Source organism: Bidens hawaiensis, unplaced genomic scaffold (genome assembly GCF_021521415.1).
Source record: "Bidens hawaiensis isolate Kalapana, Puna unplaced genomic scaffold, B.hawaiensis_p1.1 tig00001461_1, whole genome shotgun sequence".
NCBI classification, from domain to species: domain Eukaryota; kingdom Viridiplantae; phylum Streptophyta; class Magnoliopsida; order Asterales; family Asteraceae; genus Bidens; species Bidens hawaiensis.
This window is the reverse complement of record NW_027491082.1, coordinates 1-246988: the sequence shown is the minus strand read 5'-3', so window position 1 is coordinate 246988 and position 246988 is coordinate 1. Positions and strand designations below refer to the sequence as shown.

General features: G+C 35.8%; 5 protein-coding genes, 3 long non-coding RNA genes and 9 pseudogenes across 8 annotated transcripts; 8 read left to right on the top strand and 9 right to left on the bottom strand.

Moving 5' to 3' along the window:
* Positions 1-14589: 14589 nt before the first annotated feature.
* LOC143577579 (uncharacterized) lies at positions 14590-16237 on the bottom strand. Its single transcript, XM_077061373.1, has 6 exons — positions 16138-16237; positions 15916-16050; positions 15745-15855; positions 15569-15660; positions 15379-15484; positions 14590-14959 (listed from the first exon to the last, which is right to left on the bottom strand). The coding sequence occupies exons 2-6, from the start codon at positions 16003-16005 to the stop codon at positions 14687-14689; spliced, it is 672 nt and encodes a 223-aa protein (XP_076917488.1). The 5' UTR covers positions 16006-16050; positions 16138-16237; the 3' UTR covers positions 14590-14686.
* Positions 16238-18283: 2046 nt separating this feature from the next.
* Positions 18284-27241, bottom strand: LOC143578123 (aspartic proteinase 39-like; annotated as a pseudogene).
* Positions 27242-48868: 21627 nt separating this feature from the next.
* On the top strand, positions 48869-57619 carry LOC143578113 (myosin-17-like; annotated as a pseudogene).
* Positions 57620-57791: 172 nt separating this feature from the next.
* LOC143576414 (uncharacterized) lies at positions 57792-58218 on the top strand. The gene is made up of 3 exons (XR_013142946.1): positions 57792-57868; positions 57944-58064; positions 58158-58218. It is a non-coding gene; the product is annotated as an uncharacterized LOC143576414 (long non-coding RNA).
* Positions 58219-82313: 24095 nt separating this feature from the next.
* On the bottom strand, positions 82314-82700 carry LOC143578106 (FT-interacting protein 3-like). The gene has a single exon (XM_077061770.1). The coding sequence runs from the start codon at positions 82698-82700 to the stop codon at positions 82314-82316; it is 387 nt and encodes a 128-aa protein (XP_076917885.1).
* A 279-nt stretch (positions 82701-82979) lies between these two features.
* On the top strand, positions 82980-133799 carry LOC143578102 (vacuolar sorting protein 18-like; annotated as a pseudogene).
* On the bottom strand, positions 110296-112860 carry LOC143577511 (putative WD repeat-containing protein C2A9.03). The gene is made up of 9 exons (XM_077061324.1): positions 112673-112860; positions 112395-112553; positions 112227-112313; positions 112005-112139; positions 111838-111948; positions 111662-111753; positions 111472-111577; positions 110969-111055; positions 110296-110897 (listed from the first exon to the last, which is right to left on the bottom strand). The coding sequence occupies exons 1-9, from the start codon at positions 112796-112798 to the stop codon at positions 110484-110486; spliced, it is 1317 nt and encodes a 438-aa protein (XP_076917439.1). The 5' UTR covers positions 112799-112860; the 3' UTR covers positions 110296-110483.
* LOC143577504 (aspartic proteinase 36-like) lies at positions 114781-119141 on the bottom strand (annotated as a pseudogene).
* A 1775-nt stretch (positions 133800-135574) lies between the features above and the next one.
* On the top strand, positions 135575-144443 carry LOC143578094 (myosin-17-like; annotated as a pseudogene).
* On the top strand, positions 143681-144107 carry LOC143576409 (uncharacterized). The gene is made up of 3 exons (XR_013142943.1): positions 143681-143757; positions 143833-143953; positions 144047-144107. It is a non-coding gene; the product is annotated as an uncharacterized LOC143576409 (long non-coding RNA).
* A 23319-nt stretch (positions 144444-167762) lies between the features above and the next one.
* Positions 167763-168149, bottom strand: LOC143578084 (FT-interacting protein 3-like). Its single transcript, XM_077061754.1, has one exon. It carries the CDS (start codon positions 168147-168149, stop codon positions 167763-167765), a length of 387 nt encoding a protein of 128 aa, XP_076917869.1.
* Positions 168150-168357: 208 nt separating this feature from the next.
* Positions 168358-230860, top strand: LOC143578075 (vacuolar sorting protein 18-like; annotated as a pseudogene).
* LOC143578034 (vacuolar sorting protein 18-like) lies at positions 180269-183030 on the bottom strand (annotated as a pseudogene).
* Positions 195371-197938, bottom strand: LOC143577493 (putative WD repeat-containing protein C2A9.03). The gene is made up of 9 exons (XM_077061313.1): positions 197751-197938; positions 197473-197631; positions 197305-197391; positions 197083-197217; positions 196916-197026; positions 196740-196831; positions 196550-196655; positions 196044-196130; positions 195371-195972 (listed from the first exon to the last, which is right to left on the bottom strand). The coding sequence occupies exons 1-9, from the start codon at positions 197874-197876 to the stop codon at positions 195559-195561; spliced, it is 1317 nt and encodes a 438-aa protein (XP_076917428.1). The 5' UTR covers positions 197877-197938; the 3' UTR covers positions 195371-195558.
* LOC143577483 (aspartic proteinase 36-like) lies at positions 199964-213434 on the bottom strand (annotated as a pseudogene).
* Positions 230861-232635: 1775 nt separating the features above from the next.
* On the top strand, positions 232636-241504 carry LOC143578064 (myosin-17-like; annotated as a pseudogene).
* Positions 240742-241168, top strand: LOC143576402 (uncharacterized). Its single transcript, XR_013142941.1, has 3 exons — positions 240742-240818; positions 240894-241014; positions 241108-241168. It is a non-coding gene; the product is annotated as an uncharacterized LOC143576402 (long non-coding RNA).
* Positions 241505-246988: the final 5484 nt, after the last annotated feature.

Here is a 246988-nt window from a genome sequence, read left to right as displayed (position 1 = left end):
ATAAATAAACTCGGGAACTCAGTGTAACAAGGGGAAGGGAAGGAAAGGAGGGGAAAATGTTAAAATATCATGTTCCAGAGATTTTTTAAGGAGTGAATGGGAGGGGAAAGAAGAGAAAATACTAGAAAATTTAAACATATATTCATTCTCTCAAATTGGAGAGATTATAAGAGAAAATCCTATCAATTACTATATTACCCTTAAAATTAATTTTATTTTAGTTTTACTTAAAGGGTATAAATAGTAAAATTATAACTTTCTTTTCTTATCCTCTCAACTCGGGAACACATAAAATATTTAAATTCCTTGATTTTTCTTTCTTTCCCATTAAACTCGGGAACACAAAAAAAAAGCTTTTCATCTCATTTCTTTTCTCTCTTAATTTCTTTTCCTTTCCCTCCCCTCGTTTTAAAGAATTATAATTAAAAAAAGTATTACAAAATATATAATATTAATTTCTTTTACAGTTGGAGCGAAGATCAGGGGAGGCGCAGTCTGGGAGAAAACGATCGCATGTGGGGATATTGTGAATGACATAAATATTTTAAAGAGTAGATGTAGAGTAAAAGGTGGGAATAGATTAGTAATTTTTGTTCAAAAAGTCAAAAGCTATTTTAATAAACAAGGTTTTTTTCGACTTATGAAAACATCTTTCTAACCATTTAAAAAAGAACAAATTAAAAGGCATTTTTATCAATGTTAAAACACTTTTTTTAACTTGGTAGTCTTTTAAAAAAGTCAATAACTTCAAAAACTCAAACTTTTACAAACTCAAATGCTATTTAATATATATTTAATATTAGGTAATATATTAATGTGTTCGGTTTCAATGCATGTAAACGGATATGATATAAGTTTTTGATACTCGGTAGGTATCACCTAAAACCATACAAGTACGTGACTAAAATAATAAATCTCGTATTTAAGTATCCGCCCCAAATATTTTGAGTTTCCCTGTTAGTTTCAATTACTTTTGTGGTTATTACAACTCAACCACCGCGAGTAATCACGCACTAATGCAACTCCTAATTTTGTTAACTTAAAAGCTTATCCAAGTGCGCAAACCACCCGTGGCCACCGACGGTTGCCACCCCATACTTGTCGCAACACCATCGCCATCGCTGCAACCATTGTTTCCGCCATCACCAAATCCATCATCATCGCCATACTATAACTTTTGTTGTCATTATTGCCTTTCCTATTTGTCGCCACTGGTCATCATACAAAGTGGGTGTACGCATTTTGATATTTTTTTTTCTTAGCTCGGGGCCATTTCTATCAAACTAAGGGTATAAATGAAAAGAGCCTGAGCTCGATTGGCTCAGGTCTGGCTCGATTTTTTTTCTAAAATAGTTGGTTTAATATAAAAAATGGGTTTTAAGGTATCTGGCAATGAAGCAAATGGTATTTAGGTGTCCAGCCATCTCAGATGGCTGGATTGGATTCCTCTCTCCTAGTGGCAATCCACGTAAGTAGCAACATGTAAGTATATGGTGACTGGATAAGCCATATAAGATGGCTAGATCCAACTTTATTCTCCTTGTCACGTGGTAGCACAAGTTGAGATCAGCCATCTGAGATATTTGGTTTAACTTACATTTCCAACCATAGATTACTTTTTTTGGCTAAAAAGGTGGACTGTTGTTTCGAGATCAACCCACCCATTACTTGTAACATCTAGGAAAAACCTGTGACATCTGCCCCAATCCGACCCGACCCAGGTACCCGTTTTCCGATCCGATTCTTTATTTTAAGATTTAGATTTATTTATAACCTTTATATATTTTACTTACTAATAATATATTCCTTCCCACCTCTTTTTCTCCTTCCCGCCGTCCCGTCCCCTTTCTCTCTTTCCGCTTCTCTTCCCTCTTTCTTTCCGCCGTCTCGCCTTTTCTTCTCTCTTGTCGCCGTTCCACTTTTCTGTTTAACCCTTCAGCCTTGAACCCTCTTTTTCTCTTAACGCTTTGCTTATTCTTTGGTTCTTCCCGCTTAAGGATGTCTGCGCAACCCCACGCGCCAGACTCCTTGCGTGGAAGCCTGCGTGAAGATTGACTGTTCCTGCGTTACGCGCTAGGGACTGTAGTTCTTCGCGCGGCGCGCTAAGAATTGTAGATCCTCCCGCGACGCGCTGTGAATTTGTAGTTCTTCCCGCGGCGCGCGCTAAGGTTTGTTCTGTCTGCCTTCGCCCTCGCGCGCTCAACCTTCTCGCGTGCGCAGCCTCTCGCGCGCGCAGCCTCCTCGCGCTAGACCCTTATGTCTTTTCTTCTGTTTTAGCTTGCTTGTTTGCTTTTGATATCTTATCTTTTGTGCTGTAGACCTGACCTGCTTTATGTCTGAAAAGTTACTTTCGGCGCAGCATGCGCACCAACCCCATAGGTTGACAGAAAAAGCGACTGACACAATCTTTTGGAAATCTGCTTTTCCATGCTTTGACCAGTACCTTTTCCTGACACCTCCCTTGCCTTTATCTGTAGCCTGTCAGCTTTATTCCCTTCTTCCTGCCACCATATCTTTTGTTATCTTTTGTTTTGTCTTGTTCTGTTTGTTATGGAATCTTTTTCCCCCTTTTCTGGATTGATGTCCCCTAGGGTTTTCCTATTTAAACCTGTCTTCTTGTTTATTTTAACACTACACACACAAACACTTATAATCTCCTCCTTGCTCTCTCTGCCGTTCTTCCTCAGCCGCCTCCCTCTCTGCCTCCGTTTTCTCCTCTGTTCTCCCTGCTTTTCCGGTAATATATATTATATATAATAATTTACTTATTAATTATGCTAACATATAATCAAGACTTAAAACCAATCGTTAAAACAATAATCTTTAATTATAGGTTAACTTTGCTTGTTTAAGAGTGGTTCTTGCATTATCTTACATCGCATCGTTTATCAAGTGAGTAATCTCGTACCTAATCCCTTTTTATTTTTAATGTTTTGGGATGTTCATGTGTTCATACAAACTTGAGTCTTAAACTTGTTTATGAACTTTAGTCGCGCAGTATCCCATGTGTTGAGGACTTTTACTTGGCTGTTTATTTGTATGTGTGTATCATTAACCGCTTTGTTCGGCCTATTCCGAAGTTTTCATGGATCCATTAGATGAACACGGGAGACCTATCGTTTACGGTTTTCTTTTGTTACACTTGCACAGATGTTTTCTTGTTTTTGTGCTCAATTGGGAGCACGGATTGAACTATGAGCTATGATCTATTAGGCTTGATCACAATCTGATTACACCCTTGCTAAACACCAGATATACACGTGTTGCGCGCAGATTTATGGTTATCTATGTATATGTATTAAACTTGATTTCTCACCGACATGCTAGTGTTGACGTTTTATTTTAACACATGTTCAGGTTTGCTGTAGCTGCTTTTGGAAGCTTGAGGACACGTAGGAAGTTTTCTTTTATTTTGGACCTAGATTAAAATGTAACAAGACGAGTTTGTGTTATTGATTATTTTGAGTTAATATATATTGATTTATGTTATCTTGTGTTGCGTTGCGCGTGCGCGATAAATGTGTATTAATAAATATTGACGCCAAATAGTGTCACGAGTAATGAAACAATATGTGGCGCCCCGATGTATAATCCGCCTTTGGTCGGGGTGTTACAGATTGGTATCAGAGCTCGTTGACTTTAGGATAGGTGGTTAGACGTAACGACCTAGAATACCTAAGAGTCCCTTTTCGCGCATGAGAGAAATCTCATGTTTGCGCGCTTATTGTTAATTACTCGTTATTTATAAATATGCTTGCGCAGACGCAGCGTATGGTTTTATGTTTTATTCCGCGATATTTCGATTTTTGTCGTTGGATTTCGATTTTTATTTATGTTCGTTTGTTGGAATTGAAAATCCGAAAAGTCATGGTGATACATGAATAGTTGACTTTCAATTCCCATTTACTTTATGTTTTTTTTAAATTGAAGATTGAAAAGTCATGGTGATACATGAATTGTCAATCTCCAATGTTTATTTACTTGTATATTTTATATTGAGGATTGAAAAGTCATGGTGATACATGAATCGTCAATCTCCAATACTCATTTGCTCGTATATTTTAAATTGAGAATTCGGAAAGTCATGGTGATACATGAATTGTCGATTCTCGATTCGAATTTGTTACCTTTATCAAGTCTACATTTAAATTTATCTGTTTTACTTCAACATTTGATAGCATCTCCCCGCGAAACCATGCTTTATAAGGTTATACTTTGCGCTAAAACCAAGATATTAACTAAAACTAAAACTTTTATAGAATGCCTCCGCTATCAGCTCGCCATCTCAAGAAGAAAGAAGCCGCGCGCAGACGTTCGCTGCAACGTTCTCAGGAAATGGCCGCCGCAATAGCCCAAGCCTTAAACCAAAACAATGCCAACACCTCTGGTTACAACATTAAATCCTTTAATGCGGGTAACCCACCAAAATTCACAGGTCTCGAAGGAGCCACCGTAATGCTCCAATGGCTCGAGAAAATTGAAAACACTTTCCTTCACACCCAATGCCCCTCAGACAGACGAACCTTATATGCCTCCAGTGTCCTGGAAGCAAGGGCGCTTACATGGTGGAATGGAGTAGCTCATGCGCGTGGCGCAGAAGCTGCTTCTAGCATGCCCTGGGAGGAATTTAAGGAACTTTTGATGCGAGAGTTCTGCCCTCCCAACGAAGTAAAGCGCCTGGAGGAAGAATTTTGGAATCTTAAGCAGTACAGTGGCGAAGCGCGCGAGTACGCGACGCGCTTCCATGAGCTAAGCTTACTGGTCCCTCACCTTGTTACCCCTTCCCGCCGAGCCATCGAGAAATTTCTTGGGGGTCTCCCCATGGAAATTCAAGACTCTGTTTGGGCCAGAAACCCAGCAACCCTCTCTGACGCCATCGAGTTGGCCGTTGTGCTCAGCGACAACCATGTCAGAGCAGGAACCCTGTTCCTGCGGGGAGCTGAGAAGACCAAACCCACCAAGACTGCCCCCGAGCCATCAGAAACCAAACCCGAATCCTCCAACCATAACAACCTCAAACGTAGGCGCAGACCCAACCATCAAGCTTACGCGCTTACCAGCCCGCCCATTGTCCAGCAACCCACCTACCTACCTCCAGTATATGCCCCTACCCCCCTGTCAGCCTACCCAACTCCCCCTGTAGCCCACAACTATGCCTTAACCAATCCCGCACTCCCTGCCCCGCCAACCAAGAAACCTTACACAGGAAACCACCCCTTTTGCCCAACTTGTAGACTTCATCACCCAACCCACACCCCGTGTCGACAGTGTAACCGATGTGGCCGCGTTGGCCACTCTGCGGAGTACTGTAGAACCCCTCCCTCCAACCCAATTGCGCAAACACCACCAACCTACCTGCAGAACCCGCAACCAACTTATCAAAATCCACGACCCAGGTCGTGCTATAACTGCGGTGATCCCAGTCATTTCCGGAACGCGTGCCCGAGACTACAAGTGCAGATTACGCAAGCGAACCCGGTTAACCAGATTTCGAACCAAGTTACGCGCGGACGAGCTTTTAACATAACCGCGCACCAAGCGCAAGCGAATAACGACGTAGTTAATGGTACATTTTTACTTAGCGGACACTATGCATCTATACTTTTTGATACTGGCGCCGATAGGAGTTTTATTTCTCGCACGTTTGAGCAGAAGCTTGCGCGACCGCGCAATAACTTGAGCGAAAACTTTTCTGTTGAATTGGCTAATGGTGAAACTATTTTAATAAACTCCGTGATTAAAGATTGCACGCTTAACCTTAACAAAAACGATTTTCTGATCGACCTCATCCCCATGCCGCTTGGAAGCTTTGATGTTATTATTGGTATGGACTGGCTCTCGCATAATCGCGCCGAAGTTATTTGCGCCAAGAAGATGATTCGCATTCCTCGGGAAAACGGTGATCTTCATATCTATGGCGAGAAACCCTCTAACGATCTTAAACTTATGTCTTGCGCTGAAGCCCGAAGACTCATGCGGAAGAAGTGTATCGCGTTCTTGGCCCATGTGGTTAAACCTGATGAAGGAAAGAAGAAACTTCGCGATATCCCTATCGTGCGTGACTTCCCTGAAGTTTTTCCCGATGATCTTCCTGGTATCCCTCCCGCTCGTGAAGTCGAGTTTCGTATTGATCTTGTCCCTGGTGCTTCCCCCGTAGCCAAATCTCCCTATCGTCTTGCGCCCGCCGAGATGCAAGAGTTAGCAAGTCAACTTCAAGAGTTGACCGCTAAAGGATTCATTCGCCCTAGCTCTTCGCCCTGGGGTGCTCCGGTGTTGTTCGTTAAAAAGAAAGACGGATCGTTTCGCATGTGTATTGATTACCGCGAGTTGAACAAACTCACCATTAAGAACCGGTATCCCTTACCGCGCATTGACGACCTCTTTGATCAACTCCAAGGTGCCTCTTGTTTCTCCAAGATCGATCTCCGCTCTGACCAGTTGCGCATCCGCGATGAAGATATTCCCAAGACTGCTTTTCGTACTCGCTATGGCCATTTTGAATTCTTGGTCATGTCCTTCGGTTTAACCAACGCACCCGCCGTTTTCATGGATCTAATGAATCGGGTGTGTAGGCCTTTCTTGGATAAATTCGTGATTGTGTTTATCGATGACGTTCTGATTTATTCTAAGACCAAGGCCGAGCATGAGCAACATCTTCGGTTGGTGTTGCAAAAGCTTAGAGCCGAGCAGCTCTTTGCCAAGCTCTCCAAGTGTGAATTCTGGTATGATGAAGTACAGTTTCTTGGCCATGTTGTAAACAAGATGGGTATCCATGTTGACCCATCAAAAATTGAAGCAATCAAGAACTGGATTACACCGACCACTCCTACCGAAATCCGTTCCTTTTTGGGCTTAGCTGGTTACTACCGGCGATTTATTTCGAACTTCTCAAAGATCGCTTTGCCTTTAACAGCTTTAACGCACAAAGGCAAACCGTATATTTGGGGCCCGAAGCAAGAAGAAGTCTTCCAAACGCTCAAGCGATTGTTGTGTGAAGCTCCTGTTCTAGCGCTACCTGAGGGTAATGACGATTTTGTCGTGTATTGCGATGCATCCAACCAAGGTCTCGGTTGTGTTCTTATGCAACGAGGCAAGGTTATCGCTTACGCGTCAAGGCAACTCAAGATTCACGAGAAGAATTATACGACTCACGACCTCGAACTTGGAGCAGTCGTATTTGCCTTGAAGATCTGGAGGCACTACCTCTATGGTACTAAGTGTATCCTCTACACTGACCATAAAATCCTTCAGCATATTTTTTATCAGAAGGAACTTAACATGAGGCAACGCCGATGGAACGAACTCATCAGCGATTACGATTGTGAGATCCGATATCACCCTGGAAAAGCTAATGTGGTAGCTGATGCGCTCAGCCGTAAACCCTGCCAGCTTAACTGTATCTTGCCGCGCACGAAGCTTCACTTCGCGCCGATCCAAAGCAATCTTGAATCGCGCATTCGTGACGCGCAGCGCGCATCCATCAGTAATGATGACCTTCGCGCCGAGCTAGCGTGTGGCGCGGAAGCGCATTTTGTGCCCAACCTGAGTGGAATTCTCTGCTATCTTAATCGCATCTGGATTCCCAATGATGAGAATCTCCGATCTGTCCTACTGAGTGAAGCGCACAAATCTCGGTATTCCATTCATCCTGGCGCTGATAAAATGTACAAGGATTTGCGCATTACTTATTGGTGGCCCGGAATGAAAAAGGATATTGCTGTGTTCGTAGCTAAATGCCTGACTTGTTCTAAGGTAAAAGCTGAACATCAACGCCCATCTGGTTTGCTCGAACAACCAGAAATTCCTACGTGGAAATGGGAAAGTATAGCGATGGACTTTATTACCAAGTTACCTTTGACCGCAAGCAAGCATGATAGTATTTGGGTAATAGTGGATCGATTGACTAAGTCTGCTCACTTTCTGCCCATTCGTGAAAACTACTGTGTTGAGCAACTCGCGCAGCTTTATGTCAAGGAAATTGTCTGCCGCCATGGTACTCCTTTGAGCATCATATCCGATCGCGATGGCCGTTTTATATCCCGCTTTTGGAAATCTCTCCAATCTGCGCTAGGAACTCGTTTGGACATGAGTACTGCATATCATCCTCAGACTGACGGACAGTCTGAGCGAACCATTCAGACCCTTGAGGATATGCTCTGATCTTGTGTTCTTGATTTTGGAGGTAATTGGGATTCGCACCTACCTTTGATCGAGTTCTCTTATAATAACAGCTATCATTCCAGTATCGGTATGGCCCCATTTGAAGCACTTTACGGTCGTAAGTGCCGCTCTCCGATTTGTTGGAGCGAAGTGGGTGAAGTTCAAATCACAGGACCCGAACTAGTTCAAGAGACAACCGATAAAATCGCCAAGATCCGTGATCATCTGCTGACTGCCAGAAGCCGTCAGAAGAGTTACGCAGATCGCAGACGGAAGCCTCTCGAATTTCAAGTTGGTGATCTTGTTCTCCTCAAAGTGTCGCCCTGGAAGGGTGTTGTCCGCTTTGGGAAGAAAGGTAAGCTTGCTCCTCGTTATGTTGGACCATTCAAGATTCTCGCGCGTGTAGGAAAAGTTGCCTACAAACTTGACCTGCCGCCCGCGCTCAGCAATGTGCATCCAACGTTCCATGTATCCAATCTCAAGAAATGTTTAGCTGACGAGAACCTTCACATACCACTCGATGAAGTTCAAGTTGATGAATCTATGCATTTCGTTGAGAAGCCTGTTGAGATTATGGATCGCGAGGTTAAGCAAACCAAGCGCAGTCGTATCCCTATTGTTAAAGTTCGCTGGGAGTCCAAGCGCGGAGCCGAGTTTACATGGGAAAGGGAAGATCAAATGAAGATCAAGTACCCGCACCTGTTCTCTGCGCAACCTACTTCGAGATAAATTTCGGGACGAAATTTCTTAAAGTAGGGAAGACTGTGAAATCTGCCCCAATCCGACCCGACCCAGGTACCCGTTTTCTGATCCGATTCTCTTATTTTAATATTTAGATTTATTTATAACCTTTATATATTTTACTTACTAATAATATATTCCTTCCCACCTCTTTTTCTCCTTCCCGCCGTCCCGTCCCCTTTCTCTCTTTCCGCTTCTCTTCCCTCTTTCTTTCCGCCGTCTCGCCTTTTCTTCTCTCTTGTCGCCGTTCCGCTTTTCTGTTTAACCCTTCAGCCTTGAACCCTCTTTTTCTCTTAACTCTTTGCTTATTCTTTGGTTCTTCCCGCTTAAGGATGTATGCGCAACCCCACGCGCCAGACTCCTTGCGTGGAAGCCTGCGTGAAGATTGACTGTTCCTGCGTTACGCGCTAGGGACTGTAGTTCTTCCCGCGGCGCGCTAAGAATTATAGTTCTTCGCGCGGCGCGCTAAGAATTGTAGATCCTCCCGCGACGCGCTGTGAATTTGTAGTTCTTCCCGCGGCGCGCGCTAAGGTTTGTTCTGTCTGCCTTCGCCCTCGCGCGCTCAACCTTCTCGCGTGCGCAGCCTCTCGCGCGCGCAGCCTCTCGCGCTAGACCCTTATGTCTTTTCTTCTGTTTTAGCTTGCTTGTTTGCTTTTGATATCTTATCTTTTGTGCTGTAGACCTGACCTGCTTTATGTCTGAAAAGTTACTTTCGGCGCAGCATGCGCACCAACCCCATAGATTGACAGAAAAAGCGACTGACACAATCTTTTGGAAATCTGCTTTTCCATGCTTTGACCAGTACCTTTTCCTGACACCTCCCTTGCCTTTATCTGTAGCCTGTCAGCTTTATTCCCTTCTTCCTGCCACCATATCTTTTGTTATCTTTTGTTTTGTCTTGTTCTGTTTGTTATGGAATCTTTTTCCCCCTTTTTCTGGATTGATGTCCCCTAGGGTTTTCCTATTTAAACCTGTCTTCTTGTTTATTTTAACACTACACACACAAACACTTATAATCTCCTCCTTGCTCTCTCTGCCGTTCTTCCTCAGCCGCCTCCCTCTCTGCCTCCGTTTTCTCCTCTGTTCTCCCTGCTTTTCCGGTAATATATATTATATATAATAATTTACTTATTAATTATGCTAACATATAATCAAGACTTAAAACCAATCGTTAAAACAATAATCTTTAATTATAGGTTAACTTTGCTTGTTTAAGAGTGGTTCTTGCATTATCTTACATCGCATCGTTTATCAAGTGAGTAATCTCGTACCTAATCCCTTTTTATTTTTAATGTTTTGGGATGTTCATGTGTTCAAACAAACTTGAGTCTTAAACTTGTTTATGAACTTTAGTCGCGCAGTATCCCATGTGTTGAGGACTTTTACTTGGCTGTTTATTTGTATGTGTGTATCATTAACCGCTTTGTTCGGCCTATTCCGAAGTTTTCATGGATCCATTAGATGAACACGGGAGACCTATCGTTTACGGTTTTCTTTTGTTACACTTGCACAGATGTTTTCTTGTTTTTGTGCTCAATTGGGAGCACGGATTGAACTATGAGCTATGATCTATTAGGCTTGATCACAATCTGATTACACCCTTGCTAAACACCAGATATACACGTGTTGCGCGCAGATTTATGGTTATCTATGTATATGTATTAAACTTGATTTCTCACCGACACGCTAGTGTTGACGTTTTATTTTAACACATGTTCAGGTTTGCTGTAGCTGCTTTTGGAAGCTTGAGGACACGTAGGAAGTTTTCTTTCATTTTGGACCTAGATTAAAATGTAACAAGACGAGTTTGTGTTATTGATTATTTTGAGTTAATATATATTGATTTATGTTATCTTGTGTTGCGTTGCGCGTGCGCGATAAATGTGTATTAATAAATATTGACGCCAAATAGTATCACGAGTAATGAAACAATATGTGGCGCCCCGATGTATAATCCGCCTTTGGTCGGGGTGTTACAAAACCCATATTTATTTTGGACCAAATATGTCAACTTTAAAAGTTGAAGGATTAAAAATAATCTCAAATACAAGTAATGAGAAAAATAAGATAAGAAAAATAAGCATCTTATCTTAAGAAAATGAGAAAATTCCATCCCACATGGAAAGATGGAAGAAAGTGGAAGCATTCTACATGGGTATAAATAAGAAAGGGAACTTTCATCCCACATGGAAATATGAAAATAAATGGAAGCTCTTAATAAGTAAGCAAGTTTCCATAATAATGTTCTAATGTGGCTAACCACTTTCCATAGTCCTAGCGGAAGGTGTGAAGCACCCGACGTGCACGGACTCAAACTCGGGCGATGAGCGTAATGTGGCGTTTTGATGGCGCACTTTGCACTTCGCACGCTCGCATCGTCGCGAGCTGCTTTAGTATTTTTGGATAGTACAAGGATTGGAAATGAAAAATATAAAATTCATCCTTCGCGCGACGCGAAAGATTAGACTTCAGAATCTTCGCGCTACGTGTAAGACAAAATAGTTAAACCGACTTTGAGTAGCTTCGCACGATGCGAAGTAACAGGATCATAATTCTTCGCGCGACGCAGAGTAGCACTTCTGCATGCATGACATGTGGTGACACGTGGCAGGGCGCCTGATGACTCAGTGAAATGTTGACATTTCGCGCGACGCAAACGAATCTTCGAGCGACGCAAAGTTGCAAGATTTCAGCTATAAATAGGAGGGTCCATGGCACTTCATAACTCACACCGAAATATTCCACTTTCATACGTTTACCTCGGGAAGCGTGTCAATCTCGTGGAACGTGCCAAGCTCTGACGATCTAAGCTCTAGTATGCGATATAGAGTAGAAGTGCCGCTCGATCATGCATTTAACTCCAAATACCCGTGTGAGGTAGCGGTTCTAATTAAGTTAGTATTTTATTGTTATTATAATAGCTTAGACCATAGTCGAGGGTATAGCCCGAACCTTGATCACTGTTAAATATAATATAACTTTTTATAAGCAAAGGTTATAGTTAATTATTGTTTCTTCGTGATTAAAAAAAACGTTATCATTTACATGCAAAGGGTATCATTAAAATATATTTCTTAATGATTAAGAAATATACTATTTATTCACACATATTATAGTTAAAGTAATGTTTCTTCCTGAAGAAGAAACCTGACATATGATTGATAAACAAGCAAATGATTTGTCAAGGTTAAAGTTATACAAAACAGACTACGGGTCTGAAGCTAGATCGTTGATCTAGATATTTATACAAAAGTTATTCTCGTACTATAGGTCCGAGATAACAATCAATCAGTCAATTAATCAATCAGAAAACAGAGATAGGAATCAGTAACAGAAAATCATTACAGACAGGGGTCAGTAACCGAAACTGATCATATACAGGAATCAGTGTCAGAAACTGATTACAATCAAAAGGTGAATATGCCCTAAACTTTTACAACTCTTTTAAAGTCTGAACTGTTTGCATAAGATTTACGAATCCTTAAAACTTTGTGTTACAATAATAAGAAACGGGCATACTCAGATTAAGAGTATACATGTATCTGGATCCATACATATATGATGACTCGGAGTTTCCCCGAGGCCATGCATATCATCAAACATGCCTCTGGAAGTCTACGGAACTGTTCAGATAAATGATATTGTGTATATAATTAATTGTATAAGTACTTAGGGTTATTTTATCCCAATTGAGTTGAGTGCCTAATGAGTGTTGTCACAAAGGTATTATTATTGATATTCACAATGGTATTTGAGTCAGCATCATTCACCGGCAGTGTGCTGACGTATTTTTCGCCCACCTTTCAGGGAAACTGTAAATAATAGAACTGACAGGCAAGACTAATAGAAGATTAGAGACATAGTCATTAGAGGTGATCTGATGGCTCAGATATTTTTAGAATAATATAAAGAATTATATTTTCAAAAGACAGGTATTTGAAATATCAAACGGGTATTTAAATCCCGAATTTTTAATATAATAATAGTTTATTTCAAAAGCTTCCGCTTATATTCAACGGATATGCTAACCCGACATTTTATAAATGAAGATTATATTTTAAAAACTTCCGCTAAAAAAAACCCACAACTCTGATATATTTTCAAAACAGATACCAACTAACGGGTGTGACACCTAGGCCCTAAGTCGGGGTGTGACATTACTACTTTACTAAACTTCCCATTGTTATAAAAGTGCCATAAAAGTGTTTGAATATTAATTTAACAATGTCCCCTTTCAAACATCCCCAACACCTTTTCAAAAATAATAATAACATATCATATAACATTGATTAATTTAACCAATTCACTAAAAGCTAATGATGACATTTAAACAAACCATGCGTCTAAATACATGCATAATAATTAATATAGACTAAATTGCCCAAATCTAAACCTAATCCACACCACATCTGTTGTGATTCTTGAGCAAGAGGAATTCGGCAACTATGCCGAGTGTGACGGTGTTGACCAAACTGAAGCTCGATTTTTCCTTGACCGGCGTGCCATTCGTAGTCAACACTAAGGAAGAGGTAGAACAAATCATTCTGGGCCAACTTCTCCTTAATCACCAAAATTTTCTAGAACGGGAAATGGACTGCACGATGGGGAAACAACACCCGGGTTGTGTTCGGGGTTGAACAACAGTCTGAGAAATCATGTTGCCATCTTCAAAAATAATACGCCCGTGACTTGCTATGATTGGAAATGTAAGTTCAAACCAGCTATTTCAAATAGCTGGTCTCATCTTGTGTTGCGTCGTGGCAAGGGAATAAAGTTAGATTTAGCCATCTCAGATGGCTGATCCAGTCACCATCAATTTACACGTTGCTTTTGTGGATTGCCACTAGGAGAGAGGAGTCAAATCCAGCCATCTGAGATGGCAGAACACCTAAATACCATTTGTTTTATTGTTAGATACCTAAAAACCATTTTTTATATTAAACCTACTATTTAAAGACAAAATCGGTCTGGCTCGTTAATAAAATAGTAACGTGTGTGAGTTTGAGCTCGACTGTTTCAAGTTCTTTTTTCGAAAGTCATGCTTGTCTCATCGGTAATTTGCCAAGCTTGAGCTCGACTCAACTCGTTGATTACCTAACAGCTTTATAATTATATTTGCCAAACTTGAGCTCGATTGTTTTCCTCTCATTCAAACTCGGTTTGTGTAATAAATGTAGTTTGTAATTTGGATTTTGGTCAACTAGTACAAGTACACCAATATGACAAATGTGGACTTAATATAAAGATCTAGGATTCAATATAACTTTGATCAGGTAGTGACTTAAGGTAATAACAACTTTTTAAAATATACTAAAAACTTTAAAATCCTAAGCATATTGACAGGTGACTCATGGGACAGTATAAATAGCATTTTAAGATCTTAAATTTGAATGAGTGAACTTAATCGGAAGATATCTCTTACATGGGCACTATTCGTTTAACCTGGGAGCTACCGTTAATATAAATTATAAAACTTGTTATATAAAACTCATCCATGTTGTGTTAGTCGTTAAGAAGTTGTTAGTTCGTTTATGTGTGTTTGTTAATACGATAAAAAGAGCACGCGCAGATTTGACTCTTTCAAAAACTATAGAACATAGAACCAAACGAAATAACCAAACTTGAAAGAAAGTTGCCATCAATGGCAGCATAAACCAACCATAATAACAGACAACAAAATCCGCTGGTTCTGCAACCACCAAAAACTGCCCGTCTGATGAAAAACGAACCGACCGAACCGCGCCCATGTTACCTTTAAGAACCGAGACCGGGTTTGCAAGATTTCTTACATCCCATACTCTACAAGTCTTGTCTTGATTGCCTGTAGCAAAGATTTTGCCATCTGGATGCCATGCGGTTGCAAATGAGTAGTCCAGGTGGCCTTCCACTGTGGCAGCCATCTGCCAAAAATTATGATGTTATTATTTGAAATAAAATTAAAAGCAATATATTTGTATTCACTAGTTCTTGCCTTTCCTGTTGTAGAGTCTACAAGCAATCCATCAAGATGATCACCGACTATAGCTATGAGTTTGCGATCTGGGCTCAAAGATGTATGCTGCAACCAAAATGAAACGGGTCAAACGGGTGAAAGTCATACAATATGTATTCAAGTACTAGACCTGTAAATGGACCGATTGTTCTAAACAAACCATCGAGCACGAATAAGGCTTTCTTGTTCATGTTTGTTCGTTAAGAAATTAACATGATCGTTTATGTCTGTTTGATAACAGTATAAACGAAAGGTTCACAAGCAAAAATGAATGGACATAACTGACAAAGATGAACAGACATAACTGAGACAAAACCAATTAAAAGTAAATATGAACAATGCGTTGGTTCATGAACGTCCGGTTTATTTACAGGCCTATGTTCAACTGCATAAAACATTCTAGATTATCATTGAAAATAAATCTCGTAACACATTTTGATGCATACTAAAAAACTAAATATTTATCATCGCTTTAAGAAACTCACATTCACTGGCCAGGGAAAATGGAAATGATTCACGAGTTGAAATCCATCCATATCATATTCCCTCACACCACAATCGTTGTTTGACGCCATAAAATGCATTCCACCGCTACAAAGTAAGCAATATAAAAGTCAGCAAACTAACAATAATATGTTTTGTGGTGTATATATACACATAACATTTCATAATTACCTCAAGGCATCATATATCTCAATAGCATTTGTTATGGCATTTTCTTCATAGGTTGTTCTTGTACAAAAGCTAACTCCTTGTTTATCCAATCTCTGCATCAGTTGGTAACAAATACAGAAAATATAAGAAATTTTGAACTTTTGACAAAAGAAGCAAGTTTTGTATGATCAAATTACCTTGCAAGCAAGCTCTCCTTGAAAACCTCCTGCAACTAGAAAACCATCATTGACTGCTAATGTACTAATCTGAGTTTGCATAAATCCTTCCAACAAACTTCCAGCATGTTTCTGCGGGCACAGAAAAATCTCAAAAAGACTCAAAAATAAATAAATAAATAAATAAATAACCTCAGTAGGTGCAACGTGCCCAGAGAAATTAAGGATTTCGGTTAGATTTTGTGATAATGAAGACCAGTGCATGATCGAGTAATTAGACATTAGATATACATCATGCTTTGAGGTAGCCCATACCAGATTCCTTAACTGCACACAATACACAACACACAATACATGATGTTTGAAAAATACACATTTTATATGATTGAACGAACATAACGCAACGAAACAAACCTGAAAATGAAGGATTGTAGGCCTCACTGCTCTTGTATTATGGAAGAATTCATAGTAGCTACCACCCTTTGGTTTTTGTTTGCATATCTACACACATAAAAGGTTGCAATGAAATCAAAAGTGGAAAAGTAATCATTTTAATTTGAGTAAACTGGTACAAAATCATCCATTTACAAGAAACAAACTTCAGCAAAAGCAAATACAATTAAAAAATAAAACGAAAAAGAGTATCTCCCATTGAGGTATTTAAACAAACAGTTGGTGTGCATGAAAACGAAACACCTACAACTTGTTCCCAAAGGGGAAAATAAGGCCAACTAAAGTCCAATCAAGAGCCCTAATTGATCAATTAACCTAACGAAAACAGAAATTAGAAAGCCCAACTCAAATTGCTGAAATTGACGATCTAATTAAAGGGCAACGAGTGAAATCGAAACAGTAACTAAACAGAAGGTGTTAATTAGTTTATGGAGTAGAAATTGAGGGAGATTCGTACGAATCACCTGATGTGAAGAAGAAGCTGATACTTTTAGTTTATTGTTTTCTGCAGTAGATTTAGAGGTCTCAACTTGTCTTGCTGTTTGTTTGTGTGTAAATGAAAAGGGAAAAAAGAAAGAAAACCCCCAAGTCTATCTCCTCATTAATAAACCCCAATTAAAAAGCTGCTTTCAGTTGGTGTCGATTAGGTTGTTACAGTTACAGTGTTAAACTCAAAAGACAAAATAACCTATAGCAAAACTAAAAACATATTTAGAACGACGTGTTTCAGTTGGTGAGACATGCTCGTTATGGATACGAGGCGTTGCGAATTCGGTCGGTTTCGTGATGGGACTGTAACTAAAGCCAAAATAATACTGTTGTGAAAGCCGAAATTCCAAATTTAATATATATAATAACAAAGTTGGAAACGGAAAGGGTACTAAACCCAAAAAATAAATTTGTCAACATGCGGTCACACATTTAGTTGGTATCGGTTAGGTTTGTTAGAGTACCGGCCTAAATCCAACGGTAAATCACATGTAAAATAAAACCAAGTAAAAATTCAATATAAAAAAAACACTTGAAGAAATAATAAAAAAATAAAGATAAAAAAATGTGTTGCATTTTATCTTATATATCACGCATATATGATATGATGTAATAAACACGATGTGGTGTAATAGGTGTTATGATATGATAATTTAATTATATTGATTTATTGTTGTGGTAAAATTAGATATTAATATCTCAAACGTTCGATAATAACGCAGACTTGTAATATAACCAATGATACTTTTAACTATTAGCTATTACTTCTCTTGCAAAGAACAATCATACTCGTTACTTCGTCAGGGCTAGATGTTTGTATTGGTTGGTTTTGGCTTCAAACAATCACAGTTGTTAGGGGCTAGGGTTGCATAGGTCAACTTGAATTGGCATGGCCTCAATCGAACAAAAATTGAAGTTTCGGTTTTTTCAGTTTTAGAAAACTGTTCGGTTTTTGTATGTGTTCAGCTCTACTATCGCTCCACCGTGAGATATAGAAATTTTAGAATTCGCATCAACACATTTACAAATTAAGATTGGGCATGAAGAAACCATGGGCATATGGGCCCATACTATCCATGACCCAACATTTACATTGGACTTCATAAACCCAAAATGGCTCATTTACTCATTTTTACATGACATACCAAAATGAAGGCGTACACGTTGAAGATATTCACCGTGAAGAGTGAAGACACAAGAGTTTCTAACGTTATATTCGCTCTTGGAAACACAAGTAAATATCCAGTATATGACTATACTCCACGCTGAATACTTGTCTTTAGTTTGAGTACGAAAGTGTCAACACATATTCACCTTGTGTTCACCAATGAACACATTATATGCTTACATATAGTGTATTCACTCGTGTAAGAAACATGTTTTGCGTTAATCAGTTATGAAAATATTACCACGTAAAAGATAGTTGATCTTGCACATCAGACAGCTAAAAGGGGTTCACAAGTTGAAATGGTTCTTTAAGTTATAGTGCTTCTCATTTTAACTCGACACTATGTATTGATTTTGCAACAGTGGTTCACCATTGGAGCCACTTGAAAAGGCGTTCTTCGGGTACTCTAATGCATTTAAACTATGATTATAAGATGTACATGCATCTTTACTATATGGCATGAATTACAAGTACAGAAATTAATACCAAGAATCTTATAAACCTACGATTAATCAGACTGAAAGCAGATGATAAATCGTGTGCACTAACTAAATATGTCCCTCCGGTGATGTCGTCCTTAAGAGTGATGTTTGAAGAACCTAAAATGGATCAAACAGGCAAACCCAAAACAGTTAGTTTAAAAATTTAGAAGCGAGTCAATCGAGTTCCATTTTCTAATGCATTGAAAACATATAACTCACAGCTGTACTCGGCCCATCCAATTGTCTGATTTTCGAGATCATACAAGACCAGCTTATTGGAGAGTATTAAATCTGAAAAATTAAAAACAAATAACAAGGAATAAGATGCAACTATCATAGATTAAATTAATTATATTAATGTGCTAATTATTATATGGTTACCTCCCAATACAATTTTGTCCCTTAAACTTGGGTCCATGTCATTCTTTTGCCAACCCAAACACTTTAAACCACCCTGCAAGATTTTGATGCATTAGTTCATTTTATTAAATAGCATAAAAATAAGATAATTATACATGTCACTTGCATATTCATATATACCCCTTAAAACTATCATATATGTACAATTAAAAAAAAACTAATATCAGATATACCTATTCAAACTACTTAAAACTTCAAATTTTCCAATTTCATTTAGTAAAATTTACAATGTGACCAGTATACCCTTCTCTTTCTCCGTACACTCCAAATTGGCAGATTCTCATATCCGAATGCAAGTTTTAAGGGGTGGGTACATATGTCATAATTTGAGAATGGGTATATCTAATGTTATTGGTCAACCAGTATAAGTCCTGAACATAAATAGTAAAGCTCTAAAGGGTTTGCAAGACAGAGGATACTTACATAGGAAAAGAGATAATCATGAGGATAAACCTTCGATGAAAGTGAATTTTCAAAATGGAATGTGACTTCAGGAAATTCATCATCAACACTGCAAGCATAACATCAGAAATTAGTTAAATCTTTGTTTATTTCATACTTTATGTTCGTTCGTTTACGCTCTTTCATGGTAGCTAGTTTACGTTAGTTCATTTACATTTGTTAATATTTCATTTTACAATAGTCTAGTTTTAGTAACATTTTAGGCATAACACATTGTAGTTCACATTTACGTTTAATTGTTTTTAGCTCGTTCATTTTCTTGACGAACAAAGAAACCACGTTCATTTAGTTGTTCATGTTTGATTGTTAGTTTGGTTAAGTTAAACGAACGAACACGATCATGCCCCGTTCTTACAGGTCTACTTTTATCATTGCTTTAACATAAGAGGAAAAAAAACAGTTACTAAAAGCCTCATAATCAAGTTTTTAGGGATGAAAATTTATGAAGAGAGAAAGCTGCATAAAAACAGTTACCTTCCATCAAATTCAAAGCATGTATACGGCTCGTGATCAACAATTGATCCCGTAAGAGACTTCCTTGATACTATCTAAAGAAAAAGAATTAAAAAAATACATATAAAAGATAAAAACTTTCAAATAAGCCAACAGTGACCAGTTTAATTAACAGAAAATGTAAATGAACATAGAAAACACTAAGGGGGTGTTTGGTACAGAGAATGGAATTGTAGAGAAATGGAATAGAGAAATGGAATTACAGAGAAAGGGAATTGGTCTGGAGAATGAGAATTGACTGTTCTGTTTGGTAGTACAGAGATTTCAGTAGAGAAATATAGCTGAGAATCATTTCTCTTGTTTGGTACATAGAAAATAAACAGAGAATTATATCAACTTTATCATTAGCACACGTATTTTATTCATAACAAATATTTATTAAAAAATAAAAAAGCATATAAAAAGATGCATAAATTCCAACCAAAATATGCATTGATCAAACCAATTCACATACAAAACATAGTTTTTAAGCAAAAAACATCAACCATAGTTAAAACCAATTCACATACAAAACATACTTCAACCAAACTATCCCATTGAACCATCGGTATACAACTCGACCATCTCAATTTTCTCTTCTATTGTCAACGCAAGAAAAGAACGTCCTAGATCCACATCTTTACCAATCAAATGAGCTGCTTTGAACCGTTTTTTCGTAGTGATACCTGGTAAAGCTTTCAACTCATCACTAACCTTTTCATAGATTTCACGAGCCTCCATACCTTCTTTGCTAAGTTGTTCACCCACCATCTCCCCAAATCGAAGCAAAACTTCCTTGATATCTTTGCAAGACTCTCGATATATCTCATCTGCATCCGTGCTTCTACCTCTTTTGCGCTTGCTTATTACACTTCCTGTTTGTCCTTCAGATCTATCAACATTTGGAACGGCTTCATCAACAAAATCAAAGTCTTCAATATCAACAGGTGAGCTTTTTTGCGTCTCTTGAACAACATCTTCTTCTCCAAGGTCAACTGCTTTACTACCAGTAGCTCTATCCTTACCGAATATGGTACACAATTTGTCATAGAAAGGAAATGACTTGTCACGAAAATTCACAGCACCTTTGTGAGACTACAAGACAATTACAAATAAATTAGACTAAAATTTTAAAATCTAAAAAATATATTTTTTAGAATATACCTTCACGTATTCATTCCAAACACTATCATCGGCAATAATACAACATTTTTGTTCATCCCAACCAAACCCACTTGTATGCACCATATCATATACAATACTAAAGTGTGTCTTCCATGTCTTCATCCTAGACTTTATATGTGGTTTTGCTTTGAGGCCAGAGTTAGGAAGACTTACATCTAGCAATTGTTGAACACCATTTAAATAACCTGGTTTGAATCCATTGTCAGCACCAGCATACTTTCCGGATGCATGTATCTCCATTAATGCATCAATTAGCTTTGCATCTTCATCATTTGTCCAGGTATGCTTGCTCCGAGTAACTCCTCTCACTATATTTGAATCTGCCATGTCTACGTACAAATGCATAATTATACAATTAAAAATCATAATTCATGTAACTACAAATACAATATAACAAGAAACATTAATAAGAAACAAATAAAGTGCATAAATAAACATTAATAAGAAACATCCTTGGTTCTACAAATAAAAAATACATAATTGTCAAACATAATTAAGAAACATTGTTGGCACGCTGCGCACGCATCGCAGTCCAACTATTAAACATTTCATTAGCAAGAAGGTCTCTACGATCGGTCCATTCTTGTGAGGGCTCGATCATAGAAATAACATTGTCATGGTCATTTGCAGGTTGTGTGTGATTTACTGGGATTTCGTTATCAAGAGGGTCTTCACTCATTGTTGTTCGTATGAAATTGTGCAATAAATAACAAGCAATGATGATACGTGGCATGGACTCTATGGGATGATATGAGTTATCACGCAAAATAGCCCATCTATCTTTAATCATTCCGAAACATCTTTCTATAACATTCCTGGCCGATGAATGTCTCATATTAAAGAACTCCTTAGCATTCGTAGGAGGACGAGACCAATCGTTAAGATGATAACGTTGACCTCGATATGGAGTTAAAAATCCTTCACCATTTGTATAACCGGCATCACAAAGGTAGTATGTTCCTACAATTAACCATAAACTCTATGTTAATTATCATACTTAAATCTATGTATATTCTTTGAAAATTGTCTATCACATACCCGGAGTTATTTTAAGACCATTGGGTCTACTGATTGCATCACGCAAAACTCTACTATCAGCTGCAGAACCCTCCCATCCCGCCAAGACATACGTAAATAAAAGGTCTCTCGTACATACTCCGAGTACGTTAGTACAAATCTGCCCTTTTCTTGTCCTATAAGGTTTTCTATCAATAGCAGGGACTTTAACTTTAATGTATGTTCCATCTAATGCTCCTAAGCAACCCTGAGTTAAAAGAAAACATTACTTACTAATTTATGTTAGCAAAAAATATCTTTAATAAAAAATGTGTTTGACTAACCTTAAACCATTTTCATCTTTCATCAGTTTCATTATCTGGCACTGGCACGGGTGACTTGTAGAGTTCTTTGTGTAATCGACATATAGCATTTAAGACTAACTTGAAATACCGACTTACAGTTTCCCCGGACCGATGAAATCTGTTGACTAGTATCCTATTCTTTGCATTATGAGCAAGGGTATGTAAAAACATAGCAACTTGCTCATCGACTAGCATGTTTTTACTATTCTTTAGTCCCCCTCTAGTTTCTATCATATCACAAAGTGTTGTAAATGCATGTATATTCATTCTTATGTTAACAACACTCGTAACATCACTTTCATAAACCATCCTCACCATGTTTTCACGCCTATTATGGTAACTCATTAAATATTTTGTACGTAAAGTCATTGACTCAATCGACCGACGCAAATGATAAGTACACAACATCCACCAACGAATCGTAACATAAATGACATAAAATACACCTATGGCAACTATTCTTTGTCTGGAAGGTGATCTTGCCATCTACACATAAAAATATAAGAAAATTCAAGAAAAACAAATAACTCCAAAATATAATCCAAATATTAGCAACAAAGTGATCATGAAAGCAAGAAAAATGATTACAGGCTACTTTATTCACTGACTTGCTGAATGTTTTTTGTTTTCAAAAGGTCACCCCTTTTAATAGAGGAGTATTAAATACTTGCATATTTTGTAGGGACAATATATGTGAATGCTCATGTGACATTATTATGTTAGATTTCATGCTATAATAATAATAATAATAATAATAATAATAATAATAATAATAATAATAATAATAATAATAATAATAATAATGCACAAGTCACTAAACTTATTTTTTCAGGAATGGACTACAACACAGAAGAAACTCATGGCAAGATGGTACTTATGATACAACTTGTCCAATCCCACCTGGCAAGAATTTCACATACATGCTTCAAGCCAAGGATCAGATTGGTAGCTTCTTTTACTTCCCTTCACTTGGCATGCAGAAGGCGGCTGGAGGCTACGGTGGCATTAAAATCTACAGCCGCCCACACATTCCAGTCCCGTTTCCTTTCCCTGTTGGAGATCACACGGTTCTTGCCGGGGATTGGTACAAAAAAGGCCAGCAGGTTGGTTAGCTAGTTTAATTAGCTTTGCATAATATTTGAAATTGAATTAGTTTGACTGATTAATTAATGTGTTTGGTGTTTGTAGAGATTAAGACACATATTGGACATGGGCAAGAGCATTTCTAATCCTGATGGACTTATCATCAACGGGCGTGGCTGGAACGGTTACACCTTTGATGTCGAACAAGGGAAAACATACCGGTTCAGAATATCAAACGTCGGGTTGCAGACATCTATCAACTTTAGGATTCAAGGACATAAAATGAAACTTGTGGAAGTGGAAGGATCACACACGGTCCAGAACTCCTACGATTCGCTTGATCTCCACGTTGGACAGTCGGCTTTCGTGTTGGTCACTGCCAACCAGCAAGTCAAAGATTACTACGTTGTCGTGTCTTCACGCTTCACCCGTCATGTGCTCACAACCACCGCTGTTCTCCACTACAAGAACTCTAGAATTGGGGTCTCGGGCCCTCCCCCTGGTGGCCCCACCACACAGATTGCCTGGTCCCTGATGTAGGCTCGAACATTGAGATGGAACCTTACTGCAAGCGGGCCTAGACCGAACCCGCAAGGCTCGTATCATTACACTAAAACCGAGATGATGTGTTTTTATAGGTGTACCCGAAGGCATGAACAGCAATCTATATCGCGCTGGACAACGTGGGGATGTGGAACATACGGTCAGAGAATTGAATTGTTGGAATCAGTTTGCTTTGTGTCTGTTAAATCTAAACTTCATTTAGCTAAGAATATTGAAGCAGTTGCTAATTTAATCAACAACATAAACCTAATTCATGTTCTACCACTTAATAATTATTGATTTGTACAAAGCTAATAGAATAAGATGTATAATGAAAACAAAGTGTTGGATTAAAGGAGAACTCACAGGTTAGGTTTGGTGATGATTAAATGATTGATAGAAGCTGACTCCAGGTACGGCGGCGATGCTGATGGATGTCAGGTGACTGCCGCTGTGTTCCTGAGTTCTATACACGGAGAAAAAAGAAAGAGTTTGAAAGGAAAAGGAGGAAAATGGGAGAAATGAAACCCTAGAAATCCAATTCTCCGCTTTTCTTAGAGAAACAAAATCAGAGAAATGGAAATGGTTTATTTCCATTTCTCACCTCTTTCTTTCATAAACAAACAAGAGAATTCTTTCCAATTCCATTTCTCACCCCTCAATTCCCTCTACCAAACACCCCCTAAGTACCTTGTCCACCAATGGCGTGTAGATCGCTTTCGGGAGATATACCAATGTTGTACCACTATCTATTATTGCTTTTCTCGTTACTGTTCCATTCGAATCTATTGAAAGATTCAAAAACTCTGAACCAACTGCAATTCCCGTCACATTGATAGTGTAATGTATCCTAAAAATTTTAAAGTGATAAACGTTTATTGAATGTCTAAAATTAGGAGATCTGAACAATCAAACAACAAGAATTGTAATTATAATCGCTTACTCGTTTGGGATCAAATGTGCTGAATTAACTTTTGGCTTAATAACATGCCCAACTGCAAAAATACCACCACCGTTTTTTAAACAATGTGCAAACATCTTTTTAACTTTCCCGGAAGAAGCCAGCTGTGATATGACAGATGCATTTGTATTCCCGAAACCAAGAATTCCATCAAACGCGCCATCTTGAGAATTTAGGTTGCCAGATTGTATAGTACCACACCTAATTAGAAACAATAATATTATTAACGATGAGGAGCTGGTCCAAGAGTTGGCATACTTTTATTTGGATCAGTTGGATAACACGAAGCGAGGAAGAAAAAACCCAAACAGGCATGACTCTTCGACTGGAGTTACAAAGCCCATGACCAGGGGACGGAAAGGTCTTGATGAGCCAGATCATGTGGCAAATGCCATAGGCAGTTTGTCTCAGCTGTTAGACCCAAATTCCACTATTTAATCAACAGGTTTCTAAGATTTTGCAAGCTTTAATTTCCTTCCATATTTACCATAAACGTGTAAATCACTTATTAGCGTAGTTACGTTTTTTATTAGTCTACGATTCACTTTGGAAGTTTCGAAAATTTTAATCCCTACAAAAGGGCCCCTTATATATTGTTTGAACCTCAAAATTTTCTTCTCATTTGAGAATTATTTCTCTGTTCTTGTTTACTTGCCTCTGCTCTGTGCCAACAAAAGGAACTTGGTAGATAGGAAAAGGTAACATGCATTAATCATTATATACAACTCGAAGAAAGTATTAAAGAAGATCTAGATGTACCCGAAAGAAACATTTGCATTTTCTGGCCTAGTTTCCATGTCACCGGACACGCTGTTATATTGGATAACATCTTTCACCATGTAACCCGAACTCTCACTCCCATCTCCATAGCTCACATGATACAGACAAGATGCATTAGCCTTGCAACCATGAACTGTATTGACCTTATTAATGTCCTTGCAAATCTGATCATGACATGTCACAGATTTTCCAGTAAATGAAGAGTTTTGATCATATGGTGTAAGGTCCATCTGTTAGATATAGAATATGATAGAACATGTTTACCAAATATGATGATGAATAAAACTAGGAATGAAGAAAATCAAGAAACAAATATGAAATTAAAATACCCCACGATATCCTTTCTTAAGGCACTTTTGGCATTGTATGCCATTAATCCATGTTATATCGCTTCCTGTATCCACTTGCACATAATATTCCTTTGATGGTGTTCCTATTCCAATTTTGGTATAGTAAAGCCTGTGAGACAATTAGATTTGCATATCAGACACTTGCAAAAGCAAGGTTATTGCAACACCACCCTCATCTGAATTCACGCCATCAAACAACCGTCCATAAAACACTCAGACGACCTTCTTGACCAAAAAATCAAACTTGAAATTATTGGTCAGAACTTGCTGTTTGAGCAATATCCAGATGGAATTTCTAACCATAAGCGGTCAGTCAAACTTTGAAACTTTTTTGTCAAAACAGTTTTCCGACCTCTATCAAGACAGTCGTTTGAACAATATTCGGAAAGCTGTTGACTCAAAATTTGATGCGGTGTTCGAAAGGAAACCAGCCCTTTTGGACTATGTGGTAAGGGACAGGGGCGACGGTTAGTTATGGCCCGGGGTGTCCCTCACTTTTTTTGCTTAGTAGTATAAAGTTACCCGTTTTTGTTCGAAAAATTTTATACCTTGTGTGAACTTACCCGTTTTCGTTCAAAAAATTTTATACCTAGTGTGAACTTTACCCGTTTTCATTAGAAACACCCCCCCCCCCCCCCTCCCCCCAAAAAAAAAGAAAAAACAACCATTGGGGTCAAACATTAAAAATAAAATGTCATAACGACCATCTAGCCAATATCTGCATGCCTTTTCTAACCATAGACGGTTAAACTTTAAAAGGTTTTGGTCAAAAAGGTCGTCCAACCTCTATATATCTGGACAACCGTTTGAAACGATGTGTGATTAGATGTCAGATGGTACACACGGCCCCAAAACCGTATAGAACTTACTCTAATGCCAATTATATTATTGAAGATCTGAATACACCTCAATACAAGCCCTAAGTCTCAAGGAAATTCAAAATTACGTTTACGTAAATTCAGATTAATCTCATAACATATAAACCAAGCAGAACTAGTTATTACAACAACAAATGCAAAACAAGAGAGAGAGAGAGAGTGTGTGTGTGTGTATAACATACCCAACGGAATTAGGGCGACCGCTTCCACCAAGAGAAATATCAACGCCAGTAGCAACAGGATAATAAAAGTGACGGTAACTGTCATGAGCTTTAAGCCTACTAATCACCGACCGCTCATTCGATCTGACGTCGAAAATACACCGTGAAAATCACTTGCAGCAGCAAAAGACATGAAAATCAAAGCCAGAAACTGTAACCAGACGATGGTGGAAACGGAAATGATAGCCATGATGAATTGATGGCGATTGTGTATGATTCTAATTACCGGCGAGTGAGCATGCAACGGCAATCGTTCACGGCGGAGTTGAGTTACAGTGTGGACTGCAGCGTTTCCGTGTGGAAAGTGGAGGACAATGAAGTGCTTTATTACTTTATAGCCATTTTTTTCGGCTGATTAAATTTTGCTATTTGTGCAAATATTTTTATTTTATTTTATTTTTTTTACCACTAGTCCAAGATTTTTCAATTTTATTCTTCATAGAGATTTCAGTTTTTATGTTTTTTCCTTTTTCTCTTTTTTTTCATTTCAACCCATTAATCCGATGTTATCCATTTATTTGTGTGATTTAATCAAAATGCTTTTATATATAAGATAGAATAAATTCAAAGTATACATAAGTTAACTCTCTCTCTATATATGTGTGTGTGTGACGTAGACCAAACAAGCGTCCGTGAACGGACACAAGGTCATTGGAAATATATAAACAAAGTTCAAAGTGTTGTCATTTGTCAATGAAGTGTGATTGAGTTTAAAATCATGATTCCCAAGTCACAATCAGCTGAGATGAGATCTCCAATTCTTCAATCCATATAAGAAATCAAAGTATAGCTTGTGATTTAGGTATAGTCACAACTTGAGTAATTGATTGTTTAATTGTGGTAAATAACATTTAATAGGGGTGCGGATTGGCGGGTTAGGGTCGTTTTAGCTCAAATCGAACTAAAACGACCTTTTGGTTTCGCGAAACCAATCTGTTTTTTAATTTACAGTTTCGTGTATGGGTTTAGTTTGGCTATGGGTCAATTCTCGGTTTTGCATTTAGGTTTTAAGTGTTTAGACCTGCAAAAAGAATTAACTGAAAATAACGAATTTGTGCCTGAAACATTCGATCAAAACTTTTTGTAGCCACTTATTAATGAACTTGAGCTTAGGGTGGGGTATCGCTCTTGTCCCTAATCTCTGACATTCTCTTTCTTTCAATCGGTTTTTTTTATCAAGTCGCTGGACATAAATATCTATATTTCACTGACAAGTTGTCTTATACACAAAAGGTACGGTTTTAAGTATCTTGGATACAACATATATTCAATAAATTGCAAGAAAGGGTGTGGATTTGTATTGGTCAATCAGGCCAAAAGAAAATGTTAATTTCTACAGCATAAATAACATCCTAAACAAATTATGTATAAGTGAGACAATTCTAATCGTATCACATTCGGCTTGAAATAAAGTTTATATTAAAATATAGTGAGTGTACCGCACTTCACGGCTGGTTCATAAGAGCGCAATCTAACCCGATCTACCTTAAACAATTATTGTATTTGGGTACTATTATTATTATTATTAAATGTACACCATTATATGTACTTAATACAATTATATGTACTTAGTACAGTGAATAAATATGCATTAAATAATGTAATAATTCGGTAAAGTTTATTAATAAGAATTATTACATGTATGACTTGTACCTTACTACTAAATTCGTCTTAGTTGTGTTAATAATTATATGAAATTGCATTGTTCTCCGTCTATTATGCTTTATATAGTTGTATAGATACGAAAGTTAAAAGTCGTAATGGTGTCTTGAATTTATATGAAACACTATTATTAAGTTATAAAAGAAAACGAAAGCATATTTTATATATATTTTATTTAGCAAAATGTTTTCCTCTCACATATAAATAAGTAAATCACTATTCATTTGACGTTGTTTTATTAGGTTGCACCCTAAGCTTTGACATTTATGTGGTCATTTTATTTGCTCTCCCATGAGATTATTTTTATATTTTTGTCACTAGCTGTTTAAAGATAATAATTTATAAATAATTGTATTTATTAATCACCGATAGATTTAAACATAAAGAGAATTCTCATAGGATTTCAGATTAAAAATTCTAACATTAAGATGTCGTTTAAAAAATCATCAAAAGCACTGTTCCTTCCTGCTTTTGTGAAGTCAAACATGATACAAAGGATGATTAAAGTGGAACTGGTACAAATAGAGTTTTTAACCTAGTTTAGGAACATAGTTGAGTGTGGTAAATGTACACAATTAAATGACTTACATGGTAGGTGAAACAAGCATTTATCTCAAAGATGTTACTAGCATCACCCGACATCCCACAAGGAATTAAGGTTGTGAACTTTTTACACAAGACAAATGTAACATAAAAATTAAAGGGTCAATTTCAAATCAAACATGCACATACGTAACACAATTAGCTAAACGGGTTGTATCGGTCGGGTCAATCTAGCGTATTCATTACTTGACTTGTTTTTTTATAGGTTTTATAGAGCTATTTATGTTAAAATTTAAATTATTTGTGCATATTATGCTAAAATATAGTCACGTTGAGTTTTGAAATCAACTTTTTTTATAGACATCTATGGTTTTTACTTAATATGTTTTTTTTTTTGAAATATTATGTTTTTTTTTTGTAAATTAAGAGTACTTTTTTTTACTAAATTAACAATCTTTACACAATAAAAGGATCTAATTACAATAGAGAGACAGGTAAGCGGGCAACAAGTTGCACCGCCACCCTCTTTTGAATGGCAAAATTGATCCTACTGAAAACAAAGTTATCATTCTTCGGCGTCGATGAGTTACCATGCACGACCCGCTGAACGCTTTTTAGAGACGTAGCAGCATCGAGAGCAAGAGACCCAAATGTATCGAAAGCAAAGGGAATGAAGGAGTGTTGATTCTTGACACATGTCTTCTCGTGCTTAGCAATTTATCCTGATTCTGCCTTTAAAACGGCATGCCTAGCAATAAATCGGGTATCCCTAAGCCCGACAAGAAGAGATACCCCAGTAAGGTCCACACAATCATGCTTCCCCCCTACCCATCCTATCAAAAGAATGTCCGTTGGTCGAAGAAAGAAAAACAAAATTATAGTTAGGAGCATGTTTGGGATTGAGTTTGAAAAATGCTTATTGGCTTATTAGAGGTTACAAAAAGCCATTAAGATAAAATGTGTTTGGCAATCATAAAAAACTTTCTTAGTTTAGCTTTTTCAAAAAGATTAAAAGACAGTTTTTCAAAATGGCTTTTTGAAAAAGCCAATAAACCAATAATCATGTTTCAAACTCAATCCCAATTCCCAAACATGCTCTTAATCATGTTGTGTTCATGCCAACTCGTGAATACACATGTGTATAGGTTCATAACAAGATTAAATAGATATGCTACAATGTGACAATAGTGTCATAGTTGTATGTGTGAAATAAATATTTATAACATGAATGTATAGTTATAGCACACCCCCAAAATTTGTTTTTTATTTCATAGTAAAGGAAAATGGATGATGAGACATGGAACTATTTACTTGCCAAATATTTGAATAACCCTTTTGAATGTTTTTGTATTTATATATATTAGACAGAATTACAAATTTTGTCCTTTAAACAAAGCCAGTTTATGGATCATGTCCCTTTTTTAGTTTTCTTACAGGCGGTGTCCTTTAAACATTTTTTCCTACACGTTATGTCCTTTACGCTAACTGGGTTAGAAAAACTCAGTTAAAAAACGTCACGTGAGTCGCATGTGAGGGTTGTTTGGTCTTTTCATCCATACCGCTTGTCTTTTACTTCAATTCCCCCAAATTAAACATTCTCCTACGCCGATTAATCAAAAACCCTAAATGGATTATCCCCGATTCTTCATCCGTGAAGCCTTAGAACAATCGGATGTTGAGAAATTTTATGGTAAGTTCAAATTTTAGGGTTTATAATCGGGTTTATGTAGCTAATAAATGTTTAATCTTTTATTTGTAGTTAATCATCCACATTTGTTCTCGATCAAGTTGCATCATGGTGGTACTTTCACCAAATTTCCGGGACGGGTTTATAACAGAGCCGTTGTCAATTTTGTTGACATGCTCGATATTGACAAGTATTCTGTTCACGAGCTTGATGGAATCTTGGAGCAATTATAGTATCCTACAAAAAAGGTTAGATTCTACCACTATCTAGTACCTTGTTCAAAATTGGATTGGGGGCTTAGAGCTTTGGGAAGTAATGATGATGTTAGGGGATTTGCTCAGTATATTGGAGCTTGGAAATTAATGAATATGTATGTTGAGCATGATTACACCTATGTACACACATACTTCTACTCACCCTCAAAGTTTATTATTGAAGAGATAACAGATGAGGAGTTGCTTGCAAGTGAGATAGTAATAGATAAAGGAAATGCAACTAAGAAAAGGTTGTTGTTGGAATGGCAAGATAGCATAAATGAGACTGGTAAAGGCAGCGTGGAACAAGAGAAAAATGTTGGAGATGAGACTTTTCAATAAGAGAAAAATGTTGGAGTGAATGAAGATGTTGAAGTTGTTGAAGGTGGAGATGGTAGTGGAGATGGAGATAGTGAAGAATCTTCAGGTTCAGATGATGAAAGTGGAGATGATATTGGAGATGAAGGTGGTGAAGATATTGAAGAATCTTCAAGTTCAGATGATGAAAATGGAACTGATGATAGTAGGGATTCTAATTTTGAGATGAGAGATGAATGTTCTGATGAGGATGAAAATGTAGAGGGTTGTCCAGTTAAGAAATCTAAGAATGTTAAGAAAGCTAAGGATGGTGATGAAAATTTAGAAAGTGATTCAGATGGTGATTTCAACTATGAAGATGGCGACACAAATGATGTAGATGTAGATATGAGGGATTTTAGATTGCATACTGATTTTGAAGTTGACCAGCAGGATACAATTGGTAGTTCAGAGAGGGTTTGGACATTGAAATGGATGATGTTATGTTGGATAATGATAGGTTGTATATAGAAAAACAAGGAGATGAGAGGGACATGGATTCTCTTTTCCATGTGGGGCAAGTTTTTGGTACAAAAGCAGAGGTGAAGGCTATGATCAAGGCACATGCAGTTGAAACAAGAAGACAAATTAGGATAAGAAAAGATGATTTGATAAGGGTGAGGGCAGTGTGTGAAGGGGATATGGAAGATGGGTCCCACAGGCAGGGGGTTGGATCTAGCACTGCTAATAAAGATCAGGGATCAGACCAGAAAAATATTGGGGGTAGGGGAAAAAGGAAAGACCCACTTGCTAGTAAATGCCCTTGGGTACTGTTGCTGTCATACCAAAAGACAAGTTCATGGAAAATTACAAGCTTGGTAACTGAACATAAATGCCTTCAATCTAGGCAAATTTATGCTTGCACAGCCGGGTTCCTCTCAAACCAATTAATTATTGATCTTCAAGATGACCCCAAGCTGAAAGTTAAATCTATCAAATAAAGGTTTCAAAGGAGGTTTGAAGTTGGTGTTTCTGACATGAAAGCTTACAGGGCAAAGATGTTGGCCAAGGAACATATCAATGGAAATTTCAAAAGCCAATATGGGTTATTGAGGGATTATATTGAAGAGTTGAAGAGGACTAATCCAGATACAACAGTAAAGCTTGAATTAGAAGGATGCGTAGATCCAACATCTGAGACAAGACAATTCAAGAGGATATATGTTTGCTTGGGGTCTTTGAAAAAGGGTTTTAAAGCAATAGGAAGGGATCTCTTGGGACTGGATGGGGCTTTCCTTAAAAGTGCTTGGCCTGGTCAACTTTTAACAGCAGTTGGTCTAGATCCAAACAATGGATACTACCCTGTTGCATATGCTGTTGTTGAAGCTGAAACAATGAACTCTTGGGAATGGCTCTTGGAATGCCTTGGTGATGACTTGGATTTGAACAACAGATCTAAGTTTACCTTTATGAGTGACAGGCAAAAGGTTAGTACTTTTATTTATGTACTTTGGTAATTTATTTAACCATTAGTAGATTAGTGCTTTAGTAATGATTTGTTGTATGTACAGGGTCTTGTACAAGCAGTAGATAAGTTGTTTCCTTCTGCAGAGCATAGGTTTTGTGTTAGGCACATCACAGATAACATGAGAAATATATTCAAAGGCAAGATGACAGGGATGCTCTTTGGAAGCTGGCCACATGTACAACACCTACACATTATGAGAGAGAGATGAACAACCTAAAAAACTTAAACAAAAGGGCACATCTTTGGGTATCTAAGATCCCACCAGAAACATGGTCAAGGTCACACTTTACTGGTAACTTCCAATTTTTGTCCTTTATAGGCAAGATTTACAGGGATGCTCTTTTGAAGCTGGCCACATGTACAACACCTAAACATAGGTTTTGTGTTTGGCACATCACAGATAACATAAAAGGAAGGAGCGACCATATCGTGACACATACGATTTTAGGGGTTTCGTTTATATATATATATATATATATATTATAGATTAAATATAATGTAACATCTTAAAATTTATAATGTTGAATAAAGAAAGTTATGTTAGTGATTTCGCGTTTTAATTATTAATATCGGGTAGGAGCGGATCAGGGACTTGGATTAATTGAGATGGGTTAAATGAGAATGGGATTTAAGGGATATAAATATCCCCTAAACCCAAAAATATCTTCATTTACACCTATTCCTTCACACTTCCAAACCACACACACACCCCATACACAAGCCGACCCGCGGCCGAGATCCGAGGAGAGAGAGATAGGCCGAGAGCCGTAGAGAGAGAGACCAAGATCCGAGAGAGAAGAGAGAACGGTTGGTTGTGATTAAGCAAGGAAACAAGATCCAACAAGCTCAAAAAGGTAAGATTCTTGAACTTTGAAGTTTAAAGATCCAAGATTTTTAGTGTTAAGTGACCGGAAATGGTCGGGAAGCGTAGCGGGTGATATTGAACCATAGCGGGGGTGTTAAAATCGCTCGAAATGTTGGACAGAAACCAAACAGCAGGCTGTCTGGGCAACTTCGCCTTCATCTGGGCAACTTCGCCTTCAAGCGATGAACTTCGCCTGCAAGCTAAGTTCGCCTGATGAACTTCGCCTGCAAGCCAAGTTCGCCTGATGACAAGTTCGCCTGAGGTTTAAGTTCGCCTGATGAAAAGTTCGCCTGAGGTTTAAGTTCGCCTGATGACAAGTTCGCCTGAGGTTTAACTTCGCCTGAAGCTAAGTTCGCCTGAGGTTTAACTTCGCCTGAAGCTAAGTTCGCCTGAGGTTTAACTTCGCCTAAAGCTAAGTTCGCCTGAGGTTTAACTTCGCCTAATGGTAAGTTCGCCTGAGGTTTAACTTCGCCTGATGACAAGTTCGCCTGAGGTTTAACTTCGCCTAAAGCCAAGTTCGTTTAGAAAATAAATTTAAAAATCTAATGAAAAATGTGTTAAGACAGTTAATGGAAATAAAATTTTTCCAAGCTGACCTGGCAGCTCGACCCCAGCCAGGGGCTCTGCCCCTTGGACCCTGCTAGGGGCTGCCGCCCCTAGACCCCACTGCCAGGGGCGCTGCCCCCGGACCCCCGTTCGTTGTGGGTCATATAAAGATAGAAACACATTATGAGAAGTGATAGTTAATTGATACGTGTAACTTGTTCAGTCAGCCGAGCTCAGTTAAAGAAGGGATTTACAGCTATCAGAAAAAGAAGCAGAGTTCAGGTGAGTTTCTAGCCCCACTTATGTGTTATGTTTTCGGGGCTATGTGCATACTCAATGTGATAGTTAATACACTTATCCTAAGAGATAAGTGTATGCCTTATATGGATAATGTGAAATATATGAATGATTGCTTGATGGTACGTGAACGATCTTCGGATATTGCACGTACTGTCAGTTTGCAGCGCTAAGAATAAGGTAAGTATGTTATGTATGTGTATGTGTATGAACACGATAGAGATAATAGAAGAAAGAAATGATAACGTATGGTTGTATGGTTACGAAGAGGGTACCGAGCCCTAGTAATACTCGAGGAATGTAGGGCGTAATGCTCTTTATAACGTAAGATATGAAAGTAAGATAGTACAAAGAAAGTAAGAAAGTATGAACGAAAGGATATAATTTTATGTGTATGCCGTGTATGGTATATGTGATCGATACGATTTATTGCTTGACGGTACGTGAACGATCTTCGGATATTGCACGTATCGTCAAGGGAAGTGACTAGCTCCTTACATGGATATTAAATAATAACGTATAGTGTTCCTTTTATGGAAGGTATAGTGTTCCTTTTATGGAAGGTATAGTGTTCCTTTTATGGAAGGTATAGTGTTCCTTTTATGGATAGTAAAGTGTTCCTTCTATGGATAGTATAGTGTTCCTCCTATGGAAATTATATATGGTAGGGTAATGGTAAGGGTTCTTTTAATAGATATTATGTGACGATCCTCCTATGGATATTTATACAAGGTTAAGGTAGTAATATGTGTCTTCGGATACGGGAAGTAATATATGGGAATAGATTGTATGTTGCCTGATTAACAAGAACTCACTCAGCATAGCTGACTTTTAGTATGCACGCAGGTGAGCTGATTACAGAGTTAGCATGAGGATGACACAAGGGCATGGATTGAACGGCTGGCATCTGAAGAAAGAAGTAAAGATGTTTTAAATATAAAGTTTTGTGTTATGGTATCAAAGAAAAGATTTAATGTTTTGTAACAAATGATTGATGTTTTATATTCCGCGAAAAGTTTTAATAAACTCTGATTTGAAGAACTGTGTTTATGAGTAAATCCGACGCTAAAGTAGGGTCACCGGGTTTGGGGCCTTACATATAAATTAGTTACATTTAAAATAATTACAACAAATAAAAAATATGTATTTTCTCACGCTATTATTATCTTACTATTACTAGACCATATAATTAAGATAATTAAGTTTTCTTCTACTAACTTTTAATGTGTTAAATTTTATAAAATGACGAATATACCGTCGACACATGCTTATTTTTATCTGCGTTTTGATTTAATTTACTTAAAACCAAGCCGGGTCAAATTTTATTAAACATTACAATAAAAATTTGACCCGGCTCAATTTTAAACAAAATTTATGTCGGCGCGCAAATGAAAATAAGCACGTCTCAATGGTACATTTGGAATTTCATAAAACTTTACATTCAAAAGTTATAAAATTAAAACCAAATATGAGTAAAATTTAATTTTAATAATATAATATAATATATAAATAAAAATAAAATGTCAAGTAGGTCGTCAAAGACGAGTTTTGTGGCCAAACTGGTTGTGAAAAGCGAGTTTGATGTCAAACTAGCTGTCAAATACGAGTTTAAGGCAAACCATGTAGTTTAAAACGAGTTTAAGACAAAACATTTCTTCAATTTCAAAATGGTCCTAGACAACAAGTTTATAAAGGACATTGATTAAATCTTCCAAAAAGAAGGGACAAAATGGGATTCTCACTCTTTAAACGACACATTTTGGAAATTTTCACGTTTTTTTGCCATTGTGAGACTAGCTAACTTGGTAAGCATGCAAGCCTCTTAGATAGGAGGTCTTGAGTTGAATGCCAAGCAAGAGAAAACTTTTTGTTTATTTTAGGAGGAAGTGGATAGACGTAACATTTGTTGTTAAGAAAAACTATATATTAATTATTTTTCACCCATAATTATAATAATTCGATGCGTCGGTCTAAAATATAAGTCCTAACAACGGCCAACGCAGAGGAGAGTGGGGGTGGGCCCCCTCTTTCTCCATCTCTCACACACACATTATTATATATGTATGTAAAGGGTTTAAATAAGAATAAAAAGTTTCTTAGAAATTGTAAGAACCAATAGATTTTTGACATTTGGCATTAAAACATATGTTAAAAGAATAATTTTAGAAAACTATGTCGGTTATAATGGTGAAAGAGTAATTCTAGGAAACTATTTCGGTTTTTGGTAACTTCTAATCTCATCCATTAGATGAGTTAATCTAATGGTTGAGACTTGTTCTTACCATTCCTAGAAAACAATGTATTCTTACAATAACCCCACCATATATATATATATATATAGAAACAAGATCAAATACATTTTATTCTTAACATAAGAATAGTGAGAACCAATTTGTTGTTATCATTAGGTTTATTTGTATAGGTATTTGATGTTTTTTTTGTTCATATTTGCTAATTTTCGATCATGAGACGTTATAAGTATTTGCTGATATATATTTTGTTGTTATTATTAGATTTTTTCTTTTGTTGTTATAAGTATTTGCTAGTATATGCTGTTATTATTTTGTTCTTGATTTTGATTCTTTTGTTATAACTTTTTAGGTTTTTTTCTTTGTTGTTATAAATCATTATTTATGTAGATTGGTATTGTTTCTTACTTTCTTGTTTTTTTTAGAAATTGGTATTATTTCTTACGTTCTCATTTTAAGATTAAAATGTACATGAACCTTCCCCTATATATATATATATATATATAGTGGGGCGCCCAAGGGGCTTTAAACCATAGCAGGGCAGGCTTCGAAGCCTCGTGTCCATGACGTGGCACGATGGAGGGGCTTCGGTGCCCCCAACCATAGCGGATAGCCTTAGGGTGAGAGGGTGTGGTGGGGTGGGGGGTGGGGTTATGAGTAAGGATGGGATGGGATGGGATGGGTTGGGGGGTAGAGAGGTTTGATACTAGACTGTCGTTATCTAGTCAAAAGTATTAGAATTAGTGTTCCTAATCACCTAAGCAAGCTAGGGTAAGTAGGGTGTCGAACCACGAGGGGTGTGTGGTCAGAGTAATGCGAAACTGATTCCTAACATTATGAAGTCAACTATCAACAGTGCTGATCACACTAGCAATTGATTTGGTTATAATATCAAACAAACAACTTAAGCAAGATTCAAACAATAAACAATACAAATCACACCCGGGAATCCAAGTAAGCAATCGACAGTATTCTCATGCAACATAACAGATTAATTATCCTAAGTCAACTATAGATTGATTAACGAGCTAAACCGTAGGCATCCACAATCGCTAACACACGGCACTGATTATCAAACGGTCCCTACCAGTGTGACTCAACTAAGGGCAATTGCATGCTTTCTTGTAATTAACTAGTCAACTCAACCCTACGAGCAATTATTATAGCAACCGACAAAATAATCGTTCTGATCGACAAAACCTAAACCGACTGAATGCGCGGACATACTAAACATCAATACTCATAGATTAACCAAAAGATAATTACAATTAGTTGTCCTAGTACATGAGAAAATAACTGAAAGATTACAAACTGTACATCCCGGGTATGACTCGAAAGGATTAGCCGCGATTCGTCATCTCTCGGTCTTCAATCTTGATGTTATAGATCATGTAGGTGAAGTAGAGATGATTGGAATTGATGGTTTTCTCCTTTTCTGCTCTCAAAATGGTTTTGGTAACTGCCTCCAGAGACCCCCTCTTCTCAAACACTAACTTTTCCTTATATAGGGTTTTTGTTTATTTAAAATGCTAATGCCGTGGTTTTATTTTGGCTCAGCATGTGATACTCTAGTTTCAACAAATGGTACTCTACTTAGCAAATTGTACTCTAACTTTAGAGTATGATACTCTAATTCAACAAACCATACTTTAAAAACTTCTGATTGTACGCTCCTCTTATGCTCAGCATATGATATTCTATTTTCAGCAAATGATATGCTAAACCAACTTTTACCCAGATTCTCTAGTTTTGATCATACACTGTCAAACATCATCCCGGGTCTTCATTCCGTACTCGTACAGGTCCATATTAACTGCTTTAATCACATGTGACCTGAAATATAACAAACACGTATGAAGTACCAAAGTTCATGAAATAAACAACTAAAACAAGTAAAATAAACACATGAACTATGTACAAATTGACCGAACATCAAGGTTATGGAACCAGGTGGGTTGGGCTGGTAGTTAGGCGGGTGTGGAAGAAGCCGAGGTGGGTTGGGGGGTGGGGGGCACATGTGAGTGTGTTGGAGAGGGGGAGTGGGGTAGGGAAGTGAGGCCTATGTGGTGTGTGTAAGTTTTATTGGTGGGGGTGGGTAAAGTGGGGACCACACTTCTGTAGGTTCAGAGCCCTCCTCCCCCTCTCTCACTTCGGGTTGATATGAGTTCATTTATATATTATATTAGATATAAATATTTAAATGAACCACTTATTTAAAAAAAACAAATAAAAGCAATTGATAAATATCGGGAAAAAAGTTAACTAATTTATACTTTTAATGAAGAGTATGGATTCAAATACTTTATTTAACAGCAATGCTTACTTCTTTTATTTACATAATTCCACCCCTTGCTTGGGTTTAAACCCAAGACTGACTAAGAGCCAAGAACCTATACCAAGTGGGCTAACCCTACATTGACAACTTAATTTGCGTGCTTCTTTTGCTAATTACAAAACTATTTTGCAACAACAACAACAACAACAATAATAATAATAATAATAATAAAAATTATTCTTGAATAAAAGAAGGTGTGTGAGTTTTAACCCGATTGACCAGTCTGGCTCATTTGATCCTTTAAGTTAAAAAACGAAGACAATTGTTAATTGTTGTATGTTTTTACCATGACTATAAGAATGGTCATGAAAGAAAATGCAAAAAGTTATAGAAGTTTGAATGTTAAAAACATGAATTTTATTAGGCTGAGGGGTGTGGGGGGCGCGAGAGGGGGCGTGAGTGGGGGCGCCAGCCAATAATATTGTGACGTGTGGCAGAGAGAGAAACTTGATAAGATGGGTGTTGGTAGTGGTGATAGCGCCCCGGGCCATGGTGTGGAGGGGCGCGAGAGGGGGCGCGAGCGGTTTATTTTTTTATTATTTTTTAAATGTAGTAAAAAAACGTATTATTAAAAAAACGCAAAAATTATTTAAAAAAATACACATTTTTTTGAAAATTCATATAATAAAAAAAACATACTAAAAATTAAACAAACAATAATATTTAATAATAAAACTAATCTAATACAAGATCCTCTGGTCGCCTCGCCCACAAATGTTCAACCAACTCATGTCGAAGATCCCCGTGTATCTCACGGCTCTTGATATTTGCTATGTTATGAAGTTTTGTTGATCACTGATTGTGGACAGTTGTGGCGGAATGTCACCTTGGTAGTTTTGGCATATAGCTTTGCCCTCGTCTTCTAACGTCATGTTGTGTAGGATAAGACACGTGTAGACGACGTCCATTATCCTCTCCCGAGTCCAATAACGTATCGGGTTCGCCAGAACATAATATTGTTTTTTTATAGCTCCAAAAGCTCTTTCAATATCTTTTCTAGCAGACTCTTGCTTCTTCGTAAAATACTTCCGTTTGTCGGCGACTGGATCTGTAAAAGCTTGAACTAACACAGCCCATTCGTTGTAAATACCATCGACCAGATAGTACCCGTACTTGAAGAGTTCTTCATTTGCAACAAAAGATTGAGGTGGTTCAACCCCGTCGATAAGGTCGTTGATCAAATGTGACTGATCGATAACATTAAGGTCGTTATTTGACCCAGCAACACCAAAAAAAGCATGCCAAAACCAAAGATCCTGTGACACCGCCGCCTCAAGTATGAGGGTCGGCCCTTCATGATCACCACGGTGGAACTGACCTCGCCAGACCGTTGGACACATAGCCCATCCAACATGCGTACAATCGATGCTACCTAGCATCCCAGGAAAACCATGTTTTTCTGCGTGCACCTCATATATGCGTTGGATGTCATACGTTGTAGGTTTACGCAGATATCTCCGAGCGTAAGTCGATATGACTCCTACGTACAATATATATTAAAAAATGTAATAAATATTTAATAAAAAGTAAAATTAATGTTTTTTACCTTGGCAGAAAAAATGAAGGGATTCACGTGCAACCCTTTTCGACATCTGTAAATACTCGTCCAAAGCGTCCGACGAGATGCCATACGCTAGTTGACGGATAGCAGCCGTGCATTTTTGAATAGGGGTAAAACCGGGAAGACCCCTAGCATCCTCCCTTTGTTGGAAAAAGGGATACCGTGCCTCTAAATCACTCGCTATACGCGTGAACAATTGCCTGCTCATTCGAAAACGAGTTCGAAAATCCGACTCTGCGTATACCGGTTGAGGGCTAAAATAATGCCTCATCAAAGTATCGTTAGCACCCGATCGATCACGCTCACGAGGTGGTGCTCTAACCCTCGGGAGTCGGGGTTGATGGGCTTGATTTTGCAAGAGATTTACCACGGCTGCGGTCAAAACTCCCCCTACATGAAGAAGCAAATCATCCTCTTCGGAGGAGTCGGAATCAGACGAGTACGACGACATTATTTTTTAAAAAAAAATGGGACGATGGGTTGTTTGGAGATTGAAGTTGTGTTTGATATGGTAAAAATGGGTTGATTTAGGGGTATTATATAGGATTTTGTAAAGGTTTTTTTAAAAAAGTTTGAAAGAAATGGGTAATATATAGGAAGTGTTGTATAAAGAAATGGGTAAGTTTGGTGTTTTTTGAAGTTGTGTTAAAGTGTTGTATAAAATGGGTAATATATAGTAGTAGAAATTTTTTTTTTTTTTTAAAAATTAAGAGCCAACGGCTCATTTTATCTTTCAAACGGCTATATTCACAAAACCCCATGCCCCTCACGCTCAACCTGTCCCGCGAACCCTCTGGCGCCTGCCTCTTTTTCCGCGCTCGCGCCCCTCTCGCGCCCCTCTCGCGCCTCGGTGGTGTGGTGCTCGCGCCCCGGGGCACGAGTGGTTGTCCTCTTGCGCCCTTTCTCACGCTCCACACCCCTCAGCCTTAGGGTTGACCATAATACTATCCCACCCCCCATAATAATAATAATAATAATAATAATAATAATAATAATCTCATGGATCGGATCGGATCCGAAATCAAAGAAAGCCCACCCACGTAACCTAACCTAACCTAACAACAATAACTGTGAATGTTGAAACCCTAAAACCCATTTTCTTTCGCACATATATCTTCCCAATCTCAAATATGGAGGCGGAGAAACGGTTGAAGAAGGATGATGATGGAGGAGATGGCGACCCGAGAAGAGTTTCGGCAATAGCGGTTGTTGCAAGCAGAGTTCCAAAATCCCAAGTAGCACGTTGCAGGGGGGTGTGCAGAGCATGGAGACGGGCTCTATCGACAGCTAAGTTTAACCGGGATCACCTCCGGAACTGCCCATTAACCATCGACAACTATCAAGTTGCCGTAAGTGGATGCGATCTGGTCAAGACGTTTTCCTTCAACGAAGCCATCCCACCACCCGATTCCAATTCCAATTCCGATTCCGATTCCGATTCCGATTTCTCCCCTATGTCTATTCGCTTACCCGAGTTATGTGTTATAGCAAGCTTGGATGGATTGGTGCTTGCAACCTTTGCAAATAAGGGTTATGGTACGTTCATATTTGTGAATCCAGTCATGCACAAGGTCGCGTATTCCCGAGCTGAACTCCCTCGTTGTTTCATGTTTTCTCTTTACAATCCTGTCGGTCTCTACTATTCTGATGATGATAATGATTACAATGTTGTATGTTTTAGTCGTTATTTTGGTACCGGTCCTTGGCTAGCTTTTGTCTATTCTCGCAACCAAGATTATTGGAAATGCATTGACCCCCCCCTCTTCAGTGACACTCAAGACCCACTCTTCTCCCCCTTTGACAACATCCATGTGCAGCCTCCTACTTGCATTTGGGCTTCCCCTATTTCCTGGGGCCGAGGCCTTTATTTCCAAGCCTATACTCAGGAACGCCCTATCCGGATTATACGTTTTGATACCAACACCCAACTGTTTAAGGAAATTCCGCCCCCTCCTCTTCGGTTTCATGAAAATGAAATCCAAGAGACTTTCTTTGCTGCAACTTTACTTGTTCTTGATGGAAGCCTTCACCTGAATGTATCCTATACAGTAGGTGATGATGGTTTGGACCGTCGGGCAGAAATGTGGAAGATGAACAAGGATGGTGATGATCACTGGGTGAAGCTCGTGGACCGCTGTCCAGCGCCTCCGCGCCGTATATGCACAAGTTCTAACGGCGATTGGCTTGCAGTTTTGGACGAGCTTGATAATTCGTTTAAAAAAGTGCACACGGAGGACTTCAAAGCACATTATCGCCATCTTTTGCCTCCATCTCTCAAGTATCAATATAGTAGAGTGATATTTACCCCGACTTTTGTGGATCCCTGTATGCAAGAAAAGAGATCGAGTCATTGGTGGTGAACTGTTTCCTTTCCTTTCCTTGTTTTCGTTCGTTTGTTGTTTTATGGACATCACTCTGCTGTAATTTTGCATTATTAAATTAAAGCTTGGTCAATGGTCTTATCATGGCTGATTGATACCGAACCAAACGGGATATTTGTTCATTTATATTGTTGGGTTCTTACACCAAGCTACCTACCTAGTGCTTGTATGCTAAACCATACCCATTAGTTCTGCAGCATTTTGATTTTTTGATGATGCTGTTCCGAATGCTGCACAGAAGAGGGCGGCCCTCTTCAAAAGTTTCTTATACTTATGCAAAATTAATGAAACGCAAAAACACTTTATATTTTTGTTTTGAGAGATCAGGAAAGATTGTTTCTGCTTGTATGACTAAACCATGATATCCGTCCATATTCTGTTTGTTTTAGGCAAAACATATCGTGATCAGTAAAATAGGTAAAACACAACATGACATGTGTATTCTTAAACAAACACTAGCATGGGCATGTACAATAAACAGGTTACACAACACGCCACGCCATGTTTAACCCATTTAACCAAATCAAAGATAATAATCATTTCGGTACCATAAATAACACAACACAATCCGTTTAAAACACACCCTCACATTATGACCTTTTTTCTTTTGTTACAAATATACATACAATAATCAAACTTCAAAATCATCACGTGATGAGTTAACATGAAATGAAAATTAATCGGCTGAAAACTAGTCACTAATGTATATTGTTCATCAACTGGATCCCAACAGACTTTCAACAGATATGAATCAAATCCACTGCTTCAAGAAACAAGCATCCATGTACAGTTTGACTTTTAGTCAAACTCTTGTTAATATATATGTATGCCACTATATCCAATGGCTAAAAATAAAACCACGAATTCAAGTGATTACTTTTATTCTTTTCTTGTAGCGCGTAGCCGAGACCAATAACCTGCAAATTCTATGACAAAAGCCTTCTTTTCTTCCTCATGCATGCTTTCGTCGGCACATGAGCTCAATATCTAGAAGCTTCCACAAAGGAGCTAAATTACCATACGAGCAGTGCCTTTTTACATAACCGAGTTCCATGGCCCTGCACTCGGCCCCCATCTTGGTGCAAGCAGTTGTAGGGCCCACGAATGCATTGAATAACACACATGCCATATACCAAATTCTTGCTTCTTTAAACCGATAGTGTTTTCGTTTTTTAGCTTCTGATGAAACGTCCTCCTCATGAACGTACGTACCATTAGTGGGTCGGGTTGAAAATTAGCCCAGGCTTCAGCAAGTTTTTCGGATAGTCTTATCAAAAAGATGGAATCTTGAAGATGGGTCTTGTGAAATGATATCGGGTATGGTTAGAGATAGAGACTGGAAACATTCGGGGTTGTTTTCTTTATCGATAAAGATCTTTGAACCAAAAGTTTGACACACACTCTTGACCAAGAAGATCGCATGTTTGGTACACCACACGAGCATCCAGGTGATTCCATATGCAATCAATTACCTGCATTAAGAGAAACGATTTTGACAGTCAAGCAGAGCTGGCAAAACTGCCACATCGGGTAGCCCGTCAAAGCAGGTCAGGCTGCAGGTGTCTTTTCTTTCTAAAGTTTATTTTTTATTCATGATCTTATAGATATGCTGATTTTTTATTAACTTATGTATAGATGGAAACAGCTAGCTTCAACACTGGAACTAGATACTATATTATGGCAGTAACTCCAACAAGGCTCTATTCTTTTACGGGTATCGGATCTCCAGAGGTAATTTATTTGTCATTATGGCTCATGCTATTCTTCTTTACTGGTATTGTTGATTGCATAATTTAAATATTTTGTATTTTCAACTTAGGCTGTCTTTGCCAGTTATGTAGACCGCGCAGTGCAATTTTTATGGAGCTTCCTGGAGATATTCCAAATAGGCAAGTGCTTTATATACTTCATAGTTTTTATATTGAAGTATATATTAATAGTTAATAAATTATCTTTTAGTGAGCTGCATTAAACAAAGAAGAGCAGTGCATTTTGCTTGGCTTTCTGGAGCTGGTATCTATCATGGTGGTCTGAATTTTGGGGCACAAAACAGGTCCAGAGTTAGTTAAATTATTCTTTATGATTATCTGATTATTCATTTATATGAAATTATCCAATAAAATTGTTTTGTTGAGATCATAAGATCGTCAAACGGGGCTGTGAGTTTTGTGGAGAATAAAGCTCTTTTGGATTATTCAAAATTAGGTGATGGCGGTGAAGTGGTTAAACCTAGTTCTATTGCACTCTCAGAGTTTCACTTATTGCTTCTAATTGGAAACAGAGTGAAGGTGCAAATGAATACTTGCCTCTAATATTAAACATTTTGCAATTTATATTTTACATCCCATTAATATCTGCATCATTTAGGTTGTAAATAGAATCAGTGAGCAAATTGTGGAAGAGCTTTATTTTGACCAAACATCTGAGTCGGCATCAAAGGGGATAATTGGCTTATCCATTGATGCATCTGCTGGCTTGTTATTTTCTGATCCTTACCAGAGAGACCAAGTATATTTATTTAGAACAGGTGCTGCCAGTTATTTTCTTGTTAATGTTTATAATATTATATAGTTTATATTGATTTACAGTATTATTGGCTCAAGTGGTTTGTGTATTGCAGGCTGAAACTGCCTTTTCAGCAGGGGACTTCTTTAAAGCAGCATCTTTCTTTGCTAAAGTGAGTGATTATTTTTATTATTATTATTTTTTCTTTTTGATTTTTTCTTACTTCATGTTTTAGTTAAACAAGTAACTTTTGCAGATTAACTATGCATTATCATTTGAAGAAATCACATTGAAGTTTATAAGGCATAGGTGAACAGGTATATACAGTTCTGTTTCATTCTATGAGATTTTATATAAATTACGTTAATGCCATCTGCATGACGAACACGCTTCGATAATTTTTTATTGTTTCTTGAAGGATGCGCTAAGGACGTTTTTATTACAGAAGCTTGATAATATTGAGAAAGATGATAAATTTCAAATAATGATGATATCTACATGGGCCACTGAACTGTACCTTGACAAGGTTTATATTAATTTGTTTTATAATTCTTCAACTGCATATTTTCATTTATATATTATTTCAGATCAATAGATTACTGCTGGAAGACGACTCACATGAGAAGCGTAATTCAGAATACCAATCAATTCTTATGGAATTTCGTGCTTTTCTTAGTGACAGTAAAGATGTGTTGGATGAAGCAACTACAATGAAGATACTTGAAAGGTTCGTATCATTTAGTTATTATCATTATTATTAATTTATTTTGCAGTTTGTATAATTCGTGTGTTGATGTATGTTGCAGCTATGGTAGAGTTGATGAATTGGTATATTTTGCTAGTCTAATGGAACAACATGAGATTGTCATTCATCACTACATTCAGGTTTAAAAAAAAAAACTGACTTCATAGTTACTTTCGGGGTTGATTAAAAATGCAGAGTTTTAAACTTCATATTGAGCCAAGAATTAGGCCTGTAAACCAATTGAACGAACATGACTGGGAATGTTAATATTTGTCTGTTTAACTTTAATCGAACAAAAGATCGAACACGGACAGTTAAACGTATGCAGTTTTCTTGGTCATGTTCGTTCATTAACAATATAAATGAACTAACATAGCTGAAAATAGATCATTAGGTTTAAAGGTTTAATAATAAAACTAGACTTAACTGTAAGGATGAGAAACAATGAGAAACAATTCAAAGAAAGGTTTGTTACAAATCTGTTGTTTTATTTGCTTGTGCGGATACAAATATGCTGTTTTATTTGCTTGTGTGAAGTTACTAACTAGATAACATGCAGCAACGCAAGGTTCAATAACTACACAATAATTGATTTACATTACCAACCTCTCGATAGCGCATGGAATATAGTGAAGGAGCAAATCAAATTTCTCAAGGAGTCTGGGAGTAAATTTCTCGTATATTCATGTGAACTAGGAGTGTCGTTTGAGTCTTTTGGTCAGGGTGTTTATGGTATATAGTGATGGAGACACTAGAGTTTATTACGGGTGCCGGTGGTTGTTTTCACGGAAGACCCGCCATTAAAGAAATGGTATGGAATTAACTACCATATATGTATTTGTCAGATTTCTCTAATGTGTAGCTTATGGATTGTTGTAGGTTGAAATCGAGGTTGCACAAGATAACAAACTCAAAATTATTAAAGGTGTTCCAGAAAATGATGGACGTGTAAAAATCAGACTGAGAGATTGATGAAATGTATTAAGTCTTTAGTTATTATTATTATTATTATTATTATTATTATTATTATGGCATGTTAATTAACCACTAAACAAAGGATGTGTGAAAGTTGAATTGAGAAGTTGGCGACATGGATTAAGTGTGTAGTCCTTTTTTATTATCATTTATGGCATGTTAAGTTGATGAAATCATCAATTACCAAAGCCAGCGGCCGGATATGATGACACGAAAATGTAGCGAATGATAGTACATGCCCTTTTGTGACAACCAACAGGTGCTAGTGAATATTCCTACTGTTGAGTGAACGTTCATGTTCATGGGTGTTTGGATGTGTTTAACTCTTATGTGAACACTCTCGGTGTTGAGTGAACATTCATGCTTTTGAATGAACATTAATAAGATTTGTAAACCAAGGACCCATTGCATTAGATGCTCTAGTTTGTTCTTAAACCATATGTTGACATTGTTCACCCACGTACATGAATGTTCACTCCATAGCAAGAGTGTTCACATAAGAGTTATACACATCCATCCAAACATCCATGCATACATGAATGTTCACTCAACAATAGGAATGCTCACTCAACAACAGGAATGCTCAATCAACAATGTTCACTCATCAGTAGGAACGTTCGTAAACCCTTCCAAACACCCATTTTAGTGAATTAGTCTTTATAAAGGCATGTAACCATTTGTAATTAGAGGCTTGTATTACTCCAAGATTTACTCCTTCCATATTGTAATTAGTCTTTATAAAGGCATAAAACCATTTGTAATTGACATCAAGAATTATTATATTACACCACCTTTATAATTTACTCCTGGGTTTTTCAAGATTCTCTCCAATTTGATCTTAATTCCACTTTTAGGGTTTCAATTTCAAGAAACTAGGTCTTTAATTCATCCCAATTTGTTCAAGTTTTGATTTTTACAAATACCCAGATCAGAATTGTATGCATATGCATGGACGCATGGTATGGTATCTAAATACTTGTGTTTGATCAAGATCCATTGAGAATTTGTGTCTTTAGTGATAAAGGTTTACGCTTTTTAACCTAATTTGTGTTTTTGTGCTACCAATGTAGATGTATTTATTGGAAGATAATTAAGATATTTTAAGTCATCAAGTATTTTAGTATTATTATTATTTTGTGTAGTATATGTCTATTTAGGGCAGTAAACGAACCGGACGTCTGACAAAATTTTGTTTGGTAGCTGTTCTTGAACCGTTCGCCTGTATGATAAAAGCTTAACGGACGAACATGAACAAGGCCTGGTTCAGTTTGGCTTGGTTTGGTTCGTTTACAGCCCTATATCCATCTATGTATCTATCCTTGATACTGGTCATGCACAACTGTATTGACAGGGTTTACAAAACAGATAATGCGTACAAACTGGTGCAATGGGATCATCTGCTAAATTTGGGAAACGTGGGGCCCGTACAGCTGTGTTGATGGACAGGTCAGCAAGTTTTCGTGACAACATGGAAAATCCAATATTATCTTCACTTCCAAGTATGTCAAGAAGTACTGTAAATGTAAGTCAAGAGGATGTAACTAGTTTTTTACAATGCTTGCGGTTTGACCTAAAGTCAATGGCTGCTGAATACAAGTGTAATCGCTTTGGAGATTATAAACAACTTGCAAATGCTGCACTTTGTGCACCGGATGAGCCACCGTCTGGTTTGTTTAAAAGCAAGCTGCCTTTTTATTCCCCCGAGGATCTTAAACGACTTAAGGTCGGTCTTCGCGAGTCAACTATTAAAGCCAGGTAATTTTTAAAAAAAGTTTGTTTCTTTTCTTGTATAAGATTCAGTTCATAACAATCTTTCACTTTTCAGGGAGAGAGTGAAGGTTTTTAGTGATGTATTGCCAGTGATCAACAAATGTTTTCCAAGTATACCCTCGAGGAAACGATCTCGACCCGATGCTTTTTCTGGTAGCCAAACCTTTGAGCCGAAGGTTGAAGAGAGGGGTAAAAATGTCATTCCCAACAAACGAACCAGAACGTCTATGGTAGATCAAAGGGTTTGTATAATTGTATCTTATCCGTTAATCACATATTTAAAACTTAAATTGTGATCAAGACTATATCTTATGTAGAAAAGATGCAATTCAGGGTCTGGATGGAACATTGGCAATGAAGAAAAAACGGACGGTTATAAAAGCCACCGGGTACGAGCTCAGTGTTGGCGAAACCGGTGCATTCAAGGAGTCTTGCTGGTTCAAGGTCTAGGTTAAATGATGAGTTCAGGTAATATGTTTTGTGATTATTGGTTATGCTTAACGTTGACTTTTTAATTAAAAGTCAATATTTTGATGTAGGTCAGGAGCTGCAAATGGCAAGTATGCGTTCTTCCATCCCGAGGCCCGAGCAGGATAACACATCAGTTCTGCATGACAAACGAGATCAAACTACGACAAATGTCAGACCTTTATGTGGCTCATTTCTACCACAAATTTTAGCCCAAAACTTGTTAAAATGACGAAAATGCCCTTAAAATTTTAAGGAAGACAAAAGTTACCTTTGATGAGGTGTCGGCATATTCTAGGTTAAACTTGTATTTTCGATGAAGTTAAAAAGGCATTTTTGTCATTTTGCGTGGTTATGGCCTGCATTGGTATCAATGAAACGAAAGACATACTTGGGTGAAATGACAAAAATGCCCTTACGAGTTTGAAAAGACAAAAGTACCTTTGATGATTGTCAACATGTTATAGGTTAAACCTATTGTATTTAGAAAACAATTGAGGTCATTTTTGTCATTATGCATGTTTTTAGCCAGATTCGGTAATGATAAAAAACAGATACATAAATCGGGTGGCCTATAAAGCAGTTTCAATATCATGTTAATCAGGGACAATGTTCGCCAAGACTTGATTTCTGGTACCCCTCATCGACCACTAAACCACAAGCAGTTGCATGCGGTCCAAGATCAGGGCCAAGTGGGGTCCCTAAGTTGACCCACGGTCAACCCGCAACCATTTCCAACGGGTCAAACCCTGGTCTTATTACCACAACTAACCGTAAGCGTGGGCCATCAACACGGTCTCCATCTCCACCTGTGGCCCAGTGGGCTGACCGTAGGCCCCAGAAAATATCACGGACAGCTAGACGAACAAACGTTACTCCTCTTTTATCCACCAACGGCGAACTCCTGCCTTTAAATAACGGTGACATAAGTGAAAATGGTCGCGGGTTTGCAAAAAGATTTCCCGCCAATTCTCCTAAGCAATTTAAATCAAAAGGTGACCATAATAATGTTACACTATCAGAAAGTGAGGACTCGGGGGCTGCTGAAATCAGATCTTTTGGGAAGTCGGAAGAATTTGTAGATAAAGATAGAATCAATGGTCAAAAGAAGTCAACCTTAGTCGGGCCCGCCAGAAAAAATAAGCTTTTGAACGCGAAGCATCATAGAACCACAAGGGGTTTAGCCTCTGCACGATCCGACAAACAGCTTAGAAATGGTTTCACTTTCATGTCCTTTGTTACTTATAAAAGTTTAAAGTTTCATATAATAAATAAAACATTAATAAAACTCAAATGTTGATGATGTGTTCACAGTAAAATAGGTCGTCCTGCCACACGAAAACTCTCGGGCCGCCAAACGTAAACACGTCAAAAGCATTCTGAATTTACTGCTACTGATTTTTTTGGTATTGGAATTGTTGACTATTTAGTTATTGATTTTTAACCCTCTTTTAACCCATGGCTAACTAATATTTGCTACTTTAGATGATGGGCATCAGAGCTTTTGGCTGCTGCTAATGCTGTTATGAATCCTGGTATTGTTCTGTTGTCTTTTTCGTTAATACTTCTCATTAGGATACTGTTTTATTTGGTTCTAATTGGTAGGTTTGTAAACGAACCGAAAGTTCAGTAAATTGTTCAGCTGGATGTTCTTTTACTTAATAAACGATAAAAAAAATTGTGTTCATTTAGTTGAACATGACCACATGTCTCGTTCGTTCACTTATGTATGTGAATGTTCGTTCGTTTACGTTTGCTATTGTACGTTTGTTCGTTTATTTATTCATTTATGTGTTAGGCTCATTAAATTTTGTCTAGTTTTATTAAATTAACGTATCACCGATTGCAATCTTGTCTGCTTTTATTAAATTTTTAGGCCCAACAGATTTATATTCGCGTTTACTTTTAATTGGTGTTCGCTCTGTTACATCCGTTCATATATGTTCAGTTATATTCATTTGTTTATGTTCGTCTACGTTTGTTAACGAACATGAACACGCTCTTGTTTCTATTTTTTTTTCTTTTGTATTGTAAACTGGAAAATGTTATCTAAGACTTAATTTAAAATCCTCTAGTTACAGCAATACACAACAAACCATGAGTTTTATTAATGATACATAAATGAGAGCCGGCATGTTTTCATAAATTTGCTTTTGATATTTTTGGGTTCTTTACCCCCGAAGCTGTTGTGTTCTTGAAAAGAGTTCAACGGATTGGGTTGTATAATGTGAATTTAAAGAAGCTTTTCGTTTGATCGGCGAATTAAATGTCATACGCAACCAACTTATTGCTTAACACATGACTATATCCATGACTTTATTTTATGACACTTTTTTTTACAATGTTAAAAGTTAAAATACTTTATTCTTTTACTCAGAAAAAAAATAAAACACAAATATTTAATTTTAGTTTCAATATAAAAATTTTCAAAACACAAATAATAGATATGATACCAATTATGAAACATTTAATTTGAATCCAAAAACTACACTTGCAAATAAAGTTATTACATTGAGAAATCATAACGTTAAAATTTTTAAAATTTAAATATCTTCATACAAATAAGGTAAAGAAAATAATAAAAAAACATGAGGATGACAATTTGGTAAATAAAATGAACCACAAACCTCAAAGTCTAACTCAACCCTCAAACAGCTGCTTGATGTCTTGCTTGATTTTGAGTCTTGAGCATCACATAATAATAGTAATAATATTATTATTATTATTATTATTATTATTCTAGAGAGAGAAAGAGAGTACAATAACCCCACAGCACATATTGCTCTTTGCTTTGCTGTTTGTATAAATAAATAATAATAATAATAATATACATACATACATATTCCAAAAAGTTGTCTTGCTTTCCTTTCCTTTACTTTGCAACTGCATCATCATCATCATAATAAAAATATATATATATATATATAATAATAATAATAATCTAGGGTTCTTGTTCATCATCAACTTATTGTTGTTATTGATCTGAGTCAGCATCAGCAGCATCAGCAAGTGGTTTGCGGATCATTGATGAGAAGAAGAAGATCCATTGAGCTTTATAATCATCCTTAATTAATATATGGTATGTTAATACTAATCTTTTTTAATGATTATTATTAGTGGTTCAATTTGGTTGATTAATTGTTTTTTGGTCAAGTCAAATTTGCTCAACTAGGTTTCTGCTAATTTTAAGTTGGAAGATTATATTTTCTGTGATTAATTTAGGGCCAAAATTGTTGATATATGCTGAATGAATCTTTGTTGCAGATGTTTCTAGAGATTAATATGATCAAAATCTGCAAGTAAACAAGTTTGTTATGAAGACAATCTAGGGTTTTGTAACTCGTAAAATGTATTGTATTATTTTAGGTGTGTCAACGAGCTGAGCCCGAGCTCGACTAGGCTCACGCTCAGCGTGTCGGTCTTTTTTTAAGCTCGGGAGGCTCAGCTTTAGTTAATTTGTATACGCTTTTAATTATTTATGTATATTGGTTGATTAATTGTTTGTTGGTCAAGTCAAATCTGTTCAACCAGGTTTCTGCTGGAAGATAGTATTTTCTGTCATCAAGACAATTGTAACTCATAAATGTTTTGTATTTTTTTTGGGGGGGTGTTAAACGAGTCGAGCCCGAGCTTAACTGGGTTCAATCTCAGCTAGTGAATTGTTTTTTAAGCTTGGCCTCTGCTTTAGTTAATTTATTTATACACATTTTTAGTTATTTTTTGTATATTTTGAGAAAGACCATAAACGAGCCATGACTATCTCTATGATTACTGGCACAGTTTGGTTGATTGTTTCTTAGTTAGTGAAGTCAACTGTTCAACCTAGTTTCCATAATGTTTTGAATCTTGCTTTAGGTTTTTGCTAATTTTAAATTTCAAGTTGAAATTGGTTGCTGTCTTATGTTATGAAGACAATCTAGGGTTTTGTAATAATAATAATATGAATCTCGTTATATTGGGTATGCATGTTTGTTTGTTCCCTTTATTTGTGTTAATAAAATATATCACTTGCAGGCGGCACCGGTTAATATTATTGTGGGGTCACACGTTTGGGTTGAAGATCCCGCTTTAGCATGGATCGACGGCGAAGTGACCCGAATCAACGGGCAAGAGCTTCATGTACAAACCACAAAGGGAAAAACGGTAAGTTTTAAACATTTTTTTTTATTTCCATCTTGCAAAAACTAATTTGACTGCAGATTGTTACAAATGTCTCGAAAGTGTTCCCTAAAGATACCGAAGCTCCTCCTGGAGGTGTAGATGATATGACGCGTCTTTCATATTTACTTGAACTGGGAGTGTTACAAAATTTGGCAACTAGATATGAACTTAACGAGATTTATGTGAGATTTCACATTTCATTTTTTTAAAAAGTTTAAAATTTCTCTTTAACATATTTCTTTTATGATTTTTGTAGACATATACTGGAAATATTTTAATTGCTATAAATCCGTTTCAAAGATTGCCTCATTTGTATGATACACACATGATGTAACAATATAAAGGAGCGGGATTCGGAGAACTTAGTCCCCATGTTTTTGCTGTTGCAGATGTTGCATACCGGTATATACTAATATATTATGAAACTAATAATATTTTGTAATTCAGTTTACTAGATGTTATTATAATTTTTACTTTTTAATATTAGGGCGATGATAAATGAAGGAAAAGGTAATTCAATATTGGTGAGTGGAGAAAGTGGTGCTGGTAAAACCGAAACAACAAAGATGCTTATGAGATATCTTGCACATTTAGGGGATCGATCCGGTGTGGAAGGACGCACGGTTGAACAGCAAGTTCTTGAAGTAAGATTGAATTTACTTTATTACCCCTGAAGTTAATATGTTATGAACAAATGTGTATTCATTTGCAGTCAAATCCAGTACTAGAAGCATTTGGGAATGCAAAAACTGTGAGGAATAACAACTCGAGGTATACGATCGGTCTAAGGTTTTTAAATCTTTTATTTTTTATATGAAACTAATGTTTTTTTTTAACTGTTTTGGTTTTGTTATGGTGAAATAGTCGTTTTGGTAAATTTGTTGAGATACAGTTTGACAAAAGTGGGAGGATATCGGGGGCGGCTATTAGGACGTATCTGCTTGAAAGATCACGTGTTTGTCAGATATCGGATCCTGAAAGGAACTACCATTGTTTTTATCTTCTTTCTGCTGCACCACCTGAGGTATTTACGAGTAAATTACAAAAGTGGTCTTTGTGGTTCGACAAATTACATATACAGTCCCAATGATTCATTATTGTAAGCTTCTGGTCATGAAAATTGTCCAAGACTCCTAGTATTTTTTTCAGTATGCATCTGGTTTTGTTTATACCAAATGTCAAATGACAAAAAGGCCAGACAATAGTGCCTTTGATGAGGTGCCAATGTGTTATAAGGTTAAAGTGCTTGTCTTTACAAAACAGTTAAGGGCATTTTCGTCACATGGCATGTCTTTGACCAAAATTTTACAAATGAAACCATATGCATAGGTTAAAGGAGATTTAATATATATATGAGTGGCGTGTAGGCCTGTTAACAAACCGAACGGACATGAATGGATCATTTCGCGTTCGCATGTTTAACTTTAACCGAACAAATGGTCGAACAAGAACAACTAAATGAATGGGGCATGTTCGTCAACAATATAAACGAATGGCTCATGAACGTAAACGAATGAACATAATGCGTAAACCTAGTTAAAAGTATTGTGGTAGCAATGCGTTGGGCCTATGAATTATGAAAACCAAATTAAGTTGCAACGGGCCAAAAATATTTAAATGAAATGAATATATCAATGAATTTAAACGAATGAACTCCAACAAACGTAAACTAATGAACATAAATGAAAGCAAATGAACAAATTAACAATGAAAGCAACTTAAACGAAAATTCATTAAAGAACATTCATGAACTAAATGAATGAATGAGACATGTGTTCATCGTCGTTCGCTTAACTAAATGATCAAATTGTTTTGTTCATGTTCATCCGTTTATTAAATTAACAAACATAAACGGACTTTGCTGAAGTACATGAATTGTTCATTGAACGTTCGGTTTGTTACAGACTTAGTGGTGTGGCCTTCACATACATATTTAAACGACTAAACTACCCTCATCTTCTTCATCTATGAGTTTGAATTTATATTTGTTTTTACACTATATATCAATCATACCCGGTGGAATCCCACCAATAGGCACACCATACCTCTATCCCAGAGAATAGAGAGGTTGCTTCCAGAGTGACCCTCATCTCTAAAAATCATATATATGAGGGAATATAAAAGGAAATCAATTTCAGGAGTAATATAATAATAGTAAATATAATAACACATAATAATAGCAATACATAAATAGATAAAGATAATAAAAATAAAATACAAAAAAGAAAATAAAACTCATATTCATAAATTCAAGGACTTGATACTCAAAAGGTGCAATTTTTTCTCAATTTGCAGGATAGAGAAAAGTTTAAACTGGAAAGTCCACAGTCATACCATTACTTAAATCAGTCAAAATCGTTTGAGCTTGAAGGCGTAAGATGAATATCTTGCTACCAGAAGAGCAATGGACATTGTTGGAATCAGTGAAGAAGAACAGGTTCATATATATCTTATTATTATTATTATTCTTGTTTTTGTTTTATTTCTAACATTTCACAGATTTTTCAGGATGCAATATTTAGGGTTGTAGCTGCAATTCTTCATGTTGGTAATATTGAGTTTGCAAAAGGAGAGGAGATCGACTCTTCGGTTCTTAAAAATGAGAAATCTCGGTTTCATCTGAATGTGACAGCTGAATTGCTTATGTAAGTTAATTTTTTTATTAATAATAATTTAAGTTATAAGTTCTTGGTGAGTTTTAATTATTAACCGGCATCTAATGAACAGGTGTGATGCTAAAATTTAGAGGATGCATTGATTAAACACGTACTGATAACACCAGAAGAAGTTATTACAAGAACTCTTGATCTGGAAGCTGCACTCGGTAGTAGAGATGCTTTAGCTAAAACAATCTACTCTCGCTTGTTTGACTGGTAAAATCTGGTCAAGTATGTAATCACATATTATTATTTATTATATTTTGTTTTCTAAGTTTATAATCTTGCAGGATTGTAGAGAAAATAAACAAGTCGATCGGGCAGGATCCGAATTCAAAATCACTAATTGGTGTTCTTGATATTTACGGGTTCGAAAGTTTTAAGCATAACAGGTATTTTTTTTAGAATATAGAATTCATTTTATTATAAAGAATTAACTTTAGTGATTTGTTTGAAATAGTTTTGAGCAGTTTTGTATCAGCTTCACAAATGAAAAACTACAACAACATTTCAATCAGGTTAGGTTTTATTGGTCACACTCGTGAATTAAATATATGAAATTATTATGTGCTGATTTAAAAATAAAACATATTCGATGCAGCACGTGTTTAAAATGGAGCAAGAAGAGTATACAAAGGAAGCGATAAACTGGAGCTACATAGAGTTGTTGACAACCAAGATGTTTTGGATCTAATTGAGAAGGTGTTGTACATCCTGCTTGATTGCATGTACATCAATTATTTTAATAAAAAGTCGAAAACTAATGAAATTTATTACAGAAACCGGGAGGAATCATTGCACTTCTGGATGAAGCATGGTATTAAGTAACCCTATAATCCTATATATGTAGATTAAGAAACAATGGTTATAATTTATAAACATAAGCTATTTATGTTATTAAATTACTTAAATGCAGCATGTTCGCGAACTCTACTCATGAAACGTTTGCTCAGAAGCTATACCAGACATTTCCAAAATACAAACGTTTTATAAAACCGAAGCTTTCGCGCACGAGTTTTACAATATCTCATTATGCAGGGGAGGTATGCTATCTATATTATATTACTAATTTATACTTTTAATGAAGAGTATGGATTCAAATACTTTTTTTAACAGCAATGCTTACTTCCCTTATTTACATAATTCCACCCCTTGCTTGGGTTTAAACCCAAGACTGACCAAGAGCCAAGAACCTATACCAAGTGGGCTAGCTCTACATTGACAGCTTAATTTGCGTGCTTCTTTTGCTAATTACAAAGGGGATAATTGGCTTATCCATTGATGCATCTGCTGGCTTGTTCTATGCATATGATGAAAACTCAATCTTTCAGGTTTGCATTATAAGTTACATTACACGCACACATATTCTTTTTTGATAAAGTGTTGACCTTGGAGAGTCAAAATAGGTGTCGGTAACGGATGAAGGGCGAGATATGTGGAAAGTGTATCTGGAGTTAAAAGGAATATGCTGCTGCTTTGGCAAATTGTTCTGATCCTTACCAGAGAGACCAAGTATATTTAGAACAGGTGCTGTCAGTTATTTTCTTGTTAATGTTTATAATGTTATATAGTTTATATTGATTTACAGTATTATTGGCTCAAGTGGTTTGTGTATTGCAGGCTGAAACTGCCTTTTCAGCAGGGGACTTCTTTAGAGCAGCATCTTTCTTTGCTAAAGTGAGTGATTATTTTTATTATTATTATTTTTTCTTTTTGATTTTTTCTTACTTCATGTTTTAGTTAAACAAGTATATGTGTTAACGGAAATTTTAAAATCCATTTGCAGGCTGAGTATATACTGGATCTTCAAAAGCAACTCACGTTAATGAGTGTGGAACCAAAGGAGGGTGTAAATGGTGCAACAGCTAGTGAATGCCCATTTTGTGGGGATTTGATGATAAGCGAGATTTCAAAACCGTTTGTTTTACCAGAGGAATCATATCTGGTTTCTTCATGGGAGATTATGTCCAAGAATGTTGCAGGTGAGAAGGGTATTATTGCGTTTGTCGTGTGAAACAACAAAGCACACGCGTGAGGCTGGTTTTTTCAGTTTCGTTGATATGCAACAAACATGTGGTGTTTGTTTATGGATGTATTATTTATGTTAACATTATCTGAGTTGATCTTTGTTTGATGTTGAAGACAAAATTAAGGACTTCTGTATGGATTTTATGATGGTTTTGAGAGAAACTTACAAAATAGTATATTATATAAATAATTTACAAGAAAATTACAACCTTAAGTTGAAATCACACAATATCCTACGGCAAAAGTACCGTACCCTACGCTTGTGTTGAGCGTACGGTGAAAAGTACCGTACCCTACGCTTCTTGGTTTTTGGTTCGGTCCTTGACTCGGAATAAGACCGAGGATGGTTACCACATACCCAATTACCATGGAACTTGTAAAATAACTTATAAATAATAATACTCAAGTTTTACATTCAAAAAGTTAACAATAATGCTTTTAAACAAAAGTTCGGTTTTTGGTTCGGTTCTCAAATGGGGATGAAACCGAGGCTAGTCACCACATACCCAATACCATGGAACTTGACAAATATGAAAAATAAACTAAAATATGTAGAATTTAAGCAAGTATAACAAGTTATATGGTTAGATTTGTTAAATATATAAACAAGGACTACAAAGTCCTCCATGTAACCTTGCCTTACTAGCCCGACATTTCAACCGGCCGAGACCGGAGAAATGAAAGACCGAAAGTAAACAAGGAGTGTATATTATATATATGTTGTAACATCAAGCTTTAAGTGTTGAGAAGTTAGTTAAAATGAAAGATTAACCTATGAAGAACAACCTTAGAATTCAAGAATTTGAGAGAGAAATGAGCAAGCACAAATGAAGAAGATGGGTTTGTATATATAGAGTAAGTTGAATGGGTCTTTAATAAAGGGTGTTCATGAAAATGGGTTGGTTATAGACCCAAGAAGCACAAACTACAAATGGGTCCTTCAAGTCTCCATTTTGGTAGTTTTAGTCCCTGGAGTTCGTTTTGAGCGTTTTCGGGTAATTTTAAGAACCGAAAAGGGTGTTTTTTTTTTATCCAACAACTATAAAACAAATATTTAACATATAATTCATAATTTTGATAATATCGAAAGGTTCGGGATACAAAACGGGTCGGGTTTACATTAAGAATACAAGTATAAAATAACTCGAAATTGACAAATGTCACACAAAGAATGTAATAATATAAGAGCAAACATGATATTCATTAAATACGCATTTATAACGTTAAAGATACATATTTGTTGTGTATAAAATGATTTAGAGTTTAGATGGAAGCACACAAACTCTCTATTTGGTGTAAAAATGGGTTGGTGATCATTTTTCCGATCAAAAGCCCTAAAACATCAGTTTGAAACTCGGGAAAAAACGTAACTGTTGCGTTAAATGTTTTTCAACGGTGGGCCATTGAGACAAAAACAATTAAAAGGTTGAACCGTTTGTAGTGATTTTAAAAAATGAGGTTAATATTAGACGATACACAAAATATGAAATTGCCAAAATAATAATATGATGGTTGAAACGTGAAACCAATTGGTTTGAGATTTGTTTAGTTGTTTAATATTATATATATATATATATATATATTATTTAATATTTAATTTTATAGAATTTATTTATGTTTCTAGAAAGGCGTATGATACTGTGTTAATTTTTGCCTCCTCTCCATCTCTGCCACCACCTACGTTCTGCCACCACCATTCAATTAACCTCTTCACCACCAATCAATACACGCGACCATCATCAATGGAACCCTGCAGTGCTCAACAACACCCCGACTACCATCAATACACCCTGCCTACCCTTTCTTCTGTTATAAAGCAAGCACAAGGCCGCAGCTTCCTACAACTCAACACAAGAAGATTTCTCGAGGTTAGCATCTGCTATTTACACTGAGTGCTTTGTGCGATAGTTTTTGTTACCGGAGTTGAAAATGCCTAATTCTGGACAGTTGAATGCTGCTGTTGTAACAATTTCTTAGATAACCTAATTTTATAGCATAAATAATGTTTGTTATATGCTAATTCATAATAATGGATATTAGATATGTTAATTTTTTATGAGATTTTGTATTTTTTTTTTTATTTTGCCCCGATTAGGACCGAACAATAATTGATATTTTTCTTCTCCCACAACGGATCTATAGTTATGCATTTTTTAGGTTTTTGATTCTTTTTTCTTATTGCTTGATTGTTTAGTTAGGACGATATGGACGCTGATGGTTTTCAAACCGTTAAACGAGGAGTCACTAAAATCTCCCGTGATAAGGAATATGGAATGGCAGCAGCTTTGATTTCTTTGGAAAAGGAGATGGAAGAGGCCAAAGACGGGCAACCCAAAGAAAAAATGAGACAAAAGGTCAGTGCCGGCTCAACTTTTTTGAGGCCTAAAACTAAATGAAAATTCAGGGCCTTTTATTCAATCGAATAAAATTACCTATTTTGGATTTGAACCATATGGTGTTCTGCAGTTTTACCATGAAAAAAAACTATGCAGAATTCCACAAAGTAAATGTGCGAATGTTAACTCCTTGAAATTGTGCAAACATGGTTTTTTGCTTAAACCCATTAACAAACTTAACACAAATTAAACTTTTAACACTTAATAAAAAAACAAAACAAGGGAGCACTCATTTTCACACAATAACTTACATTTTTATTATTTTTATTGCAACCTTTGACCTTAATTTTAACACATATGTGCATGAAACACCCTGACTTGCCCTTTAGGCTTTGGGGTGTTTTTCCGACTTGCGCGTCTCACTTCTTAGGTGTGCTTTTTCAAAACCATAGCCGGAATGATTAAACTTGTGTCTCTTGATGTAGTATAAAGTTGACTGTGAGCTATATGAACGAGAACGGAGAGCTAACGATGAGAAACAATTCAAAGAAAGGTTTGTTACAAATCTGTTGTTTTATTTGCTTGTGCGGATACAAATATGTTGTTTTATTTGCTTGTGTGAAGTTACAAACTAGATAACATGCAGCAACACAAGGTTCAATAACTACACAATAATTGATTTACATTACCAACCTCTCGATAACGCATGGAATACAGTGAAGGAGCAAATCAAATTTCTCAAGGAGTCTGAGAGTAAATTTCTCGTATATTAAATCAAATTTCTCAAGGAGTCTGAGAGTAAATTTCTCGTATATTAAATCAAATTTCTCAAGGAGTCTGAGAGTAAATTTCTCGTATATTCATGTGAACTTCCTAATATACGAGAAATTTACTCTCAGACTCCTTGAGAAATTTGATTTGCTCCTTCACTGTATTCCATGCGTTATCGAGAGGTTGGTAATGTAAATCAATTATTGTGTAGTTATTGAACCTTGTGTTGCTGCATGTTATCTAGTTTGTAACTTCACACAAGCAAATAAAACAACATATTTGTATCCGCACAAGCAAATAAAACAACAGATTTGTAACAAACCTTTCTTTGAATTGTTTCTCATCGTTAGCTCTCCGTTCTCGTTCATATAGCTCACAGTCAACTTTATACTACATCAAGAGACACAAGTTTAATCATTCCGGCTATGGTTTTGAAAAAGCACACCTAAGAAGTGAGACGCGCAAGTCGGAAAAACACCCCAAAGCCTAAAGGGCAAGTCAGGGTGTTTCATGCACATATGTGTTAAAATTAAGGTCAAAGGTTGCGATAAAAATAATAAAAATGTAAGTTATTGTATGAAAATGAGTGCTCCCTTGTTTTGTTTTTTTATTAAGTGTTAAAAGTTTAATTTGTGTTAAGTTTGTTAATGGGTTTAAGCAAAAAACCATGTTTGCACAATTTCAAGGAGTTAACATTCGCACATTTACTTTGTGGAATTCTGCATAGTTTTTTTTCATGGTAAAACTGCAGAACACCATATGGTTCAAATCCAAAATAGGTAATTTTATTCGATTGAATAAAAGGCCCCGAATTTTCATTTAGTTTTAGGCCTCAAAAAAGTTGAGCCGGCACTGACCTTTTGTCTCATTTTTTCTTTGGGTTGCCCGTCTTTGGCCTCTTCCATCTCCTTTTCCAAAGAAATCAAAGCTGCTGCCATTCCATATTCCTTATCACGGGAGATTTTAGTGACTCCTCGTTTAACGGTTTGAAAACCATCAGCGTCCATATCGTCCTAACTAAACAATCAAGCAATAAGAAAAAAGAATCAAAAACCTAAAAAATGCATAACTATAGATCCGTTGTGGGAGAAGAAAAATATCAATTATTGTTCGGTCCTAATCGGGGCAAAATAAAAAAAAAATACAAAATCTCATAAAAATTAACATATCTAATATCCATTATTATGAATTAGCATATAACACAAACATTATTTATGCTATAAAATTAGGTTTATCTAAGAAATTGTTACAACAGCAGCATTCAACTGTCCAGAATTAGGCATTTTCAACTCCGGTAACAAAAACTATCGCACAAAGCACTCAGTGTAAATAGCAGATGCTAACCTCGAGAAATCTTCTTGTGTTGAGTTGTAGGAAGCTGCGGCCTTTCGATAACGCATGGAATATAGTGAAGGAGCAAATCAAATTTCTCAAGGAGTCTGAGAGTAAATTTCTCGTATATTCATGTGAACTAGGAGTGTCGTTTGAGTCTTTTGGTCGGGGTTCGGGTCGGTTATTCGGGTCTTTTGATATAGGAATCCAACACGTAACTCGACTCAAATAAGCTTCGATTTAAGTGGTTTCGGGTTTATTCGGGCCGGGTTAATCGAGATTTGGGTTAATTAGCATTTTTATGTAAATTCGGGTTAATCGGGTTGACTCGGTTAACTTTTTTTTAACCCAATTACCAAAATGAATTCTACATTCGGGTTCTCTTAATTGGGTTCGCGTTAATCAGGTTACACAAATGGGTTATCTTAATTGGGTTGGTAGTCGGATTTCGGTTAAAATCTAGCCCTAGTCCTACCGCCTTTCTTGGTTTATTAGGGTTTTTTTATTATTTATTATTTATTATTATTAATAATAATTATTATTATTTTAATTACGTTTTGTGTTTATGGTATATAGTGATGGAGACACTAGAGTTTATTACGGGTGCCGGTGGTGGTTCTCACGGAAGACCCGCCATTAAAGAAATGGTTTGTAATTAACTACCATATATGTATTTGTCATTGTTTTCTCTAATGTGTAGCTTATGGATTGTTGTAGGTTGAAAACGAGGTTGCACAAGATAACAAACTCAAAATTGTTAAAGGTGTTCCAGAAAATGACGGACGTGTGAAAATCAGACTGAGAGATTGATGAAATGTTTCAAGTCTTTAGTTATTCATTATTATTATTATTGTTATTGTTATTGTTATTGTTATTATTATTATGATGGCATGTTAATTAACCACTAAACATATAATAACCCAAAATCCATCTGAGATAAACAATTTATAATAGTTATAATACTTTTTAGTTCTAGAATAATAGAAGTCCTATTTGAATACTATTGATATACATATTTTTCTATCCTTAGCATTTACGTTAAAATATGATACAAGTAAACTAATAGCATTATAATATAATATAATATATGCAATCATATATTTGGTCAAAAGTCCAGTGGATTAATATAAAATTTGAAACCTCAATCCTTATCCATGCATGCCAACAAATTTCAGAGATTGGTAACATGATTTACGTTTCCACCTCAAATCATGGGAGCCTTTAAAACCCCCCTAAATCCCTTATTTACAATTCACGAAACCCATCACTGGTTCTGATTGTGCTTCTGTTTAACCACCGTATCACACCGCCGCCGCCCTGGGAACCGTCACCGGAAAACGGAGACACTCACCGACCACCTAGCAAATCCGAGTTGTTCCGTTTCGCCGTATTAGTTTCAGATACCGACGACGTACGCCACCACCATTCTGCAAACTTCCGGGAACACACCACCACCGACCTCCCTGTTTTAGTGGAGACGGTTGCATCGCTTACTCCCGCCGCCCGCTCTCGCTCCTCGATACGTTCAGTGCTGTTCAGTTGCGAAGGTAATGGTCGTCTTTTGTTAATCGTTTGTCGTTTAGCCGATATGGTTTAATATGGTGCTTGGGTTCTGATTCGTTTCCGGCAATTAGAAAGTCCGTAATCTTTGATGAAAATATAAAAATAAATGGCCAGACTCTTGAGTTGTGTTTCCGTTTGATCAACATCAGTTCGTAAGTGTTGTACATGCAAATATAAATTTTTAACAAATAGTTAATGACTATTATAAAAATACTATACTTATAATTCTTTTTGCAACAAGACAAATATGAGTTTGTTGTTTTACCAAATTTGAACCCTTTTATTGATTTAACAAATCCATATGTGTGTGTATATATATATATATAAACTATAAAGGTTATAATAATGTGTATTGGGGAGGTTGGGAAAGAACGAAGAGTTATATTATAAAAGTTAGTTTTTCAAACTAGATGCCGGAAATCTCGTAACCCAACGAATGAACAACCTAAGAACTAAATTAGAATACGTATAAATTGTAGTCTTGTGTTTAGTTGTGAACCTTTGGTACTTAGTTGCTTGCTTATCAACTTTTAATGTAGGTGTTAACACGACTTGAAAACTATTCTAGTTGATTACTTTTACTTTGTTAAATTAAGGTACGGTTTCTGGTTTCTTTTATTCATAGTATAAATTATATTCCGTTACTTCGTAGTACGGATTATGTTTTCGCTTACTCATAGTATTAACTCTATTCCGTTACTTTGTAGTACGGATTTTCGTTATGCGTCAGTTACATTTTGAGTTTAGTTATTTTATATAATACATTTTTGTAGCATGCAATAGATCATATATTTTGTACTCTTTGTTGCATGTTCCCGTTTGAATATATTTAATTATATGCTTTTAGCTTTAGTACTCTGTTACCCGAGCATTTTCTGACTTGTCGTTGGGGCGTCAACGACATGGCACTTGTCGTGACAGTGCGTAATTAAAGTTCACGGCGTCTCTAACTAGTACTCGTGTAGTATTAGGGCCACTTAGGGGCGTATGGATCGATCCTAGTTCTGTTCTGATTTCTGACTTCTGGGGGATGGAACAATGCGTGTACGCCACACGTACCATCTCATAGGTGCATGGACTAGCTAGCTGTGTACCCCTCTGTTTCTCTTCTGTGTACACGACTTATTTCTGTTAATATACCATTGTCGTGTGGTTTGATATATGCTTTGTATCTGTTTCTGCATATGCTTATGATTATAGTTAAGTATCTGATTTGGTTTCTGTATTATTTTGGTTATGTTCTGTATTAGTGTCTGCATCAGTTTTCCTTCGATATTCGTATTATTTTCAGTTAGCCTTATTATGGTTTTAAATGTCAGTTCTATTTTCTTTACCTTTTCGTAAGTTCGTCTTTACATGTACTATTGTTCTATTCATTACTGGGCAAATTTTTTGCTCAGCCGTGTTTTCTTGTTTGTGTTTGTCTTATTTTGTTGGCAGGTAATCCGGGAAATCAGTGATGAGAGTAAAATGAAGCTCATGAATAAAGATTTTTATTTATTTATTTTCGCATTTAATAAATTGGACTTACGAATTTCTTCGGTTTGTTTTGACTCGTTGGTTGCCTTTGGATTCTCTTTATTTCTTTAAAACGGATTGTGTTTGGTTTATGATATCTGTAATAGTGACACGTCAGCCTGTTCCGGGTTGGGGTGTTACAAAACAAAGGATGTGTAAAAGTTCAATTGAGAAGTTGGCGACATGGATTAAGTGTGTAGTCCTTTTTTATTATCATTTATGGCATGTTAAGTTGATGAAATCATCAATTACCAAAGTCAGCGGCCGGATATGATGACACGAAAATGTAGCGAATGATAGTAGATGCCCTTTTGTAACAACCAACAGGTGCTAGTAAATATTCCTACTGTTGAGTGAACGCTCACGTTCATGGGTGTTTGGATGTGTTTAACTCTTATGTGAACACTCTCGGTGTTGAGTGAACATTCATGTTGTTGAATGAACATTCTTGCTTAATAAGATTTGTAAACCAAGGACCCATTGCATTAGATGCTCTAGTTTGTTCTTAAACCATATGTTGACATTGTTCACCCACATACATGAATGTTCACTCCATAGCAAGAGTGTTCACATAAGAGTTAAACACATCCATCCAAACACCCATGCATACATGAATGTTCACTCAACAATAGGAATGCTCACTCAACAACAGGAATGCTCAATCAACAATGTTCACTCATCAGTAGGAACGTTCGTAAACCCTTCCAAACACCCATTTTAGTGAATATTCCTGACGGTGGCGGGCCAATCAACTGATAACAAGCCCAATCAAGCTTTGTTTCTTCCATTCTTACACAAACGACCAATTTCACACGCAATTACCACTTCCAGTTCCAATTCCAACTTCATTCAGGTAAATTCAAATTCATCTCTTTTATCCTCTAATTGATCTTAATTTATATAAGGAATGACCACAATCAAGGGACTCAATCACCTTCATAATTAGAACGTGTATTTTAATTCAATATATTCAAACTCTTACCTATCTTAGAGGCTTGTATTACTCCAAGATTGACTCCTTCCATATTGTAATTAGTCTTTATAAAGGCATGTAACCATTTGTAATTGACATCAAGAATTATTATATTACACCACCTTTATAATTTACTCCTGGGTTTTTCAAGATTCTCTCCAATTTGATCTTAATTCCACTTTTAAGGTTTCAATTTCAAGAAACTAGGTCTTTAATTCATCCCAATTTGTTCAAGTTTTGATTTTTACAAATACCCAGATCAGAATTGTATGCATATGCATGGACGCATGGTATGGTATCTAAATACTTGTGTTTGATCAAGATCCATTGAGAATTTGTGTCTTTAGTGATAAAGGTTTATGCTTTTTAACCTAATTTGTGTCTTTGTGCTACCAATGTAGATGTATTTATTGGAAGATAATTAAGATATTTTAAGTCATCAAGTATTTTAGTATTATTATTATTTTGTGTAGTATATGTCTATCTAGGGCAGTAAACGAACCGGACGTCTGACGAACTGTTTGGCGGGAACTGGGAAGTTCGTTTATGTTTGTTTGTTTAATAATGAGCAGGCATGAACAGAAGTCGTGTTCGTTCAATTGTGTTTGTGAACGTTCGATAAGAATGCTTGTTTATGCTTGTTCGTTAAAGGTTTTTAATACTTTTAATGACTTTTCTAATCTTGTTATGTAGATTTCAGCATAATTTTTAAGTATAAAACAAAAGGATATATGAGTAGGTGATTAATTAAATTTAACATATGAATGTTAAAAAAACACAAACACAAACTTGGCAGCCGGACCGAATCGTTGACAATGATCATTCTAGGTTAGCCTAATCAAATAAAAGGTTGTTCATGTTCATTTGTGCTTGTTTGTGAACCGTTCACGAACAACTTCATTTACTTAATGAATGAACACGGGCAAAAAAGTTTTGTTTGGTAGCTGTTCTTGAACCGTTCGCCTGTATGATAAAAGCTTAACGGACGAACATGAACAAGGCCTGGTTCGGTTCGATCGTTTTTAACGTCTTTGTTCCTAACGTCTTTGTTCCTAACACTGTATGATAAAAGCTTAACGTTTTTATTGAACGAACACGGGCAACTAACGAATTGGCGGCTGACGGTTCCAACTTTTAACGTCTTTATTCCTAACGGTCCGCGACTAACAGAATCCTAACGTCATTAGTTTCAGGTCGCCGGAAAACTCAACATTTCCGTCCCAAACATCTTGGTAACTTTGTATCGGATCTTTAGGAACCTTTTTTCTAGTAAAAGCCTCAATTATTGAGGTCGCCGGCAGTGACGGATCTTGACCATCTAGTATGAATGGGCCGAAATTCACAAGAGCATTTCCCCCCCCCCCCTGCTTCTATGTTTGGGGTCGGCGATTCAGTTCGGGTCGGGTCAAACAATAAAAACTATATTCAATCATTCAACTCAAATAACAATTCAATAATTTAACTTTAAATTCAATAATTCAAATTATCGTTCTTACACAAAAGAATTCTATATTTTAAACAAACAAAAACAAGATGCAATGACAAGAGTGAGTGTCTGAAAAAGAATCACAACTCAGCCCGTCGACCTTTCTTTTATTCCCGTTTTTTTTTACGTTTATTCTACTCCTCTAGATTTTCATCAACCTTTCTTTAAAAAAAAAGAGTTAATCCTTTTCGACTTTACCATACAAATAGTTAGTTCTTGTGAGATGAGTTCTTATTTTAGCCCTATTGTATATATAAATATATGGTGGGTTCATGTGAGAAGTTTATCCTATGCGAGAAAAACCTAAATTGTTAATTTTTCATTAACAGTTCATATGTTTTAAAGTTTTAACTTTTTTACATACAAATAGCCATCGTCGGCTCCAATCCTCCTCTTCGATGCTCTAGCTCGTTGAATAACCATGATGGGCTAAAAAAGACACATATTGACTGATTTAAATGGCGGTGATCTGTGTGGCGTGTGGTAAGAGTGATACATATCAGTTTTGTTCTAGGAGTTTGAGTGTGTTTTAATAAAAAGTTTTATTTTATTTTATAAAACATAATAAATTTTTAAATAACAAGGGTACTTTGATCTTTTAAAAAAGTGAAAACAACTTTTAGTCAAATGGATGAAAAAAACGTGATTTTGAAATCTTTAGAACGAAAATGTGGGAAAAAAAACTTTTTAGATGAAAATGACGAAAATGATTAAACTACATGGACAAAAATGACACTTTACCCTTTTCATACTAAATTTAAGTTTTATATTATTTTTGTTATTTATGAGTTAAGAATGTATTTTCTCAAATAACTCAGAATTTAACGATGTTGAACCCTTGAACCTATCAAATATTTAATTTATATAACTCTTGATATAATTAAGAAATATGATGGAAACCAATAACAACTCCAAATAAAAATTACAAATTAATTGTAAACAAGTATGTTCAACTAATTGAAAGACATTGAATTCTACGCCAAGGCTCTTGAAACTCATCTTAGCTCCTATATATAAATCTTCTTGCAAGTGATTATTTATGTGTTTTGAGTGCATAAGTATAACTATATATATATGCTCTCTCATTACATTATTAAAATACATATTGAAAGAATATCATCCGGCTAAATCCGCGTCATCAGCGAAGTCTGTGTTCGTAAGATGTGTGTAACTTTTGTCATTAGATATACCCAGAGGACCGGACTTTGTTCATCTCCGTCCACTAATTCAGATTTTAATTCCACAACTAAAAGATAATATTTTTTTTTACCTTTTGGTCAAACATAGTTTTCCTAATCAGTTTTTTAGTCAAATCTTTAAATTAAAGCACACATTCACATTCTAATCAGTTTACTATACTTGATTTTTAATCAAAGCAAATTACTAAGTATCTATTTATAGATTGTAGTGATACAAATAATCTAATTAATATATTAAAGCAAAATCAATTTTTCCACTTGTCCTTCTCCTAGGGTGTCTACTTAATGTTCCATGTCATCCACTTTCCATGCTTATAATTTCCACATAATTAATCAATTAATTTTAATCCTAATGTGAATTAACATTTAAACCAATATATAACACAATCATTTGTCAAACTTAACATTTAAAGTTTTGAATTCATAACTTAACATTTACTTTGACTTTGTTACATCTAACTTAACAAACATTAGAGAATGTCTGGGAGAAGACATTAGACTTAGGTTATTTAAACAAATGGACAAATGTTTAGTTGTATTTATATTTTCTTGTATCTATTGTTTACAAACTTGTGTATATGATGTTTAAACCAATTAATGATAATATTGTCACTTGATAGTGTCACATGTGTTTTGAACAATATGTACGTCACGCTCGGGCGTTTCCGCTTTAGCCTGGGTGTTACAAACTGGTTGGTGGGTTGAAACAGGTTAAACAAGGTGACTTTATAAAAAACTATTTTCTATTATAATTTAAACACGTCAACTTGTTTAAGTAAACGAAAACACTTAACTCGGTTAAAGATTACAACTCAGACACGACATTGTATCTCTATATTTAAACTTGGTGACACAAAAATCAAGAGAAAATGACATAATATATTTCCTGTTTTGTGGCAGGGGAATTTTCATCCTATGTTAATTGTTTTATATTGTACACACGGCACTTGAGTTTTAGTTATTTTTGTTATCTTTGTTTTATTTTGACATTTATAATTCCTCACTTGCACACACACAACACTTGAGTTTTTAAGACTACTCCCATTCACAACCCAATCAAACCCAACTTTTCATTAAAAAACTAATTTCTCTTTCTTTCATCTACACAACCCAGCCAAACTCAAATTTTTTCTTCCATTCACAACACAACCAAACCAAAATTTTTTATTGAATAAATATATATATTATGAGAAGTTTATTAGATTATAAAATAATAGAAAAGTTAAAATAACTTATTTTTTTAATGAAAGCATTTGAATAATCATCTGAACCATTAGACTACTCCCATTCACAACCAAACTTTTTTATTAAAAAACTAATTTTTCTCTCTTCCACATACACAACCCAACAAACCAAATATTTTTTGTTGAATAAATATATATAACGAGAAGTTTATTGGATAGAAAGAAGAGCTTCCATTATATTGAGCATTTAAATAATCTTTCGAACCATTAAGGTCGAAAATTTGATCCATAACCGAGAATAAGAAATCAAAAGAGATTAGAAGTGGAAAAATTAGTGATAGAAATATGTCTAATACTTTTTAAAAAGAGAATTTGTTTTATATAAATTTAGTTTTTTTTTCTTTTTTTTATCGGAATGCTTAAAAAAAATTGGGATAGGGATCTAAATTAAACAGTTATATATTGAACATAAATAAATTATGGGTTTATCATTTTATTGCAACAAGGTTTGATTAAGGAGCTGCAAATAAATTTTGGGTTTTTCACATATAATCTGTTTTCTAACTAAGTTGGTGAGTGAAATTAAGTTTTCATTTTCTTTTTGTCTCCGTACATCCAAGTCCAACAACCTCCCCATTGGGAGTATCCGTCGCACACACACACACACACAATCCTAAACCCTAAACCATCATCTTCCAGATCCGCGATCGACTGTGGTTAAGGTGCGATACTTAAACCCTAAAACCTACTTTCATCCTCCCGTTCGAGATTTTTTATTTTTTTTTTAATTTTGCCCCGATTAGGACCGAACAATAATTGATATTTTTCTTCTCATTAGGACGATATGAGCCGCGAAACTTCTATCGGATGGCCCGTGGAATTGTATACGGAAATTCGTAAACAAGAGTTTAACCTCAAAAAACAATGGGAGAAGTTGAATCGAACTTTTGATAAAGAATTGAAAGTTGAAAAAGCAAGTAGGCTGAGCGTCGCGGAACAGACAGCTTTAGAAAGGGAGGTATGTGTGAATAGTGTTTAAAAAACAGTTTGAGGCGGCGCCTGGGTTCGAAACGTGATGAAATCGTTTTCGAGGCGTCGCCTCTGAGTTTAAAATTACACGTGCGCCTCAGAATCGTTGTAAGGGGCGGGAAAACGGTTCGAGGCTTACATCTAGGAATTTGAACCAAAATTGGACATAATCAAGGAAGTAGAACGACTTCTTATCTTATTTTGAACCAAAATCGAACTAATTTCGAGCCATGCTCCATGATTTTGGACCAAAATCGAATGAATTTTAGGTTAGATTTATGTGGTTCGCGGGTTGGAGTGAGTGGGCGCACAACCATAATGAATGGGGATGGCATTATAGGGATGGTTGGGGTCGGGTATCGGTAATCCCATACCCATACCCGGTTTTAAAATTGTTACCCATATCCAACCCGTTACCCGCCGGGTATTTGCCGTGTAATTACCCGTTGGGTATCGAGCATACCCGCTGGTATCTGGTATACCGTTAGGATTTTCAATTAATTTTTTTTACTAATATGAAAATTTTATATAACTAATACAAATTAAAATATAGAACATTACATACATATAAGTTTTATCATAAATAAATAGTATTATAATTTTATAAAATTTTATGTATATATTTGACAACATACACAATATAAATACCATTTATTAAATACATTCAAAAAGATAAATCAATTTTTACATAATAAACATACTACAATAATAACACATTAATGGATAAGGGTTAAGCAAAAATAAAAATAAAAATAAAAAATATTCGGGTATACGGTTCGATTAACGGGTATGTGATTTCAGGTAATCGGATCAGGTATCACCTAATCCCGGACCCGCACTAGTGAAATTTTTAAAAACAAAGCCCATACACGAACCCGTATGTAATTACAATTTAAACCTATTATCGAACTTAATCCAAACTAAACTATTTTTTGTCTTAAACCCTTATTTTCATATCATAACTTATACTTTATTATTTTTATCGTAAATATTGTCTCGTCATTAATTATACAAATTCATATTTGAGGGCTATGTTTTCTTAGTGGCACCGAGCATAGGAATTCTTGGGCCGACGTGTTGGGCGTACTTTGTGAAGTCTTCGACCATCGATTCACCACATGCCCTATGCCTAACTGTTTTTCTGGCATTATATATAGTTTCCATATTTAACGTTTCTTTCTTACAAGTTGTTAACCCTAGTCCTTGGGTTATAACTAGATGGTAGGATCTTCGAGGGGGTAAATGGATCTAACCGACCCGAGTTTTACTTTACCCGAGCTGAGGTCGAAAAACCTAGTTAAATTACAACCAAGGACCGACCCAATGTACTAGCCAAGGGTATTGAGTATGGGGTATAGGGCCGAGCTTTGTATTTTTGGTATGAGTCTCAGTTAATTTCGAGTCGATCCGACTTTTGCTCCTCCTAATAGGATCATTGTAATTTCACAACACCTAATATAAATCCTAGTTGCAGCACCGTGTACGTAGGTCACATCAACTGAACCATGTAAATCTCTCGTGCTCGTTTATTGCTTTGTATTGAACTGCGTGGTTGTGTGCTTTGTACTTAACACAGTCGTGGCGCCTAATGAAAATTTTGTATCTTGGTGTAGATGAACGAGAAACATGATGAATATTTCCAAACAAGGGCACACAACAATGAAATTTTATTTCAAATACGGTTTGTTACTAAACTATTATGCTATTGTTTTATATGCTTATGTGGGTGAGGATTTACTAATTAGATAACATGCAGCAACAAAAAATACGAGAACACTATAAGACTTGATTTACGTTATTTGAGCGAGGGATACGCCATTGAGAAGCTAGAATTGGCCCTAGGATTTTGTAATGGTGAATGTAAGTTTCTCATATACCAAGTTTCTTATGTTTTGTATGATCTAAGGGTAGGGGTGTGTATATAAAAAAGTAAAAAATATGTCTTGTTATATATACATAAAAACAAAGAATACGAATTTATGATTTTTTATTCAATTCGATTCGAAATTCGAATAAAAATCCACATGTTTTTTTATTTTTTATATATATACATAAATATATATGTATTTGGGGCTGTTGGGATAAATTCTAAATTAGATCCATACATCAAGCCCAAATCCTATTGGTATTTTTTTTAATGTTTTTAAGTTTGGGCATGGGATGTGGAGTGGATGTTATTAATATTTTATTTTAAACTTTTACCATGTTGTATTGCAATTTACTTTAAATTTATTTTTGGTGTTCCTGTGATTTTGATAGTTTTTAAAAATCAGGTGAATTCGGTTCAAAATCGAATTTTAAAACGAATACGAATTAAATTTTGAATTGGAGAAATAATACGAATCGAATAACCAAGTTTTAATCGAATAAGAATGCGAATACCAATAGAAGCAAAAAAATAAACTATTAAAGAAATTCGATCCGATTGTTTCGAAAATTCGTTATTTGATTCAATGAACACCCCTATCTAGGGGTGTTGTTTGGGTTTTTTGGTCGGGTTTTGGTTATTTGGGTCGGGCTATTCAGGTTTTTGTTATGGCAATCCAACACGTAACCCGACTTAAATAAGCTTCGAGTTAATTGCTTTCGGGTTTATTTGGGTCGGATTATATGATTTCGGGTTTATTTGGACCGGGTTAATCTGTATTTGGGTTGTATAATTAGTTTTAAATGTAAATTTGGGAAGAAAACTAATCTCATATATGTATAATTAGCATTTTTTTAATGTAAATTCGGGTTTTTTTTTACCAAAATGAATACTACATTCTGGTTCCGGGTTCGTTCGGGTTGGTTTTATTTGGTTCGGTAGTCGGGTTTGGGTTAAAATCCCAGCCCTAATCTGATCGCCTTATTATTATTATTATTATTATTATTATTATTATTATTATTCCTTTTTGTGTTTATGGTATATAGATGCAAATGTAAAGTGGTTGAATATTGTAACGGGAAAAGATGATGAAGATGATCAAGGTCCTATTAGAAAGGCGGTATGTAATTAACTAACATATATGTATGTCTCATTGTCTTATAAATGTGTATCTTACGCTGTTACAATGATTGTTGTAGGTTCTAGCGAATATAGGGAGCCACTACAAGACTGATTTAACATCTTCTCATCAGGTGAATCTTGAAGTGCGAAAATGGTAACATTGTCATGTTAGGTTTAACGATATGTAGCCATTTCTGTATATATAGGGGCATATACGTTTAACCATATTTTTGGGTAAAAGTAGTTTAGTTTCAAGATCGTATGTCAGAACATGCACCAAGCAGTTGGTTTCACTAAAACACTTCATCTTGTTATCAAATGATAAATTACCGATGGTTTCACTAGAACTTAAATTATGAATTTTTTAAATCAAGAGGCAAATTGGTCATTTTAAAATATTATCTGCTAAACAAATAGTGAAACCATCCAAACCGGTCATCGGTTTGGTTTCGTGGTTGGTTATTTTTGGTAAGTTTCTGTCGGTTGGTCTCAAAAATTTCAAACCGTAGCGAACAGTTTTGATTTACGATTTATGCCGAAAATCGGCGGTATAAACCGGACCGGACCGTAATATTTGATGATAATATATCTTTAATTGTTTTAGATAATTCATATTATATGTGTTATTTTTTATTTATACTATATCTAATTATTTGTTTTTAATTATTGAACTATTTATACAACTATGCTATTGTTTTTATTTTTCTACAAAATTTGTGCTAAGTATATATTTTTTTGTACAAATACTCAGAAGCAAGATTATAACCTGTGTGTATAGATATATATTCATTCAAATGTTTCTAAAGGTTAAGTTGAATTATACATTCAAATGTTTCTAAAGGTTAGGCAGAAAAAAACTGTTTCTAATAGCTGGTGCTTGTTGAAACTCCAACTTTGTTTTAGCAATTATGTTTTGTATAATTCTATTCCTATTTTGTAAAAACTTGAATTAAGTTTCAATGAGCTAAAACTGTGAAACCAAACTGTTAGTGACGGTTTGGTTTTGGTTTCAGCTTCTAATAATAAAAAAAAACGTTACTAATGATTTGGCTCATAGTTTGGTCAAAAAACTGTAAAAACCACCATAACCATAATTGCTTATACTTGAATACTAAATAGGGATGAGCAAATGGTACTGAAGTACCAGTATTTAACTTTTTGGATTTTCGGTACCAGGACGGGACGTTACCGGTGTTTTACCGCATTTTTGCGAACATTGTACCTTTAAATACCGGTAGCTATAAATTCGGTACCCGCTTTTCGAAAAAACACCGGGAAGGTACCGGTACCATGGTCATCCCTATTTTGATTTACCAAATAAACGGTTGCCTAACAGTTTTAATAAACATTTGGCTAACAATTTTGAAGAACTAAACTTACTTTACACACCCTAAATGTATACCGATTTTCATCACGAGCTTAGAACACTCGGATCACTTAGAAGCGAACTCTTTTACTATGCTCTTTGATAGTACACGTCTTTTTATGACAACCAAAAGGTGCTCTTTGCTTTCGTAAATAAATCATTAGAATCTTGAGCTTTTTAAAAACTAAACCCTTAACTTTAAAAACTAAACCCTTAGAATCAATAAACTATGTGTTAGGCATTTGTGCAATTCCAAAAGTTGAGTTATTAATTGTCTGCATTAAGCATGATTGATTCTTTCCACCACATATGGAAGTGGAACTTTCAATAACAAGAGACTTAAAAGTAAATAAATAAAATGCATGAACTTAAGCAACATCATTCCAAAAAATGTAGCTCACTAAATTAAGAGTTTATATTGTCAAGGTCATCGCTGTGGCAAGGTCTTCGTTCCGTCTCCGTCCGTGATTTAGGGTTTCGGTGGTCATCACTTTGTCCGGTGAAGGTCATCAATTCCGCAACATCGGGTGAGTACGTTCCTTCCCTTGTAACCTAATGATTTGCTTGCGTGTTTTCGTTCTTAATTTTGTAATTTGTTGCCCTTTTGCCGCCCTCTTGGGTTTGCCTATTGGCTCGCCCAACTGATTTGGATTTGCATCTTTTAATTGCAGATTATTTTTTTTATAAATGGGCTAGAGGCCACTGATTCATCACTTGGGGGGGGGGGGGGGGGGGGCATTATCTAAATCATTTCACGTTAGTGGTTCTCGCCATTCCAATTGGTGAGAGACTCAAGTTTCTATAGGGGTGTCATAAATTGTCAGTTATATGTTTTAAAAGTTATCGCCAATTCAAATGGCGAGAGCTTTATGTGAAATAGATATTACCGATAATTTCTTGCACATGTATGAAAATCTGAACCCCTCACTGATTGAAATAGTGAGAAGCCCCAAGTGAAATGATTTAGAAAATGATCCTCAAGTGATGAATCACTGGCCAAAGGCCCATTTATAAAAAAATATATATAAATCCTAATTGCAATGGTGGTAATGTTGGGTTATGAAGGCCTTTGGGCCGGTTTTATTAGAAGGCCTGGTTTTGGCTCCTAATTATGTTTAACCCTAATCTTGTTTATTATATATATCCCATCATGTAATTGTAATCTTGGTTCTGAGCTAATAAGAAAACCTAGTTGCAGCCCGTGGACGTAGGTCCCCTCGCGGGGACCGAACCACGTTAAATTCTTGTGTCGTTTATATTTTCGTTTATGTGTGTTTATCGTTGTGCATGTGTGTGCTGTTTCGCTTCCGCGCGCCGCTTTGTTCCTAACAAGTGGTATCAGAGCTTTGGCTCGTTGTTTACACACGGTTTTGCACGGGTATCGATCGGAAAAAAAAAAAAAGGTAGAAGAGGCTGGTTTGAGAAGGGCTGCTACAGTGCCGCCGCTACAGTGCCGCGGTGAACAGTATCCGGCATGAACAGTGTTTCCGGCCGTGAACAGTGATTCCGGCGGTGAACAGTATTGTCAGAGATCTTCGTTTTTCTGGTTAACAGGGCTGTTCGGGGCTGTTTTTCAGGGCTGTTTGGGACGGTTTTCCGGGTGATTTTGCAATTAGAATTCCTGTTTTGGACTTCTTGGAGTTGCAGGTTTCACTCGGGCGTTGCAGGTGAAGCACCGGGTCGGGTGTTTCGGGTTTTAGGGTTTTTTCTTTGGAGGTTGCTCGGCTTCAGGGAACCGGGTTTTGTGAAGACCATTTAGGTTCGGGTTCAGATTTGTTTGCAAGAGATTAGTCTGAGTACTGGTGATGGATAAACTTGGAGAAAATGGAACCAGCGGGTGTGCTGGTGACGGCATAAGTGAAAAAAAAAATGAGGTTAGTGGCAAGTCATGTTAACTATTGCTCGTTTGGATGATCTTTCGGTTAGGGTTTGAGTTAACTGATCGTGTGTACGGTCATAGAACCCTTGGTACCGCTTGATTTCATGAAAGTTCTACTGTTGTTATAGCTGTTTGCCTGTTAGCTGGTTCGAAACTGTGATTATTACTTCTTGTTCGTTTGGAATTGTGAAGTTATATCTTGTTTGGTGGTGATCAGTGGTACACCATTTGAGAGGTTCATAATCTCGTGTTGGGTAAAGTTATTTGCCGGGATAGTACGAGTGGGGTTTATCTCATGGAGTGTTGGTGTGGCATGGGTTGGGATAACAGGAACAGTGGGAGCTGGGCATAGTCGACTTGGTAGGTTGCGTAGAGGTGAGACATTTTAAGAGTCGATGTCGAAAGGTTTGGAATTCTGCTTTTGAGAATGTATCTGGGGTTGATGCATTGAGACTCAGTGAAGGCGGTGAAGACTCTTGGGTTCAAGATTCTAGTTTGCTTTATTTCTTGTTACTCACTTCAATGAAGCATTTGTTGAATCTTTTAGTTAAAGACTTTTGGAAGATACGGTCTCTGTATCGTCGGAAGAAGTGAACCAACTTCCGAGTTATAAGGTCTTGGCTCGCTGAATCGGGTAGAGCTAAGGGGTTTCAGTTTGCAGACATGAAGCCTGGAGCCACAGTGATGTTAGCTTGAGCGTATTCGGAGGTCTGAACATGTTCGGGGTTTTGGTAACAGTGGGAGCACGCGGTGTGTTCTAGGTTTGTTTCCAAAGGGACGTTGAGTTCGGAAGACTGGGAAATCCGAATGTGAAAATCTCTCCTGGTATAGTCTGCTGATTTTTGGAGAGTGATTATCCTCTGGAAGTCTTTGGAGCCGGTAGTGTGAGTAAGTGAGGGCCGGTTAAGATTGAGGATGAGCCATTGGCGGGTTTTGTCATGGCTGGGTCTGTGATGACCGGATTGGAGCTCTCGGGAGCTTCAATGGGCCTTTCAGGTAACTGATGGGAAGGGGCGCTGCAACTGGTGTGGATTGGTAGAAATCTTAGTTTGTTCCTAGAGAACTGGAGGCTTGGAGAACTTCTTTTGTTGAAGTTTTAGCTTGTTCTTGGAACTGGAGGCTTGGTTGATTTCTATTACTGAAGATTACTAGAGTTACTGGATGAATGAGATTGTTATATTTACTTGGATGGCAGGCTGGAATTTATCGCAAGGCCTTCAAGTGGGAGATTGTTGGGTTATGAAGGCCTTTGGGCCGGTTTTATTAGAAGGCCCGGTTTTGGCTCCTAATTATGTTTAACCCTAATCTTGTTTATTATATATATCCCATCATGTAATTGTAATCTTGGTTCTGAGCTAATAAGAAAACCTAGTTGCAGCCCGTGGACGTAGGTCCCCTCGCGGGGACCGAACCACGTTAAATTCTTGTGTCGTTTATATTTTCGTTTATGTGTGTTTATCGTTGTGCATGTGTGTGCTGTTTCGCTTCCGCGCGCCGCTTTGTTCCTAACAGGTAAGTGGTATTAGCAATACCAATAATCTTAAATGTACATATATAATATATATATTTTCAAATTCAAATATTGTATATATTTTGCAACTTCCATTGTGGTGTACTGGTACAAAGTGATTCAGGTTTGATTCCCACTGGCAACACTTTGGAGGGGACATGGTTGCTCAGTAAAGGAGGATCGGGATCATTGTGATCTCCGGTTTTACCACAAGTGGGCCTTCAGGCGGGCGGGTTGTCCCACGGAACTAGAGATAACTTAGTGCGCTTAAGGTATCTGTATGGCTGGGTTAGGCCAACTGGCGGCGGCATACGAGGTATCTAGGCAATTCAATGTTCACCGTTCAAAACAAAAAAAAATATTTGTATATTTTAGGTAGTCAGGATGTTGTAACCGTAGCTTATTTTGCTCCTTTATTAGTGCTTGTAATTATCTATGAATACCACCTTTGTGGTTAATCAAAAGTGAAGCCATTCCAAATATTCAAAACCAATTCTCAATAAGTGGATCATAGGATTTAAAAAGGCTGTCTCATGACGTTTCTGGGAGGATTTGGTAAGGAAAGCGGGCCACCTTTGTTTTAGTAATCTATTTATGAAGAATATATTAAGAAAGTGTGATGCAAACTCTAATATTAAAGTGGGTATCTTTTTGTTTCATTATCGGTATTGTAGGTTTCTATATGTGTATTTTGATTATCTTCTATTAATTTTTCATTTCGTTGCTGGAATCAGTGCCAGGTCTTAACATTGATAGACGATCAACTTGATTACAGTGAATATATCATGTGGGGTCGTGCTTATCATTTGTTTCAGCGAGGATATATTAAGCGTTTGGAACTACAATGCATCTGATAATCAGGTAAAAATTACCATATCATCTTATGGTAATACCACATGTTTGCTTCTTTGCTTACACAGTTACACATAAAAGATGACAATCCAAATGCTCATTGTATTGTCCAAAAGAATGATTTAGGCATATCCATTCTAAAAAGAACCATTTCAAATGGGTCAATTTGGGTTGTTTTAAAAATTAAATGGGTTGGTTTGGGTCAAAGATTATAACTAAATGGGTCAAAATGGGTCATTTGAAATTTCATCTTGTTATTTTCGAGTCAAAATGGGTCGACATATTCAATGAGCATTTGGAGTGTCATCTTGACCCAAACCATTTCAAATGGGTCAATTTGGGTTGTTTTAAAAATTAAATGGGTTGGTTTGGGTCAAAGATTTTAACTAAATGGGTCAAAATGGGTCATTTGAAATTTCATCTTGTTATTTTCGAGTCATAATGGGTCAACATATTCAAAGAAATGGGTCGATGTGGGTTAGTGCCCTAAGGAAACGTGGCAGGTTTTGGATTGGTATGGGTTCCGCATGAGACAGGTTTCGGCACGAAACGGGTTTGAGATTGGGACGGGTTCGGTTCACGTTTCAAGCCAACACGAGTTTTCACACAGGGCGTGCTTGGTTTTGGTTTCTTTTTGGTCAATTCCGGACTCATTTTTGGTTTTTTGTTTCGTTTTTGTTCACTTTTTTAGTTTCGTTTTTGTTCGGTTTCAGTATTTTTAGTTTCGTTTTGATCGATTTTTTTGATTTCGATTGATTTGGTTCGGTTATGGCTTTTTGTTTCATTTATGTCGATTTCTCAGTTGTTTTTTTATTATTATTTTTTTATGGAACGAGGACGACGGAGGAAACATTTTGGTTTTTTTACTTTTTTTGTTTTTGATTTATATTTTGAGTTATGATTTTTTTATTATTATTTCTTAATATTTTTTAAGGGGTTTTTAATCTTAATAGAAAACTCCTCAGAAAAATAAAAAAAATAAAAAAATCACAACTCAAAATATAAATAAAAAACAAAAAGTATAAAAATACAAAAATGTTTCCACCGCTATTCTTGTTCCAAAAAAAAAAAACCGTTCCAACCCTAACCTATTCTGACCCAAACCAAAACAACCTTTTTTTTAGTTGTCCCATTCTGACCCAAACTCATTTTGACCCATGACCCATTCGACCCAACCCAACCCATTTGCCACCTCTACTAAAAAGTTATGTGTAAATGAGTTAATCCCCCACTTGTGACCTAGTGGTAAGAGGTTTGGGTCTCTCCAATGGAGACCAAAGTTCGATTTCTACTTGTGCCACTTTTGATATATTATGGCAATGAAGGTTTTGAGCTAAGCCTTGTGTTAGATTTTGAGCTCAAACATTTAGTTTCAGTTTTTTCGGTTTTTGGATTGGGTTTGGTTCTGTTTCGTCTTTTCGGTTTTGCCATTTGAAACTTTTGGGCTGAAAAAAATGCCCCAAATAATTAATTTGGGGTTAATTAATAAGTAATTGATTATTATAAATCTAGACTAAAATATTTGGGTTGCTTTATTTATGAAATTTTTACGAAAAAGAAAATCTATAAATTCAGTTAGTGATTACAAAAACATAAACCTAAACCACGGGTCTTTGTTTCAGTTAAGTTTTGGATCGGTTTATTATTTAGTGTGCACCCCTAGGTATTAAAGGGTATTGGACTGCAATTACCAAAACCCGTCACATAACCGAACACATAAACATATAATCCAAATCGAACCACTTACATCCCATTGCTTGATCACAGCATAGAATCAGTCTTAGCCGGCAGCCTCCTGAAGAAATTAAGCGGGACACCTGGTAACTTATGCCTGAACTTGGGGTGTCTCAACACATAAATAAGCGCCAAAACTTGAAATGGTGTCACATAAAGCACAACCGCAACAGCCAAACAAAATATCAGAAACAATGCAGTAGCCCTTGGATCCCGCCAGCTCAGCAAAGCCTGAAACCATTTCCCTTGAGTCGCCAAATCCCCAACCACCGTCTGAATCCGCCCCGCAATACTCCTTAACCGGTCATACTGCATTCTCACCACATCCGGATTACGGTTAGTTGGAAAGTTATCAAACTCCTCATCAAGTTCACCGGGATGAGCGTTATCTGCACAGGACAGTCGTGTGTCCATAATAATAATAATAATAATAATAATAATAATAATAATCATAATCATAATTGTAATAGTAATAGTAGTAGTAGTAGTAGTAGTAGTAGTAGTAATAATAATTATTATTATTATTATTTATTTGTAATATAGGAAACAGGCGTGTATCTAGCAACGGCCTGATTTTGATTTTTATCAATCCTGTTGCTTGATAAAAGTCTTCAATGAAAGTATAAATCTATACATGGGTTGGGTTGGGTTGGGTTGGGTTATATTCACTCCTTGTTTGTTGATTTAGGGTTCCAAAATTGGTCTCTGGGGAAGATGGATTACAAAAGGCAGATGTTTACTGTTGATCTTCTTGAAAGATATGCAGCAAAAGGCCATGGAGTTTTTACCTGTATGGCGTCTGGAAACGATGTCATTGTTCTTGGAACCAGTACTGGGTGGCTAATCAGACATGATTTTGGTGTTGGTGATTCTTATGGTAATCGATCTCATATGCTTTGCTTTGTATTCTTGTTTAAGTACTAATCATGTATATTTGTCGTTGATCATGTGACTTTAGATATTGATCTCTCTGCAGCTCGTGGTGATCAATCTTCTATTCACAGAGTGTTTGTTGATCCTGGAGGCAGTCATCATCTTGCCAATGTAATTGGAAACGGATACGTACTACATGCACGCAAAGTGGCCAAAGCCTAGAGTGTTGACCAAACTTAAAGGCCTTGTGATCAACACTGTTGCCTGGAATAGACAACAGATAACTGAAGGTTACTTAGAATTTAATAATATTTTAATCTTCCACCATCACATGATAAATTATCACTTTCTTGTATGTTACAATAAATACTGGTTTTTTATAACAGCTTCCACACGAGAGGTTATTCTTGGTACTGATAATGGTCAACTGCATGAAATTGCTGTTGATGAGAAAGACAAGAGGGAGAAATATGTAAAATTTATATTTCAACTATCTGATATGCTAGAAGCTTTTAAAGGGCTGCAGGTGTCTTTTCTTTCTAAAGTTTATTTTTTATTCATGATCTTATAAATATGATTTTTTATTAACTTATGTATAGATGGAAACAGCTAGCTTCAACACTGGAACTAGATACTATATTATGGCCGTAACTCCAACAAGGCTCTATTCTTTTACGGGTATCGGATCTCCAGAGCTAGCTTCAAGAAACCCTAATACAGACAGGTAAAAAAGTTTGAAGCTTTAAGATTTTTTGCATAATTCAGACAGGTTTAAAAGTTTGAACCTTTTAAGATTTTTGCATACATCTTCACATCATCTGGTACAGGGAATGGCTCATAAGGCCATCCAAGGTTTTGTCTGATTGCATCACCCAAAGCTGCACCATGGACACTATGAATTCGCCTTGTTTGGTGACCCAAAATCGATTGTTGTCGTCGGTGACAAGGCGACCCAAAATCGATTGTTGTCGCCGGTTGTCACCTACAAGTTAGAAGAAAACCTCAGGCAAAAACACCAAAAGATGCCAGATTTCTTTTGAATTCAACAAAATCATATGGTTAGTTATCTTGATCAAAGTAGGCTTATAAGCCTCAACTTTAGCTTCTTTACGGATTTCATCATAACCAGTATTTCCATTCGTCATCCAGATTAAGTTCCCACCCAAGAGCTTCAAACCATTGGTCAATGCAGATGTGGGTGTCATCATGTAGTGCAATCAGCTTTCCAAGTCCCTAGTGGCCAACAAGTTAACACGCTTGGTTTGCAATCCCTTCCATTTGACAGCCATCCCCAAGAATGTAGCATCTGAAGCAGAACCCGCAAACCTTTGTGGGATATAGTTGGACATGTAAAACACCCAAAAAGAAATTTAAAATCTTACGTGTAGTGGTTTAACAACCTCGGCATCAGGTTTGTTGTAACGAGCAGCCAAATGCTTCCCAGACCAACAACATTGGCAATACCTTGACCGAAAGGACCTGATAACAACAATACTAATTAATACGGGGTGTAATTCACCCTAACTTAAACAACCGGAATCATAAACAATGAAACATAAAGGATAATTAAACAACTTTATTATGAATCATATTCAAACAAAAATTTAGGTTTTTGAACTTTAAAAATTGTTTAGTTTCAGTTTTATTCGGTTTTTGGATTGGGTTTGGTTCTGCTTCGTCTTTTCGGTTTTGCCATTTGAAATTTTTGTGCTGAAAAAATGCCCCAAAAATAATTAATTTGGGGCTAAATCTTTTTGTTAATTAATAAGTAATTTATTATTATAAATCTAGACTAAAATATTTGGGTTGCTTTATTTATGAAATTTTTACGAAAATGAAAATCTATATTACAAAAACATAAACCCAAACCACGGGTCTTTGTTTCAGTTAAGTTTTGGATTGGTTTATTATTTAGTGCGCGCACCCCTAGGTAGTAAAGGGTATGGGACTGCAATTACCAAAACCCGTCACATAACCGAACACATAAACATCTAATCCAAATCGAACCACTTACATCCCATTGCTTGATCACAGCATAGAATCAGTCTTAGTCGGCAGCCTCCTGAAGAAATTAAGCGGGACACCAGGTAACTTATGCCTGAACTTGGGGTGTCTCAACACATAACATAAATAAGCGCCAAAACTTGAAATGGTGTCACATAAAGCACAACTGCAACAGCCAAACAAAATATCAGAAACAATGCAGTAGCCCTAGGATCCGGCCAGCTCAGCAAAGCCTGAAACCGTTCCCCTTGAGTCGCCAAATCCCCAACAACCGTCTGAATCCGCCCCGCAATACTCCTTAACTGGTCATACTGCATTCTCACCACATCCGGATTAAGAACCGAAGAGTCGATCTCCTCTCCTTTTGCAAACTCAATATTTCCAAGATGAAGAATTGCAGCTACAACCCTAAATATTGCATCCTGAAAAATCTGTGAAATGTTAGAAATAAAAAAAAACAAGAATAATAATAATAATAAGATATATATGAACCTGTTCTTCTTCACTGATTCCAAGAATGTCCATTGCTCTTCTGGTAGCAAGATATTCATCTTACGCCTTCAAGCTCAAACGATTTTGACTGATTTAAGTAATGGTATGACTGTGGACTTTCCAGTTTAAACTTTTCTCTATCCTGCAAATTGAGAAAAAATTGCACCTTTTGAGTATCAAGTCCTTGAATTTATGAATATGAGTTTTATTTTCTTTTTTGTATTTTATTTTTATTATCTTTATCTATTTATGTATTGTTATTATTATGTGTTATTATATTTACTATTATTATATTACTCCTGAAATTGATTTCCTTTTATATTCCCTCATATATATGATTTTTAGAGATGAGGGTCAATCTGGAAGCCACCTCTCTATTCTCTGAGATAGAGGTATGGTGTGCCTATTGGTGGGATTCCACTGGGTATGATTGATTGACTGATTGATATATAGTGTAAAAACAAATATAAATTCAAACTCATAGATGAAGAAGACGAGGGTAGTTTAGTCATTTAAATATGTATGTGAAGGCCACGCCACTAAGTCTGCAAACAAACCGAACGTTCAATGAACAATTCATGTACTTCAGCAAAGTCCGTTTATGTTTGTTAATTTAATAAACGGATGAACATGAACAAAACAATTTGATCATTTAGTTAAGCGAACGACGATGAACACATGTCTCATTCATTCATTCATTCATTTAGTTCATGAATGTTCTTTAATGAATTTTCGTTTACGTTGCTTTCATTGTTAATTTGTTCATTTGCTTTCATTTATGTTCATTAGTTTACGTTTGTTGGAGTTCATTCGTTTACATTCATTGATATATTCATTTCATTTAAATATTTTTGGCCCGTTGCAACTTAATTTGGTTTTCATAATTCATAGGCCCAACGCATTGCTACCACAATACTTTTAACTAGGTTTACGCATTATGTTCATTCGTTTACGTTCATGAGCCATTCGTTTATATTGTTGACGAACATGCCCCATTCATTTAGTTGTTCTTGTTCGACCATTTGTTCGGTTAAAGTTAAACATGCGAACGCGAAATGCTCCATTCATGTCCGTTCGGTTTGTTAACAGGCCTGCACGCCACTCATATATATTAAATCTCCTTTAACCTATGCATATGGTTTCATTTGTAAAATTTTGGTCAAAGACATGCCATGTGACGAAAATGCCCTTAACTGTTTTGTAAAGACAAGCACTTTAACCTTATAACACATTGGCACCTCATCAAAGGCACTATTGTCTGGCCTTGTTGTCATTTGACATTTGGTATAAACAAAACCAGATGCATACTGAAAAAAATACTAGGAGTCTTGGACAATTTTCATGACCAGAAGCTTACAATAATGAATCATTGGGCCCGTATATGTAACCCTAGGATCCGGCCAGCTCAGCAAAGCCTGGAGCCATTTCCCTTGAGTCGCCAAATCCCCAACCACCGTCTGAATCCGCCCCGCCATACTCCTTAACCGGTCATACCGCATTCTCATCTCATCCGGATAACGGTTAGTTGGAAAGTTATCAAACTCCTCATCAAGTTCATCGGGATGCGCGCTATCTGCACAGGACAGTCGTGTGTCCAATAATAATAATAATATTATTATTATTTCTAATAATAATAATCATCATCAAACAAGTGCTTATTTACCTTGCCTCTGGTTTTAGATTTGAGAGCAGGAATATTAAGATGAATATTGGTCTCGGAGAGGCAATTATGAAGCGAGCTTTAAGCAGCATTAATAACTTCATCTCTACCGTCACTGCTTGTTAAATTATTCAAACCCGCTTCGTGTTCTTGCTGCTGCTGCTTCGTTGCCATTACAATCGATACCTTCGGCAAACTGTTCGATGATGATGCCTCGGGTTTTGGTAGGGGTTAAGCTGCAATACACGCCACGCCATTTTGTTAATGAATTTGTGGTTAGGAAGCTTTAGTAAGAATTAGGTTTGTTTTGAGCATGTTTTTTTTACACAGTTTAATTATTCCATTTTGGTATTTGACCAATTTTGACCATTTCATTTTCATGTATTTGACATGTTTTCACCATTTTATTTTGGTATATTTGACAGGATTCTATATTAAGAAGCTTTGGCATTTCCAGGAGTGTAATGGCTATGATCTTTTGGCAGGAGTCTTCGAATCACCTTTTGAAATTGGTCGTTTGTGTAAGAATGGAAGAAAGAAAGCTTGATCGAAAATCAATTTGATTTGGGGGTTTATTATTTTTCTCAACAAAGATTCTAACGGGAATGACGCCGGGGGGGGGGGGGGGGGGGGATTTTCGTTTTTTTCGTTTTTATTTATATTTTGAATTATGATTTTTTTATTATTATTATTTTTAATTTTCTTTTAAAAGGTTTTTTTTTTATCACAAATCCTTCTCAAAATTCTGTTTTGTACCCCTTTTATATTTTAACTTTTCCAATACATGATAACTAGTGACTATCTATACTATTACTTGTTAGTGGAGCATGGCGGAAACGAAACAATAACCGATAACCATGCACATACACGACTCGAGGCGTCATAACTTATTATAGTTATTGAGGTTGCATTATAAATTTTAATGAATCATTAAGTTTATTTAGATAACCATTTTCGTAAACATCACTCGAATAGATTATTAATCATCTTATACGCATTTTTATGTGACAAATGTGGTCATAGCTTATTATTGCTCATACGTGTTAGTACCATCATTACTAGCTCTACTTGTAATATTACTTGTTACTATCTTAAATAACGATAATGACGTAGTTGTAATATAGTTTTGTACAATCTAAATACTTTATTTAACTTAAACACTTTATTTAAAGAATGAAGTATAAAGTCATAAACCCATTTTATAAAAACAATATTTATGAAAGTAACATAAAACATTATATTTGGTTAAACCGGCGTACAATACTTACTTATCTAATTTGTCATGAAGATATTTCAAATAACGGTAATGATATATAAATAACTACTTGCATAAAATTATTTTTAGAACATGTTTTATTTAAAGTAATTTAAATAAGACATAACTATTTAACGGTTAGCTTTAACCGAACGCTTAACCGGTCTTAGAACCAAACTTTATTATAAACCATGCTTTTTGAACTGAAAGTTTAACAAATCATTATAACTTAAAATAATGTATTTCATCATAAGGTATAAACATTTTACTTAGAAAACCGAACGATGCGCATCTACGCGATATTTTCATTCTAGCTCATACAATAGACGCTAGTAAATGAAAATACATAGAATAGTGTTTTCTTATGAAAAGTATAAATAAAGTTCTTTATTTTAATAATATAGAATATTTTACTTACTTGCATTGCCTTATTTTTGCAAGAAAAGACAATTGAACGCGGTTTACGGTTAAACCGTCATGGACCGAACAAAGAGTTTTATAAAATATAAAAACATAAGCTTTTATAACATTTGGTAAGTTATTTATTATATACCTTTGTTTATACTTTAACTATAAACTATTTGAAAACATTCGGTGGAATTTCTATACTTAAGTTAATGCATTTTGCCACTTAAACGAAGTACGGGAACCGAGACCATGCATTTGAAACTTGCTGAAATTAGCAGAATTGTAAATGATATATGTTTATTATAAATGCGAAGTCGTTTGACATCCGAAACTTAACGGAAGTCAAACTTGTTAAGAATAGTTACTTTGTCGAACTCGACAAAGTTGCATATTATGATGCTTACTTATTATACATGAATTATGTGACTTAATATGTGATACCAATGCTATAAACTTATATATGTGTGAACTTTCTTAAGAAGGAAACTTTGTTTGTTTAAAGCCTATTATGTTAGTTAACACTTGGGGCGACTTATACATAATACTAGAGATTGCTATTAGAATCTATATTAACATTAGGGTTTATCCATCACAAATTGACATGGGGAACCAAACTTATATTACTAGACAACCGAATATAAGTCACTACACTTCAACATACCAAACGAGCTCAATCGAACGACAACGCCAATGACAAATGTTACATTGTTGTCAGATTACTTACCACATATATATACTAGGCATACTTGGTGGTGTCTAGCATTGTTGCAAGCTCATAGGTCATCATCTATTTACACATATTGCATACGGACTGAGGTAAGTTTCGTGCTACCCCTTTTTACTTAAACTTTTTGGGCTGGATACATGTTGGTTTTACTTATGGTGTAATGTTTATCAAGACTTGTTTTCTGCCATATTTTTGTCCCACTTTAAATTACGCAATCATTAACTCAGGGAGTGAGCCTATGGCTCGTATGGGTAGTACTATTTGGAAGACCTCCACGCACAGTGACCCTATGTCGGGTAAACCACACTGAGGTCTGCGGACCGTTGCGGCATATGACCTAACGTTTGGATTATTGCTTGGCAGAGTAATAACGGGGACGGGTGCCGTTCGGTTGTAAGTCGAGGGGAGGCTTATGATTGAATGCAGGATTGATTGTGGACTTGATTGATGTGCACCATGCTTTATACTTACATATACGCAAACTAGCGCGCTGCTATAATTAACTCTTTTATGTGTATGTGAGCTAAATTCACGAACTCACCAACTTTTTAGTTGACGCTTTTTAGCATGTATTCAGGTACCTTATGGATAGCAATTTGGATTAGCATGGTAATGAGTATGCCTAAGGATAGAGGCGTATGCCGAACAAGAACAATGAAGATTAGATGCCAAGGAGATTAGAAAAACCTAACACGGATTGCAGCAGTGTCAGAGAAGAGATAGTTGTGTAGTTACACCTTGTTTTAAATACATAGTACATACATTGTAGCTCATTTTTATTAATGATATTCCGCTGCTTACATTGGTACCAATTTGTACATAAAACGACCAGACCCCCATGACAGGGTGTGACAGTAAATATTACAATGATTAAATTTAAATGTGTTACTCACTAGATAAGATAATAATATACTATTGGAGTTGTAGAACAATGAAAATACAATGGAGGAGCGGGAGACAGGCGCTATCATGACCGAAATAAGTGAATGGGAGATGGTCACCAGTTTGTTTTTAGATTGTTCCATCCGTGTAGTAAATAGCATGACAATGTTTTCCTAAAAGTTGTAGCATACATCTACCTCTACCTATACTATTAAAGCAACACAATATTTTCACATGTCGTTCAGTTAGATCCTCCACATAGGCTGTCAAGTGCACAAGTTTCTATTTTTACAATTTCCCTTTCATGAAGCATAAAATGAAAAATATGTTGTTGGTGAAAATCGAACTGACTACCTTTCTTATAAAATGTTTGTGGCTTACCAACTCAACTATGATGAATCGATGTTAGCCTTATCTTTCTTAATTGCTATAGATTCACAACATTCCATTTTGTTTTATTTTTTTAGCCACCCGTGTATCACACGGGCTCTATCCTAGTTTAATAATAAGTGCGCTCGGATTAATATATGATGCCATTGTCGGTTACAACTTGTGCCCTCCCTCTGCGTTCGTCTTAGAAGGTGAGTTTTAGTCTTTTATTGTTGCTTAACGACGAACACGTTTAAGAAAATGAGCGTGTTCATGTTCGTTAACAAACGTAGACGAACATAAACAAATGAATATAACTGAACATATATGAACGGATGTAACAGAGCGAACACCAATTAAAAGTAAACGCGAATATAAATCTGTTGGGCCTAAAAATTTAATAAAAGCAGACAAGATTGCAATCGGTGATACGTTAATTTAATAAAACTTGACAAAATTTAACGAGCCTAACACATAAATGAATAAATAAACGAACAAACGTACAATAGCAAACGTAAACGAACGAACATTCACATACATAAGTGAACGAACGAGACATGTGGTCATGTTCAACTAAATGAACACAATTTTTTTTATCGTTTATTAAGTAAAAGAACATCCAGCTGAACAATTTACTGAACTTTCGGTTCGTTTACAAACCTACCAATTAGAACCAAATAAAACAGTATCCTAATGAGAAGTATTAACGAAAAAGACAACAGAACAATACCAGGATTCATAACAGCATTAGCAGCAGCCAAAAGCTCAGAATGCTTTTGACGTGTTTACGTTTGGCGGCCCGAGAGTTTTCGTGTGGCAGGACGACCTATTTTACTGTGAACACATCATCAACATTTGAGTTTTATTAATGTTTTATTTATTATATGAAACTTTAAACTTTTATAAGTAACAAAGGACATGAAAGTGAAACCATTTCTAAGCTGTTTGTCGGATCGTGCAGAGGCTAAACCCCTTGTGGTTCTATGATGCTTCGCGTTCAAAAGCTTATTTTTTCTGGCGGGCCCGACTAAGGTTGACTTCTTTTGACCATTGATTCTATCTTTATCTACAAATTCTTCCGACTTCCCAAAAGATCTGATTTCAGCAGCCCCCGAGTCCTCACTTTCTGATAGTGTAACATTATTATGGTCACCTTTTGATTTAAATTGCTTAGGAGAATTGGCGGGAAATCTTTTTGCAAACCCGCGACCATTTTCACTTATGTCACCGTTATTTAAAGGCAGGAGTTCGCCGTTGGTGGATAAAAGAGGAGTAACGTTTGTTCGTCTAGCTGTCCGTGATATTTTCTGGGGCCTACGGTCAGCCCACTGGGCCACAGGTGGAGATGGAGACCGTGTTGATGGCCCACGCTTACGGTTAGTTGAGGTAATAAGACCAGGGTTTGACCCGTTGGAAATGGTTGCGGGTTGACCGTGGGTCAACTTAGGGACCCCACTTGGCCCTGATCTTGGACCGCATGCAACTGCTTGTGGTTTAGTGGTCGATGAGGGGTACCAGAAATCAAGTCTTGGCGAACATTGTCCCTGATTAACATGATATTGAAACTGCTTTATAGGCCACCCGATTTATGTATCTGTTTTTTATCATTACCGAATCTGGCTAAAAACATGCATAATGACAAAAATGACCTCAGTTGTTTTCTAAATACAATAGGTTTAACCTATAACATGTTGACAATCATCAAAGGTGCTTTTGTCTTTTCAAACTCGTAAGGGCATTTTTGTCATTTAACATGCATTTGGTACACCACCCAAGTATGTCTTTCGTTTCATTGATACCAATGCAGGCCATAACCACGCAAAATGACAAAAATGCCTTTTTAACTTCGTCGAAAATACAAGTTTAACCTAGAATATGCCGACACCTCATCAAAGGTAACTTTTGTCTTCCTTAAAATTTTAAGGGCATTTTCGTCATTTTAACAAGTTTTGGGCTAAAATTTGTGGTAGAAATGAGCCACATAAAGGTCTGACATTTGTCGTAGTTTGATCTCGTTTGTCATGCAGAACTGATGTGTTATCCTGCTCGGGCCTCGGGATGGAAGAACGCATACTTGCCATTTGCAGCTCCTGACCTACATCAAAATATTGACTTTTAATTAAAAAGTCAACGTTAAGCATAACCTATAATCACAAAACATATTACCTGAACTCATCATTTAACCTAGACCTTGAACCAGCAAGACTCCTTGAATGCACCGGTTTCGCCAACACTGAGCTCGTACCCGGTGGCTTTTATAACCGTCCGTTTTTTCTTCATTGCCAATGTTCCATCCAGACCCTGAATTGCATCTTTTCTACATAAGATATAGTCTTGATCACAATTTAAGTTTTAAATATGTGATTAACGGATAAGATACAATTATACAAACCCTTTGATCTACCATAGACGTTCTGGTTCGTTTGTTGGGAATGACATTTTTACCCCTCTCTTCAACCTTCGGCTCAAAGGTTTGGCTACCAGAAAAAGCATCGGGTCGAGATCGTTTCCTCGAGGGTATACTTGGAAAACATTTGTTGATCACTGGCAATACATCACTAAAAACCTTCACTCTCTCCCTGAAAAGTGAAAGATTGTTATGAACTGAATCTTATACAAGAAAAGAAACAAACTTTTTTTAAAAATTACCTGGCTTTAATAGTTGACTCGCGAAGACCGACCTTAAGTCGTTTAAGATCCTCGGGGGAATAAAAAGGCAGCTTGCTTTTAAACAAACCAGACGGTGGCTCATCCGGTGCACAAAGTGCAGCATTTGCAAGTTGTTTATAATCTCCAAAGCGATTACACTTGTATTCAGCAGCCATTGACTTTAGGTCAAACCGCAAGCATTGTAAAAAACTAGTTACATCCTCTTGACTTACATTTACAGTACTTCTTGACATACTTGGAAGTGAAGATAATATTGGATTTTCCATGTTGTCACGAAAACTTGCTGACCTGTCCATCAACACAGCTGTACGGGCCCCACGTTTCCCAAATTTAGATGATGATCCCGTTGCACCAGTTTGTACGCATTATCTGTTTTGTAAACCCTGTCAATACAGTTGTGCATGACCAGTATCAAGGATAGATACATAGATGGATATAGGGCTGTAAACGAACCAAACCAAGCCAAACCGAACCAGGCCTTGTTCATGTTCGTGTGTTAAGCTTTTATCATACAGGCGAACGGTTCAAGAACAGCTACCAAACAAAATTTTTTTGCCCGTGTTCGTTCATTAAGTAAATGAAGTTGTTCGTGAACGGTTCACAAACGAGCACAAATGAACATGAACAACCTTTTATTTGATTAGGCTAACCTAGAATGATCATTGTCAACGATTCGGTCCGGCTGCCAAGTTTGTGTTTGTGTTTTTTGAACATTCATATGTTAAATTTAATTAATCACCTACTCATATATCCTTTTGTTTTATAGTTAAAAATTATGCTGAAATCTACATAACAAGATTAGAAAAGTCATTAAAAGTATTAAAAACCTTTAACGAACAAACATAAACAAGCATTCTTATCGAACACTCACAAACACAATTGAACGAACACGACCTCTGTTCATGTCTGCTCAGTATCAAACAAACAAACATAAACGAACTTCCCAGTTCCCGCCAAACAGTTTGTCAGACGTCCGGTTCGTTTACTGCCCTAGATAGACATATACTACACAAAATAATAATAATACTAAAATACTTGATGACTTAAAATATCTTAATTATCTTCCAATAAATACATCTACATTGGTAGCACAAAAACACAAATTAGGTTAAAAAGCATAAACCTTTATCACTAAAGACACAAATTCTCAATGGATCTTGATCAAACACAAGTATTTAGATACCATACCATGCGTCCATGCATATGCATACAATTCTGATCTGGGTATTTGTAAAAATCAAAACTTGAACAAATTGGGATGAATTAAAGACCTAGTTTCTTGAAATTGAAACCCTAAAAGTGGAATTAAGATCAAATTGGAGAGAATCTTGAAAAACCCATGAGTAAATTATAAAGGTGGTGTAATATAATAATTCTTGATGTCAATTACAAATGGTTACATGCCTTTATAAAGACTAATTACAATATGGAAGGAGTAAATCTTGGAGTAATACAAGCCTCTAATTACAAATGGTTACATGCCTTTATAAAGACTAATTCACTAAAATGGGTGTTTGGAAGGGTTTACGAACGTTCCTACTGATGAGTGAACATTGTTGATTGAGCATTCCTGTTGTTGAGTGAGCATTCCTATTGTTGAGTGAACATTCATGTATGCATGGATGTTTGGATGGATGTGTATAACTCTTATGTGAACACTCTTGCTATGGAGTGAACATTCATGTATGTGGGTGAACAATGTCAACATATGGTTTAAGAACAAACTAGAGCATCTAATGCAATGGGTCCTTGGTTTACAAATCTTATTAATGTTCATTCAAAAGCATGAATGTTCACTCAACACCGAGAGTGTTCACATAAGAGTTAAACACATCCAAACACCCATGAACATGAACGTTCACTCAACAGTAGGAATATTCACTAGCACCTGTTGGTTGTCACAAAAGGGCATGTACTATCATTCGCTACATTTTCGTGTCATTATATCCGGCCGCTGGCTTTGGTAATTGATGATTTCATCAACTTAACATGCCATAAATGATAATAAAAAAGGACTACACACTTAATCCATGTCGCCAACTTCTCAATTCAACTTTCACACATCCTTTGTTTAGTGGTTAATTAACATGCCATAATAATAATAATAATTATAATAACTAAAGACTTAATACATTTCATCAATCTCTCAGTCTGATTTTTACACGTCCATCATTTTCTGGAACACCTTTAATAATTTTGAGTTTGTTATCTTGTGCAACCTCGATTTCAACCTACAACAATCCATAAGCTACACATTAGAGAAATCTGACAAATACATATATGGTAGTTAATTCCATACCATTTCTTTAATGGCGGGTCTTCCGTGAAAACAACCACCGGCACCCGTAATAAACTCTAGTGTCTCCATCACTATATACCATAAACACCCCGACCAAAAGACTCAAACGACACTCCTAGTTCACATGAATATACGAGAAATTTACTCCCAGACTCCTTGAGAAATTTGATTTGCTCCTTCACTATATTCCATGCGCTATCGAGAGGTTGGTAATGTAAATCAATTATTGTGTAGTTATTGAACCTTGCGTTGCTGCATGTTATCTAGTTAGTAACTTCACACAAGCAAATAAAACAGCATATTTGTATCCGCACAAGCAAATAAAACAACAGATTTGTAACAAACCTTTCTTTGAATTGTTTCTCATTGTTTCTCATCCTTACAGTTAAGTCTAGTTTTATTATTAAACCTTTAAACCTAATGATCTATTTTCAGCTATGTTAGTTCATTTATATTGTTAATGAACGAACATGACCAAGAAAACTGCATACGTTTAACTGTCCGTGTTCGATCTTTTGTTCGATTAAAGTTAAACAGACAAATATTAACATTCCCAGTCATGTTCGTTCAATTGGTTTACAGGCCTAATTCTTGGCTCAATATGAAGTTTAAAACTCTGCATTTTTAATCAACCCCGAAAGTAACTATGAAGTCAGTTTTTTTTTTAAACCTGAATGTAATGATGAATGACAATCTCATGTTGTTCCATTAGACTAGCAAAATATACCAATTCATCAACTCTACCATAGCTGCAACATACATCAACACACGAATTATACAAACTGCAAAATAAATTAATAATAATGATAATAACTAAATGATACGAACCTTTCAAGTATCTTAATTGTAGTTGCTTCATCCAACACATCTTTACAGTCACTAAGAAAAGCACGAAATTCCATAAGAATTGATTGGTATTCTGAATTACGCTTCTCATGTGAGTCGTCTTCCAGCAGTAATCTATTGATCTGAAATAATATATAAATGAAAATATGCAATTGAAGAATTATAAAACAAATTAATATAAACCTTGTCAAGGTACAGTTCAGTGGCCCATGTAGATATCATCATTATTTGAAATTTATCATCTTTCTCAATATTATCAAGCTTCCGTAATAAAAACGTCCTTAGCGCATCCTTCAAGAAACAATAAAAAATTATCGAAGCGTGTTCGTCATGCAGATGGCATTAACGTAATTATATAAAATCTCATAGAATGAAACAGAACTGTATATACCTGTTCACCTATGCCTTATAAACTTCAATGTGATTTCTTCAAATGATAATGCATAGTTAATCTGCAAAAGTTACTTGTTTAACTAAAACATGAAGTAAGAAAAAATCAAAAAGAAAAAATAATAATAATAAAAATAATCACTCACTTTAGCAAAGAAAGATGCTGCTTTAAAGAAGTCCCCTGCTGAAAAGGCAGTTTCAGCCTGCAATACACAAACCACTTGAGCCAATAATACTGTAAATCAATATAAACTATATAATATTATAAACATTAACAAGAAAATAACTGGCAGCACCTGTTCTAAATAAATATACTTGGTCTCTCTGGTAAGGATCAGAAAATAACAAGCCAGCAGATGCATCAATGGATAAGCCAATTATCCCCTTTGATGCCGACTCATATGTTTGGTCAAAATAAAGCTCTTCCACAATTTGCTCACTGATTCTATTTACAACCTAAATGATGCAGATATTAATGGGATGTAAAATATAAATTGCAAAATGTTTAATATTAGAGGCAAGTATTCATTTGCACCTTCACTCTGTTTCCAATTAGAAGCAATAAGTGAAACTCTGAGAGTGCAATAGAACTAGGTTTAACCACTTCACCGCCATCACCTAATTTTGAATAATCCAAAAGAGCTTTATTCTCCACAAAACTCACAGCCCCGTTTGACGATCTTATGATCTCAACAAAACAATTTTATTGGATAATTTCATATAAATGAATAATCAGATAATCATAAAGAATAATTTAACTAACTCTGGACCTGTTTTGTGCCCCAAAATTCAGACCACCATGATAGATACCAGCTCCAGAAAGCCAAGCAAAATGCACTGCTCTTCTTTGTTTAATGCAGCTCACTAAAAGATAATTTATTAACTATTAATATATACTTCAATATAAAAACTATGAAGTATATAAAGCACTTGCCTATTTGGAATATCTCCAGGAAGCTCCATAAAAATTGCACTGCGCGGTCTACATAACTGGCAAAGACAGCCTAAGTTGAAAATACAAAATATTTAAATTATGCAATCAACAATACCAGTAAAGAAGAATAGCATGAGCCATAATGACAAATAAATTACCTCTGGAGATCCGATACCCGTAAAAGAATAGAGCCTTGTTGGAGTTACTGCCATAATATAGTATCTAGTTCCAGTGTTGAAGCTAGCTGTTTCCATCTATACATAAGTTAATAAAAAATCAGCATATCTATAAGATCATGAATAAAAAACAAACTTTAGAAAGAAAAGACACCTGCAGCCTGACCTGCTTTGACGGGCTACCCGATGTGGCAGTTTTGCCAGCTCTGCTTGACTGTCAAAATCGTTTCTCTTAATGCAGGTAATTGATTGCATATGGAATCACCCGGATGCTCGTGTGGTGTACCAAACATGCGATCTTCTTGGTCAAGAGTGTGTGTCAAACTTTTGGTTTAAAGATCTTTATCGATAAAGAAAACAACCCCGAATGTTTCCAGTCTCTATCTCTAACCATACCCGATATCATTTCACAAGACCCATCTTCAAGATTCCATCTTTTTGATAAGACTATCCGAAAAACTTGCTGAAGCCTGGGCTAATTTTCAACCCGACCCACTAATGGTACGTACGTTCATGAGGAGGACGTTTCATCAGAAGCTAAAAAACGAAAACACTATCGGTTTAAAGAAGCAAGAATTTGGTATATGGCATGTGTGTTATTCAATGCATTCGTGGGCCCTACAACTGCTTGCACCAAGATGGGGGCCGAGTGCAGGGCCATGGAACTCGGTTATGTAAAAAGGCACTGCTCGTATGGTAATTTAGCTCCTTTGGGAAGCTTCTAGATATTGAGCTCATGTGCCAACGAAAGCATGCATGAGGAAGAAAAGAAGGCTTTTGTCATAGAATTTGCAGGTTATTGGTCTCGGCTACGCGCTACGAGAAAAGAATAAAAGTAATCACTTGAATTCGTGGTTTTATTTTTAGCCATTGGATATAGTGGCATACATATATATTAACAAGAGTTTGACTAAAAGTCAAACTGTACATGGATGCTTGTTTCTTGAAGCAGTGGATTTGATTCATATCTGTTGGGATCCAGTTGATGAACAATATACATTAGTGACTAGTTTTCAGCCGATTAATTTTCATTTCATGTTAACTCATCACGTGATGATTTTGAAGTTTGATTATTGTATGTATATTTGTAACAAAAGAAAAAAGGTCATAATGTGAGGGTGTGTTTTAAACGGATTGTGTTGTGTTATTTATGGTACCGAAATGATTATTATCTTTGATTTGGTTAAATGGGTTAAACATGGCGTGGCGTGGCGTGTAACCTGTTTATTGTACATGCCCATGCTAGTGTTTGTTTAAGAATACACGTGTCATGTTGTGTTTTACCTATTTTACTGATCATGATATGTTTTGCCTAAAACAAACAGAATATGGACGGATATCATGGTTTAGTCATACAAGCAGAAACAATCTTTCCTGATCTCTCAAAACAAAAATATAAAGTGTTTTTGCGTTTCATTAATTTTGCATAAGTATAAGAAACTTTTGAAGAGGGTCGCCCTCTTCTGTGCAGCATTCGGAACAGCATCATCAAAAAATCAAAATGCTGCAGAACTAATGGGTATGGTTTAGCATACAAGCACTAGGTAGGTTGCTTGGTGTAAGAACCCAACAATATAAATGAACAAATATCCCGTTTGGTTCGGTATCAATCAGCCATGATAAGACCATTGACCAAGCTTTAATTTAATAATGCAAAATTACAGCAGAGTGATGTCCATAATAAATAAGAAGCAAGCATGATTAGGTAAAGATTGATAAAACAGCAAACGAACGAAAACAAGGAAAGGAAAGGAAACAGTTCACCACCAATGACTCGATCTCTTTTCTTGCATACAGGGATCCACAAAAGTCGGGGTAAATATCACTCTACTATATTGATACTTGAGAGATGGAGGCAAAAGATGGCGATAATGTGCTTTGAAGTCCTCCGTGTGCACTTTTTTAAACGAATTATCAAGCTCGTCCAAAACTGCAAGCCAATCGCCGTTAGAACCTGTGCATACACGGCGCGGAGGCGCCGGACAGCGGTCCACGAGCTTCACCCAGTGATCATCACCATCCTTGTTCATCTTCCACATTTCTGCCCGACGGTCCAAACCATCATCACCTACTGTATAGGATACATTCAGGTGAAGGCTTCCATCAAGAACAAGTAAAGTTGCAGCAAAGAAAGTCTCTTGGCTTTCATTTTCATGAAACCGAAGAGGAGGGGGCGGAATTTCCTTAAACAGTTGGGTGTTGGTATCAAAACGTATAATCCGGATAGGGCGTTCCTGAGTATAGGCCTGGAAATAAAGGCCTCGGCCCCAGGAAATAGGGGAAGCCCAAATGCAAGCAGGAGACCGCACATTGATGTTGTCAAAGGGGGAGAAGAGTGGGTCTTGAGTGTCACTGAAGAGGGGGGGGTCAATGTATTTCCAATAATCTTGGTTGCGAGAATAGACAAAAGCTAGCCAAGGACCGGTACCAAAATAACGACTAAAACATACAACATTGTAATCATTATCATCATCAGAATAGTAGAGACCGACAGGATCGTAAAGAGAAAACATGAAACAACCAGGGTGGTCAGCTCCGAAATACGCGACCTTGTGCATGACTGGATTCACAAATATGAACGTACCATGACCCTCATTTGCAAAGGTTGCAAGCACCAATCCATCCAAGCTTGCTATAACACATAACTCGGGTAAGCTATCGGAATCGGAATCGGAATCGGAATTGGAATCGGGTGGTGGGATGGCTTCGTTGAAGGAAAACGTCTTGACCAGATCGCATCCACTTACGGCAACTTGATAGCTGTCGATGGTTAATGGGCAGTTCCGGAGGTGATCCCGGTTAAACTTAGCTGTCGATAGAGCCCGTCTCCATGCTCTGCACACCCCCCTGCAACGTGCTACTTGGGATTTTGGAACTCTGCTTGCAACAACCGCTATTGCCGAAACTCTTCTCGGGTCGCCATCTCCTCCATCATCATCCTTCTTCAACCGTTTCTCCGCCTCCATATTTGAGATTGGGAAGATATATGTGCGAAAGAAAATGGGTTTTAGGGTTTCAACATTCACAGTTATTGTTGTTAGGTTAGGTTAGGTTACGTGGGTGGGCTTTCTTTGATTTCGGATCCGATCCGATCCATGAGATTATTATTATTATTATTATTATGGGATACTACTATGGTCAACCCTAATAAAATTCATGTTTTTAACATTCAAACTTCTATAACTTTTTGCATTTCCTTTCATGACCATTCTTATAGTCATGGTAAAAACATACAACAATTAACAATTGTCTTCGTTTTTTAACTTAAAGGATCAAATGAGCCAGACTGGTCAATCGGGTTAAAACTCACACCTTCTTTTATTCAAGAACCCTATATAAGGAAAAGTTAGTGTTTGAGAAGAGGGGGTCTCTGGAGGCAGTTACCAAAACCATTTTGAGAGCAGAAAAGGAGAAAACCATCAATTCCAATCATCTCCACTTCACCTACATGATCTATAACATCAAGATTGAAGACCGAGAGATGACGAATCGCGGCTAATCCTTTCGAGTCATACCCGGGATGTACAGTTTGTAATCTTTCAGTTATTTTCTCATGTACTAGGACAACTAATTGTAGTTATCTTTTGGTTAATCTATGAGTATTGATGTTTAGTATGTCAGCGCATTCAGTCGGTTTAGGTTTTGTCGATCAGAACGATTAGTTTGTCGGTTGCTATAATAATTGCTCGTAGGGTTGAGTTGACTAGTTAATTACAAGAAAGCATGCAATTGCCCTTAGTTGAGTCACACTGGTAGGGACCGTTTGATAATCAGTGTCGTGTGTTAGCGATTGTGGATGCCTACGGTTTAGCTCGTTAATCAATCTATAGTTGACTTAGGATAATTAATCTGTTAGGTTGCATGAGAATACTGTCAATTGCTTACTTGGATTCCCGGGTGTGATTTGTATTGTTTATTGTTTGAATCTTGCTTAAGTTGTTTGTTTGATATTATAACCAAATCAATTGCTAGTGTGATCAGCACTGTTGATAGTTGACTTCATAATGTTAGGAATCAGTTTCGCATTACTCTGACCACATACCCCTCGTGGTTCGACACCCTACTTACCCTAGCTTGCTTAGGTGATTAGGAACACTAATTCTAATACTTTTAACTAGATAACGATAGTCTAGTATCAAACCTCTCTACCCCCCCCCCCAACCCATCCCATCCTTACTCCTAACCCCACCCCCCCACCCCACCACACCCTCTCACCCTAAGGCTATCCGCTATGGTTGGGGGCACCGAAGCCCCTCCATCGTGCCACGTCATGGACACGAGGCTTCGAAGCCTGCCCCGCTATGGTTTAAAGCCCCTTGGGCGCCCCACTATATATATATATATATATATATATATATATAGGGGAAGGTTCATGTACATTTTAATCTTAAAATGAGAACGTAGGAAATAATATCAATTTCTAAAAAAAACAAGAAAGTAAGAAACAATACCAATCTACATAAATAATGATTTATAACAACAAAGAAAAAAACCTAAAAAGTTATAACAAAAGAATCAAAATCAAGAACAAAATAATAACAGCATATACTAGCAAATACTTATAACAGCAAAAGAAAAAATCTAATAATAACAACAAAATATATATAAGCAAATACTTATAACGTCTCATGATCGAAAATTAGCAAATATGAACAAAAAAAAACATCAAATACCTATAAAAATAAACCTAATGATAACGGCAAATTGGTTCTCACTATTCTCATGTTAAGAATAAAATGTATTTGATCTTGTCTCTATATATATATATATATATATATATAGGGTGGGGTTATTGTAAGAATACATTGTTTTCTAGGAATGGTAAGAATAAGTCTTAACCATTAGATTAACTCATCTAATGGATGAGATTAGAAGTTACCAAAAACCGAAATAGTTTCCTAGAATTACTCTTTCACCATTATAACCGACATAGTTTTCTAAAATTATTCTTTTAACATATGTTTTAATGTCAAATGTCAAAAATATATTGGTTCTTACAATTTCTAAGAAACTTTTTATTCTTATTTAAACCCTTTACATACATATATAATAATGTGTGTGTGAGAGATGGAGAAAGAGGGGGCCCACCCCCACTCTCCTCTGCGTTGGCCGTTGTTGGGACTTATATTTTAGACCGACGCATCGAATTATTATAATTATGGGTGAAAAGTAATTAATATATAGTTTTTCTTAACAACAAATGTTACGTCTATCCACTTCCTCCTAAAATAAACAAAAAGTTTCCTCTTGCTTGGCATTCAACTCAAGACCTCCTATCTAAGAGGCTAGCATGCTTACCAAGTTAGCTAGTCTCACAATGACAAAAAAACGTGAAAATTTCCAAAATGTCTCGTTTAAAGAGTGAGAATCCCATTTTGTCCCTTCTTTTTGGAAGATTTAATCAATGTCATTTATAAACTTGTTGTCTAGGACCATTTTGAAATTGAAGAAATGTTTTGTCTTAAACTCGTTTTCAACTACATGGTTTGCCTTAAACTCGTATTTGACAGCTAGTTTGACATCAAACTCGCTTTTACAACCAGTTTGGCCACAAAACTCGTCTTTCACGACCTACTTGACATTTTATTTTTATTTATATATTATATTATATTATATTATTAAAATTAAATTTTACTCATATTTGGTTTTAATTTTATAACTTTTGAATGTAAAGTTTTATGAAATTCCAAATGTACCATTGAGACGTGCTTATTTTCATTTGCGCGCCGGCATAAATTTTGTTTAAAATTGAGCCGGGTCAAATTTTTATTGTAATGTTTAATAAAATTTGACCCGGCTTGGTTTTAAGTAAATTAAATCAAAACGCAGATAAAAATAAGCATGTGCCGACGGTATATTCGTCATTTTATAAAATTTAACACATTAAAAGTTGGTAGAAGAAACTTAATTATCTTAATTATATGGACTAGTAATAGTAAGATAATAATAGCGTGAGAAAATACATAGTTTTTATTTGTTGTAATTATTTTAAATGTAATTAATTTATATTTATAATCTATAATATATATATATAAATAAACGAAACCCCTAAAATCGTATGTGTCACGATATGGTCGCTCCCTCCTTTTATGTTATCTGTGATGTGCCTAACACAAAACTTATGTGTAGGTGTTGTACATGTGGCCAGCTTCCAAAGAGCATCCCTGTAAATCTTGCCTATAAAGGACAAAAATTGGAAGTTACCAGTAAAGTGTGATCTTGACCATGTTTCTGGTGGGATCTTAGATACCCAAAGATGTGCCCTTTTGTTTAAATTTTTTAGGTTGTTCATCTCTCTCTCATAATGTGTAGGTGTTGTACATGTGGCCAGCTTCCAAAGAGCATCCCTGTAAATCTTGCCTTTGAATATATTTCTCATGTTATCTGTGATGTGCCTAACACAAAACCTATGCTCTGCAGAAGGAAACAACTTATCCACTGCTTGTATAAGACCCTGTACATACAACAAATCATTACTAAAACACTAATCTACTAATGGTTAAATAAATTACCAAAGTACATAAACAAAAGTACTAACCTTTTGCCTGTCACTCATAAAGGTAAACTTAGATCTGTTGTTCAAATCCAAGTCATCACCAAGGCATTCCAAGAGCCATTCCCAAGAGTTCATTGTTTCAGCTTCAACAACAGCATATGCAACAGGGTAGTATCCATTGTTTGGATCTAGACCAACTGCTGTTAAAAGTTGACCAGGCCAAGCACTTTTAAGGAAAGCCCCATCCAGTCCCAAGAGATCCCTTCCTATTGCTTTAAAACCCTTTTTCAAAGACCCCAAGCAAACATATATCCTCTTGAATTGTCTTGTCTCAGATGTTGGATCTATGCATCCTTCTAATTCAAGCTTTACTGTTGTATCTGGATTAGTCCTCTTCAACTCTTCAATATAATCCCTCAATAACCCATATTGGCTTTTGAAATTTCCATTGATATGTTCCTTGGCCAACATCTTTGCCCTGTAAGCTTTCATGTCAGAAACACCAACTTCAAACCTTCTTTGAAACCTTTCTTTGATAGATTTAACTTTCAGCTTGGGGTCATCTTGAAGATCAGTAATTAATTGGTTTGAGAGGAACCCGGCTGTGCAAGCATAAATTTGCCTAGATTGAAGGTATTTATGTTCAGTTACCAACCTTGTAATTTTCCATGAACTTGTCTTTTGGTATGACAAAAACAGTACCCAAGGGCATTTACTAGCAAGTGGGTCTTTCCTTTTTCCCCTACCCCCAATATTTTTCTGGTCTGGTCCCTTATCTTTATTAGCAGTGCTAGATCCAACCCCCTGCCTGTGAGACCCATCTTCCATATCCCCTTCACACACTGCCCTCACCCTTATCAAATCATCTTTTCTTATCCTAATTTGTCATCTTGTTTCAACTGCATGTGCCTTGATCATAGCCTTCACCTCTGCTTTTGTACCAAAAACTTGCCCCACATGGAAAAGAGAATCCATGTCCCTCTCATCTCCTTGTTTTTCTATATACAACCTATCATTATCCAACATAACATCATCCATTTCAATGTCCAAACCCTCTCTGAACTACCAATTGCATCCTGCTGGTCAACTTCAAAATCAGTATGCAATCTAAAATCCCTCATATCTACATCTACATCATTTCTGTCACCATCTTCATAGTTGAAATCACTATCTGAATCACTTTCTGAATTTTCATCACCCTCCTTAGCTTTTGTGGTTATTACAACTCAACCACCGCGAGTAATCACGCATTGATGCAACTCCTAATTTTGTTAACTTAAAAGCTTATCCAAGTGCGCAAACCACCCGTGGCCACCAACAGTTGCCACCCCATACTTGTCGCAACACCATCGCCATCGCTGCAACCATTGTCTCCGCCATCACCAAATCCATCATCATCGCCATACTATAACTTTTGTTGTCATTGTTGCCTTTCCTATTTGTCGCCACTGGTCATCATACAACGTGGGTGTACGCATTTTGATATTTTTTTCTTAGCTCGGGGCCATTTCTATCAGTACTAAGGGTATAAATGAAAAGAGCCTGAGCTCGATTGGCTCAGGTCTGGCTCGATTTTTTTTCTAAAATAGTAGGTTTAATATAAAAAATGGGTTTTAAGGTATCTGGCAATGAAGCAAATGGTATTTAGGTGTCCAGCCATATCAGATGGCTGGATTGGATTCCTCTCTCCTAGTGGCAATCCACGTAAGTAGCAACATGTAAGTATATGGTGACTGGATCAGCCATATAAGATGGCTAGATCCAACTTTATTCTCCTTGTCACGTGGTAGCACAAGTTGAGATCAGCCATTTGAGATATTTGGTTTAACTTACATTTCCAACCATAGATTACTTTTTTTGGCTAAAAAGGTGGACTGTTGTTTCGAGATCAACCTACCCATTACTTATAACATCTAGGAAAAACCCATATTTATTTTGGACCAAATATGTCAACTTTAAAAGTTGAAGGATTAAAAATAATCTCAAATACAAGTAATGAGAAAAATAAGATAAGAAAAATAAGCATCTTATCTTAAGAAAATGAGAAAATTCCATCCCACATGGAAAGATGGAAGAAAGTGGAAGCATTCTACATGGGTATAAATAAGAAAGGGAACTTTCATCCCACATGGAAATATGAAAATAAATGGAAGCTCTTAATAAGTAAGCAAGTTTCCATAATAATGTTCTAATGTGGCTAACCACTTTCCATAGTCCTAGCGGAAGGTGTGAAGCACCCGATGCACACGGACTCAAACTCGGGCGATGAGCGTAATGTGGCGTTTTGATGGCGCACTTTGCACTTCGCACGCTCGCATCGTCGCGAGCTGCTTTAGTATTTTTGGATAGTACAAGGATTGGAAATGAAAAATATAAAATTCATCCTTCGCACGACGCGAAGGATTAGACTTCAGAATCTTCGCGCTACGCGAAAGACAAAATAGTTAAACCGACTTTGAGTAGCTTCGCACGATGCGAAGTAACAGGATCAAAATTCTTCGCGCGACGCAAAGTAGCACTTCTGCATGCATGACATGTGGTGACACGTGGCAGGGCGCCTGATGACTCAGTGAAATGTAGACATTTCGCGCGACGCAAACGAACCTTCGAGCGACGCAAAGTTGCAAGATTTCAGCTATAAATAGGAAGGTCCATGGCACTTCATAACTCACACCGAAATATTCCACTTTCATACGTTTACCTCGGGAAGCGTGTCAATCTCGTGGAACATGCCAAGATCTGACGATCTAAGCTCTAGTATGCGATATAGAGTAGAAGTGTCGCTCGATCATGCATTTAACTCCAAATACCCGTGTGAGGTAGGGGTTCGAATTAAGTTAGTATTTTATTGTTATTATAATAGCTTAGACCATAGTCGAGGGTATAGCCCGAACCTTGATCACTGTTAAATATAATATAAGTTTTTATAAGCAAAGGTTATAGTTAATAATTGTTTCTTCGTGATTAAAAAAAACGTTATCATTTACATGCAAAGGGTATCATTAAAATATATTTCTTAATGATTAAGAAATATACTATTTATTCACACATATTATAGTTAAAGTAATGTTTCTTTTTGAAGAAGAAACCTGACATATAATTGATAAACAAGCAAATGATTTGTCAAGGTTAAAGCTATACAAAACAGACTATGGGTCTGAAGCTAGATCGTTGATCTAGATATTTATACAAAAGTTATTCTCGTACTATAGGTCCGAGATAACAATCAATCAGTCAATTAATCAATCAGAAAACAGAGATAGGAATCAGTAACAGAAAATCATTACAGACTGGGGTCAGTAACCGAAACTGATCATATACAGGAATCAGTGTCAGAAACTGATTACAATCAAAAGGTGAATATGCCCTAAACTTTTACAACTCTTTTAGAGTCTGAACTATTTGCATAAGATTTACGAATCCTTAAAACCTTGTGTTACAATAATAAGAAACGGGCATACTCAGATTAAGAGTATACATGTATCTGGATCCATACATATATGATGACTCGGAGTTTCCCCGAGGCCATGCATATCATCAAACATGCCTCTGGAAGTCTACGGAACTGTTCAGATAAATGATATTGTGTATATAATTAATTGTATAAGTACTTAGGGTTATTTTATCCCAATTGAGTTGAGTGCCTAATGAGTGTTGTCACAAAGGTATTATTATTGATATTCACAATGGTATTTGAGTCAGCATCATTCACCGGCAGTGTGCTGACGTATTTTTCCCCCACCTTTCAGGGAAACTGTAAATAATAGAACTGACAGACAAGACTAATAGAAGATTGGAGACATAGTCATTAGAGGTGATCTGATGGCTCAGATATTTTTAGAATAATATAAAGAATTATATTTTCAAAAGACAGGTATTTGAAATATCAAAGGGGTATTTAAATCCCGAATTTTTAATATAATAATAGTTTATTTCAAAAGCTTCCGCTTATATTCAACTGATATGCTAACCCGACATTTTATAAATGAAGATTATATTTTAAAAACTTCCGCTAAAACAAACCCACAACTCTGATATATTTTCAAAACAGATACCAACTAACGGGTGTGACACCTAGGCCCTAAGTCGGGGTGTGACATTACTACTTTACTAAACTTCCCATTGTTATAAAAGTGCCATAAAAGTGTTTGAATATTAATTTAACAATGTCCCTTTTCAAACATCCCCAACACCTTTTCAAAAATAATAATAACATATAATATAACATTGATTAATTTAACCAATTCACTTAAAGCTAATGATGGCATTTAAACAAACCATGCGTCTAAATACATGAATAATAATTAATATAGACTAAATTGCCCAAATCTAAACCTAATCCACACCACATCTGTTGTGATTCTTGAGCAAGAGGAATTCGGCAACTATGCCGAGTGTGACGGTGTTGACCAAACTGAAGCTCGATTTTTCCTTGACCAGCGTGCCATTCGTAGTCAACACTAAGGAAGAGGTAGAACAAATCATTCTGGGCCAACTTCTCCTTAATCACCAAAATTTTCTCAAACGGGAAATGGACTGCACGATGGGGAAACAACACCCGGGTTGTGTTCGGGGTTGAACAACAGTCTGAGAAATCATGTTGCCATCTTCAAAAATAATACGCCCGTGACTTGCTATGATTGGAAATGTAAGTTCAAACCAGCTATTTCAAATAGCTGGTCTCATCTTGTGCTGCGTCGTGGCAAGGGAATAAAGTTAGATTTAGCCATCTCAGATGGCTGATCCAGTCACCATCAATTTACACGTTGCTTTTGTGGATTGCCACTAGGAGAGGGGAGTCAAATCCAGCCATCTGAGATGGCAGAACAACTAAATACCATTTGTTTTATTGTTAGATACCTAAAAACCATTTTTTATATTAAGCCTACTATTTAAAGAAAAAATCGGTCTGGCTCGTTAATAAAATAGTAACGTGAGTGAGTTTGAGCTCGACTGTTTCAAGTTCTTTTTTCGAAAGTCATGCTTGTCTCATCGGTAATTTGCCAAGCTTGAGCTCGACTCAACTCAACTCGTTGATTACCTAACAGCTTTATAATTATATTTGCCAAACTTGAGGTCGATTGTTTTCCTCTCATTCAAACTCGGTTTGTGTAATAAATGTAGTTTGTAATTTGGATTTTGGTCAACTAGTACAAGTACACCAATATGACAAATGTGGACTTAATATAAAGATCTAGGATTCAATATAACTTTGATCAGGTAGTGACTTAAGGTAATAACAACTTTTTAAAATATACTAAAAACTTTAAAATCCTAAGCATATTGACAGGTGACTCATGGGACAGTATAAATAGCATTTTAAGATCTTAAATTTGAATGAGTGAACTTAATCGGAAGATATCTCTTACATGGGCACTATTCGTTTAACCTGGGAGCTACCGTTAATATAAATTATAAAACTTGTTATATAAAACTCATCCATGTTGTGTTAGTCGTTAAGAAGTTGTTAGTTCGTTTATGTGTGTGTGTTAATACGATAAAAAGAGCACGCGCAGATTTGACTCTTTCAAAAACTATAGAACATAGAACCAAACGAAATAACCAAACTTGAAAGAAAGTTGCCATCAATGGCAGCATAAACCAACCATAATAACAGACAACAGGCCTTTCTCGACTTTTTCTCTATACACTTTCTTTCATGGAAGTCTTATACGTCTCTTCCAACAAACAGAAACAAACAACTCAACTTATTTTATCACACAAACGAATCAAGATACCCGTATTTATGTCGTTTGTTGAACTGTAGCAAGCTGGCATAAGTCCGGTCCCACACCCCAATGTGAAGCGTTTCATCATCGGGACTAACAGAAACACCAGATATTTCCCCAAAGAAGTCAATTTCTTGCCTTTTTTCATAGTTTAACTTGGTATTATAAACATGAACAAAATCCGCTGGTTCTGCAACCACCAAAAACTGCCCGTCTGATGAAAAACGAACCGACCGAACCGCACCCATGTTACCTTTAAGAACCGAGACCGGGTTTGCAAGATTTCTTACATCCCATACTCTACAAGTCTTGTCTTGATTGCCTGTAGCAAAGATTTTGCCATCTGGATGCCATGCGGTTGCAAATGAGTAGTCCAGGTGGCCTTCCACTGTGGCAGCCATCTGCCAAAAATTATGATGTTATTATTTGAAATAAAATTAAAAGCAATATATTTGTATTCACTAGTTCTTGCCTTTCCTGTTGTAGAGTCTACAAGCAATCCATCAAGATGATCACCGACTATAGCTATGAGTTTGCGATCTGGGCTCAAAGATGTATGCTGCAACCAAAATGAAACGGGTCAAACGGGTGAAAGTCATACAATATGTATTCAAGTACTAGACCTGTAAATGGACCGATTGTTCTAAACAAACCATCGAGCACGAATAAGGCTTTCTTGTTCATGTTTGTTCGTTAAGAAATTAACATGATCGTTTATGTCTGTTTGATAACAGTATAAACGAAAGGTTCACAAGCAAAAATGAATGGACATAACTGACAAAGATGAACAGACATAACTGAGACAAAACCAAAAAGTAAATATGAACAATGCGTTGGTTCATGAACGTCCGGTTTATTTACAGGCCTATGTTCAACTGCATAAAACATTCTAGATTATCATTGAAAATAAATCTCGTAACACATTTTGATGCATACTAAAAAACTAAATATTTATCATCGCTTTAAGAAACTCACATTCACTGGCCAGGGAAAATGGAAATGATTCACGAGTTGAAATCCATCCATATCATATTCCCTCACACCACAATCGTTGTTTGACGCCATAAAATGCATTCCACCGCTACAAAGTAAGCAATATAAAAGTCAGCAAACTAACAATAATATGTTTTGTGGTGTATATATACACATAACATTTCATAATTACCTCAAGGCATCATATATCTCAATAGCATTTGTTATGGCATTTTCTTCATAGGTTGTTCTTGTACAAAAGCTAACTCCTTGTTTATCCAATCTCTGCATCAGTTGGTAACAAATACAGAAGATATAAGAAATTTTGAACTTTTGACAAAAGAAGCAAGTTTTGTATGATCAAATTACCTTGCAAGCAAGCTCTCCTTGAAAACCTCCTGCAGCTAGAAAACCATCATTGACTGCTAATGTACTAATCTGAGTTTGCGTAAATTCTTCCAACAAACTTCCAGCATGTTTCTGCGGGCACAGAAAAATCTCAAAAAGACTCAAAAATAAATAAATAAATAAATAACCTCAGTAGGTGCAACGTGCCCAGAGAAATTAAGGATTTCGGTTAGATTTTGTGATAATGAAGACCAGTGCATGATCGAGTAATTAGACATTAGATATACATCATGCTTTGAGGTAGCCCATACCAGATTCCTTAACTGCACACAATACACAACACACAATACATGATGTTTGAAAAATACACATTTTATATGATTGAACGAACATAACGCAACGAAACAAACCTGAAAATGAAGGATTGTAGGCCTCACTGCTCTTGTATTATGGAAGAATTCATAGTAGCTACCACCCTTTGGTTTTTGTTTGCATATCTACACACATAAAAGGTTGCAATGAAATCAAAAGTGGAAAAGTAATCATTTTTATGATACATACAAGCAGCAAGACTGTACCTTATCGACCTCATCACCCGATAAGGGAACGTTCTCATAGTTTCTGTATTGTTCAAGCCTTGTCCGTCTATAATTATCTCTTGTTATATTCAATCTTTTCCAGGGAATGCCCTGAATATCTTTCCCGGTTCTTGCTTGAGCAGCGGTCGTATCTGTCATCTTTGTAAGATATCAAACACTAAAAACTAGATCTAATTTCATAACCGTGGAATAAACTTAAATTAAATAAGTACAGTATTGGTAACATAGTAGCAGCAAAAGAGAGAAATTAGACTAACTGTATCATGAACTTCAATATTTTGATTGTCATCATCGTTTTCTTCTTCGTCCACATCCTCTACAAAATCCGACATGTCACCGTCTTCCGCCATGTAATCGTTTTGATAATCTTCGTTACGCAACATTCAATCAAGCATGAGCCAAGATGCTTTCTTCTTCATCAAGCAAACTGTAGACCAAAGGGATGCAATTAAGGTATAGTTTAATTTGAGTAAACTGGTACAAAATCATCCATTTACAAGAAACAAACTTCAGCAAAAGCAAATACAATTAAAAAATAAAACGAAAAAGAGTATCTCCCATTGAGGCATTTAAACAAACAGTTGGTGTGCATGAAAACGAAACACCTACAACTTGTTCCCAAAAGGGGAAAATAAGGCCAACTAAAGTCCAATCAAGAGCCCTAATTGATCAATTAACCTAACGAAAACAGAAATTAGAAAGCCCAACTCAAATTGCTGAAATTGACGATCTAATTAAAGGGCAACGAGTGAAATCGAAACAGTAACTAAACAGAAGGTGTTAATTAGTTTATGGAGTAGAAATTGAGGGAGATTCGTACGAATCACCTGATGTGAAGAAGAAGCTGATACTTTTAGTTTATTGTTTTCTGCAGTAGATTTAGAGGTCTCAACTTGTCTTGCTGTTTGTTTGTGTGTAAATGAAAAGGGAAAAAAGAAAGAAAACCCCCAAGTCTATCTCCTCATTAATAAACCCCAATTAAAAAGCTGCTTTCAGTTGGTGTCGATTAGGTTGTTACAGTTACAGTGTTAAACTCAAAAGACAAAATAACCTATAGCAAAACTAAAAACATATTTAGAACGACGTGTTTCAGTTGGTGAGACATGCTCGTTATGGATACGAGGCGTTGCGAATTCGGTCGGTTTCGTGATGGAACTGTAACTAAAGCCAAAATAATACTGTTGTGAAAGCCGAAATTCCAAATTTAATATATAAAAAACAAAGTTGGAAACGGAAAGGGTACTAAACCCAAAAAATAAATTTGTCAACATGCGGTCACACATTTAGTTGGTATCGGTTAGGTTTGTTAGAGTACCGGCCTAAATCCAACGGTAAATCACATGTAAAATAAAACCAAGTAAAAATTCAATATAAAAAAAACACTTGAAGAAATAATAAAAAAATAAAGATAAAAAAATGTGTTGCATTTTATCTTATATATCACGCGTATATGATATGATGTAGTAAACACGATGTGGTGTAATAGGTGTTATGATATGATAATTTAATTATATTGATTTATTGTTGTGGTAAAATTAGATATTAATATCTCAAACGTTCGATAATAACGCAGACTTGTAATATAACCAATGATACTTTTAACTATTAAGTATTACTTCTCTTGCAAAGAACAATCATACTCGTTACTTCGTCAGGGCTAGATGTTTGTATTGGTTGGTTTTGGCTTCAAACAATCACAGTCGTTAGGGCTAGGGTTGCATAGGTCAACTTGAATCGGCATGGCCTCAATCGAACAAAAATTGAATTTTCGGTTTTTTCAGTTTTAGAAAACTGTTCGGTTTTTGTATGTGTTCAGCTCTACTATCGCTCCACCGTGAGATATAGAAATTTTAGAATTCGCATCAACACATTTACAAATTAAGATTGGGCATGAAGAAACCATGGGCATATGGGCCCATACTATCCATGACCCAACATTTACATTGGACTTCATAACCCAAAATGGCTCATTTACTCATTTTTACATGACATACCAAAATGAAGGCGTACACGTTGAAGATATTCACCGTGAAGAGTGAAGACACAAGAGTTTCTAACGTTATATTCGCTCTTGGAAACACAAGTAAATATCCAGTATATGACTATACTCCGCGCTGAATACTTGTCTTTAGTTTGAGTACGAAAGTGTCAACACATATTCACCGACTTGTGTTCACCAATGAACACATTATATGCTTACATATAGTGTATTCACTCGTGTAAGAAACATGTTTTGCGTTAATCAATTATGAAAATATTACCACATAAAAGATAGTTGATCTTGCACATCAGACAGCTAAAAGGGGTTCACAAGTTGAAATGGTTCTTTAAGTTATAGTGCTTCTCATTTTAACTCGACACTATGTATTGATTTTGCAACAGTGGTTCACCATTGGAGCCACTTGAAAAGGCGTACTTCGAGTACTCTAATGCATTTAAACTATGATTATAAGATGTACATGCATCTTTACTATATGGCATGAATTACAAGTACAGAAATTAATACCAAGAATCTTATAAACCTACGATTAATCAGACTGAAAGCAGATGATAAATCGTGTGCACTAACTAAATATGTCCCTCTGGTGATGTCGTCCTTAAGAGTGATGTTTGAAGAACCTAAAATGGATCAAACAGGCAAACCCAAAACAGTTAGTTTAAAAATTTAGAAGCGAGTCAATCGAGTTCCATTTTCTAATGCATTGAAAACATAGAACTCACAGTTGTACTCGGCCCATCCAATTGTCTGATTTTCGAGATCATACAAGACCAGCTTATTGGAGAGTATTAAATCTGAAAAATTAAAAACAAATAACAAGGAATAAGATGCAACTATCATAGATTAAATTAATTTTATTAATGTGCTAATTATTATATGGTTACCTCCCAATACAATTTTGTCCCTTAAACTTGGGTCCATGTCATTCTTTTGCCAACCCAAACACTTTAAACCACCCTGCAAGATTTTGATGCATTAGTTCATTTTATTAAATAGCATAAAAATAAGATAATTATACATGTCACTTGCATATTCATATATACCCCTTAAAACTATCATATATGTACAATTAAAAAAAAACTAATATCGGATATACCTATTCAAACTACTTAAAACTTCAAATTTTCCAATTTCATTTAGTAAAATTTACAATGTGACCAGTATACCCTTCTCTTTCTCCATACACTCCAAATTGGCAGATTCTCATATCCGAATGCAAGTTTTAAGGGGTGGGTACATATGTCATAATTTGAGAATGGGTATATCTAATGTTATTGGTCAACCAGTATAAGTCCTGAACATAAATAGTAAAGCTCTAAAGGGTTTGCAAGACAGAGGATACTTACATAGGAAAAGAGATAATCATGAGGATAAACCTTCGATGAAAGTGAATTTTCAAAATGGAATGTGACTTCAGGAAATTCATCATCAACACTGCAAGCATAACATCAGAAATTAGTTAAATCTTTGTTTATTTCATACTTTATGTTCGTTCGTTTACGCTCTTTCATGGTAGCTACTTTACGTTAGTTCATTTACATTTGTTAATATTTCATTTTACAATAGTCTAGTTTTAGTAACATTTTAGGCATAACACATTGTAGTTCACATTTACGTTTAATTGGTTTTAGCTCGTTCATTTTCTTGACGAACAAAGAAACCACGTTCATTTAGTTGTTCATGTTTGATTGTTAGTTTGGTTAAGTTAAACGAACGAACACGATCATGCCCCGTTCTTACAGGTCTACTTTTATCATTGCTTTCACATAAGAGGAAAAAAACAGTTACTAAAAGCCTCAGAATCAAGTTTTTAGGGATGAAAATTTATGAAGAGAGAAAGCTGCATAAAAACAGTTACCTTCCATCAAATTCAAAGCATGTATACGGCTCGTGATAAACAATTGATCCCGTAAGAGACTTCCTTGATACTATCTAAAGAAAAAGAATTAAAAAAATACATATAAAAGATAAAAACTTTCAAATAAGCCAACAGTGACCAGTTTAATTAACAGAAAATGTAAATGAACATAGAAAACACTAAGTACCTTGTCCACCAATGGCGTGTAGATCGCTTTCGGGAGATATACCAATGTTGTACCACTATCTATTATTGCTTTTCTCGTTACTGTTCCATTCGAATCTATTGAAAGATTCAAAAACTCTGAACCAACTGCAATTCCCGTCACATTGATAGTGTAATGTATCCTAAAAATTTTAAAGTGATAAACGTTTATTGAATGTCTAAAATTAGGAGATCTGAACAATCAAACAACAAGAATTGTAATTATAATCGCTTACTCGTTTGGGATCAAATGTGCTGAATTAACTTTTGGCTTAATAACATGCCCAACTGCAAAAATACCACCACCGTTTTTTAAACAATGTGCAAACATCTTTTTAACTTTCCCGGAAGAAGCCAGCTGTGATATGACGGATGCATTTGTATTCCCGAAACCAAGAATTCCATCAAACGCGCCATCTTGAGAATTTAGGTTGCCAGATTGTATAGTACCACACCTAATTAGAAACAATAATATTATTAACGATGAGGAGCTGGTCCAAGAGTTGGCATACTTTTATTTGGATCAGTTGGATAACACGAAGCGAGGAAGAAAAAACCCAAACAGGCATGACTCTTCGACTGGAGTTACAAAGCCCATGACCAGGGGACGGAAAGGTCTTGATGAGCCAGATCATGTGGCAAATGCCATAGGCAGTTTGTCTCAGCTGTTAGACCCAAATTCCACTATTTAATCAACAGGTTTCTAAGATTTTGCAAGCTTTAATTTCCATCCATATTTACCATAAACGTGTAAATCACTTATTAGCGTAGTTACGTTTTTTATTAGTCTATGATTCACTTTGGAAGTTTCGAAAATTTTAATCCCTACAAAAGGGCCCCTTATATATTGTTTGAACCTCAGAATTTTCTTCTCATTTGAGAATTATTTCTCTGTTCTTGTTTACTTGCCTCTGCTCTGTGCCAACAAAAGGAACTTGGTAGATAGGAAAAGGTAATATGCATTAATCATTATATACAACTCGAAGAAAGTATTAAAGAAGATCTAGATGTACCCGAAAGAAACATTTGCATTTTCTGGCCTAGTTTCCATGTCACCGGACACGCTGTTATATTGGATAACATCTTTCACCATGTAACCCGAACTCTCACTCCCATCTCCATAGCTCACATGATACAGACAAGATGCATTAGCCTTGCAACCATGAACTGTATTGACCTTATTAATGTCCTTGCAAATCTGATCATGACATGTCACAGATTTTCCAGTAAATGAAGAGTTTTGATCATATGGTGTAAGGTCCATCTGTTAGATATAGAATATGATAGAACATGTTTACCAAATATGATGATGAATAAAACTAGGAATGAAGAAAATCAAGAAACAAATATGAAATTAAAATACCCCACGATATCCTTTCTTAAGGCACTTTTGGCATTGTATGCCATTAATCCATGTTATATCGCTTCCTGTATCCACTTGCACATAATATTCCTTTGATGGTGTTCCTATTCCAATTTTGGTATAGTAAAGCCTGTGAGACAATTAGATTTGCATATCAGACACTTGCAAAAGCAAGGTTATTGCAACACCACCCTCATCTGAATTCACGCCATCAAACAACCGTCCATAAAACACTCAGACGACCTTCTTGACCAAAAAACCAAACTTGAAATTATTGGTCAGAACTTGCTGTTTGAGCAATATCCAGATGGAATTTCTAACCATAAGCGGTCAGTCAAACTTTGAAACTTTTTTGTCAAAACAGTTTTCCGACCTCTATCAAGACAGTCGTTTGAACAATATTCGGAAAGCTGTTGACTCAAAATTTGATGCGGTGTTCGAAAGGAAACCAGCCCTTTTGGACTATGTGGTAAGGGACAGGGGCGACGGTTAGTTATGGCCCGGGGTGTCCCTCACTTTTTTTGCTTAGTAGTATAAAGTTACCCGTTTTTGTTCGAAAAATTTTATACCTTGTGTGAACTTACCCGTTTTCGTTCAAAAAATTTTATACCTAGTGTGAACTTTACCCGTTTTCATTAGAAACACCCCCCCTCCCCCCAAAAAAGAAGAAAAAACAACCATTGGGGTCAAACATTAAAAATAAAATGTCATAACGACCATCTAGCCAATATCTGCATGCCTTTTCTAACCATAGACGGTCAAACTTTAAAAGGTTTTGGTCAAAAAGGTCGTCCAACCTCTATATATCTGGACAACCGTTTGAAACGATGTGTGATTAGATGTCAGATGGTACACACGGCCCCAAAACCGTATAGAACTTACTCTAATGCCAATTATATTATTGAAGATCTGAATACACCTCAATACAAGCCCTAAGTCTCAAGGAAATTCAAAATTACGTTTACGTAAATTCAGATTAATCTCATAACATATAAACCAAGCAGAATTAGTTATTACAACAACAAATGCAAAACAAGAGAGAGAGAGAGAGTGTGTGTGTGTGTATAACATACCCAACGGAATTAGGGCGACCGCTTCCACCAAGAGAAATATCAACGCCAGTAGCAACAGGATAATAAAAGTGACGGTAACTGTCATGAGCTTTAAGCCTACTAATCACCGACCGCTCATTCGATCTGACGTCGAAAATACACCGTGAAAATCACTTGCAGCAGCAAAAGACATGAAAATCAAAGCCAGAAACTGTAACCAGACGATGGTGGAAACGGAAATGATAGCCATGATGAATTGATGGCGATTGTGTATGATTCTAATTACCGGCGAGTGAGCATGCAACGGCAATCGGTCACGGCGGAGTTGAGTTACAGTGTGGACTGCAGCGTTTCCGTGTGGAAAGTGGAGGACAATGAAGTGCTTTATTACTTTATAGCCATTTTTTTCGGCTGATTAAATTTTGCTATTTGTGCAAATATTTTTATTTTATTTTATTTCTTTTTACTACTAGTCCAAGATTTTTCAATTTTATTCTTCATAGAGATTTCAGTTTTTATGTTTTTTCCTTTTTCTCTTTTTTTTCATTTCAACCCATTAATCCGATGTTATCCATTTATTTGTGTGATTTAATCAAAATGCTTTTATATATAAGATAGAATAAATTCAAAGTATACATAAGTTAACTCTCTCTCTATATATGTGTGTGTGACGTAGACCAAACAAGCGTCCGTGAACGGACACAAGGTCATTGGAAATATATAAACAAAGTTCAAAGTGTTGTCATTTGTCAATGAAGTGTGATTGAGTTTAAAATCATGATTCCCAAGTCACAATCAGCTGAGATGAGATCTCCAATTCTTCAATCCATATAAGAAATCAAAGTATAGCTTGTGATTTAGGTATAGTCACAACTTGAGTAATTGATTGTTTAATTGTGGTAAATAACATTTAATAGGGGTGCGGATTGGCGGGTTAGGGTCGTTTTAGCTCAAATCGAACTAAAACGACCTTTTGGTTTCGCGAAACCAATCTGTTTTTTGATTTACAGTTTCGTGTATGGGTTTAGTTTGGCTATGGGTCAATTCTCGGTTTTGCATTTAGGTTTTAAGTGTTTAGACCTGCAAAAAGAATTAACTGAAAATAACGAATTTGTGCCTGAAACATTCGATCAAAACTTTTTGTAGCCACTTATTAATGAACTTGAGCTTAGGGTGGGGTATCGCTCTTGTTCCTAATCTCTGACATTCTCTTTCTTTCAATCGGTTTTTTTTTATCAAGTCACTGGACATAAATATCTATATTTCACTGACAAGTTGTCTTATACACAAAAGGTACGGTTTTAAGTATCGTGGATACAACATATATTCAATAAATTGCAAGAAAGGGTGTGGATTTGTATTGGTCAATCAGGCCAAAAGAAAATGTTAATTTCTACAGCATAAATAACATCCTAAACAAATTATGTATAAGTGAGACAATTCTAATCGTATCACATTCGGCTTGAAATAAAGTTTATATTAAAATATAGTGAGTGTACCGCACTTCACGGCTGGTTCATAAGAGCGCAATCTAACCCGATCTACCTTAAAGAATTATTGTATTTGGGTACTATTATTATTATTATTAAATGTACACCATTATATGTACTTAATACAATTATATGTACTTAGTACAGTGAATAAATATGCATTAAATAATGTATTAATTCGGTAAAGTTTATTAATAAGAATTATTACATGTATGACTTGTACCTTACGTACTAAATTCGTCTTAGTTGTGTTAATAATTATATGAAATTGCATTGTTCTCCGTCTATTATGCTTTATATAGTGGTATAGATACGAAAGTTAAAAGTCGTAATGGTGTCTTGAATTTATATGAAACACTATTATTAAGTTATAAAAGAAAACGAAAGCATATTTTATATATATTTTATTTAGCAAAATGTTTTCCTCTCACATATAAATAAGTAAATCACTATTCATTTGACGTTGTTTTATTAGGTTGCACCCTAAGCTTTGACATTTATGTGGTCATTTTATTTGCTCTCCCATGAGATTATTTTTATATTTTTGTCACTAGCTGTTTAAAGATAATAATTTATAAATAATTGTATTTATTAATCACCGATAGATTTAAACATAAAGAGAATTCTCATAGGATTTCAGATTAAAAATTCTAACATTAAGATGTCGTTTAAAAAATCATCAAAAGCACTGTTCCTTCCTGCTTTTGTGAAGTCAAACATGATACAAAGGATGATTAAAGTGGAACTGGTACAAATAGAGTTTTTAACCTAGTTTAGGAACATAGTTGAGTGTGGTAAATGTACACAATTAAATGACTTACATGGTAGGTGAAACAAGCATTTATCTCAAAGATGTTACTAGCATCACCCGACATCCCACAAGGAATTAAGGTTGTGAACTTTTTACACAAGACAAACGTAACATAAAAATTAAAGGGTCAATTTCAAATCAAACATGCACATACGTAACACAATTAGCTAAACGGGTTGTATCGGTCGGGTCAATCTAGCGTATTCATTACTTGACTTGTTTGTTTTTATAGGTTTTATAGAGCTATTTATATTAAAATTTAAATTATTTGTGCATATTATGCTAAAATATAGTCACGTTGAGTTTTGAAATCAACTTTTTTTATAGACATTTATGGTTTTTACTTAATATGTTTTTTTTTTGAAATATTATGTTTTTTTTTTGTAAATTAAGAGTACTTTTTTTTACTAAATTAACAATCTTTACACAATAAAAGGATCCAATTACAATAGAGAGACAGGTAAGCGGGCAACAAGTTGCACCGCCACCCTCTTTTGAATGACAAAATTGATCCTACTGAAAACAAAGTTATCATTCTTCGGCGTCGATGAGTTACCATGCACGACCCGCTGAACGCTTTTTAGAGACGTAGCAGCATCGAGAGCAAGAGACCCAAATGTATCGAAAGCAAAGGGAATGAAGGAGTGTTGATTCTCGACACATGTCTTCTCGTGCTTAGCAATTTATCCTGATTCTGCCTTTAAAATGGCATGCCTAGCAATAAATCGGGTATCCCTAAGCCCGACAAGAAGAGATACCCCAGTAAGGTCCACACAATCATGCTTCCCCCTACCCATCCAATCAAAAGATTGTCCGCTGGTCGATAAAAAAGAAAAACAAAATTATAGTTAGGAGCATGTTTGGGATTGAGTTTGAAAAATTTTTATTGGCTTATTAGAGGTTTCAAAAAGCCATTAAGATAAAATGTGTTTGGCAATCATAAAAAACTTTCTTAGTTTAGCTTTTTGAAAAAGATTAAAAGACAGTTTTTCAAAATGGCTTTTTGAAAAAGCCAATAAACCAATAATCATGTTTCAAACTCAATCCCAATTCCCAAACATGCTCTTAATCATGTTGTGTTCATGCCAACTCGTGAATACACATGTGTATAAGTTCATAACAAGATTAAATAGATATGCTACAATGTGACAATAGTGTCATAGTTGTATGTGTGAAATAAATATTTATAACATGAATGTATAGTTATAGCACACCCCCAAAATTTGTTTTTTATTTCATAGTAAAGGAAAATGGATGATGAGACATGGAACTATTTACTTACCAAATATTTGAATAACCCTTTTGAATGTTTTTGTATTTATATATATTAGACAGAATTACAAATTTTGTCCTTTAAACAAAGTCAATTTATGGATCGTGTCCCTTTTTTAGTTTTCTTACAGGCGGTCCTTTAAACATTTTTTTCCTACACGTTATGTCCTTTACGCTAACTGGGTTAGAAAAACTCAGTTAAAAAACGTCACGTCGCATGTGAGGGTTGTTTGGTCTTTTCATCCATACCGCTTTTCTTTTACTTCAATTCCCCAAATTAAACATTCTCCTACGTCGATTAATCAAAAACCCTAAATGGATTATCCCCGATTCTTCATCCGTGAAGCCTTAGAACAATCGGATGTTGAGAAATTTTATGGTAAGTTCAAATTTTAGGGTTTATAATCGGGTTTATGTAGCTAATAAATGTTTAATCTTTTATTTGTAGTTAATCATCCACATTTGTTCTCGATCAAGTTGCATCATGGTGGTACTTTCACCAAATTTCCGGGACGGGTTTATAACAGAGTCGTTGTCAATTTTGTTGACATGCTCGATATTGACAAGTATTCTGTTCACGAGCTTGATGAAATCTTGGAGCAATTACAGTATCCTACAAAAAAGGTTAGATTCTACCACTATCTAGTACCTGGTTCAAAATTGGATTGGGGGCTTAGAGCTTTGGGAAGTAATGATGATGTTAGGGGATTTGCTCAGTATATTGGAGCTTGGAAATTAATGAACATGTATGTTGAGCATGATTACACCTATGTACACACATACTTCTACTCACCCTCAAAGTTTATTATTGAAGAGATAACAGATGAGGAGTTGCTTGCAAGTGAGATAGTAATAGATAAAGGAAATGCAACTAAGAAAAGGTTGTTGGAATGGCAAAATAGCATAAATGAGACTGGTAAAGGCAGCATGGAACAAGAGAAAAATGTTGGAGATGAGAATTTTCAATAAGAGAAAATGTTGGAGTGAATGAAGATGTTGAAGTTGTTGAAGGTGGAGATGGTAGTGGAGATGGAGATAGTGAAGAATCTTCAGGTTCAGATGATGAAAGTGGAGATGATATTGGAGATGAAGGTGGTGAAGAATTGAAGAATCTTCAAGTTCAGATGATGAAAGTGGAACTGATGATAGTAGGGATTCTAATTTTGAGATGAGAGATGAATGTTCTGATGAGGATGAAAATGTAGAGGGTTGTCCAGTTAAGAAATCTAAGAATGTTAAGAAAGCTAAGGAGGGTGATGAAAATTCAGAAAGTGATTCAGATAGTGATTTCAATTATGAAGATGGTGACACAAATGATGTAGATGTAGATATGAGGGATCTTAGATTGCATACTGATTTTGAAGTTGACCAGCAGGATGCAATTGGTAGTTCAGAGAGGGTTTGGACATTGAAATGGATGATGTTATGTTGGATAATGATAGGTTGTATATAGAAAAACAAGGAGATGAGAGGGACATGGATTCTCTTTTCCATGTGGGGCAAGTTTTTGGTACAAAAGTAGAGGTGAAGGCTATGATCAAGGCACATGCAGTTGAAACAAGAAGACAAATTAGGATAAGAAAAGATGATTTGATAAGGGTGAGGGCAGTGTGTGAAGGGAATATGGAAGATGGGTCCCACAGGCAGGGGTTGGATCTAGCACTGCTAATAAAGATCAGGGACCAGACCAGAAAAATATTGGGGGTAGGGGAAAAAGCCTTCAATCTAGGCAAATTTAGGAAAATTACAAGGTTGGTAACTGAACATAAATGCCTTCAATCTAGGCAAATTTATGCTTGCACAGCCGGGTTCCTCTCAAACCAATTAATTACTGATCTTCAAGATGACCCCAAGCTGAAAGTTAAATCTATCAAAGAAAGGTTTCAAAGAAGGTTTGAAGTTGGTGTTTCTGACATGAAAGCTTACAGGGCAAAGATGTTGGCCAAGGAACATATCAATGGAAATTTCAAAAGCCAATATGGGTTATTGAGGGATTATATTGAAGAGTTGAAGAGGACTAATCCAGATACAACAGTAAAGCTTGAATTAGAAGGATGCATAGATCCAACATCTGAGACAAGACAATTCAAGAGAATATATGTTTGCTTGGGGTCTTTGAAAAAGGGTTTTAAAGCAGTAGGAAGGGATCTCTTGGGACTGGATGGGGCTTTCCTTAAAAGTGCTTGGCCTGGTCAACTTTTAACAGCAGTTGGTCTAGATCCAAACAATGGATACTACCCTGTTGCATATGCTGTTGTTGAAGCTGAAACAATAAACTCTTGGGAATGGCTCTTGGAATGCCTTGGTGATGACTTGGATTTGAACAACAGATCTAAGTTTACCTTTATGAGTGACAGGCAAAAGGTTAGTACTTTTGTTTATGTACTTTGGTAATTTATTTAACCATTAGTAGATTAGTGCTTTAGTAATGATTTGTTGTATGTACAGGGTCTTATACAAGCAGTAGATAAGTTGTTTCCTTCTGCAGAGCATAGGTTTTGTGTTAGGCACATCACAGATAACATGAGAAATATATTCAAAGGCAAGATTTACAGGGATGCTCTTTGGAAGCTGGCCACATGTACAACACCTACACATTATGAGAGAGAGATGAACAACCTAAAAAATTTAAACAAAAGGGCACATCTTTGGGTATCTAAGATCTCACCAGAAACATGGTCAAGGTCACACTTTACTGGTAACTTCCAATTTTTGTCCTTTATAGGCAAGATTTACAGGGATGCTCTTTGGAAGCTGGCCACATGTACAACATCTACACATAAGTTTTGTGTTAGGCACATCACAGATAGCATAAAAGGAGGGAGCGACCATATCGTGACACATACGATTTTAGGGGTTTCGTTTATATATATATATATATATATATATATTATAGATTATAAATATAAATTAGTTACATTTAAAATAATTACAACAAATAAAAAATATGTATTTTCTCACGCTATTATTATCTTACTATTACTAGACCATATAATTAAGATAATTAAGTTTTCTTCTACTAACTTTTAATGTGTTAAATTTTATAAAATGACGAATATACCGTCGGCACATGCTTATTTTTATCTGCGTTTTGATTTAATTTACTTAAAACCAAGCCGGGTCAAATTTTATTAAACATTACAATAAAAATTTGACCCGGCTCAATTTTAAACAAAATTTATGCCGGCGCGCAAATGAAAATAAGCACGTCTCAATGGTACATTTGGAATTTCATAAAACTTTACATTCAAAAGTTATAAAATTAAAACCAAATATGAGTAAAATTTAATTTTAATAATATAATATAATATAATATATAAATAAAAATAAAATGTCAAGTAGGTCGTGAAAGACGAGTTTTGTGGCCAAACTGGTTGTGAAAAGCGAGTTTGATGTCAAACTAGCTGTCAAATACGAGTTCAAGGCAAACCATGTAGTTGAAAACGAGTTTAAGACAAAACATTTCTTCAATTTCAAAATGGTCCTAGACAACAAGTTTATAAAGGACATTGATTAAATCTTCCAAAAAGAAGGGACAAAATGGGATTCTCACTCTTTAAACGAGACATTTTGGAAATTTTCACGTTTTTTTGCCATTGTGAGACTAGCTAACTTGGTAAGCATGCAAGCCTCTTAGATAGGAGGTCTTGAGTTGAATGCCAAGCAAGAGGAAACTTTTTGTTTATTTTAGGAGGAAGTGGATAGACGTAACATTTGTTGTTAAGAAAAACTATATATTAATTATTTTTCACCCATAATTATAATAATTCGATGCGTCGGTCTAAAATATAAGTCCCAACAACGGCCAACGCAGATGAGAGTGGGGGTGGGCCCCCTCTTTCTCCATCTCTCACACACACATTATTATATATGTATGTAAAGGGTTTAAATAAGAATAAAAAGTTTCTTAGAAATTGTAAGAACCAATAGATTTTTGACATTTGGCATTAAAACATATGTTAGAAGAATAATTTTAGAAAACTATGTCGGTTATAATGGTGAAAGAGTAATTCTAGGAAACTATTTCGGTTTTTTGTAACTTCTAATCTCATCCATTAGATGAGTTAATCTAATGGTTAAGACTTATTCTTACCATTCCTAGAAAACAATGTATTCTTACAATAACCCCACCCTATATATATATATATAGAAACAAGATCAAATACATTTTATTCTTAACATGAGAATAGTGAGAACCAATTTGCTGTTATCATTAGGTTTATTTTTATAGGTATTTGATGTTTTTTTTGTTCATATTTGCTAATTTTCGATCATGAGACGTTATAAGTATTTGCTTATATATATTTTGTTGTTGTTATTAGATTTTTTCTTTTGATGTTATAAGTATTTGCTAGTATATGTTGTTATTATTTTGTTCTTGATTTTGATTCTTTTGTTATAACTTTTTAGGTTTTTTTCTTTGTTGTTATAAATCATTATTTATGTAGATTGGTATTGTTTCTTACTTTCTTGTTTTTTTTAGAAATTGGTATTATTTCCTACGTTCTCATTTTAAGATTAAAATGTACATGAATCTTCCCCTATATATATATATATATATATATATATATAGTGGGGCGCCCAAGGGGCTTTAAACCATAGCGAGGCAGGCTTTGAAGCCTCGTGTCCATGACGTGGCACGATGGAGGGGCTTCGGTGCCCCCAACCATAGCGGATAGCCTTAGGGTGAGAGGGTGTGGTGGGGTGGGGGGTTGGGGTTATGAGTAAGGATGGGATGGGTTGGGGGGTAGAGAGGTTTGATACTAGAATGTCGTTATCTAGTTAAAAGTATTAGAATTAGTGTTCCTAATCACCTAAGCAAGCTAGGGTAAGTAGGGTGTCGAACCACGAGGGGTATGTGGTCAGAGTAATGCGAAACTGATTCCTAACATTATGAAGTCAACAATCAACAGTGCTGATCACACTAGCAATTGATTTGGTTATAATATCAAACAAACAACTTAAGCAAGATTCAAACAATAAACAATACAAATCACACCCGGGAATCCAAGTAAGCAATTGACAGTATTCTCATGCAACCTAACAGATTAATTATCCTAAGTCAACTATAGATTGATTAACGAGCTAAACCGTAGGCATCCACAATCGCTAACACACGAACTATGTACAAATTGACCGAACATCAAGGTTATGGAACCAGGTGGGTTGGGCTGGTAGTTAGGCGAGTGTGGAAGAAGCCGGGGTGGGTTGGGGGGTGGGGGCCACATGTGAGTGTGTTGGAGAGGGGGAGTGGGGTAGGGAAGTGAGGCCTATGTGGTGTGTGTAAGTTTTATTGGTGGGGGTGGGTAAAGTGGGGACCACACTTCTGTAGGTTCAGAGCCCTCCTCCCCCTCTATCATTTCGGGTTGATATGAGTTCATTTATATATTATATTAGATATAAATATTTAAATGAACCATTTATTAAAAAAAAAACAAATAAAAGCAATTGATAAATATCAGGAAAAAAGTTTACTAATTTATACTTTTAATGAAGAGTATGGATTCAAATACTTTATTTAACAGCAATGCTTACTTCTTTTATTTACATAATTCCACCCCTTGCTTGGGTTTAAACCCAAGACTGACTAAGAGCCAAGAACCTATACCAAGTGGGCTAACCCTACATTGACAACTTAATTTGCGTGCTTCTTTTGCTAATTACAAAACTAATTTGCAACAACAACAACAATAATAATAATCTCATGGATTGGATCGGATCGGATCCGAAATCAAAGAAAGCCCACCCACGTAACCTAACCTAACCTAACAATAATAACTGTGAATGTTGAAACCCTAAAACCCATTTTCTTTCGCACATATCAAATATGGAGGCGGAGAAACGGTTGAAGAAGGATGATGATGGAGGAGATGGCGACCCGAGAAGAGTTTCGGCAATAGCGGTTGTTGCAAGCAGAGTTCCAAAATCCCAAGTAGCACGTTGCAGGGGGGTGTGCAGAGCATGGAGACGGGCTCTATCGACAGCTAAGTTTAACCGGGATCACCTCCGGAACTGCCCATTAACCATCGACAACTATCAAGTTGCCGTAAGTGGATGCGATCTGGTCAAGACGTTTTCCTTCAACGAAGCCATCCCACCACCCGATTCCGATTCCGATTCCGATTCCGATTCCGATTACTCCCCTGTGTCTAATCGCTTACCCGAGTTATGTGTTATAGCAAGCTTGGATGGATTGGTGCTTGCAACCTTTGCAAATAAGGGTTATGGTACGTTCATATTTGTGAATCCAGTCATGCACAAGGTCGCGTATTCCCGAGCTGACCTCTCTGGTTGTTTCATGTTTTCTCTTTACGATCCTGTCGGTCTCTACTATTCTGATGATGATAATGATTACAATGTTGTATGTTTTAGTCGTTATTTTGGTACTGGTCCTTGGCTAGCTTTTGTCTATTCTCGCAACCAAGATTATTGGAAATACATTGACCCCCCCCTCTTCAGTGACACTCAAGACCCACTCTTCTCCTCCTTTGACAACATCAATGTGCAGCCTCCTACTTGCATTTGGGCTTCCCCTGTTTCCTGGGGCCGAGGCCTTTATTTCCAAGCCTATACTCTGGAACGCCCTATCCGGATTATACGTTTTGATACCAACACCCAACTGTTTAAGGAAATTCCGCCCCCTCCTCTTCGGTTTCATGAAAATGAAAGCCAAGAGACTTTCTTTGCTGCAACTTTACTTGTTCTTGATGGAAGCCTTCACCTGAATGTATCCTATACAGTAGGTGATGATGGTTTGGACCGTCGGGCAGAAATGTGGAAGATGAACAAGGATGGTGATGATCACTGGGTGAAGCTCGTGGACCGCTGTCCAGCGCCTCCGCGCCGTATATGCACAAGTTCTAACGGCGATTGGCTTGCAGTTTTGGACGAGCTTGATAATTCGTTTAAAAAAGTGCACACGGAGGACTTCAAAGCACATTATCGCCATCTTTTGCCTCCATCTCTCAAGTATCAATATAGTAGAGTGATATTTACCCCGACTTTTGTGGATCCCTGTATGCAAGAAAAGAGATCGAGTCATTGGTGGTGAACTGTTTCCTTTCCTTTCCTTGTTTTCGTTCGTTTGTTGTTTTATCAATCTTTACCTAATCATGCTTGCTTCTTATTTATTATGGACATCACTCTGCTGTAATTTTGCATTATTAAATTAAAGCTTGGTCAATGGTTTCTTATCATGGCTGATTGATACCGAACCAAACGGGATATTTGTTCATTTATATTGTTGGGTTCTTACACCAAGCTACCTACCTAGTGCTTGTATGCTAAACCATACCCATTAGTTCTGCAGCATTTTGATTTTTTGATGATGCTGTTCCGAATGCTGCACAGAAGAGGGCGACCCTCTTCAAAAGTTTCTTATACTTATGCAAAATTAATGAAACGCAAAAACACTTTATATTTTTGTTTTGAGAGATCAGGAAAGATTGTTTCTGCTTGTATGACTAAACCATGATATCCGTCCATATTCTGTTTGTTTTAGGCAAAACATATCGTGATCAGTAAAATAGGTAAAACACAACATGACACATGTATTCTTAAACAAACACTAGCATGGGCATGTACAATAAACAGGTTACACAACTCGCCACGCCATGTTTAACCCATTTAACCAAATCAAAGATAATAATCATTTCGGTACCATAAATAACACAACACAATCCGTTTAAAACACACCCTCACATTATGACCTTTTTTCTTTTGTTACAAATATACATACAATAATCAAACTTCAAAATCATCACGTGATGAGTTAACATGAAATGAAAATTAATCGGCTGAAAACTAGTCACTAATGTATATTGTTCATCAACTGGATCCCAACAGACTTTCAACAGATATGAATCAAATCCACTGCTTCAAGAAACAAGCATCCATGTACAGTTTGACTTTTAGTCAAACTCTTGTTAATATATATGTATGCCACTATATCCAATGGCTAAAAATAAAACCACGAATTCAAGTGATTACTTTTATTCTTTTCTTGTAGCGCGTAGCCGAGACCAATAACCTGCAAATTCTATGACAAAAGCCTTCTTTTCTTCCTCATGCATGCTTTCGTTGGCACATGAGCTCAATATCTAGAAGCTTCCACAAAGGAGCTAAATTACCATACGAGCAGTGCCTTTTTACATAACCGAGTTCCATGGCCATGCACTCGGCCCCCATCTTGGTGCAAGCAGTTGTAGGGCCCACGAATGCATTGAATAACACACATGCCATATACCAAATTCTTGCTTCTTTAAACCGATAGTGTTTTCGTTTTTTAGCTTCTGATGAAACGTCCTCCTCATGAACGTACGTACCATTAGTGGGTCGGGTTGAAAATTAGCCCAGGCTTCAGCAAGTTTTTCGGATAGTCTTATCAAAAAGATGGAATCTTGAAGATGGGTCTTGTGAAATGATATCGGGTATGGTTAGAGATAGAGACTGGAAACATTCGGGGTTGTTTTCTTTATCGATAAAGATCTTTGAACCAAAAGTTTGACACACACTCTTGACCAAGAAGATCGCATGTTTGGTACACCACACGAGCATCCAGGTGATTCCATATGCAATCAATTACCTGCATTAAGAGAAACAATTTTGACAGTCAAGCAGAGCTGGCAAAACTGCCACATCGGGTAGCCCGTCAAAGCAGGTCAGGCTGCAGGTGTCTTTTCTTTCTAAAGTTTATTTTTTATTCATGATCTTATAGATATGCTGATTTTTTATTAACTTATGTATAGATGGAAACAGCTAGCTTCAACACTGGAACTAGATACTATATTATGGCAGTAACTCCAACAAGGCTCTATTCTTTTACGGGTATCGGATCTCCAGAGGTAATTTATTTGTCATTATGGCTCATGCTATTCTTCTTTACTGGTATTGTTGATTGCATAATTTAAATATTTTGTATTTTCAACTTAGGCTGTCTTTGCCAGTTATGTAGACCGCGCAGTGCAATTTTTATGGAGCTTCCTGGAGATATTCCAAATAGGCAAGTGCTTTATATACTTCATAGTTTTTATATTGAAGTATATATTAATAGTTAATAAATTATCTTTTAGTGAGCTGCATTAAACAAAGAAGAGCAGTGCATTTTGCTTGGCTTTCTGGAGCTGGTATCTATCATGGTGGTCTGAATTTTGGGGCACAAAACAGGTCCAGAGTTAGTTAAATTATTCTTTATGATTATCTGATTATTCATTTATATGAAATTATCCAATAAAATTGTTTTGTTGAGATCATAAGATCGTCAAACGGGGCTGTGAGTTTTGTGGAGAATAAAGCTCTTTTGGATTATTCAAAATTAGGTGATGGCGGTGAAGTGGTTAAACCTAGTTCTATTGCACTCTCAGAGTTTCACTTGTTGCTTCTAATTGGAAACAGAGTGAAGGTGCAAATGAATACTTGCCTCTAATATTAAACATTTTGCAATTTATATTTTACATCCCATTAATATCTGCATCATTTAGGTTGTAAATAGAATCAGTGAGCAAATTGTGGAAGAGCTTTATTTTGACCAAACATCTGAGTCGGCATCAAAGGGGATAATTGGCTTATCCATTGATGCATCTGCTGGCTTGTTATTTTCTGATCCTTACCAGAGAGACCAAGTATATTTATTTAGAACAGGTGCTGCCAGTTATTTTCTTGTTAATGTTTATAATATTATATAGTTTATATTGATTTACAGTATTATTGGCTCAAGTGGTTTGTGTATTGCAGGCTGAAACTGCCTTTTCAGCAGGGGACTTCTTTAAAGCAGCATCTTTCTTTGCTAAAGTGAGTGATTATTTTTATTATTATTATTTTTTCTTTCTGATTTTTTCTTACTTCATGTTTTAGTTAAACAAGTAACTTTTGCAGATTAACTATGCATTATCATTTGAAGAAATCACATTGAAGTTTATAAGGCATAGGTGAACAGGTATATACAGTTCTGTTTCATTCTATGAGATTTTATATAAATTACGTTAATGCCATCTGCATGACGAACACGCTTCGATAATTTTTTATTGTTTCTTGAAGGATGCGCTAAGGACGTTTTTATTACGGAAGCTTGATAATATTGAGAAAGATGATAAATTTCAAATAATGATGATATCTACATGGGCCACTGAACTGTACCTTGACAAGGTTTATATTAATTTGTTTTATAATTCTTCAACTGCATATTTTCATTTATATATTATTTCAGATCAATAGATTACTGCTGGAAGACGACTCACATGAGAAGCGTAATTCAGAATACCAATCAATTCTTATGGAATTTCGTGCTTTTCTTAGTGACAGTAAAGATGTGTTGGATGAAGCAACTACAATGAAGATACTTGAAAGGTTCGTATCATTTAGTTATTATCATTATTATTAATTTATTTTGCAGTTTGTATAATTCGTGTGTTGATGTATGTTGCAGCTATGGTAGAGTTGATGAATTGGTATATTTTGCTAGTCTAATGGAACAACATGAGATTGTCATTCATCACTACATTCAGGTTTAAAAAAAAAAAACTGACTTCATAGTTACTTTCGGGGTTGATTAAAAATGCAGAGTTTTAAACTTCATATTGAGCCAAGAATTAGGCCTGTAAACCAATTGAACGAACATGACTGGGAATGTTAATATTTGTCTGTTTAACTTTAATCGAACAAAAGATCGAACACGGACAGTTAAACGTATGCAGTTTTCTTGGTCATGTTCGTTCATTAACAATATAAATGAACTAACATAGCTGAAAATAGATCATTAGGTTTAAAGGTTTAATAATAAAACTAGACTTAACTGTAAGGATGAGAAACAATGAGAAACAATTCAAAGAAAGGTTTGTTACAAATCTGTTGTTTTATTTGCTTGTGCGGATACAAATATGCTGTTTTATTTGCTTGTGTGAAGTTACTAACTAGATAACATGCAGCAACGCAAGGTTCAATAACTACACAATAATTGATTTACATTACCAACCTCTCGATAGCGCATGGAATATAGTGAAGGAGCAAATCAAATTTCTCAAGGAGTCTGGGAGTAAATTTCTCGTATATTCATGTGAACTAGGAGTGTCGTTTGAGTCTTTTGGTCGGGGTGTTTATGGTATATAGTGATGGAGACACTAGAGTTTATTACGGGTGCCGGTGGTTGTTTTCACGGAAGACCCGCCATTAAAGAAATGGTATGGAATTAACTACCATATATGTATTTGTCAGATTTCTCTAATGTGTAGCTTATGGATTGTTGTAGGTTGAAATCGAGGTTGCACAAGATAACAAACTCAAAATTATTAAAGGTGTTCCAGAAAATGATGGACGTGTAAAAATCAGACTGAGAGATTGATGAAATGTATTAAGTCTTTAGTTATTATTATTATTATTATTATTATTATGGCATGTTAATTAACCACTAAACAAAGGATGTGTGAAAGTTGAATTGAGAAGTTGGCGACATGGATTAAGTGTGTAGTCCTTTTTTATTATCATTTATGGCATGTTAAGTTGATGAAATCATCAATTACCAAAGCCAGCGGCCGGATATGATGACACAAAAATGTAGCGAGTGATAGTACATGCCCTTTTGTGACAACCAACAGGTGCTAGTGAATATTCCTACTGTTGAGTGAACGTCCATGTTCATTGGTGTTTGGATGTGTTTAACTCTTATGTGAACACTCTCGGTGTTGAGTGAACATTCATGCTTTTGAATGAACATTAATAAGATTTGTAAACCAAGGACCCATTGCATTAGATGCTCTAGTTTGTTCTTAAACCATATGTTGACATTGTTCACCCACATACATGAATGTTCACTCCATAGCAAGAGTGTTCACATAAGAGTTATACACATCCATCCAAACATCCATGCATACATGAATGTTCACTCAACAATAGGAATGCTCACTCAACAACAGGAATGCTCAATCAACAATGTTCACTCATCAGTAGGAACGTTCGTAAACCCTTCCAAACACCCATTTTAGTGAATTAGTCTTTATAAAGGCATGTAACCATTTGTAATTAGAGGCTTGTATTACTCCAAGATTTACTCCTTCCATATTGTAATTAGTCTTTATAAAGGCATGTAACCATTTGTAATTGACATCAAGAATTATTATATTACACCACCTTTATAATTTACTCATGGGTTTTTCAAGATTCTCTCCAATTTGATCTTAATTCCACTTTTAGGGTTTCAATTTCAAGAAACTAGGTCTTTAATTCATCCCAATTTGTTCAAGTTTTGATTTTTACAAATACCCAGATCAGAATTGTATGCATATGCATGGACGCATGGTATGGTATCTAAATACTTGTGTTTGATCAAGATCCATTGAGAATTTGTGTCTTTAGTGATAAAGGTTTATGCTTTTTAACCTAATTTGTGTTTTTGTGCTACCAATGTAGATGTATTTATTGGAAGATAATTAAGATATTTTAAGTCATCAAGTATTTTAGTATTATTATTATTTTGTGTAGTATATGTCTATCTAGGGCAGTAAACGAACCGGACGTCTGACAAACTGTTTGGCGGGAACTGGGAAGTTCGTTTATGTTTGTTTGTTTGATAATGAGCAGACATGAACAGAGGTCGTGTTCGTTCAATTGTGTTTGTGAGCGTTCGATAAGAATGCTTGTTTATGTTTGTTCGTTAAAGGTTTTTAATACTTTTAATGACTTTTCTAATCTTGTTATGTAGATTTCAGCATAATTTTTAACTATAAAACAAAAGGATATATGAGTAGGTGATTAATTAAATTTAACATATGAATGTTCAAAAAACACAAACACAAACTTGGCAGCCGGACCGAATCGTTGACAATGATCATTCTAGGTTAGCCTAATCAAATAAAAGGTTGTTCATGTTCATTTGTGCTCGTTTGTGAACCGTTCACGAACAACTTCATTTACTTAATGAACGAACACGGGCAAAAAAATTTTGTTTGGTAGCTGTTCTTGAACCGTTCGCCTGTATGATAAAAGCTTAACGGACGCACATGAACAAGGCCTGGTTCGGTTTGGCTTGGTTTGGTTCGTTTACAGCCCTATATCCATCTATGTATCTATCATTGATACTGGTCATGCACAACTGTATTGACAGGGTTTACAAAACAGATAATGCGTACAAACTGGTGCAATGGGATCACTGCTAAATTTGGGAAACGTGGGGCCCGTACAGCTGTGTTGATGGACAGGTCAGCAAGTTTTCGTGACAACATGGAAAATCCAATATTATCTTCACTTCCAAGTATGTCAAGAAGTACTGTAAATGTAAGTCAAGAGGATGTAACTAGTTTTTTACAATGCTTGCGGTTTGACCTAAAGTCAATGGCTGCTGAATACAAGTGTAATCGCTTTGGAGATTATAAACAACTTGCAAATGCTGCACTTTGTGCACCGGATGAGCCACCGTCTGGTTTGTTTAAAAGCAAGCTGCCTTTTTATTCCCCCGAGGATCTTAAACGCGGTCTTCGCGAGTCAACTATTAAAGCCAGGTAATTTTTAAAAAAAGTTTGTTTCTTTTCTTGTATAAGATTCAGTTCATAACAATCTTTCACTTTTCAGGGAGAGAGTGAAGGTTTTTAGTGATGTATTGCCAGTGATCAAAAAATGCCCTTACGAGTTTGAAAAGACAAAAGTACCTTTGATGATTGTCAACATGTTATAGGTTAAACCTATTGTATTTAGAAAACAACTGAGGTCATTTTTGTCATTATGCATGTTTTTAGCCAGATTCGGTAATGATAAAAAACAGATACATAAATCGGGTGGCCTATAAAGCAGTTTCAATATCATGTTAATCAGGGACAATGTTCGCCAAGACTTGATTTCTGGTACCCCTCATCGACCACTAAACCACAAGCAGTTGCATGCGGTCCAAGATCAGGGCCAAGTGGGGTCCCTAAGTTGACCCACGGTCAACCCGCAACCATTTCCAACGGGTCAAACCCTGGTCTTATTACCTCAACTAACCGTAAGCGTGGGCCATCAACACGGTCTCCATCTCCACCTGTGGCCCAGTGGGCTGACCGTAGGCCCCAGAAAATATCACGGACAGCTAGACGAACAAACGTTACTCCTCTTTTATCCACCAACGGCGAACTCCTGCCTTTAAATAACGGTGACATAAGTGAAAATGGTCGCGGGTTTGCAAAAAGATTTCCCGCCAATTCTCCTAAGCAATTTAAATCAAAAGGTGACCATAATAATGTTACACTATCAGAAAGTGAGGACTCGGGGGCTGCTGAAATCAGATCTTTTGGGAAGTCGGAAGAATTTGTAGATAAAGATAGAATCAATGGTCAAAAGAAGTCAACCTTAGTCGGGTCCGCCAGAAAAAATAAGCTTTTGAACGCGAAGCATCATAGAACCACAAGGGGTTTAGCCTCTGCACGATCCGACAAACAGCTTAGAAATGGTTTCACTTTCATGTCCTTTGTTACTTATAAAAGTTTAAAGTTTCATATAATAAATAAAACATTAATAAAACTCAAATGTTGATGATGTGTTCACAGTAAAATAGGTCGTCCTGCCACACGAAAACTCTCGGGCCGCCAAACGTAAACACGTCAAAAGCATTCTGAGCTTTTGGCTGCTGCTAATGCTGTTATGAATCCTGGTATTGTTCTGTTGTCTTTTTCGTTAATACTTCTCATTAGGATACTGTTTTATTTGGTTCTAATCGGTAGGTTTGTAAACGAACCGAAAGTTCAGTAAATTGTTCAGCTGGATGTTCTTTTACTTAATAAACGATAAAAAAAATTGTGTTCATTTAGTTCAACATGACCACATGTCTCGTTCGTTCACTTATGTATGTGAATGTTCGTTCGTTTACGTTTGCTATTGTACGTTTGTTCGTTTATTTATTCATTTATGTGTTAGGCTCATTAAATTTTGTCTAGTTTTATTAAATTAACGTATCACCGATTGCAATCTTGTCTGCTTTTATTAAATTTTTAGGCCCAACAGATTTATATTCGCGTTTACTTTTAATTGGTGTTCGCTCTGTTACATCCGTTCATATATGTTCAGTTATATTCATTTGTTTATGTTCGTCTACGTTTGTTAACGAATATGAACACGCTCTTGTTTCTTTTTTTTTTTCTTTTGTATTGTAAACTGGAAAATGTTATCTAAGACTTAATTTAAAATCCTCTAGTTACAGCAATACACAACAAACCATGAGTTTTATTAATGATACATAAATGAGAGCCGGCATGTTTTCATAAATTTGCTTTTGATATTTTTGGGTTCTTTACCCCCGAAGCTGTTGTGTTCTTGAAAAGAGTTCAGCGGATTGGGTTGTATAATGTGAATTTAAAGAAGCTTTTCGTTTGATCGGCGAATTAAATGTCATACGCAACCAACTTATTGCTTAACACATGACTATATCCATGACTTTATTTTATGACATTTTTTTTACAATGTTAAAAGTTAAAATACTTTATTCTTTTACTCAGAAAAAAAATAAAACACAAATATTTAATTTTAGTTTCAATATAAAAATTTTCAAAACACAAATAATAGATATGATACCAATTATGAAACATTTAATTTGAATCCAAAAACTACACTTGCAAATAAAGTTATTACATTGAGAAATCATAACGTTAAAATTTTTAAAATTTAAATATCTTCATACAAATAAGGTAAAGAAAATAATAAAAAAACATGAGGATGACAATTTGGTAAAATAAAATGAACCACAAACCTCAAAGTCTAACTCAACCCTCAAAACAGCTGCTTGATGTCTTGCTTGATTTTGAGTTTTGAGCATCACATAATAATAATAATAATAATATTATTATTATTATTATTATTATTATTCTAGAGAGAGAAAGAGAGTACAATAACCCCACAGCACATATTGCTCTTTGCTTTGCTGTTTGTATAAATAAATAATAATAATAATAATAATAATATTATTATTATCCTAGAGAGAGAAAGAGAGTACAATAACCCCACAGCACATATTGCTCTTTGCTTTGCTGTTTCCAAAAAGTTGTCTTGCTTTCCTTTCCTTTACTTTGCAACTGCATCATCATCATAATAAAAAAATATATATATAATAATAATAATAATAATAATAATCTAGGGTTCTTGTTCATCATCAACTTATTGTTGTTATTGATCTGAGTCAGCATCAGCAGCATCAGCAAGTGGTTTGCGGATCATTGACGAGAAGAAGAAGAAGATCCATTGAGCTTTATAATCATCCTTAATTAATATATGGTATGTTAATACTAATCTTTTTTAATGATTATTATTAGTGGTTCAATTTGGTTGATTAATTGTTTGTTGGTCAAGTCAAATTTGCTCAACTAGGTTTCTGCTAATTTTAAGTTGGAAGATTATATTTTCTGTGATTAATTTAGGGCCAAAATTGTTGATATATGCTGAATGAATCTTTGCTGCAGATGTTTCTAGAGATTAATATGATCAAAATCTGCAAGTAAACAAGTTTGTTATGAAGACAATCTAGGGTTTTGTAACTCGTAAAATGTATTGTATTATTTTAGGTGTGTCAACGAGCTGAGCCCGAGCTCGACTAGGCTCACGCTCAGCGTGTCGGTCTTTTTTTAAGCTCGGGAGGCTCAGCTTTAGTTAATTTGTATACGCTTTTAATTATTTATGTATATTGGTTGATTAATTGTTTGTTGGTCAAGTCAAATCTGTTCAACCAGGTTTCTGCTGGAAGATAGTATTTTCTGTCATCAAGACAATTGTAACTCATAAATGTTTTGTATTTTTTTTGGGGGGGTGTTAAACGAGTCGAGCCCGAGCTTAACTGGGTTCAATCTCAGCTAGTGAATTGTTTTTTAAGCTTGGCCTCTGCTTTAGTTAATTTATTTATACGCATTTTTAGTTATTTTTTGTATATTTTGAGAAAGACCATAAACGAGCCATGACTATCTCTATGATTACTGGCACAGTTTGGTTGATTGTTTCTTAGTTAGTGAAGTCAACTGTTCAACCTAGTTTCCATAATGTTTTGAATCTTGCTTTAGGTTTTTGCTAATTTTAAATTTCAAGTTGAAATTGGTTGCTGTCTTATGTTATGAAGACAATCTAGGGTTTTGTAATAATAATAATATGAATCTCGTTATATTGGGTATGCATGTTTGTTTGTTCCCTTTATTTGTGTTGATAAAATATATCACTTGCAGGCGGCACCGGTTAATATTATTGTGGGGTCACACGTTTGGGTTGAAGATCCCGCTTTAGCATGGATCGACGGCGAAGTGACCCGAATCAACGGGCAAGAGCTTCATGTACAAACCACAAAGGGAAAAACAGTAAGTTTTAAACATTTTTTTTTATTTCCATCTTGCAAAAACTAATTTGACTGCAGATTGTTACAAATGTCTCGAAAGTGTTCCCTAAAGATACCGAAGCTCCTCCTGGAGGTGTAGATGATATGACGCGTCTTTCATATTTACTTGAACTGGGAGTGTTACAAAATTTGGCAACTAGATATGAACTTAACGAGATTTATGTGAGATTTCACATTTCATTTTTTTAAAAAGTTTAAAATTTCTCTTTAACATATTTCTTTTATGATTTTTGTAGACATATACTGGAAATATTTTAATTGCTATAAATCCGTTTCAAAGATTGCCTCATTTGTATGATACACACATGATGTAACAATATAAAGGAGCGGGATTCGGAGAACTTAGTCCCCATGTTTTTGCTGTTGCAGATGTTGCATACCCGGTATATACTAATATATTATGAAACTAATAATATTTTGTAATTCAGTTTACTAGATGTTATTATAATTTTTACTTTTTAATATTAGGGCGATGATAAATGAAGGAAAAAGTAATTCAATATTGGTGAGTGGAGAAAGTGGTGCTGGTAAAACTGAAACAACAAAGATGCTTATGAGATATCTTGCACATTTAGGGGATCGATCCGGTGTGGAAGGACGCACGGTTGAACAGCAAGTTCTTGAAGTAAGATTGAATTTACTTTATTACCCCTGAAGTTAATATGTTATGAACAAATGTGTATTCATTTGCAGTCAAATCCAGTACTAGAAGCATTTGGGAATGCAAAAACTGTGAGGAATAACAACTCGAGGTATACGATCGGTCTAAGGTTTTTAAATCTTTTATTTTTTATATGAAACTAATGTTTTTTTTTTAACTGTTTTGGTTTTGTTATGGTGAAATAGTCGTTTTGGTAAATTTGTTGAGATACAGTTTGACAAAAGTGGGAGGATATCGGGGGCGGCTATTAGGACGTATCTGCTTGAAAGATCACGTGTTTGTCAGATATCGGATCCTGAAAGGAACTACCATTGTTTTTATCTTCTTTCTGCTGCACCACCTGAGGTATTTACGAGTAAATTACAAAAGTGGTCTTTGTGGTTCGACAAATTACATATACGGGCCCAATGATTCATTATTGTAAGCTTCTGGTCATGAAAATTGTCCAAGACTCCTAGTATTTTTTTCAGTATGCATCTGGTTTTGTTTATACCAAATGTCAAATGACAAAAAGGCCAGACAATAGTGCCTTTGATGAGGTGCCAATGTGTTATAAGGTTAAAGTGCTTGTCTTTACAAAACAGTTAAGGGCATTTTCGTCACATGGCATGTCTTTGACCAAAATTTTACAAATGAAACCATATGCATAGGTTAAAGGAGATTTAATATATATATGAGTGGCGTGTAGGCCTGTTAACAAACCGAACGGACATGAATGGAGCATTTCGCGTTCGCTTGTTTAACTTTAACCGAACAAATGGTCGAACAAGAACAACTAAATGAATGGGGCATGTTCGTCAACAATATAAACGAATGGCTCATGAACGTAAACGAATGAACATAATGCGTAAACCTAGTTAAAAGTATTGTGGTAGCAATGCGTTGGGCCTATGAATTATGAAAACCAAATTAAGTTGCAACGGGCCAAAAATATTTAAATGAAATGAATATATCAATGAATTTAAACGAATGAACTCCAACAAACGTAAACTAATGAACATAAATGAAAGCAAATGAACAAATTAACAATGAAAGCAACTTAAACGAAAATTCATTAAAGAACATTCATGAACTAAATGAATGAATGAGACATGTGTTCATCGTCGTTCGCTTAACTAAATGATCATATTGTTTTGTTCATGTTCATCCGTTTATTAAATTAACAAACATAAACGGACTTTGCTGAAGTACATGAATTGTTCATTGAACGTTCGGTTTGTTTACAGACTTAGTGGTGTGGCCTTCACATACATATTTAAACGACTAAACTACCCTCATCTTCTTCATCTATGAGTTTGAATTTATATTTGTTTTTACACTATATATCAATCATACCCGGTGGAATCCCACCAATAGGCACACCATACCTCTATCCCAGAGAATAGAGAGGTGGCTTCCAGAGTGACCCTCATCTCTAAAAATCATATATATGAGGGAATATAAAAGGAAATCAATTTCAGGAGTAATATAATAATAGTAAATATAATAACACATAATAATAGCAATACATAAATAGATAAAGATAATAAAAATAAAATACAAAAAAGAAAATAAAACTCATATTCATAAATTCAAGGACTTGATACTCAAAAGGTGCAATTTTTTCTCAATTTGCAGGATAGAGAAAAGTTTAAACTGGAAAGTCCACAGTCATACCATTACTTAAATCAGTCAAAATCGTTTGAGCTTGAAGGCGTAAGATGAATATCTTGCTACCAGAAGAGCAATGGACATTGTTGGAATCAGTGAAGAAGAACAGGTTCATATATATCTTATTATTATTATTCTTGTTTTTGTTTTATTTCTAACATTTCACAGATTTTTCAGGATGCAATATTTAGGGTTGTAGCTGCAATTCTTCATCTTGGTAATATTGAGTTTGCAAAAGGAGAGGAGATCGACTCTTCGGTTCTTAAAAATGAGAAATCTCGGTTTCATCTGAATGTGACAGCTGAATTGCTTATGTAAGTTAATTTTTTTATTAATAATAATTTAAGTTATAAGTTCTTGGTGAGTTTTAATTATTAACCGGCATCTAATGAACAGGTGTGATGCTAAAATTTAGAGGATGCATTGATTAAACACGTACTGATAACACCAGAAGAAGTTATTACAAGAACTCTTGATCTGGAAGCTGCACTCGGTAGTAGAGATGCTTTAGCTAAAACAATCTACTCTCGCTTGTTTGACTGGTAAAATCTGGTCAAGTATGTAATCACATATTATTATTTATTATATTTTGTTTTCTAAGTTTATAATCTTGCAGGATTGTAGAGAAAATAAACAAGTCGATCGGGCAGGATCCGAATTCAAAATCACTAATTGGTGTTCTTGATATTTACGGGTTCGAAAGTTTTAAGCATAACAGGTATTTTTTTTAGAATATAGAATTCATTTTATTATAAAGAATTAACTTTAGTGATTTGTTTGAAATAGTTTTGAGCAGTTTTGTATCAGCTTCACAAATGAAAAACTACAACAACATTTCAATCAGGTTAGGTTTTATCGGTCACACTCGTGAATTAAATATATGAAATTTTTATGTGCTGATTTAAAAATAAAACATATTCGATGCAGCACGTGTTTAAAATGGAGCAAGAAGAGTATACAAAGGAAGCGATAAACTGTAGCTACATAGAGTTGTTGACAACCAAGATGTTTTGGATCTAATTGAGAAGGTGTTGTACATCCTGCTTGATTGCATGTACATCAATTATTTTAATAAAAAGTCGAAACTAATGAAATTTATTACAGAAACCGGGAGGAATCATTGCACTTCTGGATGAAGAATGGTATTAAGTAACCCTATAATCCTATATATGTAGATTAAGAAACAATGGTTATAATTTATAAACATAAGCTATTTATGTTATTAAATTACTTAAATGCAGCATGTTCGCGAACTCTACTCATGAAACGTTTGCTCAGAAGCTATACCAGACATTTCCAAAATACAAACGTTTTATAAAACCGAAGCTTTCGCGCACGAGTTTTACAATATCTCGTTATGCAGGGGAGGTATGCTATCTATATTATATTACTAATTTATACTTTTAATGAAGAGTATGGATTCAAATACTTTTTTTAACAGCAATGCTTACTTCCCTTATTTACATAATTCCACCCCTTGCTTGGGTTTAAACCCAAGACTGACTAAGAGCCAAGAACCTATACCAAGTGGGCTAGCTCTACATTGACAGCTTAATTTGCGTGCTTCTTTTGCTAATTACAAAGGGGATAATTGGCTTATCCATTGATGCATCTGCTGGCTTGTTCTATGCATATGATGAAAACTCAATCTTTCAGGTTTGCATTATAAGTTACATTACACGCACACATATTCTTTTTTGATAAAATGTTGACCTTGGAGAGTCAAAATAGGTGTCGGTAACGGATGAAGGGCGAGATATGTGGAAAGTGTATCTGGAGTTAAAAGGAATATGCTGCTGCTTTGGCAAATTGTTCTGATCCTTACCAGAGAGACCAAGTATATTTAGAACAGGTGCTGTCAGTTATTTTCTTGTTAATGTTTATAATGTTATATAGTTTATATTGATTTACAGTATTATTGGCTCAAGTGGTTTGTGTATTGCAGGCTGAAACTGCCTTTTCAGCAGGGGACTTCTTTAGAGCAGCATCTTTCTTTGCTAAAGTGAGTGATTATTTTTATTATTATTATTTTTTCTTTTTGATTTTTTCTTACTTCATGTTTTAGTTAAACAAGTATATGTGTTAACGGAAATTTTAAAATCCATTTGCAGGCTGAGTATATACTGGATCTTCAAAAGCAACTCACGTTAATGAGTGTGGAACCAAAGGAGGGTGTAAATGGTGCAACAGCTAGTGAATGCCCATTTTGTGGGGATTTGATGATAAGCGAGATTTCAAAACCGTTTGTTTTACCAGAGGAATCATATCTGGTTTCTTCTTCATGGGAGATTATGTCCAAGAATGTTGCAGGTGAGAAGGGTATTATTGCGTTTGTCGTGTGAAACAACAAAGCACACGCGTGAGGCTGGTTTTTTCAGTTTCGTTGATATGCAACAAACATGTGGTGTTTGTTTATGGATGTATTATTTATGTTAACATTATCTGAGTTGATCTTTGTTTGATGTTAAGACAAAATTAAGGACTTCTGTATGGATTTTATGATGGTTTTGAGAGAAACTTACAAAATAGTATATTATATAAATAATTTACAAGAAAATTACAACCTTAAGTTGAAATCACACAATATCCTACGCCAAAAGTACCGTACCCTACGCTTGTGTTGAGCGTACGGTGAAAAGTACCGAACCCTACGCCAGACGTGCACAAAAAAACCGGTTCCGGAACCTAACCGGTGGAACCGAACCGGAACCGGTTCCAGTTCCAACCCGGTTGGAACAATACCCGGTTTGGGTATTTTTGTACCCGAAAATCGGGACCGGTTCTACTATATATATTTCAGTACCGGTTCCAACCCGGTTCCTACCCGGTTCTTATTTGGAACCGGTTCGGGTCGTACCCGGAAAAACCGGTTCCGACGGGTTTTTTTCAAGGGTCAAACAAAAAGTCAAACTAGCCGTTGGAACCGGTTCCAACGGTAATATAGCCGTTGGAACCGGTTTTTGAGGCAATATATCCGTTGGAACCGGTTCCAACGGTAATATAGCCGTTGGAACCGGTTTTTGGGCCAAACCTATATATAACTTGTTTCCATTACTTGTTTCACCACCAAACTCAAAAACAAACTAAAATACTACTCCTTTATTTATTTAAAAACTAACTATTACAAACATTATTAAAACATAAACGATACTAAACATAACAACTAAAACATAAAAAACAAAGTCCGTCGTTTTAATCCGGGAATACTTATTTTTGGGTTGTAGAGCCGGACGACTCTCCCACTTCCTTTTTTTTATCTTCCAATCTTCTTTTCTCTCGACAATACTTATTCGTATGTTTTCGTAATGTCGAGTTGGACCCTGCTTTAAGAATCTTCGAGCAATATTTGCAACGTGCCAACTCATGTGAGTCGGTCATGAGACACAAATCGTAATGGACCCAAACATCGGGGCATCTTGTTGTTTCGATCACCATAACAACGTCATCATTGGATGCCATTTGTGGTCGGTTTAAGGTTAATTGTGGTTTGTAGTGTGTTTTATGGTTTTGGAATTGGAGTGTGTTTGATAGTTTTGAAACTTGCTATTCTTAGTAAGAAAATACCCTATTTATAGTTAAAAAACCGGTTCCAACGGTCAAAAACGGCTATATAGCCGTTGGAACCGGTTCCTAACGGCTCTAATTTTTAAATTTCAAAAAAAACCGGTGGAACCGGTTTTTACGTAATAACCGGTTCCGGTTCATACCCTACCCGGTTCTTAAAAGTTCGCATATCTGGGCACCGGTTCGGGTCGGGAACCGAACCGGTTCCTGACTGGAACCGGTGTCATTCTCTACCCGGGTTGAAAAAAACCGGTTCCGAACCGGTTCGGGTTTTCAAGGTGTACCCGATTTGTGCAGCTCTACCCTACGCTTCTTGGGTTGACTTTTTGAGTTGTTTCTTAATTTTAAATTTTTTTTTAAAGAAAACGACAAAAACCCCCCTAATACACAGTATATATAAGTTCGTTACGGCGCCCTGCACCCAACTAAGGCCACAGAAGACGTCACTTGTCGGACATCATCACATGCCAGTACATTAAAGATCATAGGTAACAGAAACTATAAGCATACCATCATTTATCAACTAAAGAGTTTGTATACATATCAAGTACAAAAACTATGCTATCAAAATGTGAACCGTCTACATGCCAGATCTACACGCCATGTCGGATACCTTCTTTCGATGACCATCATGCCCCCTCTCTTGTCTTGCTACTTGAGGCTACACTTTTACCTGAGTATGCATGTTCAAACTACCCGCTAATATTGGTAAGTTCTAAGTTTAGGCTTTCTCTTACTAACTTACTTTCGTACATAAAATAATAATTTACATGACAGCTTTATTTTGACATGAACCAGATACTAGTGCTAAATGAATAAAAGGTGAAAGTGACTGTATTAGATACTACTATTTTACTATGTACATGCATTGTAAGTTATCAACTATGAGGAGATAATTATTATTTTTTTCATTATTATAATTACTTTTAAGCATATTTTGTTTTATCTTATAACGTCTAAACTACGTTGATTTACAAAAGTTCAACCCGAAAAACTAAACACCCCTAATACAAAGTGTCACACCCCGACCAATGAAGGCGGAAACATCGAGGCGCGACATGATTGCTCATTGCACAATGACACTATAAAGTTACAATATTTAAACAACTCATTTAAATCCATATCATCATAAATAACACAACAATTGTTCATACAAAATGCAAAATAGATAGATAAACAAATAACTTGTTCTTTTATTTTCTAATATCCTAAAGCCAAGATAATAAGTTTCTTCAGGTAATCCAATCAAGCTAACATCAAACCTGTAACATTGCATAAAATAGAGTTTGTCAACACGAAGGTTGGTGAGCAATTTTCATAGTTTTGGACAATAAGTATATAGTATGAAATCCACAACTAGTATATGAAAACAATAAATAATAGCAACAATTTAGATAATAAAACCGTCAATAAGAATACATTGACGACAATAATGAAATCGTCAATAAGAATACATTGACGACACATTTCTATACGGGGATACCATATATACTCAGAATTAACGTATGATCATACTTTGATGAGGCTACCCGCTTTAGCATTCAAGAGGCTACCCGCCTTAGCATTCAAGAATTTGCACATAATCATGTAAAGCATATAACACCAAATCGAGCATTTATTTAAGTAAACATATACAATACGTGTTGTGGTTTAAGACTTAAGTACAAATCATTTGAATCTGAATAAGTATGCAATGTCACCCCCAAAACGAAAGATGGAAAACGGGGGATGAAAAAGTACTCACTTTAACAAGTAACTTGAAAGATAGTGTCGTGAATAATCGGAGAGATCGGTTTAACGAGCAAGACCTATATTAAACGGGTCTTGTGTTAGTAGGTAGTCTTGGAAGGGTTTAAAATAAAATACATGACAAATAAAGTAAATAAATAAAGTTTAGGATTTAAAATGTAAATATTTGAGAAATTAAAGAAACGAGTTTTGTAAAATAAGTTTACTCGAAACCGGGTCTCGGTATTCTATTCATTAGTTTTTTTCTTTTTTACTCAACCTATGTTAAGTAATAATGTGGGTTAAAATGTGATATTGCAAAACCCTTGGTTATAAGAATACCCAAAACGAGGTTTAAACGAGTGTTCGGGTTTGTCGGTTCGAGACTTGATAATTGACCAAGCTCACAGTTAACTTCCCAAAATAATAAATGTTATGAGATAACTCAGTAAAATCAAAAAAGACTTAACCAAGTATGTAGTTCTATTGTGAAGAACCTTAACGTTCGTTAAGCGAGTATACGACCTTATCGGTTCGAACTTGTTATAAGATCAAGTTGGTTACCAACATGCCAAGTATGTTTAGAAACTAACTAAAATTGATTTAAAATATAATCTTGAAGAAAAATATGAGTTTTGGTGGGCTAAAAACACACTTGTGTGTCTTAAGCGAGTGAACTCGGTTTAGTTCGGTTTTTGGTTCGGTTCTTGACTCGGAATAAGACCAAGGATGGTTACCACATACCCAATTACCATGGAACTTGTAAGATAACTTATAAATAATAATACTCAAGTTTTACATTCAAAAAGTTAACAATAAAGCTTTTAAACAAAAGTTCGGTTTTTGGTTCGGTCCTTGACTCGGAATAAGACCGAGGATGGTTACCATATACCCAATTACCATGGAACTTGTAAAATAACTTATAAATAATAATACTCAAGTTTTACATTCAAAAAGTTAACAATAATGCTTTTAAACAAAAGTTCGATTTTTTGTTCGGTTCTCAACTCGGGATGAAACCGAGGCTAGTCACCACATACCCAATACCATAGAACTTGACAAATATGAAAAATAAACTAAAATATGTAGAATATAAGCAAGTATAACAAGTTATATGGTTAGATTTGTTAGATATATAAACAAGGACTACAAAGTCCTCCATGTAACCTTGCCTTACTAGCCCGACATTTCAACCGGCCGAGACCGGAGAAATGAAAGACCGAAAGTAAACAAAGAGTGTATATTATATATATGTTGTAACATCAAGATTTAATTGTTGAGAAGTTAGTTAAAATGAAAGATTAACTTATGAAGAACAACCTTAGAATTCAAGAATTTGAGAGAGAAATGAGCAAGCACAAATGAAGAAGATGGGTGTGTATATATAGAGTAAGTTGAATGGGTCTTTCATAAAGGGTGTTTCATGAAAATGGGTTGGTTATAGACCCAAGAAGCACAAACTACAAATGGGTCCTTCAAGTCTCCATTTTGGTAGTTTTAGTCCCTGGAGTTCGTTTTGAGCGTTTTCGGGTAATTTTAAGAACCGAAAAGGGTGTTTTTTTATCCAACAACTATAAAACAAATATTTAACATGTAATTCATAATTTTGATAATATCGAAAGGTTCGGGATACAAAACGGGTCGGGTTTACATTAAGAATACAAGTATAAATAACCCGAAGTTGACAAATGTCACACAAAGAATGTAATAATATAAGAGCAAACATGATATTCATTAAATACGCATTTATAACGTTAAAGATACATATTTGTTGTGTATAAAATGATTTAGAGTTTAGATGGAAGCACACAAACTCTCTATTTGGTGTAAAAATGGGTTGGTGATCATTTTTCCGATCAAAAGCCCTAAAACATCAGTTTGAAACTCGGGAAAAAACGTAACTGCTGCGTTAAATGTTTTCCAACGGTGGGCCATTGAGACAAAAACAATTAAAAGGTTGAACCGTTTGTAGTGATTTTAAAAAATGAGGTTAATATTAGACGATACACAAAATATGAAATTGCCAAAATAATAATATGATGGTTGAAACGTGAAACCAATTGGTTTGAGATTTGTTTAGTTGTTTAATATTATATATATATATATATATATTATTTAATATTTAATTTTATAGAATTTATTTATGTTTCTAGAAAGGCGTATGATACTGTGTTAATTTTTGCCTCCTCTCCATCTCTGCCACCACCTACGTTCTGCCACCACCATTCAATTAACCTCTTCACCACCAATCAATACACGCGACCATCATCAATGGAACCCTGCAGTGCTCAACAACACCCCGACTACCATCAATACACCCTGCCTACCCTTTCTTCTGTTATAAAGCAAGCACAAGGCCGCAGCTTCCTACAACTCAACACAAGAAGATTTCTCGAGGTTAGCATCTGCTATTTACACTGAGTGCGATAGTTTTTGTTACCGGAGTTGAATCTGGACAGTTGAATGCTGCTGTTGTAACAATTTCATTTCTTAGATAACCTAATTTTATAGCATAAATAATGTTTGTGTTATATGCTAATTCATAATAATGGATATTAGATATGTTAATTTTGTATGAGATTTTGTATTTTTTTTTTATTTTTATTTTAGGACCGAACAATAATTGATATTTTTCTTCTCCCACAACGGATCTATAGTTATGCATTTTTTAGGTTTTTGATTCTTTTTTCTTATTGCTTGATTGTTTAGTTAGGACGATATGGACGCTGATGGTTTTCAAACCGTTAAACGAGGAGTCACTAAAATCTCCCGTGATAAGGAATATGGAATGGCAGCAGCTTTGATTTCTTTGGAAAAGGAGATGGAAGAGGCCACAGACGGGCAACCCAAAGAAAAAATGAGACAAAAGGTCAGTGCCGGCTCAACTTTTTTGAGGCCTAAAACTAAATGAAAATTCGGGGCCTTTTATTCAATCGAATAAAATTACCTGTTTTGGATTTGAACCATATGGTGTTCTGCAGTTTTACCATGAAAAAAAACTATGCAGAATTCCACAAAGTAAATGTGCGAATGTTAACTCCTTGAAATTGTGCAAACATGGTTTTTTGCTTAAACCCATTAACAAACTTAACACAAATTAAACTTTTATCACTTAATAAAAAAACAAAACAAGGGAGCGCTCATTTTCATACAATAACTTACATTTTTATTATTTTTATCGCAACCTTTGACCTTAATTTTAACACATATGTGCATGAAACACCCTGACTTGCCCCTAAGGCTTTGGGGTGTTTTTCCGACTTGCGCGTCTCACTTCTTAGGTGTGCTTTTTCAAAACCATAGCCGGAATGATTAAACTTGTGTCTCTTGATGTAGTATAAAGTTGACTATGAGCTATATGAACGAGAACGGAGAGCTAACGATGAGAAACAATTCAAAGAAAGGTTTGTTACAAATCTGTTGTTTTATTTGCTTGTGCGGATACAAATATGTTGTTTTATTTGCTTGTGTGAAGTTACTAACTAGATAACATGCAGCAACGCAAGGTTCAATAACTACACAATAATTGATTTACATCACCAACCTCTCGATAACGCACGGAATATAGTGAAGGAGCAAATCAAATTTCTCAAGGAGTCTGAGAGTAAATTTCTCGTATATTCATGTGAACCAGGAGTGTCGTTTGAGTCTTTTGGTCGGGGTTCGGGTCGGCTATTCGGGTCTTTTGATATAGGAATCCAACACGTAACTCGACTCAAATAAGCTTCGATTTAAGTGGTTTCGGGTTTATTCGGGCCGGGTTAATCGAGATTTGGGTTAATTAGCATTTTTATGTAAATTCGGGTTAATCGGGTTGACTCGGTTAACTTTTTTTTCACCCAATTTCCAAAATGAATTCTACATTCGGGTTCTCTTAATTGGGTTCGCGTTAATCAGGTTACACAAATGGGTTATCTTAATTGGGTTGGTAGTCGGATTTCGGTTAAAATCTAGCCCTAGTCCTACCGCCTTTCTTGGTTTATTAGGGTTTTTTTTATTATTTATTATTTATTATTATTAATAATAATTAATATTATTCTAATTACGTTTTGTGTTTATGGTATATAGTGATGGAGACACTAGAGTTTATTACGGGTGCCGGTGGTGGTTCTCACGGAAGACCCGCCATTAAAGAAATGGTTTGTAATTAACTACCATATATGTATTTGTCATTGTTTTCTCTAATGTGTAGCTTATGGATTGTTGTAGGTTGAAAACGAGGTTGCACAAGATAACAAACTCAAAATTGTTAAAGGTGTTCCAGAAAATGACGGACGTGTGAAAATCAGACTGAGAGATTGATGCAATGTATCAAGTCTTTAGTTATTCATTATTATTGTTATTGTTATTGTTATTATTATTATTATTATGATGGCATGTTAATTAACCACTAAACATATAATAACCCAAAATCCATCTGAGATAAACAATTTATAATAGTTATAATACTTTTTAGTTCTAGAATAATAGAAGTCCTATTTGAATACTATTGATATACATATTTTTCTATCCTTAGCATTTACGTTAAAATATGATACAAGTAAACTAATAGCATTATAATATAATATATGCAATCATATATTTGGTCAAAAGTCCAGTGGATAATATAAAATTTGAAACCTCAATCCTTATCCATGCATGCCAACAAATTTCAGAGATTGGTAACATGATTTACGTTTCCACCTCAAATCATGGGAGCCTTTAAAACCCCCCTAAATCCCTTATTTACAATTCACGAAACCCATCACTGGTTCTGATTGTGCTTCTGTTTAACCACCGTATCACACCGCCGCCGCCCTGGGAACCGTCACCGGAAAACGGAGACACTCACCGACCACCTAGCAAATCCGAGTTGTTCCGTTTCGCCGTATTAGTTTCAGATACCGACGACGTACGCCACCACCATTCTGCAAACTTCCGGGAACACACCACCATCGACCTCCCTGTTTTAGTGGAGACGGTTGCATCGCTTACTCCCGCCGCCCGCTCTCGCTCCTCGATACGTTCAGTGTTGTTCAGTTGCGAAGGTAATGGTCGTCTTTTGTTAATCGTTTGTCGTTTAGCCGATATGGTTTAATATGGTGCTTGGGTTCTGATTCGTTTCCGGCAATTAGAAAGTCCGTAATCTTTGATGAAAATATAAAAATAAATGGCCAGACTCTTGAGTTGTGTTTCCGTTTGATCAACATCAGTTCGTAAGTGTTGTACATGCAAATATAAATTTTTAACAAATAGTTAATGACTATTATAAAAATACTATACTTATAATTCTTTTTGCAACAAGACAAATATGAGTTTGTTGTTTTACCAAATTTGAACCCTTTTATTGATTTAACAAATCCATATGTGTGTGTATATATATATATATAAACTATAAAGGTTATAATAATGTGTATTGGGGAGGTTGGGAAAGAACGAAGAGTTATATTATAAAAGTTAGTTTTTCAAACTAGATGCCGGAAATCTCGTAACCCAACGAATGAACAACCTAAGAACTAAATTAGAAAACGTATAAGTCTTGTGTTTAGTTGTGAACCTTTGGTACTTAGTTGCTTGCTTATCAACTTTTAATGTAGGTGTTAACACGACTTGAAAACTATTCTAGTTGATTACTTTTACTTTGTTAAATTAAGGTACGTTTTCTGGTTTCTTTTATTCATAGTATAAATTATATTCCGTTACTTCGTAGTACGGATTATGTTTTCGCTTACTCATAGTATTAACTCTATTCCGTTACTTTGTAGTACGGATTTTCGTTATGCGTCAGTTACATTTTGAGCTTAGTTATTTTATATAATACATTTTTGTAGCATGCAATAGATCATATATTTTGTACTCTTTGTTGCATGTTCCCGTTTGAATATATTTAATTATATGCTTTTAGCTTTAGTACTCTGTTAGCCGAGCATTTTCTGACTTGTCGTTGGGGCGTCAACGACATGGCACTTGTCGTGACAGTGCGTAATTAAAGTTCACGGCGTCTCTAACTAGTACTCGTGTAGTATTAGGGCCACTTAGGGGCGTATGGATCGATCCTAGTTCTGTTCTGATTTCTGACTTCTGACTTCTGGGGGATGGAACAATGCGTGTACGCCACACGTACCATCTTATAGGTGCATGGACTAGCTAGCTGTGTACCCCTCTGTTTCTGGCTCTGGGTGCTTCTGTGTACACGACTTATTTCTGTTAATATACCATTGTCGTGTGGTTTGATATATGCTTTGTATCTGTTTCTGCATATGCTTATGATTATAGTTAAGTATCTGATCTGGTTTCTGTATTATTTTGGTTATGTTCTGTATTAGTGTCTGCATCAGTTTTCCTTTGATATTCGTATTATTTTCTGTTAGCCTTATTATGGTTTTAAATGTCAGTTCTATTTTCATTACCTTTTCGTAAGTTCGTCTTTACATGTACTATTGTTCTATCCATTACTGGGCAAATTTTTTGCTCAGCCGTGTTTTCTTGTTTGTGTTTGTCTTATTTTGTTGGCAGGTAATCCGGGAAATCAGTGATGAGAGTAAAATGAAGCTCATGAATAAAGATTTTTATTTATTTATTTTCGCATTTAATAAATTGGACTTACGAATTTCTTCGGTTTGTTTTGACTCGTTGGTTGCCTTTGGATTCTCTTTATTTCTTTAAAACGGATTGTGTTTGGTTTATGATATCTGTAATAGTGACACGTTATCCTGTTCTGGGTTGGGGTGTTACAAAACAAAGGATGTGTAAAAGTTGAATTGAGAAGTTGGCGACATGGATTAAGTGTGTAGTCCTTTTTTATTATCATTTATGGCATGTTAAGTTGATGAAATCATCAATTACCAAAGCCAGCGGCCAGATATGATGGCACGAAAATGTAGCGAATGATAGTAGATGCCCTTTTGTGACAACCAACAGGTGCTAGTAAATATTCCTACTGTTGAGTGAACGCTCATGTTCATGGGTGTTTGGATGTGTTTAACTCTTATGTGAACACTCTCGGTGTTGAGTGAACATTCATGTTGTTGAATGAACATTCTTGCTTAATAAGATTTGTAAACCAAGGACCCATTGCATTAGATGCTCTAGTTTGTTCTTAAACCATATGTTGACATTGTTCACCCATATACATGAATGTTCACTCCATAGCAAGAGTGTTCACATAAGAGTTACACATCCATCCAAACACCCATGCATACATGAATGTTCACTCAACAATAGGAATGCTCACTCAACAACAGGAATGCTCAATCAACAATGTTCACTCATCAGTAGGAACGTTCGTAAACCCTTCCAAACACCCATTTTAGTGAATATTCCTGACGGTGGCGGGCCAATCAACTGATAACAAGCCCAATCAAGCTTTGTTTCTTCCATTCTTACACAAACGACCAATTTCACACGCAAATACCACTTCCAGTTCCAATTCCAACTTCATTCAGGTAAATTCAAATTCATCTCTTTTATCCTCTAATTGATCTTAATTTATATAAGGAATGACCACAATCAAGGGACTCAATCACCTTCATAATTAGAACGTGTATTTTAATTCAATATATTCAAACTCTTACCTATCTTAGAGGCTTGTATTACTCCAAGATTTACTCCTTCCATATTGTAATTAGTCTTTATAAAGGCATGTAACCATTTGTAATTGACATCAAGAATTATTATATTACACCACCTTTATAATTTACTCCTGGGTTTTTCAAGATTCTCTCCAATTTGATCTTAATTTCACTTTTAGGGTTTCAATTTCAAGAAACTAGGTCTTTAATTCATCCCAATTTGTTCAAGTTTTGATTTTTACAAATACCCATATCAGAATTGTATGCATATGCATGGACGCATGGTATGGTATCTAAATACTTGTGTTTGATCAAGATCCATTGAGAATTTGTGTCTTTAGTGATAAAGGTTTATGCTTTTTAACCTAATTTGTGTCTTTGTGCTACCAATGTAGATGTATTTATTGGAAGATAATTAAGATATTTTAAGTCATCAAGTATTTTAGTATTATTATTATTTTGTGTAGTATATGTCTATCTAGGGCAGTAAACGAACCGGACGTCTGACGAACTGTTTGGCGGGAACTGGGAAGTTCGTTTATGTTTGTTTGTTTAATAATGAGCAGGCATGAACAGAGGTCGTGTTCGTTCAATTGTGTTTGTGAACGTTCGATAAGAATGCTTGTTTATGTTTGTTCGTTAAAGGTTTTTAATACTTTTAATGACTTTTCTAATCTTGTAATGTAGATTTCAGCATAATTTTTAACTATAAAACAAAAGGATATATGAGTAGGTGATTAATTAAATTTAACATATGAATGTTAAAAAAACACAAACACAAACTTGGCAGCCGGACCGAATCGTTGACAATGATCATTCTAGGTTAGCCTAATCAAATAAAAGGTTGTTCATGTTCATTTGTGCTTGTCTGTGAACCGTTCACGAACAACTTCATTTACTTAATGAATGAACACGGGCAAAAAAATTTTGTTTGGTAGCTGTTCTTGAACCGTTCGCCTGTATGATAAAAGCTTAACGGACGAACATGAACAAGGCCTGGTTCGGTTCGATCGTTTTTAACGTCTTTGTTCCTAACACTGTATGATAAAAGCTTAACGTTTTTAATGAACGAACACGGGCAACTAACGAATTGGCGGCTGACGGTTCCAACTTTTAACGTCTTTATTCCTAACGGTCCGCGACTAACAGAATCCTAACGTCATTAGTTTCAGGTCGCCGGAAAACTCAACATTTACGTCCCAAACATCTTGGTAACTTTGTATCGGATCTTTAGGAACCTTTTTTCTAGTAAAAGCCTCAATTATTGAGGTCGCCGGCAGTGACGGATCTTGACCATCTAGTATGAATGGGCCGAAATTCACAAGAGCATTTTTCCCCCTCTGCTTCTATGTTTGGGGTCGGCGATTCAGTTCGGGTCGGGTCAAACAATAAAAACTATATTCAATCATTCAACTCAAATAACAATTCAATAATTTAACTTTAAATTCAATAATTCAAATTATCGTTCTTACACAAAAGAATTCTATATTTTAAACAAACAAAAACAAGATGCAATGACAAGAGTGAGTGTCTGAAAAAGAATCACAACTCAGCCCGTCGACCTTTCTTTTATTCCCGTTTTTTTTACGTTTATTCTACTCCTCTAGATTTTCATCAACCTTTCTTTAAAAAAAAGAGTTAATCCTTTTCGAGTTTACCATACAAATAGTTAGTTCTTGTGAGATGAGTTCTTATTTTAGCCCTATTGTATATATAAATATATGGTGGGTTCATGTGAGAAGTTGATCCTATGCGAGAAAAACCTAAATTGTTAATTTTTCATTAACAGTTCACATGTTTTAAAGTTTTAACTTTTTTACATACAAATAGCCATCGTCGGCTCCAATCCTCCTCTTCGATGCTCTAGCTCGTTGAATAACCATGATGGGCTAAAAAAGATACATATTGACTGATTTAAATGGCGGTGATCTGTGTGGCGTGTGGTAAGAGTGATACATATCAGTTTTGTTCTAGGAGTTTGAGTGTGTTTTAATAAAAAGTTTTATTTTATTTTATAAAACATAATAAATTTTCAAATAACAAGGGTACTTTGATCTTTTAAAAAAGTGAAAACAACTTTTAGTCAAATGGATGAAAAAAACGTGATTTTGAAATCTTTAGAACGAAAATGTGGGAAAAAAAAACTTTTTAGATGAAAATGACGAAAATGATTAAACTACATGGACAAAAATGGCACTTTACCCTTTTCATACTAAATTTAAGTTTTATATTATTTTTGTTATTTATGAGTTAAGAATGTATTTTCTCAAATAACTCAAAATTTAACGATGTTGAACCCTTGAACCTATCAAATATTTAATTTATATAACTCTTGTTATATATCAAGAAATATGATGGAAACCAATAACAACTCCAAATAAAAATTACAAATTAATTGTAAACAAGTATGTTCAACTAATTGAAATACATCGAATTCTACGCCAAGGCTCTTGAAACTCATCTTAGCTCCTATATATAAATCTTCTTGCAAGTGATTATTTATGTGTTTTGAGTGCATAAGTATAACTATATATATGCTCTCTCATTACATTATTAAAATACATATTGAAAGAATGTCATCCGGTTAAATCCGCGTCATCAGCGAAGTCTGTGTTCGTAAGATGTGTGTAACTTTTGTCATTAGATATACCCAGAGGACCGGACTTTGTTCATCTCCGTCCACTGATTCAGATTTTAATTCCACAACTAAAAGATAATATTTTTTTTACCTTTTGGTCAAACATAGTTTTCCTTATCAGTTTTTTAGTCAAATCTTTAAATTAAAGCACACATTCACATTCTAATCAGTTTACTATACTTGATTTTTAATCAAAGCAAATTACTAAGTATCTATTATAGATTGTAGTGATACAAATAATCTAATTAATATATTAGAGCAAAATCAATTTTTCCACTTGTCCTTCTCCTAGGGTGTCTACTTAATGTTCCATGTCATCCACTTTCCATGCTTATAATTTCCACATAATTAATCAATTAATTTTAATCCTAATGTGAATTAACATTTAAACCAATATATAACACAATCATTTGTCAGACTTAACATTTAAAGTTTTGAATGACATAATATATTTCCTGTTTTGTGGTAGGGGAAGTTTCATCCTATGTTAATTGTTTTATATTGTACACACGGCACTTGAGTTTTAGTTATTTTTGTTATCTTTGTTTTATTTTGACATTTATAATTCCTCACTTGCACACACACAACACTTGAGTTTTTAAGACTACTTCCATTCACAACCCAATCAAACCCAACTTTTCATTAAAAAACTAATTTCTCTTTCTTTCATCTACATAACCCAACCAAACTCAAAATTTTCTTCCATTCACAACACAACCAAACCAAAATTTTTTATTGAATAAATATATATATTATGAGAAGTTTATTAGATTATAAAATAATAGAAAAGTTAAAATAACTTATTTTTTTAATGAAAGCATTTGAATAATCATCTGAACCATTAGACTACTCCCATTCACAACCAAACTTTTTTATTAAAAAACTAAATTTTTCTCTCTTCCACATACACAACCCAACAAACCAAATTTTTTTTTGTTGAATAAATATATATAACGAGAAGTTTATTGGATAGAAAGAAGAGCTTCCATTATATTGAGCATTTAAATAATCTTTCAAACCATTAAGGTCGAAAATTTGATCCATAACCGAGAATAAGAAATCAAAAGAGATTAGAAGTGGAAAAATTAGTGATAGAAATATGTCTAATACTTTTTAAAAAGAGAATTTGTTTTATATAAATTTAGATTTTTTTTTTCTTTTTTTATCGGAATGCTTAAAAGAAATTGGGATAGGGATCTAAATTAAACAGTTATATATTGAACATAAATAAATTATGGGTTTTATCATTTTATTGCAACAAGGTTTGATTAAGGAGCTGCAAATAAATTTTGGGTTTTTCACATATAATCTGTTTTCTAACTAAGTTGGTGAGTGAAATTAAGTTTTCATTTTCTTTTTGTCTCCGTACATCCAAGTCCAACAACCTCCCCATTGGGAGTATCCGTCGCACACACACACACACACAATCCTAAACCCTAAACCATCATCTTCCAGATCCGCGATCGACTGTGGTTAAGGTGCGATACTTAAACCCTAAAACCTACTTTCATCCTCCCGTTCGAGATTTTTTATTTTTTTTTTAATTTTGCCCCGATTAGGACCGAACAATAATTGATATTTTTCTTCTCATTAGGACGATATGAGCCGCGAAACTTCTATCGGATGGCCCGTGGAATTGTATACGGAAATTCGTAAACAAGAGTTTAACCTCAAAAAACAATGGGAGAAGTTGAATCGAACTTTTGATAAAGAATTGAAAGTTGAAAAAGCAAGTAGGCTGAGCGTCGCGGAACAGACAGCTTTAGAAAGGGAGGTATGTGTGAATAGTGTTTAAAAAACAGTTTGAGGCGGCGCCTGGGTTCGAAACGTGATGAAATCGTTTTCGAGGCGTCGCCTCTGAGTTTAAAATTACACGTGCGCCTCAGAATCGTTGTAAGGGGCGGGAAAACGGTTCGAGGCTTACATCTAGGAATTTGAACCAAAATTGGACATAATCAAGGAAGTAGAACGACTTCTTATCTTATTTTGAACCAAAATCGAACTAATTTCGAGCCATGCTCCATGATTTTGGACCAAAATCGAACGAATTTTAGGTTAGATTTATGTGGTTCGCGGGTTGGAGTGAGGGGGCGCACAACCATAATGAATGGGGATGGCATTATAGGGATGGTTGGGGTCGGGTATCGGTAATCCCATACCCATACCCGGTTTTAAAATTGTTACCCATATCCGACCCGTTACCCGCCGGGTATTTGCCGTGTAATTACCTGTTGGCTATCGAGCATACCCACTGGTATCTGGTATACCGTTAGGATTTTCAATTAATTTTTTTTTACTAATATGAAAATTTTATATAACTAATACAAATTAAAATATAGAACATTACATACATATAAGTTTTATCATAAATAAATAGTATTATAATTTTATAAAATTTTATGTATATATTTGACAACATACACAATATAAATACCATTTATTAAATACATTCAAAAAGATAAATCAATTTTTACATAATAAACATACTACAATAATAACACATTAATGGATAAGGGTTAACCAAAAATAAAAATAAAAATAAAAAATATTCGGGTATACGGTTCGATTAACGGGTATGTGATTTCAGGTAATCGGATCAGGTATCACCTAATCCCGGACCCGCACTAGTGAAATTTTTAAAAACAAAGCCCATACACGAACCCGTATGTAATTACAATTTAAACCTATTATCGAACTTAATCCAAACTAAACTATTTTTTTTCTTAAACCCTTATTTTCCTATCATAACTTATACTTTATTATTTTTATCGTAAATATTGTCTCGTCATTAATTTTTTTTATACAAATTCATATTTGAGGGCTATGTTTTCTTAGTGGCACCGAGCATAGGAATTCTTGGGCCGACGTGTTGGGCGTACTTTGTGAAGTCTTCGACCATCGATTCACCACATGCCCTATGCCAAACTGTTTTTCTGGCATTATATATAGGTTCCATATTTAACGTTTCTTTCTTACAAGTTGTTAACCCTAGTCCTTGGGTTATAACTAGATGGTAGGATCTTCGAGGGGGTAAATGGATCTAACCGACCCGAGTTTTACTTTACCCGAGCTGAGGTCGAAAAACCTAGTTAAATTACAACCAAGGACCGACCCAATGTACTAGCCAAGGGTATTGAGTATGGGGTATAGGGCCGAGCTTTGTATTTTTGGTATGAGTCTCAGTTAATTTCAAGTCGATCCGACTTTTGCTCCTCCTAATAGGATCATTGTAATTTCACAACACCTAATATAAATCCTAGTTGCAGCACCGTGTACGTAGGTCACATCAACTGAACCATGTAAATCTCTCGTGCTCGTTTATTGCTTTGTATTGAACTGCGTGGTTGTGTGCTTTGTACTTAACACAGTCGTGGCGCCTAATGAAAATTTTGTATCTTGGTGTAGATGAACAAGAAACGTGATGAATATATCCAAACAAAGGCACAGAACAATGAAATTTTATTTCAAATACGGTTTGTTACTAAACTATTATGCTATTGTTTTATATGCTTATGTGGGTGAGGATTTACTAATTAGATAACATGCAGCAACAAAATATACGAGAACACTATAAGAGTTGATTTACGTTATTTGAGCAAGGGATACGCCATTGCGAAGCTAGAATTGGCCCTAAGATTTTGTAATGGTGAATGTAAGTTTCTCATATACCAAGTTTCTTATGTTTTGTATGATCTAAGGGTAGGGGTGTGTATATAAAAAAGTAAAAAATATGTCTTGTTATATATACATAAAAACAAAGAATACGAATTTATGATTTTTTATTCAATTCGATTCGAAATTCGAATAAAAATCCACATGTTTTTTTATTTTTTATATATACACATAAATATATATGTATTTGGGGCTGTTGGGATAAATTCTAAATTAGATCCATACATCAAGCCCAAATCCTATTGGTATTTTTTTTAATGTTTTTAAGTTTGGACATGGGATGTGGAGTGGATGTTATTAATATTTTATTTTAAACTTTTACCATGTTGTATTGCAATTTACTTTAAATTTTTTTTGGTGTTCCTGTGATTTTGATAGTTTTTAAAAATCAGGTGAATTCGGTTCAAAATCGAATTTTAAAACGAATACGAATTAAATTTTGAATTGGAGAAATAATACGAATCGAATAACCAAGTTTTAATCGAATAAGAATGCGAATACCAATAGAAGCAAAAAAATAAACTATTAAAGAAATTCGATCCGATTATTTCGAAAATTCGTTATTTGATTCAATGAACACCCCTATCTAGGGGTGTTGTTTGGGTTTTTTGGTCGGGTTTTGGTTATTTGGGTCGGGCTATTCAGGTTTTTGTTATGGCAATCCAACACGTAACCCGACTCAAATAAGCTTCGAGTTAATTGCTTTCGGGTTTATTTGGGTCGGATTATATGATTTCGGGTTTATTTGGACCGGGTTAATCTGTATTTGGGTTGTATAATTAGTTTTAAATGTAAATTTGGGAAGAAAACTAATCTCATATATGTATAATTAGCATTTTTTTAATGTAAATTCGGGTTTTTTTTTACCAAAATGAATACTACATTCTGGTTCCGGGTTCGTTCGGGTTGGTTTTATTTGGTTCGGTAGTCGGGTTTGGGTTAAAATCCCAGCCCTAATCTGATCGCCTTATTATTATTATTATTATTCCTTTTTGTGTTTATGGTATATAGATGCAAATGTAAAGTGGTTGAATATTGTAACGGGAAAAGATGATGAAGATGATCAAGGTCTTATTAGAAAGGCGGTATGTAATTAACTAACATATATGTATGTCTCATTGTCTTATAAATGTGTATCTTACGCTGTTACAATGATTGTTGTAGGTTCTAGCGAATATAGGGAGCCACTACAAGACTGATTTAACATCTTATCAGGTGAATCTTGAAGTGCGAAAATGGTAACATTGTCATGCTAGGTTTAACGATATGTAGCCATTTCTGTATATATAGGGGCATATACGTTTAACCATATTTTTGGGTAAAAGTAGTTTAGTTTCAAGATCGTATGTCAGAACATGCACCAAGCAGTTGGTTTCACTAAAACACTTCATCCTGTTATCAAATGATAAATTACCGATGGTTTCACTAGAACTTAAATTATGAATTTTTTAAATCAAGAGGCAAATTGGTCATTTTAAAATATTATCTGCTAAACAAACAGTGAAACCATCCAAACCGGTCATCGGTTTGGTTTCGTGGTTGGTTATTTTTGGTAAGTTTCTGTCGGTTGGTCTCAAAAATTTCAAACCGTAGCGAACAGTTTTGATTTACGATTTATGCCGAAAATCGGCGGTATAAACCGGACCGGACCGTAATATTTGATAATAATATATCTTTAATTGTTTTAGATAATTCATATTATATGTGTTATTATTTATTTATACTATATCTAATTATTTGTTTTTAATTATTGAACTATTTATACAACTATGCTATCGTTTTTATTTTTCTACAAAATTTGTGCTAAGTATATATTTTTTTGTACAAATACTCAGAAGCAAGATTATAAGTTCATTCAAATGTTTCTAAAGGTTAAGTTGAATTATACATTCAAATGTTTCTAAAGGTTAGGCAGAAAAAAACTGTTTCTAATAGCTGGCGCTTGTTGAAACTCCAACTTTGTTTTAGCAATTATGTTTTGTATAATTCTATTCCTATTTTGTAAAAACTTGAATTAAGTTTCAATGAGCTAAAACTGTGAAACCAAACTGTTAGTGACGGTTTGGTTTTGGTTTCAGCTTCTAATAATAAAAAAAAACGTTACTAATGATTTGGCTCATAGTTTGGTCAAAAAACTGTAAAAACCACCATAACCATAATTGCTTATACTTGAATACTAAATAGGGATGAGCAAATGGTACTGAAGTACCAGTATTTAACTTTTTGGATTTTCGGTAACAGGATGGGACGTTACCGGTGTTTTACCGCATTTTTGCGAACATTGTACCTTTAAATACCGGTAGCTATAAATTCGGTACCCGCTTTTCGAAAAAACACCGGGAAGGTACCGGTACCATGGTCATCCCTATTTTGATTTACCAAATAAACGGTTGCCTAACAGTTTTAATAAACATTTGGCTAACAATTTTGAAGAACTAAACTTACTTTACACACCCTAAATGTATACCGATTTTCATCACGAGCTTAGAACACTCGGATCACTTAGAAGCGAACTCTTTTACTATGCTCTTTGATAGTACACGTCTTTTTATGACAACCAAAAGGTGCTCTTTGCTTACGTAAATAAATCATTAGAATCTTGAGCTTTTTAAAAACTAAATCCTTAACTTTAAAAACTAAACCCTTAGAATCAATAAACTATGTGTTAGGCATTTGTGCAATTCCAAAAGTTGAGTTATTAATTGTCTGCATTAAGCATGATTGATTCTTTCCACCACATATGGAAGTGGAACTTTCAATAACAAGAGACTTAAACGTAAATAAATAAAATGCATGAACTTAAGCAACATCATTCCAAAAAATGTAGCTCACTAAATTAAGAGTTTATATTGTCAAGGTCATCGCTGTGGCAAGGTCTTCGTTCCGTCTCCGTCCGTGATTTAGGGTTTCGGTGGTCATCACTTTGTCCGGTGAAGGTCATCAATTCCGCAACATCGGGTGAGTACGTTCCTTCCCTTGTAACATAATGATTTGCTTGCGTGTTTCCGTTCTTAATTTTGTAATTTGTTGCCCTTTTGCCGCCCTCTTGGGTTTGCCTATTGGCTCGCCCAACTGATTTGGATTTGCATCTTTTAATTGCAGATTATTTTTTTTATAAATGGGCTAGAGGCCACTGATTCATCACTTGGGGGGGGGGGGGGCATTATCTAAATCATTTCACGTTAGTGGTTCTCGCCATTCCAATTGGTGAGAGACTCAAGTTTCTATAGGGGTGTCATAAATTGTCAGTTATATGTTTTAAAAGTTATCGCCAATTCAAATGGCGAGAGCTTTATGTGAAATAGATATTACCGATAATTTCTTGCACACGTATGAAAATCTGAACCCCTCACTGATTGAAATAGTGAGAAGCCCCAAGTGAAATGATTTAGAAAATGATCCTCAAGTGATGAATCACTGGCCAAAGGCCCATTTATAAAAAAATATATATAAATCCTAATTGCAATGGTGGTAAGTGGTATTAGCAATACCAATAATCTTAAATGTACATATATAATATATCATCATCATCATCATCATCATCATCATCGTACTCAGTATATCCCATCAATAGCAATGCTATGGTAAGGTATGAGGAGGATAAGATGTAGACAGCCTTACCTCTATCCCATCGGGATAGAGAGGCTGCTTCCGGTGAGACCCCCGGCTCGATAGTAGTTTTGCATCAAGCCTTGGACATAAGGCACATAGCACTCAATCATCAGGGACACCTGCTGATTGGTGCATGTGCCCTTGTCTTTCGGCTATCAACGCCACCACATGATGCCTGATTAACCTTCCGCCACCTTTAACGTTATTTTCACGAGATTGGTAAAATAACGTCAAAATTAGTGCAATTTTACTTTTGCCCACCCGAGGGTTCGCACATATATACTTTATACGCGTGCACCGCAAGCAGGGCGTTACATATATAATATATATATTTTCAAATTCAAATATTGTATATATTTTGCAACTTCCATTGTGGTGTACTGGTACAAAGTGATTCAGGTTTGATTCCCACCGGCAACACTTTGGAGGGGACATGGTTGCTCAGTAAAGGAGGATCGGGATCATTGTGATCTCCGGTTTTACCACAAGTGGGCCTTCAGGCGGGCGGGTTGTCCCACGGAACTAGAGATAACTTAGTGCGCTTAAGGTATCTGTATGGCTGGGTTAGGCCAACTGGCGGCGGCATACGAGGTATCTAGGCAATTCAATGTTCACCGTTCAAAACAAAAAAAAATATTTGTATATTTTAGGTAGTCAGGATGTTGTAACCGTAGCTTATTTTGCTCCTTTATTAGTGCTTGTAATTATCTATGAATACCACCTTTGTGGTTAATCAAAAGTGAAGCCATTCCAAATATTCAAAACCAATTCTCAATAAGTGGATCATAGGATTTAAAAAGGCTGTCTCATGACGTTTCTGGGAGGATTTGGTAAGGAAAGCGGGCCACCTTTGTTTTAGTAATCTATTTATAAAGAATATATTAAGAAAGTGTGATGCAAACTCTAATATTAAAGTGGGTATCTTTTTGTTTCATTATCGGTATTGTAGGTTTCTATATTTGTATTTTGATTATCTTCTATTAATTTTTCATTTCGTTGCTGGAATCAGTGCCAGGTCTTAACATTGATAGACAATCAACTTGATTATAGTGAATATATCATGTGGGGTCGTGCTTATCATTTGTTTCAGCGAGGATATATTAAGCGTTTGGAACTACAATGCATCTGATAATCAGGTAAAAATTACCATATCATCTTATGGTAATACCACATGTTTGCTTCTTTGCTTACACAGTTACACATAAAAGATGACTATCCAAATGCTCATTGTATTGTCCAAAAGAATGATTTAGGCATATCCATTCTAAAAAGAACCATTTCAAATGGGTCAATTTGGGTTGTTTTAAAAATTAAATGGGTTAGTTTGGGTCAAAGATTATAACTAAATGGGTCAAAATGGGTCATTTGAAATTTCATCTTGTTATTTTCGAGTCAAAATGGGTCGACATATTCAATGAGCATTTGGAGTGTCATCTTGACCCAAACCATTTCAAATGGGTCAATTTGGGTTGTTTTAAAAATTAAATGGGTTGCTTTGGGTCAAAGATTTTAACTAAATGGGTCATTTGAAATTTCATCTTGTTATTTTCGAGTCATAATGGGTCAACATATTCAAAGAAATGGGTCGATGTGGGTTAGTGCCCTAAGGAAACGTGGCAGGTTTTGGATTGGTATGGGTTCCGCATGAGACAGGTTTCGGCACGAAACGGGTTTGAGATTGGGACGGGTTCGGTTCACGTTTCAAGCCAACACGAGTTTTCACACAGGGCGTGCTTGGTTTTGGTTTCTTTTTGGTCAATTCCGGACTCATTTTTGGTTTTTTGTTTCGTTTTTGTCCACTTTTTTAGTTTCGTTTTTGTTCGGTTTCAGTATTTTTAGTTTCGTTTTGATCGATTTTTTTGATTTCGATTGATTTGGTTCGGTTATGGCTTTTTGTTTCATTTATGTCGATTTCTCAGTTGTTTTTTTATTATTATTTTTTTATGGAACGAGGACGACGGAGGAAACATTTTGGTTTTTTTACTTTTTTTGTTTTTGATTTATATTTTGAGTTATGATTTTTTTATTATTATTTCTTAATATTTTTTTAAGGGGTTTTAATCTTAATAGAAAACTCCTCAGAAAAATAAAAAAAATAAAAAAATCACAACTCAAAATATAAATAAAAAACAAAAAGTATAAAAATACAAAAATGTTTCCACCGCTATTCTTGTTCCAAAAAAAAAAAACCGTTCCAATCCTAACCTATTCTGACCCAAACCAAAACAACCTTTTTTTTAGTTGTCCCATTCTAACCCAAACTCATTTTGACCCATGACCCATTCGACCCAACCCAACCCAACCCATTTGCCACCTCTACTAAAAAGTTATGTGTAAATGAGTTAATCCCCCACTTGTGACCTAGTGGTAAGAGGTTTGGGTCTCTCCAATGGAGACCAAAGTTCGATTTCTACTTGTGCCACTTTTGATATATTATGGCAATGAAGGTTTTGAGCTAAGCCTTGTGCAAGATTTTGAGCTCAAACATTTAGTTTCAGTTTTTTCGGTTTTTGGATTGGGTTTGGTTCTGTTTCGTCTTTTCGGTTTTGCCATTTGAAACTTTTGGGCTGAAAAAAAATGCCCCAAATAATTAATTTGGGGCTAAATCTTTTTGTTAATTAATAAGTAATTGATTATAATAAATCTAGACTAAAATATTTGGGTTGCTATATTTATGAAATTTTTACGAAAAAGAAAATCTATAAATTCAGTTAGTGATTACAAAAACATAAACCTAAACCACGGGTCTTTGTTTCAGTTAAGTCTTGGATCGGTTTATTATTTAGTGTGCACCCCTAGGTATTAAAGGGTATTGGACTGCAATTACCAAAACCCGTCACATAACCGAACACATAAACATATAATCCAAATCGAACCACTTACATCCCATTGCTTGATCACAGCATAGAATCAGTCTTAGCCGGCAGCCTCCTGAAGAAATTAAGCGGGACACCTGGTAACTTATGCCTGAACTTGGGGTGTCTCAACACATAAATAAGCGCCAAAACTTGAAATGGTGTCACATAAAGCACAACCGCAACAGCCAAACAAAATATCAGAAACAATGCAGTAGCCCTTGGATCCCGCCAGCTCAGCAAAGCCTGAAACCATTTCCCTTGAGTCGCCAAATCCCCAACCACCGTCTGAATCCGCCCCGCAATACTCCTTAACCGGTCATACTGCATTCTCACCACATCCGGATTACGGTTAGTTGGAAAGTTATCAAACTCCTCATCAAGTTCACCGGGATGAGCGTTATCTGCACAGGACAGTCGTGTGTCCATAATAATAATAAAAATAATAATCATAATCATAATTGTAATAGTAATAGTAGTAGTAGTAGTAGTAGTAGTAGTAGTAGTAGTAATAATAATAATAATTATTATTTATTTGTAATATAGGAAACAGGCGTGTATCTAGCAACGGCCTGATTTTGATTTTTATCAATCCTGTTGCTTGATAAAAGTCTTCAATGAAAGTATAAATCTATACATGGGTTGGGTTGGGTTGGGTTATATTCACTCCTTGTTTGTTGATTTAGGGTTCCAAAATTGGTCTCTGGGGAAGATGGATTACAAAAGGCAGATGTTTACTGTTGATCTTCTTGAAAGATATGCAGCAAAAGGCCATGGAGTTTTTACCTGTATGGCGTCTGGAAACGATGTCATTGTTCTTGGAACCAGTACTGGGTGGCTAATCAGACATGATTTTGGTGTTGGTTATTCTTATGGTAATCGATCTCATATGCTTTGCTTTGTATTCTTGTTTAAGCACTAATCATGTATATTTGTCATTGATCATGTGACTTTAGATATTGATCTCTCTGCAGCTCGTGGTGATCAATCTTCTATTCACAGAGTGTTTGTTGATCCTGGAGGCAGTCATCATCTTGCCAATGTAATTGGAAACGGATACGTACTACATGCACGCAAAGTGGCCAAAGCCTAGAGTGTTGACCAAACTTAAAGGCCTTGTGATCAACACTGTTGCCTGGAATAGACAACAGATAACTGAAGGTTACTTAGAATTTAATAATATTTTAATCTTCTACCATCACATGATAAATTATCACTTTCTTGTATGTTACAATAAATACTGGTTTTTTATAACAGCTTCCACACGTGAGGTTATTCTTGGTACTGATAATGGTCAACTGCATGAAATTGCTGTTGATGAGAAAGACAAGAGGGAGAAATATGTAAAATTTATATTTCAACTATCTGATATGCTAGAAGCTTTTAAAGGGCAGCAGGTGTCTTTTCTTTCTGAAGTTTATTTTTTATTCATGATCTTATAAATATGATTTTTTATTAACTTATGTATAGATGGAAACAGCTAGCTTCAACACTGGAACTAGATACTATATTATGGCCGTAACTCCAACAAGGCTCTATTCTTTTACGGGTATCGGATCTCCAGAGCTAGCTTCAAGAAACCCTAATACAGACAGGTAAAAAAGTTTGAAGCTTTAAGATTTTTTGCATAATTCAGACAGGTTTAAAAGTTTGAACCTTTTAAGATTTTTGCATACATCTTCACATCATCTGGTACAGGGAATGGCTCATAAGGCCATCCAAGGTTTTGTCTGATTGCATCACCCAAAGCTGCACCATGGACACCATGAATTCGCCTTGTTTGGTGACCCAAAATCGATTGTTGTCGTCGGTGACAAGGCGACCCAAAATCGATTGTTGTCGCCGGTTGTCACCTACAAGTTAGAAGAAAACCTCAGGCAAAAACACCAAAAGATGCCAGATTTCTTTTGAATTCAACAAAATCATATGGTTAGTTATCTTGATCAAAGTAGGCTTATAAGCCTCAACTTTAGCTTCTTTACGGATTTCATCATAACCAGTATTTCCATTCGTCATCCAGATTAAGTTCCCACCCAAGAGCTTCAAACCATTGGTCAATGCCAGATGTGGGTGTCATCATGTAGTGCAATCAGCTTTCCAAGTCCCTAGTGGCCAACAAGTTAACACGCTTGGTTTGCAATCCCTTCCATTTGACAGCCATCCCCAAGAATGTAGCATCTGAAGCAGAACCCGCAAACCTTTGTGGGATATAGTTGGACATGTAAAACACCCAAAAAGAAATTTAAAATCTTACGTGTAGTGGTTTACCAACCTCGGCATCAGGTTTGTTGTAACGAGCAGCCAAATGCTTCCCAGACCAACAACATTGGCAATACCTTGACCGAAAGGACCTGATAACAACAATACTAATTAATACGGGGTGTAATTCACCCTAACTTAAACAACCGGAATCATAAACAATGAAACATAAAGGATAATTAAACAACTTTATTATGAATCATATTCAAACAAAAATTTAGGTTTTTGAACTTTAAAAATTGTTTAGTTTCAGTTTTTTCGGTTTTTGGATTGGGTTTGGTTCTGCTTCGTCTTTTCGGTTTTGCCATTTGAAATTTTTGTGCTGAAAAAATGCCCCAAAAATAATTAATTTGGGGCTAAATCTTTTTGTTAATTAATAAGTAATTTATTATTATAAATCTAGACTAAAATATTTGGGTTGCTTTATTTATGAAATTTTTACGAAAATGAAAATCTATATTACAAAAACATAAACCCAAACCACGGGTCTTTGTTTCAGTTAAGTTTTGGATTGGTTTATTATTTAGTGCGCGCACCCCTAGGTAGTAAAGGGTATGGGACTGCAATTACCAAAACCCGTCACATAACCGAACACATAAACATCTAATCCAAATCGAACCACTTACATCCCATTGCTTGATCACAGCATAGAATCAGTCTTAGTCGGCAGCCTCCTGAAGAAATTAAGCGGGACACCAGGTAACTTATGCCTCAACTTGGGGTGTCTCAACACATAACATAAATAAGCGCCAAAACTTGAAATGGTGTCACATAAAGCACAACTGCAACAGCCAAACAAAATATCAGAAACAATGCAGTAGCCCTAGGATCCGGCCAGCTCAGCAAAGCCTGAAACCGTTCCCCTTGAGTCGCCAAATCCCCAACAACCGTCTGAATCCGCCCCGCAATACGCCTTAACTGGTCATACCGCATTCTCACCCCATCCGGATTAAGAACCGAAGAGTCGATCTCCTCTCCTTTTGCAAACTCAATATTTTCAAGATGAAGAATTGCAGCTACAACCCTAAATATTGCATCCTGAAAAATCTGTGAAATGTTAGAAATAAATAAAAACAAGAATAATAATAATAATAAGATATATATGAACCTGTTCTTCTTCACTGATTCCAACAATGTCCATTGCTCTTCTGGTAGCAAGATATTCATCTTACGCCTTCAAGCTCAAACGATTTTGACTGATTTAAGTAATGGTATGACTGTGGACTTTCCAGTTTAAACTTTTCTCTATCCTGCAAATTGAGAAAAAATTGCACCTTTTGAGTATCAAGTCCTTGAATTTATGAATATGAGATTTATTTTCTTTTTTGTATTTTATTTTTATTATCTTTATCTATTTATGTATTGTTATTATTATGTGTTATTATATTTACTATTATTATATTACTCCTGAAATTGATTTCCTTTTATATTCCCTCATATATATGATTTTTAGAGACGATGGTCAATCTGGAAGCCACCTCTCTATTCTCTGAGATAGAGGTATGGTGTGCCTATTGGTGGGATTCCACTGGGTATGATTGATTGACTGATTGATATATAGTGTAAAAACAAATATAAATTCAAACTCATAGATGAAGAAGACGAGGGTAGTTTAGTCGTTTAAATATGTATGTGAAGGCCACGCCACTAAGTCTGCAAACAAACCGAACGTTCAATGAACAATTCATGTACTTCAGCAAAGTCCGTTTATGTATGTTAATTTAATAAACGGATGAACATGAACAAAACAATTTGATCATTTAGTTAAGCGAACGACGATGAACACATGTCTCATTCATTCATTTAGTTCATGAATGTTCTTTAATGAATTTTCGTTTACGTTGCTTTCATTGTTAATTTGTTCATTTGCTTTCATTTATGTTCATTAGTTTACGTTTGTTGGAGTTCATTCGTTTACATTCATTGATATATTCATTTCATTTAAATATTTTTGGCCCGCTGCAACTTAATTTGGTTTTCATAATTCATAGGCCCAACGCATTGCTACCACAATACTTTTAACTAGGTTTACGCATTATGTTCATTCGTTTACGTTCATGAGCCATTCGTTTATATTGTTGACGAACATGCCCCATTCATTTAGTTGTTCTTGTTCGACCATTTGTTCGGTTAAAGTTAAACATGCGAACGCGAAATGCTCCATTCATGTCCGTTCGGTTTGTTAACAGGCCTGCACGCCACTCATATATATTAAATCTCCTTTAACCTATGCATATGGTTTCATTTGTAAAATTTTGGTCAAAGACATGCCATGTGACGAAAATGCCCTTAACTGTTTTGTAAAGACAAGCACTTTAACCTTATAACACATTGGCACCTCATCAAAGGCACTATTGTCTGGCCTTGTTGTCATTTGACATTTGGTATAAACAAAACCAGATGCATACTGAAAAAAATACTAGGAGTCTTGGACAATTTTCATGACCAGAAGCTTACAATAATGAATCATTGGGCCCGTATATGTAACCCTAGGATCCGGCCAGCTCAGCAAAGCCTGGAGCCATTTCCCTTGAGTCGCCAAATCCCCAACCACCGTCTGAATCCGCCCCGCCATACTCCTTAACCGGTCATACCGCATTCTCATCTCATCCGGATAACGGTTAGTTGGAAAGTTATCAAACTCCTCATCAAGTTCATCGGGATGCGCGCTATCTGCACAGGACAGTCGTGTGTCCAATAATAATAATAATATTATTATTATTTCTAATAATAATAATCATCATCAAACAAGTGCTTATTTACCTTGCCTCTGGTTTTAGATTTGAGAGCAGGAATATTAAGATGAATATTGGTCTCGGAGAGGCAATTATGAAGCGAGCTTTAAGCAGCATTAATAACTTCATCTCTACCGTCACTGCTTGTTAAATTATTCAAACCCGCTTCGTGTTCTTGCTGCTGCTGCTTCGTTGCCATTACAATCGATACCTTCGGCAAACTGTTCGATGATGATGCCTCGGGTTTTGGTAGGGGTTAAGCTGCAATACACGCCACGCCATTTTGTTAATGAATTTGTGGTTAGGAAGCTTTAGTAAGAATTAGGTTTGTTTTGAGCATGTTTTTTTTACACAGTTTAATTATTCCATTTTGGTATTTGACCAATTTTGACCATTTCATTTTCATGTATTTGACATGTTTTCACCATTTTATTTTGGTATATTTGACAGGATTCTATATTAAGAAGCTTTGGCATTTCCAGGAGTGTAATGGCTATGATCTTTTGGCAGGAGTCTTCGAATCACCTTTTGAAATTGGTCGTTTGTGTAAGAATGGAAGAAAGAAAGCTTGATCGAAAATCAATTTGATTTGGGGGTTTATTATTTTTCTCAACAAAGATTCTAACGGGAATGACGCCGGGGGGGGGGGGGGGGATTTTCGTTTTTTTCGTTTTTATTTATATTTTGAATTATGATTTTTTTATTATTATTATTTTTAATTTTCTTTTAAAAGGTTTTTTTTTTATCACAAATCCTTCTCAAAATTCTGTTTTGTACCCCTTTTATATTTTAACTTTTCCAATACATGATAACTAGTGACTATCTATACTATTACTTGTTAGTGGAGCATGGCGGAAACGAAACAATAACCGATAACCATGCACATACACGACTCGAGGCGTCATAACTTATTATAGTTATTGAGGTTGCATTATAAATTTTAATGAATCATTAAGTTTATTTAGATAACCATTTTCGTAAACATCACTCGAATAGATTATTAATCATCTTATACGCATTTTTATGTGACAAATGTGGTCATAGCTTATTATTGCTCATACGTGTTAGTACCATCATTACTAGCTCTACTTGTAATATTACTTGTTACTATCTTAAATAACGATAATGACGTAGTTGTAATATAGTTTTGTACAATCTAAATACTTTATTTAACTTAAACACTTTATTTAAAGAATGAAGTATAAAGTCATAAACCCATTTTATAAAAACAATATTTATGAAAGTAACATAAAACATTATATTTGGTTAAACCGGCGTACAATACTTACTTATCTAATTTGTCATGAAGATATTTCAAATAACGGTAATGATATATAAATAACTACTTGCATAAAATTATTTTTAGAACATGTTTTATTTAAAGTAATTTAAATAAGACATAACTATTTAACGGTTAGCTTTAACCGAACGCTTAACCGGTCTTAGAACCAAACTTTATTATAAACCATGCTTTTTGAACTGAAAGTTTAACAAATCATTATAACTTAAAATAATGTATTTCATCATAAGGTATAAACATTTTACTTAGAAAACCGAACGATGCGCATCTACGCGATATTTTCATTCTAGCTCATACAATAGACGCTAGTAAATGAAAATACATAGAATAGTGTTTTCTTATGAAAAGTATAAATAAAGTTCTTTATTTTAATAATATAGAATATTTTACTTACTTGCATTGCCTTATTTTTGCAAGAAAAGACAATTGAACGCGGTTTACGGTTAAACCGTCATGGACCGAACAAAGAGTTTTATAAAATATAAAAACATAAGCTTTTATAACATTTGGTAAGTTATTTATTATATACCTTTGTTTATACTTTAACTATAAACTATTTGAAAACATTCGGTGGAATTTCTATACTTAAGTTAATGCATTTTGCCACTTAAACGAAGTACGGGAACCGAGACCATGCATTTGAAACTTGCTGAAATTAGCAGAATTGTAAATGATATATGTTTATTATAAATGCGAAGTCGTTTGACATCCGAAACTTAACGGAATCCAAACTTGTTAAGAATAGTTACTTTGTCGAACTCGACAAAGTTACATATTATGATGCTTACTTATTATACATGAATTATGTGACCTAATATGTGATACCAATGCTATAAACTTATATATGTGTGAACTTTCTTAAAAAGGAAACTTTGTTTGTTTAAAGCCTATTATGTTAGTTAACACTTGGGGCGACTTATACATAATACTAGAGATTGCTATTAGAATCTATATTAACATTAGGGTTTATCCATCACAAATTGACATGGGGAACCAAACTTATATTACTAGACAACCGAATATAAGTCACTACACTTCAACATACCAAACGAGCTCAATCGAACGACAACGCCAATGACAAATGTTACATTGTTGTCAGATTACTTACCACATATATATACTAGGCATACTTGGTGGTGTCTAGCATCGTTGCAAGCTCATAGGTCATCATCTATTTACACATATTGCATACGGACTGAGGTAAGTTTCGTGCTGCCCCTTTTTACTTAAACTTTTTGGGCTGGATACATGCTGGTTTTACTTATGGTGTAATGTTTATCAAGACTTGTTTTCTGCCATATTTTTGTCCCACTTTAAATTACGCAATCATTAACTCAGGGAGTGAGCCTATGGCTCGTATGGGTAGTACTATTTGGAAGACCTCCACGCACAGTGACCCTATGTCGGGTAAACCACACTGAGGTCTGCGGACCGTTGCGGCATATGACCTAACGTTTGGATTATTGCTTGGCAGAGTAATAATCGGGGACGGGTGCCGTTCGGTTGTAAGTCGAGGGGAGGCTTATGATTGAATGCATGATTGATTGTGGACTTGATTGATGTGCACCATGCTTTATACTTACATATACGCAAACTAGCGCGCTGCTATAATTAACTCTTTTATGTGTATGTGAGCTAAATTCACGAACTCACCAACTTTTTAGATGCCAAGGAGATTAGAAAAACCTAACACGGATTGCAGCAGTGTCAGAGAAGAGATAGTTGTGTAGTTACACATTGTTTTAAATACATAGTACATACATTGTAGCTCATTTTTATTAATGATATTCCGCTGCTTACATTGGTACCAATTTGTACATAAAACGACCAGACCCCCATGACAGGGTGTGACAGTAAATATTACAATGATTAAATTTAAATGTGTTACTCACTAGATAAGATAATAATATACTATTGGAGTTGTAGAACAATGAAAATACAATGGAGGAGCGGGAGACAGGCGCTATCATGACCGAAATAAGTGAATGGGAGATGGTCACCAGTTTGTTTTTAGATTGTTCCATCCGTGTAGTAAATAGCATGACAATGTTTTCCTAAAAGTTGTAGCATACATCTACCTCTACCTATACTATTAAAGCAACACAATATTTTCACATGTCGTTCAATTAGATCCTCCACATAGGCTGTCAAGTGCACAAGTTTCTATTTTTACAATTTCCCCTTCATGAAGCATAAAATGAAAAATATGTTGTTGGTGAAAATCGAACTGACTACCTTTCTTATAAAATGTTTGTGGCTTACCAACTCAACTAGGATGAATCGATGTTAGCCTTATCTTTCTTAATTGCTATAGATTCACAACATTCCATTTTGTTTTATTTTTTTAGCCACCCGTGTATCACACGGGCTCTATCCTAGTTTAATAATAAGTGCGCTCGGATTAATATATGATGCCATTGTCGGTTACAACTTGTGCCCTCCCTCTGCGTTCGTCTTAGAAGGTGAGTTTTAGTCTTTTATTGTTGCTTAACGACGAACACGTTTAAGAAAATGAGCGTGTTCATGTTCGTTAACAAACGTAGACGAACATAAACAAATGAATATAACTGAACATATATGAACGGATGTAACAGAGCGAACACCAATTAAAAGTAAACGCGAATATAAATCTGTTGGGCCTAAAAATTTAATAAAAGCAGACAAGATTGCAATCGGTGATACGTTAATTTAATAAAACTAGACAAAATTTAATGAGCCTAACACATAAATGAATAAATAAACGAACAAACGTACAATAGCAAACGTAAACGAACGAACATTCACATACATAAGTGAACGAACGAGACATGTGGTCATGTTGAACTAAATGAACACAATTTTTTTTATCGTTTATTAAGTAAAAGAACATCCAGCTGAACAATTTACTGAACTTTCGGTTCGTTTACAAACCTACCAATTAGAACCAAATAAAACAGTATCCTAATGAGAAGTATTAACGAAAAAGACAACAGAACAATACCAGGATTCATAACAGCATTAGCAGCAGCCAAAAGCTCAGAATGCTTTTGACGTGTTTACGTTTGGCGGCCCGAGAGTTTTCGTGTGGCAGGACGACCTATTTTACTGTGAACACATCATCAACATTTGAGTTTTATTAATGTTTTATTTATTATATGAAACTTTAAACTTTTATAAGTAACAAAGGACATGAAAGTGAAACCATTTCTAAGCTGTTTGTCGGATCGTGCAGAGGCTAAACCCCTTGTGGTTCTATGATGCTTCGCGTTCAAAAGCTTATTTTTTCTGGCGGGCCTGACTAAGGTTGACTTCTTTTGACCATTGATTCTATCTTTATCTACAAATTCTTCCGACTTCCCAAAAGATCTGATTTCAGCAGCCCCCGAGTCCTCACTTTCTGATAGTGTAACATTATTATGGTCACCTTTTGATTTAAATTGCTTAGGAGAATTGGCGGGAAATCTTTTTGCAAACCCGCGACCATTTTCACTTATGTCACCGTTATTTAAAGGCAGGAGTTCGCCGTTGGTGGATAAAAGAGGAGTAACGTTTGTTCGTCTAGCTGTCCGTGATATTTTCTGGGGCCTACGGTCAGCCCACTGGGCCACAGGTGGAGATGGAGACCGTGTTGATGGCCCACGCTTACGGTTAGTTGAGGTAATAAGACCAGGGTTTGACCCGTTGGAAATGGTTGCGGGTTGACCGTGGGTCAACTTAGGGACCCCACTTGGCCCTGATCTTGGACCGCATGCAACTGCTTGTGGTTTAGTGGTCGATGAGGGGTACAAGAAATCAAGTCTTGGCGAACATTGTCCCTGATTAACATGATATTGAAACTGCTTTATAGGCCACCCGATTTATGTATCTGTTTTTTATCATTACCGAATCTGGCTAAAAACATGCATAATGACAAAAATGACCTCAATTGTTTTCTAAATACAATAGGTTTAACCTATAACATGTTGACAATCATCAAAGGTACTTTTGTCTTTTCAAACTCGTAAGGGCATTTTTTGATCACTGGCAATACATCACTAAAAACCTTCACTCTCTCCCTGAAAAGTGAAAGATTGTTATGAACTGAATCTTATACAAGAAAAGAAACAAACTTTTTTTAAAAATTACCTGGCTTTAATAGTTGACTCGCGAAGACCGCGTTTAAGATCCTCGGGGGAATAAAAAGGCAGCTTGCTTTTAAACAAACCAGACGGTGGCTCATCCGGTGCACAAAGTGCAGCATTTGCAAGTTGTTTATAATCTCCAAAGCGATTACACTTGTATTCAGCAGCCATTGACTTTAGGTCAAACCGCAAGCATTGTAAAAAACTAGTTACATCCTCTTGACTTACATTTACAGTACTTCTTGACATACTTGGAAGTGAAGATAATATTGGATTTTCCATGTTGTCACGAAAACTTGCTGACCTGTCCATCAACACAGCTGTACGGGCCCCACGTTTCCCAAATTTAGCAGATGATCCCATTGCACCAGTTTGTACGCATTATCTGTTTTGTAAACCCTGTCAATACAGTTGTGCATGACCAGTATCAAGGATAGATACATAGATGGATATAGGGCTGTAAACGAACCAAACCAAGCCAAACCGAACCAGGCCTTGTTCATGTTCGTCCGTTAAGCTTTTATCATACAGGCGAACGGTTCAAGAACAGCTACCAAACAGAATTTTTTTTCCCGTGTTCGTTCATTAAGTAAATGAAGTTGTTCGTGAACGGTTCACAAACGAGCACAAATGAACATGAACAACCTTTTATTTGATTAGGCTAACCTAGAATGATCATTGTCAACGATTCGGTCCGGCTGCCAAGTTTGTGTTTGTGTTTTTTGAACATTCATATGTTAAATTTAATTAATCACCTACTCATATATCCTTTTGTTTTATAGTTAAAAATTATGCTGAAATCTACATAACAAGATTAGAAAAGTCATTAAAAGTATTAAAAACCTTTAACGAACAAACATAAACAAGCATTCTTATCGAACGCTCACAAACACAATTGAACGAACACGACCTCTGTTCATGTCTGCTCATTATCAAACAAACAAACATAAACGAACTTCCCAGTTCCCGCCAAACAGTTTGTCAGACGTCCGGTTCGTTTACTGCCCTAGATAGACATATACTACACAAAATAATAATAATACTAAAATACTTGATGACTTAAAATATCTTAATTATCTTCCAATAAATACATCTACATTGGTAGCACAAAAACACAAATTAGGTTAAAAAGCATAAACCTTTACCACTAAAGACACAAATTCTCAATGGATCTTGATCAAACACAAGTATTTAGATACCATACCATGCGTCCATGCATATGCATACAATTCTGATCTGGGTATTTGTAAAAATCAAAACTTGAACAAATTGGGATGAATTAAAGACCTAGTTTCTTGAAATTGAAACCCTAAAAGTGGAATTAAGATCAAATTGGAGAGAATCTTGAAAAACCCAGGAGTAAATTATAAAGGTGGTGTAATATAATAATTCTTGATGTCAATTACAAATGGTTACATGCCTTTATAAAGACTAATTACAATATGGAAGGAGTAAATCTTGGAGTAATACAAGCCTCTAATTACAAATGGTTGCATGCCTTTATAAAGACTAATTCACTAAAATGGGTGTTTGGAAGGGTTTACGAACGTTCCTACTAATGAGTGAACATTGTTGATTGAGCATTCCTGTTGTTGAGTGAGCATTCCTATTGTTGAGTGAACATTCATGTATGCATGGATGTTTGGATGGATGTGTATAACTCTTATGTGAACACTCTTGCTATGGAGTGAACATTCATGTATGTGGGTGAACAATGTCAACATATGGTTTAAGAACAAACTAGAGCATCTAATGCAATGGGTCCTTGGTTTACAAATCTTATTAATGTTCATTCAAAAGCATGAATGTTCACTCAACACCGAGAGTGTTCACATAAGAGTTAAACACATCCAAACACCCATGAACATGAACGTTCACTCAACAGTAGGAATATTCACTAGCACCTGTTGGTTGTCACAAAAGGGCATGTACGATCATTCGCTACATTTTCGTGTCATTATATCCGGCCGCTGGCTTTGGTAATTGATGATTTCATCAACTTAACATGCCATAAATGATAATAAAAAAGGACTACACACTTAATCCATGTCGCCAACTTCTCAATTCAACTTTCACACATCCTTTGTTTAGTGGTTAATTAACATGCCATAATAATAATAATAATTATAATAACTAAAGACTTAATACATTTCATCAATCTCTCAGTCTGATTTTTACACGTCCATCATTTTCTGGAACACCTTTAATAATTTTGAGTTTGTTATCTTGTGCAACCTCGATTTCAACCTACAACAATCCATAAGCTACACATTAGAGAAATCTGACAAATACATATATGGTAGTTAATTCCATACCATTTCTTTAATGGCGGGTCTTCCGTGAAAACAACCACCGGCACCCGTAATAAACTCTAGTGTCTCCATCACTATATACCATAAACACCCCGACCAAAAGACTCAAACGACACTCCTAGTTCACATGAATATACGAGAAATTTACTCCCAGACTCCTTGAGAAATTTGATTTGCTCCTTCACTATATTCCATGCGCTATCGAGAGGTTGGTAATGTAAATCAATTATTGTGTAGTTATTGAACCTTGCGTTGCTGCATGTTATCTAGTTAGTAACTTCACACAAGCAAATAAAACAGCATATTTGTATCCGCACAAGCAAATAAAACAACAGATTTGTAACAAACCTTTCTTTGAATTGTTTCTCATTGTTTCTCATCCTTACAGTTAAGTCTAGTTTTATTATTAAACCTTTAAACCTAATGATCTATTTTCAGCTATGTTAGTTCATTTATATTGTTAATGAACGAACATGACCAAGAAAACTGCATACGTTTAACTGTCCGTGTTCGATCTTTTGTTCGATTAAAGTTAAACAGACAAATATTAACATTCCCAGTCATGTTCGTTCAATTGGTTTACAGGCCTAATTCTTGGCTCAATATGAAGTTTAAAACTCTGCATTTTTAATCAACCCCGAAAGTAACTATGAAGTCAGTTTTTTTTTTAAACCTGAATGTAATGATGAATGACAATCTCATGTTGTTCCATTAGACTAGCAAAATATACCAATTCATCAACTCTACCATAGCTGCAACATACATCAACACACGAATTATACAAACTGCAAAATAAATTAATAATAATGATAATAACTAAATGATACGAACCTTTCAAGTATCTTAATTGTAGTTGCTTCATCCAACACATCTTTACAGTCACTAAGAAAAGCACGAAATTCCATAAGAATTGATTGGTATTCTGAATTACGCTTCTCATGTGAGTCGTCTTCCAGCAGTAATCTATTGATCTGAAATAATATATAAATGAAAATATGCAATTGAAGAATTATAAAACAAATTAATATAAACCTTGTCAAGGTACAGTTCAGTGGCCCATGTAGATATCATCATTATTTGAAATTTATCATCTTTCTCAATATTATCAAGCTTCCGTAATAAAAACGTCCTTAGCGCATCCTTCAAGAAACAATAAAAAATTATCGAAGCGTGTTCGTCATGCAGATGGCATTAACGTAATTATATAAAATCTCATAGAATGAAACAGAACTGTATATACCTGTTCACCTATGCCTTATAAACTTCAATGTGATTTCTTCAAATGATAATGCATAGTTAATCTGCAAAAGTTACTTGTTTAACTAAAACATGAAGTAAGAAAAAATCAAAAAGAAAAAATAATAATAATAAAAATAATCACTCACTTTAGCAAAGAAAGATGCTGCTTTAAAGAAGTCCCCTGCTGAAAAGGCAGTTTCAGCCTGCAATACACAAACCACTTGAGCCAATAATACTGTAAATCAGTATAAACTATATAATATTATAAACATTAACAAGAAAATAACTGGCAGCACCTGTTCTAAATAAATATACTTGGTCTCTCTGGTAAGGATCAGAAAATAACAAGCCAGCAGATGCATCAATGGATAAGCCAATTATCCCCTTTGATGCCGACTCAGATGTTTGGTCAAAATAAAGCTCTTCCACAATTTGCTCACTGATTCTATTTACAACCTAAATGATGCAGATATTAATGGGATGTAAAATATAAATTGCAAAATGTTTAATATTAGAGGCAAGTATTCATTTGCACCTTCACTCTGTTTCCAATTAGAAGCAATAAGTGAAACTCTGAGAGTGCAATAGAACTAGGTTTAACCACTTCACCGCCATCACCTAATTTTGAATAATCCAAAAGAGCTTTATTCTCCACAAAACTCACAGCCCCGTTTGACGATCTTATGATCTCAACAAAACAATTTTATTGGATAATTTCATATAAATGAATAATCAGATAATCATAAAGAATAATTTAACTAACTCTGGACCTGTTTTGTGCCCCAAAATTCAGACCACCATGATAGATACCAGCTCCAGAAAGCCAAGCAAAATGCACTGCTCTTCTTTGTTTAATGCAGCTCACTAAAAGATAATTTATTAACTATTAATATATACTTCAATATAAAAACTATGAAGTATATAAAGCACTTGCCTATTTGGAATATCTCCAGGAAGCTCCATAAAAATTGCACTGCGCGGTCTACATAACTGGCAAAGACAGCCTAAGTTGAAAATACAAAATATTTAAATTATGCAATCAACAATACCAGTAAAGAAGAATAGCATGAGCCATAATGACAAATAAATTACCTCTGGAGATCCGATACCCGTAAAAGAATAGAGCCTTGTTGGAGTTACTGCCATAATATAGTATCTAGTTCCAGTGTTGAAGCTAGCTGTTTCCATCTATACATAAGTTAATAAAAAATCAGCATATCTATAAGATCATGAATAAAAAACAAACTTTAGAAAGAAAAGACACCTGCAGCCTGACCTGCTTTGACGGGCTACCCGATGTGGCAGTTTTGCCAGCTCTGCTTGACTGTCAAAATCGTTTCTCTTAATGCAGGTAATTGATTGCATATGGAATCACCCGGATGCTCGTGTGGTGTACCAAACATGCGATCTTCTTGGTCAAGAGTGTTTGTCAAACTTTTGGTTCAAAGATCTTTATCGATAAAGAAAACAACCCCGAATGTTTCCAGTCTCTATCTCTAACCATACCCGATATCATTTCACAAGACCCATCTTCAAGATTCCATCTTTTTGATAAGACTATCCGAAAAACTTGCTGAAGCCTGGGCTAATTTTCAACCCGACCCACTAATGGTACGTACGTTCATGAGGAGGACGTTTCATCAGAAGCTAAAAAACGAAAACACTATCGGTTTAAAGAAGCAAGAATTTGGTATATGGCATGTGTGTTATTCAATGCATTCGTGGGCCCTACAACTGCTTGCACCAAGATGGGGGCCGAGTGCAGGGCCATGGAACTCGGTTATGTAAAAAGGCACTGCTCGTATGGTAATTTAGCTCCTTTGTGGAAGCTTCTAGATATTGAGCTCATGTGCCAACGAAAGCATGCATGAGGAAGAAAAGAAGGCTTTTGTCATAGAATTTGCAGGTTATTGGTCTCGGCTACGCGCTACAAGAAAAGAATAAAAGTAATCACTTGAATTCGTGGTTTTATTTTTAGCCATTGGATATAGTGGCATACATATATATTAACAAGAGTTTGACTAAAAGTCAAACTGTACATGGATGCTTGTTTCTTGAAGCAGTGGATTTGATTCATATCTGTTGGAATCCAGTTGATGAACAATATACATTAGTGACTAGTTTTCAGCCGATTAATTTTCATTTCATGTTAACTCATCACGTGATGATTTTGAAGTTTGATTATTGTATGTATATTTGTAACAAAAGAAAAAAGGTCATAATGTGAGGGTGTGTTTTAAACGGATTGTGTTGTGTTATTTATGGTACCGAAATGATTATCATCTTTGATTTGGTTAAATGGGTTAAACATGGCGTGGCGTGGCGTGTAACCTGTTTATTGTACATGCCCATGCTAGTGTTTGTTTAAGAATACACGTGTCATGTTGTGTTTTACCTATTTTACTGATCATGATATGTTTTGCCTAAAACAAACAGAATATGGACGGATATCATGGTTTAGTCATACAAGCAGAAACAATCTTTCCTGATCTCTCAAAACAAAAATATAAAGTGTTTTTGCGTTTCATTAATTTTGCATAAGTATAAGAAACTTTTGAAGAAGGTCGCCCTCTTCTGTGCAGCATTCGGAACAGCATCATCAAAAAATCAAAATGCTGCAGAACTAATGGGTATGGTTTAGCATACAAGCACTAGGTAGGTAGCTTGGTGTAAGAACCCAACAATATAAATGAACAAATATCCCGTTTGGTTCGGTATCAATCAGCCATGATAAGAAACCATTGACCAAGCTTTAATTTAATAATGCAAAATTACAGCAGAGTGATGTCCATAATAAATAAGAAGCAAGCATGATTAGGTAAAGATTGATAAAACAACAAACGAACGAAAACAAGGAAAGGAAAGGAAACAGTTCACCACCAATGACTCGATCTCTTTTCTTGCATACAGGGATCCACAAAAGTCGGGGTAAATATCACTCTACTATATTGATACTTGAGAGATGGAGGCAAAAGATGGCGATAATGTGCTTTGAAGTCCTCCGTGTGCACTTTTTTAAACGAATTATCAAGCTCGTCCAAAACTGCAAGCCAATCGCCGTTAGAACCTGTGCATACACGGCGCGGAGGCGCCGGACAGCGGTCCACGAGCTTCACCCAGTGATCATCACCATCCTTGTTCATCTTCCACATTTCTGCCCGACGGTCCAAACCATCATCACCTACTGTATAGGATACATTCAGGTGAAGGCTTCCATCAAGAACAAGTAAAGTTGCAGCAAAGAAAGTCTCTTGGCTTTCATTTTCATGAAACCGAAGAGGAGGGGGCGGAATTTCCTTAAACAGTTGGGTGTTGGTATCAAAACGTATAATCCGGATAGGGCGTTCCTGAGTATAGGCTTGGAAATAAAGGCCTCGGCCCCAGGAAACAGGGGAAGCCCAAATGCAAGCAGGAGACCGCACATTGATGTTGTCAAAGGGGGAGAAGAGTGGGTCTTGAGTGTCACTGAAGAGGGGGGGGTCAATGTATTTCCAATAATCTTGGTTGCGAGAATAGACAAAAGCTAGCCAAGGACCGGTACCAAAATAACGACTAAAACATACAACATTGTAATCATTATCATCATCAGAATAGTAGAGACCGACAGGATCGTAAAGAGAAAACATGAAACAACCAGGGTGGTCAGCTCCGGAATACGCGACCTTGTGCATGACTGGATTCACAAATATGAACGTACCATGACCCTCATTTGCAAAGGTTGCGAGCACCAATCCATCCAAGCTTGCTATAACACATAACTCGGGTAAGCTATCGGAATCGGAATCGGAATCGGAATTGGAATCGGGTGGTGGGATGGCTTCGTTGAAGGAAAACGTCTTGACCAGATCGCATCCACTTACGGCAACTTGATAGTTGTCGATGGTTAATGGGCAGTTCCGGAGGTGATCCCGGTTAAACTTAGCTGTCGATAGAGCCCGTCTCCATGCTCTGCACACCCCCCTGCAACGTGCTACTTGGGATTTTGGAACTCTGCTTGCAACAACCGCTATTGCCGAAACTCTTCTCGGGTCGCCATCTCCTCCATCATCATCCTTCTTCAACCGTTTCTCCGCCTCCATATTTGATATGTGCGAAAGAAAATGGGTTTTAGGGTTTCAACATTCACAGTTATTATTGTTAGGTTAGGTTAGGTTACGTGGGTGGGCTTTCTTTGATTTCGGATCCGATCCGATCCAATCCATGAGATTATTATTATTGTTGTTGTTGTTGCAAATTAGTTTTGTAATTAGCAAAAGAAGCACGCAAATTAAGTTGTCAATGTAGGGTTAGCCCACTTGGTATAGGTTCTTGGCTCTTAGTCAGTCTTGGGTTTAAACCCAAGCAAGGGGTGGAATTATGTAAATAAAAGAAGTAAGCATTGCTGTTAAATAAAGTATTTGAATCCATACTCTTCATTAAAAGTATAAATTAGTAAACTTTTTTCCCGATATTTATCAATTGCTTTTATTTGTTTTTCTTTAATAAATGGTTCATTTAAATATTTATATCTAATATAATATATAAATGAACTCATATCAACCCGAAATGATAGAGGGGGAATGAGGGCTCTGAACCTACAGAAGTGTGGTCCCCACTTGGTTCCATAACCTTGATGTTCGGTCAATTTGTACATAGTTCATGTGTTTATTTTACTTGTTTTAGTTGTTTATTTCATGAACTTTGGTACTTCATACGTGTTTGTTATATTTCAGGTCACATGTGATTAAAGCAGTTAATATGGACCTGTACGAGTACGGAATGAAGACCCGGGATGATGTTTGATAGTGTATGATCAAAACTAGAGAATCTGGGTAAAAGTTGGTTTAGCATATCATTTGCTGAAAATAGAATATTATATGCTGAGCATAAAGGAGCGTACAATCAGAAGTTTTTAAAGTATGGTTTGTTGAATTAGAGTATCATACTCTAAAGTTAGAGTACAATTTGCTAACTAGAGTACCATTTGTTGAAACTAGAGTATCACATGCTGAGCCAAAATAAAACCACGGCATTAGCTTTTAAATAAACAAAAACCCTATATAAGGAAAAGTTAGTGTTTGAGAAGAGGGGGTCTCTGGAGGCAGTTACCAAAACCATTTTGAGAGCAGAAAAGGAGAAAACCATCAATTCCAATCATCTCTACTTCACCTACATGATCTATAACATCAAGATTGAAGACCGAGAGATGACGAATCGCGGCTAATCCTTTCGAGTCATACCCGGGATGTACAGTTTGTAATCTTTCAGTTATTTTCTCACGTACTAGGACAACTAAATGTAGTTATCTTTTGGTTAATCTATGAGTATTGATGTTTAGTATGTCAGCGCATTCAGTCGGTTTAGGTTTTGTCGATCAGAACGATTAGTTTGTCGGTTGCTATAATAATTGCTCGTAGGGTTGAGTTGACTAGTTAATTACAAGAAAGCATGCAATTGCCCTTAGTAGAGTCACACTGGTAGGGACCGTTTGATAATCAGTGCCGTGTGTTAGCGATTGTGGATGCTTACGGTTTAGCTCGTTAATCCATCTATAGTTGACTTAGGATAATTAATCTGTTAGGTTGCATGAGAATACTGTCAATTGCTTACTTGGATTCCCGGGTGTGATTTGTATTGTTTATTGTTTGAATCTTGCTTAAGTTGTTTGTTTGATATTATAACCAAATCAATTGCTAGTGTGATCAGCACTGTTATAGTTGACTTCATAATGTTAGGAATCAGTTTCGCATTACTCTGACCACATACCCCTCGTGGTTCGACACCCTACTTACCCTAGCTTGCTTAGGTGATTAGGAACACTAATTCTAATACTTTTAACTAGATAACGACAGTCTAGTATCAAACCTCTCTACCCCCCCCCACCCCACCACACCCTCTCACCCTAAGGCTATCCACTATGGTTGGGGGCACCGAAGCCCCTCCATCGTGCCACCTCATGGACACGAGGCTTCGAAGCCTGCCCCGCTATGGTTTAAAGCCCCTTGGGCGCCCCACTATATATATATATATATATATATATATATATATATATATATATATATATATATATATATAGGGGAAGGTTCATGTACATTTTAATCTTAGAATGAGAACGTAGGAAATAATACCAATTTCTAAAAAAAACAAGAAAGTAAGAAACAATACCAATCTACATAAATAATGATTTATAACAACAAAGAAAAAAACCTAAAAAGTTATAACAAAAGAATCAAAATCAAGAACAAAATAGTAACAGCATATACTAGCAAATACTTATAACAGCAAAAGAAAAAATCTAATAATAACAACAAAATATATATAAGCAAATACTTATAACGTCTCAAGATCGAAAATTAGCAAATATGAACAAAAAAAACATCAAATACCTATAAAAATAAACCTAATGATAACAGCAAATTGGTTCTCACTATTCTCATGTTAAGAATAAAATGTATTTGATCTTGTTTCTATATATATATATATATAGGGTGGGGTTATTGTAAGAATACATTGTTTTCTAGGAATGGTAAGAATAAGTCTTAACCATTAGATTAACTCATCTAATGGATGAGATTAGAAGTTACCAAAAACCGAAATAGTTTCTTAGAATTACTCTTTCACCATTATAACCGACATAGTTTTCTAAAATTATTCTTTTAACATATGTTTTAATGCCAAATGTCAAAATCTATTGGTTCTTACAATTTCTAAGAAACTTTTTATTCTTATTTAAACCCTTTACATACATATATAATAATGTGTGTGTGAGAGATGGAGAAAGAGGGGGCCCACCCCCACTCTCCTCTGCGTTGGCCGTTGTTGGGACTTATATTTTAGACCGACGCATCGAATTATTATTATTATGGGTGAAAAGTAATTAATATATAGTTTTTCTTAACAACAAATGTTACGTCTATCCACTTCCTCCTAAAATAAACAAAAAGTTTCCTCTTGCTTGGCATTCAACTCAAGACCTCCTATCTAAGAGGCTAGCATGCTTACCAAGTTAGCTAGTCTCACAATGGCAAAAAAACGTGAAAATTTCCAAAATGTCTCGTTTAAAGAGTGAGAATCCCATTTTGTCCCTTCTTTTTGGAAGATTTAATCAATGTCCTTTATAAACTTGTTGTCTAGGACCATTTTGAAATTGAAGAAATGTTTTGTCTTAAACTCGTTTTCAACTACATGGTTTGCCTTGAACTCGTATTTGACAGCTAGTTTGACATCAAACTCGCTTTTCACAACCAGTTTGGCCACAAAACTCGTCTTTCACGACCTACTTGACATTTTATTTTTATTTATATATTATATTATATTATATTATTAAAATTAAATTTACTCATATTTGGTTTTAATTTTATAACTTTTGAATGTAAAGTTTTATGAAATTCCAAATGTACCATTGAGACGTGCTTATTTTCATTTGCGTGCCGGCATAAATTTTGTTTAAAATTGAGCCGGGTCAAATTTTTATTGTAATGTTTAATAAAATTTGACCCGGCTTGGTTTTAAGTAAATTAAATCAAAACGCAGATAAAAATAAGCATGTGTCGACGGTATATTCGTCATTTTATAAAATTTAACACATTAAAAGTTAGTAGAAGAAAATTTAATTATCTTAATTATATGGTCTAGTAATAGTAAGATAATAATAGCGTGAGAAAATACATAGTTTTTATTTGTTGTAATTATTTTAAATGTAATTAATTTATATTTATAATCTATAATATATATATAAATAAACGAAACCCCTAAAATCGTATGTGTCACGATATGGTCGCTCCCTCCTTTTATGTTATCTGTGATGTGCCTAACACAAAACTTATGTGTAGGTGTTGTACATGTGGCCAGCTTCCAAAGAGCATCCCTGTAAATCTTGACTATAAAGGACAAAAATTGGAATTTACCAGTAAAGTGTGACCTTGACTATGTTTCTGGTGGGATCTTAGATACCCAAAGATGTGCCCTTTTGTTTAAATTTTTTAGGTTGTTCATCTCTCTCTCATAATGTGTAGGTGTTGTACATGTGGCCAGCTTCCAAAGAGCATCCCTGTAAATCTTGCCTTCGAATATATTTCTCATGTTATCTGTGATGTGCCTAACACAAAACCTATGCTCTGCAGAAGGAAACAACTTATCCACTGCTTGTATAAGACCCTGTACATACAACAAATCATTACTAAAGCACTAATCTACTAATGGTTAAATAAATTACCAAAGTACATAAACAAAAGTACTAACCTTTTGCGTGTCACTCATAAAGGTAAACTTAGATCTGTTGTTCAAATCCAAGTCATCACCAAGGCATTCCAAGAGCCATTCCCAAGAGTTCATTGTTTCAGCTTCAACAACAGCATATGCAACAGGGTAGTATCCATTGTTTGGATCTAGACCAACTGCTGTTAAAAGTTGACCAGGCCAAGCACTTTTAAGGAAAGCCCCATCCAGTCCCAAGAGATCCCTTCCTATTGCTTTAAAACCCTTTTTCAAAGACCCCAAGCAAACATATATCCTCTTGAATTGTCTTGTCTCAGATGTTGGATCTATGCATCCTTCTAATTCAAGCTTTACTGTTGTATCTGGATTAGTCCTCTTCAACTCTTCAATATAATCCCTCAATAACCCATATTGGCTTTTGAAATTTCCATTGATATGTTCCTTGGCAAACATCTTTGCCCTGTAAGCTTTCATGTCAGAAACACCAACTTCAAACCTTCTTTGAAACCTTTCTTTGATAGATTTAACTTTCAGCTTGGGGTCATCTTGAAGATCAGTAATTAATTGGTTTGAGAGGAACCCGGCTGTGCAAGCATAAATTTGCCTAGATTGAAGGCATTTATGTTCAGTTACCAACCTTGTAATTTTCCATGAACTTGTCTTTTGGTATGACAGCAACAGTACCCAAGGGCATTTACTAGCAAGTGGATCTTTCCTTTTTCCCCTACCCCCAATATTTTTCTGGTCTGGTCCCTGATCTTTATTAGCAGTGCTAGATCCAACCCCCTGCCTGTGAGACCCATCTTCCATATCCCCTTCACACACTGCCCTCACCCTTATCAAATCATCTTTTCTTATCCTAATTTGTCTTCTTGTTTCAACTGCATGTGCCTTGATCATAGCCTTCACCTCTGCTTTTGTACCAAAAACTTGCCCCACATGGAAAAGAGAATCCATGTCCCTCTCATCTCCTTGTTTTTTTATATACAACCTATCATTATCCAACATAACATCATCCATTTCAATGTCCAAACCCTCTCTGAACTACCAATTGCATCCTGCTGGTCAACTTCAAAATCAGTATGCAATCTAAAATCCCTCATATCTACATCTACATCATTTGTGTCACCATCTTCATAGTTGAAATCACTATCTGAATCACTTTCTGAATTTTCATCACCCTCCTTAGCTTTTGTGGTTATTACAGCTCAACCACCGCGAGTAATCACGCATTGATGCAACTCCTAATTTTGTTAACTTAAAAGCTTATCCAAGTGCGCAAACCACCCGTGGCCACCAACAGTTGCCACCCCATACTTGTCGCAACACCATCGCCATCGCTGCAACCATTGTCTCCGCCATCACCAAATCCATCATCATCGCCATACTATAACTTTTGTTGTCATTGTTGCCTTTCCTATTTGTCGCCACTGGTCATCATACAAAGTGGGTGTACGCATTTTGATATTTTTTTCTTAGCTCGGGGCCATTTCTATCAGTACTAAGGGTATAAATGAAAAGAGCCTGAGCTCGATTGGCTCAGGTCTGGCTCGATTTTTTTTCTAAAATAATAGGTTTAATATAAAAAATGGGTTTTAAGGTATCTGACAATGAAGCAAATGGTATTTAGGTGTCCAGCCATCTCAGATGGCTGGATTGGATTCCTCTCTCCTAGTGGCAATCCACGTAAGTAGCAACATGTAAGTATATGGTGACTGGATCAGCCATATAAGATGGCTAGATCCAACTTTATTCTCCTTGTCACGTGGTAGCACAAGTTGAGATCAGCCATTTGAGATATTTGGTTTAACTTACATTTCCAACCATAGATTACTTTTTTTGGCTAAAAAGGTGGACTGTTGTTTCGAGATCAACCTACCCATTACTTATAACATCTAGGAAAAACCCATATTTATTTTGGACCAAATATGTCAACTTTAAAAGTTGAAGGATTAAAAATAATCTCAAATACAAGTAACGAGAAAAATAAGATAAGAAAAATAAGCATCTTATCTTAAGAAAATGAGAAAATTCCATCCCACATGGAAAGATGGAAGAAAGTGGAAGCATTCTACATGGGTATAAATAAGAAAGGGAACTTTCATCCCACATGGAAATATGAAAATAAATGGAAGCTCTTAATAAGTAAGCAAGTTTCCATAATAATGTTCTAATGTGGCTAACCACTTTCCATAGTCCTAGCGGAAGGTGTGAAGCACCCGACGCGCACGGACTCAAACTCGGGCGATGAGCGTAATGTGGCGTTTTGATGGCGCACTTTGCACTTCGCACGCTCGCATCGTCGCGAGCTGCTTTAGTATTTTTGGATAGTACAAGGATTGGAAATGAAAAATATATAATTCATCCTTCGCACGACGCGAAGGATTAGACTTCAGAATCTTCGCGCTATGCGAAAGACAAAATAGTTAAACCGACTTTGAGTAGCTTCGCACGATGCGAAGTAACAGGATCAAAATTCTTCGCGCGACGCAAAGTAGCACTTCTGCATGCATGACATGTGGTGACACGTGGCAGGGCGCCTGATGACTCAGTGAAATGTAGACATTTCGCGCGACGCAAACGAACCTTCGAGCGACGCAAAGTTGCAAGATTTCAGCTATAAATAGGAGGGTCCATGGCACTTCATAACTCACACCGAAATATTCCACTTTCATACGTTTACCTCGGGAAGCGTGTCAATCTCGTGGAACGTGCCAAGATCTGACGATCTAAGCTCTAGTATGCGATATAGAGTAGAAGTGCCGCTCGATCATGCATTTAACTCCAAATACCCGTGTGAGGTAGGGGTTCGAATTAAGTTAGTATTTTATTGTTATTATAATAGCTTAGACCATAGTCGAGGGTATAGCCCGAACCTTGATCACTGTTAAATATAATATAAGTTTTTATAAGCAAAGGTTATAGTTAATAATTGTTTCTTCGTGATTAAAAAAACGTTATCATTTACATGCAAAGGGTATCATTAAAATATATTTCTTAATGATTAAGAAATATACTATTTATTCACACGTATTATAGTTAAAGTAATGTTTCTTCCTGAAGAAGAAACCTGACATATAATTGATAAACAAGCAAATGATTTGTCAAGATTAAAGCTATACAAAACAGACTATGGGTCTGAAGCTAGATCGTTGATCTAGATATTTATACAAAAGTTATTCTCGTACTATAGGTCCGAGATAACAATCAATCAGTCAATTAATCAATCAGAAAACAGAGATAGGAATCAGTAACAGAAAATCATTACAGACAGGGGTCAGTAACCGAAACTGATCATATACAGGAATCAGTGTCAGAAACTGATTACAATCAAAAGGTGAATATGCCCTAAACTTTTACAACTCTTTTAGAGTCTGAACTATTTGCATAAAATTTACGAATCCTTAAAACCTTGTGTTACAATAATAAGAAACGGGCATACTCGGATTAAGAGTATACATGTATCTGGATCCATACATATATGATGACTCGGAGTTTCCCCGAGGCCATGCATATCATCAAACATGCCTCTGGAAGTCTACGGAACTGTTCAGATAAATGATATTGTGTATATAATTAATTGTATAAGTACTTAGGGTTATTTTATCCCAATTGAGTTGAGTGCCTAATGAGTGTTGTCACAAAGGTATTATTATTGATATTCACAATGGTATTTGAGTCAGCATCATTCACCGGCAGTGTGCTGACGTATTTTTCCCCCACCTTTCAGGGAAACTGTAAATAATAGAACTGACAGACAAGACTAATAGAAGATTGGAGACATAGTCATTAGAGGTGATCTGATGGCTCAGATATTTTTAGAATAATATAAAGAATTATATTTTCAAAAGACAGGTATTTGAAATATCAAACGGGTATTTAAATCCCGAATTTTTAATATAATAATAGTTTATTTCAAAAGCTTCCGCTTATATTCAACGGATATGCTAACCCGACATTTTATAAATGAAGATTATATTTTAAAAACTTCCGCTAAAACAAACCCACAACTCTGATATATTTTCAAAACAGATACCAACTAACGGGTGTGACACCTAGGCCCTAAGTCGAGGTGTGACATTACTACTTTACTAAACTTCCCATTGTTATAAAAGTGCCATAAAAGTGTTTGAATATTAATTTAACAATGTCCCCTTTCAAACATCCCCAACACCTTTTCAAAAATAATAATAACATATAATATAACATTGATTAATTTAACCAATTCACTTAAAGCTAATGATGGCATTTAAACAAACCATGCGTCTAAATACATGCATAATAATTAATATGGACTAAATTGCCCAAATCTAAACCTAATACACACCACATCTGTTGTGATTCTTGAGCAAGAGGAATTCGGCAACTATGCCGAGTGTGACGGTGTTGACCAAACTGAAGCTCGATTTTTCCTTGACCAGCGTGCCATTCGTAGTCAACACTAAGGAAGAGGTAGAACAAATCATTCTGGGCCAACTTCTCCTTAATCACCAAAATTTTCTCAAACGGGAAATGGACTGCACGATGGGGAAACAACACCCGGGTTGTGTTCGGGGTTGAACAACAGTCTGAGAAATCATGTTGCCATCTTCAAAAATAATACGCCCGTGACTTGCTATGATTGGAAATGTAAGTTCAAACCAGCTATTTCAAATAGCTGGTCTCATCTTGTGCTGCGTCGTGGCAAGGGAATAAAGTTAGATTTAGCCATCTCAGATGGCTGATCCAGTCACCATCAATTTACACGTTGCTTTTGTGGATTGCCACTAGGAGAGGGGAGTCAAATCCAGCCATCTGAGATGGCAGAACACCTAAATACCATTTGTTTTATTGTTAGATACCTAAAAACCATTTTTTATATTAAACCTACTATTTAAAGAAAAAATCGGTCTGGCTCGTTAATAAAATAGTAACGTGAGTGAGTTTGAGCTCGACTGTTTCAAGTTCTTTTTTCGAAAGTCATGCTTGTCTCATCGGTAATTTGCCAAGCTTGAGCTCGACTCAACTCAACTCGTTGATTACCTAACAGCTTTATAATTATATATGCCAAACTTGAGGTCGATTGTTTTCCTCTCATTCAAACTCGGTTTGTGTAATAAATGTAGTTTGTAATTTGGATTTTGGTCAACTAGTACAAGTACACCAATATGACAAATGTGGACTTAATATAAAGATCTAGGATTCAATATAACTTTGATCAGGTAGTGACTTAAGGTAATAACAACTTTTTAAAATATACTAAAAACTTTAAAATCCTAAGCATATTGACAGGTGACTCATGGGACAGTATAAATAGCATTTTAAGATCTTAAATTTGAATGAGTGAACTTAATCGGAAGATATCTCTTACATGAGCACTATTCGTTTAACCTGGGAGCTACCGTTAATATAAATTATAAAACTTGTTATATAAAACTCATCCATGTTGTGTTAGTCGTTAAGAAGTTGTTAGTTCGTTTATGTGTGTTTGTTAATACGATAAAAAGAGCACGCGCAGATTTGACTCTTTCAAAAACTATAGAACATAGAACCAAACGAAATAACCAAACTTGAAAGAAAGTTGCCATCAATGGCAGCATAAACCAACCATAATAACAGACAACAGGCCTTTCTCGACTTTTTCTCTATACACTTTCTTTCATGGAAGTCTTATACGTCTCTTCCAACAAACAGAAACAAACAACTCAACTTATTTTATCACACAAACGAATCAAGATACCCGTATTTATGTCGTTTGTTGAACTGTAGCAAGCTGGCATAAGTCCGGTCCCACACCCCAATGTAAAGCGTTTCATCATCGGGACTAACAGAAACACCAGATATTTCCCCAAAGAAGTCAATTTCTTGCCTTTTTTCATAGTTTAACTTGGTATTATAAACATGAACAAAATCCGCTGGTTCTGCAACCACCAAAAACTGCCCGTCTGATGAAAAACGAACCGACCGAACCGCACCCATGTTACCTTTAAGAACCGAGACCGGGTTTGCAAGATTTCTTACATCCCATACTCTACAAGTCTTGTCTTGATTGCCTGTAGCAAAGATTTTGCCATCTGGATGCCACGCGGTTGCAAATGAGTAGTCCAGGTGGCCTTCCACTGTGGCAGCCATCTGCCAAAAATTATGATGTTATTATTTGAAATAAAATTAAAAGCAATATATTTGTATTCACTAGTTCTTGCCTTTCCTGTTGTAGAGTCTACAAGCAATCCATCAAGATGATCACCGACTATAGCTATGAGTTTGCGATCTGGGCTCAAAGATGTATGCTGCAACCAAAATGAAACGGGTCAAACGGGTGAAAGTCATACAATATGTATTCAAGTACTAGACCTGTAAATGGACCGATTGTTCTAAACAAACCATCGAGCACGAATAAGGCTTTCTTGTTCATGTTTGTTCGTTAAGAAATTAACATGATCGTTTATGTCTGTTTGATAACAGTATAAACGAAAGGTTCACAAGCAAAAATGAATGGACATAACTGACAAAGATGAACAGACATAACTGAGACAAAACCAATTAAAAGTAAATATGAACAATGCGTTGGTTCATGAACGTCCGGTTTATTTACAGGCCTATGTTCAACTGCATAAAACATTCTAGATTATCATTGAAAATAAATCTCGTAACACATTTTGATGCATACTAAAAAACTAAATATTTATCATCGCTTTAAGAAACTCACATTCACTGGCCAGGGAAAATGGAAATGATTCACGAGTTGAAATCCATCCATATCATATTCCCTCACACCACAATCGTTGTTTGACGCCATAAAATGCATTCCACCGCTACAAAGTAAGCAATATAAAAGTCAGCAAACTAACAATAATATGTTTTGTGGTGTATATATACACATAACATTTCATAATTACCTCAAGGCATCATATATCTCAATAGCATTTGTTATGGCATTTTCTTCATAGGTTGTTCTTGTACAAAAGCTAACTCCTTGTTTATCCAATCTCTGCATCAGTTGGTAACAAATACAGAAAATATAAGAAATTTTGAACTTTTGACAAAAGAAGCAAGTTTTGTATGATCAAATTACCTTGCAAGCAAGCTCTCCTTGAAAACCTCCTGCAACTAGAAAACCATCATTGACTGCTAATGTACTAATCTGAGTTTGCGTAAATCCTTCCAACAAACTTCCAGCATGTTTCTGCGGGCACAGAAAAATCTCAAAAAGACTCAAAAATAAATAAATAAATAAATAACCTCAGTAGGTGCAACGTGCCCAGAGAAATTAAGGATTTCGGTTAGATTTTGTGATAATGAAGACCAGTGCATGATCGAGTAATTAGACATTAGATATACATCATGCTTTGAGGTAGCCCATACCAGATTCCTTAACTGCACACAATACACAACACACAATACATGATGTTTGAAAAATACACATTTTATATGATTGAACGAACATAACGCAACGAAACAAACCTGAAAATGAAGGATTGTAGTCCTCACTGCTCTTGTATTATGGAAGAATTCATAGTAGCTACCACCCTTTGGTTTTTGTTTGCATATCTACACACATAAAAGGTTGCAATGAAATCAAAAGTGGAAAAGTAATCATTTTTATGATACATACAAGCAGCAAGACTGTACCTTATCGACCTCATCACCCGATAAGGGAACGTTCTCATAGTTTCTGTATTGTTCAAGCCTTGTCCGTCTATAATTATCTCTTGTTATATTCAATCTTTTCCAGGGAATGCCCTGAATATCTTTCCCGGTTCTTGCTTGAGCAGCGGTCGTATCTGTCATCTTTGTAAGATATCAAACACTTAAAACTAGATCTAATTTCATAACCGTGGAATAAACTTAAATTAAATAAGTACAGTATTGGTAACATAGTAGCAGAAAAAGAGAGAAATTAGACTAACTGTATCATGAACTTCAATATTTTGATTGTCATCATCGTTTTCTTCTTCGTCCACATCCTCTACAAAATCCGACATGTCACCGTCTTCCGCCATGTAATCGTTTTGATAATCTTCGTTACGCAACATTCAATCAAGCATGAGCCAAGATGCTTTCTTCTTCATCAAGCAAACTGTAGACCAAAGGGATGCAATTAAGGTATAGTTTAATTTGAGTAAACTGGTACAAAATCATCCATTTACCAGAAACAAACTTCAGCAAAAGCAAATACAATTAAAAAATAAAACGAAAAAGAGTATCTCCCATTGAGGCATTTAAACAAACAGTTGGTGTGCATGAAAACGAAACACCTACAACTTGTTCCCAAAAGGGGAAAATAAGGCCAACTAAAGTCCAATCAAGAGCCCTAATTGATCAATTAACCTAACGAAAACAGAAATTAGAAAGCCCAACTCAAATTGCTGAAATTGACGATCTAATTAAAGGGCAACGAGTGAAATCGAAACAGTAACTAAACAGAAGGTGTTAATTAGTTTATGGAGTAGAAATTGAGGGAGATTCGTACGAATCACCTGATGTGAAGAAGAAGCTGATACTTTTAGTTTATTGTTTTCTGCAGTAGATTTAGAGGTCTCAACTTGTCTTGCTGTTTGTTTGTGTGTAAATGAAAAGGGAAAAAAGAAAGAAAACCCCCAAGTCTATCTCCTCGTTAATAAACCCCAATTAAAAAGCTGCTTTCAGTTGGTATCGATTAGGTTGTTACAGTAACAGTGTTAAAACTCAAAAGACAAAATAACCTATAGCAAAACTAAAAACATATTTAGAACGACGTGTTTCAGTTGGTGAGACATGCTCGTTATGGATACGAGGCGTTGCGAATTCGGTCGGTTTCGTGATGGGACTGTAACTAAAGCCAAAATAATACTGTTGTGAAAGCCGAAATTCCAAATTTAATATATATAAAAACAAAGTTGGAAACGGAAAGGGTACTAAACCCAAAAAATAAATTTGTCAACATGCGGTCACACATTTAGTTGGTATCGGTTAGGTTTGTTAGAGTACCGGCCTAAATCCAACGGTAAATCACATGTAAAATAAAACCAAGTAAAAATTCAATATAAAAAAAACACTTGAAGAAATAATAAAAAAATAAAGATAAAAAAATGTGTTGCATTTTATCTTATATATCACGCATATATGATATGATGTAATAAACACGATGTGGTGTAATAGGTGTTATGATATGATAATTTAATTATATTGATTTATTGTTGTGGTAAAATTAGATATTAATATCTCAAACGTTCGATAATAAAGCAGACTTGTAATATAACCAATGATACTTTTAACTATTAGCTATTACTTCTCTTGCAAAGAACAATCATACTCGTTACTTCGTCAGGGCTAGATGTTTGTATTGGTTGGTTTTGGCTTCAAACAATCACAGTCGTTAGGGCTAGGGTTGCATAGGTCAACTTGAATCGGCATGGCCTTAATCGAACAAAAATTGAAGTTTCGGTTTTTTCAGTTTTAGAAAACTGTTCGGTTTTTGTATGTGTTCAGCTCTACTATCGCTCCACCGTGAGATATAGAAATTTTAGAATTCGCATCAACACATTTACAAATTAAGATTGGGCATGAAGAAACCATGGGCATATGGGCCCATACTATCCATGACCCAACATTTACATTGGACTTCATAAACCCAAAATGGCTCATTTACTCATTTTTACATGACATACCAAAATGAAGGCGTACACGTTGAAGATATTCACCGTGAAGAGTGAAGACACAAGAGTTTCTAACGTTATATTCGCTCTTGGAAACACAAGTAAATATCCAGTATATGACTATACTCCGCGCTGAATACTTGTCTTTAGTTTGAGTACGAAAGTGTCAACACATATTCACCTTGTGTTCACCAATGAACACATTATATGCTTACATATAGTGTATTCACTCGTGTAAGAAACATGTTTTGCGTTAATCAATTATGAAAATATTACCACGTAAAAGATAGTTGATCTTGCACATCAGACAGCTAAAAGGGGTTCACAAGTTGAAATGGTTCTTTAAGTTATAGTGCTTCTCATTTTAACTCGACACTATGTATTGATTTTGCAACAGTGGTTCACCATTGGAGCCACTTGAAAAGGCGTTCTTCGAGTACTCTAATGCATTTAAACTATGATTATAAGATGTACATGCATCTTTACTATACGGCATGAATTACAAGTACAGAAATTAATACCAAGAATCTTATAAACCTACGATTAATCAGACTGAAAGCAGATGATAAATCGTGTGCACTAACTTATAGAATTAGGTATTCAATCTTAGTTTTTCATATCATCACAAGAGGTTAAATACAAAATAAGATCCTAAGATCAAGGAGAACAAAAAGGAAACAGATAAACTAAACAGGCAACTAAATATGACAGCTAATATATCATAATAATTTCCTTTACTCCCCCTCAAGCTGGAGTGTGGAGATCTCGAACACCTAGCTTGCCAAGAAGATCACATAAAGGCTGAGTTCCCAAGGGCTTGGTAAAAAGATCTGCAATCTGTTGTTTGCTGGACACGTGAAGGGGCAAGATCTCACAGGATTCAACACGTTCTCGGACAAAAAAACAGTCCATTTCCACGTGTTTGGTGCGCTCGTGAAAAACTGGATTGTTTGCAATATGTTTGGCAGCTAGATTATCACAATGAAGAGGTGTAGCATCATGTATGTCAACTGTAAGATCCTTAAGCAGCGAACGAATCCAAAGAATTTCACTAACTGTAGTAGCCATAGCACGGTATTCAGCTTCCGCCGAGGAACGGGAAACTACTGACTGTTTCTTTGTTTTCCAGGATACCGGAGCACCACCCAAAAGCAGCAAATAACCCGTCCGCGAGCGTCTGGTGAAAGGACAACCCAACCAATCGGCATCACAATAACCAACAAGTTGGATTCCACCATCCTTTGGTATAAATATACCTTGACCAAGACTAGATTTTATGTAACGAAGCACGCGAAGAGCTGCATTCATGTGGTTATCTCTGGGATCGGAGACAAATTGGCTTAGTACATTGACCGCATAGGCAATGTCAGGACGCGTGGCCTGAAGATATAACAGTCTCCCGATAAGACGCCTATAAAGAGAGGCATCGGCCTTGTGACTTTCAAGACATTTATCAAGCTTTAGATTTTGCTCCATGGGAAAACCACTGGGTCGACATCCAAGCTGCCCACAATCAATTAGTATATCCATGGCATATTTATGCTGACTTAGAACAATCCCATCTTCAGTCCGAGCAACCTCAATACCCAAAAAATACTTCAATGGGCCAAGATCCCTAATGCTGAAATTCGTATCCAAATGAGCTTTGGTTCTTTGAATCATATCTTCGTCATTACCAGTAATAACGACATCATCAACATAAATTAAAATTGCCACAAACTTGCTTTCATTTTGATAGGTAAAAAGGGAATGATCAGCATGAGATTGTTTATAACCAATATTTAGAAGCGAGACTGTGAACTTTTGATACCAAGTACGCGAGGCTTGCTTCAATCCGTATAGGGACTTTCTGAGACGACAACCTCTAGATTCTTCTGGATTGGAAAAACCTTGCGGTATCTTCATGTATACTTCTTCCTTTAAATCACCATGAAGAAAAGCGTTATTTACGTCCAATTGGTGTAGTGACCATCCTTTCTTGACAGCAACCGTGATCAGAGTTCGAATAGTAACCAGTTTTGCAACTGGGGCAAAAGTGTCATGGTAATCAACTCCCTCTATCTGAGTAAATCCTCTTGCCACTAGACGGGCCTTATATCTCTCGATCTCGCCATTGGGTTTGTATTTTATTTTGTAAACCCACTTCGAATCGATGGCGTGTTTCCCTTCTGGCAATTGTTCTAACGTCCATGTTTCGTTTTCTTCAAGAGCTTTAATCTCTTGCTGCATGGCATCACGCCAATCTTTATCCTGCATAGCTTCTTTGAAGGATTTTGGCTCATTTGAAACAGTAATGGCCGCTAAAAAAGCTTTGTGAGATTCCGAAAATTTGTTATAAGAAACATAATTGGAAAGAGGATGTACCGTAGAAGAAGTTCGATTGTGCACGGGTTTGGCGTGGTCTATGGATGGTGGTAGTGACACGTTGTAATCTTGTAGTCGGGATGGAGGCACCTTGATCCTTGTGTCCCGTGGAGCCAGAGGGTCAACATGAAATTCTTCAATGGCAATGTTATCCTCGATTTGTGTCTCTTCAATCGGTTCAGTAGTCTCAATGGGTTCGGTTTCCTGATAGAAATCGGACATGGCATTTTCTTCACCATTGTCGTCTTCCATATGCTTGGCATAAACATCTTCATGCCACATGGGGGGCTCAAAAATATCAGAAGTTGGATCCTTGGATTTGAGATAAGCAAATGGAAAATTATTCTCAACAAACTTGACATCACGTGAGACTATCATTTTTCCGTGCTCAAGATCAAAAATTTTGACACCTTTCGTTCCCTGTGGGTAACCCATAAACACTCCCGGTCTTCCCTTGAATTCGAATTTGTCACCTCCTGTCTCTATGCTGCTATAATAGGCTAAACACCCTAAAGTCCGCATGTGTTCATAGTCGGGTTTTTGTCCGAAAATGATCTCATAAGGGGTTTGGTTGTTAATAACCTTAGACGGAAGGCAATTAATGATGTAGACAGCCGCCTCTATGCATTCTCCCCAAAATCTCTTTGGAATGCCCCCGTTGAACATGAGAGCCCGAGCCGTTTCGAGGAGATGTCGATGTTTTCGTTCAACCACTCCGTTTTGTTGGGGTGTATGAGGACAAGTAGTTTCTGACAAAATACCCTCACGCGCATAAAATTCTTTCATGCGGTTGGAAGTGAACTCACCTCCATTGTCACTTCTTATCCGTTTGATGGTTTTTGAAAACTGGGTTTTAACCATTTGGTGAAAGTTTATCAAACAATCACTAGCTTCGCTCTTGTGCCTGATTAAAAAAATCCAAAGAGCCCTACTAAAATCATCCACAATAGTTAAGAAAAAACTTGCATGGGTTGTGGATGGTTTACGATATTTACCCCAAATGTCACAATGAATCAACTCAAAACATTCGGTAGTTTTAATAAAACTCTTAGGAAAAGGAGACCGTGTGTGTTTTGCTTTAGTACACGAATCACAAACATTGTTCTTAAAATTGAAAGAAAATTCTCTTAAAAAAGAAATATGCGATAACTTGGATTCAGATGCATGGCCCAGTCTTGAATGCCAAGTTTTTGCATCAACCTTCGTTGCCATAGCCTTCCTTTCTTGAGCCACCATCCCCATCCGATATAGACCTTCAACGCATTTACCCGTGCCAATCAACTTCCTCGAGTGTAAGTCCTGCATCACGCAAAAATCCGGAAAAAAACTTACAATACATTGTAATTCCTTTGATAGTCTACTAACAGAAAGCAAATTGCAATTGAAGTTAGGAATGTGTAAAACATCTTTGATTTTAATTCCACCAATTAGGGTGCAGTTCCCTTTAGCTTCTACCGGTATACTGTCGCCATTCGGTATCATAACAGGCGCCTCTCGTATGGCTCGAGTGCCATTTTCAAGAGACTCCTGTTTATGTACAATATGTTCAGTCGAACCCGAATCCCAGATCCAATAATCAGGTTCATTACGCTTACCAGCCATGTTTGCTTTACGAGTAGGTTCACCTTCTGTATGCTGCCCACTGCCACCAAGATGTTTCATGAGAGTTTGGTATTGTGCTTCTGTTAGGCCCGCTAGACTGGATTCGGTCTCAACGTGTGCAGCCTTCGGCTTCCCTTTGTCCATCTTACCTTTACTGGACCACCATTCGGGATAGCCTATCAATTTGAAACAGCCTTCCCGTTTATGACCATCTCTCCCGCAGTGAGAACAATGATCAACTTGTTTGCTTCGTTGAAAGCTGGAAGAACCTTCCCGTTGTCCTTGAGTTCTAAACGCAGCCGGCTCCACCTGTGTTTTTCTCATCATGGTGATTTGTTTCTGCTGTTCCTCTTCAGAAGCTAGACGATAGGCCTCTCCAAGTGTGGGAGTGGGCTTGATGGAAAGAACATGAGTTCTTATTGTTGAAAAATCCCTATCGAGACCCATCAAAAACTCATACAATCGTTCTTTGTCCTTGAATTCAGTGAGTCTTTTCCCAATGTTGCAAGTGCAATTTCCACAAGTGCATCGCGGGATGGGAAAGACAGATTGTATCTCATCCCATATCCCACGGAGCTTGGTATAATACGCCGAAACGGACGAATCATCTTGGTGGGTTATTGAGAGAGATTGTTTTAACTCATAGGCTCGAGGCGCACTCTCCTTCCCGAACCTTTCCTTCAAGTCATTCCATATTTCAGAGGAGGCGTTAGCATACTTCACACTCCCCCTGATGTCTTTATCCATCGCTGTCGTGAGCCATCCAATGATCATGGCGTCACAACGCATCCACAGCATGTAGTTGGCTGCCGCCTTTTCTGGTTTAGGGATCGTACCGTCCACGAATCCCATCTTGTTCTTTGCAAACAGAAAGTTTGTCATCTCCTTCGCCCAGTCACTATAGTTTCCGTCGGTTAAGGTTTCATTGACGTGCATCTGTTTGGGTAAGTCAGAAGGGGATAAATAATAGGGTGAGTTGGCGTCGATGGCTTCATTCTTGCCACTGCCGCTGGATTTATCTCCGGCCATCTTAGGTTACGAGCGGTGGTTCTTGAGAACCCGCTCTGATACCATATAGAATTAGGTATTCAATCTTAGTTTTTCATATCATCACAAGAGGTTAAATACAAAATAAGATCCTAAGATCAAGGAGAACAAAAAGGAAACAGATAAACTAAACAGGCAACTAAATATGACAGCTAATATATCATAATAATTTCCTAAGCGAGTCAATCGAGTTCCATTTTCTAATGCATTGAAAACATAGAACTCACAGCTGTACTCGGCCCATCCAATTGTCTGATTTTCGAGATCATACAAGACCAGCTTATTGGAGAGTATTAAATTTGAAAAATTAAAAACAAATAACAAGGAATAAGATGCAACTATCGTAGATTAAATTAATTTTATTAATGTGCTAATTATTATATGGTTACCTCCCAATACAATTTTGTCCCTTAAACTTGGGTCCATGTCATTCTTTTGCCAACCCAAACACTTTAAACCACCCTGCAAGATTTTGATGCATTAGTTCATTTTATTAAATAGCATAAAAATAAGATAATTATACATGTCACTTGCATATTCATATATACCCCTTAAAACTATCATATATGTACAATTAAAAAAAAACTAATATCAGATATACCTATTCAAACTACTTAAAACTTCAAATTTTCCAGTTTCATTTAGTATAATTTACAATGTGACCAGTATACCCTTCTCTTTCTCCGTACACTCCAAATTGGCAGATTCTCATATCCGAATGCAAGTTTTAAGGGGTGGGTACATATGTCATAATTTGAGAATGGGTATATCTAATGTTATTGGTCAACCAGTATAAGTCCTGAACATAAATAGTAAAGCTCTAAAGGGTTTGCAAGACAGAGGATACTTACATAGGAAAAGAGATAATCATGAGGATAAACCTTCGATGAAAGTGAATTTTCAAAATGAAATGTGACTTCAGGAAATTCATCATCAACACTGCAAGCATAACATCAGAAATTAGTTAAATCTTTGTTTATTTCATACTTTATGTTCGTTCGTTTACGCTCTTTCATGGTAGCTAGTTTACGTTAGTTCATTTACATTTGTTAATATTTCATTTTACAATAGTCTAGTTTTAGTAACATTTTAGGCATAACACATTGTAGTTCACATTTACGTTTAATTGGTTTTAGCTCGTTCATTTTCTTGACGAACAAAGAAACCACATTCATTTAGTTGTTCATGTTTGATTGTTAGTTTGGTTAAGTTAAACGAACGAACACGATCATGCCCCGTTCTTACAGGTCTACTTTTATCATTGCTTTAACATAAGAGGAAAAAAAAACAGTTACTAAAAGCCTCAGAATCAAGTTTTTAGGGATGAAAATTTATGAAGAGAGAAAGCTGCGTAAAAACAGTTACCTTCCATCAAATTCAAAGCATGTATACGGCTCGTGATAAACAATTGATCCCGTAAGAGACTTCCTTGATACTATCTAAAGATAAAGAATTAAAAAAATACATATAAAAGATAAAAACTTTCAAATAAGCCAACAGTGACCAGTTTAATTAACAGAAAATGTAAATGAACATAGAAAACACTAAGGGGGTGTTTGGTACAGAGAATGGAATTGTAGAGAAATGGAATATAGAAATGGAATTACAGAGAAAGGGAATTGGTCTGGAGAATGAGAATTGACTGTTCTGTTTGGTAGTACAGAGATTTCAGTAGAGAAATATAGCTGAGAATCATTTCTCTTGTTTGGTACATAGAAAATAAACAGAGAATTATATCAACTTTATCATTAGCACAAGTATTTTATTCATAACAAATATTTATTAAAAAATAAAAAAACATATAAAAAGATGCATAAATTCCAACCAAAATATGCATTGATCAAACCAATTCACATACAAAACATAGTTTTTAAGCAAAAAACATCAACCATAGTTAAAACCAATTCACATACAAAACATACTTCAACCATACACAACTATCCCATTGAACCATCGGTATACAACTCGACCATCTCAATTTTCTCTTCTATTGTCAACGCAAGAAAAGAATGTCCTAGATCCACATCTTTACCAATCAAATGAGCTGCTTTGAACCGTTTTTTCGTAGTGATACCTGGTAAAGCTTTCAACTCATCACTAACCTTTTCATAGATTTCACGAGCCTCCATACCTTCTTTGCTAAGTTGTTCACCCACCATCTCCCCAAATCGAAGCAAAACTTCCTTGATATCTTTGCAAGACTCTCGATATATCTCATCTGCATCCGTGCTTCTACCTCTTTTGCGCTTGCTTGTTACACTTCCTGTTTGTCCTTCAGATCTATCAACATTTGGAACGGCTTCATCAACAAAATCAAAGTCTTCAATATCAACAGGTGAGCTTTTTTGCGTCTCTTGAACAACATCTTCTTCTCCAAGGTCAACTGCTTTACTACCAGTAGCTCTATCCTTACCGAATATGGTACACAATTTGTCATAGAAAGGAAATGACTTGTCACGAAAATTCACAGCACCTTTGTGAGACTACAAGACAATTACAAATAAATTAGACTAAAATTTTAAAATCTAAAAAATATATTTTTTAGAATATACCTTCACGTATTCATTCCAAACACTATCATCGGCAATAATACAACATTTTTGTTCATCCCAACCAAACCCACTTGTATGCACCATATCATATACAATGCTAAAGTGTGTCTTCCATGTCTTCATCCTAGACTTTATATGTGGTTCTGCTTTGAGGCCAGAGTTAGGAAGACTTACATCTAGCAATTGTTGAACACCATTTAAATAACCTGGTTTGAATCCATTGTCAGCACCAGCATACTTTCCGGATGCATGTATCTCCATTAATGCATCAATTAGCTTTGCATCTTCATCATTTGTCCAGGTATGCTTGCTCCGAGTAACTCCTCTCACTATATTTGAATCTGCCATGTCTACGTACAAATGCATAATTATACAATTAAAAATCATAATTCATGTAACTACAAATACAAATATAACAAGAAACATTAATAAGAAACAAATAAAGTGCATAAATAAACATTAATAAGAAACATCCTTGGTTCTACAAATAAAAAATACATAATTGTCAAACATAATTAAGAAACATTGTTGGCACGCTGCGCACGCATCGCAGTCCAACTATTAAACATTTCATTAGCAAGAAGGTCTCTACGATCGGTCCATTCTTGTGAGGGCTCGATCATAGAAATAACATTGTCATGGTCATTTGCAGGTTGTGTGTGATTTACTGGGATTTCGTTATCAAGAGGGTCTTCACTCATTGTTGTTCGTATGAAATTGTGCAATAAACAACAAGCAATGATGATACGTGGCATGGACTCTATGGGATGATATGAGTTATCACGCAAAATAGCCCATCTATCTTTAATCATTCCGAAACATCTTTCTATAACATTCCTGGCCGATGAATGTCTCATATTAAAGAACTCCTTAGCATTCGTAGGAGGACGAGACCAATCGTTAAGATGATAACGTTGACCTCGATATGGAGTTAAAAATCCTTCACCATTTGTATAACCGGCATCACAAAGGTAGTATGTTCCTACAATTAACCATAAACTCTATGTTAATTATCATACTTAAATCTATGTATATTCTTTGAAAATTGTCTATCACATACCCGGAGTTATTTTAAGACCATTGGGTCTACTGATTGCATCACGCAAAACTCTACTATCAGCTGCAGAACCCTCCCATCCCGCCAAGACATACGTAAATAAAAGGTCTCTCGTACATACTCCGAGTACGTTAGTACAAATCTGCCCTTTTCTTGTCCTATAAGGTTTTCTATCAATAGCAGGGACTTTAACTTTAATGTATGTTCCATCTAATGCTCCTAAGCAACCCTGAGTTAAAGAAAACATTACTTACTAATTTATGTTAGCAAAAAATATCTTTAATAAAAAATGTGTTTGACTAACCTTAAACCATTTTCATCTTTCATCAGTTTCATTATCTGGCACTGGCACGGGTGACTTGTAGAGTTCTTTGTGTAATCGACATATAGCATTTAAGACTAACTTGAAATACCGACTTACAGTTTCCCCGGACCGATGAAATCTGTTGACTAGTATCCTATTCTTTGCATTATGAGCAAGGGTATGTAAAAACATAGCAACTTGCTCATCGACTAGCATGTTTTTACTATTCTTTAGTCCCCCTCTAGTTTCTATCATATCACAAAGTGTTGTAAATGCATGTATATTCATTCTTATGTTAACAACACTCGTAACATCACTTTCATAAACCATCCTCACCATGTTTTCACGCCTATTATGGTAACTCATTAAATATTTTGTACGTAAAGTCATTGACTCAATCGACCGACGCAAATGATAAGTACACAACATCCACCAACGAATCGTAACATAAATGACATAAAATGCACCTATGGCAACTATTCTTTGTCTGGAAGGTGATCTTGCCATCTACACATAAAAATATAAGAAAATTCAAGAAAAACAAATAACTCCAAAATATAATCCAAATATTAGCAACAAAGTGATCATGAAAGCAAGAAAAATGATTACAGGCTACTTTATTCACTAACTTGCTGAATGTTTTTTGTTTTCAAAAGGTCACCCCTTTTAATAGAGGAGTATTAAATACTTGCATATTTTGTAGGGACAATATATGTGAATGCTCATGTGACATTATTATGTTAGATTTCATGCTAATAATAATAATAATAATAATAATAATAATAATAATAATAATAATAATAATAATAATAATAATAATAATAATAATAATGCACAAGTCACTAAACTTTTTTTTCAGGAATGGACTACAACACAGAAGAAACTCATGGCAAGATGGTACTTATGGTACAACTTGTCCAATCCCACCTGGCAAGAATTTCACATACATGCTTCAAGCCAAGGATCAGATTGGTAGCTTCTTTTACTTCCCTTCACTTGGCATGCAGAAGGCGGCCGGAGGCTACGGTGGCATTAAAATCTACAGCCGCCCACGCATTCCAGTCCCGTTTCCTTTCCCTGCTGGAGATCACACGGTTCTTGCGGGGGATTGGTACAAAAAAGGCCACTAGGTTGGTTAGCTAGTTTAATTAGCTTTGCATAATATTTGAAATTGAATTAGTTTGACTGATTAATTAATGTGTTTGGTGTTTGTAGAGATTAAGACACATATTGGACATGGGCAAGAGCATTTCTAATCCTGATGGACTTATCATCAACGGGCGTGGCTGGAACGGTTACACCTTTGATGTCGAACAAGGGAAAACATACCGGTTCAGAATATCAAACGTCGGGTTGCAGACATCTATCAACTTTAGGATTCAAGGACATAAAATGAAACTTGTGGAAGTGGAAGGATCACACACGGTCCAGAACACCTACGATTCGCTTGATCTCCACGTTGGACAGTCGGCTTCCGTGTTGGTCACTGCCAACCAGCAAGTCAAAGATTACTACGTTGTCGTGTCTTCACGCTTCACCCGTCATGTGCTCACAACCACCGCTGTTCTCCACTACAAGAACTCTAGAATTGGGGTCTCGGGCCCTCCCCCTGGTGGCCCCACCACACAGATTGCCTGGTCCCTGATGCAGGCTCGAACATTGAGATGGAACCTTACTGCAAGCGGGCCTAGACCGAACCCGCAAGGCTCGTATCATTACACTAAAACCGAGATGATGTGTTTTTATAGGTGTACCCGAAGGCATGGACAGCAATCTATATCGCGCTGGACAACGTGGGGATGTGGAACATACGGTCAGAGAATTGAATTGTTGGAATCAGTTTGCTTTGTGTCTGTTAAATCTAAACTTCATTTAGCTAAGAATATTGAAGCAGTTGCTAATTTAATCAACAACATAAACCTAATTCATGTTCTACCACTTAATAATTGTTGATTTGTACAAAGCTAATAGAATAAGATGTATAATGAAAACAAAGTGTTGGATTAAAGGAGAACTCACAGGTTAGGTTTGGTGATGATTAAATGATTGATAGAAGCTGATTCCAGGTACGGCGGCGATGCTGATGGATGTCAGGTGACTGCCGCTGTGTTCCTGAGTTCTATACACGGAGAAAAAAGAAAGAGTTTGAAAGGAAAAGGAGGAAAATGGGAGAAATGAAACCCTAGAAATCCAATTCTCCGCTTTTCTTAGAGAAACAAAATCAGAGAAATGGAAATGGTTTATTTCCATTTCTCACCTCTTTCTTTCATAAACAAACAAGAGAATTCTTTCCAATTCCATTTCTCACCCCTCAATTCCCTCTACCAAACACCCCCTAAGTACCTTGTCCACCAATGGCGTGTAGATCGCTTTCGGGAGATATACCAATGTTGTACCACTATCTATTATTGCTTTTCTCGTTACTGTTCCATTCGAATCTATTGAAAGATTCAAAAACTCTGAACCAACTGCAATTCCCGTCACATTGATAGTGTAATGTATCCTAAAAATTTTAAAGTGATAAACGTTTATTGAATGTCTAAAATTAGGAGATCTGAACAATCAAACAACAAGAATTGTAATTATAATCGCTTACTCGTTTGGGATCAAATGTGCTGAATTAACTTTTGGCTTAATAACATGCCCAACTGCAAAAATACCACCACCGTTTTTTAAACAATGTGCAAACATCTTTTTAACTTTCCCGGAAGAAGCCAGCTGTGATATGACGGATGCATTTGTATTCCCGAAACCAAGAATTCCATCAAACGCGCCATCTTGAGAATTTAGGTTGCCAGATTGTATAGTACCACACCTAATTAGAAACAATAATATTATTAACGATGAGGAGCTGGTCCAAGAGTTGGCATACTTTTATTTGGATCAGTTGGATAACACGAAGCGAGGAAGAAAAAACCCAAACAGGCATGACTCTTCGACTGGAGTTACAAAGCCCATGACCAGGGGACGGAAAGGTCTTGATGAGCCAGATCATGTGGCAAATGCCATAGGCAGTTTGTCTCAGCTGTTAGACCCAAATTCCACTATTTAATCAACAGGTTTCTAAGATTTTGCAAGCTTTAATTTCCTTCCATATTTACCATAAACGTGTAAATCACTTATTAGCGTAGTTACGTTTTTTATTAGTCTACGATTCACTTTGGAAGTTTCGAAAATTTTAATCCCTACAAAAGGGCCCCTTATATATTGTTTGAACCTCAGAATTTTCTTCTCATTTGAGAATTATTTCTCTGTTCTTGTTTACTTGCCTCTGCTCTGTGCCAACAAAAGGAACTTGGTAGATAGGAAAAGGTAATATGCATTAATCATTATATACAACTCGAAGAAAGTATTAAAGAAGATCTAGATGTACCCGAAAGAAACATTTGCATTTTCTGGCCTAGTTTCCGTGTCACCGGACACGCTGTTATATTGGATAACATCTTTCACCATGTAACCCGAACTCTCACTCCCATCTCCATAGCTCACATGATACAGACAAGATGCATTAGCCTTGCAACCATGAACTGTATTGACCTTATTAATGTCCTTGCAAATCTGATCATGACATGTCACAGATTTTCCAGTAAATGAAGAGTTTTGATCATATGGTGTAAGGTCCATCTGTTAGATATAGAATATGATAGAACATGTTTACCAAATATGATGATGAATAAAACTAGGAATGAAGAAAATCAAGAAACAAATATGAAATTAAAATACCCCACGATATCCTTTCTTAAGGCACTTTTGGCATTGTATGCCATTAATCCATGTTATATCGCTTCCTGTATCCACTTGCACATAATATTCCTTTGATGGTGTTCCTATTCCAATTTTGGTATAGTAAAGCCTGTGAGACAATTAGATTTGCATATCAGACACTTGCAAAAGCAAGGTTATTGCAACACCACCCTCATCTGAATTCACGCCATCAAACAACCGTCCATAAAACACTCAGACGACCTTCTTGACCAAAAAATCAAACTTGAAATTATTGGTCAGAACTTGCTGTTTGAGCAATATCCAGATGGAATTTCTAACCATAAGCGGTCAGTCAAACTTTGAAACTTTTTTGTCAAAACAGTTTTCCGACCTCTATCAAGACAGTCGTTTGAACAATATTCGGAAAGCTGTTGACTCAAAATTTGATGCGGTGTTCGAAAGGAAACCAGCCCTTTTGGACTATGTGGTAAGGGACAGGGGCGACGGTTAGTTATGGCCCGGGGTGTCCCTCACTTTTTTTGCTTAGTAGTATAAAGTTACCCGTTTTTGTTCGAAAAATTTTATACCTTGTGTGAACTTACCCGTTTTCGTTCAAAAAATTTTATACCTAGTGTGAACTTTACCCGTTTTCATTAGAAACACCCCCCCCCCCTCCCCCCCAAAAAAAAAGAAAAAACAACCATTGGGGTCAAACATTAAAAATAAAATGTCATAACGACCATCTAGCCAATATCTGCATGCCTTTTCTAACCATAGACGGTCAAACTTTAAAAGGTTTTGGTCAAAAAGGTCGTCCAACCTCTATATATCTGGACAACCGTTTGAAACGATGTGTGATTAGATGTCAGATGGTACACACGGCCCCAAAACCGTATAGAACTTACTCTAATGCCAATTATATTATTGAAGATCTGAATACACCTCAATACAAGCCCTAAGTCTCAAGGAAATTCAAAATTACGTTTACGTAAATTCAGATTAATCTCATAACATATAAACCAAGCAGAACTAGTTATTACAACAACAAATGCAAAACAAGAGAGAGAGAGAGAGTGTGTGTGTGTGTATAACATACCCAACGGAATTAGGGCGACCGCTTCCACCAAGAGAAATATCAACGCCAGTAGCAACAGGATAATAAAAGTGACGGTAACTGTCATGAGCTTTAAGCCTACTAATCACCGACCGCTCATTCGATCTGACGTCGAAAATACACCGTGAAAATCACTTGCAGCAGCAAAAGACATGAAAATCAAAGCCAGAAACTGTAACCAGACGATGGTGGAAACGGAAATGATAGCCATGATGAATTGATGGCGATTGTGTATGATTCTAATTACCGGCGAGTGAGCATGCAACGGCAATCGGTCACGGCGGAGTTGAGTTACAGTGTGGACTGCAGCGTTTCCGTGTGGAAAGTGGAGGACAATGAAGTGCTTTATTACTTTATAGCCATTTTTTTCGGCTGATTAAATTTTGCTATTTGTGCAAATATTTTTATTTTATTTTATTTCTTTTTACTACTAGTCCAAGATTTTTCAATTTTATTCTTCATAGAGATTTCAGTTTTTATGTTTTTTCCTTTTTCTCTTTTTTTTCATTTCAACCCATTAATCCGATGTTATCCATTTATTTGTGTGATTTAATCAAAATGCTTTTATATATAAGATAGAATAAATTCAAAGTATACATAAGTTAACTCTCTCTCTATATATGTGTGTGTGTGACGTAGACCAGACAAGCGTCCGTGAACGGACACAAGGTCATTGGAAATATATAAACAAAGTTCAAAGTGTTGTCATGTGTCAATGAAGTGTGATTGAGTTTAAAATCATGATTCCCAAGTCACAATCAGCTGAGATGAGATCTCCAATTCTTCAATCCATATAAGAAATCAAAGTATAGCTTGTGATTTAGGTATAGTCACAACATATATTCAATAAATTGCAAGAAAGGGTGTGGATTTGTATTGGTCAATCAGGCCAAAAGAAAATGTTAATTTCTACAGCATAAATAACATCCTAAACAAATTATGTATAAGTGAGACAATTCTAATCGTATCACATTTGGCTTGTAATAAAGTTTATATTAAAATATAGTGAGTGTACCGCACTTCACGGCTGGTTCATAAGAGCGCAATCTAACCCGATCTACCTTAAACAATTATTGTATTTGGGCACTATTATTATTATTATTAAATGTACACCATTATATGTACTTAATACAATTATATGTACTTAGTACAGTGAATAAATATGCAATAAATAATGTATTAATTCGGTAAAGTTTATTAATAAGAATTATTACATGTATGACTTGTATCTTAGGTACTAAATTCGTCTTAGTTGTGTTAATAATTATATGAAATTGCATTGTTCTCCGTCTATTATGTTTTATATAGTGGTATAGATACGAAAGTTAAAAGTCGTAATGGTGTCTTGAATTTATATGAAACACTATTATTAAGTTATAAAAGAAAACGAAAGCATATTTTATACATATTTTATTTAGCAAAATGTTTTCCTCTCACATATAAATAAGTAAATCACTATTCATTTGACGTTGTTTTATTAGGTTGCACCCTAAGCTTTGACATTTATGTGGTCATTTTATTTGCTCTCCCGTGAGATTATTTTTATATTTTTGTCACTAGCTGTTTAAAGATAATAATTTATAAATAATTGTATTTATTAATCACCGATAGATTTAAACATAAAGAGAATTCTCATAGGATTTCAGATTAAAAATTCAAACATTAAGATGTCGTTTAAAAAATCATCAAAAGCACTGTTCCTTCCTGCTTTTGTGAAGTCAAACATGATACAAAGGATGATTAAAGTGGAACTGATACAAATAGAGTTTTTAACCTAGTTTAGGAACATAGTTGAGTGTGGTAAATGTACACAATTAAATGACTTACATGGTAGGTGAAACAAGCATTTATCTCAAAGATGTTACTAGCATCACCCGACATCCCACAAGGAATTAAGGTTGTGAACTTTTTACACAAGACAAACGTAACATAAAAATTAAAGGGTCAATTTCAAATCAAACATGCACATACGTAACACAATTAGCTAAACGGGTTGTATCGGTCGGGTCAATCTAGCGTATTCATTACTTGACTTGTTTGTTTTTATAGATTTTATAGAGCTACTTATGTTAAAATTTAAATTATTTGTGCTTATTATGCTAAAATATAGTCACGTTGAGTTTTGAAATCAACTTTTTTATTACTTAATATGTTTTTTTTGAAATATTATGTTTTTTTTGTAAATTAAGAGTACTTTTTTTTACTAAATTAACAATCTTTACACAATAAAAAGATCCAATTACAATAGAGAGACAGGTAAGCGGGCAACAAGTTGCACCGCCACCCTCTTTTGAATGGCAAAATTGATCCTACTGAAAACAAAGTTATCATTCTTCGGCGTCGATGAGTTACCATGCACGACCCGCTGAACACTTTTTAGAGACGTAGCAGCATCGAGAGCAAGAGACCCAAATGTATCGAAAGCAAAGGGAATGAAGGAGTGTTGATTCTCGACACATGTCTTCTCGTGCTTAGCAATTTATCCTGATTCTGCCTTTAAAACGGCATGCCTAGCAATAAATCGGGTATCCCTAAGCCCGACAAAAAGAGATACCCAGTAAGGTCCACACAATCATGCTTCCCCCTACCCATCCAATCAAAAGAATGTCCGCTGGTCGAAGAAAGAAAAACAAATTTATAGTTAGGAGCATGTTTGGGATTGAATTTGAAAAATGTTTATTGGCTTATTAGAGGTTTCAAAAAGCCATTAAGATAAAATGTGTTTGGCAATCATAAAAAACTTTCTTAGTTTAGATTTTTGAAAAAGATTAAAAGACAGTTTTTCAAAATGGCTTTTTGAAAAAGCCAATAAACCAATAATCATGTTTCAAACTCAATCCCAATTCCCAAACATGCTCTTAATCATGTTGTGTTCATGCCAACTCGTGAATACACATGTGTATAGGTTCATAACAAGATTAAATAGATATGCTACAATGTGACAATAGTGTCATAGTTGTATGTGTGAAATAAATATTTATAACATGAATGTATAGTTATAACACACCCCCAAAATTTGTTTTTTATTTCATAGTAAAGGAAAATGGATGATGGACATGGAACTATTTACTTACCAAATATTTGAATAACCCTTTTGAATGTTTTTGTATTTATATATATTAGACAGAATTACAAATTTTGTCCTTTAAACAAAGTCAATTTATGGATCGTGTCCCTTTTTTAGTTTTCTTACAGACGGTGTTCTTTAAACATTTTTTTCCTACACGTTATGTCCTTTACGCTAACTGGGTTAGAAAAACTCAGTTAAAAAACGTCACGTCACATGTGAGGGTTGTTTGGTCTTTTCATCCATACCGCTTTTCTTTTACTTCAATTCCCCCAAATTAAACATTCTCCTACGCCGATTAATCAAAAACCCTAAATGGATTATCCCCGATTCTTCATCCGTGAAGCCTTAGAACAATCGGATGTTGAGAAATTTTATGGTAAGTTCAAATTTTAGGGTTTATAATCGGGTTTATGTAGCTAATAAATGTTTAATCTTTTATTTGTAGTTAATCATCCACATTTGTTCTCGATCAAGTTGCATCATGGTGGTACTTTCACCAAATTTCCTGGACGGGTTTATAACAGAGCCGTTGTCAATTTTGTTGACATGCTCGATATTGACAAGTATTCTGTTCACGAGCTTGATGAAATCTTGGAGCAATTACAGTATCCTACAAAAAAGGTTAGATTCTACCACTATCTAGTACCTGGTTCAAAATTGGATTGGGGGCTTAGAGCTTTGGGAAGTAATGATGATGTTAAGGGATTTGCTCAGTATATTGGAGCTTGGAAATTAATGAACATGTATGTTGAGCATGATTACACCTATGTACACACATACTTCTACTCACCCTCAAAGTTTATTATTGAAGAGATAACAGATGAGGAGTTGCTTGCAAGTGAGATAGTAATAGATAAAGGAAATGCAACTAAGAAAAGGTTGTTGTTGGAATGGCAAAATAGCATAAATGAGACTGGTAAAGGCAGCGTGGAACAAGAGAAAAAGGTTGGAGATGAGACTTTTCAATAAGAGAAAAATGTTGGAGTGAATGAAGATGTTGAAGTTGTTGAAGGTGGAGATGGTAGTGGAGATGGAGATAGTGAAGAATCTTCAGGTTCAGATGATGAAAGTGGAGATGATATTGGAGATGAAGGTGGTGAAGAATTGAAGAATCTTCAAGTTCAGATGATGAAAGTGGAACTGATGATAGTAGGGATTCTAATTTTGAGATGAGAGATGAATGTTCTGATGAGGATGAAAATGTAGAGGGTTGTCCAGTTAAGAAATCTAAGAATGTTAAGAAAGCTAAGGAGGGTGATGAAAATTCAGAAAGTGATTCAGATAGTGATTTCAACTATGAAGATGGTGACACAAATGATGTAGATGTAGATATGAGGGATTTTAGATTGCATACTGATTTTGAAGTTGATCAGCAGGATGCAATTGGTAGTTCAGAGAGGGTTTGGACATTGAAATGGATGATGTTATGTTGGATAATGATAGGTTGTATATAGAAAAACAAGGAGATGAGAGGGACATGGATTCTCTTTTCCATGTGGGGCAAGTTTTTGGTACAAAAGCAGAGGTGAAGGCTATGATCAAGGCACATGCAGTTGAAACAAGAAGACAAATTAGGATAAGAAAAGATGATTTGATAAGGGTGAGGGCAGTGTGTGAAGGGGATATGGAAGATGGGTCCCACAGGCAGGGGGTTGGATCTAGCACTGCTAATAAAGATCAGGGACCAGACCAGAAAAATATTGGGGGTAGGGGAAAAAGGAAAGACCCACTTGCTAGTAAATGCCCTTGGGTACTGTTGCTGTCATACCAAAAGAGAACAAGTTCATGGAAAATTACAAGGTTGGTAACTGAACATAAATGCCTTCAATCTAGGCAAATTTATGCTTGCACAGCCGGGTTCCTCTCAAACCAATTAATTACTGATCTTCAAGATGACCCCTAGCTGAAAGTTAAATCTATCAAAGAAAGGTTTCAAAGGAGGTTTGAAGTTGGTGTTTCTGACATGAAAGCTTACGGGGCAAAGATGTTGGCCAAGGAACATATCAATGGAAATTTCAAAAGCCAATATGGGTTATTGAGGGATTATATTGAAGAGTTGAAGAGGACTTATCCAGATACAACAGTAAAGCTTGAATTAGAAGGATGCTTAGATCCAACATCTGAGATAAGACAATTCAATAGGATATATGTTTGCTTGGGGTATTTGAAAAAGGGTTTTAGAGCAATAGGAAGGATCTCTTGGGACTGGATGGGGCTTTCCTTAAAAGTGCTTGGCCTGGTCAACTTTTAACAGCAGTTGGTCTAGATCCAAACAATGGATACTACCCTGTTGCATATGCTGTTGTTGAAGCTGAAACAATGAACTCTTGGGAATGGCTCTTGGAATGCCTTGGTGATGACTTGGATTTAAACAACAGATCTAAGTTTACCTTTATGAGTGACAGGCAAAAGGTTAGTACTTTTGTTTATGTACTTTGGTAATTTATTTAACCATTAGTAGATTAGTGCTTTAGTAATGATTTGTTGTATGTACAGGGCCTTATACAAGCAGTAGATAAGTTGTTTCCTTCTGCAGAGCATAGGTTTTGTGTTAGGCACATCACAGATAACATGAGAAATATATTCAAAGGCAAGATTTACAGGGATGCTCTTTGGAAGCTGGCCACATGTACAACACCTACACATTATGAGAGAGAGATGATCAACCTAAAAAACTTAAACAAAAGGGCACATCTTTGGGTATCTAAGATCCCACCAGAAACATGGTCAAGGTCACACTTTACTGGTAACTTCCAATTTTTGTCCTTTATAGGCAAGATTTACAGGGATGCTCTTTTGAAGCTGGCCACATGTACAACACCTACACATAGGTTTTGTGTTAGGCACATCACAGATAACATAAAAGGAAGGAGCGACCATATCGTGACACATACGATTTTAGGGGTTTCGTTTTTATATATATATATTATAGATTAAATATAATGTAACATCCTAAAATTTATAATGTTGAATAAAGAAAGTTATGTTAGTGATTTCGCGTTTTAATTATTAATATCGGGTAGGAGCGGATCAGGGACTTGGATTAATTGAGATGGGTTAAATGAGAATGGGATTTAAGGGATATAAATATCCCCTAAACCCAAAAATATCTTCATTTACACCTATTCCTTCACACTTCCAAACCAGACACACACCCCATACACAAGCCGACCCGCGGCCGAGATCCGAGGAGAGAGAGATAGGCCGAGAGCCGTAGAGAGAGAGACCAAGATCCGAGAGAGAAGAGAGAACGGTTGGTTGTGATTAAGCAAGGAAACAAGATCCAACAAGCTCAAAAAGGTAAGATTCTTGAACTTTGAAGTTTAAAGATCCAAGCTTTTTAGTGTTAAGTGACCGGAAATGGTCGGGAAGCGTAGCGGGTGATATTGAACCATAGCGGGGGTGTTAAAATCGCTCGAAATGTTGGACAGAAACCAAACAGCAGGCTGTCTGGGCAACTTCGCCTTCATCTGGGCAACTTCGCCTTCAAGCGATGAACTTCGCCTGCAAGCTAAGTTCGCCTGATGAACTTCGCCTGCAAGCCAAGTTCGCCTGATGACAAGTTCGCCTGAGGTTTAAGTTCGCCTGATGAAAAGTTCGCCTGAGGTTTAAGTTCGCCTGATGACAAGTTCGCCTGAGGTTTAACTTCGCCTGAAGCTAAGTTCGCCTGAGGTTTAACTTCTCCTGAAGCTAAGTTCGCCTGAGGTTTAACTTCGCCTGAAGCTAAGTTCGCCTGAGGTTTAACTTCGCCTGATGGTAAGTTCGCATGAGGTTTAACTTCGCCTGATGACAAGTTCGCCTGAGGTTTAACTTCGCCTAAAGCCAAGTTCGTTTAGAAAATAAATTTAAAAATCTAATGAAAAATGTGTTAAGACAGTTAATGGAAATAAAATTTTTCCAAGCTGACCTGGCAGCTCGACCCCAGCCAGGGGCTCTGCCCCTTGGACTCTACTAGGGGCTGCCGCCCCTAGACCCCGCTGCCAGGGGCGCTGCCCCCGGACCCCCGTTCGTTGTGGGTCATATAAAGATAGAAACACATTATGAGAAGTGATAGTTAATTGATACGTGTAACTTTTTCAATCAGCCGAGCTCAGTTAAAGAAGGGATTTACAGCTATCAGAAAAAGAAGAAGAGTTCAGGTGAGTTTCTAGCCCCACTTATTTGTTATGTTTTCGGGGCTGTGTGCATACTCAATGTGGTAGTTAATACACTTATCCTAAGAGATAAGTGTATGCCTTATATGGATAATGTGAAATATATGAATGATTGCTTGATGGTACGTGAACGATCTTCGGATATTGCACGTACTGTCAGTTTGCAGCGCTAAGAATAAGGTAAGTATGTTATGTATGTGTATGTGTATGAACACGATAGAGATAATAGAAGAAAGAAATGATAACGTATGGTTGTATGGTTACGAAGAGGGTACCGAGCCCTAGTAATACTCGAGGAATGTAGGGCGTAATGCTCTTTATAACGTAAGATATGAAAGTAAGATAGTACAAAGAAAGTAAGAAAGTATGAACGAAAGGATATAATTTTATGTGTATGCCGTGTACGGTATATGTGATCGATACGATTTATTGCTTGACGGTACGTGAACGATCTTCGGATATTGCACGTATCGTCAAGGGAAGTGACTAGCTCCTTACATGGATATTAAATAATAACGTATAGTGTTCCTTTTATGGAAGGTATAGTGTTCCTTTTATGGAAGGTATAGTGTTCCTTTTATGGAAAGTATAGTGTTCCTTTTATGGAAGTTCCTTTTATGGAAGGTATAGTGTTCCTTTTATGGATAGTAAAGTGTTCCTTCTATGGATAGTATAGTGTTCCTCCTATGGAAATTATATATGGTAGGGTAATGGTAAGGGTTCTTTTAATAGATATTACGTGACGATCCTCCTATGGATATTTATACAAGGTTAAGGTAGTAATATGTGTCTTCGGATACGGGAAGTAATATATGGGAATAGATTGTATGTTGCCTGATTAACTAGAACTCACTCAGCGTAGCTGACTTTTAGTATGCACGCAGGTGAGCTGATTACAGAGTTAGCATGAGGATGACACAAGGGCATGGATTGAACGGCTGGCATCTGAAGAAAGAAGTAAAGATGTTTTAAATATAAAGTTTTGTGTTATGGTATCAAAGAAAAGATTTAATGTTTTGTAACAAATGATTGATGTTTTATATTCCGCGAAAAGTTTTAATAAACTCTGTTTTGAAGAACTGTGTTTATGAGTAAATCCGACGCTAAAGTAGGGTCACCGGGTTTGGAGCCTTACATATAAATTAGTTACATTTAAAATAATTACAACAAATAAAAAATATGTATTTTCCCACGCTATTATTATCTTACTATTACTAGACCATATAATTAAGATAATTAAGTTTTCTTCTACTAACTTTTAATGTGTTAAATTTTATAAAATGACGAATATACCGTCGACACATGCTTATTTTTATCTGCGTTTTGATTTAATTTACTTAAAACCAAGCCGGGTCAAATTTTATTAAACATTACAATAAAAATTTGACCCGGCTCAATTTTAAACAAAATTTATGTCGGCGCGCAAATGAAAATAAGCACGTCTCAATGGTACATTTGGAATTTCATAAAACTTTACATTCAAAAGTTATAAAATTAAAACCAAATATGAGTAAAATTTAATTTTAATAATATAATATAATATATAAATAAAAATAAAATGTCAAGTAGGTCGTCAAAGACGAGTTTTGTGGCCAAACTGGTTGTGAAAAGCGAGTTTGATGTCAAACTAGCTGTCAAATACGAGTTTAAGGCTAACCATGTAGTTTAAAACGAGTTTAAGACAAAACATTTCTTCAATTTCAAAATGGTCATAGACAACAACTTTATAAAGGACATTGATTAAATCTTCCAAAAAGAAGGGACAAAATGGGATTCTCACTCTTTAAACGAGACATTTTGGAAATTTTCACGTTTTTTTGCCATTGTGAGACTAGCTAACTTGGTAAGCATGCAAGCCTCTTAGATAGGAGGTCTTGAGTTGAATGCCAAGCAAGAGAAAACTTTTTGTTTATTTTAGGAGGAAGTGGATAGACGTAACATTTGTTGTTAAGAAAAACTATATATTAATTATTTTTCACCCATAATTATAATAATTCGATGCGTCGGTCTAAAATATAAGTCCTAACAACGGCCAACGCAGAGGAGAGTGGGGGTGGCCCCCTCTTTCTCCATCTCTCACACACACATTATTATATATGTATGTAAAGGGTTTAAATAAGAATAAAAAGTTTCTTAGAAATTTTAAGAACCAATAGATTTTTGACATTTGGCATTAAAACATATGTTAAAAGAATAATTGTAGAAAACTATGTCGGTTATAATGGTGAAAGAGTAATTCTAGGAAACTATTTCGGTTTTTGGTAACTTCTAATCTCATCCATTAGATGAGTTAATCTAATGGTTGAGACTTGTTCTTACCATTCCTAGAAAACAATGTATTCTTACAATAACCCCACCATATATATATATATATATATATATATAGAAACAAGATCAAATACATTTTATTCTTAACATGAGAATAGTGAGAACCAATTTGCCGTTATCATTAGGTTTATTTTTATAGGTATTTGATGTTTTTTTTTGTTCATATTTGCTAATTTTCGATCATGAGACGTTATAAGTATTTGCTTATATATATTTTGTTGTTATTATTAGATTTTTTCTTTTGCTGTTATAAGTATTTGCTAGTATATGCTGTTATTATTTTGTTCTTGATTTTGATTCTTTTGTTATAACTTTTTAGGTTTTTTTCTTTGTTGTTATAAATCATTATTTATGTAGATTGGTATTGTTTCTTACTTTCTTGTTTTTTTTAGAAATTGGTATTATTTCCTACGTTCTCATTTTAAGATTAAAATGTACATGAACCTTCCCCTATATATATATATATATATATATATATATATAGTGGGGCGCCCAAGGGACTTTAAACCATAGCGGGGCAGGCTTCGAAGCCTCGTGTCCATGACGTGGCACGATGGAGGGGCTTCGGTGCCCCCAACCATAGCGGATAGCCTTAGGGTGAGAGGGTGTGGTGGGGTGGGGGGGTGGGGTTAGGAGTAAGGATGGGATGGGTTGGGGGGGGGGGGGGGTAGAGAGGTTTGATACTAGACTATCGTTATCTAGTTAAAAGTATTAGAATTAGTGTTCCTAATCACCTAAGCAAGCTAGGGTAAGTAGGGTGTCGAACCACGAGGGGTATGTGGTCAGAGTAATGCGAAACTGATTCCTAACATTATGAAGTCAACTATCAACAGTGCTGATCACACTAGCAATTGATTTGGTTATAATATCAAACAAACAACTTAAGCAAGATTCAAACAATAAACAATACAAATCACACCCGGGAATCCAAGTAAGCAATTGACAGTATTCTCATGCAACCTAACAGATTAATTATCCTAAGTCAACTATAGATTGATTAACGAGCTAAACCGTAGGCATCCACAATCGCTAACACACGGCACTGATTATCAAACGGTCCCTACCAGTGTGACTCAACTAAGGGCAATTGCATGCTTTCTTGTAATTAACTAGTCAACTCAACCCTACGAGCAATTATTATAGCAACCGACAAACTAATCGTTCTGATCGACAAAACCTAAACCGACTGAATGCGCTGACATACTAAACATCAATACTCATAGATTAACCAAAAGATAACTACATTTAGTTGTCCTAGTACATGAGAAAATAACTGAAAGATTACAAACTGTACATCCCGGGTATGACTCGAAAGGATTAGCCGCGATTCGTCATCTCTCGGTCTTCAATCTTGATGTTATAGATCATGTAGGTGAAGTAGAGATGATTGGAATTGATGGTTTTCTCCTTTTCTGCTCTCAAAATGGTTTTGGTAACTGCCTCCAGAGACCCCCTCTTCTCAAACACTAACTTTTCCTTATATAGGGTTTTTGTTTATTTAAAATGCTAATGCCGTGGTTTTATTTTGGCTCAGCATGTGATACTCTAGTTTCAACAAATGGTACTCTACTTAGCAAATTGTACTCTAACTTTAGAGTATGATACTCTAATTCAACAAACCATACTTTAAAAACTTATGATTGTACGCTCCTTTATGCTCAGCATATGATATTCTATTTTCAGCAAATGATATGCTAAACCAACTTTTACCCAGATTCTCTAGTTCTGATCATACACTATCAAACATCATCCCGGGTCTTCATTCCGTACTCGTACAGGTCCATAATAACTGCTTTAATCACATGTGACTTGAAATATAACAAACACGTATGAAGTACCAAAGTTCATGAAATAAACAACTAAAACAAGTAAAATAAACACATGAACTATGTACAAATTGACCGAACATCAAGGTTATGGAACCAGGTGGGTTGGGCTGGTAGTTAGGCGAGTGTGGAAGAAGCCGGGGTGGGTTGGGGGGTGGGGGCCACATGTGAGTGTGTTGGAGAGGGGGAGTGGGGTAGGGAAGTGAGGCCTATGTGGTGTGTGTAAGTTTTATTGGTGGGGGTGGGTAAAGTGGGGACCACACTTCTGTAGGTTCAGAGCCCTCCTCCCCCTCTATCATTTCGGGTTGATATGAGTTCATTTATATATTATATTAGATATAAATATTTAAATGAACCATTTATTAAAAAAAAAACAAATAAAAGCAATTGATAAATATCAGGAAAAAAGTTTACTAATTTATACTTTTAATGAAGAGTATGGATTTAAATACTTTATTTAACAGCAATGCTTACTTCTTTTATTTACATAATTCCACCCCTTGCTTGGGTTTAAACCCAAGACTGACTAAGAGCCAAGAACCTATACCAAGTGGGCTAACCCTACATTGACAACTTAATTTGCGTGCTTCTTTTGCTAATTACAAAACTAATTTGCAACAACAACAACAACAATAATAATAATCTCATGGATTGGATCGGATCGGATCCGAAATCAAAGAAAGCCCACCCACGTAACCTAACCTAACCTAACAATAATAACTGTGAATGTTGAAACCCTAAAACCCATTTTCTTTCGCACATATCAAATATGGAGGCGGAGAAACGGTTGAAGAAGGATGATGATGGAGGAGATGGCGACCCGAGAAGAGTTTCGGCAATAGCGGTTGTTGCAAGCAGAGTTCCAAAATCCCAAGTAGCACGTTGCAGGGGGGTGTGCAGAGCATGGAGACGGGCTCTATCGACAGCTAAGTTTAACCGGGATCACCTCCGGAACTGCCCATTAACCATCGACAACTATCAAGTTGCCGTAAGTGGATGCGATCTGGTCAAGACGTTTTCCTTCAACGAAGCCATCCCACCACCCGATTCCAATTCCGATTCCGATTCCGATTCCGATAGCTTACCCGAGTTATGTGTTATAGCAAGCTTGGATGGATTGGTGCTTGCAACCTTTGCAAATGAGGGTCATGGTACGTTCATATTTGTGAATCCAGTCATGCACAAGGTCGCGTATTTCGGAGCTGACCACCCTGGTTGTTTCATGTTTTCTCTTTACAATCCTGTCGGTCTCTACTATTCTGATGATGATAATGATTACAATGTTGTATGTTTTAGTCGTTATTTTGGTACCGGTCCTTGGCTAGCTTTTGTCTATTCTCGCAACCAAGATTATTGGAAATACATTGACCCCCCCCTCTTCAGTGACACTCAAGACCCACTCTTCTCCCCCTTTGACAACATCAATGTGCGGTCTCCTGCTTGCATTTGGGCTTCCCCTGTTTCCTGGGGCCGAGGCCTTTATTTCCAAGCCTATACTCAGGAACGCCCTATCCGGATTATACGTTTTGATACCAACACCCAACTGTTTAAGGAAATTCCGCCCCCTCCTCTTCGGTTTCATGAAAATGAAAGCCAAGAGACTTTCTTTGCTGCAACTTTACTTGTTCTTGATGGAAGCCTTCACCTGAATGTATCCTATACAGTAGGTGATGATGGTTTGGACCGTCGGGCAGAAATGTGGAAGATGAACAAGGATGGTGATGATCACTGGGTGAAGCTCGTGGACCGCTGTCCAGCGCCTCCGCGCCGTATATGCACAAGTTCTAACGGCGATTGGCTTGCAGTTTTGGACGAGCTTGATAATTCGTTTAAAAAAGTGCACACGGAGGACTTCAAAGCACATTATCGCCATCTTTTGCCTCCATCTCTCAAGTATCAATATAGTAGAGTGATATTTACCCCGACTTTTGTGGATCCCTGTATGCAAGAAAAGAGATCGAGTCATTGGTGGTGAACTGTTTCCTTTCCTTTCCTTGTTTTCGTTCGTTTGTTGTTTTATCAATCTTTACCTAATCATGCTTGCTTCTTATTTATTATGGACATCACTCTGCTGTAATTTTGCATTATTAAATTAAAGCTTGGTCAATGGTTTCTTATCATGGCTGATTGATACCGAACCAAACGGGATATTTGTTCATTTATATTGTTGGGTTCTTACACCAAGCTACCTACCTAGTGCTTGTATGCTAAACCATACCCATTAGTTCTGCAGCATTTTGATTTTTTGATGATGCTGTTCCGAATGCTGCACAGAAGAGGGCGACCCTCTTCAAAAGTTTCTTATACTTATGCAAAATTAATGAAACGCAAAAACACTTTATATTTTTGTTTTGAGAGATCAGGAAAGATTGTTTCTGCTTGTATGACTAAACCATGATATCCGTCCATATTCTGTTTGTTTTAGGCAAAACATATCGTGATCAGTAAAATAGGTAAAACACAACATGACACATGTATTCTTAAACAAACACTAGCATGGGCATGTACAATAAACAGGTTACACAACTCGCCACGCCATGTTTAACCCATTTAACCAAATCAAAGATAATAATCATTTCGGTACCATAAATAACACAACACAATCCGTTTAAAACACACCCTCACATTATGACCTTTTTTCTTTTGTTACAAATATACATACAATAATCAAACTTCAAAATCATCACGTGATGAGTTAACATGAAATGAAAATTAATCGGCTGAAAACTAGTCACTAATGTATATTGTTCATCAACTGGATCCCAACAGACTTTCAACAGATATGAATCAAATCCACTGCTTCAAGAAACAAGCATCCATGTACAGTTTGACTTTTAGTCAAACTCTTGTTAATATATATGTATGCCACTATATCCAATGGCTAAAAATAAAACCACGAATTCAAGTGATTACTTTTATTCTTTTCTTGTAGCGCGTAGCCGAGACCAATAACCTGCAAATTCTATGACAAAAGCCTTCTTTTCTTCCTCATGCATGCTTTCGTTGGCACATGAGCTCAATATCTAGAAGCTTCCACAAAGGAGCTAAATTACCATACGAGCAGTGCCTTTTTACATAACCGAGTTCCATGGCCATGCACTCGGCCCCCATCTTGGTGCAAGCAGTTGTAGGGCCCACGAATGCATTGAATAACACACATGCCATATACCAAATTCTTGCTTCTTTAAACCGATAGTGTTTTCGTTTTTTAGCTTCTGATGAAACGTCCTCCTCATGAACGTACGTACCATTAGTGGGTCGGGTTGAAAATTAGCCCAGGCTTCAGCAAGTTTTTCGGATAGTCTTATCAAAAAGATGGAATCTTGAAGATGGGTCTTGTGAAATGATATCGGGTATGGTTAGAGATAGAGACTGGAAACATTCGGGGTTGTTTTCTTTATCGATAAAGATCTTTGAACCAAAAGTTTGACACACACTCTTGACCAAGAAGATCGCATGTTTGGTACACCACACGAGCATCCAGGTGATTCCATATGCAATCAATTACCTGCATTAAGAGAAACAATTTTGACAGTCAAGCAGAGCTGGCAAAACTGCCACATCGGGTAGCCCGTCAAAGCAGGTCAGGCTGCAGGTGTCTTTTCTTTCTAAAGTTTATTTTTTATTCATGATCTTATAGATATGCTGATTTTTTATTAACTTATGTATAGATGGAAACAGCTAGCTTCAACACTGGAACTAGATACTATATTATGGCAGTAACTCCAACAAGGCTCTATTCTTTTACGGGTATCGGATCTCCAGAGGTAATTTATTTGTCATTATGGCTCATGCTATTCTTCTTTACTGGTATTGTTGATTGCATAATTTAAATATTTTGTATTTTCAACTTAGGCTGTCTTTGCCAGTTATGTAGACCGCGCAGTGCAATTTTTATGGAGCTTCCTGGAGATATTCCAAATAGGCAAGTGCTTTATATACTTCATAGTTTTTATATTGAAGTATATATTAATAGTTAATAAATTATCTTTTAGTGAGCTGCATTAAACAAAGAAGAGCAGTGCATTTTGCTTGGCTTTCTGGAGCTGGTATCTATCATGGTGGTCTGAATTTTGGGGCACAAAACAGGTCCAGAGTTAGTTAAATTATTCTTTATGATTATCTGATTATTCATTTATATGAAATTATCCAATAAAATTGTTTTGTTGAGATCATAAGATCGTCAAACGGGGCTGTGAGTTTTGTGGAGAATAAAGCTCTTTTGGATTATTCAAAATTAGGTGATGGCGGTGAAGTGGTTAAACCTAGTTCTATTGCACTCTCAGAGTTTCACTTGTTGCTTCTAATTGGAAACAGAGTGAAGGTGCAAATGAATACTTGCCTCTAATATTAAACATTTTGCAATTTATATTTTACATCCCATTAATATCTGCATCATTTAGGTTGTAAATAGAATCAGTGAGCAAATTGTGGAAGAGCTTTATTTTGACCAAACATCTGAGTCGGCATCAAAGGGGATAATTGGCTTATCCATTGATGCATCTGCTGGCTTGTTATTTTCTGATCCTTACCAGAGAGACCAAGTATATTTATTTAGAACAGGTGCTGCCAGTTATTTTCTTGTTAATGTTTATAATATTATATAGTTTATATTGATTTACAGTATTATTGGCTCAAGTGGTTTGTGTATTGCAGGCTGAAACTGCCTTTTCAGCAGGGGACTTCTTTAAAGCAGCATCTTTCTTTGCTAAAGTGAGTGATTATTTTTATTATTATTATTTTTTCTTTCTGATTTTTTCTTACTTCATGTTTTAGTTAAACAAGTAACTTTTGCAGATTAACTATGCATTATCATTTGAAGAAATCACATTGAAGTTTATAAGGCATAGGTGAACAGGTATATACAGTTCTGTTTCATTCTATGAGATTTTATATAAATTACGTTAATGCCATCTGCATGACGAACACGCTTCGATAATTTTTTATTGTTTCTTGAAGGATGCGCTAAGGACGTTTTTATTACGGAAGCTTGATAATATTGAGAAAGATGATAAATTTCAAATAATGATGATATCTACATGGGCCACTGAACTGTACCTTGACAAGGTTTATATTAATTTGTTTTATAATTCTTCAACTGCATATTTTCATTTATATATTATTTCAGATCAATAGATTACTGCTGGAAGACGACTCACATGAGAAGCGTAATTCAGAATACCAATCAATTCTTATGGAATTTCGTGCTTTTCTTAGTGACAGTAAAGATGTGTTGGATGAAGCAACTACAATGAAGATACTTGAAAGGTTCGTATCATTTAGTTATTATCATTATTATTAATTTATTTTGCAGTTTGTATAATTCGTGTGTTGATGTATGTTGCAGCTATGGTAGAGTTGATGAATTGGTATATTTTGCTAGTCTAATGGAACAACATGAGATTGTCATTCATCACTACATTCAGGTTTAAAAAAAAAAAACTGACTTCATAGTTACTTTCGGGGTTGATTAAAAATGCAGAGTTTTAAACTTCATATTGAGCCAAGAATTAGGCCTGTAAACCAATTGAACGAACATGACTGGGAATGTTAATATTTGTCTGTTTAACTTTAATCGAACAAAAGATCGAACACGGACAGTTAAACGTATGCAGTTTTCTTGGTCATGTTCGTTCATTAACAATATAAATGAACTAACATAGCTGAAAATAGATCATTAGGTTTAAAGGTTTAATAATAAAACTAGACTTAACTGTAAGGATGAGAAACAATGAGAAACAATTCAAAGAAAGGTTTGTTACAAATCTGTTGTTTTATTTGCTTGTGCGGATACAAATATGCTGTTTTATTTGCTTGTGTGAAGTTACTAACTAGATAACATGCAGCAACGCAAGGTTCAATAACTACACAATAATTGATTTACATTACCAACCTCTCGATAGCGCATGGAATATAGTGAAGGAGCAAATCAAATTTCTCAAGGAGTCTGGGAGTAAATTTCTCGTATATTCATGTGAACTAGGAGTGTCGTTTGAGTCTTTTGGTCGGGGTGTTTATGGTATATAGTGATGGAGACACTAGAGTTTATTACGGGTGCCGGTGGTTGTTTTCACGGAAGACCCGCCATTAAAGAAATGGTATGGAATTAACTACCATATATGTATTTGTCAGATTTCTCTAATGTGTAGCTTATGGATTGTTGTAGGTTGAAATCGAGGTTGCACAAGATAACAAACTCAAAATTATTAAAGGTGTTCCAGAAAATGATGGACGTGTAAAAATCAGACTGAGAGATTGATGAAATGTATTAAGTCTTTAGTTATTATTATTATTATTATTATTATTATGGCATGTTAATTAACCACTAAACAAAGGATGTGTGAAAGTTGAATTGAGAAGTTGGCGACATGGATTAAGTGTGTAGTCCTTTTTTATTATCATTTATGGCATGTTAAGTTGATGAAATCATCAATTACCAAAGCCAGCGGCCGGATATGATGACACAAAAATGTAGCGAGTGATAGTACATGCCCTTTTGTGACAACCAACAGGTGCTAGTGAATATTCCTACTGTTGAGTGAACGTCCATGTTCATTGGTGTTTGGATGTGTTTAACTCTTATGTGAACACTCTCGGTGTTGAGTGAACATTCATGCTTTTGAATGAACATTAATAAGATTTGTAAACCAAGGACCCATTGCATTAGATGCTCTAGTTTGTTCTTAAACCATATGTTGACATTGTTCACCCACATACATGAATGTTCACTCCATAGCAAGAGTGTTCACATAAGAGTTATACACATCCATCCAAACATCCATGCATACATGAATGTTCACTCAACAATAGGAATGCTCACTCAACAACAGGAATGCTCAATCAACAATGTTCACTCATCAGTAGGAACGTTCGTAAACCCTTCCAAACACCCATTTTAGTGAATTAGTCTTTATAAAGGCATGTAACCATTTGTAATTAGAGGCTTGTATTACTCCAAGATTTACTCCTTCCATATTGTAATTAGTCTTTATAAAGGCATGTAACCATTTGTAATTGACATCAAGAATTATTATATTACACCACCTTTATAATTTACTCATGGGTTTTTCAAGATTCTCTCCAATTTGATCTTAATTCCACTTTTAGGGTTTCAATTTCAAGAAACTAGGTCTTTAATTCATCCCAATTTGTTCAAGTTTTGATTTTTACAAATACCCAGATCAGAATTGTATGCATATGCATGGACGCATGGTATGGTATCTAAATACTTGTGTTTGATCAAGATCCATTGAGAATTTGTGTCTTTAGTGATAAAGGTTTATGCTTTTTAACCTAATTTGTGTTTTTGTGCTACCAATGTAGATGTATTTATTGGAAGATAATTAAGATATTTTAAGTCATCAAGTATTTTAGTATTATTATTATTTTGTGTAGTATATGTCTATCTAGGGCAGTAAACGAACCGGACGTCTGACAAACTGTTTGGCGGGAACTGGGAAGTTCGTTTATGTTTGTTTGTTTGATAATGAGCAGACATGAACAGAGGTCGTGTTCGTTCAATTGTGTTTGTGAGCGTTCGATAAGAATGCTTGTTTATGTTTGTTCGTTAAAGGTTTTTAATACTTTTAATGACTTTTCTAATCTTGTTATGTAGATTTCAGCATAATTTTTAACTATAAAACAAAAGGATATATGAGTAGGTGATTAATTAAATTTAACATATGAATGTTCAAAAAACACAAACACAAACTTGGCAGCCGGACCGAATCGTTGACAATGATCATTCTAGGTTAGCCTAATCAAATAAAAGGTTGTTCATGTTCATTTGTGCTCGTTTGTGAACCGTTCACGAACAACTTCATTTACTTAATGAACGAACACGGGCAAAAAAATTTTGTTTGGTAGCTGTTCTTGAACCGTTCGCCTGTATGATAAAAGCTTAACGGACGCACATGAACAAGGCCTGGTTCGGTTTGGCTTGGTTTGGTTCGTTTACAGCCCTATATCCATCTATGTATCTATCATTGATACTGGTCATGCACAACTGTATTGACAGGGTTTACAAAACAGATAATGCGTACAAACTGGTGCAATGGGATCACTGCTAAATTTGGGAAACGTGGGGCCCGTACAGCTGTGTTGATGGACAGGTCAGCAAGTTTTCGTGACAACATGGAAAATCCAATATTATCTTCACTTCCAAGTATGTCAAGAAGTACTGTAAATGTAAGTCAAGAGGATGTAACTAGTTTTTTACAATGCTTGCGGTTTGACCTAAAGTCAATGGCTGCTGAATACAAGTGTAATCGCTTTGGAGATTATAAACAACTTGCAAATGCTGCACTTTGTGCACCGGATGAGCCACCGTCTGGTTTGTTTAAAAGCAAGCTGCCTTTTTATTCCCCCGAGGATCTTAAACGCGGTCTTCGCGAGTCAACTATTAAAGCCAGGTAATTTTTAAAAAAAGTTTGTTTCTTTTCTTGTATAAGATTCAGTTCATAACAATCTTTCACTTTTCAGGGAGAGAGTGAAGGTTTTTAGTGATGTATTGCCAGTGATCAAAAAATGCCCTTACGAGTTTGAAAAGACAAAAGTACCTTTGATGATTGTCAACATGTTATAGGTTAAACCTATTGTATTTAGAAAACAACTGAGGTCATTTTTGTCATTATGCATGTTTTTAGCCAGATTCGGTAATGATAAAAAACAGATACATAAATCGGGTGGCCTATAAAGCAGTTTCAATATCATGTTAATCAGGGACAATGTTCGCCAAGACTTGATTTCTGGTACCCCTCATCGACCACTAAACCACAAGCAGTTGCATGCGGTCCAAGATCAGGGCCAAGTGGGGTCCCTAAGTTGACCCACGGTCAACCCGCAACCATTTCCAACGGGTCAAACCCTGGTCTTATTACCTCAACTAACCGTAAGCGTGGGCCATCAACACGGTCTCCATCTCCACCTGTGGCCCAGTGGGCTGACCGTAGGCCCCAGAAAATATCACGGACAGCTAGACGAACAAACGTTACTCCTCTTTTATCCACCAACGGCGAACTCCTGCCTTTAAATAACGGTGACATAAGTGAAAATGGTCGCGGGTTTGCAAAAAGATTTCCCGCCAATTCTCCTAAGCAATTTAAATCAAAAGGTGACCATAATAATGTTACACTATCAGAAAGTGAGGACTCGGGGGCTGCTGAAATCAGATCTTTTGGGAAGTCGGAAGAATTTGTAGATAAAGATAGAATCAATGGTCAAAAGAAGTCAACCTTAGTCGGGTCCGCCAGAAAAAATAAGCTTTTGAACGCGAAGCATCATAGAACCACAAGGGGTTTAGCCTCTGCACGATCCGACAAACAGCTTAGAAATGGTTTCACTTTCATGTCCTTTGTTACTTATAAAAGTTTAAAGTTTCATATAATAAATAAAACATTAATAAAACTCAAATGTTGATGATGTGTTCACAGTAAAATAGGTCGTCCTGCCACACGAAAACTCTCGGGCCGCCAAACGTAAACACGTCAAAAGCATTCTGAGCTTTTGGCTGCTGCTAATGCTGTTATGAATCCTGGTATTGTTCTGTTGTCTTTTTCGTTAATACTTCTCATTAGGATACTGTTTTATTTGGTTCTAATCGGTAGGTTTGTAAACGAACCGAAAGTTCAGTAAATTGTTCAGCTGGATGTTCTTTTACTTAATAAACGATAAAAAAAATTGTGTTCATTTAGTTCAACATGACCACATGTCTCGTTCGTTCACTTATGTATGTGAATGTTCGTTCGTTTACGTTTGCTATTGTACGTTTGTTCGTTTATTTATTCATTTATGTGTTAGGCTCATTAAATTTTGTCTAGTTTTATTAAATTAACGTATCACCGATTGCAATCTTGTCTGCTTTTATTAAATTTTTAGGCCCAACAGATTTATATTCGCGTTTACTTTTAATTGGTGTTCGCTCTGTTACATCCGTTCATATATGTTCAGTTATATTCATTTGTTTATGTTCGTCTACGTTTGTTAACGAATATGAACACGCTCTTGTTTCTTTTTTTTTTTCTTTTGTATTGTAAACTGGAAAATGTTATCTAAGACTTAATTTAAAATCCTCTAGTTACAGCAATACACAACAAACCATGAGTTTTATTAATGATACATAAATGAGAGCCGGCATGTTTTCATAAATTTGCTTTTGATATTTTTGGGTTCTTTACCCCCGAAGCTGTTGTGTTCTTGAAAAGAGTTCAGCGGATTGGGTTGTATAATGTGAATTTAAAGAAGCTTTTCGTTTGATCGGCGAATTAAATGTCATACGCAACCAACTTATTGCTTAACACATGACTATATCCATGACTTTATTTTATGACATTTTTTTTACAATGTTAAAAGTTAAAATACTTTATTCTTTTACTCAGAAAAAAAATAAAACACAAATATTTAATTTTAGTTTCAATATAAAAATTTTCAAAACACAAATAATAGATATGATACCAATTATGAAACATTTAATTTGAATCCAAAAACTACACTTGCAAATAAAGTTATTACATTGAGAAATCATAACGTTAAAATTTTTAAAATTTAAATATCTTCATACAAATAAGGTAAAGAAAATAATAAAAAAACATGAGGATGACAATTTGGTAAAATAAAATGAACCACAAACCTCAAAGTCTAACTCAACCCTCAAAACAGCTGCTTGATGTCTTGCTTGATTTTGAGTTTTGAGCATCACATAATAATAATAATAATAATATTATTATTATTATTATTATTATTATTCTAGAGAGAGAAAGAGAGTACAATAACCCCACAGCACATATTGCTCTTTGCTTTGCTGTTTGTATAAATAAATAATAATAATAATAATAATAATATTATTATTATCCTAGAGAGAGAAAGAGAGTACAATAACCCCACAGCACATATTGCTCTTTGCTTTGCTGTTTCCAAAAAGTTGTCTTGCTTTCCTTTCCTTTACTTTGCAACTGCATCATCATCATAATAAAAAAATATATATATAATAATAATAATAATAATAATAATCTAGGGTTCTTGTTCATCATCAACTTATTGTTGTTATTGATCTGAGTCAGCATCAGCAGCATCAGCAAGTGGTTTGCGGATCATTGACGAGAAGAAGAAGAAGATCCATTGAGCTTTATAATCATCCTTAATTAATATATGGTATGTTAATACTAATCTTTTTTAATGATTATTATTAGTGGTTCAATTTGGTTGATTAATTGTTTGTTGGTCAAGTCAAATTTGCTCAACTAGGTTTCTGCTAATTTTAAGTTGGAAGATTATATTTTCTGTGATTAATTTAGGGCCAAAATTGTTGATATATGCTGAATGAATCTTTGCTGCAGATGTTTCTAGAGATTAATATGATCAAAATCTGCAAGTAAACAAGTTTGTTATGAAGACAATCTAGGGTTTTGTAACTCGTAAAATGTATTGTATTATTTTAGGTGTGTCAACGAGCTGAGCCCGAGCTCGACTAGGCTCACGCTCAGCGTGTCGGTCTTTTTTTAAGCTCGGGAGGCTCAGCTTTAGTTAATTTGTATACGCTTTTAATTATTTATGTATATTGGTTGATTAATTGTTTGTTGGTCAAGTCAAATCTGTTCAACCAGGTTTCTGCTGGAAGATAGTATTTTCTGTCATCAAGACAATTGTAACTCATAAATGTTTTGTATTTTTTTTGGGGGGGTGTTAAACGAGTCGAGCCCGAGCTTAACTGGGTTCAATCTCAGCTAGTGAATTGTTTTTTAAGCTTGGCCTCTGCTTTAGTTAATTTATTTATACGCATTTTTAGTTATTTTTTGTATATTTTGAGAAAGACCATAAACGAGCCATGACTATCTCTATGATTACTGGCACAGTTTGGTTGATTGTTTCTTAGTTAGTGAAGTCAACTGTTCAACCTAGTTTCCATAATGTTTTGAATCTTGCTTTAGGTTTTTGCTAATTTTAAATTTCAAGTTGAAATTGGTTGCTGTCTTATGTTATGAAGACAATCTAGGGTTTTGTAATAATAATAATATGAATCTCGTTATATTGGGTATGCATGTTTGTTTGTTCCCTTTATTTGTGTTGATAAAATATATCACTTGCAGGCGGCACCGGTTAATATTATTGTGGGGTCACACGTTTGGGTTGAAGATCCCGCTTTAGCATGGATCGACGGCGAAGTGACCCGAATCAACGGGCAAGAGCTTCATGTACAAACCACAAAGGGAAAAACAGTAAGTTTTAAACATTTTTTTTTATTTCCATCTTGCAAAAACTAATTTGACTGCAGATTGTTACAAATGTCTCGAAAGTGTTCCCTAAAGATACCGAAGCTCCTCCTGGAGGTGTAGATGATATGACGCGTCTTTCATATTTACTTGAACTGGGAGTGTTACAAAATTTGGCAACTAGATATGAACTTAACGAGATTTATGTGAGATTTCACATTTCATTTTTTTAAAAAGTTTAAAATTTCTCTTTAACATATTTCTTTTATGATTTTTGTAGACATATACTGGAAATATTTTAATTGCTATAAATCCGTTTCAAAGATTGCCTCATTTGTATGATACACACATGATGTAACAATATAAAGGAGCGGGATTCGGAGAACTTAGTCCCCATGTTTTTGCTGTTGCAGATGTTGCATACCCGGTATATACTAATATATTATGAAACTAATAATATTTTGTAATTCAGTTTACTAGATGTTATTATAATTTTTACTTTTTAATATTAGGGCGATGATAAATGAAGGAAAAAGTAATTCAATATTGGTGAGTGGAGAAAGTGGTGCTGGTAAAACTGAAACAACAAAGATGCTTATGAGATATCTTGCACATTTAGGGGATCGATCCGGTGTGGAAGGACGCACGGTTGAACAGCAAGTTCTTGAAGTAAGATTGAATTTACTTTATTACCCCTGAAGTTAATATGTTATGAACAAATGTGTATTCATTTGCAGTCAAATCCAGTACTAGAAGCATTTGGGAATGCAAAAACTGTGAGGAATAACAACTCGAGGTATACGATCGGTCTAAGGTTTTTAAATCTTTTATTTTTTATATGAAACTAATGTTTTTTTTTTAACTGTTTTGGTTTTGTTATGGTGAAATAGTCGTTTTGGTAAATTTGTTGAGATACAGTTTGACAAAAGTGGGAGGATATCGGGGGCGGCTATTAGGACGTATCTGCTTGAAAGATCACGTGTTTGTCAGATATCGGATCCTGAAAGGAACTACCATTGTTTTTATCTTCTTTCTGCTGCACCACCTGAGGTATTTACGAGTAAATTACAAAAGTGGTCTTTGTGGTTCGACAAATTACATATACGGGCCCAATGATTCATTATTGTAAGCTTCTGGTCATGAAAATTGTCCAAGACTCCTAGTATTTTTTTCAGTATGCATCTGGTTTTGTTTATACCAAATGTCAAATGACAAAAAGGCCAGACAATAGTGCCTTTGATGAGGTGCCAATGTGTTATAAGGTTAAAGTGCTTGTCTTTACAAAACAGTTAAGGGCATTTTCGTCACATGGCATGTCTTTGACCAAAATTTTACAAATGAAACCATATGCATAGGTTAAAGGAGATTTAATATATATATGAGTGGCGTGTAGGCCTGTTAACAAACCGAACGGACATGAATGGAGCATTTCGCGTTCGCTTGTTTAACTTTAACCGAACAAATGGTCGAACAAGAACAACTAAATGAATGGGGCATGTTCGTCAACAATATAAACGAATGGCTCATGAACGTAAACGAATGAACATAATGCGTAAACCTAGTTAAAAGTATTGTGGTAGCAATGCGTTGGGCCTATGAATTATGAAAACCAAATTAAGTTGCAACGGGCCAAAAATATTTAAATGAAATGAATATATCAATGAATTTAAACGAATGAACTCCAACAAACGTAAACTAATGAACATAAATGAAAGCAAATGAACAAATTAACAATGAAAGCAACTTAAACGAAAATTCATTAAAGAACATTCATGAACTAAATGAATGAATGAGACATGTGTTCATCGTCGTTCGCTTAACTAAATGATCATATTGTTTTGTTCATGTTCATCCGTTTATTAAATTAACAAACATAAACGGACTTTGCTGAAGTACATGAATTGTTCATTGAACGTTCGGTTTGTTTACAGACTTAGTGGTGTGGCCTTCACATACATATTTAAACGACTAAACTACCCTCATCTTCTTCATCTATGAGTTTGAATTTATATTTGTTTTTACACTATATATCAATCATACCCGGTGGAATCCCACCAATAGGCACACCATACCTCTATCCCAGAGAATAGAGAGGTGGCTTCCAGAGTGACCCTCATCTCTAAAAATCATATATATGAGGGAATATAAAAGGAAATCAATTTCAGGAGTAATATAATAATAGTAAATATAATAACACATAATAATAGCAATACATAAATAGATAAAGATAATAAAAATAAAATACAAAAAAGAAAATAAAACTCATATTCATAAATTCAAGGACTTGATACTCAAAAGGTGCAATTTTTTCTCAATTTGCAGGATAGAGAAAAGTTTAAACTGGAAAGTCCACAGTCATACCATTACTTAAATCAGTCAAAATCGTTTGAGCTTGAAGGCGTAAGATGAATATCTTGCTACCAGAAGAGCAATGGACATTGTTGGAATCAGTGAAGAAGAACAGGTTCATATATATCTTATTATTATTATTCTTGTTTTTGTTTTATTTCTAACATTTCACAGATTTTTCAGGATGCAATATTTAGGGTTGTAGCTGCAATTCTTCATCTTGGTAATATTGAGTTTGCAAAAGGAGAGGAGATCGACTCTTCGGTTCTTAAAAATGAGAAATCTCGGTTTCATCTGAATGTGACAGCTGAATTGCTTATGTAAGTTAATTTTTTTATTAATAATAATTTAAGTTATAAGTTCTTGGTGAGTTTTAATTATTAACCGGCATCTAATGAACAGGTGTGATGCTAAAATTTAGAGGATGCATTGATTAAACACGTACTGATAACACCAGAAGAAGTTATTACAAGAACTCTTGATCTGGAAGCTGCACTCGGTAGTAGAGATGCTTTAGCTAAAACAATCTACTCTCGCTTGTTTGACTGGTAAAATCTGGTCAAGTATGTAATCACATATTATTATTTATTATATTTTGTTTTCTAAGTTTATAATCTTGCAGGATTGTAGAGAAAATAAACAAGTCGATCGGGCAGGATCCGAATTCAAAATCACTAATTGGTGTTCTTGATATTTACGGGTTCGAAAGTTTTAAGCATAACAGGTATTTTTTTTAGAATATAGAATTCATTTTATTATAAAGAATTAACTTTAGTGATTTGTTTGAAATAGTTTTGAGCAGTTTTGTATCAGCTTCACAAATGAAAAACTACAACAACATTTCAATCAGGTTAGGTTTTATCGGTCACACTCGTGAATTAAATATATGAAATTTTTATGTGCTGATTTAAAAATAAAACATATTCGATGCAGCACGTGTTTAAAATGGAGCAAGAAGAGTATACAAAGGAAGCGATAAACTGTAGCTACATAGAGTTGTTGACAACCAAGATGTTTTGGATCTAATTGAGAAGGTGTTGTACATCCTGCTTGATTGCATGTACATCAATTATTTTAATAAAAAGTCGAAACTAATGAAATTTATTACAGAAACCGGGAGGAATCATTGCACTTCTGGATGAAGAATGGTATTAAGTAACCCTATAATCCTATATATGTAGATTAAGAAACAATGGTTATAATTTATAAACATAAGCTATTTATGTTATTAAATTACTTAAATGCAGCATGTTCGCGAACTCTACTCATGAAACGTTTGCTCAGAAGCTATACCAGACATTTCCAAAATACAAACGTTTTATAAAACCGAAGCTTTCGCGCACGAGTTTTACAATATCTCGTTATGCAGGGGAGGTATGCTATCTATATTATATTACTAATTTATACTTTTAATGAAGAGTATGGATTCAAATACTTTTTTTAACAGCAATGCTTACTTCCCTTATTTACATAATTCCACCCCTTGCTTGGGTTTAAACCCAAGACTGACTAAGAGCCAAGAACCTATACCAAGTGGGCTAGCTCTACATTGACAGCTTAATTTGCGTGCTTCTTTTGCTAATTACAAAGGGGATAATTGGCTTATCCATTGATGCATCTGCTGGCTTGTTCTATGCATATGATGAAAACTCAATCTTTCAGGTTTGCATTATAAGTTACATTACACGCACACATATTCTTTTTTGATAAAATGTTGACCTTGGAGAGTCAAAATAGGTGTCGGTAACGGATGAAGGGCGAGATATGTGGAAAGTGTATCTGGAGTTAAAAGGAATATGCTGCTGCTTTGGCAAATTGTTCTGATCCTTACCAGAGAGACCAAGTATATTTAGAACAGGTGCTGTCAGTTATTTTCTTGTTAATGTTTATAATGTTATATAGTTTATATTGATTTACAGTATTATTGGCTCAAGTGGTTTGTGTATTGCAGGCTGAAACTGCCTTTTCAGCAGGGGACTTCTTTAGAGCAGCATCTTTCTTTGCTAAAGTGAGTGATTATTTTTATTATTATTATTTTTTCTTTTTGATTTTTTCTTACTTCATGTTTTAGTTAAACAAGTATATGTGTTAACGGAAATTTTAAAATCCATTTGCAGGCTGAGTATATACTGGATCTTCAAAAGCAACTCACGTTAATGAGTGTGGAACCAAAGGAGGGTGTAAATGGTGCAACAGCTAGTGAATGCCCATTTTGTGGGGATTTGATGATAAGCGAGATTTCAAAACCGTTTGTTTTACCAGAGGAATCATATCTGGTTTCTTCTTCATGGGAGATTATGTCCAAGAATGTTGCAGGTGAGAAGGGTATTATTGCGTTTGTCGTGTGAAACAACAAAGCACACGCGTGAGGCTGGTTTTTTCAGTTTCGTTGATATGCAACAAACATGTGGTGTTTGTTTATGGATGTATTATTTATGTTAACATTATCTGAGTTGATCTTTGTTTGATGTTAAGACAAAATTAAGGACTTCTGTATGGATTTTATGATGGTTTTGAGAGAAACTTACAAAATAGTATATTATATAAATAATTTACAAGAAAATTACAACCTTAAGTTGAAATCACACAATATCCTACGCCAAAAGTACCGTACCCTACGCTTGTGTTGAGCGTACGGTGAAAAGTACCGAACCCTACGCCAGACGTGCACAAAAAAACCGGTTCCGGAACCTAACCGGTGGAACCGAACCGGAACCGGTTCCAGTTCCAACCCGGTTGGAACAATACCCGGTTTGGGTATTTTTGTACCCGAAAATCGGGACCGGTTCTACTATATATATTTCAGTACCGGTTCCAACCCGGTTCCTACCCGGTTCTTATTTGGAACCGGTTCGGGTCGTACCCGGAAAAACCGGTTCCGACGGGTTTTTTTCAAGGGTCAAACAAAAAGTCAAACTAGCCGTTGGAACCGGTTCCAACGGTAATATAGCCGTTGGAACCGGTTTTTGAGGCAATATATCCGTTGGAACCGGTTCCAACGGTAATATAGCCGTTGGAACCGGTTTTTGGGCCAAACCTATATATAACTTGTTTCCATTACTTGTTTCACCACCAAACTCAAAAACAAACTAAAATACTACTCCTTTATTTATTTAAAAACTAACTATTACAAACATTATTAAAACATAAACGATACTAAACATAACAACTAAAACATAAAAAACAAAGTCCGTCGTTTTAATCCGGGAATACTTATTTTTGGGTTGTAGAGCCGGACGACTCTCCCACTTCCTTTTTTTTATCTTCCAATCTTCTTTTCTCTCGACAATACTTATTCGTATGTTTTCGTAATGTCGAGTTGGACCCTGCTTTAAGAATCTTCGAGCAATATTTGCAACGTGCCAACTCATGTGAGTCGGTCATGAGACACAAATCGTAATGGACCCAAACATCGGGGCATCTTGTTGTTTCGATCACCATAACAACGTCATCATTGGATGCCATTTGTGGTCGGTTTAAGGTTAATTGTGGTTTGTAGTGTGTTTTATGGTTTTGGAATTGGAGTGTGTTTGATAGTTTTGAAACTTGCTATTCTTAGTAAGAAAATACCCTATTTATAGTTAAAAAACCGGTTCCAACGGTCAAAAACGGCTATATAGCCGTTGGAACCGGTTCCTAACGGCTCTAATTTTTAAATTTCAAAAAAAACCGGTGGAACCGGTTTTTACGTAATAACCGGTTCCGGTTCATACCCTACCCGGTTCTTAAAAGTTCGCATATCTGGGCACCGGTTCGGGTCGGGAACCGAACCGGTTCCTGACTGGAACCGGTGTCATTCTCTACCCGGGTTGAAAAAAACCGGTTCCGAACCGGTTCGGGTTTTCAAGGTGTACCCGATTTGTGCAGCTCTACCCTACGCTTCTTGGGTTGACTTTTTGAGTTGTTTCTTAATTTTAAATTTTTTTTTAAAGAAAACGACAAAAACCCCCCTAATACACAGTATATATAAGTTCGTTACGGCGCCCTGCACCCAACTAAGGCCACAGAAGACGTCACTTGTCGGACATCATCACATGCCAGTACATTAAAGATCATAGGTAACAGAAACTATAAGCATACCATCATTTATCAACTAAAGAGTTTGTATACATATCAAGTACAAAAACTATGCTATCAAAATGTGAACCGTCTACATGCCAGATCTACACGCCATGTCGGATACCTTCTTTCGATGACCATCATGCCCCCTCTCTTGTCTTGCTACTTGAGGCTACACTTTTACCTGAGTATGCATGTTCAAACTACCCGCTAATATTGGTAAGTTCTAAGTTTAGGCTTTCTCTTACTAACTTACTTTCGTACATAAAATAATAATTTACATGACAGCTTTATTTTGACATGAACCAGATACTAGTGCTAAATGAATAAAAGGTGAAAGTGACTGTATTAGATACTACTATTTTACTATGTACATGCATTGTAAGTTATCAACTATGAGGAGATAATTATTATTTTTTTCATTATTATAATTACTTTTAAGCATATTTTGTTTTATCTTATAACGTCTAAACTACGTTGATTTACAAAAGTTCAACCCGAAAAACTAAACACCCCTAATACAAAGTGTCACACCCCGACCAATGAAGGCGGAAACATCGAGGCGCGACATGATTGCTCATTGCACAATGACACTATAAAGTTACAATATTTAAACAACTCATTTAAATCCATATCATCATAAATAACACAACAATTGTTCATACAAAATGCAAAATAGATAGATAAACAAATAACTTGTTCTTTTATTTTCTAATATCCTAAAGCCAAGATAATAAGTTTCTTCAGGTAATCCAATCAAGCTAACATCAAACCTGTAACATTGCATAAAATAGAGTTTGTCAACACGAAGGTTGGTGAGCAATTTTCATAGTTTTGGACAATAAGTATATAGTATGAAATCCACAACTAGTATATGAAAACAATAAATAATAGCAACAATTTAGATAATAAAACCGTCAATAAGAATACATTGACGACAATAATGAAATCGTCAATAAGAATACATTGACGACACATTTCTATACGGGGATACCATATATACTCAGAATTAACGTATGATCATACTTTGATGAGGCTACCCGCTTTAGCATTCAAGAGGCTACCCGCCTTAGCATTCAAGAATTTGCACATAATCATGTAAAGCATATAACACCAAATCGAGCATTTATTTAAGTAAACATATACAATACGTGTTGTGGTTTAAGACTTAAGTACAAATCATTTGAATCTGAATAAGTATGCAATGTCACCCCCAAAACGAAAGATGGAAAACGGGGGATGAAAAAGTACTCACTTTAACAAGTAACTTGAAAGATAGTGTCGTGAATAATCGGAGAGATCGGTTTAACGAGCAAGACCTATATTAAACGGGTCTTGTGTTAGTAGGTAGTCTTGGAAGGGTTTAAAATAAAATACATGACAAATAAAGTAAATAAATAAAGTTTAGGATTTAAAATGTAAATATTTGAGAAATTAAAGAAACGAGTTTTGTAAAATAAGTTTACTCGAAACCGGGTCTCGGTATTCTATTCATTAGTTTTTTTCTTTTTTACTCAACCTATGTTAAGTAATAATGTGGGTTAAAATGTGATATTGCAAAACCCTTGGTTATAAGAATACCCAAAACGAGGTTTAAACGAGTGTTCGGGTTTGTCGGTTCGAGACTTGATAATTGACCAAGCTCACAGTTAACTTCCCAAAATAATAAATGTTATGAGATAACTCAGTAAAATCAAAAAAGACTTAACCAAGTATGTAGTTCTATTGTGAAGAACCTTAACGTTCGTTAAGCGAGTATACGACCTTATCGGTTCGAACTTGTTATAAGATCAAGTTGGTTACCAACATGCCAAGTATGTTTAGAAACTAACTAAAATTGATTTAAAATATAATCTTGAAGAAAAATATGAGTTTTGGTGGGCTAAAAACACACTTGTGTGTCTTAAGCGAGTGAACTCGGTTTAGTTCGGTTTTTGGTTCGGTTCTTGACTCGGAATAAGACCAAGGATGGTTACCACATACCCAATTACCATGGAACTTGTAAGATAACTTATAAATAATAATACTCAAGTTTTACATTCAAAAAGTTAACAATAAAGCTTTTAAACAAAAGTTCGGTTTTTGGTTCGGTCCTTGACTCGGAATAAGACCGAGGATGGTTACCATATACCCAATTACCATGGAACTTGTAAAATAACTTATAAATAATAATACTCAAGTTTTACATTCAAAAAGTTAACAATAATGCTTTTAAACAAAAGTTCGATTTTTTGTTCGGTTCTCAACTCGGGATGAAACCGAGGCTAGTCACCACATACCCAATACCATAGAACTTGACAAATATGAAAAATAAACTAAAATATGTAGAATATAAGCAAGTATAACAAGTTATATGGTTAGATTTGTTAGATATATAAACAAGGACTACAAAGTCCTCCATGTAACCTTGCCTTACTAGCCCGACATTTCAACCGGCCGAGACCGGAGAAATGAAAGACCGAAAGTAAACAAAGAGTGTATATTATATATATGTTGTAACATCAAGATTTAATTGTTGAGAAGTTAGTTAAAATGAAAGATTAACTTATGAAGAACAACCTTAGAATTCAAGAATTTGAGAGAGAAATGAGCAAGCACAAATGAAGAAGATGGGTGTGTATATATAGAGTAAGTTGAATGGGTCTTTCATAAAGGGTGTTTCATGAAAATGGGTTGGTTATAGACCCAAGAAGCACAAACTACAAATGGGTCCTTCAAGTCTCCATTTTGGTAGTTTTAGTCCCTGGAGTTCGTTTTGAGCGTTTTCGGGTAATTTTAAGAACCGAAAAGGGTGTTTTTTTATCCAACAACTATAAAACAAATATTTAACATGTAATTCATAATTTTGATAATATCGAAAGGTTCGGGATACAAAACGGGTCGGGTTTACATTAAGAATACAAGTATAAATAACCCGAAGTTGACAAATGTCACACAAAGAATGTAATAATATAAGAGCAAACATGATATTCATTAAATACGCATTTATAACGTTAAAGATACATATTTGTTGTGTATAAAATGATTTAGAGTTTAGATGGAAGCACACAAACTCTCTATTTGGTGTAAAAATGGGTTGGTGATCATTTTTCCGATCAAAAGCCCTAAAACATCAGTTTGAAACTCGGGAAAAAACGTAACTGCTGCGTTAAATGTTTTCCAACGGTGGGCCATTGAGACAAAAACAATTAAAAGGTTGAACCGTTTGTAGTGATTTTAAAAAATGAGGTTAATATTAGACGATACACAAAATATGAAATTGCCAAAATAATAATATGATGGTTGAAACGTGAAACCAATTGGTTTGAGATTTGTTTAGTTGTTTAATATTATATATATATATATATATATTATTTAATATTTAATTTTATAGAATTTATTTATGTTTCTAGAAAGGCGTATGATACTGTGTTAATTTTTGCCTCCTCTCCATCTCTGCCACCACCTACGTTCTGCCACCACCATTCAATTAACCTCTTCACCACCAATCAATACACGCGACCATCATCAATGGAACCCTGCAGTGCTCAACAACACCCCGACTACCATCAATACACCCTGCCTACCCTTTCTTCTGTTATAAAGCAAGCACAAGGCCGCAGCTTCCTACAACTCAACACAAGAAGATTTCTCGAGGTTAGCATCTGCTATTTACACTGAGTGCGATAGTTTTTGTTACCGGAGTTGAATCTGGACAGTTGAATGCTGCTGTTGTAACAATTTCATTTCTTAGATAACCTAATTTTATAGCATAAATAATGTTTGTGTATAAT

What these genes read in the sequence shown, in the direction of transcription:
- LOC143577493 (XM_077061313.1), bottom strand. Translation starts at nt 197,876, where the DNA reads ATGTTGCGTAACGAAGATTATCAAAACGATTACATGGCGGAAGACGGT. An exon ending in CGGGTGATGAGGTCGATAAG is followed by an intron (nt 197,392 to 197,472) that starts GTACAGTCTTGC and finishes TTATGTGTGTAG; the next exon opens with ATATGCAAACAAAAACCAAA. An exon ending in ATTTTCCCTGGCCAGTGAAT is followed by an intron (nt 196,131 to 196,549) that starts GTGAGTTTCTTA and finishes TTTTGGTTGCAG; the next exon opens with CATACATCTTTGAGCCCAGA.
- LOC143578106 (XM_077061770.1), bottom strand. Translation starts at nt 82,700, where the DNA reads ATGGACACACGACTGTCCTGTGCAGATAACGCTCATCCCGGTGAACTT.
- LOC143577579 (XM_077061373.1), bottom strand. Translation starts at nt 16,005, where the DNA reads ATGTCTAATTACTCGATCATGCACTGGTCTTCATTATCACAAAATCTA. An exon ending in GGCACGTTGCACCTACTGAG is followed by an intron (nt 15,856 to 15,915) that starts GTTATTTATTTA and finishes CTGTGCCCGCAG; the next exon opens with AAACATGCTGGAAGTTTGTT. An exon ending in AAGGAGAGCTTGCTTGCAAG is followed by an intron (nt 15,661 to 15,744) that starts GTAATTTGATCA and finishes CAACTGATGCAG; the next exon opens with AGATTGGATAAACAAGGAGT.
- LOC143577511 (XM_077061324.1), bottom strand. Translation starts at nt 112,798, where the DNA reads ATGTTGCGTAACGAAGATTATCAAAACGATTACATGGCGGAAGACGGT. An exon ending in CTACAATCCTTCATTTTCAG is followed by an intron (nt 112,140 to 112,226) that starts GTTTGTTTCGTT and finishes TATTGTGTGCAG; the next exon opens with TTAAGGAATCTGGTATGGGC. An exon ending in TAGACTCTACAACAGGAAAG is followed by an intron (nt 110,898 to 110,968) that starts GCAAGAACTAGT and finishes AATTTTTGGCAG; the next exon opens with ATGGCTGCCACAGTGGAAGG.
- LOC143578084 (XM_077061754.1), bottom strand. Translation starts at nt 168,149, where the DNA reads ATGGACACACGACTGTCCTGTGCAGATAACGCTCATCCCGGTGAACTT.